Raw genomic sequence first — 232,500 nt, forward strand, 5'->3', positions numbered from 1 at the left:
TCTCTACTGCATGTCAGAGGCAAATATTGTCCTTTTGACTGATTATTTGACAGCTTTAGATACTACTTACTTCGTGGATTTAGATTTTTAATACTACCAAGTACCAACGCAAACATTATGTATTATTATAGGTTAATCTACCCAGCAGCACATACAGTAATTAAAATCAGCCCACCGTTACCATCATGAACACATTAATGCATTTCTAGTTAATCCAGTAATATGATTGTGAAATTGTCCGTTCTGCATAATGAGCACTCTTATGTTTGGTAGGTGAGCAGTGCAACCACAGTCTTCTACTGTTTAATACTGGCCAGTACAACCAAAGTTGGTCAGTGGGAGCTGACCAGTAAAACCCTACTGTTGTACTGGGAGCTGACCAGTACAACCTCCTACTGTTGTACTGGAAGCTGACCAGTACAACCTCCTACTGTTGGTCATGGAGCTGGCAAGTACAACCAACCCCAGTCTTTTACTGTTGGTCACTGGGAGCTGACCAGTACAACCACAGTATTCTACTGTTGTACTGGGAGCTGACCAGTACAACCAACCCCAGTCTTTTACTGTTGGTCACTGGGAGCTGACCAGTACAACCACAGTCTTCTACTGTTAGTCACTGGGAGCTGACCAGTACAGCCACAGTCTTCTACTGTTGTACTGGGAGCTGACCAGTGCAACCACAGTCTTCTACTGTTTAATACTGCCAGTCACAGGAGTTATTGAGGGTTAGGCCTCAATTGCTCAAGGGTCATTTATTGATGGTGGTAGGGGAGAAGAGACTATGAGCTAGCCAGTGCGGGTACACGCTTTATATGCAACGGAAGTGTCACCTTCCTTGTTCACTTCCATTCTATGGGAGCAAAGGGGAGGAGCATGTAAAGTACAAAGCGTCTGAAGCTTGGAGTTCAACATTGGTGAACTCTGACTGGGCACCAACCAATAGGATGCGTCGTGATTGACCCCACTTGGCAGCCATATCGTTTGTACTTTTCTTTCGGTGAGCCAACCACTGCAACGTAAGCCAAACGGACTACACACCAGAAAATCTGTACTCATGCCGGCACTGCCCACAAATTGCCGCGTGTGCCCTGAGTCTATGGATTTGACCCAGAAATCTTACATTCATTCATTCCTCCTCAAGCAGGCATTCCTCTTTATATAGGAACACACACACACACACACACACACACACACACACACACACACACACACACACACACACACACACACACACACACACACACACACACACACACACACACACACACACACACACACACACACACATACGCACACGAGCGCGCACATGCACCCAGGGTTCACGAAAATGACCTGTCAGTTTAAAAAGCTACCGTCTCATCACAGCTCAGTCTGACGGTGGCTTCTAGTTAAGGAGCCAGTCTTTACGGGAGAGAAAACATTATCTGCGGATGCCTCTTTGATGTCTGTGCCCTCAGAACGTCAAGCGGGGGGGTTGAACCTCTCCCCCTCCCCCCCAAAGAGCACTTCCAGATGTCAACACATCCTCCTTTTACTGTGAGAAAGACATGGATGAAGGGGAGGGGAGGGAGGGGGGAGGCATGTCAGCATGCATGCACAACAATGCCCGCAAACATCTTGCGACCACATTGTCTCTGCACTCTCGCAGTGCTCCGCCGCACGGCCCGAAAATAGCCGATCCGCAAGCTCACAACGCGCCAGTGGTGGTAGAAGTGATAAGATTATTTTACTTAAGTAAAAGTGCCCCTGAGATGTAGTTGAGTTGAAGTGTAAAATATTGAAAAGTGGAAATACCCAAAAGTACCTCATAATTGTACTCAAGTACCTGAGTGAATGTACTTTGTTACTTTCCCAACAGCTACAACACGTCACGTCTGCGACGTGCTGTGAGCTTGCAGATCAGCCATTTTTGATGCGAGACACCGCTGTACGACAAAGCATAATCCATGCTTTAATAAGGAGAGAAGGGAAAAAAGAGAGAGAGAAAGAGGGGATATTTATTATTTTGATTTTTTTCAAAACATCTGGTGTGAGTCCAGTAGTTTGGGAACGCTACAATGTTAGGTGTAGCTACAGTATTCTGGTGGGGAGGGGTGGGGATTACCGAACGGACCTGCTGGTCCTCGGCCTCCGGGGGCCGGCAAGAGCTCAGGGGGGCCCCCTATAAGCCAGAGCCTTTGCGGGAATTGTCGTGGTTATTACATTTACATTTCTTGTCAAATGCCTGAGTCATTTATGTCAATAACACAGCCCCGAAAGTCCTACTGGAACGTTGTCACAGGAAACAAACCATCATGACACCATTTAAGTGACTGTTTAAGTGTGTCTCAAGCCTGAGTTATGCTTCGTCATGCGACTGTGTCGCGACGGGTCGAAAAACAGCAGATCTACAAGCACACAACACGTCACATGTGCGACGTGTTGTGTGCTTGTAGATCTGATCTTTTCGGCGCGTGACACCTTCGTGTGACGGAGCATAAATTTACACATTGGTTCAAATGATTTTGCAGTTAATTGTGTTTATACATGCGCTACCGATCCTGTTGATGTAAAGGTACATTTAGTTATTATGTTATGTAGGCTGTAAGTCAGTGTGTGTGTGTTGGGGGGGGCACGTCTTACAAGCCCATGCCCAGGGGCCCATTGTTTCCCAAACACTGGGTCGGGATCCATGTTTGGGTCGCGGACCAATTTTTATTGGTCGCAGGTAAATACCCCCTTTTTTTGTGGGGTTTTAAGAATTATTCCAAAACATTTTCAAAACATTCCCCCAAAATTCACATTTTTTTTCAAGATAATTCCATTAAAAAAGGTCGGCTATTTTCACTCGTTTGGGTCCCAGGGAGACATCACTTTTGGGTCTGGAGCTATATAGTTTGGGAACCACTGGTCTAGGGGTGTGTGCTATCTTTGCTACTTTTGACAATTTCTTTGACATTGTTTTGAAAAGGTATGTGTATATTCATTTGGTGTTTTCATCAGGATGGGGGACAATTGTTTTAGCGCTTAGCACACATAGTGACTGCACCTTTCAGACAGAACATGATAAACATCTATGTACTGTAAGCACTCAAAACAAGTGTGTGCTGTTGGTGACATGTTTTGAAAAGTGACTAAAGTTTGTGCGTCGTCCCCTGGCTCGGCAGGATGTGGCATAAATGACTCATTTTGTTTTAAAGAGTTACAACATTATGGTTTAACCACTTAAAAATAGCAACAATAGCACAATGTCACTACTCATCGTGAGCTTGTAGATCTGATATTTTCCCTGTTTTTTTTTTCTTTGCAATTCTTGTTCTAAATTATATTCTAAAGAATGTCTCCTATAATGAGATGGCCAAGATAGGGATGCCAGGTTGAAAGTAGTTAAAGCTACCTTCTGTTCCATTGATGCTAGTGACTGACCTATATGACGACCATGCAGACAGACCTTGGTCATTTGCTCTCATGTTCTTTCTTACTTCGGCTTGTTCTTCTTGACCACAATGTTAAAATGTAATTTAGATAACATGTTATTTAAACAGATGCTCGGTTCATTGTTTACCTGGTATCCGGTTCAATGTATAGATTATTATTTTGATAGTATATTGTTTAGACTGATGCTAGGTTCCTGGCTTACTTGTGATCCTCGTTTATTGAGACACTACACTGTCTCTCTGCATTTTATATTATGCGTTTACCTTGCTTATTGTAAGTCGCTCAGGATAAGTCTGATAAACAACACAATTGTAAATTGTAATATTGAAGAGACTGTTTATAGGGTTCATCAGGCTACGTCGGCTTATATTACAATTTAGGATGTATTTTACTATCGCAGTAAATGGCATGAATTTTAGTCAACAAATGGCAGGGCAAATGATCAAGTGAAAAGAGTGCAAAGAAAACAATTAAATGGTACAAAGTAGGATACCAGATAAACCAATCAAACCTTACATCTGTCTAAACAACCTGCTATCTAAATCAGTGCTTTCAAAAGTGGGGTCCGGGGACCCCCAGGGGTCCATGAGGTTCCAGGGGCTCCCCAGCTAAATGATTGCAAGTTAGGAACAAAAAGGACCCTTAGGGTATATTATAATAGTAATAGTAAGATAGTATATTATATATTAAAACATAAGATATTTAAAAATGTGTAAATTTGTCTCTTGAAATAGCAGATCTACAAGCTCACAATGTGTCATGTGGTGTGTTGTATACAAAAAAATAAATAGATGCATTATGTCTGTGGACTTAAAATCATGGTTTTATTTGATGACCTTCCTGCCCTGGCATTTGTCTTGTGTGCCCTAAAAATATGACATCACCATGATGTCAAATCATGATGTAATATTTGATCAAATGATGAAATGACAGGCCTGAGTACTCATCTACTGTCAGACCTGCTCTGTACAGAGTCGGTCAGTATAACATGTTGCCCTGTCCTGCCCCCTAGTGGATGAAATGGTTGAACCCCCATAGACATTCTCTGACTGCACATACTGTAACTTCTATACATAATACTGGCAATAGATTGTACATAATGTTGATGTACTGTTTATTCTCTGCACATTATATACCTTTTATAAGCACATATTGCCTGGTGATAGATTGTACTAGTACGTGTGCCTACATTTATAGGCTATTCATTTGTATGTAGGCCTACAGTACATCTAACTATTATACACACCTATACATATTGATCAATGTTAATTTTGTCAACAAACTATTTTATTTCACTGACAAAAACTAAATAAACACTTAATAACTAAACTATGATGACTAAATATATGACTAAATATATTTACAATTTTGTCAATAAATAAAAACTAGACTAAAATGCTAGTGAGGAACCAGTGGAGAAGAGATCCAGTACAACTAAGACAAGTCATTTTATGCTTGGTTGCGTGTGGGTGCAATGCTCCGAAAATAGTGTGGTGTTGTGAGCTTGTAGATCGGGTATTTTCACCTCTAGGCCTGCCAAAATACATTCTAGTCGAATCAGCTGTAGATTTAGTCAACTAAAATCTTATTAAATCATGAAAGTCAACTGAAAGTAGACTAAAAGTGAAACATTTCAGATGACTAAAATATGACAAACTTAATGTTATTCAAAACACAATAACTAGAACTACATAAAAATGTGCAGTGATGTTAACTATTACATGTAGTAATTAGTTGATAATATCTTTGAAGCGACTGTTAATACATTATAAATTAATGACATAACAATAAAATAAATATGTGATCAGGAACAAATTGGAAAGCCAATACAATTTACGAGCACAATAAAACAAAGGAAAAGTGAAAAGACAAAGAGTCAGTTCTCCACTGTGAGCTTCAATCTTCTCTTTATTAAAACAGATTGTTTGAGCACATTACTCCAAACAGAATCATGTTTGACAAAATGACTTGAATTTACAAACAGACACATTCAATTTAGAAAATGACACTGGTTTACAATAGTGAAAATGGCGATCAGCAATACATTTTTGTTCTTCTTTTTTTTTATTGTGTTGTCTATTTCCTTCACATTCAAGGTTTGTGAACCTAAGACCCCAAAACATCAAATACGTGACATAGAATCATTTCTATCTATCATTATATATACTGTATGACCCATAAAATACTGAGGAGCCACGCCACAAATGTGTGTGTGTGCGTGCGCACGCGTGCGCGTGTGTGCGTGCTCGTGCATGCACGTGTGTGTGTACATGTGTGTGGTGTGTGCGAGCGTACGTGCGTGCATAGATGCATGTATGTGTATTACTACTGTTGTGAAGGAAAAATGTCTAGTAGGCCTATAATGAGATTTGAGAGATAGACATTGTGAGGGAAAAAAAAGTTGTTTTATGGTTAAAAATAAAGATTTTGAAATGTCTTACAATTAGGAAAACATTCAGGTTGGGGTTAGTATTAGGATTAGACATTTAGAGGTTAGGTTTAGGAGTTGGGGTTGGCAATGTACACTTAACTGTACACCAATGTCACACACCGAAAATAGCCGATCTACAAGCTCACAACGCGTCACACTGATCTGCATTGGTGGACAGCATATACTCAAGTAAATACTTAAGAATTAAAAAGTACAAATTACTAAGTACATTTTCTTTTGAAAATCAATGCATTAATGTGTTGATATTTTGAGGGGGAAAAAAATCTAACATTTTCAAACGTAGTGAAAAAAGCTGATCTACAAGCTCACAACGCCTCACACGAAATAGGACTCAAGTGGTCCATTCATAATGTATTTTGTACGTTTGGGTCCCAGGAGTCCCTTCCTAGAAATGTACTGGAGTCAAAAGTACAATATTTATATTTAAAATGTAGCTAAAGTCATCAGTTTGCAAAAAATACATAATACTTAATACTCAAGTAAATGTACTTAGTTACTGTGTACCACTGTAGATCGGATATTTTCAGCTTTAGAGTTTGGGTTAAAAATGGAACAAAATAAAAAATATAAATAGCATTAACCCATTTAGACCGGGAACTCATCAGTGTCATTTTTAGATTTCCTTGGCTAATCAAAAATAGCAGATATACAAGCTATGTTGCTATAATCAGTGGTTCTCAAGCCGTTTCTTGTCAAGGACCCCCTGAATTATATGTACAGTTTTTGGCTGCGGACCCCCATCTCAAAATGTTTTGTTCCAGGGACCCCCCCCCCCCAGAAGCACACACTTTCTGTGTGTATGTGCACATGCATAAGTGCATAAGTGCGTGTGTGTGGTCCTGTTTAGCGAAATCACTCTGTATCATTTTAGCAGGTGTGTGTGTGTGTGTGTGTGTGTGTGTGTGTGTGTGTGTGTGTGTGTGTGTGTGTGTGTGTGTGTGTGTGTGTGTGTGTGTGTGTGTGTGTGTGTGTGTGTGCGTGTGCGTGCGTGCGTGCGTTTGTACAGTGTTCATTGTGTATCATGTACCTATACTGTACCTCCTACATCTGACACACACACTGAGGAGTCACACCTAACCCTCCTCCTCTCTCTGACACAGAGACACTGAGGAGTCAGGCCCAAACCCAAACCCAGCATAGAGGGGTTCAGTGAATGTGGTCTGGACGGTGTGCAGGTGTGTCAGTGTCAGTGTGTCAGAGGACATTCTGTAGAAGGACAGAGTGCCAGCAGGCCAGTCCACATACACTCCTACTCTGTTGGAGCCAGAGGGACTGACAGGGAGGACAGTGCCCTTCCTATTGTGCCACACAGTGTAGCTGTTATTATCACCTTTACATAACAGACTCCAGGACTTGTCACTGTGTCCAAACCCACTGTCACCACCCTGTCTGTTGACTCCTCTGTATGTCACTGCTATAGAAACCTTACTACTCCACTCTACCTCCCAGTAACAGCGTCCAATCAGACTCTCTCTACACATCACCTGTGCATATTTTATAAATCTGTCTGGGTGATCAGGATACTTCTGATCCTCTTTCACACGTGTCACCTTCCTGTTGTTCTCAGACAGAGAGAGTTCTCTGCCTGCTGTGTTTGGATCCAGTGTGAGTTCACACACATCTGATGAGAGAACAAGATACAATACAACACCAGTTTACAAACAAATACAACTTAATAATAAATATAATTTGCTGAGAGGAGTTTTTCTGTTCCCAGGCTAGAATTTCAAGAAAACACACACACACACACACACACACACACACACACACACACACACACACACACACACACACACACACACACACACACACACACACACACACACACACACACACACACAGATGCATTACACAGATGCGTTCCCCTCCCGGTCTTAATAGGTTAATAAAATCACCATCTTAAAACGTTGATGTCCTCACAAGTATAGTAATACAAGTTAGACATGTATCTGAAATGATGCAGTGACACTGTACAGAAACACACACACACACACACGCACACGCACACACACAAACACCTGCTGAAATGATACAGAGTGAACACACTGTGAGCACACACGCACTCACACACTTACACAATACACACACACCTGATGAAATCATAAAGGATCACACACAAACTCACAAACACGTATGTACACACATGCACACACTGTGTTGATTCCTGTGTGTGTGTGTGTGTGTGTGTGTGTGTGTGTGTGTGTGTGTGTGTGTGTGTGTGTGTGTGTGTGTGTGTGTGTGTGTGTGTGTGTGTGTGTGTGTGTGTGTTATTTATTCATTTATATATGTATTTATATGTTGTTATTGTATAGTACAGTAGAGAGACAGGAAACAGCCAGAGAGTAGAGGAGTGACATGCAGCAAAGCAGCCACCAGGCTCGGGAATCAAACCGGAGACTCGCTGTCAGACATTAGAGCCAGTGGTGGACACAAGTATTTACTCAAGTAAATACTCAAGTACTCAAAAGAAAAAATTACCAAGTTAAAAAAAAAAAATCATATCGATCACAACGCGTTCACACGTTGTGAGCTTGTAGATCTGCTATTTTCAATCTAATTGAAATAGGGTTTACAGTAAGTGGTTAAAGTCAAAAGTTCAATATTTATATCTGAAATGTAACAGAGTGAAAGTCATCAGCTTGCAAAAAACAAGTTGAGTCCTCACATGTTTTACTTAAGTAAAAGTATAAATACCGCAATGCAAACATACTTTTGTTACAAGTAAAAGTTTTGGAATCAAAATATACTTAAAATACCAAAAGTAAAAGTACAAGGGTCCAAATGTATAAAGTGCGTACAAAAATCCTTCATGCGACACAGTGTGAGCTTGTAGATCGGCTATTTTCAAATAGCCTAAGTGGTTAATGTTTTTTTTCTAATAATAATAAAAATCTGCAAAGTAACTAAACATTTCAGGTAATTGTAGTGGAGTAAAAATACAATATTTGCCTCTGAGATGTAGTGGAGTAGAACAGTGGTTCTCAACCTGTGGGTTGGGACCCCCAGGGGGGGATTGTGGGGATAATTTTCCCAGATGATTTGCTTAATGTGCAACATTGTTTTCTCACTCAACAGTAAACAAACAAACAAACATGCAGTATAACTGTATACAGGGTATCTGCACATTTATAAAGTGACAGTTTAACCCATTCAAACCGGGAACGCATCCGTGTAACCACTTTATCCATATTTTATACTTTGGCTATTCAAAAATAAAGGATATACAAGCTCATAGCGCGGCACCGAGTGCCGCGCTATGAACTTGTAGATCCACTATTTTAGAAAAATATTTTTTAAAGGGATTTTTTTTACTCAAATCTTTGCTTCTGGGGGGTCCCTGGAACAAAATATTTTGAGATGGGGGTCCGCGGCCAAATACATCATTTTGGGGGTCCTTGACATGAAAAAGGTTTTAAGCACCACTGAGTAGCAGTAGCAACATACGTTTTTTTCAGAAAACTGTTCAGATGACATTTGTAGAATCTCCAGATCAAAGATTGGAGTTACAAATGTTTGCTTTAAAAAAAATATATATATATTCAAAGATTTGCAAAATAAATCACAAATAGCAGCTTTTACATAAATAGCAGATACTGTATACAAGCACTCGGTGCCACGCTACAAGCTTCTAGATCTGCTATTTTTGAATAGCCAAAGAAATTTAAATATGACACAGATTCTTTCCCCGGTCTAAAATGACTTTTAATACCTCTAAAATGAAGAGGGAAAAAAAAAAAAAAGACCATTAGGCTACTGCGTGAGAAGTAACCAACAAACTATACTATAAAAAACTCCACATTGCCAATATACAGAAGAAAGAGGCAAATATTGTGAAAATAGCAGATCTACAAGCTCACAACGCCTCGTGTCGCGAAGCGTTGTGAGCCTTTCGATCTGCCATTTTCACAATATGTATCTGTTAGGGGTGTGCCGATAATTTCACGAAACGATACGATACGATATTGGGCTCACAACTTCGATACGATTTTCGATACGATACCTATGTGGTACACACCCTTATCACTTGGATATCGGCACCCCCAAAAAAATAAAAATAAAATAACTATAATGTGGGTGTTTAGGACGTGTACCACATGGGATCTAATGCCTGACAGCAAAACTCTGGTTTGATTCCCAAGCCGGCCGGACCATTTACCAGTTTTACTTAAAGGACGACTTCACCCATTTTCAACCTATCTTCATATAATAGATCCTCACTAATGGTGCTGATACAATTGTGTAATTTGTATCTACTCAGTCTGTGTCCCATAGGAGGGCTGTGGACACTTCAGAAACCCGTGTACCAGTGACATCATCATTAGGAAGGTTTATTTTTTTCTTCAATATTTCAAAAGTTTTATTTTGATTTGTATTAACCTGAGAACAATGGCTTCCATTATAACATGCTAACTTTCCAGGAATAGAAAGCCTGTAGTTTCTATTAGCTTGGATTCCCCATTGATGATGTCACAGGTAGACGGGTGTCTGAACTGTCCACAGCCCTCCTCTGAGACACAGAGTGAGTAGACAGAAATGGTGCCATCTTATAATGAGCATTAGTGAGGACCAGTTATATGAAGATATGTTGAAAATGGGTGAAGTCGTCCTTTAAGTAAAAGTATTAATAAGCTACTGCCAGATAAAACATACTCTGTTCCAAGCAAAAGGTCTACAATAAAGGTTTTACTTGAGTACAAGTACAAAAGTATTGGCATCAAAATATACTTACAGTACCAAGTCAAATTTTGTGTTTTTCTATTGACAACTTTTTCAAAAATAGCCGATCTACCGAGCTGTTAGATTTTTTTTTAATGAAAAGTAGGTTGTAGCTCGTTGTCTATATTAGTTCTACTATGGTAGGAAATATGTTTTGTCTGTGTTTTGTATGGGTGCATCAATGGGAGACTGCATGTCAAGCAATTCAATGTTTCATGTTCTGTGGAAGAAAGTAAAATCCTCGCATCTCCCTCGTTATATTTAAGTGGGAGTAGCTAATGTGCGTCTACAACCCAGACCCCGCCCCTCACCTTATCAAATCAGACTATTACCTTCATGTGTGAACGCATCTGAAAAAGATATTGGCCCTCATTTATCAACGCGGCGCAGACCAAATAATGGGCGTACGACGAGATCACCGGAACTTTCGGCATTTATCAATATATCCTGACGTTGGCTTCATCCTACCGTACGCTGAGATCTCACGTCTGGTCGATAGCAGTTGTTGACTTTGGCTGCGCCCGTTCTAGACCTGCGGAGCAGCATTGTCTGACTGTCTGACAGGCATCTGGACACATAATCCACTCCAAAATGTATATTTACACTAATATATAATCCCTGTGAAAATATAACATTTTATAAAGTAATTGAAACAAACTGCTTTAACAGGCATTCGGTTAAGCTTGCAGATCTGGCTGCATTGGCTATTTGAAAATAGCAGATCTACAAGCTCACAACAGGTACCATCCCGACGCGTTGTGAGCTTGTAGAGCTGCTATTTTCAAAATATACGAGCGCTTCTGCAAGAGCATTTTCGGGAGCGCCGACCGTCTTTTCATGGACAGTGAGGTCTACAAACTTACAGTAGCTTGTCCTATGTTATGGAGTTATGTCATAGAGAGTTATGTAGGCTACACAACCTGGCTGGGTTAAGGATATAAACCCGACGATCGAATCTCTTATTAACGTGGCAGCACGGGATCACTGCCGCCCGTCCGAGTCTCACGGGGAATATCCTACATGACTGCTTGTGCACTGCTCGGTATGGGTTAAATAAATTAATATACAAACCCCATTCATGGCGATGTGATTGGTATCATAATGTCATTCATGTAGGCTACAAGCCGTGACAAAGATTGTACCGCTACGGATTACATGAAAGACACAGTTGGGCGTGTGTGTGTATGTGTGTGTGTGAGAGAGAGAGAGAGAGGCGTGTGCGTGTGTGTGTGTGTGTGACTTGACAGGCAGCGAGGCGAGGCGAGCCGGCAAAACTCCAATGCTTTATTTGGTCGTATTCTGGCGTTTCGAGAATATTTAAGGGTTATTTAAATGACGCTCGGTTTCAGCCGTGACATTTATCAAGGCTCCGACCCAATGTACGCTAGGATTGGCTGTGTAGGATTCGTTGATAAATGTGACTTCGACGTTGGTGTACGGCCGAATATATGGAAAAATATAAGCCGGTTTATACGCTCCGTTGATAAATGAGGGCCATTCTCTTGTTGCATGCTACATGTATGAAAGGCCAACTTCGGACAATGTCCCGACCTGATTCCCGGGACATTTTCCAGTGTTCAAATGATAAAGCAGTCAGGACATGTATAAACATGAGCTAAGTGTGTAAAACGGGAACGTGCACCGCACAGTGCATGAATAGACAAGCACGGGCATGGAGCTCGCCGAAGCGTCATTCACTGCTAGTTTCTGCAAAGCCACGCCCATTCAGACAAAAGGCTCAAACAAAGATCTCACGTCACCAGTGGCGTTTGGTGGATTCTAACGTTGACCGGGCCAGTACCGGGCCAGAACCGGGGGGGTCTCATTAACAATTCAGCCGAATGCAAATGAGCCCCATTTGAAAACAAAGGCAACTTTCTGTGGTCGGCTACAACAGAATAGGGTGAGGGGCTGCTAATGTTGATTCTTAGTTTTTTTCCCCTGGCGGATCTTGCCCCTACACAGGGACAAGCTGGGTTTACAGACCGGGCCATGGCCTCGTTGGCCCCAATGACGATACGCGCCTGCACGTCACTAGTGTGACTGAGCAGGGATGCAGAGCATCTTGGGTAATGAATTCAAAGACGTTGTTTGCCATGTTATTTGTGTCCAAAGTGGCAGCTGATACCCAAAAGTGCATAGTGCGACTTTAAAAACAGCAAAACAATAATAATGTATCCACAAGTTTCCTAGGGCATGGTGGGCATCACTTCCTGTCGATTTATATCAGGTATCAGTGATCAAATTGACAGGAAGTGATGCTCACCATGCCCTAGGAAACTTGTGGATAAACTCCAAAACAACTCTCACAGTGTAATCCAAGTGTTGGAGATTATGAACAACGTTTGTTGTTTCATAGTTTTAATAATGAACTGTTTATCATTATAACTAGAACCAGTGGTGGAAAGTAAGTACATTGACTCTAGTACTGTACTTAAGTGCAATTATTTTGGTACTTTTTACTTTACTTGAGTATTTCCATGTTTCAATGCTTCATCCTTCTACTCCACTATAGCAATGATTGTACGTTTTACTCCTCAACAATTATTTGGACATCAACCACTGCTTAATTAGTCTTAATTAGTCTTAATTAGTCTTAGCTCATTTCACATCTGATAGACCATGCTGGGATATTTGTTGATTTATATCTTAACTATTGTAGAATGTAGTTGTTGATTTATATCCTAATTATTGTAGAATGTATGTGTTGATTTATATCCTAACTATATTGTAGACTATATATGATCTATCCATGCATAATGTGAACTTGGCCAGTGAGCCATAGTCGGCTATTAGACCTCCGTCTAAAACCGGGTTGTAACTGGTTTAAAAGTGAAAGTTTTTTCAACGTCTAGGCTTAGCCAGTTGTGTTTTATGCGTCTATATGTAGACGTCTATGTTATAGACGTTATAGACGGCTATAATATAGACTGTCTATATATAGACGTGCGCACACAGGCTGCCTCAGCACACGTGCACGTGAAGCACGCATGTGTGCGCGCACGCACACACACACACACACACACACACACACACACACACACACACACACACACACACACACACACACACACTTAGTAAAAATACTTAAATGTACTTAAAATGAGTAAAAATACTAATCACAAAGATGCAACCAGTTACACTAATTAATTAAACACTAACAGGAGACAACACATGTGCAACTTAACCCATTAAGGCCTGAGGTGCCGATTATACAAAATGTCTTCTAAATCCTAACAGTTTTCTGAAAAACTTATGTTTCTACATCAGTGGTGCTCAAACTTTTTCATGTCAAGGACCCCCAAAATGATATGTGTTTGGCCAGGGACCCCCATCTCAAAATATTTTGTTCCAGGGACCCCCAAAAGCAAAGATTTGAGTTAAAAATGTTTGCTTTAAAACAATAAATATATTCGAGAATTTGCACATATTTTCACAATTTAAAAAAAATAGCAGATCTACAAGCTTGTAGCCCGGAACTGTGTGCCGCGCTATGAGCTTGTAGATCTGCTATTTTTGAATAGCCAAAGTGTATATATATATTTTTTTTTTGCTCAAATCCAAATCCAAAAATGACACAGATGCGTTCCAGGTCTTACCACAGGTCACACCTGCTGAAATCATAAAGGATCACACACAAACGCACAAACACATATGTACACACATCATGTATGATGCACACACTGTGTTGATTCCTGTGTAAGTGTGTGTGTTATTTATTCATTTATATGTATTTATATGTTTTCATTGTATAGTACAGTAGAGAGACAGGATACAGCCAGACAGTAGTGGAGTGACATGCAGCAAAGCAGCCACCAGGCTTGGGAATCAAACCGGAGACTCGCTGTCAAACATTAGAGCCAGTGGTGGACACAAGTAAGTACTCAAAAGAACAAATGACCAAGTACATTTTTTTTTCATATCGATGTGTGCTGCATTGAATTATTAAAATAGTGAAAATAGCAGATCTACATGCTCACAACGCGTGAACGCGTTGTGAGCTTGTTGATCGGCTATTTTCACTCTATTTGAAATAGGGTTTACAGTAAGTGGTTAATGTCAAAAGAACAATATTTATATTTGAAATGTAACAGAGTGAAAGTCATCAGCTTGCAAAAAACTAGTTGAAATATATATATCATTTATAGTAACTAAACTTTTCAGGTAATTGTAATGGGGGTCCACGGCCAAATACATATCATTTTGGGGGTCCTTGACATGAAAAAGGTTTTAAGCACCACTGAGTTACAGTAGCTACATAATTTTTTTTCAGAAAACTGTTAGGATTTAGAAGACATTTGTAGAATCTCCAGATCAAAGATTGGAGTTACAAATGTTTGCTTTAAAAAATAAATATATATATATGTATATATTCAAAGATTTGCAAAATAAATCACAAATAGCAACTTTTACATAAATAGCAGATACTGTATATAAGCTCGTAGCGCGGCACTCGGTGCCGCGCTACGAGCTTCTAGATCTGCTATTTTTGAATAGCCAAAGAAATCAAAAAATGACACAGATAATTATAAATACCTCTAAAATGAAGAGGGAAAAAAGAAAAAAGACTATTAGGCTACTGCGTGAAAAGTAACCAACAAACTACACTATAAAAAAACTCCACATTGCCAATTTACCGAAGAAAGAGGCAAATATTGAGAAAATAGCAGATCTACAACCTCACAACGCCTAGCATCGTGAGGCGTTGTGAGCTTTTAGATCTGTTATTTTCACAATATTTATCTGTGGAACAGAGATAAACAAAATGTAATGCCTCAACTCCTAGAACTCCAAGACAAGTGCTTGTCAGGGTGGGGGGTCCCCAATATGATTGTTTTGCGGGGTCGCGTCCTTAAAAAGTTGAGAACCACTGGAGTAGAAGTATTGAACATTGGAAATACTCCAGTAAAGTAAAAAATACCTCAGATATGTACTCAAGTACAGTACTCATGTAAATGTCCTTAGTTACTCGTTACCACTACCTATGTGGTACATGCCCTTATCACTTGGATATCGGCACTCCAAAAAAACGTACAAACAAACAAACTAAAATAACTATAATATGGGTGTTTAGGACGTGTACCACATGGGCTCTAATGCCTGACATATATCTAGGTTTGATTCCCAGGCCGGCCGGACCATTTACCAGTTTTACTTAAGTAAAAGTAGCAATGAGCTACTGCAAGATAAATAATACTCTGTTCCAAGCAAAAGGTCTACATTAAAGGTTTTACTTGAGTAAAAGTACAAAAGTATCTGCATCAAAATATACTTACAGTACCAAAGTCAAAATGTTCAAATCTTTCAAAAATAGCCGATCCATAGTATAAATTAAGTTTTTAGTATTTCACCCCCAAAATGACTCCCCCCTATCACTTACATTAATTAAATAGGGGGCCAAGCTTAAAGCGGCACTATATAACTTAAAAAAAACAACTATATAGCATATTATGTCCCACAAAATTATAAAGTTCAATTTGTAAGCATTAACAAACACCCTTCCACAACTTTATAGACTTAGGGGGGTCCCTGTTAGGGGCTTGACTGTATTACTATGTATAGGGGAGACAATGAGGCTCATCCAGGCATTAGAGCTCTAATGTCACACAGGTAGGAAGGTCAAACATGTAAGAGAAAATTCCCTTTATCGATCGTTTCACCTGGGGATCGCCCGTCCCTTACACACTCCGTCAGTCACACACACTGTTGTGTGCTGCAGGACCTACAAGCTCACAGCGTGTCATGTGCAATGTGTTGTGAGCTTGTAGATATGCTAATAATTCTAGCACCGCCCCTACCTGCTTGCGATTAGCTGAATTCAGGAAGGCGACGCCCCTTCCTACCAAAAAGCTAGAAGGCACACCAAGGCAGAACTGCCAGTCAAAGCGGCGTCTGGTCAATCACAGCGCATGCTTGTATCAAATCATATGTAAAAGGGGTGGATGGGAGGACGTCAAGTCAAACTAAATGTGTCTTTGGGAGCCTTTACAAACTATCGAAAACAAAGAGCCAACAGTGGAGTCCATATCATGAAGATGCAATAGTCTACATTGACAATCTTCAATGGTAAGACGACTGACACATTATTATAATGGCAGTGTGTGTTTATAATGGGTAACAATCTACCATATAAAACTGTGCCATTTCATGGTCAATTTCAAGCCCAGTAATCAGGCAGGGTATGCTGAAACATTGTAAAAAGTTTGTGTGTCAGTCTAACAATCACTTTCAAGTTTTCCAGACTTTAAACGGAGGAGCTGTATGTATAAACGCAACATTCCAGCTCATTAGAATCGGACATGCAACATACTTGCTGGACCCTTGACTTAACTTAAGTTGGATTAATGTCCGATTGAGGCCAAAACGGCTCAAAACGGATGCGATTATTGTCCAGTGAATTTACATTAAGCGAGTGGACGTGTCGATGGCGCTTCTATTGTCGACGAGTGGAGCTTCCCCTCCTTCCGAGGTGTTTGGAGAGAGATACAGTAGCTAACTAAAATCAAGTTTCATTCTGCTTTGTATTAGCGTTTAATTCACCAATTGAACTTCCATTAAATGGCTCATAGGCAAAACAAAACATAAAACGTCTCTTTAGTACTGTAAATAGACAATGAGTAACACCTGCGCTCCCCAGCGCAGTACGTACTCATCTGTACATAGAGACCAAGGTTATTTTTCCAGCTCGGAGGACGGCTCATTTTGATGAAAAGATGGTTGTAGCTCGTTGTCTACATTAGGTCTACTATGATAGTAGAAGATGTTTTGTTTGTATTTTGTATGGGTACATCAATGGGAGACCGCATGTCAAGCAATTCAATGTATCTGTCATGTTCTGTGGAAGGAAGTAAAATCCTTGCATGTCCCTCGTTATATTTAAGTGGTAGTAGCTAATGTATGCGTCTACAACCCAGACCCCGCCCCTCACCTTATCAAATCAGACTATTACCTTCATGTGTGAAAGCATCTGAAACGGACATTCTCCTGTTGCATGCTATGTATGAAAGGCCAAAACCGGACAATGTCCCGACCTGATTCTAGGGCTGCAGGAAAAAAAATATTCGAATACGAATCGCAAATTCTCATGTTGGACGATTCAGAATCGATTCACATTTTCAAACAGTATTTTCTGTAATGACATTTTTGAGAAGTGTCACATTCTGGGCTGAATCGGGTTTGAATCGGAAAAAAAACTGTTTTGAATCGAGAATCGTTTTTAAAAAAAAAAAATCTGAATTGTGACCCCAAGAATCGGAATCGAAACGTGAGATAGCAGAAGATTCACAACCCTACCTGATTCCCTGGTCATTTTCAAGTGTTCAAATGAGAAAGCGGGGAAATGTATAAATATGAGCCAAGTGTGTAAAACTTTAACATGCACTGCGTAGTGCACGAGCAGACAGGCACAGGCATGGAGCTCACTGAAGCGTCATTCACTGTTATTTCGCGGAAAGCCACAACCATTCAGACCAAAGACTCAAACATAGATCTCACGTCACTAGCGCAATTCATAGAGTTATAATATATGTAGAGAGCGGATGGCCCTGCCCCAACCTTATTAATCTGCCTGACCTTTCACCTATCTACATCTTAAACCATTTCACATTTTCTTCAGAACATACTTTTTGCTACTACTCCTACAGGTTTTGTCCAGTACTCACAACAATCACAACATATTATCTATATAGGCTGGAGCATGTGATAAGCAAGAATCATATTGATTTCTGATATTACACACCAATAGGCTAAATTTGGCTTCCAAGTTTACGGGAAAGGTCTATTTTACATGAATTCATCATCTGATCAACTTCACATGTGAATCACATATTGAGGGGCCTCTACACAGTGCAACTGAAAAAGCTATTTCACTTAGACCCATAGAGGGCGCCATACATGTGACAAATAATAGTGTTGCAGAAACATGACCCCCCCATTTACTGATCTACACTAAATTAGGTACAATGTGACAATGAGTGTCAAAGAGTGTTTTGATATTCCACTCTGTTTGCCTGTAACTGGCTTTTAATTACAAATGACTATAAAAAAAACTATAAACAAACATAAAACACGAAATATCACAAACACAACATTCAACAACCCCAAATTGGAATCAAATGTTGAGGGGCCTCAATAGTATTAACTGTATGAGCCTAAACATTATGGTTATCATCTTCATTCAGAGTAGGATGTGAATGAGTGAATGTCACATGCTGTTTTGTGTGTGAGCTGTTCATATAAATAGCTGGATGTGTGCTGCTTTGATTACATGAATAAAACATAATACACACTTACACTTCCTCAGACCTGGTTTCAGCCTGCATTCTCCACCATGGTCGGCACTGGGGGTGGAGGAAAGACAAAGTCAGACTTGCACATTATAATAGAAACAATGTATTTCAATGCATTTACACAATTAAACAATACAGTACAGTATAACAGTATGAGTGACAAAATGATTCCCTAATCTAAACCTAGTAGATCACATTGGGACAAAGTGACACCAAGGCCATGGGTGAAAGCTCATATTGTCTGATGTTCAGTGTACTGACATGATGTGATTTGAGTATAGGCCTACTGCATTAAAAGGTTGCTAAATGTGTGCTTTAATGAGTTGTGTGGTTGTATGGTTTTGTTTAGTAGGCAACATATTTGATGTACACTATCCATACTCATCCGTCCCTTAAAACATCTATCCGCAACTTATTTCATTGAACAAAATGACCAATCTGTATAGTAGGCTAGAGTATAATAATAATAATAATAATAATAATAATAATAAGAATAAGAATAAGAATAAGGGTAATAATAATAATAATAATAATAATAATAATAATAATAATAATAATAATAATAATAATACAATATTATATGTTGCACTGCTTTGTAAGAAATGTGCTGTATTTTTAAGTTGGAACTTATTTCAAGTCAGGACATTTAATTATTGTATTAATAATGGATCTACCACAACTGTGGGACATTTCTAGCAAAAAATACTGTGGCTGTGATGTTCTTTTATAGTCATTCATTAACTCACAGCTGTATAAGTTCAGTGGTATAAACATCCTTCCACGGAGAAATATCTCATCATAAGTTATATTGAAAATAATAAGCATGATAGACAAACATATCTTGATAATGTTTTATATTACAGGGTCAGGTCTTTACTGTAATGACAGCCTAAAGGCCAGTTCAGATCAAAGATTCACAAAGAGATGGGGACATTCACACACAGATCAAGTGTCTAATACCTAAGAGTGTCCAGTCTACTGTGTGGATCCTTCATAACAGCAGACAACTGGGCCACGCCTAAGTCTCCTGGATGATTAAAGCTCATGTCCAACACTCTCAAGTGGGAGGGGTTTGACTTCAGAGCTGAGGCCAGAGAAGAAAAGCCTTTCTCTGTGACCAGACAACCTGACAACCTACAGACATGCGCACAAATGCACACACACACACACACACACACACACACACACACACACACACACACACACACACACACACACACACACACACACACACACACACACACACACACACAGAAAAGTTTTGCAAATTGTCTTGCATTAAATTAAGAAAGTTATTTTGTCTGTTAAACATATATTCTACTTCTCAGAATAAACTTCACATTTATACATTTATAAAATACATTACAAGGGCACACACACACACACACACACACGCACACGCACACGCACACACACACAGAGTGAAAATGTTTGCAAATTGTCTTGCATTAAATATAGAACGTTTTTTTGTCTGTTAAAATGTTTTTGTCTTCTTCTCAGAATATAAACTTCACATGCTTGTTTTAAATATTCACCTGTTCAACACAGTTTCAGGAATACTTACCTCAGAGTTTCCAGTGAACAGTCTGGACTTCCCAGTCCAGCAGACAACAGATCTACTCCTGAATCGTGTATGTCATTGTTACTTAGATCCAACTCTCTCAGACTAGAGTTGGAACTGAGAATGGATGACAACTCCTTACAGCATCCCTCTGAAAGGTTACAGCCACTCAGCCTAAAGAAGTATTAGTGATAATATGTTTTTTATATTATTTTCTGTAAAATAAATAGCACATCATATATTAAATGTGTCATGTTATCAGTGCACCTACATAGCTCTCTTTGAGACCTTGAGCACTGGTAACAGCCTCAGAAGAGCCTCCTCTGAATCACAGTATTTCTTCAGGTCAAAAATGTCCAGCTCCTTTTCTGATGACAGCAACATGAAGACCAGAGCTGACCACTGAGCAGGAGAGAGCTTGTCTGTGGAGAGACTTCCTGACGTCAGGTACTGTTGGATGTCCTCCTCTAAAGAATGATCATTCAGCTCATTCAGACAGTGGAACAGATTGATGCTTTTCTCTGGTGAGGGATTGTCTCTGATCTTCTCCTTGATGTATTTGACTGTTTTATGATTGGTCTGGAACGTATTTCCTGTCTGTTTCAATAGTCTTCGCAGGAGTGTCTGGTTGGTGTCCAATGAGAGGCCCAGCAGGAAACGGAGAAACAAGTCCAGGTGTCCATTTGGACTCTGTAAGGCCTTATCTACAGCACTCTTGTAGAGGTCTTTTAACGTGGGTTTAATTAGCTTGGACCACATGGTGGTTGTTTGTTGTTCTGACAGTACGTTCACACCAGTGTTGACAAAGGAGTGAAAGACATAAAGAGCAGCGAGAAACTCCTGAACACTCAGATGAACAAAGCAGAAAACCTTGTCTTCGTACAACCCACACTCCTCTTTAAAGACTTGTGTGAACACTCCAGAACACACTGAGGCATCTCTGATATCAATGCCACACTCTCTCAGGTCATCTTCATAGAAGATCAAGTTACCTTTCTCCAGCTGTTCAAAAGACAATTTTCCCAAAGACATAATGACCTCACTATTCCCGTCAGAATGTGCCTGAGCGCTGCCATGATACTTGACATTCTTCTGTTTGGACTGAACCACCATGAAGTGGAGGTACATCGCAGTCAGGGTCTTTGGCAGCAGTCCTTTCTCCTCTGTTCTCAAAATGTCCTCCAGAACTGCAGCAGTGATCCAACAGAAGACTGGAATGTGACACATGATGTGGAGGCTCCGTGATGCCTTGATGTGTGAGATGAATGCCATGGCCTGGTTCTCATCACTGAATCTCTTCATGAAGTACTCCTCCTTCTGGGGATCAGTGAACCCCCTCACCTCTGTCACCCTGTCAACATACTCAGAAGGGATCTGATGGGCTGCTGCAGGTCGTGAGGTTATCCAGATGTGAGCAGAGGGAAGCAGGTTCCCCATAATTAGGTTTGTCAGGAGCACGTCCACTGAAGTTGGCTTCGTGACATCAGTCCAGATCTCATTGTTCTTGAAGTCTAAAGGAATCCGAAACTCATCTAATCCATCCAAGATGAACGCAATTTGGGACCCCTTTAAGCTGGAGATGTCTGCTTCCTTGTTTCCACCAAAAAAATGATGAAGAAGTCCTACTAAGCTGTAATTCTTCTTTAGGAAATTCAGCTCTCGGAAAGTGAATGGAAACATGAAGTGGATATTCTGGTTGGCTTTGTCCTCTGCCCAGTCTAGAGCGCACTTCTGAGTTAGGACTGTTTTACCAATGCCAGCCACTCCCTTCGTCATCACTGTTCTGACTGGTTCATGTGTTCCAGGTAAAGGTTTAAAGATGTCTTCAGATTGTATTGTAGTTTCTGGTCTAGCTGGTTTATTGGATGCTGCTTCAATCTGTCTGACCTCATGTTCTTTATTGACCTCTCCACTCCCTCCCTCTGTGATGTAGAGCTCTGTGAAGATCTGATTCAGAGGTGTTTTTTGTTTTCCCTCTTTTGCAATCCACTCAGATAAACACTCACACTTCTTCTTCAGATTAGACTTGAGTTGTCGTTGACTGACAGCTGCAAGGGTTTCTAAAACAAAAAGAAAAGAAAGGAAAACACCAATAATTATAATACAAATTCATTAGCTTTAGACCTACTTGTTCCCGCAGGGGAAAGTCTGTTTTCTTTGTCAGACATGGGCGCAGGGGGAAACAGTTAGGGGGTTAAGTGTCTTGCTTAGGGACATAAATTGCCAGGGCTGGGAATCAAACCTGATACCTTCTGTTACCCAGGCAGCCCCTCTACCCACTAAGCTACGGCCGCTCAATGAGATGCTAAAGATGATTTAGATAATTTTTCATGTAAAAGGTGCAGAATATAAGCATTCCTAAAATAATATTATGATTGTGAAATAATCATTTGAGTCATTTAGTTGAACCTTATTTGTGTTGCATCCGTTTTCGCTCGGTGAGGTACGTTATTTCCCTAAACAGACACTTTGGTGGGCAGGCACTGTGTTACAATGGTGCAAACTGCATGAGCGCTGCCTCACAGACATTACTTATTACACTGAATATTGTCTACAGCAACTTTAATGTAAATGAGACCAAACACATCAACCAGATGGCAATTGAAATTTTTTGACTTTTTGACTTGACATGATGTAAGAAGCGAGGTATTGATCTTGTGCACAATCGTATGAAAGACTAACTTTACATGATCAGCTGATGTGTTTTAAGAAAAGCAGTAAATCTCCCAGGTGAAATAATGCAGGAAAGAAAAAAATAACCTGACCTGATGTATGTGTTATTGTCAGAGTTTTGCTGTGCTCGGTCACTGTGGTCCTCAAATGAGAGATTGTGTTAACATGATGACCATCTTTTTGTTGTGCTGGGTCATTATGTTGCAGGAAGACATCATTTTTGTTGATTGCATTTGATTTCAATATAAACTTCAAATTAGATTTTGAAACTGGCCATCCTCCGGTTAACATGAATGTACAGTTTTGTGACATAAGATCTTGAAAAATCTTGAGTGCATGTGCAAATTTTGTTGTAATGGTGGTGCTGGAGGAAAGACTATTGGATCACCAAAATCAATATGGAGCTTAATCTCGGCAGAATGAAGGTCCATAGCAAATTGCATGGCAAAATATCCGGTAGATATGTTGTGTAGGAGTGTGAGTGCAAGTGGACATTTTGTCCTTATGACGCCACTATATGAAAGGCCATATAATTAAAGTTATCAGTTATCAGTAGGAGCCACCCTCTGTGGTTCCTGAAGGTTCACAGACAATCCCATGGCAATCCAGCCAGTCGTTTTTTGGATAGTTATTTAGGAGTAAAGTATTGGACAAACAATAATCGGTAACACTTTCTATGAAGGTCGCCTCTATAATGCTTTATAAGCTCATTTATAATGCATTATAATGCCCTTATAAGGCATTATAATTCTCGTTATAAATGTTTATAATCATGTATAACGACTTCTAACCACATTTATAACGTATTATAACTGCTGGTCATAATGCATTATTATGCTCAGTGGAACAGCACATTAAAACTACCCTAACTTAGTCAGTTGTAAAGGCTCATAGAGAAGTGCTGTAATGTGTCATAACGCATTATAACCAAACATTTATTAAATGGAATAATGTCTTATAAACATCAATAATATGCTATAACATGACTTTGAGACCTTTAAGTAAAGTGGCCACATATTCATACGTTTTTAGACATTGTATCATTCTAGAATACCCTATAGCATGACACAGTGACCTTTATGTAAAGTGGAAACATTCTTTAATGGTTATTAGCACTTGTATCATACTATAATACCCTATAGCACGAAGTAGTGACCTTTAAGTAAAGTGGAAACATTCTTTAATGGTCATTAGCACTTGTATCATACTATTATACCCTATAGCATGACGTAGTGACCTTTAAGTAAAGTGACAACATTCTTTATAAGTCATTAGCATTTGTATCATATTATAATACTCTATAGCTTGATGTAGAGAGAAGGAATGAGTCCATATCAGTGTGTTTTGAGTTTGTTCATTTTACTGGACGTTATGGAACTGCAACAAGACAGTTAAACACATAAAAAATGAATTTAAGGCACGTTTCTTCATCACCATTATCATAACAGGATGCATTGGCTTTCTTTTTGATTGACAGCCATACTGTAACTGGACATAAACAGAATAATACATAACATAAATAACATTTAAACAAAAAAATGTTTTACAAAAATATAACATAAATACATGACACCAAATAGTACTGTTGTTTCCAAAATAGTATTACTATTACAGTGGGGTAGAATTAATTAATCACAACACAGTCACACAGTAGCAGCTTGGGGCCTCTGCAGTCACTACTTCAGTGCAAGTTAGCTTTAGCTGCTAAGCTAAGATGCTAAGCTAAGCTGCTCAGCATGGAGGACAATACTACAAAACAAACATTGTGGAGACAAATGGACAACTTTCCCACCATTAAAATACCCCCTCGTCATATGCTACTTTATGTGTCTAAGTTTAGTTTACCCACTTTATGATATATCACCTACAACAAGAAGGTTAAACACAAACAATGAATTAAGGCACGTTTCTGTCCAGTCTTCATCACATTGCATAACAGGATGTTATGTTATTGTCCTCTTTGACTGACAGAATACTGTAGCACTCAATGGAGTGTAATGCCCCCTTGTGGCGTGGTGGAGCTATTGCTCTGTATGTGTTGTTGCTATACAAGTTCATTGTAGATGTCATGGTATTAGAAAGTTAAATAGTTTCAAAGAAGGAGTTCACGTATAAGTGTATTTATTTTCTGTCATATTGTTGTAATGTTAGTCTATTTACTTAATAGTCACTGTGTTCCATTCCTGCAAAAGACAACCCATACAGAGCAATAGCTCCACCGCTCCACAAGGGGGCATTGCACTCCAGTGAGCGCTACAGGATTATGTCAGTCAAAGAGGACAATAACATAACATCCTGTTATGCAATGTGATGAAGACTGGACAGAAACATGCCTTAATTCATTGTTTAATTATGTGTTTAACTATCTGGTTGCAGGTGGGATATCATAAAGTGGGTAAACTTAGACACATAAAGTAGCATATGACCAGGGAGTATTTTGATGGTGGGAAAGTTGGCCATTTGTCTCCACAATGTTTGTAACTACAATTGTCCTCCATGCTGAGCAGCTTAGCTTAGCATCTTAGCTTAGCATCTTAACTTAGCAGCTAAAGCTAACTTGCACTGAAGTAGTGACTGCAGAGGCCCCAAGCTGCTACTGTGTGACTGTGGTGTGATTAATTAATGAATTCTACCCCACTGTAATAGTAATACTATTTAGGAAACAATAGAACTATTTGGTGTCATGTATTTATGTTATATTTTTGTAAAACATGTATTTGTTTAAATGTGATGTTATTTCTGTTATGTATTATTCTGTTTATGTCCAGTTACAGTATGGCTATCAATCAAAAAGAAAGCCAATGCATCCTGTTATGATAATGTGATGAAGAAACGTGCCTTAAATTCATTGTTTATGTGTTTAACTGTCTTGTTGCAGTTCCATAATGTCCAGTAAAATGAACAAACTCAAAACACACTGATGTGGACTCATTCCTTCTCTCTACATCAAGCTATAGAGTATTATAATATGATACAAATGCTAATGACTTATAAAGAATGTTGTCACTTTACTTAAAGGTCACTACGTCATGCTATAGGGTATTATAGTATGATACAAGTGCTAATAACCATTAAAGAATGTTTCCACTTTACTTAAAGGTCACTGTGTCGTGCTATAGGGTATTATAGTATGATACAATGTCTAATAACGCATGAATATGTGGCCACTTTACTTAAAGGTCTCAAAGTCATGTTATAGCATATTATTGATGTTTATAAGACATTATTCCATTTAATAAACATTTGGTTATATTGCGTTATGACACATTACAGCACTTCTCTATGAGCCTTTACAACTGACTAAGTTAGGGTAGTTATAATGTGCTGTTCCACTGAGCATAATAATGCATTATGACAAGCAGTTATAATACGTGGTATAAATGTGGTTATAAGTCGTTATACATGATTATAAACATATATAACAAGCATTATAATGCCTTATAATGGCATTATAATGCATTATAAATGAGCTTATAAAGCATTATAGAGGCGACCTTCATAGAAAGTGTTACCCAATAATCTTTAACCATGCCTCTGGTGAGGTTAAACATAAAGCATGCATTAGGGTGGCCATGTTTCATTAGAAATGTGTCATCAACAACATCATTATTTTCATGGTAAGGCGAGTCTTGTGTGCACTTCTCCTCTTGCATGTAGCATTTTGCACAGCAATTTTTATATTATACTTTTCAGCAAAAGGTGTGGTATCTAACTGCTCATCAATGTCACACTTGGCTGCAGGCAACCATTCAAATCAAGGAAGAGGATGGCTTTACTACTTTACCAATTCCTTCCTGTTTCGGTACATTTATGGTGGGACAATGGCAAATGCAGACAAGATAGTTATTCTAGTGCTGGCCTCCTCGAGGTGCCAAACATGAATTCTAAAAAACATGGCGAAGCAGCTTTCTGTGTTTATGGGCCAATGGCCTGGAACAAGCTCCCATTACATATAGGACAGGTAACGACCATAGATAGCTTTAAAAGCAAGCTCAAGACCCACTTTTTTACTCTTGCTTTTAGTTGATTCCATTTTATTTTTGTTTTGTTCTTGCTATTGTATTTTATTGTTTTAATTTAGATCTTGCCTTCTTTTAATTTGTTCTTAAGTTGATCATGTTTTTGATTGTGTTTTTAATCTTGTTTAATATTGTGTTATTTTTCTTTCGTTGATGTCGTGCTACACAAATAAAGTTTATTATCATTATTTGTATTATTAGCAGTATTTAATTACAATTCATGGCTACCCCATTATTTAAATACTAATCAGTGAAGCATTCATTGAGTTGTGTGAGCACGAGCAGCCAGGAATCTCACTGTTGAGTATAATGTTTATTTCTATACTAAAGCTAACTAGACGCGTCGCAATTCTGGGAAATTGCAAAGTGTGGTTGCGCCGACGCCGGTAGCGGGTCGCGGCCGCCAGGACTCGAGGGATACGCCGGGAGGAATACCGTCGGAGGTTGCGCGACGTGCCATTCGAATCGGGTGCCGATCGGATCCTGCCTTCGTGATACGTGCCGTTTTCATTTTAGGAAATAGGCCCCTCCCACTAAATAAATAGGCCCCTCCCACAAATGTAACGGGCCAATCATATTGCCACGTCACTCCTGATATCGCCTTTATTTCATTTTGAGAGGATTGATGCCCACAAAAATCCTGTTTTTGCATCAAACGGTTACGTTTTGTGCATTTGTGGCGACCCCTATGAGTCAAAGAGGAAATGCTTTTGGGGGTTCTTTGAGTAGACCACCCTCGACATGTGATTCAAATTTGGGATTGACTGGACGTTTCGTTTGTGATTTCTGCCATTTTTGGTAAAACGGGCCCCTCCCACTAACTTTGGAAGCCATTTACGGACGAACGGTAAAGACTATCAAAATGCTGTTTGGATATGTTTATCGCATGGGGCCAGAGATTTTTGTGAAATTTGGACAAAATATGTAGGAGGAGGAGCTAAAATTGTGTGTTTTGAAGAAAATTCAAAATGGTGGAAAATCTATCCTGATGCAAATGGTTGTTGAGAAAAAAAGACTTGAATGTGAGTTTTTTTATTTTCCCATTAAAGTGGATGGGGAAATTTAATGCACTAATAAATCAATATCAATTAAACTATGCAATCAATCTCTTAGCAAAATACAAGCACACGATTCCCGGTGAAGCCGGTCATTTTGATATAGGCCTATGGCACTAAATTGGGAAAAAAAACTGTGGGAGGAGTAGTGCGGCAAAATAAGTGGAATATTTTTTTCACTAGAACAATAGTCTGGTTGACCTGTTAGGGCAACCACACTAATTATATGTAATTGCCCGGTTGTGCACACAGTCCTGTTCCACAGGCTCACCATGCAGATTTTTCCCGACCCACTTTGCCAAGGTGATTTTGAAGCAGACACGGCTGTAGGGTCTTGGAGTGATCACCAACTAAATCTTAAAAACACTACATTTCTGATACGTTAATTACACTGCCCACATGCATGCATGACAGGGTAATATCATTTGTGCTGTCAGCGAGTTTCTGTGTCTGTGTGTCATATATTTTTTGGGAAATTCCCTCGGCAATAACAAGTTACAAGCTAGTAGTTTTGTAGCCTAATGTGTATGAATTATTTCTAGTTAAGGTAGCTCTTCTTAGAGAAATGTATTTACCACAGAGTTGTTTAAATACATCATATTGCTATATGTTGTCCTCTCCATTATGTTTAAGTTGTGAATAAAGACTTTCTTACTGCTCTCCATTATGTTCAAGCTGTAAATGAAAATGTTCTTACTGCTCTCCAGGGTGTCAGCCAGCGCCTCCTGTTTCTCACTCCTCAGGAGGTGCAGTGTGGTCTTCAGAGCTCCCTCTCTGAAGCTCCTCCTATGCTCCTCCTCACTGTCTATCAACTTCCTCTGAATCTCTAAGCATTCTGGGTAATCTGTCATCAGAACCTTCTGGAACCTCTTCAGCTCTTCCTTCACAAATGTTATGACCTTCTCTTCAACCAGCTGAAACACAACATATGATGATGATAATAATAGCAACAACAACAACAACCATTATTGAATTGATTGTCCACTGATTTTGAGTGCAGATAAAGATGAATGGCCCTATTTTGGGTAAACAAGTGTATAGTGCAGTCAATGGCGTGGTGGACTATACCTACACCTACCATACAAGTGGCATGGTGGGTTGGATTATCTGAATATATTATCAGTGGGTGTGTAGCAGATGGGTTCAATCATGACCAATACAATAATCACTTTTCATTACCTGTAGGAGGAACAGTGTAGCTGTATTTTAAGATTGTCATGCAGCCTTGGAAATGTAATTTCCTCCAAGAAAAAGCTGATGTTCTTGTGTCATCAAATCTACTGCACCTTACACAGACTGCCAAGAGCAGAGTATACAAAACTAGAACGGGGTGCTTCACGGAGTGAATATCTCCGCCAGGCTGGTTTGCCTAGCCAGGGTGCTTTAATGCCCTGATACTAAGGATGGGTTAAATGCAGGAAACACATTTTGGCGACAAATGCCATTTTTGTTATTGCTGTAAAATAGGCCCCTCTCGCAAACTTCGGAAGGCAAATATAGACAATTAGAATTGAATGATAAAAAATATCACATGCCACCAGAGATAATTATTAAAAACATAACATTTACACACAGACACACAACAAATCTCTGCCTCCTGACCTGGCCTAGAAAGTGTAGAACAATTCACGTTAATATATCTGGAACTGTAAACTTGTATTACCTTAATAAACATTGTCATAAATACTTGAAAGGTGTAAACTATGGTCCCATTAATTAAAAAATGTATGCTAAAGTAGGGAATGCTTCTAGGGCTTCTACTGGTTCTACTGAGTGAAGACCCGCCCTCGCTGCCCTTCCAGCCAATAGTATTTGTTTCCGGTTGCTTTTCGGGACCAGACATTCCAAGGTAGTGGATTTGAATTCGCTGAAATAGTGGCTTCAAAATGGGCCTGTAGTAACCAATGGGTGACATCACGGCTTCCTTCGTCCGTATTTATTTACAGCCTATGGTTGTGCCAGATTGTACGATGGGGGAAAAGCTTTATAGGAGCCTGCTGCCAGTGGCCCTGAGACTGCATTCTCTTCACAGTGTTGTTGAGTACCACAAAATACAAGCATTTAACCACTCTCACATTACACATTAGTTACATAACATTAAATACATAATAAATTATGGTTCCCAGCTTGAGGGCTTCATAACTAAGTCAAACTGATAATAATATAATAATATAGCCTATAAAGCGGTTAAAAGAGTGGTTTTGGTGACATCTACGTGGGTTTTGCCTCCAACAACTAAGGTTTACTGAAAATAACAATGTACCTGCTTGCACCAGGTGTGCTGTTGCAGGCTGGCAGCACTCGCCTAAATCATGGTCCTTGTTGATATCAAAACTGCAGGGTGCTGCTGATTTTCAAACAATACACCCCTACTGTACCTCACACACAGACGCACAGATGAGTCCCCAAAATACCGAACACAAGCAGGCATATAAGAATAATTCACCTGTCTGCTGTTATCTCACACCAATCCACCTGCCCTATAATACATCCCTGTAAGTGTCTTTTTCAGATGAAGAAAAGGTGTTGTTGTACATTAACACACCTTAAATATTGATTCCACTTCTGTTTGATGTTCCTTAGCAGATAGGTTTCCACTGGAAACCTGGGATGTGTCCTGGTGGTCTCTGTGGAAAAAACACACACACACACACACACACACACACACACACACACACACACACACACACACACACACACACACACACACACACACACACACACACACACACACACACACACACACACACACACACACACACACACACACAAGCATACGCACACGCACACGCACCCACACCCACGCATACACGCACACACACACGCACGCACACGCACACGCGCACACAAATTACACAAATTAATACGCGTACGCATACACGCACGCACACGCGCACACAAATTACACAAATTAGTATGAAGAGAATAACAAGCCAGTAAAGCATATTCAGTATCCCATGATGTTTTACTTCTGCTCTGTAGTAACAATTGAATCCACGGTTGTGTTTCATGTAAATGACATAATGCCAGATTATACTATAGCCTGTCGTTTTCATTACTGTTATTCTTTATTTATTGCTCTTAATTTGTCTGTAAAATTGTATGCAAATTCTTTGGATTTGAATTTGGATTTGCCTCTTAGCAGCTCCAAGCATTGTGCCATGCAAAAAGAAATAATTACAAGGAGAACAAAAAACTGCAAGTTCATACAAGGCCACATCCAAGACGTAGAAAACTGCAGAGTAGGTATGCAAGAGGGCATAGACACGTTTTAAATTTGTGTTGTACGCTGAAAAATTGTTGTACTGTGTTGTTTAACATGTGCAATCTTACCTTCCTGAGGCTATTTGAGCAGTTTGAAATTGAAATATCCTGGTTTTCTCTCACAAGATCTGGCAACACTGAATGCTGAAGAATGATGAATGTTACGTTCCAACTTTTCCGATTTTTTTGTCTACCTTTGGATCACAAAACACGACATCGAAGCCATGTTCTTTCTTGGACCACGTGAAATCTGCCTCTGTTGAACCAGTACAGTTGGACCAGTAGGCCTACCCATTGCAAGTTTGCTATATCTACCAGGATGTCAGTCCCATCATCACCGTGTCTTTGTTGCACCAGCAAGGTGAAACTATTAGTCTTGGCTGCTGTTGTATTGTGTTCTGTAAAAACTGTAAATGCATGTTACTAATACTAACAAGTAGAGTATAACTTTTACTCTCTCTGAGTTTAATTTAAATTGATGGATGTTTAAATGACTGAAACCAGGTTCATGTTGTCTAAACATTAAACTGTCACATCATGGCCATATTTAAACTTTTGTGGTGAAATGTATGAAAATATTTTTCACTAAATGACAATTTCTAGAGTATTTTTTGTAATACGTTGATTCAAATATATTCACTGTGCCAACACATTCATTGTCCCAAACCAGACCGCAGAGGTGATTGATGACCTTGGGTACCGAGTAATGGCTGTCATCTTTGGTGGAATGTACACAGATTCCCTCGCAATATGCAATAATACACCTTTAGCAAGAAGGTTGCCACAGCTTCGTCGCTTCAAACACCTGAATGTCTGAATGTATGAATACTGACTGTATAACAAGAGTCTAATGGGCTGGTAAACCTGGTTTACTCAACACATTTTTTCGTTAGTTAAGTAATGATTAATATGTAATACATTCTTCCTAAAATATTTTTACATTAAATGTGACAGAAATTGTGTTAATTTTCAATTAAAAATGTGTTCTTACGCAATTTATTATAATAGGACATCACTTTGTGATGGACACCATCTTTTATTTGGCTATAAATAAATAAACTAGAAAAAGTGCTCCTCGGAGCACAGGTCTCCACCAGGTCAGGTACGTTTCAAAGTTTCGCGCAGATCGGTGCAGTTATAGGTAAAAATGCAAATCGGCCTGTTATAGCGCCACCATGAGGCTGATTTGAACATTTTCAAGTGGCATTTCTTCCTCGGCCTAGTTGGAATGTGTGTGAAAACCTGTGTGAAAACCTAACCCTAAACCAGGCCAATCTTAAAAAAACCTGTCCAGTAATTTTTTCTGCTAACACACAGACACACAGACACACACACACACACACACACACACACACACACACACACACACACACACACACACACACACACACACACACACACACACACACACACACACACACACACACACACACACACACACGCCTAAAACATCACCATGTTGGAAGAGGTGATTTTCACAGCATACGGTGGATTCTTATTTGGGACACATTGAACTTTCAGAACATGTCCAGTCCTGACTGGATGAGATGTTATGGGACTAAAATGGCAATATTAAAGGAGCATTTCACCCCTGGAAGAACTTACAGTCACTCAATGTTAATAATATATATATGAATTATCTATTATAATATAGTAGATAACAGTAGGAAAATTTCAAATTTGCACCCTACGGCCAGAAAAATATAGAAGTCTTGACTTTGACTGGATGACTGGGGTTTGGCTGCATTACTACAATGACCACAATGCTTTGGGGCACTGCCCTTCCTTGTGGGGAGGAGGCTGCGTGGGGGCGTGGTCTACATTGTAACTTCCCCTCCCAGTTCTCACTACAACAACATCAACAAACACATACAGCACATTGGCCAGTGTTGCCATGTCTGCTTATTATAAGCGGCTGGTTTCTAAAATGTAGTTGATATTTGGGCTTGTTTCCAAATGTTTTGATTGTTGTTTAAATCAGTGGTTCTCAAACATGTTCATGTACTTTTCCACGGACCCTCATCTGTGCACTGCGCGCCAACATATTTGCCAGGAGACCCTACCAAAAATGTGTTGTTAAAATGTTTTAAAAATATTCCACATTTTGCACTTTTTTCCCCTCAAGATTTTTTGGAAAATAGCAGATCTACAAGCTCACACTGCGTCACATCGTTACGCGTTGTGAGCTTGTAGATCGGCAATTTTCAAATAGCCCATGTCTAGGTTTAAAGTGCTCTTGGCACAGGTATTTTCTTTTGGGCTTGTTTTCATATACCTGGTTGCTTATTTCTCTCACAAGATCTGGCAACACTGAATGCTGAAGAATGATGAATGTTACGTTCCAACTTTTCCGATTTTTTTGTCTACCTTTGGATCACAAAACACGACATCGAAGCCATGTTCTTTCTTGGACCACGTGAAATCTGCCTCTGTTGAACCAGTACAGTTGGACCAGTAGGCCTACCCATTGCAAGTTTGCTATATCTACCAGGATGTCAGTCCCATCATCACCGTGTCTTTGTTGCACCAGCAAGGTGAAACTATTAGTCTTGGCTGCTGTTGTATTGTGTTCTGTATTGATTTGATTGTATCGTATAGTAAACTAAATATATCATGTATAAATTAGCATAGTAACACTAAACGTGTGTGTCTGTGTGTGCGCGCGCGCGTGCATCCATTTTTTTTCTACATTCCATCCCACCATGTAGACAGTCCGGTGCTGGTGACGTGACGTCCATATTCTACTTGGGAGTCGGGACATCCATGGAGATGCAGGCAGCATAGTCAACAATATAATAATAAAACAAAACGTTTCACACTCATGTCATGTGTGTGTGACTCCTTATTTCTGAGAGCATAATGTTTCACTGTCATTTCCAGTTATATTCTTTGGACTAAACTTAGAGAAAACATGAAAACATGGAAAACATGACGTGCATTACTTTAGAATAGATGACATTCTAATGTTCAAATACTCTTGTCATATAGCCTAAGTCATGTAATTATGTACCATTCTGCCAAATGAAAGACCATCTCCTATCATGAAACAGTTCAAAAGAACCCTTATAGAATTGGGGTTCACATTTTGTCATTATGAATGCTTATACAATGTAGAATGTACCGTGATCAATGAGTAGAGCAAGCAGGGTGTAAATGTAATCGTTTTATTTAGAAAAATAATATGGTTGTATCTCATAAGGCGAGTCCCAGGGGTCTTCATCAGCCGAACGTTACTCCATTTCCGCAGGCAGGCGAAACAACATTCTGTCCTGTTGAAAAGAACACATTAGATTACACTTGTAGATTAAATAGATATCATCCGACGTGAAGCCTAATCTATACTAATATTGCATGCAAGCCGCAAATAGCAGACCTACAAGCTCACAAAGTGTCGAGTCTGACGCGTTGTGAGCTTGTAGATCTGCTATTTTCGGGACCCGGCGACGTAGCCCTGAAACATGACTGTCATGGGGGAACTTCAACCTGGTGTTTGCACTTTCTACATGTACAGATAAACGTTCGGATTTCAAATAAAAAGTGCTTATCCCATGACCACGGATGTTACAATTTGAATCGGGTGGGTTTAAGTACCAGTATCTTCCGTATTGTCTAATAAAAAAGCATTTTAATCCGATCAGTGGCCATTTATTATGCGACCCTTATGCGATCGGTTGGGAGGTTTATGAGAAAATGGCCACCGATCGGATTAAAATGCTTTTATTTAAACAATACGGAAGATACGGGTACTTGCACCCAGCCGATTCAAATTCAAACATCCGTGGCCATGGCATAAGCACTTTACATTTGAAATCTGACAAGAGACAAAGCATAAATTTGGCTTGTCACACAAGTGGTTTAGCTTTGCATTTGGCTAGCTATGGAACGACAATGTAAACAACAATGCTCTGCGTGCATGCGTCTATCAGAAGTCAACTACACATTGTATACTAGTACTACCCTAACTTTAATAATCTCTAACATTAAAGCAATCAAGTACAATTACACGTTGGATTATTATGTCAAGTTGGCATAACGTTTACAGCAATCATTACTTACTCTATAAAGTAATTAATCCAAGCTGTGTCCAGCATGATTTCAGCATACAGCCTGTTGAATTCCTCTGCGGTGGAGCTGCTCTTCTGTGTTTTATGGTTCAAATAAATATCTGTTGTGTTAGTATTCCTCCCACGGAGTGTTTACCGACGCCATTGTACAACTGAGCAGGGAGAAAGAAGGCTGATCCCACTCTTTGGGAGACACCCCTTGGGGTGTGTGTGGGGTTGGTCTCACTGAGACACCATGTAGTGCGGACATAAGGTGAGAACCTGCGGAAAACGTCATTTGACGCTATGAGGAGCGTTTTTCTCAAAATCGGCGAAGTGTCCCTTTAAGAGTCAGACAAATAATCAAATTACTATCGACCTCTGGTCAGTATAGTCTAATGACATAATAGAAACTGCTGTTTGTTTTACATTCTCACCTCGGATCAGTAGAGTGGTGTCCATCTTTGAAGTTAACATGTCCATCCTTGGACTTGTCACTCTTCATGGAGACACAGCTGGGTACAGGAGACTCTGCTCTTTGCTCATCAACCCTGGCAGGATGATAAGCAAGATGAAACATTATATTTATTGGGCCAACAAGTCAAAGTAGTTGGTAGATGTGAAATATATGGATCTAGTTATTTTTAAAATAGGACACAACATGTACAGTATGTTGTTGAATTAATTATAATTATTCATATTTGACAACTTAGATTTCAGTTATACTGTCTGCTGGTGAGAATGAAGTGCTTTTTAACATTGTACAGCTAAATATTAAACTTTATGATCATATCATATTCATATGAGCTGTTTAAACATGTTCAGTATCAAAGTCTAACAACATCAGAATGATATCAGGTCAGCACTCGCAACACAATGACAGATACATTGGTCAGGTGTAATAAATGTTGTACATTAACTATTATTATAATCTACAGTAAACTGCAGATAAACACAATGTAAAACAACCTTTAACATCAACCAAATAGTAAAAACGATGAAAATGCATATTTATGTTGTTCAGAATTAGCTCTTGTTCCAAAAGCACATAATATGTGCTCACACATGATATATTATGATATATTATATAATTATATTATATCAATCAACTAGATATTGAAAACATGTCTCCATTAACCTTTATTATTGTTAGTGATGGAGTTACATTTGTTGTCTTCACCAGGCCGACAGGCAGGGAAGTGAAGACTACAGTAGGTTTATGACCTGTCTGTATGTCTGTCTGTGTGTCTGTCTGTCTGTCTGTCTGTGTGCGTGCGTGCGTGCATGCATGTGTGCATGCGTGCGTGTGTGCGTGCGTGCGTGTTCAAAGCTACAGTAATCTCGGACAACGCGGACCAATCGGCATCAAATGTTGAATGCACGTAGTAGGCCACGGAAGACACTATATAGATTGTAGGATACAATTATTTCCCCCTTGATTCCTTGGATCATGACGCAATTCCCCATACGACTACACACATTCTGCCCAACTAGAGTTTCTTCAAAACACAGTTTTTACTAATACTCCCACAGATTTAGTACAACATTCACACAAATCGGTCTTTAGAGTCATGAGATAAACCTGTATTATTCAGATTTGTCATTCAATTCCATTTTAGCCTGATTCATTTGTGTGTGTGTGCGTGTGTCAGAGTGTGTGTGTGTGTGTGTGTGTGTGTGTGTGTGTGCGTGCGTGCGCGTGCGTGTGCGTGTGTGCCAGTGTGTGCCAGTGTTTGTGTGCGTGCGTGCGTGCGTGCGTGGGTGTGCGTGTGTGTGTGTGTGTGTGTGCGTGTCTGTGTGTGTGTGTGTGTGTTTGTGTGTTTGCGCGTGCGTGTGCGTCTGCGTTTGCATGCATGCGTGTTACGTGCGTGCGTGTTCAAAGCTACAGTAATCTCGGACAACGTGGACCAATTGGCATCAAACTTTGAGTGCAGTAGGCCAAGGAAGACACTCCATAGATTGTAGAATCAAATTATTTCCCCCTGGATTCCTTGGATCATGATGCAATTCCCCAAATGACAACACACATTTCTGCCCAACTAGACCTAGACTGCCATTTTAGATTTTCTTCAAAACACAGTTTTCACTGATACTCCTACAGATTTTGTACAAACCCACACAAATCGGTCTTTGGAGTCATGAGATAAACAAGCATTATTCAGATTTGTCATATCCAATTCCATTTAGGCCATGATTCATTTCCAACATTTGCAGGAGGGGCCAATTTCACAAAAAAAAAAAAATCATGTGTGTTCAACATTAGGGGCCTCTACACAACACAGAGCCAAATATGATTTCACTTACACCCATTAGGAGGTGTCACTAATGCTACAAAAGTCATTGGCCGGGTTTCCCAAAGTGATTTCAGGTCGTGTGTAGCTTACGCAGCTGCGTAAGAGCCTCCATGCAGCTGCGCATTAGCAACCCTATTACGCACTACCTTCATTAGTAGCAGCTGGTTGTGCGCTACGTGCTATCTAACTGGCTTCGAGAAACACCACCGTCGTAGGTTCTCAAGAGCACGGCGTTGCATGTCTGCCAATCTGTCTTCGGGAAACCGCACGTAAGACCTCCTGGACGAAGTAATTTAGAAGCTTCATAGCCTACGTAGTGCTGTCCTACGCAGCAGTTTGTTACGAGCGCCTGGGGAGCTCGTAACGAACCAATCATAGTGAAAATAGACAGTGAAATAGATCAATAAAAATAACCAGAGCTGCTGCACTGGTTCATGCTCTATGCATGAACGCAACGTTTACAAATTGTACTCTCACGGATGATCTGATCATCTTATAAAAATATTAAGCATATGCCAAGTTAACTAAACATAGATAGATGATGCTGAGATAAACATGTAAATTAAATATACATACACTGCAGAATGTCCCATTTCACAAGTTTAATACTGTATGTATAAAAATCTTTTGAAAATAGCAGATCTACAAGCTCACAACGCACACGTTGTGAGCTTGTGGATCTATTCTCAAAAGATGTATGCAAGTAAATTAAATAGAATAACATTTAATTTTGGGTTAATAAATATGGCCTACATATTAAATAGGATCGCTCACGTACACGCGTATGCGCGAGTGTGTATGCGCGAGCGTGTACACGTGTCATGCTGACTGCTTATTCATGCGCGCCTGACGTTGCGCTCCATTAGTTTAAACATCCACAGTACACCACTGTCTATCTTCATATTATAGCCTACATTGATATAGAATGAGGAAGTCATTGAGTTTAAAATTAAAACAAGGGTATTGTGCAGTCACAGTCACCACCAACGCTTAAAGCGTGTTCATTTTCAGCATTATTTTATTGATGGGCCGAGTACAATCCCATTTGTTACAGCCAAACTCACTAGAAAAATCGGTTAGTCTGGCATCAATTGATAGGACAGAGCTCTGACCTTACGTGCTTGCTAAGGTACTGCGTAGCCTGTGTGGAGAGAGGCGCTTACGTGCGGTTTTGGGAAAACGCCCTTAAGACCCTTCGTAATGACCAAACGTAAGTCCCTACGCAGGATCCCTTTGGGAAACCCGGTTGTATAATGACACTGTGATTGATTGTATTTGTTTCTGCATAGTGCGGGACACTGTACTGGGTTTATCGTTTGTTCATTGCTGATGGTGTTTTTTGATGGTATTATTATGTTGTTTCTTGTGTCTGTCTGTCCGTTCATCCCTCTATCTATCTATCTATCTATCTATCTATCTATCTAATGGTGTTTTCTGTTTGTTTTACATTCTGACCTCTGGTCAGTAGAGTGGTGTCCATCTTTGAAGTTAATCTGTCCATCCTTGGACTTGTCACTCTTCATGGAGACACAGCTGGGTACAGGAGACTCTGGTTTCTTCTGATGAACCCTGACAGGATGATAAGCAAGATGAAACATTGTATTTATCATTCTTTATTGTGTTTAGTTGTTTTTTTTTTCAATTCACTTTTTATTGTATTTTGGCCTGCCCTTTTATTCCATTTCAAAGGTGTTGCTGTTGTTTACAAGTGTAAATTACAAATTCAAATAGATATGCAATACTGTGAATTCCCCTAATTAATTACACATTATATTATACAACAGAAGTAAAAAAAATATATATACATAATGTTTGGAGCCCTTACAGGTTCTTCCTCGGGTATTCAGTACAAGTTTATCCTTATTTCAGACTCAAGGTCCATATCAAACAAGACAAACTATAAAAACATAAAAGCAGTCATCATACCTACAGACCAGACAGTCCACATACAGTAACATACAGAGGCTGTTGCACTACTGTCTCCACATCATAGAAGAGAAGCAAGCAATAAGAACTCTAACAGGATTAATTTAAATCACAATAACTCTGTTGACTCTAGACAATAGGCATGAATTTGTAAATCAGTAAAAAAATAAAAAAAATAATCCTTGACAGTTAGGCACCCCAAGTTATCAAACAACTGGCGTGCACTGTGCCAAAATGTGTGTGTGTGTGTGTGTGTGTGTGTGTGTGTGTGTGTGTGTGTGTGTGTGTGTGTGTGTGTGTGTGTGTGTGTGTGTGTGTGTGTGTGTGTGTGTGTGTGTGTGTGTGTGTGTGTGTGTGTGCGCGCGTGTGCGTGTGTGTGTGTGTGAGGTACTACAGGTACAATGTTTCTCTTTTAAGACAATTGTTTGGTTACAGTACATCCATGAGTGTTGATATGGTCGTTATTTGACCAACAATCATTCTAGTCACACTGATTTATTGTATTGAACTCCTCAGTCACATACACATTCAGGACAGATATTGTATCTTACTACCATCAGTCTATTGTATTATTCAATTCAATTTAACAACACTGTATGGTGCAATTTTTGTACTATCTATCTATCTATCTATCTATCTATCTATGTTGTTTTCTGTTTGTTTCACATTCTAACCTCTGGTCAGTAGAGTCATCATACCTACAGACAGTCCACATAACATATTTACAGTCTATAGAGGCTGTTGCTCTAATGTCTCCACATCATAGAAGAGAAGCAATTAGAACTCTTTTCAGGATTAATTTAAACCACAATAATTCTGTTGACTCTAGACAATAGGCATGAATCAGGTTCCATCAAGTTTCATAAAAGGGCTTAATAGGTAGGCACCCCAAGTTCTGTATAATGCAGGATACTGTATTGGGTCTATCTATCTATCTATCTATCTATCTATCTATCTATCTATCTAATGGTGTTTTCTGTTTGTTTTACATTCTGACCTCTGGTCAGTAGAGTGGTGTCCATCTTTGAAGTTAATCTGTCCATCCTTGGACTTGTCACTCTTCATGGAGACACAGCTGGGTACAGGAGACTCTGGTTTCTTCTGATGAACCCTGACAGGATGATAAGCAAGATGAAACATTGTATTTATCATTCTTTATTGTGTTTAGTTTATTTTTTTTCAATTAACTTTTTATTGTATTTTGGCCTGCCCTTTTATTCCATTTCAAAGGTGTTGCTGTTGTTTACAAGTGTAAATTACAAATTCAAATAGATATGCAATACTGTGAATTCCCCTAATTAATTACACATTATATTATACAACAGAAGTAAAAAATATATATATACATAATGTTTGGAGCCCTTACAGGTTCTTCCTCGGGTATTCAATACAAGTTTATCCTTATTTCAGACTCAAGGTCCATATCAAACAAGACAAACTATAAAAACATAAAAGCAGTCATCATACCTACAGACCAGACAGTCCACATACAGTAACATACAGAGGCTGTTGCACTAATGTCTCCACATCATAGAAGAGAAGCAAGCAATAAGAACTCTAACAGGATTAATTTAAATCACAATAACTCTGTTGACTCTAGACAATAGGCATGAATTTGTAAATCAGTAAAAAAAAAAAAAAAAAATCCTTGACAGTTAGGCACCCCAAGTTATCAAACAACTGGCGTGCACTGTGCCAAAATGTGTGTGTGTGTGTGTGTGTGTGTGTGTGTGTGTGTGTGTGTGTGTGTGTGTGTGTGTGTGTGTGTGTGTGTGTGTGTGTGTGTGTGTGTGTGTGTGTGTGTGTGTGTGTGTGCGTGCGCGCGCGTGTGCGTGTGTGTGTGTGTGAGGTACTACAGGTACAATGTTTCTCTTTTAAGACAATTGTTTGGTTACAGTACATCCATGAGTGTTGATATGGTCGTTATTTGACCAACAATCATTCTAGCCACACTGATTTATTGTATTGAACTCCTCAGTCACATACACATTCAGGACAGATATTGTATCTTACTACCATCAGTCTATTGTATTATTCAATTCAATTTAACAACACTGTATGGTGCAATTTTTGTACTATCTATCTATCCATCTATCCATCCATCCATCCATCCCTATATCCGTCCGTCTGTCCGTCTATCAATCTACTGTATCCATATCTATATGTTGTTTTCTGTTTGTTTTACACAATGAACTCTGAACAGTAGAGTGGCGTCCATCTTTTAGAAAATTGCTTGGTCCAGTGTGTTCATGATTGTTATTGGACCAACAATCATTCTAGTCATATTGATTTATTCACAAATGTCATGTTTAAAATTGGACACACAGCACCTACTGTATGTAGTTAAATGAATGATCATTAGTCATATTTGATATCTTAGATATCTTAGATAGAATACAAGTTTAAAATGTAAAAATGTATGAGCTGTTTAAACATCAATATCAAATTCTAACAACGTCAGGATGATATCAGGTCAACACAACACAACACAATGACAGAGAGATTAGAGGTCAGGTGTTTTTTTGTGTCTATTAACTGTTGTACATAAACTTTTAATTATAATCCACGATATACTACAGAGAAACCCCAGCACAGAAACAATAGAGAAATGTTTACAACATGTGTTGTCAAGCAAATCAGAGAGAGGGCGCCAGAAGCCAAGTGAACGCATTGTTTCTTATACAGGGAAAATCTGTCAAGAAAGAAAATGTCACCAGTGTTGCATGCTGTCATGAATGTGGCTGTGAAAACTATAACTACATGAAGAAAATCCTTTAACTTGCGACACACATTTTGTTTCACAGCCTACTTCAATGCAAATGAGATTTCCGGAGGGAGGGGGGTTTACCAGGCTAATGATTTGCTGCTCTGTGTGAATAAATGGATGCCCATCATGTGCAACTTTTGTATCACAGTCAGTGGCGGCTGGTGGATTTTTCCCTAGGTGGTTCTACACCAAAAATTAAGCCAATAACATGTACTATCACACTAGTTTATTTTGATAAGCACTGCCCTAGGCTATAGTCATTCATTTGTGAAAGACAGACATAACTCAGGGTTACGGATGTAACCCCGGTTTCTTTAGAATTCGGAGTAACATACTCACTATGGGATATCAGCGCCCCCTGGCGTTGATGCAGAGCTACATACCATAAACTCCCGGGCCATTCATTGGCTGAGAAGGGTATGTCACGTGTCCGGTAGACCGGAAGAGGTATAAAACCTCTTGCGTGACGTGGCTCATCCTCTTTAACACGCTCTCTGCATGCAGATGCACACAAACAGGGGTGTTAGGTGAGTATGTTACTCCGAATTCTAAAGAAACCGGGGTTACATCCGTAACCCTGAGTTTCTTGTCTAATTCTCCGTAACATACTCACTATGGGATACATAAACCCCCCTGGGGCTTATAGCCATACCGAAAACCCTCTCAGGTCCGCACGCCCCCTAGCCATAAGGCCCCGTCCCCATGGACGTGACCTTCGGCCTCACGGGCGCCCCAGCCCTTCGGGCCGGGGTGCGGTATATAATTGAAAGAAAAGGACCCTGACAGACCAAGTCTGCCTATTCATCTAATGAACAGACACAAGTCTGACCCATAAGTGAAAACAAGGAAACAGGGCCTCCTCCCCTGGAAACCTACCAACGGTGGTTCCGAGGGGACTCAAGAGAAGGAAGGTAGAGAAGGGAAAAAAGGCGGGTTACACAAAAGACCTGCCTAACCTCCCCTACCCTAACTAGAGACAGCCGCTATGTGCAGTACAGCGTGCGCCACTGACGCCGCTGCCACATCCAGGCTGCAGAAGGCCGCAAAAGTCGATGGAGACGACCAGTTTGCGGCCGCGCACACCTCCTGGACCAACATTCCCCTGGAGAGGGCCCAGGAAGTAGCCACGCCTCTAGTAGAGTGAGCCTTCAGTCCCTCTGGAAGTGGAGCGCCACTACTGACGTAGGCCAGCCTAATGGCATCCAAACTCCATCTAGAAAGCGACGCCTTAGTCACTGCCTTCCTCCGACCATCTGGGCCGAAGGAGACAAAAAGTTGCGACGACGACCAGCCGACCGCCGTCCTCTGGCCGTAGAGCTTCAAAGCCCTCACTGGGCAGAGACAGTGCAGCCGCCTATCCTCCGCTGAAGCGAAAGGAGGCGGATGAAAAGCTACCAGCTCAACCGGTGTCTGGGTCACCACTCCGTTCTGGGGAACAAACGGCATGTTGGGCTTAAACAAACCCTGCTGTCGTCTCCCAAGAACCCCATGCACTCCGAACTTACTGAGAGCGCATGTATGTCGCTGACCCGTGTAGCTGTAGTTAAAAACAACCACAAGAACCGTTTCGAGACTAACGATCTCCAGATCCACAGACTCAAAAGGCTCGAACGGTGGGAGGCAAAGCGCCCCCAGCACCACCGCCAGGTCCCAGGCCGGGAACAGAGGCCTAGAGACCGGCCTGGCCCGCCTGGCACTGTTCATAAAACTACGCACCAGCGGATGTCGGCCGACCGTCATGTCATCGAAACCCACGTGACAAGCGGAAATGGCCGCCTGGTACACTTTAACCGTCGAGAAAGCCAGACCTTGACTCAATTTGTCCTGTAAGAACATGAGGATGCTGCGTACCGGGGCCCGGAAGGCCTCAACCGGCGGTGACTGACTCAGACACCATGACACGAACAGGTTCCACCTGTCGTCGTACGCAGACCCCGTGGAAAAGGCCCTCGCCCCCTGGATGGCAGCCACCACCTCAGGGGGCAGGCCATAAGAAGTCAAGGTCTCCCCCTCACGGGCCAAGCCCACCGGTCTAGGTCCTGAGGTTGCTTGTGGTAAATCCCGACCCCTGCCTGCCATAGCAAATCTCTGATCGGGGGGAGGGCCCAGGGCTCGTTGTAGAGGAGAGGATTATTCCTAACCTCCATGCGCCCCACGCCAGTGCCACCAGTGGCACTGACAGTCCGTGGAGTCTGACCCTCTCCAAGTTGAGAGGACCAACTCCAGTGACGGGAATGCATAAAGCAGTTCAGTCGGCCAACCTGGCCCAGATCTGGCTTATCTCCGGAGGAGAGGCCAATCTGTGTACCAAAAAATGCCCCTGGACAACAGAGTCGCTCCGCTGTTCAGGAGGCCCGGTACCTGTGAGGCTCTGGTTGACGTAAGGCGCGCATCGCACCACAGCGTCAGACCGCCAGCTAGCCTGTCCAACACTGGAGAGGCCAGGCCTCCCTGCCTTTTGGCATAGCACACGGTCGTGGTGTTGTCGGTTCTGATCAGGACATGACAACCTCGAAAACCGAGCCTTGCAAAGCCTGACCGTCAGAAGAAGACCGTCATCAGCTCCAGGTAGTTGATGTGGGCCGTCTGTAGACTGGGACCCCACACCCCCCTGGCCGAGCGGCTCTCGTGGACGGCACCCCTCCTGTGAGGCTGGCGTCCGTGGTAATGACCTTCCGCAAGACCACAGCCCCCATTCTGACCCCTTGGACAGAAGGGCTGCATCTGACCACGATGCGTGTCCACGCACCGTGGGGATACCCGGACCTTCCGATAACCTCAGGTAGACGGGGCTCCAAGAGCCCACATCCACCTCCGGGAAAAAAGGTCACATGTGGGGCTTGTCCAAACGAAACAGGTGTAAGGCCGAAGTCATGAGACCCGTCGCCTGCACGCATAGCCTGTATGTGACTTGTCGCCTCACGCGAGAAGACCATAGGCCGAAACGCTGTCTATCCCGCCCGGGACAGACGCGCCGTGAGCCTGGTCTAGCCCAGCGAGACCCCCTATGAAGGTGGTCTGCTGAAACGGGACCAAGACGCTCGACGGACGGTGAAAACCCCGCGACGTCAAGTGGGGAAACGGCCACGTCTGTGTGCCGCGCCACCCCCTGACTGGTGGATAGAAAGGAACGTGGAAATAAGCATTGAAAAACAATGCTGGTCCACCCACCTCCTTAACGCACCGTCCGCAGAGAGGGTCACACACCAGTACAACCACAGTGTGTTGTTGTTGATCAGGGGAGCTGACCAGTACAACCACAGTGTGTCACTGCTGTACTGAAAAACCCCTACACACACAGTGTACCACTGAAGTACCGGGATAGTAAACAGTTCCGGACTGCAAACTCTCCAACAAGCTGCCTCAGCAAGCGAGTTAGGAGGGGCTCTGATGTCACCCAGTGCGGACAACGCACACTTTACCAACTGGGCCGGTGATGTCGCCACGTGATCCAGCGGACCCGCACGTGCGGGGCCGTTAGAGACCGTGGAAAGGTAGCGGTGGTAGGTGGCCACCGTGGTGTTGCTTTAACGGGGCTGGCTATGCGCTGCACCAAAAAACAACACTGCAATGTGTTGTTGTTAGTGAGGCCAGTTAGCCGCCAATTGAAGCAACAGTAGCCTGACTGGAGGTTATGCAAACCTAGCAGCTAACAAGCTAGTCAAGGCTAAATCACCATGAGCCAAGAAACGTTGAAATCCGTTTCTAAAGAAACCGGGGTTACATCCGTAACCCTGAGTTTTTTGTGTGTGCGTTGCCATGGGGACCAAAGACGCTACTACTGGTGCTAGCAGCGCTAACCCTGTGTGCGTTGCCATGGGGACCAGTGACGCTGCCACTGCCGCCAGCGGTGCTAACCCTGAGGTGACCGCTCGAGGCAGTAGAGGTACTACCGGTCCGTTAGGACCCGGCGGGGTCACGTGACCGGTCACGGGGACCTCGCCTGACGTCAGCATCCGGTTTGTCCGCCAGCGCAGCCTGTCTGTTTCCATGGAAACCAACGGCGCTGTCACTCTGACAAACGGGGCCGCCGAAATAAGCCTACCTTGGCCGTCGCCCTCTCGTCTGAGCCCAAAGGCTCCGGACGGAGCGTCGACAAAGTCGTCCTCCCCGTAGGGAGTGCTTTGTCGCTCGTTAGTGGCGAACGAGGCCTGTAGTCCGTGAGGCGGTACGGCAAAGGGGGCATCTGTCCCTCCAAAATGGCGGAGACAGAGGTCCGCTCTTTGACCCAAGTATTTAATGAGACCCTTCAGATTCAGAATGGGTCATACCCCCCCCCCCTTCTTTTCCACCAGAAAATATTACGAATAGAAAACCAGTTGGTTCCGATTCATAGATAGTTCTCTGACTATGTTACTCTGAATTCTAAGGAAACCGGGGTTACAACGTAACCTCGAGTTTCCTGACAAATTCTTCGTAACATTCTCACTATGGAGAGAGAGAGAACCCCCTCTCTCAGAGACATGGTTGCCTTATCCTCCGCATGAGAGGAACAACACCGTGTCCGACATAGGAGACTATATGCATAAGAGCACGTGGAAAACACACCAGTACAACCACAATGTGTTGTCGCGGATCAGGGGAGTTGACCAGTACAATCACAGTGTGTCACTGCTGTACTGACAAACCCTGTACACACACAGTGTAACGCTGATGTACTGGGATAGTAAACAGAAGTATCGGAAGTAATTCTTTAATAGCGCCCATGCTCAAAAGGAAGGAGACTTCCTCCCTCAGAGTATTGGCTGCTGGACCCCTTGCACGGGAAAACAATACTTTTTCTGTCACGGGGGGTTTTGTGGAGAAATGCAGCCTGAAACCCTTTAGTATTGTGAGCAATACCTAAGCATTCGGCTTGCAAACCTCCCATTGCTTCACACACCGAGCGAGTGGATTGGACGCTTTTATGACGTCATCGGCCGCTCGGAGAGTGGGAGCGTTGCCATGGGGACCGTTGCCATGGGGACCAGTGACGCTGCCACTGCCGCCGGCGGTGCTAACCCTGAGGTGACCGCTCGAGGCAGTAGAGGTACTAACGGTCTGTCCCAAGGACCCCGCGGGGTCTACGTGACTAGTCACGGGGACCTTGCCTGACGTCAGCATCCGGTTTGTCCGTCACCGCAGCTTGTTCGTTCCCATGGGAACCAACAGCACTGCTACTTGGACACTGGACAGACGCGACGCTGGACAGACGGGGCCGTGTGTGTGGCCCCCGTTTAGTAGCGCTGGTAAGCCCTGGCCAACGGAGGACTCGGAGGAGTCACGTGATTGGCCACGGGAAAAACCCCGGCGTCAGAATTAAGCCCATAAATATATACAGTGAAAACTAGATCACACCACTGGATATATATATCTATGAGTAATCCTACCTTGGCCGTCGCCAGAGTGTAGAAAAGAGAGTAACGTCACGCTTTGATCTCGCCGCAAAGCGGGCCTCTATGGGCTATAGTTCCAACATTGGAACTATCTCATTGACGTAGACAGAGCACTTCCGCCTTCCATTCTCACAATGGGATCGACGCTACTGTCATTACTCTCCTCCTAACTTACTCTGGCCGCCGCCATCTTGTCTGCACGGAGTGTCAACAAAGTCGTCCTCCTCTAGGAGGTGCTTTGTCGCCCTCCAGCGGCGAACGTGAGGCGGCACGGCCAAGGGGTCATGTCTGACCGAAGTACTTCCGGTTCACAGTGGTGCGTGGGCACTTCCTGTGGGACGGAAGGCAAAAACCGGCGTGACCCCATTCCACTGGCGCATCTGCGCCCTCTGGCGGACAGGGGTGATGTGGGTTTTTATATTACCTTCATATGATCCAAAAACATGCACAGATGTTATCCAACAATGTCTAGAACATCGGGACTCGGGTGTTCTAGACAGTGTGGGCTTATGTAATTGAAAACGTTGATACATTTACATTACATGCACAGATATTATCCCATCAATGTCTGGGATACCGGAGTTCGGGCATCACAGACATTATGGGCTTATACACAGAGAGCATTGGCGCAGAGAAGCCCGCGGTAGGGGACTCCACTGCTCCGCTGCTCTCAAGCCACGTGAAAGAACGAGATCGTTTGTAACATGTAACACATTTATTTCTTTGGCAGAAAAAAAATTGTACTTTTATACACACATTCGTTTTCATGAAACATGGCCTTTTGGCAGTCGAGGAGCCGTCCATCTTGTCCATCGAGGCCTGTAAAGCCACGGTCCTCTTCCCCAGCACGGCCGGGGGGGAGGGGGGGGCTGAACCGGTCTGTGCACCGGTGAGAGTCTGCTAATGTGCTAATGTACTTTATGTACTTGGAACATGAGTATGAAACAAGAGCAGGCACAGAAACAGTAAACAGCATGAACGTTTTAACATATTCTTATGACAAAAACAACATGTGTCCCAATGGCGCCCGATGAGCCTGTCCAAGGTCTTCAGAAGCCCCCGAGGTTTGCTCGATACACAGAGTGAGAAGGCTAACAAGCTGGTGTTATCCTAGCGAGGCAAGCTAGGCTAGGACAACGCTGTTAATAACCTGTTGCATGGGTGTTAAGCCAACAAAAACACTGCCTGACTAAGGCGACGTTAACCTAGCGAAGCAGCTAACGTAGCTAGTCTGGGCTAACTCACTCACGAGCTTCTGCCTCGTTCTCCCCTCGCCTATGCTGCCGTCGCCGGAGCCCCTTCGTTGTCTCCTGGCGACGCACCGCTGGCCCGGTACGCTTGCTGTGGCAGCGGAGTAGACGGCTGGGAAGAGGGGGAGGAAGTGCCGCTAGGTAGTTGCACCTGGGTGGTTCCCCCAGACACGGTGCTAGCGGCTGCTGCAGTGCTGCGTAGCACGGCTTGTGTAGCAGCCTGGAGGTGCTGCGAGCGGAGGCTAACGCCACTCGCAGCCGGGACTGCCGGAGGGCCCATTGTGGACTGTGAGCGCACGTGGTGGGCCCCACCACCCACGTTCCCTGGGCCGGTGTCCATGCGGGGTGTTGCTGGATCCGCGACGACCGGGGACGAGACGTCGCTGCTTCCCGCAGCCAGGGCGCTGCCCTGGCTAAGCGGCTATCGAGGTGCAGCGTGAAGAACAGAGCGCAGGCCTCGCAGCGTCCCGGTGCATCTTGGAAATGCCTCGGCCCCGTAGAGACCGAGGCACGAGATGCGGAAACCATGAGGGTCATCCCCGGCGATCATCAAGCGGCAGAGCAGCAATACGCAGGGACGTGGAACCTCCATCTCGAGCTAACCTGTTAGCTTTCAGCCGCAAGGCTAAGAGCGCGGAAAACTCAAAGGAGGAAAACTTGCTTTAGCAGTAAAAGAAAGAAACAGAAGATAGCCGCGGGAGCGGAAATAATAAAACTTTTTTTTTTTTTTAATAGGAGGAAAACCCGTTGGTTAGTACAAGTACCACCGAGTGGGCTAAAGCTGGTTTCTGTCCTGATCAAAGTTACGTTTGTTATTATTAAGGTATGTCTTGTGCTGTTGCATCTGCCATGCAGAGAAGCGAAAGAGGATGAGCCACGTCACGCAAGAGGTTTTATACCTCTTCCGGTCTACCGGACACGTGACATACCCTTCTCAGCCAATGAATGGCCCGGGAGTTTATGGTATGTAGCTCTGCATCAACGCCAGGGGGCGCTGATATCCCATAGTGAGTATGTTACGGAGAATTAGACAAGAAACTAATGGCATGAGCAAAAATTATAATTAAGTACTACACCTTTTTGTACTTTGGCTAATAATAAAATGCTGCTGTAGCCTATTATATTATCCATATTCACTGCAATAATAACAACAGACAAAAAGTTGTTTTGTTTTATAAGTTAGGCTATATTATGTTTACAATCTATGTAAGCATTTTGGTACGAAAACCAGCATTGTTAAACTTATATCATACAAACCAAACCACGTGTAAACGTTTGAGAACTTTTCATGCCTCAATAAGCTCGGTTTATACTTCGACACACGACGGTATCGCACGTCAAAAAACACCGATCTACAAACCCACAACACGTCGTATCTGCGACGTGTTGTGGGCTTGTAGATTGACGATACCGTTGTGCGTCGAAGCATAACTCAGCATAGACATAACAGGCTTAGAATTAAAGTTCATCAGTTAGAATGAACAGCAGCAGTCAGTGCTGTTCTTCTATGTGTATGGATATCTATAGGCTGGGCGCTGCAAACCGGCACTCACGGTGGCCCTGTTCACTTGCATTGAAGAGTGAACTAATATACATATTAAGAAGTAACAAGATTTATTCAATGAAGATCTAGGTGGTGCCGGCCCGCCACTGAGAAGTAAGGTGGCTTCCAAGCGGGCAGGTGCTTAATCGCCTGTTTGAATTGAGAAAAGAAGTGTATGCATTTCTTAATATGAGTCCCCTCTGGCAGAGCATTAAAAAATATATATGTTTTTCACACTTTTAGAGCACACCCACAGTCATAATGGGGACATATCTATCATTACATGCCAAAAATACAATTTAAATAAAAACAATGGTGTCGTTTTTCTTTACATCAAAAGTCCCTAAAATTTGAATTTGAATTACTTCTTGTAAATGCAAACGTACTGTGTGATGACAAAGATAGACTCTTATGAATATAAATGAATCTTGATTCATCAGACGGTGCATTGCTCGTTTTAAACTTAAACAGTGCTGCCTCTGTCTCTCCTGACTAGAGAAAAACAGCTGCGCTCGCAAGCTCAGGGTGTGTCTTTAGATCCCATTGTCCGAGTGGACAGGGCGGTGGGTTGCTTCTGGTTGCATCTGTGATTGGTTGACCAGCGTTTTAATTTTTGCAAATTAGCTGGCCAGCTAGCGAAAAAAAAAAAAAAAAATTCACCACGACTTTAAATTGATGGTAACTTTTGTGCAAAACTAGCCTTCTTGTCAGATACATTTGATCTGTTGAGTCAGATGTGTCAACACAGGGAATTAAACAGCACAGTGTTTTTGGTTTCAGACACAATTGAGGGGTTCAAGAGAAGAAACTCATCCTTTGGAAATCAAAGAGGGGAGAATGAATATTTTCCCACACCTGAGTGAAACTTTGCATAGTGCAGGATACTGTATTGGGTGTGCACTGTCGTGCATTGCTATCTTGTTTTCTGTTTGTTTTACATTCTGACCTCTGGTCGGTAGAGTGGGGTCCATCTTTGAAGTCAATCTGTCCACCTTTGGACTTGTCACTCTTCATGGAGACACAGCTGGGTGCAGGAGACTCTGGTCTCTGCTGATGAACTCTGACAGGATGATAGCCAAGATGAAACATTGTATTTATTAAATATTTTTGTTTTCTGTTTTTGTTTAGTGTTTTTCAATTCCTTTTTATAAAATGCGTTGGTGATCTGATGGCCTTTCCTTTTACTACAATTCAAAAGTGTTGCTGTTGTTTACAACATGTGTAAATTCAATTTAAAAATGAATTTGCAATACTGTAAATTCCCCCAATTAATTACAAATTGAATTCTATTACAAAAGTTTAAAAAATGTTTTAGCCCTCACAGGCTCTTCCTCAGGTATTCAATTCAATAGATTGGGTCTATCTATCTATCTATCTATCTATCTATCTATCTATCTTATGTTGTTTTCTGTTTGTTTTACATTCTGACCTCTGGTCAGTAGAGTGGTGTCCATCTTTGAAGTCAATCTGTCCATCCTTGGACTTGTCACTCTTCATGGAGACACAGCTGGGTACAGGAGACTCTGGTCTCTGCTGATAAACCCTGACAGGATGATAAGCAAAATGAAACATTGTATTTATCATTTTTTATTATGTTTAGGTTTTTTTTCCAATTCACTTTTTATTGTATTTTTGGTGACCCGATGGCCTGCCCTTTTATTCCATTTCAAAGGTGTTGCTGTTGTTTACAAGTGTAAATTACAATTTAAAATAGATAATGAAATACTGTGAATTCCCCTAATTAATTACACATTATATTATACTACAAAAGTTTAAAACATATCTATATAATGTTTGGAGCCCTTACAGGCTCTTCCTCGGGTATTCAATACAAGTGTATCCTTATTTCAGACTCAAGGTCCATATCAAAAAAGACAAACAATAAAAACATAAAAGCAGTCATCATACCTACAGACCAGACAGTCCACATACAGTAACATACAGAGGCTGTTGCACTAATGTCTCCACATCATAGAAGAGAAGCAATAAGAACTCTAACAGGATTAATTTAAATCACAATAACTCTGTTGACTCTAGACAATAGGCATGAATTTGTAAAAAAAAAAATTTAAGATCCTTGACAGGTAGGCACCCCAAGTTATCAAACAACTGGCGTGCACTGTGCCAAAATGTGTGTGTGTGTGTGTGTGTGTGTGTGTGTGTGTGTGTGTGTGTGTGTGTGTGTGTGTGTGAGGTATTAGAGGTACAATGTTTCTCTTTTAAGACAAGTGTTTGGTTACAGTACATCCATGAGTGTTGATATGGTCGTTATTTGACCAAAAATCATTCTAGTCACACTGATTTATTGTATTGAACTCCTCAGTCACATACACATTCAGGACAGATATTGTATCTTACTACCATCAGTCTATTGTATTATTCAATTCAATTTAACAACACTGTATGGTGCAATTTTTGTACTATCTATCTATCTATCCATCTATCCATCTATCCATCCATCCATCATCCATCCATCCATCCATCCATCCATCCCTATATCCGTCCGTCTGTCCGTCTATCAATCTACTGTATCCATATCTATATGTTGTTTTCTGATTGTTTTACACAATGAACTCTGAACAGTAGAGTGGCGTCCATCTTTTAGAAAATTGCTTGGTCCATGAGTGTGTTCATGATTGTTATTGGACCAACAATCATTCTAGTCATATTGATTTATTCACAAATGTCATGTTTAAAATTGGACACACAGCACCTACTGTATGTAGTTAAATGAATGATCATTAGTCATATTTGATATCTTAGATATCTTGATATCTTAGATAGAATACAAGTTTAGAATGTAAACATGTATGAGCTGTTTGAACATCAATATCAAATTCTAACAACGTCAGGATGATATCAGGTCAACACAACACAATGACAGAGAGATTAGAGGTCAGGTGTTTTTTTGTGTCTATTAACTGTTGTACATAAACTTTTAATTATAATCCACGATATACTACAGAGAAACCCCAGCACAGAAACAATAGAGAAATGTTTACAACATGTGTTGTCAAGCAAATCAGAGAGAGGGCGCCAGAAGCCAAGTGAACGCATTGTTTCTTATACAGGGAAAATCTGTCAAGAAAGAAAATGTCACCAGAGTTGCATGCTGTCATGAATGTGGCTGTGAAAACTATAACTACATGAAGAAAATCCTTTATAGGAGAATTCCGGACATTTTAAGTGTTATCTTTGATGTGTCGTTACTCACCTACCGACGTAAAAAGTGGCGTTGTTTTTTTCCATAGATTCCCCTGTCGTCATTTTTTCAACCCCCTCCGTTGTCATAATGGGAGCGCGTGGCTTAGGGAAATTCGTCTATTATAACCGATTCAAAGTTATTTTTTTCTCTACTACTACTCATTGTAGAGTCTCATGATAGTCAAACATGCGCTGAAAGTTCCTGAGAGGCTACCGCTAACCGCTAACGATTTAACACTGGTTGCTTGTTTCTCTACCTGGCAACACCAAGTTGCCAGGTTCTGGAAAGAAACAAGCAACCAGTGTTAAATCGTTAGCGGTTAGCGGTAGCGACAGGGGGAAAAAAAAACAACGCCACTTTTTACGTCGGTAGGTGAGTAACGACACATCAAAGATAACACTTAAAATGTCCGGAATTCTCCTTTAACTTGCGACACACATTTTGTTTCACAGCCTACTTCAATGCAAATGAGATTTCCGGAGGGAGGGGGGTTTACCAGGCTAATGATTTGCTGCTCTGTGTGAATAAATGGATGCCGATCATGTGCAACTTTTGTATCACAGTCAGTGGCGGCTGGTGGATTTTTCCCTAGGTGGTTCTACACCAAAAATTAAGCCAATAACATGTACTATCACACTGATGAACCCTGACAGGATGATAGCCAAGATGAAACATTGTATTTATTAAATGTTTTTGTTTTTTGTTTTTGTTTAGTGTTTTTCAATTCACTTTTTATAAAATGCGTTGGTGATCTGATGGCCTTTCCTTTTACAACACTTCAAAAGTGTTGCTGTTGTTTACAACTTGTGTAAATTCAATTTTAAAATGAATTTGCAATACTGTAAATTCACCCAATTAATTACAAATTGTAATATATTACAAAAGTAAAAAATTATGTTTGGAGCCCTCACAGGCTCTTCCTCAGGCATTCAATTCAATTTGATCTTTATTTCAGACTCAAGGTCCATAAAGAAAAAGACAAACAATAAAAACATAAAAGAAGTCATCATACAGACAGTAGGCGACACATAAGATATGTACAGTCTATAGAGGCTGTTACGCCAATGCCTCCACAACAACTGTCTGCTGAGCCAATATGTGTGAATGTGTGTATGTGTGAGGTAATAGAGGTACTTTTTTTCTCTTTTGTATCGTGCAGGATACTGTATTGGGTGTGCATTGTCGTGCATTGCTATCTTGTTTTCTGTTTGTTTTACATTCTGACCTCTGATCAGTAGAGTGGGGTCCATCTTTGAAGTCAATCTGTCCACCCTTGGAATGGTCACTCTTCATGGAGACACAGCTGGGTACAGGAGACTCTGGTCTCTGCTGATGAACCCTGACAGGATGATAAGCAGTAGGGGAAATTGTATTTATTTATTTATTTCCTTTTGTTTCATTTACAATTTGGTGACACCAAGACATTTTTTGGCATAATGATATATTTATGTCCTCATCATGACCATGGGTATGCTCTAAAAGTGTGAAAATTGTATTTTAATTTCACCATGTCTTAAAAGTTTTTGTTTACAATGTGTGTTCATTTGTTTAAAAGAGACTTGCAATACTGTGGATTCTCCCAATTAATTGCACAATTTGTTTGTAATAGACTGTTACTACTTGGGAACAATGCAAGTTGGGAACGATACAAATAGGGAATGCATGCCCCACCTAACCTTGTTATGCAATACCCGTTATATCTGTTGTCAGAGTACCCGGTGTAACCGTCTGTCTGTCTGTGTCCCTTTTGTGCCCATATGGAAAAGTCCTTGTGCAGTGGTAAACATCAGTGGAGAATGTGTGGAGAAAGTCTGAAGGACTAAGTAATCAGATAGCAGGTGTGGGGAATTTGCCAGGTGTGGGGAATTTGCCAAATCAAGGTTAGGCTGTGGTTGCCATGGCAACCACATGGTGAAAACAATGTTTGGAGCCCTTATAGACTCTTCCTCAGGTTTGTCTGAGGGAATACATGTAGTTGTTTTTCCATAATGAGTTATGGATTGAAGATTAAGATGCTGCACTTACTATGATTGCCAACCGTAGGTTCAAATATACTTTAGTTTATAATTGTAGAATAGTGACTTTGTAGCACAGACTTGTTTTCTTGTCATTTTATTGAATTGCCCACTTACCCAGTTGTTGGTTGACTAGGATCCATGCTGCTTACTGTGATCTTGTACTTTATAGATCACTCTGGATAACAGCGTCTGTTCAATGACAATATTGTAAATTGTTGTAATTGTAATAATACTGTAGATTGTCATGTACATTGATAGTTGCAATACATCTCCAAGTTGTATAATAATCTGACACCAAGCTGAAGGCTTCGTTCTCTGGATTATTATTTTCTTTTTCTCTGGTTCTGTTTAAAAACTGCAGCGGGGTGAAAACATGGCAGAGTGACCTTATAGCACACTGTGATGTAAGCAACACAGCTGCAGCTAATCCAATTAATGTGTGTTAGATTTAGGTATGTCAATAACTGAGTTTCCATTCAAATGTATTAGAAATATTAACCAATCCATCCACTAACATTATACAAATATTGGTTCATGGTAAAAGCAGTAGGTGGCACTATTTTGCCAGTCAGGTGAAATGCATATTTATTAGACTAACTATTATTTGATTATCTTTTGTCCAGAAATAATATTTTACACAGACTGCCTGGTTCCGCTGCCGGAAAATGCACTCGCTCCTTCTGCTCTGTGGATCCTAAAAAATGTGTGTGTGCAAATGACTGGATATAATAGGCAGGCTATAGACCGGATATGAACACTGAATACAAATGGAAAGCAGGTTTTTCACAGCGACGTGTTGTCAAAGTAAACGAGTCGTCTCGTCTTTAAGCGCAGCTAAGAGCAGCTGATGCTGTAGAGTAGGCCAAATAGGCAAGTCATGTCTTTCCCCAAGAAAGGGAAACCAGGTTTTTAGATAAGAAAAGAAAGGGACAGAAAACAGTCTGAGGGAAAACAACTCCTCACTCATTCTGTTCAAATCATGTATACTTTACATTACCATTTTTCAATTTTATTTTTTTTTACAATTTGGGCAAAATAGCAATGTTTACATTGAGGTGCCCACTCTTCCTTAGTGGAACACTCCTCTTGTATCCTTATATTGATGCTTAATTGTAAATAAGAGAAAAAGTTGTCCAGATAGAACAGCAGGGACCACCTTAAAAGATCTGTTTTCTCTGCTACGACACAAGGACTCACGGGACGCACACACAACTTATCGTCTAAGTTGTCAAGCTTTAATTGGTGGTTTAAATTAAAGAACATAACTGGGAATGAGGTTATTAAGTCGATATGTAAACATATCACGGATGTGTCTCACATTACCACCTCTATGTATTAATTGGCTGAATATATGAGACAATATGCCCTTGGGCACAGACATGACAAAAGCCCTATTTTCCCCAGCTCCTGCTCTATGTATTCATAGGCTGATTATGAGACAAAGTTCAACTGGGCACAGACATGAAAAAGGCTCCCCTCCCCAGCAGGGCAGGTCAACTGACTTTATACAGCATAAAATTCACCTGCACTTCAATAGGATTTACAACACATTATGCACCCAATTAATGCCAGATCGTCTATTTTCGGCATTATTTTATGTTGAGAAACACCCAAACAACACAGTTGTGCATTTTTATGCAGCTTGAACCAACAACAAAGTAGCACAGACAACATTTCTTGCTGAAGTCATGTGATTTACTGTAAACTGCTGAGGGGGGGGGGAGTAGTGAGGGGCAGAGGGGGGGGACGTCGAGGGAGAGAAAGAGAGCGAGTGAGGGAGAGTTGATACATAGAAAGTGCTCCTTCGGCTAGTTAGTCTTGGAAGTGCAAGAAGTGCCTAAAAGTACCTCGACAAGACAATGTATTCATTTGTTTTCTCCTTTACTTCATTCTGTTCTTCGCTGAACGTTCATGCTGCAGCTTTTACCTTACAGTACATTAAGCTTCCAGTCTAGAGACATGTATTTGTTCTAGTATATTATGTAGAACAAATGAAAGAGTTATTTATTGTTTTCATGTCAAGGATTTTTTTTTTTCTTTTTCAAGGTTTTTACAAATTCTTCGAACATAGTTAGTAAACTGTTCCTAATTTAGCTGGGGACCCCTGGAACCCCCTCAACGGCCGATTGAGAACCACTGTTCTAGTACATTATAATAAACCACTTCCACTTACCCTACATTAATCCGTATGCATTCGTCATCGCAAAACAAAATGGAGTCTGGACTGTTAATTTCACTGTGCTGCTCAGTCGTATCAACATGGTTCACTGTGCCTCTATTGTTCTTCTGTTTCTATCATACTGGGTGCGTCTATAGTTCTGTGTCTTCCTCTAGCAGTGGAGTTATGTTGCAACACCTCGTAGTTGCACCGCCTCTATGTACTGTAGTCATAGGCTGAATATGAGACAAAGTTCCCCTGGGCACAGACATGAAAAAGTCAAAACACACACACACACACACACACACACACACACACACACACACACACACACACACACACACACACACACACACACACACACACACACACACACACACACACACACACACACACACACACACACACACACACACACACACACACACACACACATTTTTACAGGCTGGGGCGGCACCCTGCAACATTTTGTCAGCTTGTAGATCTTCTATTTACAAATAGCCGATCTATAGATTTAAAGTGGTTAAACTGATTATGATGTGATTAACTAATTCTGCGGGGGACCCCCAAGAACCCCTCAAGGAACTGGTGGTCCCCAGAGCCCACTTTGAGAACCACTGAGCTTAAGCAATCCAGATGCAAGCAGCTCTATCAGTTATAACACACACATTATGTATTTAACTTTTATAGCAATATATAGTTTTTTATGATAAAACAACATTCTTCCACATAATCTAAGTAGAGCCAAACACATTAATGACGGTCATGGAGGCTAATTTTTTCATTGCCAATATGTAATCCTTGTCAATATGATTGATTTATTAAACGGTGAGCTCGTAACATTTGGGCATAATGTCGGCTAATGACTGTGACAGTTTAAAACCTGCACTTTATACGTGTGCACAGACCTGTAATGACAGCTCTCCCTGCTTCACAGCCATTGGAGGGAGCCAAATAGGGGCCAAATAGGTGAGGCAATGTATTCATTAGTTTTCTCCTTTACTTCATTTTATTCTTACTAACTCGCTGAACTTCATTTCTGCAAGACGTTGGCTATTATGCTGAAGCTTTTACGTTTTATCTTCCAGTCTATATCTTGTTCTTGTACAGTGGTTATAATCCATTTTCATGTCAAGGACCCCCAATTGCCCACGGACCCCATCAAATTTTTTGTTCCCAAGACGTTTAAAAATATTTTGAAAATAGCAGCTACTTTTGAATGGCCAAAGTATAAAATAGGGTGGTTAACTTGTTCCTAATTTTGCTGGAACCACCTCAAGGACCCCACTTGCCCGTGAAACTTTGAAAACCACTGTTCTAGTATATGCATTATAATAAACCACTTGAATGCATTGGTCCTCCAGAGTCTGTACTGTTCATGTCACTGTGTTGCTCATTCATATCAATATGGGTGACTGTGCCGTAACGTATGTGTATTTCTATCTGTCTACAGTCCTGTGTTTTTCCCTATACAGTCACAATACTTCAACTGTATTCTGTACTACAGAATTTTCAACACACATACACACAATTAATGCCAACAGCATATTAACCACATTAGACTACAGAAAAGAACGTAGGCCTAAATACTTAATTCATACTCCTTGTATGCCAGTGTTGCACAGTAAAAAATAATATGCATAATGTGCTTGTAGATGGGCTATTTTCTATCAAGGAGCATCTAAACGATGCAGATGGTCATAACCTACCATAACTGCAATGACTGTGACAGGTTAAAGCATTTTCGTTGTTCTGTTGTTTGTCTTGTTGCTTTGTTTCATGTCTGATATTTTGTGTTGTGTTGACGAGTCCTTTTACAACTGTGACAAGAAGCAGCCTCTAAATTCAACATGGTGATGAAAAACAACAATACATTATTAGCATGTTTTGTTTGAAGATATATTAAACAAAAATACCTGTATTTTTGCTATGTGATGTAATGGTCGAAAGCAGGCTGTTAATTAATTGATAGTTTTAAAAACAGAACAAACCACTCTCTTTTTTCACTTATTTTTCCATGCAATAGGCTACCAGATTTATGCCAGTGCATGCGTACAGTATACATGTTTTTTTGTATTATATATTTTTTTATTGTGCAATAGAATATAGCTTTCATGTCCTGTTGATGTTTTATTCCTTTATAGATTTTTCAATGTGTTTAATCTCGTATGCACATTTCATAATGCCCTATTGCCTGCTCTGTGTCAGAAGACAAGATAACCAAAAACAATCTCCATATGAATCTATTATCCTGAACGTTGTCTGTTGGGGGAAAGAGACAATCAATCCCAACTCTATTGCAGGCATGCAAACAGGCCCATGGTGAAAATGGTGACAATGTGCAGCGCGCGCCGCGCAAAATGTTTGGGGGTACCAAACACGTTTTGGGGGGGTGGGACACTACAAGGTTATACTACACTTGAGTCAATCAGTACAAATCTATACTCAGTATTGAGCAAGATATTAACATTAATTCACAGTGAAGTTTACTGTGAATATGTGTGTTAATCAATGTCACTATAAAGCCTGACATCCATGCTGGAATATTTTTATAAGGACAATATAGCAAATACTAGACCAGATAAACGAACACTTTATTATAGAATTCTCTTTTTTCTGGACATAGTCATTTAAAATGTAAAAGGTGATCTTACCCTGTTCTTCCCTGCCATATAATAAGATGGTAAGATTGTAAGGTAAGATGAGCCTGTGCTGTCACACTGTCATGTGACCTTAAATCTAGTAAACATCCATCATTTATACCTGGCTGTGAAATTGGGAAGCACCTGGGGAAAGTATAAAACATTCTCTTACACAAAAAACTGTGTTTTGCCGGTCAAAGTAAGATTTCTACACGTCAGGTAGAATGACTGTTGTATCAAAGCTAATTTACCCAGATCTAAAAATGTATATCATACATGTTGGTGATTTGCCAATGGATAAAACCATGTGAATAATTTAGCAAAGAAATTGTCTGAAGAATTATTCAAGCCAATGTTGTCTAAAATGGTGGCTGTGGGGTAAAATTAACCAAATGCCCCAGGGTAATTGAGCCAAATATCCTAATATTAATCACTATTCATATTTTATATTATTTCTTTGCTACTCAAATTATTCCTTTTATTAGACCTTTAATTTGGATGAATATCTAATTTAAGAGAAGTTTGCAATATTAATTATTATATTAACAATTGCAAATATTAAAATGTTCTGAATAACAAACTTTATTTAAGTAGCTTTATATTGTTTAAATAACCGTTTATAAATAAGACTATTTGCAAGGGAAACGTGTTATTAAATTATTTTCAATAAGTGAATACATTGTTTGTTCAAGTTTAAACATATTTTTTTAATATTTTTTTTGTCATATACTTACTCATAATTTTGATTGATAGAAGACATCCTGAAATAAGGGTAGATGTTTAGATCTAATTGTGCCTTGCTTCCAGGACAACTTAAGTGAAAAGTGGCTCAACTTATCCCATTCTCCCCTACCTGAGGGGGCTGTTAAATAACAACATTAAATCTACACCGTTTCAAAATCAAAGAATACAGTAACGGTTGGGCAAAGCCTCGCTGATAACCTCCATGTGGAGGGAGTGCGCGTGTACACCACGTATGCGCACGCACGCACGCACACACACACACACACACACACACACACACACACACACACATAAAAGTTTGTAGCCGCACACACAGACACAACGTAAAATAACAACACACTCACCACTAAAACGGATGGTCTAAAGAACGGTATTAGTCCACAGTGCATGGTTTTCACATTGTTAAAACGTTTAGCGAAGCGACTCATAAACTTTTTATCCATTCAAAGATCTTCCACAACACCGCATCATAATAGCCTGGTTCCAGACGAATCTGCCTTTGCAAAATTGCATCGCACTTTAGCCCTCGGCAGATTAGGTCTGGCCCCCCTCAATAGAGATTTCATTTCTCTCCCTCCGAAGTCGTGAGGGACCAATCAGGGCCCAGTATCCAAATGTGGGCGGGCTTATCACCTTATTTGGAGCAATGACGTACAAGGAAGCACTGCTCTGATTGGTTCGTACAAGGAAGCACTGCTCTGATTGGTTTAGGTCTAACCAATAGAGTCCGTTTGGATCTTTTTGTAACCGCCCCTTGGAAAAAAATCTATCGTTGATAGGGACCAGACTAATATCCACGCACTGTGTCGTGTGATATTGTCTGGCCACGCGAGGCTAGCATCATAACAATGGCCCCCAGCTAATGCAGCTGTGTTTCGTCAGCTAACGCAGGCTGCATCTACAACTTCCTAAAGCGGGTTTTCAAAATAAGACTACCACTCATTTGTATCATGTATCATGATTAGTCAATGGAAGTTTTATTTTGGCGTTCGTCCACAAAAACATCCTTCCTATGTCCAACCTTTGACAGTCATGTGACCGACGCAGCCTTTACAATCAATACAATCGATTATAGTAGTGATAATATAACCCAGTACATGCCATATCATTTAAGGGTTTAATAACTTGAGAATAATGCTTGCAGTGATCCAGACATCATATAACAACACTATCGTTGATCACTCAGAAAGAACACTGCTAGACATGCATTAACCCAGACTCCACAGTCACAACAATAAAATACAGTATAATAAATTCAATATATATATATATTTAGTTTTTTACAGAGAACTTAAGACAAAGAATACAAACACAGTGCCATGAGACGCTATAATGTGGTGCTCCGCGGAATCCATTATCTCTGCCAGACACACAAACACATGCACCCACACACCCACACCCACCCACCCCCACACACCCACCCCCACACACACACACACACACACACACACACACACACACACACACACACACACACACACACACACACACACACACACACACACACACACACACACACACACACACACACACACACACACACACACACACACACACACGCATGCACGTGCCTGACTTGACCAGCTTCACGCTAAAGACTTCAGGGTCAGTAACCTGACCATCATCATCTCACCACCTATGTTGCACATTCATATCATATAGGTCAATCATATAGGACAAAATAACTACAACCCTAAAGGCTCAGTTATACTTAGTTGCCTGCTGGTGTGGTGCTCAGTAAATAGCAGATCTACAAGGTCAAAATGCGTCACGAATGTGAAGCATTGTATATCTGCTATTTACGGTATGCAACACCAGCAACTAAGTACAAATCAGGCTTAACAGCATTTGATCTATGTAGTCAATGATAATACTAATGATAATAATGATGATAGGAAATTGCTTTCACTCATTTTGATAGCTTTGTGTCAATTTAAATGGAGCCGTAAGGGATCTTTTGGTGTGTGTGTATATATATATATATATATATATATATATATATATATATATATATATATATAAATAAACAGGTAGCTCTCGTGCACATCCAGGGTAGAGGTGCTGGTTTGGCAAGATGATGCATAAGAAAGAAAGGAACCTTCCCACTGCCTCTCTTTTCGGAAGGAACCGCACACTCCAAATGACGATGGACTCAGACTCAGTTAATGCTTAATTTCTTTAGGCTTTATTAGCACGACGCGTTTCGCCGCGTTGGCTTCATCAGGTGCTATATGATAGCACCTGATGAAGCCAACGCGGCGAAACGCGTCCATCGTCATTTGGAGTGTGCGGTTCCTTCCGAAAAGAGAAGCAGTGGGAAGGTTCCTTTCTTTCTTATATATATATATATATATATATATATTATTTTGTCATTTAAATTAAAGTGAGTTGTTTGACTTTTAAATGCATTGAGAGACAAGCTTCTGCATTGGTGTTTGATACTTTGATAAACTGGATATAAATGACAGCTGTTGTATCTCTGACCAACACATTCTCACTCCCAACACGTCATATGTGGAGGCTTGGTCAATGTACGCATTATGCATCACATGACTAGGACTACACTGAACGTGCTTACAGCTTCAAACCTGTGGATTGAACGGTACCTCTACTACTGAGACATGGGGAGCGACATGGACATGTACAGATGAAAAGAAAGCACAGAGAGACGAGGAATATGCAGGGGAAGACAGGATAGACAAGACGAGGGGACAGGGATTTGGAGCCTGTGAGTGTTGGATCTATTTGGAATTTTAATGGACCATTACAGTATGCATTGTTGTGGATACAGGCAACTTACAAGAGAGAGCGAGAGAGAGAGATGTTTAAGATGAGGGTGGAGTAGGTTTCAGCACTTGGGATTTTCCAAGATGGACACAAGCTGCCCCCTTCCTTCATAAACAGCAGCTGGCCTCCTCCTCTCCTCTCCTCTCCTCTCCTCTCCTGGTAAACAGATGATGAAGATGACAAAAGGAGGATTCCGGGATGTTTGGGTGGGAACCCCTATTTGTAACTATACCTTTCAGGACGGGAACCTCTTTTGGGGTTGTTGTTGCTATGTACAGTATATAGCAACATACATATGTTGTAATCTTTGAATAAATATTTGAAGTTTTTCAGAAAACTTAGGTCAGGATTTAGAAGGCGTTTTTAGAATCGGCCTCAGGTCTAAATGAGTTAAAGAACGGATGATGAGCAAACTGCTGTGTACTTTTGTCGTCCGTACACCCCCCCCCCCCCACTAATGAATGCAAGGCTGACTCACTTCCACTGCGGCCGGCCTCTGTTTCCAATTTGCTCACAAGGAAAACAGGGAGGAGAGAAGAGGAGCCGCGGAATGTTCAGCCAAAGAATGGGGAGGGAGAAAATGTTTTCCACAAGGCCCTCTCAAACCTTTTAAAAGCCACGAACCGTCAAACCAGACACCACGCAGGGGGAAAACTTCTCCCCAACAGGTCATTTCATTTTCAGAGTTTTGTTGTGTGTGTGTGTCTTCTCCCAGAGAAAACCTCTGACATGACCTGTTGCATTCCACAGTGTTTCTAAGTCCAGAGACGTGCAAAATATGTACATTTGCATTCCTTTACGTCGCTTGTGAATGCACATAAAATGTTAATGTAAATGATAATGTACAAAGGTAACTACATGGATGGTTGCACTGCTCCGCTCTCAGTTACACATTGATAAATTAACACCTAGATTTCACCCATGCCACCCCACAACTCAGACACACACACACACACACACACACACACACACACACACACACACACACACACACACACACACACGGATCCTCAGTGTTAGCTTTAAGCCTGATCGGACCTGTAAGATCTAAAGCTGTGTCTTCTTACCAGTCTGTGTTGCTGTGATACATCCAACATGCAGAGGAAAGTGTCCGTGATCCGTCACTTATGGATGCAGTTTTGTCCAGTGTACAATCGGTCCAGAGAACAAGTCTCTCCGAATACACACATGCGCACGCAGTCACACTCACTCACACACACACACACACACACGTCCCTCTATGAGAGCCTTGAGAAAAATATACGGCGGCAACAAAAGGCACAGAGCGAGAGGGAGAGAGAGAGAGAGAGAGAGAGAGAGAGAGAGAGAGAGAGAGAGAGAGAGAGAGAGAGAGAGAGAGATTAACCCCACTGAGCTGACTGGTGGACACACACACACACTCACTCACGCATGCACACACAATTTGTCAGGTATTTTTACTTTACTGGAGCGTGTGTGTGTGTGTGTGTGTGTGTGTGTGCGCGCGTGCGTGCGTGCATGCGTGCGTGTGCACACTCACACTTATATCCTACAAGGACAATAGGACACACACACACGCGCGCGCGCACGCACGCACGCACGCGCACACACCCACGCACGCACGCACGCACACACAATGTTGTTGTCCTCACAAGTATAGTAATACAAGTTAGACATGTATCTGAAATGATGCAGTGAATAGAAACATACATGCACATGCACATGCACATGCACATGCACATGCACATGCACATGCACATGCACATGCACATGCACATGCACATGCACATGCACATGCACACACTGTGTGTGTGTGTGTGTGTGTGTGTGTGTGTGTGTGTGTGTGTGCGTGCGTGCGTGCGTGCGTGCGTGCGTGCGTGCGTGTGCGTGCGTGTGTGCGTGCGTGTGTGTGTGTGTGTGTGTGTGTGTTATGGCCTCAGGGGAGCACTTAGCCCCCCAAACTGTTCTTCTCCCCCCAATAACAGTGTGGTCAGAAATGCCTGAAGTACAAATGAAGAAAACATTGTTCACTGAAAAACACCCACATGATGATGAGTGACGTGATGTTGTTTTGCCTTTGTCACGTTTTATTGGATTATACATCCTTGTTTACATTATGACTTTTGGAAAGTCCAACCTCCATGAATGTGACTCCTCAACACGTTTCTTTATTGTTATTATCTGGACCCCATTTTCTGCTTAAAACCAAAGACATGGCCATCGGTCGCACTGTCCCGTTCCAACAAATAAATAAAATATAGGCCTACTCATCATCAGGCAAGAATATCCATTATGTTAAAAAACTCATTGTTTAACATAATTTATTTTATTAAATTAACACGTATCATGTTTCTACAATAGATCACACAGTCATGTTCGATTAACAACCGATTCCTCACAAAACACACTTAAAACTGGAAAATATGCTTCAATTTCTCGTCTCCTTTTTTCATTTTATTTTTTCTACTTTTTAATCACCAAGTCTGGGGGTTTCAAACGTTCCCCAAATACTATACTTTCATTGTAGCCAAGTCTCCTGATTTCAAATGATTCTGTCATGTGTTTTGTTTAGACAAGATGTTGTGGTTTAAAGGAAATTGCCTAAATGTCAAAACTGCACATACAAGACATAGATTCATATTATATTGAAACATTTTGTTATAATAGTCACTCAATACATTCTTTGTATTGTAATAATTTCAAGTGAATTGGATTATACTTAACTTAAACATGTCATTTGCCATGGGAACCCCCTCAAGGACCCCTGGGGGTCCCCGGGCCCCACTTTGAAAACCACTGTCCCACTGTCGAGTCAAATTCCTAGTATGTGCAACGTTAACTCAGTTAAAACAATAGTAAGCTGTTGATTTGTTTCTTTTCTTCCCCTTTTCTAAAATGCCTCCACCTCCTATTCTGTGGCCTACCCTTGCTGTAGTGAGGGTAGGTCACATAATCTGATGGGTAACCAAATGTGGTGTAGTGTCCGTGAACTAAACTACTCATTTTTGAGAAATGCATTTCTACGCTGAGGTTTGTTATAGGTGTTTCTATAAGCTTTGTGTAGCATAGTGGTTCTACAAGCAAGTCGGTGCATTCATTAGGTCGTTTCAGAGGAGTTACATTACAATGATTTTTAAAAGCACAATTTTATGAATACATAAGTTTTCCTTTTTTTTGTCCACCACTGATTAAGAGCTAACTGTTGCTGCATGGTAAAACCCTTAATTTAACCCGGAAGAGTGTGCAAATGTGAACACTTCAGAGTTGAATAAACTCTGAGGATTTGACTGTGTAGCAAGTTGGTCCAGCATGGTTTGCTTCTCATGTGACTGACAGGTGATTAAGAGAGAGAGAGAGAGAGAGAGCATCGCCACGGGAGGCCAAATGAAATCCCTCCAGAGATGAAACGCACACACAGGGACTCCTTCCTGTGGTCTAGAGTAAATATCAGGTGCCAGAGGATTTGAACACAAACAACGCACATACCTTTCCACTAAATAAAAGGCCTGTGAGCGCGTGTACAGGTGTTCTATGGCCTCGCTGCCTTTTCATCCATGCAGCCTCCAGTGGTTGGGGAGGCTGTGGGAAAGTTGTAGGCCTGTAGTTTAGTGACGCATGTATTGTCTCTCTCTCTCTTTCTCATGAGGAGTTTTAATGGAAGAGTCATAGAAACCTTTAGTTGTTGTAGCCAGTGGTAGGAAGTAGCCAATATGTATTTAAGTAGCCTGCTGAGTTGTACTTCCAGAGGCAAATACTGTCCTTTTGACTCATTATTTGACAGCTTTAGATACTAGTTACTTGGCAGATTTAGATTTTTAGTACTACCAAGTACCAACCCAATCATGATGTATTATTATAGGTTAATCTACCCAGGAGCACATACAGTTAAATCCGTCCACCTTTACCATCTGCAACGTTAAAGTAACGAACACATTAATGCTGCATTTCTAGATAATCCAATAATATGATTGTGAAATCGGCCATTCTGCATAATGAGCACTCTTATGTTTGGTACAGTCATTTTTATGACAATATCTTTTAATGCAGGACTTTTCTACAGCAGTGTGAGTAGTTCCTCCACCATTGTCTATCACAAAGCACACATGCTTTGAATCCTTCTGATATTTCAGTGCAGTGCAGAATAGTGCAGGTCCAAACATAACTGCATGGTTCATTAAGTAGGCTATTTTCATCTGAATGTGTTTAAATTAAGGTTTGCTAAAAACATTGTGGTCTGTTATGGTTTCACATTGATACAGTTTAACATATATCTGATATCTGACCAGTACAACCAAAGATGGTCACTGGGAGCTGACCAGTACAACCACAGTCTTCTACTGTTGTACTGGGAACTGACCAGTACGACCACAGTCTTCTACTGTTGTACTGGGAACTGACCAGTACAACCACCCCCAGTCTTCTACTGTTGGTCATTGCGAGCTGACCAGTACAGCCACAGTCTTCTACTGTTAGCCACTGGGAGTTGACTAGTTAGTACAACCACAGTCTTCTACTGTTGTACTGGGAGCTGACCAGTACAACCACAGTCTTCTACTGTTGTACTGGAAGCTGACCAGTACAACCACAGACTTCTACTGTTGTACTGGGAGCTGACCAGTACAACCACAGACTTCTACTGTTGTACTGGGAGCTGACCAGTACAACCACAGTCTTCTACTGTTGGCCACTGGGAGCTGACCAGTACAACCATAGTCTTCTACTGTTGTACTGGGAGCTGACCAGTACAACCACAGACTTCTACGGTTGTACTGGGAGCTGACCAGTATAACCACAGTCGGGTAGTGTTGTACTGTGAACTGACCAGTACAACCACAGTCTTCTACTGTTGGTCACTGGGAGCTTACCAGTACAACCACAGTCTTTTACTGTTTAATACTGGCCAGTACAACCAAAGTTGGTCACTGGAAGCTGGCCAGTACAGCCACAGTATTTTACTGTTGTACTGGGAGCTGACCAGTACAACCACAGTCTTCTACTGTTTAATACTGCCAGTCACATGAGTAATTGAGGGTTAGGCCTCAATTGCTTAAGGGTCACTTATTGACGGTGGTAGGGGAGAAGAGACTAGCTACCCAGTGCGGAGACATGTTTTATATGCAACGGAAGTGTCACCTTCCCTGTTCACTTCCATTCGGGGAGCAAAGGGGAGGAGCATGTAAAGTCCAAAGCGTCTGAAGCTTGGAGTTCAACATTGGTGAACTCTGACCGGGCGCCAACCAATAGGAAGCTCCGTGATTGACCCCACTTGGCAGCCATATCGCTTGTACTTTTCTTTCAGTGAGCCAACCACTGCAACGTTAGCCAAACGGACTACACACCAGAACATCAGCACTCCTGCCGGCACTGCCCACAAATTGCCACGTCCTTGGTTAGGACATGTATGAATTGCATGTGTGACCGGGCCCTGAGTCTTTGGATTTGACCCAGAAATCTTACATTCACTCATTCCTCCTTAAAGTAATACTAGGTAACGTTTTCAACAAAACTAAAGTTAAATTGTATATCTTTTGCGAGTGGCAAAAGTTTCACAACACCCACTCCGTGAATTTCACCCCCGGAAGCCTTTTATTTATATATTTTCTATTGAACGTGTACGGGGGGGACTTTCCCGGGAAAATGACGTTCCTGGCCAACGTCATGACGTCGTGGCCGACGTCCTCAGGAAATACCGCAACGGTTTCCTGTTTGGCCAGGAACTACCGCGCTATTAACAAAAAGGAACCTCACGCTGATTTTAAGATAATGTAGGATTGGAAGATCGAAAAAGAACAGAAAAAGAAAGCACAGCTCATGGTAACTAATGCTCCACTGGCTAAGAGAAACGATCCGTAGATAGTATAAAACAATTAAAAGATCGCTTTTTGAAACGCTTCCGGCTTCCGGTGAAAACGAATGGAATTCTGGGTAATCGAGGACTAGGGAAATTGTATGCAGTGACGGTAGTGACCAGCAGAGGTTGCTAAAAATCGTTATTTGTGATTCTGCATTGTACAACTTTAAGCAGGCATTCCTCTTTATATAATACACACACACACACACACACACACACACACACACACACACACACACACACACACACACACACACACACACACACACACACACACACACACACACACACACACGGCCCAGGGTTCACGAAAATGACCTGTCAGTTTAAAAAGCTACCGTCTCATCACAGCTCAGTCTGACGGTGGCTTCTAGTTAAGGAGCCAGTCTTTACGGGAGAGAAAACATTATCTGCGGATGCCTCTTTGATGTCTGTGCCCTCAGAACGTCAAGCGGGGGGGTTGAACCTCTCCCCCTCCCCCCCAAAGAGCACTTCCAGATGTCAACACATCCTCCTTTTACTGTGAGAAAGACATGGATGAAGGGGAGGGGAGGGAGGGGGGAGGCATGTCAGCATGCATGCACAACAATGCCCGCAAACATCTTGCGACCACATTGTCTCTGCACTCTCGCAGTGCTCCGCCGCACGGCCCGAAAATAGCCGTTCCGCAAGCTCACAACGCGCCAGTGGTGGTAGAAGTGATAAGATTATTTTACTTAAGTAAAAGTGCCCCTGAGATGTAGTTGAGTTGAAGTGTAAAATATTGAAAAGTGGAAATACCCAAAAGTACCTCATAATTGTACTCAAGTACCTGAGTGAATGTACTTTGTTACTTTCCCAACAGCTACAACACGTCACGTCTGCGACGTGCTGTGAGCTTGCAGATCAGCCATTTTTGATGCGAGACACCGCTGTACGACAAAGCATAATCCATGCTTTAATAAGGAGAGAAGGGAAAAAAGAGAGAGAGAAAGAGGGGATATTTATTATTTAGATTTTTTTCAAAACATCTGGTGTGAGTCCAGTAGTTTGGGAACGCTACAATGTTAGGTGTAGCTACAGTATTCTGGTGGGGAGGGGTGGGGATTACCGAACGGACCTGCTGGTCCTCGGCCTCCGGGGGCCGGCAAGAGCTCAGGGGGGGCCCCTATAAGCCAGAGCCTTTGCGGGAATTGTCGTGATTATTACATTTACATTTCTTGTCAAATGCCTGAGTCATTTATGTCAATAACACAGCCCCGAAAGTCCTGCTGGAACGTTGTCACAGGAAACAAACCATCATGACACCATTTAAGTGAGTGTTTAAGTGTGTCTCAAGCCTGAGTTATGCTTCGTCATGCGACTGTGTCGCGACGGGTCGAAAAACAGCAGATCTACAAGCACACAACACGTCACATGTGCGACGTGTTGTGTGCTTGTAGATCTGATCTTTTCGACGCGTGACACCTTCGTGTGACGGAGCATAAATTTACACATTGGTTCAAATGCTTTTGCAGTTAATTGTGTTTATACATGCGCTACCGATCCTGTTGATGTAAAGGTACATTTAGGTATTATGTTATGTAGGCTGTAAGTCAGTGTGTGTATGTTGGGGGGGGCACGTCTTACAAGCCCATGCCCAGGGGCCCATTGTTTCCCAAACACTGGGTCGGGATCCATGTTTGGGTCGCGGACCAATTTTTATTGGTCGCAGGTAAATACCCCCTTTTTTGTGGGGTTTTAAGAATTATTCCAAAACATTTTCAAAACATTCCCCCAAAATTCACATTTTTTTTCAAGATAATTCCATTAAAAAAGGTCGGCTATTTTCACTCGTTTGGGTCCCAGGGAGACATCACTTTTGGGTCTGGAGCTATATAGTTTGGGAACCACTGGTCTAGGGGTGTGTGCTATCTTTGCTACTTTTGACAATTTCTTTGACATTGTTTTGAAAAGGTATGTGTATATTCATCTGGTGTTTTCATCAGGATGGGGGACAATTGTTTTAGCGCTTAGCACACATAGTGACTGCACCTTTCAGACAGAACATGATAAACATCTATGTACTGTAAGCACTCAAAACAAGTGTGTGCTGTTGGTGACATGTTTTGAAAAGTGACTAAATTTGTGCGTCGTCCCCTGGCTCGGCAGGATGTGGCATAAATGACTCATTTTGTTTTAAAGAGTTACAACATTCTGGTTTAACCACTTAAAAATAGCAACAATAGCACAATGTCACTACTCATCGTGAGCTTGTAGATCTGATATTTTCCCTGTTTTTTTTTTCTTTGCAATTCTTGTTCTAAATTATATTGTAAAGAATGTCTCCTATAATGAGATGGCCAAGATAGGGATGCCAGGTTGAAAGTAGTTGAAGCTACCTTCTGTTCATTGATGCTAGTGACTGACCTATATGACGACCATGCAGACAGACCATGGTCATTTGCTCTCACGTTGTTTTGTTACTTCGGCTTGTTTTTCTTGACCACAATGTTAAAATGTAATTTAGATAACATGTTATTTAAACAGATGCTCGGTTCATTGTTTACCTGGTATCCGGTTCAATGTATAGATTATTATTTTGATAGTATATTGTTTAGACTGATGCTAGGTTCCTGGCTTACTTGTGATCCTCGTTTATTGAGACACTACACTGTCTCTCTGCATTTTATATTATACGTTTACCTTGCTTATTGTAAGTCGCTCAGGATAAGTCTGATAAACAACACAATTGTAAATTGTAATATTGAAGAGACTGTTTATAGGGTTCATCAGGCTACGTCGGCTTATATTACAATTTAGGATGTATTTTACTATCGCAGTAAATGGCATGAATTTTAGTCAACAAATGGCAGGGCAAATGATCAAGTGAAAAGAGTGCAAAGAAAACAATTAAATGGTACATAAACCAATCAAACCTTACATCTGTCTAAACAACCTGCTATCTAAATCAGTGCTTTCAAAAGTGGGGTCCGGGGACCCCCAGGGGTCCATGAGGTTCCAGGGGCTCCCCAGCTAAATGATTGCAAGTTAGGAACAAAAAGGACCCTTAGGGTATATTATAATAGTAATAGTAAGATAGTATATTATATATTAAAACATAAGATATTTAAAAATTTGTAAATTTGTCTCTTGAAATAGCAGATCTACAAGCTCACAATGTGTCATGTGGTGTGTTGTATACAAAAAAATAAATAGATGCATTATGTCTGTGGACTTAAAATCATGGTTTTATTTGATGACCTTCCTGCCCTGGCATTTGTCTTGTGTGCCCTAAAAATATGACATCACCATGATGTCAAATCATGATGTAATATTTGATCAAATGATGAAATGTCAGGCCTGAGTACTCATCTACTGTCAGACCTGCTCTGTAGAGAGTCGGTCAGTATAACATGTTGCCCTGTCCTGCCCCCTAGTGGATGAAATGGTTGAACCCCCATAGACATTCTCTGACTGCACATACTGTAACTTCTATACATAATACTGGCAATAGATTGTACATAATGTTGATGTACTGTTTATTCTCTGCACATAATATACCTTTTATAAGCACATATTGCCTGGTGATAGATTGTACTAGTACGTGTGCCTACATTTATAGGCTATTCATTTGTATGTAGGCCTACAGTACATCTAACTATTATACACACCAATAGATGGGTTTCCTGTTTGTAAACATGAGAGGATGATGCGCGCGCAGTGGCGGGATGAGCCTGTAGAGGGCGCTATTACCCGCAGCATCTCTGGCCATTGTACATTCATTAAAATAAATGGTCTTCACCAGGTTTAATGAAAGTAGATTAAATGATGCAGTTTGTAATATCTTCTTTACTCAATAAAAATGATTTGTCGGAAGTTGGATCTGTTTGTATATAATAGCAGCATTATGCCTATTATGCCTATAATAGCAGCATTATGCCTATCTAAATCCCGAAAATAACAATAGAGTGAATGGCGCTTCCGGTTCGTTCTCCCCCGCGCATGCGCAGATCGCGCACTCTGCTCTGTGATGACGTCGCGCGGAAACCCATCTATACATATTGATCAATGTTAATTTTGTCAACAAACTATTTTATTTCACTGACAAAAACTAAATAAACACTTAATAACTAAACTATGATGACTAAATATATGACTAAATATATTTACAATTTTGTCAATAAATAAAAACTAGACTAAAATGTTAGTGAGGAACCAGTGGAGAAGAGATCCAGTACAACTAAGACAAGTAATTTTATGCTTGGTTGCGTGTGGGTGCAATGCTCCGAAAATAGTGTTGTGTTGTGAGCTTGTAGATCGGGTATTTTCACCTCTAGGCCTGCCAAAATACATTCTAGTCGAATCAGCTGTAGATTTAGTCAACTAAAATCTTATTAAATCATGAAAGTCAACTGAAAGTAGACTAAAAGTGAAACATTTCAGATGACTAAAATATGACAAACTTAATGTTATTCAAAACACAATAACTAGAACTACATAAACATGTGCAGTGATGTTAACTATTACATGTAGTAATTAGTTGATAATATCTTTGAAGCGACTGTTAATACATTATAAATTAATGACATAACAATAAAATAAATATGTGATCAGGAACAAATTGGAAAGCCAATACAATTTACGAGCACAATAAAACAAAGGAAAAGTGAAAAGACAAAGAGTCAGTTCTCCACTGTGAGCTTCAATATTCTCTTTATTAAAACAGATTGTTTGAGCACATTACTCCAAACAGAATCATGTTTGACAAAATGACTTGAATTTACAAACAGACACATTCAATTTAGAAAATGACACTGGTTTACAATAGTGAAAATGGCGATCAGCAATACATTTTTGTTCTTCTTTTTTTTTATTGTGTTGTCTATTTCCTTCACATTCAAGGTTTGTGAACCTAAGACCCCAAAACATCAAATACGTGACATAGAATCATTTCTATCTATCATTATATATTCTGTATAACCCATAAAATACTGAGGAGCCACGCCACAAATGTGTGTGTGTGCGTGCGCACGCGTGCGCGTGTGTGCGTGCTCGTGCATGCACGTGTGTGTGTGTACATGTGTGTGGTGTGTGCGAGCGTACGTGCGTGCATAGATGCATGTATGTGTATTACTACTGTTGTGAAGGAAAAATGTCTAGTAGGCCTATAATGAGATTTGAGAGATAGACATTGTGAGGGAAAAAAAAGTTGTTTTATGGTTAAAAATAAAGATTTTGAAATGTCTTACAATTAGGAAAACATTCAGGTTGGGGTTAGTATTAGGATTAGACATTTAGAGGTTAGGTTTAGGAGTTAGGGTTGGCAATGTACACTTAACTGTACACCAATGTCACACACCGAAAATAGCCGATCTACAAGCTCACAACGCGTCACACTGATCTGCATTGGTGGACAGCATATACTCAAGTAAATACTTAAGAATTAAAAAGTACAAATTACTAAGTACATTTTCTTTTGAAAATCAATGCATTAATGTGTTGATATTTTGAGGGGGGAAAAAATCAAACATTTTCAAACGTAGTGAAAAAAATCTGATCTACAAGCTCACAACGCCTCACACGAAATAGGACTCAAGTGGTCCATTCATAATGTATTTTGTACGTTTGGGTCCCAGGAGTCCCTTCCTAGAAATGTACTGGAGTCAAAAGTACAATATTTATATTTAAAATGTAGCTAAAGTCATCAGTTTGCAAAAAATACATAATACTTAATACTCAAGTAAATGTACTTAGTTACTGTGTACCACTGTAGATCGAATATTTTCAGCTTTAGAGTTTGGGTTAAAAATGGAACAAAATAAAAATTATAAATAGCATTAACCCATTTAGACCGGGAACTCATCCGTGTCATTTTTAGATTTCCTTGGCTAATCAAAAATAGCATATATACAAGCTATGTTGCTATAATCAGTGGTTCTCAAACCGTTTCTTGTCAAGGACCCCCTGAATTATATGTACAGTATTTGGCTGCAGACCCCCATCTCAAAATGTTTTGTTCCAGGGACCCCCCCCCCCCCCAGAAGCACACACTTTCTGTGTGTGTGTGCACATGCATAAGTGCATAAGTGCATAAGTGCGTGTGTGTGGTCCTGTTTAGCGAAATCACTCTGTATCATTTCAGCAGGTGTGTGTGTGTGTGTGTGTGTGTGTGTGTGTGTGTGTGTGTGTGTGTGTGTGTGTGTGTGTGTGTGTGTGTGTGTGTGTGTGTGTGTGTGTGTGTGTGTGTGTGTGTGTGTGTGTGTGTGTGTGTGCGTGCGTGCGTGCGTGCGTTTGTACAGTGTTCATTGTGTATCATGTACCTATACTGTACCTCCTACATCTGACACACACACTGAGGAGTCACGCCTAACCCTCCTCCTCTCTCTGCCTCAGAGACACTGAGGAGCCAGGATCAAACCCAAACCCAGCATAGAGGGGTTCAGTGAATGTGGTCTGGACGGTGTGCAGGTGTGTCAGTGTCAGTGTGTCAGAGGACATTCTGTAGAAGGACAGAGTGCCAGCAGGCCAGTCCACATACACTCCTACTCTGTTGGAGCCAGAGGGACGGACAGGGAGGACAGTGGACTTCTTATTGTGACACACAGTGTAGCTGTTAGTATCACCATTACATACCAGACTCCAGGACTTGTCACTGTATGCAAACCCACTGTCATCACCCTGTCTGTTGACTCCTCTGTATGTCACTGCTATAGAAACCCCTCTACTCCACTCTACCTCCCAGTAACAGCGTCCAATCAGACTCTCTCTACACATCACCTGTGCATAGCGTTTAAATCTGTCTGGGTGATGAGGATGCCTCTGATCCTCTTCCACACATGTCACCTTCCTGTTGTTCTCAGACAGAGAGAGGTCTCTGCATGCTGTGTTTGGATCCAGTGTGAGTTCACACACATCTGATGAGAGAACAAGATACAATACAACACCAGTTTACAAACACATACAACTTAATAATAAATATAATTTGCTGAGAGGAGTTTTTCTGTTCCCAGGCTAGAATTTCACTCACACACACACACACACACACACACACACACACACACACACACACACACACACACACACACACACACACACACACACACACACACACACACACACACACACACACACAGATGCATTACACAGATGCGTTCCCCTCCCGGTCTTAATAGGTTAATAAAATCACCATCTTAAAACGTTGATGTCCTCACAAGTATAGTAATACAAGTTAGACATGTATCTGAAATGATGCAGTGACACTGTACAGAAACACACACACACACGCGCACACCACACGTACACGCACACGCACACGCACACGCACACGCACACGCACACGCACACGCACACGCACACACACAAACACCTGCTGAAATGATACAGAGTGAACACACTGTGAGCACACACGCACTCACACACTTACACAATACACACACACCTGCTGAAATCATAAAGGATCACACACAAACTCACAAACACGTATGTACACACATGCACACACTGTGTTGATTCCTGTGTGTGTGTGTGTGTGTGTGTGTGTGTGTGTGTTATTTATTCATTTATATATGTATTTATATGTTTTTATTGTATAGTACAGTAGAGAGACAGGAAACAGCCAGAGAGTAGAGGAGTGACATGCAGCAAAGCAGCCACTCGCTGTCAGACATCAGAGCCAGTGGTGGACACTGTATTACTCAAGTAAATACTCCAGTACGTTCACACGTTGTGAGCTTGTAGATCTGCTATTTTCAATCTATTTGTGAAATAGGCTTTACAGTAAGTGGTTAAAGTCAAAAGTTCAATATTTATATCTGAAATGTAACGGAGTGAAAGTCATCAACTTGCAAAAAACAAGTTGAGTCCTCACATGTTTTACTTAAGTAAAAGTATAAATACCGCAATGCAGAAATACCAAAAGTAAAAGTACAAGGGTCCAAATGTATAAAGTGCGTACAAAAATCCTTCATGCGACACAGTGTGAGCTTGTAGATCGGCTATTTTCAAATAGCCAAAGTGGTTAATGTATGTTTTGTAATAACAATCAAAATCTACAAAGTAACTAAACATTTCAGGTAATTGTAGTGGAGTAAAAATACAATATTTGCCTCTGAGATGTAGTGGAGTAGAACAGTGGTTCTCAACCTGTGGGTTGGGACCCCCAGGGGGGGATTGTGGGGATAATTTCCCCAGATGATTTGCTTAATGTGCAACATTGTTTTCTCACTCAACAGTAAACAAACAAACAAACATGCAGTATAACTGTATACAGGGTATCTGCACATTTATAAAGTGACAGTTTAACCCATTCAAACCGGGAACGCATCCGTGTAACCACTTTATCCATATTTTATACTTTGGCTATTCAAAAATAAAGGATATACAAGCTCATAGCGCCGCACCGAGTGCCGCGCTATGAACTTGTAGATCCACTATTTTAGAAAAATATTTTTTAAAGGGATTTTTTGCTTCTGGGGGGTCCCTGGAACAAAATATTTTGAGATGGGGGTCCGCGGCCAAATACATCATTTTGGGGGTCCTTGACATGAAAAAGGTTTTAAACACCACTGAATAACAGTAGCAACATACGTTTTTTTCAGAAAACTGTTCAGATGACATTTGTAGAATCCCCAGATCAAAGATTGGAGTTACAAATGTTTGCTTTAAAAAAAATATATATATATTCAAAGATTTGCAAAATAAATCACAAATAGCAGCTTTTACATAAATAGCAGATACTGTATACAAGCTCGTAGCCGGCACTCGGTGCCGCGCTACGAGCTTCTAGATCTGCTATTTTTGAATAGCCAAAGAAAATTAAATATGACACAGATTCTTTCCCCGGTCTAAAAGGACTTTTAATACCTCTAAAATGAAAGAGGGAAAAAAATAAAAAAGACCATTAGGCTACTGCGTGAAGAGTAACCAACAAACTATACTATAAAAAACTCCACATTGCCAATTTACCGAAGAAAGATGCAAATATTGTGAAAATAGCAGATTTACAAGCTCACAACGCCTCGCGTCGCGAAGCGTTGTGAGCCTTTCGATCTGCTATTTTCACAATATGTATCTGTTAGGGGTGTGCCGGGTTTTGAATTCAAATAGGGCAATAGTGTGACACCTGACCCGAAAAAAACCAACATGTTGTCACCCTTTTCACCTCGGGACTGTTTGCATGCCTGATTATTAATATTGTGTAAAAAAAATAAAAATAAATCTAAACGATATTTTTTTCCCCCAAAACGATACATATCGTCACGAAAACGTATCGCGATATATCGCGGGACGATATATCGGCACACCCCTAGTATCTGTGGAACAGAGATAAACAAAATGTAATGCCTCAACTCCTACAACTCCAAGACAAGTGCTTGTCAGGGTGGGGGGTCCCCAGTATGATTATTTTGGGGGGTCGAGGCCTTAAATTGTTGAGAACCACTGGAGTAGAAGTAAAAGTAAAAATACCTCAGATATGAGGAGGACTCTGTTACGACTTCAATGTGGTATTAAGGACTGTATCTTTAGGCACTATTGGGTCCTGGGACTGTCGCAGTATGGCTGGCTGGGACTGAGACGAGCGGCTCAGCCGACTATGAGATTCTAGGTATAGCTCCTCTGGGAATAACTCTTCCAGGTACAACTCTATCTGAGTATAGCTCTCCTAGGTATGGCTCTATCTCAAGTCTCCAGATACTCTTCAGGTTATTATCCTACAGCTGGTCTGCGTCCGCTCCCGCGTTCCGCTGTACTTATGGGTGGGACATGGTGTCGTATGATCTTAGGGCGACGTCATACTGGCGTTACGTCCTTAATTGGGACGATTATCCTATCATCATCGTCGTCTTGGCAACAAGTACAGTACTCATGTAAATATTCTTTGTTACTCTTTACCACTACCTATGTGGTACACGCCCTTATCACTTGGATATCGGCACCCCCAAAAAAATATAAATAAAATAACTATAATGTGGGTGTTTAGGACGTGTACCACATGGGATCTAACGCCTGACAGCAAAACTCTGGTTTGATTCCCAAGCCGGCCGGACCATTTACCAGTTTTACTTAAAGGACGACTTCACCCATTTTCAACCTATCTTCATATAATAGATCCTCACTAATGGTGCTGATACAATTGTGTAATTTTTATCTACTCAGTCTGTGTCCCATAGGAGGGCTGTGGACACTTCAGAAACCCGTGTACCAGTGACATCATCGTTAGGAAGGTTTATTTTTTTCTTCATTATTTCAAAAGTTTTATTTTGATTTGTATTAACCTGAGAACAATGGCTTCCATTATAACATGCTAACTTTCCAGGAATAAAAAAGCCTGTAGTTTCTATTAGCTTGGATTCCCCATTGATGATGTCACTGGTAGACGGGTGTCTGAACTGTCCACAGCCCTCCTCTGAGACACAGAGTGAGTAGACCTAAATGGTGCCATCTTATAATGAGCATTAGTGAGGACCAGTTATATGAAGATATGTTGAAAATGGGTGAAGTCGTCCTTTAAGTAAAAGTATTAATAAGCTACTACCAGATAAAACATACTCTGTTCCAAGCAAAAGGTCTACAATAAAGGTTTTACTTGAGTACAAGTACAAAAGTATTGGCATCAAAATATACTTATACCAAGTCAAATTTTGTGTTTTTCTATTGACAAACTTTTTCAAAAATAGCCGATCTACCGAGCTGTTAGATTTTTTTTTGATGAAAAGTAGGTTGTAGCTCGTTGTCTATATTAGTTCTACTATGGTAGGAAATATGTTTTGTTTGTGTTTTGTATGGGTGCATCAATAGGAGACTGCATGTCAAGCAATTCAATGTGTCATGTTCTGTGGAAGAAAGTAAAATCCTCACATCTCCCTCGTTATATTTAAGTGGGAGTAGCTAATGTGTGCGTCTACAACCCAGACCCCGCCCCTCACCTTATCAAATCAGACTATTACCTTCATGTGTGAACGCATCTGAAAAATATATTGGCCCTCATTTATCAACGCGGCGCAGACCAAATAATGGGCATACGGCGAGATCACCGCAACTTTCGGCATTTATCAATATATCCTGACGTTGGATTCATCCTACCGTACGCTGAGATCTCACGTCTGGTCGAGGGCCAGTTGTTGACTTTGGCTGCGCCCGTTCTAGACCTGCGGAGCAGCATTGTCTGACTGTCTGACAGCATCTGGACACATAATCCACTCCAAAATGTATATCTACACTAATATATAATCCCTGTGAAAATATAACATTTTATAAAGTAATTGAAACAAACTGCTTTAACAGTCATTCGGTTAAGCTTGCAGATCTGGCTGCAATGGCTATTTGAAAATAGCAGATCTACAAGCTCACAACAGGTACCATCCCGACGCGTTGTGAGCTTGTAGAGCTGCTATTTTCAAAATATACGAGCGCTTCTGCGAGAGCATTTTCGGGAGCCCCGACCATCTTTTCATGGACAGTGAGGTCTACAAACTTACAGTAGCTTGTCCTATGTTATGGAGTTATGTCATAGAGAGTTATGTAGGCTACACAACCTGGCTGGGTTAAGGATATAAACCCGACGATCGAATCTCTTATTAACGTGGCAGCACGGGATCACTGCCGCCCGTCCGAGTCTCACAGGGAATATCCTACATGACTGCTTGTGCACTGCTCGGTATGGTTTAAATAAATTAATATACAAACCCCATTCATGGCGATGTGATTGGTATCATAATTATGTCATTCATGTAGGCTACAAGCCGTGACAAAGATTGTACCACTACGGATTACATGAAAGACACAGTTGGGCTTGTGTGTGTATGTGTGTGTGAGAGAGAGAGAGGCGTGTGCGTGTGTGTGTGTGTGACTTGACTTGTTTCGAGAATATTTAAGGGCGTGTTATTTAAATGACGCTCGGTTTCAGCCGTGACATTTATCAAGGCTCCGACCCAATGTACGCTAGGATTGGCTGTGTAGGATTCGTTGATAAATGTGACTTCGACGTTGGTGTACGGCCGAATATATGGAAAAATATAAGCCGGTTTATACGCTCCGTTGATAAATGAGGGCCATTCTCTTGTTGCATGCTACATGTATGAAAGGCCAACATCGGACAATGTCCCGGGACATTTTCCAGTGTTCAAATGATAAAGCAGTCAGGACATGTATAAACATGAGCTGAGTGTGTAAAATGGGAACATGCACCGCACAGTGCATGAATAGACAAGCACGGGCATGGAGCTCGCCGAAGCGTCATTCACTGCTAGTTTCTGCAAAGCCACGCCCATTCAGACAAAAGGCTCAAACAAAGATCTCACGTCACCAGTGGCGTTTGGTGGATTCTAACGGTGACCGGGCCAGAACCGGGCCAGAACAGGGGGGGGGGGGGTTCGTGCAACAACGGCTGATAAGTCTATTGAGAATTACGGAGCCATTCCGGGTGGAAAACGGAACGCTCGTCCCAAAACACACTGCCCCATTTTTTTCCGCGGACCGAGGCCGCCGGTTTAGACCTGGGGCGATGGTGTTTCAGGACGACGGTTCTTCTTCTATTCCATTTCTGAATGGAGAGAGGTGGCCTCTCTGCGCAATGGAGAGAAGGACGGCCGAGGTTTCCTTTTTGCTACTCACAACAATAATGAAATGTGAAGCTATTTCGGTACCTGGCAGGAAACCGGTTTGATGGCTAAACTGTTTTTTTAATGGCCACTCATTAACAATTCGGCCGAATGCAAATGAGCCCCATTTGAAAACAAAGGCGACTTTCTGTGGTCGGCTACAACAGAATAGGGTGAGGGGCTGCTAATGTTGATTTTTAGTTTTTTTCCCCTGGCGGATCTTGCCCCTACACAGGGACAAGCTGGGTTTACAGACCGGGCCATGGCCTCGTTGGCCCCAATGACGATACGCGCCTGCACGTCACTAGTGTGACTGAGCAGGGATGCAGAGCATCTTGGGTAATGAATGAAAGACGTTGTTATTTGTGTCCAAAGTGGTAGCTGATACCCAAAAGTGCATAGTGTGACTTTAAAAACAGCAAAACAATAATAATGTATCCACAAGTTTCCTAGGGCATGGTGGGCATCACTTCCTGTCGATTTATATCAGGTTTCAGTGATCAAATTGACAGGAAGTGATGCTCACCATGCCCTAGGAAACTTGTAGATAAACTCCAAAACAACTCTCACAGTGTAATCCAAGTGTTGGAGATTATGAACAAATTTGTTGTTATATAGTTTTAATAATGAACTTATCTGTTTATCATTATAACTAGAACCAGTGGTGGAAAGTAACTAAGTACATTGACTCTAGTACTGTACTTAAGTGGATTTCTTTTGGTACTTTTTACTTTACTTGAGTATGTCCATGTTTTAATGCTTCATCCTTCTACTCCACTATATCAATGATTGTACGTTTTACTCCTCAACAATTATTTGGAAACTTTATTTGCAATTGACTTTGTAGATTTATATTAGTATTTATACAAAACATAGATTAACTATTTAAGCCCTACTATATACTTTGTATAATCAAACATAGCTGATCTACAAGGTCACAATGTGTCATGACAGAATGCGTTGTGAGCTTGTAGATCTGCCAGAGAGATTTGCCAGTTTTGCTAAAAAGTTGTAGATGAAAACAATGAACACCCTTACTAATTATAACCCTAAGCACTAATGTTAGGGTCAAGGTTATGTATAGGGTGAAACGTGACCATCAACCTCTTGTGAAACTGCTTCATTAGTCTTAATTAGTCTTAATTAGTCTTAATTAGTCTTAATTAGTCTTATCTCATTTCACATCTGACAGACCATGCAGGGATATTTGTTGATTTATATCTTAACTATTGTAGAATGTATTTGTTGATTTATATCCTAACTATTGTAGACTATATATGATCTATCCATGCATAATGTGAACCAGTGAGCCATAGTCGGCTATTAGACCTCCGTCTAAAACCGGGTTATAACTGGTCTAAAAGTGAACGTTTTTTCAACGTCTAGGCTTAGCCAGTTGTTTTTTATGCGTCTATATATAGACGTCTATGTTATAGACGTTATAGACGGCTATAATATAGACTGTCTATATATAGACGCGCGCACACAGGCTGCCTCAGCTCACGTGCGCGTGAAGTACGCATGTGTGCGCACACGTACACACACACACACACACACACACACACACACACACACACACACACACACACACACTACTAAAAAGACATATCTACAATTTGAGTAAAAGTACTTAAGTACTTAAAAGTAACTAAAGTGACTAAAAAGGTAACTACAGTGGGTAAAAAGTAATCAAAGTCGGTAAACATACTCAAAAGTAAATACATTTAGTAAAAATACTTAAATGTACTTAAAATGAGTAAAAATACTAATCACAAAGATGCAACCAGTTACACTAATTAATTAAACACTAACAGGAGACAACACATGTGCAACTTAACCCATTAAGGCCTGAGGTGCCGATTATACAAAATGTCTTCTAAATCCTAACAGTTTTCTGAAAAACGTATGTTTCTATATCAGTGGTGCTCAAACTTTTTCATGTCAAGGACCCCCAAAATTATATGTATTTGGCCGCGGACCCCCATCTCAAAATATTTTGTTTCAGGGACCCCCAGAAGTAAAGATTTGAGTTAAAAATGTTTGCTTTAAAACAATAAATATATTCGAGATATGCACACATTTTTAAAAAAAATCAAAAATAGCAGATCTACATGCTTGTAGCCCGGAACTGTGTGCCACACTATGAGCTTGTAGATCTGCTATTTTTGGATAGCCAAAGTGTATTTTTTTTGCTCAAATCCAAAAATGACACAGTTGCGTTCCAGGTCTTACCACAGGTCACACCTGCTGAAATCATAAAGGATCACACACAAACGCACAAACACATATGTACACACATGTATGTATGATGCACACACTGTGTTGATTCCTGTGTATGTGTGTGTGTGTGTTATTTATTCATTTATATATGTATTTATATGTTTTTATTGTATAGTACAGTAGAGAGACAGGAAAGATTCAGAGAGTAGAGGAGTGACATGCAGCAAAGCAGCCACCAGGCTCGGGAATCAAACCGGAGACTCGCTGTCAAACATTAGAGCCAGTGGTGGACACAAGTAAGTACTCAAAAGAACAAATTACCAAGTACATTTTTTTTTTCATATCGATGTGTGCTGTATTGAATTATTAAAATAGATAGCAGATCTACAAGCTCACAACTTGTGAACGCGTTGTGAGCTTGTTGATCGGCTATTTTCACTCTATTTGAAATATGGTTTACAGTAAGTGGTTAAAGTCAAAAGTACAATATTTATATTTTAAATGTAACAGAGTGAAAGTCATCAGCTTGCAAAAAACTAGTTGAAAATCTCTAAGTAACTAAACATTTCAGGTAATTGTAGTGGAGAAAAAATACAATATTTGCCTCTGAGATGTAGTGGAGTAGAACAGTGGTTCTCAACCTGTGGGATTGTGGGGATAATTTGTACCATTGAGGTACAATGTGACAATGACTGTCAAAAAGTGTTTTGATATTCCACTCAGTGGTGGACACATCAGCTTGCAAAACAAAAGTCGAGTCCTCACATGTTTTACTTAAGTAAAAGTATAAACACCACAATGTAGAAATACTTTGTTACAAGTAAAAGTATTGGAATCAAAATATACTTAAAGTACCAAAAGTAAAAGCATAAGGGTTTAAATGTATAAAGTCCATACAAAAGTCCTTGTTGCAACGCGTTGTGAGCTTGTAGATCGGCTTTATTCAAACAGCCAAAGTGGTTAATGTATGTATTGTAATAATAATCAAAATCTACAAAGTAACTAAACATTTCAGATAATTGTAGTGGAGTAAAAATACAATATTTGCCTCCAAGATGTAGTGGAGTAGAACAGTGGTTCTCAACCTGTGGGTTGGGACCCCCAGGGGGGGATTGTGGGGATAATTTTCCCAGATGATTTGCTTAATGTGCAACATTGTTTTCTCACTCAACAGTAAACAAACAAACAAACATGCAGTATAACTGTATACAGGGTATCTGCACATTTATAAAGTGACAGTTTAACCCATTCAAACCAGGAACGCATCCGTGTAACCACTTTATCCATATTTTACACTTTGGCTATTCAAAAATAGCAGATATACAAGCTCATAGCGCGGCACCGAGTGCCGCGCTATGAGCTTGTATATCTGCTATTATACTGCTATTATACGCTAAATAGCTATCTGCTATTTTTGAATAGCCAAAAAAAAACAAAAAATGACCCAGATTCTTTCCCCGGTCTAAATGGGTTAAGGACTTTTAATACCTCTACAATGAAAAGGGAAAAAAATGAAAAAAGGCCATTAAGCTACTGCGTGAAAAGTAACCAACAAACTATACTATAATAAAACTCCACATTGCCAATTTACCGAAGAAAGAGGCAAATGTTGTGAAAATAGCAGATCTACAAGCTCACAACGCCTTGTGTCACGAAGGCATTGTGAGCTTTTAGATCTGCTACTTTCACAATATTATCTGTGGAACAGAGATAAACAAAATGTAATGCCTCAACTCCTACAACTCCAAGACAAGTGCTTGTCAGGGTGGGGGGTCCCCAATATGATTATTTTGGGGGGTCGCGTCCTTAAAATGTTGAGAACCACTGGAGTAGAAGTAAAAGTATTGAAAATTGGAAATACTCCAGTAAAGTAAAAATACCTCAGATATGTACTCAAGTACAGTACTCATGTAAATGTACTTAGTTACTGTCCACCACTACCTATGTACATGTCCTAACCACTCGGATTAGGACCGTAGGACGTTTACCACATGGGCTCTATTGCCTGACAAGAAATCTCTGGTTCAATAAGGTAGTAATAAGCTACTACAGGATAAAAAATACTCTGTTCCAAGCAAAAGGCCTACATTAAAGGTTTTACTTGAGTAAAAATACAAAAGTATTGTCATCAAAATATACTTAAGGCGACGGACGGCCTTTCCTTTTATCACATATTGAGGGGCCTCTACACAGTGTAGTGGAAAAAGCTATTTCACTTAAACCCATAGAGGGCGCCATACATGTGTCAAATAACAGTTTTGCAGAACCCCCGCCTACAATCTACACTAAATGAGATACAATGTGACAATGATTGTCAAAAAGTGTTTTGAGTCCTCACATGTTTTACTTAAGTAAAAGTATAAACACCGCAATGTAGAAATACTTTGTTACAAGTAAAAGTATTGGAATCAAGGGTATCTGCACATTTCTAAGGTGACAGTTTAAGGACTTTTAATACCTCTAAAATGAAGAGGGAAAAAAAGAAAAAAGACCATTAGGCTACTGCGTGAAAAGTAACAAACTATAGCATAAAAAAACTCCACATTGTTACAACTTCACAACGCCTCGCATTGCGAGACGTTGTGAGCTTTTAGATCCGCTATTTTCACAATATTTATCTGTGGAACACAGATAAACAAAATGTAATGACTCAACTACTACAACTCCTAGACAAGTGCTTGTCAGGGTGGGGGGTCCCCAATATGATTATTTTGGGGGGTCGCGCAATTACCCCACGTTTGCAACTACTTTCGCCTGCGCACTTCACCGGGTATGGTCTAGTGCTAATAATTCTAGCATCGCCCCTACCTGCTTGCGGTTAGCTGAATTCAGGAAGGCGACGCCCCTTCCTACCAAAAAGGTAGAAGTCACACCAAGGCAGAACTGCCAGTCAAAGCGATGACTGGCCAATCACAGCGCATGCTTGTTTCAGATCAAATATAAACTGAGTGGATGGGAGGACGTCAACTCAAACTAAATGTGTCTTTGGGAACTTTTACAAACTATCAAAAACAAAGAGTCAACAGTGGAGGCGGGTCCTTTTTCTCTGCTGTCCATCTCTCAGCGCACCTCTCCATTAAGAAATGGAAATGGAACCGTTGTCTTAAAACACCCTCGCCCCGGGTCTAATCCGGCGGCCACGGTCGGCGGAAAAAATGGGGCAGTGTGTTTTAGGACGAGCGTTCTGTTTTCCACCCGGTTGCTGTTTTTCTGCTCGGAGGACTTTTCTTTTTCTTTTTTCTTCGTCCCAGAAGTGGGGGGATATCACCCACTACGGCAAGTCTCAAGCAACAAGTTATGGAAATATATAATCAAATAAAAAAATATATTATAAAGTAGTGAGAGGGGGGAAAAGGCGTGTGAAATGACAAGTGTGGCGTGAGGCGTGTGAAGAGGTTAAATTGCGTGATTCTCACTCTCAAAGGGTGAGACTTGGCAGCTCTGCTCACACACACACACACACGCGCACACGCACACACACACACACACACACACACACACACACACACACACACACACACACACACACACACACACACTCTGACAGCTCTGTGCTGTCTGCTGTGCAGTTAGTAAAACGGGGAGGGGCTATTGGCAGCTTGGTGAGAAAAAAAAATAACAGATCTGCAAGGCAACAACGTGTCGACACGCGAGGCGTATAGCTTGTAGATATGTTGTCCAAAAAATCGTAACGATTTTGACGTTGCAGCGCATGCAGAAGTGATTTGCATAAGTATTGGGTCCTAATTAGTTTCGTATTAATTTTACACCGTGCAAGTAACGGTATGGGAAGCAGCTGGTGTTACAGGCAGAATACTGAGGAATATTTGTGGAAAGTGTGGAGTTAGTTTGGCCATGTGTCTGCTGTGAGACTGGCAACAACGCCGACTCCACACTCCATGGCTCCATGCGTCAATTAGTGTGGCTGGATGGCAGTGTGTGTGTATAATGGGTAACAATGTACCATATAAAACGGTGCCTTTTCATGGTCAATTTCAAGCCCACACAAGTGTAATCAGGGAGGGTAAACCATAGATATATATAAAGGCTAGATGGCTCAAGGGGCCGTCGCAAGCGTAGCTCAACCGCGGCCATCTTGCAACAGTCATTCATAACATTATGTCTATGGTGCATGTACTTTGAAATAACCATAGCGTGCTCAATTTTCATTCGATTTTCAAACGGTTTCGTGTTTTGTAAACACCAAAGATGTAGTTATGATACTGCATACTTATAATTATAATCATGTTTTTTTTTATAACATTAAGTATGCAGTATCATAAATACATCTTTGGTGTTTACAACACACCAAACCGTTTGAAAATCGGATGAAAATTGAGCACGCTATGGTTATTTCAAAGTATATGCACCATAGACATAATGTTATGAATGACCATCCCAAGATGGCCGCCATGTGGCAACGTCGTACTCCATTGGCCAGCAGCGTGGGTGAGTCATCTAGCCTTTATATATATCTATGGGGTAAACAGCCATGCTGAAACATTGCAAAAGGGTTTGTGTGCCAGTGTAACAAAAGTCACTTTCATACACTGTATTACTGAAGTTTTCCAGACAATGGTCTAGTTTTGCAGTGTAAACAGGTATTGTAATGGTGTAGTTTTAACAATTACAGTATAAACTGGTATTATAATGGTCTAGTTTTACAGTGTAAACTGGTATTGTAATGGTGTAGTTTTAACAATTACAGTATAAACTGGTATTGTAATGGTCTAGTTTTACAGTGTAAACAGGTATTGTAATGGTGTGGTTTTAACAATTACAGTATAAACTGGTATTGTAATGGTCTAGTTTTACAGTGTAAACTGGTATTGTAATGGTGTGGTTTTAAAAATTACAGTGTAAACTGGTATTGTAATGGTTAAGAGCTTCCACCAGTGGAACCTGGATTTGACTCATCATAGGTTCTATGATCATGTTCAATGTGATGAAATGTTTTTAAACCACATTGTCTTTGTCTTATATTAGTATTATTTATATTTACTATCATAGTCTTAGAGCTTATTTCACAAATAAAGTCCCATCAGAAACTGAGCTTATTTCACAAATAAAGTCAGAAACTGAGTAGTGTGTTAGTCCATTATATTGCATTAGTATTTTACATTCCATATTATCCTTTATTTCTAATTAGTATATACCTATACCTGCCCACTTTACATTTTTGCATAAAACTCTTACCTACAGTAATTCTGCCTGACTACATCTAACACCATTTCACATTTTCTTCAAGTGAAGTCACGTGACAAACAAGTATCAAACCGATTATTTATATCACATACCAATGATATTCCACTCTGTTTGCCTGTAAGTGGCTTCCAATTACATTATGGCTTTTGTATTAGTTATTTATTGTATCTATGCATAAAACACCATACATCATGTAGTATTAGCTGTATTAGCCTACACATTATGGTTATTAACATCTGCATTCAGAGTAGGATGTGAATAACTGAATGTCACCTGCTGGTGTGTATGAGCTGTGTCTAAATAGTTGGATGTGTGCTGCTTTGATTTCATGAATAAAACAGAATACACACTTACTTTTTGGGCACTTTCTTAAACCTTGTTTCAGCCAACACACTCCACCATGTCCGACACTGCGGGTGGAAGAGAGACAAAGTCAGGTCTACATATTCTTATAGAAACGGGGGGCCCGATTCACTAAGCTGTTTTACACCAATATTTTGAACATAAAGGAATTTATGCAACTTCCCACGAGTGTGATTCATCAATAATATTTTGTCCGTGATTTTTTACGGAGGACTTACACTGGACCAAAGCTTGCGTATGTCATTAGAATGCCTTATTCTTCATGCCAGATAAATTGCTATAGTGCCAAACCTCAAATAAAATATGTATGTGCCCAACATTTGTCAACACATATAAAAAAGAAATATATAGCCTAAACGATCTATTGCTTGTATGCATATTATAGACATGATGCAAATTAGATCCCTCAGCACAGTGGCCACAGTTTTGCCTATTAGACTTTCATCATGCTAACTACAATGTCGCGCTATTAATTTGTTATATTATTGACCATATTACATGAACGCATGTCTTACCATCTGACGAGGAAGGATACAGTATGACTGAAATCTAGCTGTGTCCAGAACAGATCCATTCCCCATTCCGACGTAGGGCAGAGATATATTAATCATCTTTTTACCTCTGTAAAGTGCGCAATGTTCAGTAGAAAAGGCTTATATAATATCCTTTCCATGTTTATTAGCCTATTTTTTGGTGGTGTGGTTAAACTTTGTAAACTTCATATTCTCATTACGTTCAGCTGATCCCTCGTGCAATCGAGGGACTCGCTTCCAGACAGAGCAGATGTACAACGACGCCGACGACATCTGTATTTTTGACGAGAGACGAAGTTGAACTTCTTCAGCACCAGTGTTGCCAAATTTTGCGAGAGAAATAAGCAAACAGGTCTAGGAAAACAAGCCCAAAAGAAGCAACTATAGGCACCAGACTAGGCCATTATGAGCTCCTTAAACCTACTGTATACATTGAAAATAGCCGATCTACAAGCTCCCAACACGTCACATCGCGATGTGTTGTGAGCTTGTAGATCTGCTATTTTCTAGAGCTTGTAGATTTGCTATTTTCTAGAGCTTGTAAATATGCTATTTTCTAGAGCTTGTAGATCTGCTATTTTCTAGAGCTTGTAGAGCTGCTATTTAAAAAAATCGTGAAATAAAATGTGGAATATTTGGAATATTTTTAAAACATTCTAACAACACAAATCTGGTATGGGGGGCAACAGCTGCAGACTAGAGCGGAAGAAAACAAACTTTAACATTTTAAATCTATGTAGTCAGTGTTTTCTGAGGAGAGCAACGTGACGAAATTAGTTCATATAGCATTTCTCTCACTAGTTCTACTGAAACTCCAACTCTGTGAACCCCTCTTTGCAGAAGTTATTGTAATATTTAAAGTCCTGCTTATTATTGTAGGCCTATATAGCAGTGTCATGAAGCATCAGGGCATTAATTCACGCGTTGTGATGCATTGTGAGCTTGGAGATCCATTGTCAGCTGTTTCCACTAGAGCTGGATTTAAGTGGTGATAATATAATGGCATATGCAAGTATCTGACAATATATAAGTCGCAATACCAACTTTGGCAGTATTGCTTTATTTAAAAAAATATTACGTTTTTCATTTCCTGAAAAAACTTAACCGTCCGTCAGGTTGTGTACCGCCTGCCACGTACCCCTGATGTCACCTCTGCTGAGTTGGTCTTGCATCTTTTCAATGTAGGCCTTCCTGATGGCGCTGTTTAGAGCCGCGAGCGTTGCGTTGCGCGTTTCCACATGATCTGAAACCAGCGTCCCGCTCATAGATTTCATTCATACTGTATCATCATCAGATGGTAAGACATGTAAGCTTTCATGTGATGTGATGAGGTCAATATTATAAATGAATATAGCAACATATGGAGTTGGCCGTGTATACCTTGCTTACTGTAACTCGCTCTGGATTGATAGCGTCTGCTACTGTAAATGCCTAAATTGTACATTTTTGTGTTGACAAAATACGGTTGGGCACATACATATTTTATTTCAGGTTTGGCACTATTAATTGATTTTGCATTAAGAAGAATTTATTCTATTCTTTCAACATATATGAAAGGTTTGAGGCATATAAGTCTGCTCCCGACTCCCGAGCGGACGTGAGTTTGAGTGTACGTCCATCAAAATCCAGGGACAAAAAGACGAACGTGGAAAGGTGCAGATATGCAGATATGCGGATAAGTATATCTATAATAATATAACAATAACAATAAACAATAAACAATAAAGTACAAAATATGTGTGGACCCAAGTTTAGTGAATGAGGCCCGACGAGTAGTGTGGTTGTATGGTTTGTTTACTGCCTGCTTTTGTGGAGTACATATTTGATGTACACTATCCATACTCATCTATCCCTTAAAACTGCAATCCATAACTTTTTTTGTGAACAAAAAGTTACATTTAGCACATTTAGCACCATTAGCACATGGTGGAGTATAATAATAATAATAATAATAATTATTATTATTATTATTATTATTATTACCCTTATAATAATAATAATAATAATAATAATAATAAGGGTAATAATAATAATAATAATAATAATAATAATAATAAGGGTAATGATAATAATAATGATACCTCCGATATATAGTGCTTTTCTAAGTACTCAACACACTTTAAATAGGGGGGAGAATGTTAATTAAGTATAACTTTAATCAATATAACTAACACTGTGGTGGTTGGAGGTGGTCTCCTTACTCTTCTATTGAAACATTTAGGTCCTGTGGTTGGGTAGCACACCTACTTGTTGAACAGAAATGGAAATAACTTGCGTTCCAAAAATGTGCTCTCCATATAGCTAAATCTGTCCATAGAAATGAGGAGAACTAAATCTGCATCTAATCTAATGTTTAATCAAATACTTTTAAGCAATATTCTACATGTTACCATGTTATTGTGTGCTGCTTTGCTTGACATGGGCTGTATTTCTAAGTTCTTACTTAAATCATGTGTGGATATGTTTGCATATTATTTTTTGAGCATGGATCTACCACAACTATGATACATCTGTAAATAAAAATACTGTGGCTGCAATGCTCTTTTATGTCATTCATTAAACTCACAGCTGTATAAGTTCAATAATGTCAAGTACATTCTCCCACAGACAAATATCTGTATGTTTTATAATATAGGATCAGGTCTTTACTGTAATGACTGCCTACAGACCAGTTCAGATAAAAGATTCAGGAAGAGATGGGGACATTCAAACACACAAAGTCTGTAATACCTAAGAGTGTCCAGTCTACTGTGTGGGTCCTCCCGAACAGCAGAAAGCAGTGCCACGCCTGAGTCTCCTGGATGATTGTTTCTCATGTCCAACACCCTCAAATGGGAGGGATTGGACTTCAGAGCTAAGGCCAGAGAAGAAAAGCCTTTCTCTGTGACCTGACACCCTGACAACCTACACACACACACACACAAACACACACACACACACACACACACACACACACACACACACACACACACACACACACACACACACACACACACACACACACACACACACACACACACACACACACACACACACATAGTGAAAAGTTTCACACATGTTCCTGCATTAAATAACTAAATTATTATTGTCTGTTAAAAACTAAACGAGCCTACTTCTCAGAATAAACTTTATATACTCTTATTTAAAATTGTCACTTGCTCAACACAATTTCAGGAACACTTACCTGAGAGTTTCCAGTGTGCAGTCTGGACTCCCCAGTCCAGCAGAGAGCAGATCTACTCCTGATTCGTTTATGTCATTGTTACATAGGTCCAACTCTCTCAGGCTAGAGTTGGAGCTGAGAAAGAATGACAACTCCTCACAGCATCTCTCTGAAAGGTTACAGCCACTCAGCCTGAAAAAGTATTAGTGACAATATGTTTTGTATATATAGTCATCAGTGCACCTACATGGCTCTGTTAATATTTTTTCTGAGCATGGATCTACCACAACTGTACATCTCTGAATAGAAATGCTGTGGCTGCAATGTTCTTTTATAGTCATTCATTAAACTCAAAGCTGTATAAGTTCAGTAATGCAGAATACATTCTCCCACAGACAAATGTCTGTGTGTTTTATATTACAGGATCAGGTCTTTACTGTAATGACAGCCTAAAGGCCAGTTCAGATTCACAAAGAAATGGGGATATTCACACACATATCAAGTCTCTAATACCTAAGGGTGTCTAGTCTACTGTGTGGATCCTTCATAACAGCTGAGAGATGTGCCACGCCTAAGTCTCCTGCATGATTGTTGCTCACGTCCAACACTCTCAAGTGGGAAGGGTTGGACTTCAGAGCTGAGGCCAGGGAAGAAAAGCCTTTCTCTGTGACCTGGCACCTTGACAACCTACACACACACGCGCACAGCACACGCACACACGCACACGCACACGCACACGCACACACTCACACACTCACACACACACACACACACACACACACACACACACACACACACACACACACACACACACACACACACACAAAAAACACATGTTCTTGCATTAAATATAGAAAGTTATTTTGTCTGTTAAAAACTAAAAAAGTCTACTTCTCAGAATAAACTTAAATACAATTATTTTAAATCGTCAATTGTTCAACAATTTCAGGAATACTAACCTGAGAGTTTCCAGTGTACAGTCTGGACTCCCCAGTCCAGCAGAGAGAAGCTCTACTCCTGAATCGTGTATGCTGTTTTTACTTAAGTCCAACTCTCTCAGGCTAGAGTTGGAGCTGAGAACGGATGACAACTCCTTACAGCATCTCTCTGAAAGGTTACAGCCACTCAACCTGAAGGAGTATTAGTGACAATATTTTTTTGTATATTATTTTCTGTAAAATAAATATCACATCATATATTAAATGTGTCGTGTTATCAGTGCACCTACATAGCTCTGTTGGAGGCCTTGAGCACTGGTAGCAGCCTCAGAAGAGCCTCCTCTGAAGCACAGTACTTCTTCAGGTCAAACATGTCCAGCTCATTTTCTGATGACAGCAACATGAAGACCAGAGCTGACCACTGAGCAGGAGAGAGCTTGTCTGTGGAGAGACTTCCTGACGTCAGGTACTGTTGGATGTCCTCCTCTAAAGAATGATCATTCAGCTCATTCAGACAGTGGAACAGATTGATGCTTTTCTCTGGGGAGGGATTGTCTCTGATCTTCTCCTTGATGTAGTTGACTGTTTTATGATTAGTTGGGAACCTATTTCCCGTCTGTTTCAACAGTCTTCGCAGGAGTGTCTGGTTGGTGTCCACTGAGAGGCCCAGCAGGAAACGAAGGAACAAGTCCAGGTGTCCATTAGGACTCTGTAAGGCCTTGTCTACAGCACTCTGGTAGAGGTCATCTAACTTGGGTTTGTCTCCAAACATCTTGGACCACTTGGAGGTTTGTTGTTGTTCTGATAGTACGTTGACACCAGTGTTGACGAAGGAGTGAAAGACATAAAGAGCAGCGAGAAATTCCTGAACACTCAGATGAACAAAGCAGAACACCTTGTCTTCGTACAACCTAAACTCCTCTTTAAAGACTTGCGTGAACACTCCTGAGTACACTGAGGCGTCTCTGATATCAATGCCACTCTCTTTCAGGTCTGCTTCATAGAAGATCAGGTTACCTTTCTCCAGCTGTTCAAAAGCCAATTTTCCCAAAGACAGAATGGCCTCACTATTCCCGTCAGAATGTGCCTGAGCACCGCCATGATACTTGACATTCTTCTGTTTGGACTGAACCACCATGAAGTGGATGTACATCGCAGTCAGGGTCTTTGGCAGCAGTCCTTTCTCCTCTGTTCTCAAAATGTCCTCCAGAACTGCAGCAGTGATCCAACAGAACACTGGAATGTGACACATGATGTGGAGGCTCCGTGATGTCTTGATGTGTGAGATGAATGCCATGGCCTGGTTCTCATCACTGAATCTCTTCATGAAGTACTCCTCCTTCTGGAGATCAGTGAACCCCCTCACCTCTGTCACCCTGTCAACATAATCAGAAGGGATCTGATCGGCTGCTGCAGGTCGTGAGGTTATCCAGATGTGAGCAGAGGGAAGCAGGTTCCCTTTGATAAGATTTGTCAGAAGCACGTCCACTGAAGTTGGTTCTGTGACATCAGTCAAGATTTCATTGTTCTTGAAGTCTAGAGGAATCCGAAACTCATCTAATCCATCCAAGATGAACACAACTTTGGACCCCTTTACGCTGGAGATGTCTGCTTCCTTGTTTCCACCAAAAAAATGATGAAGAAGTCCTACCAAGCTGTAATTCTTCTTCACCAAATTCAGCTCTCGGAAAGCTAATGGAAACATGAAGTGGATGTTCTGGTTGGCTTTGTCTTCTGCCCAGTCCAGAGCGCACTTCTGAGTTAGGACTGTTTTACCAATGCCAGCCACTCCCTTCGTCATTACTGTTCTGACAGGTTCATGTGTACCAGGTAAAGGTTTAAAGATGTCTTCAGATTTTATTGTAGTTTCTGGTCTAGCTGGTTTATTGGATGCTGTTTCAATCTGTCTGACCTCATGTTCTTTATTGACCTCTCCACTCCCTCCCTCTGTGATGTAGAGCTCTGTGAAGATCTGATTCAGAGGTGTTTTTTGCTTTACCTCTTTTGCAATCCACTCAGATAAACACTCACACTTCTTCCTGAGATTAGACTTGAGTTGTCGTTGACTGACAGCAGCAAGGGTTTCTAAAAAAGAAAAGAAAAAGGAAAAAAAAACTATAATAATAATACTAAGTCATTAGCTTAGCCCTACTTGTTCCCGCAGGGGAAAGTCTGTTTTATTTTCAGACATGGGCGCAGGAGGAAACAGTTAGTTAAGTGTCTTGCTCAAGGACACCTGAATAAATTGCCAGGGCTGGGGATCAAACCTGATACCTTCTGTTACCCAGGCAGCCCCTCTACCCACTAAGCTACGGCCGCTCAATGAGATGCTAAAGATTATTTAGATAATTATTTCTTATTTGTGTAGCTTCCGTTTTTGTTAGGTAGGTAGGTGTTTTCCCTAAAGAGACAGTTTGTGGGCAGGCACTGTGTTACATGGTGCAAACTGCATGAGTGCTGCCTCACAGACATAACTCAGGGAAATAAGGAAACCTTTGCAACAGATGGGTTGTGATGTGAAGTATAGTGCCGGATTTTGGCGCTGAATATTGTCTACATCAACTTTAATGTAAGAGAGACCAAACACATCAACCAAATGGTAATCTGAGTTCCCAGAAGTTTTCGCCAGCTCTCGCATACGAACGGGAGGGGCGAGGAACTTCTGGGCCAAAACCCCTGTATTTGTGGGCGGGATGTAACTTACGCTCATAATCTGAGCGGACACGCCTCTTACCGGTCTGAGAGCTGTGCAACTCGTCTAAAAAGTCAGACGAGAGGCAAACAGCAGTACACAACAATGGCGGCCGCAATTTCTCAAGGGGAAATTGCTTCCCGTCGCTCCTATTTACATGCAACACCCACTGTATGTGGATCCCGCCCCCTTTTCTTCATTGGCTGTTGATTTGAATCAGAACGCAGTGGCCGCGCCCCTGCTGTCCAGGCTTTGAGCCGAAGCCTCCCAGACTAACCAAATGGTAATTGAAAATGTTTGAATGTTTGACTTGACATGACATAAGAAGCAAGGTACTGATCTTGTTACATTACTGCACAATCGTATGAAAGACTACCTTTACATGATCAGCTGATGTGGTTTAAGAAAAGCAGTGACTCTCCCAGGTGAAATAATGCAGGAAAGAAAAAATAACCTGACCTGATTCATGTGTTATTGTCAGAGTTATGCTGTGGTCGGTCACTGTTGTCCTCAAATGAGAGGTTGTGTTAACATGATGACCATCTTTTTGTTGTTCTGGGTCATTATGTTGCAGGATGACATCATTCTTGTTGATGCATTCGATTTCAATATAAACTTCCAATTAGATTTAGAAATATCGTGTGCACAAAGGATCATTTTAGTGGTAGAGACATGTTGTGTAGGAGTGTGAGTGCAAGTGGACATTTTGTCCTAATGACGCCGCTATATGAAAGGCCATATAACTGATTTTGAGGTGTAAAAGTACATTTTTGAATGTACAGTATTTTCCTTCTGCTGTCTAAAGTTAAGGTGAAAGCTAATTTAAATTTAGATGAATCTTTATGTTATTGGTCACAAATTAACGTCAGCAGTCTATGCTAGTATAGGTGTTTCTAGCTAGAATATGGGATTTCATCATGGCTGCCCGATCGGGGGCAATTGTAACACAGTGACCGGGGTCAATTGTAACAATTAATGTGTTTCAAAGCAAGCTGATTTTTTGTTTGGGATTACATACTTTTATGTTAGTAAATGAAAATATTTCACTGAAAGTAACTACATTTTAAAGTAAAAATACATTTAAATAGAAAATAGACATACATACATTTTTATGTAAAGCACTTTATGAAAGGTGCTATACAAATAAAGTTTATTATTATCATTATTAATTATTATTATTATTATTATTATTATTATTATTATTATTATTATTATTATTATTATTACCCTTATTATTATTATTATTATTATTATTATTATTATTATTATTACCCTTATTATTATTATAAGCAGTATTTAATTACTATTCACCCCATTATTTAAATACTAATCAGTGAAGCATTCATTGAGTTGTGTGAGCACGAGCAGCCAGGAATCTCACTGGTGAGTATAATGTTTATTTATATACTAAGCTAATTATATTTAATTGCCTGGTTGTGCACACAGTCCTGCTCCACAGGCGCACCATGCTGATTTTTCCCGACCCACTTTGCCAAAGTTATTTTGAAGCAGACACGGCTGTAGGCAGGGGCAGGGACACCCTCACTCTCACGGATCCGTGACTTCATAACCCTCACTTTTTGTCTGACTGTTTCTCTTTTTTTCCCCGTTCCATAACACAAGCTGCTGATTTCATCTCAATAGCGTGAAATAGTTTCAACTAAACTACCTAGCTACTTCTATTTCCAGTAGTATTTCAAAATAAAACGTGTGTTGAATTATAACATTACAAGAATAGATTAAAAAAAAAAGCGCAATCGTTTTGAAAGGAAACACATTTCTGTGGGCTCCTTGACCAAGGTGCGTCAAGCCTATACGTTCTCAAAAAGTAAACAACACGGACGGACGTGGGACATTATGGAATATAAAGACTTTGGGGCAAAAGTTCATAAATACCACCATGCTCTCTGAAACCAAGACAATGTGGGCCTTTGGAACAAAAGTGGGTTCTCTTTTGTCATCTTTGCAGAAGGTGAGTAAGTAATTAATCTAATGCTGACAGTGGTGGAAAGTAACTAAGTACATGTACTCAAGTACTTGAGTATAATTTTAAGTTTTTTTTTACTTGATTGGAGTATTTCCAATTTGCAATACTTTGACTTCTATTCCAATACATCTCAGAGGCAAATATTATACTTTTACTACACTACAATTATTTGAAAACTTTAGTCACTACTAGTTGCTTTTTGATTATTATGACAAAACATACATAAACCACTTCAGCCCTATACTTTGGCTATCTGAAAATAGCCGATTTCTAGCTCACAAGCGATGCGACGCGTTGTGAGCTTGTACATCTGCTATTTTCAAAATATTTGAATATGTTTGATTTTAGCCATGGACCTCCATCTGAAAAAAAATTGTGCCAGGGACCCCCAGAAGAGAACATTTGTCTTAAAAATTCAAAAGTATAATTATGTTCAAATACTGCACAAAAATAGCAGATAGCAGATACAAGCTTGCATCACGGTAGCCCTGAAACATGGCTGTTTCAGGGCTAGCATCACGGGTGAACTGGTTTTTATAGAGTATTTGGTATTGTACAGTATGGTCAAATTGGACAATATAGCTCTGTTTTCATCATGGGTATCAGGGGGTATCAGGGGTGCAAAGGTGGGCCTGGGTGGGCCGTGGCCCACCTACAAAGAAAGCTGGCCCACCCAATCGATTTTGCAAAAAAAAATATATATTTTAATTAATTTGAAATGTTTTGATAATAAATCGGTAAAATCAGGCAAAAATAAGAATTAAATAACATAACCCTAACCTAACCCTAACCCTAACACCGGAATAAAGTAGCCAAAAAATATATATATACATATCAAAATCCGCCCAATAACCGCATGCGCAACCGTATCATATTGCCATACTTTGTCCTCTCCATCATGTTAAAGCTGTAAATAAATATTGTCTGACTGCTCTCCATCATGTTAAAGCTGTAAATAAATATTGTCTGACTGCTCTCCGTTATGTTCAAGCTGTAAATAAAAATATTCTTACTGCTCTCCAGGGTGTCAGCCAGCGCCTCCTGTTTCTCACTCCTCAGGAGGTGCAGTGTGGTCTTCAGAGCTCCCTCTCTGAAGCTCCTCCTATGCTCCTCCTCACTGTCTATCAACTTCCTCTGAATCTCTAAGCATTCTGGGTAACCTGTCATCAGAACACTCTGGAACCTCTTCAGCTCTTCCTTAACAAATGTTACGAGCTTCTCTTCAACCAGCTGAAACACAAAATATGATGATGATGATAATAACAACAACATCAACAACCATATTGAATTGATTGTAAGTCCAGTGATTTGAAGAGTACAGATGTTGTCTATTTTCGGTAAACAAGTGTATAGTGCAGTCAATGGCGTGGTGGACTACACCTGCGTTAAAGTGGCATGGTGGGTTGGATTATCTGAATATATTATTAGTGGGTGTGTAGCAGATGGGTTCAATCATGACCAATACAATAATCACATAATCATCCATTAATTAAAACATTTATGATAAAGTAGGGAATGCTTCTAGGGCTTCTACTGGTTCTACTGAGTGAAGACCCGTCCTCGCTGCCCTTCCAGCCTATAGTATTTGTTTCCAGTCGCTTTTCGGGACCGGACATTCCAAGGTAGTGGATTTGAATTAGCCGAAATAGTAAAAATTGTAAAAAAAATATATAAAATGATTTATATAAAGCGGTTTTGTGTGATTTTGGCGACGTCTATGTCGGTTTTGGCTTCGACAACTAAAGTGTACTGAAAATAACAATGTGCTTGCTTGCACCAGGTCTGCTGTTGCAGGCTGACAACACACGCCTAAATCATGGTCCTTGTTGATATCAAAACTGCAGGGTGCTGTCTGATTTTCAAACAACACCCTCCTACTGCACCTCACTGCACCTCACTGCACACAGATGAGTCCCCAAAATACCAAACACTAGCAGGCAGGGAAAAACTATTCACATGTCCGCTGTACACCTCACACCAATCTACTTCCCCCTAAATACTTCCCTGTAAGTGTGTCTATTGTGAACAACCAATATTTTTTTATTTTATTTGCAGATGGAGAAAAGGTGTTGTACTTTAACACACCTTAAATATGGAGTCCACGTTCGTTTGACGTTCCTGAGCAGACTGACCACTGTAAACCTGGGATGTTTGCAGTGGATGTCTGTGGAGGACACGTGCGCACACACACACACACACACACACACACACACACACACACACACACACACACACACACACACACACACACACACACACACACACACACACACACACACACACACACACACACACACACACACGTTTCATAATGAATGTTGCTCTGGTTATTGGATGTCATGTTTTGGGAGAAAATAGTATGAATAATGAATGGTCAGACCAATAATCTAATTATTAATTATTCTAAACACAGTTTTCACTACTCACACCAGTACATGTTTATATAGCAGTGAACCCATTCTACAACACACCAGGACATACAGTCTATGTTTAGCAATTAGCCAATTCTAAAACACACCAGGAACCATAGGCGGCGGGTGAGCCTGACACTTGGGATGGCTATATTGACCAATTTATACACGGCGCCAGGATGAAATTTGAATCGGCTGATCATGAAATGTTAACTAATAATAACTATGCAATAGTATCAAAAGGGGGGACATTTATTAAGACTAGTAAGCAACACAGCTGCACCATACAAATTAATGAGTGAAGTGTTGTGCAGCCTGATTTTTTTTTTACCCTGCTGTAGTTTTTAACCTGAAGTGGAAAACAAACTACAAAATCAGCCTGGGGTTTCATACCCCTTCAACAAGCTGTTGTAATGCAGCTGAGGTCAAATAACTAACTAAGAAGATTTCAGATGAGAGTCATGACAAACAACTGTTTTGTTCTGCTATCCAACCACGTAGCATCCCTATTCTGGGCATGCGATAAATGAACATTCTGCTATAGCAGATCTACAAGCTCACACCATGTTGCGACACACCAGGACATACATGCTTATAGCGGTGAAACCATTCTACAACACACCAGGACATAATGTTAGCAGTGAACTCCTTCTACAACACACTAGAGACATATGTTTTATACAGCAGTTCACCCATTCTATTTTAATCCTGCTTTGCCCAATTGAGACAGCTAGGCAAGGTCAGGCTATTCCCCCTGCAGACCTAGAAAAGCTAGAAAAGCTCATTATTATTAGCTTTTATCTCCTCCAGACTTGACTATTGTCATGCACTTTATTCGGGTATCAGCAAGTGAAATATACAAAGACTAAAACTGATCCAAAACGCTGCTGCCAGGCTTTTGACACACACTAAGAGAATTAAACACATTACACCAGTCCTTGCTGCCCTTTTTGTTTTTAAAGCCCTGAATAGTCAGGCTCCTGCCAATATGTGATTTTTAAACTCCCTATGAGCCTGGCCGCTGCCTGAGATCCTCCAGCAGGACCTACTGATGGTCCCCTCGACTGTGCAACTCCCTGCCTGGGGATGTCAGGCAGGCAAACTCAGTCAGAAGCCCTCTTAAATCTCTTCTTTAACTCGCTTCTTTTGTACAGCTTTTACTTAATCGTTGTAACTATTATTTTATTTTGTAAATCTTAGCCTAGGATTTTACTCCCTTTTATTATGTTTTACGGTAAAGCACATTGTAACTTGTTTTTGAAAGGTGCTATACAAATATTATTATTATTATATGGAATATATTCTCTAAAACCATAGATGGGCCATATGCAGACCCCACCTTAACTTAATGATGCCTATGGGTCAATACTGATATATTATTTCAGCTGTTTCAATTCCAAACATGCAAGTTAAAGTTATTTTTCTTTTTCTTAGGTCCAATGTATTTGTGTCTGTTCATACACTTAATATAAGTATTAATAGATGCATTTGACATTTGAAAAAAGTAATAAATCAAAATAAAATCTTACACTGAATAATATTCACTAATATCCCTACATTCTGACTATTCTGGGCAATTTGAGTGATGGGGCTTACAGTGTACTACTGGTGAGAGTGCAGATACACAATGTGGTCCCTGGAGTGAGAGTGGACATTTAGTGGTCCTCTCCATCATCAAAGTTTGTCCTCCTCTGCTCTACACATGCATTCACACTTTCTTAACCCACGTTATTTTTTTGCCAATTATATATATATATATATATATATATATATATATATATATATATATATATATATATATATATATATATATATATAATTTGTTTTACCCCACCCACATGTCAAGACGTTCCCCACACCTTTCTGTGTTGCCACTGCTGTTGTCCTATTGGCTCACCTGCCAGTGAGGAGCCCCCAGGAGGACAAACCCTGTTCTAGACTGCTAGGCATACGGCTATTTCATAAAAAAGGGGTTTTATTGTAAACAAAACAAAGGCAGTTTATATGTGTATATGAACTAAAAAACTATTAACACAAATATTCAACTTAAAACAAGCTGTTCTAATGCAGCTGAGGTCAAATAACTATAATTCACATAATTCATAAAATGAGATTAGGACAAACAACTGTATGCTGTTCTGCTACCCAACTTAAGCACGTAACATCCTATTGTGGGCATGTGACAATAGGCAAATATTTGGCTTTAGCAGATCTACAAGCAAACATTGTGTTTTGAGTTTGTAGATCTGCTATTTTTGGTGAAAGATGAGAAAATGAGCTGCATCCAACTTGAAAATAGCCTATCTACAAGCTCACAACGTGTCTTCATAGAAAGACGTCATAGAAAACAAGCCCAAAGTCGCTTATAATAAGCAGACATGGCAACACTGTGAGAGTGCGAGGCTGGGAAGCAGTGCACATTGCTCAGATGAAATACAACATTTAGAGGTTAGATTTATGGGGACATGTTACGTTCCACGTAGTTTTGTCTGGGATTCTGTATTCCTTCCCTTGTCTGTCTCTCCTTCCCTCTGTCACTCACTACAGGTCTCATCAGCTGTCAATCATCCTGTTACCTGGCCCCACCCTCGTCCAATCACAACCATCTGCTGTCTATAAAAGGCTGGGTCCCATTTTGGCTCTTTCTCTCTCAACCATTTCCTGTTTGTAACCCTGTCTGTGTAGCCTTGTTTATAGCCCTCCATTTATGTTCCCAGAGCAAACTTTTGTCATTTAGTGTCTGTTCTCCTACCTGTAATCTACTTAGTATATGCTGCTGCCTTGGGACAGGAAAGACAGAGGCCTCTATACATAGACATCGCGTAGGCAGAACCTTTGTTAAGCACATTAGGTAAGGGGTGGTTGCCACTTATGTATTTTTGAACATTGGTAGAGTAGGTAGGCAGGCTTTTGTTTTCACTGTGAAGGTGACATAATTAGTTAGTTAGTCTGTCTTTTGTTTCCCTAGCTGCTTTTGTTATTTTGGCAACACCTGTGTCCCCTGGTAGTGGCTTACTGCTTTGTTTACGCCCTGTGCATAGTGTTTATGTAAGTATTGTAAATATTATTCTGCTTAAGAGTAAAAGCACCTTGCACCTTTTGCTCAAAACCTTGTGTGGTCTCCTTATTTGCACCTCATGCTCAACAGCCTGGTAAAATATCATTGTGTTACAAACTCCACCCTAGACCCAAAAGGGTTTCGTAACAGGACAACACGGTTGTAATTTTTATTTCATTATTAGTATTAGGCCTAAAGGAGAGGTCTCTTGGCCAGGCTGAAAGTGAAATGCAAATGATCCATTAACTATAGAACAATGACGGTTTCCAGGTTTCTCAAACGGTCAGATTGGCCGCTTAGTCACGCAAGTGTTAAGGTGGGGTCTGCATGTAGCCCATCTATGGTTTTAGAGAATATATTCCACATTAAGAAGATTAGGATGAAATAACAAAAAAATATGTATACATAAATATGAAGCAGCTAAAATATGTTGAATGTTCATTATAAATGTGTATTTATTCTAACTGGTTGTAAACGTGTCTAAAGAGGACAGGGAGTGTTTCTCTGCAGTTTACTGTAGATTGTAATAATAATTCATGTTTAATAGACACTAAAACCACCTGACCTCTAATGTCTCTGTCATTGTGTTGTGTTGGCCTGATATCATCCTGATGTTGTTAGACTTTGATACTGAACATGTTTAAACAGCTCATATAATCATAAAGTTTAACATCTAGCTGTGAAATTTAATGAAGCACTTTATTCATACAAAGATGCATACAGTAGTTCATCTGAAAACAAAGTTACCTACATCATCAGACACAACATAGTATGTAACCCCTGTGCTGACTTAAATCATGTGCCCCTAAGACCTGTGGTTCTCAAAGTGAGGTCCGGGAACCCCCAGGGGTCTTTGGGTGGCTTCCAGGGGGTCCTTAGCTACTGTATATCAGTTAATATGGCATCAAACCATATACTGTATCGACCGATCTACAAGTTCTAGAAAAGGTTTAAGAACTCTGCCAAGAGATGCCTCTTATAGGAAAGCCTATTAACCCATTAAGACATGAGGCCGATTCTACAAATGTCTTCTAAATCCTGACAGTTTGTCTGAGACGAAATATTACTATATCAGTGGTGCTCAAATCCTTTTAAGTCAAAAATATGTGTAGGCCTATTTGGCTGCGGACCCCCACCTCAAAATATTTTGTTCGAAGGAACTCCAGAACCAAAGATTTGATGAAAAAATGCTCGCTTTAAAAAATATATATATTCAAAGATGTGCATGAATGTTCATGATTTTTCAAAAATAGCAGATCTACAAGCTTGTAGCGCGGCACAAAGTGACGCACTATGAGCTTGTATATCTGCTATTTTTGAATAGCCAAAGTATAAAATTTTTTTTTGCTCAAATCTAAAATCACACAGATACTTTCCCGGTCTTAATGGGTTAGCTTAATGATGCCTACGGGTCAATACTGATATATTATTTCAGCTGTTTCAATTCCAAACATGCAAGTTAAAGTTCTTTGTGTTTTTTTTAGGTCCAATGTATTTGTGTTTGTTCATACATGTAATATAAGTATTACTAAATTAAATTTGAAAAAAGGAATACATAAACATAAAATCTTACACTGAATAATATGCGCTAATATCCCTACATTGTGACTATTCTGGGGAATTTGAGTGATGGGGTTTACAGTGTACTACTGGTGAGTGCAGATATGCATGGTCCCTGGAGTGAGGGTGGACATTTAGTGGTCCTCTCTGCTCTACGCATACATTCATTTTTTTTGCCAATTATATATATATATATATATATATATATTATTTGTTTTACCCCACCCAATTTTGTCATCATATCAATACGTTCCCCACACATTTCTGTGTTGCCACTGCTGTTGTATCCTACTGGCTCACCTGCCAGTGAGGAGCCCCCACCAGGAGGACGTAGCGCCAGAAAAACCCTGTTCTAGACTGCTTGGCCTACGTCTATGTCATAAAAATAGGGGTTTTATTGTTTTGACTAGTTTTAAAAAACAAACCTGAAATCAAAGGCAGTTTATAGGTCTCCTCCAGACTTGACTATTGTCATGCACTTTGCAAGAGATAACAAAAAGGGAGCAGATCAAAGATCGATTTTTAAAAAGTCACACATTTATACACTTGAACATAAAACACAAGCCCTGAACGGAAGTCTAATCATTTAAACTGTGTTGATCAAAAATGTCATGTCAAAGGTGTCAAACTAATTTAAGCTTTGTAGATGTGCTAATGTTTTTAAATCGTGAAAATATGTGCAAATATTTAAATATATATATTTTTAAAGCGAAAATTTGTAAAATATGTTGTTCCAGGGACCCCCAGATGCAAAGATTTGAGTTACAAATGTTTATATGTTTATATACAAATTATATATTCAAAGATTTGCACACATTTTCACAATAAAAAAAATAAAAAATCAGATCTACAAGCTTTGTAGATCTGTTATTTTTTAATAGCAACAGAAATATAAAATGACACGGATGCGTCCCCGGATTGAATGGGTTAACTCCCTATGAGCCTGGCTGCTGCCTGAGATCCTCCAGCAGGGCCTTAATGATGGTTCCACAGTCTCAGCTTGTCACTAAGGGTTTGAAAAATGTTAATAACCTTCAAACATTTTCAGGATCTTTTGAAAATAACAGATCTACAAGCTCACAACGCGTCGTTATGCGACGCATTGTAACTTGCGAGCTTGCTGATCGGCTGATGTGCAGTATATGGTTAAAGTGGTTGAAATGATGTTGATGCCATATTAACTAACGTATCTAAGGACCCCTGGGGGTCCCCGGACCCCACTTTGAGAACCACTATGAGAACCACTCTCTTCGGGGACATAATGTCAGTCAGCACAGGGGTTACATATACTATGTTGTGTCTGATGATGTAGGTAACTTTGTGTTCACATGTAGTGAATAAAGTGCTTCATTAAATTGCACAGCTAGATAAACTTTATGATTATATTGAGCTGTTTGATGTTGATCAGTATCAAAGTCTAACAACATCAGGATGATATCAGGCCAACACAACACAATGACAGAGACATTAGAGGTCAGGTGGTTTTAGTGTCTATATAAATAATGTATATTGAACATTTAACATGTTTTAGCTGCTTTATATGTAAGTACAGTGTATGATTTTTTTTATCTTAACCTTATCAAAGTGGAATATACTCTACACATATGGCACATTCAAAATAATGTTTTGGCCAATTATTACATTTATTTTTTACGCCTTAGTTGTGTCACTATATCAGTTAACTTCCCCACACATGTCTGTGTTGCCCCTGCTTTTTATTGTATCCTACTGGCTCAAGTGCCTCTCCAGCCAGTGGGTGTCACTAGTGCAGTAAGCAACAAAGATCATCCTCCCTGCCTGGCTTTCATAGCTATGAGCTTGTAGATCTGCTATTTTTGATCTTTAATATATTTTTTTTAAAGCAAACATTTGTAAAAGTATTTCTTCCAGAGACCCCCAGATGCAAAGGTTTGAGTTACAAATGTTTGCTTAAAAAATATATATATTCAAAGATTTGCACACATTTTCACGAAAGCAGATCTACAAGCTCATAACGCAGCACTCGGTGCCGCGCTATGAGCTTGTATATCTGCTATTTTTGAATAGCCAAATAATTGTAAAATGACACAGATGCGTCCCCGGATTGAATGGGTTAACTCCCTATGAGCCTGGCTGCTGTCTGAGATCCTCCAACAGGACCTTATTGATGGTACCACAGTCTCAGCTTGTCACTAACGGTTTGAAAAATGTTGAAAAATATTTTTCAAACTTTTTCATGATCTTTTGAAAATAACAGATCTACAAGCTCACAACGCGTTGCAACTTGCGAGCTTGCTGATCGGCCGATGTGCAGTATATGGTTAAAGTGGTTAAAATTATGTTGATGCCATATTAACTAATGTATCTAAAGGACCCCTGGGGGTCCCCGGACCCCACCTTGAGAACCACTATGAGAACCACTCTCTTCGGGGACATAATGTCAGTCAGCACAGGGGTTACATATTGTGTCTGATGATGTAGGTAACTTTGTGTTCACATGTACTGTGAATAAAGTCCTTCATTAAATTGCACAGCTAGATAAACGTTATGATTATATTGAGCTGTTTGATGTTGATCAGTATCAAAGTCTAACAACATCAGGTGATATCAGGCAGTGGTGGAAAAAGTACTCAAATGTTGTACTTAAGTAAAAGTATCAAAAATGTACTTAAAGTACCAAAAGTAAAAGTACTGAAATGCTTGAAAGATCAGAGCAGATCTACAAGCTCACAACGCGTTGCGATGCGACGCGTTGTGAGCTTGTAGTTCGGCTATTATCAAATAGCCTATGTATAAAATAGGGCTAAAATGGTTAATGTATGTCTTATAATATTATAATTTATAACTGCAAAGTAACTAGTAACTAACATTTTCAAATAATTGTAGTGGAGTAAAGGTACAATAATAGGGGGGCTAAAAAATTGCGGGGGTTAATCCCTGATGAACAGTGTATGATTTTTTGGGGTTAATGTTATCTTAACCAAAGTGGAACATACTCTATCAGTTAACCTCCTCACACATTTCTGTGTTGCCACTGCTGTTGTATCCTACTGGCTCTAGTGCCTCTCCAGCCAGTAGGAGTCACTGGTGCAGTAAGCAACAAAGTTCATCCTCCCTGCCTGGCTTCTCTCCTCTGAACTCGGCCAACTGTGTTCCTATAGACCAGTGTGTCTCAAGGTGGGGTCCGGGGACCCCCAGGGGCCCTCAAGAAGGTTCCAGGGGGTCCCCGGCAAAGGCAAAACCTTAATACGGAATCAGTCAGTTTAACCACTTTATCCCTATATGTATCAGCTATTTTCACAAAATCATGAAAAAATGTATTTATTTAATACATATTTTAAACAGCTAACAGTAAAGTTCTCAACGTAACGGGCCTGAAAATTAAGGCCCGGCCCGAAACAATTACCATCAGTTTAGGCCCTGTGATTGCCTGGAAAAAAATTATAAAAATAAGAAGATCGCCAGTAGGCACTAGTGGCTCAAATTATGTGAGTGAATTATTAAATGGCAACTTCACATGACTTGTAGCCCTCACATGTCAATAGGCTACAAAACATGCAAAGTTGCACACAAAATGAAGTTAAATCCATGTCTTCACATCTTACTCTGCAATCTTTGCCTCTCCCCCTGACTGTCTCACTTCTCACTGGCTGCTGCTGCCTGTAATTTATACTTCGACAGTACAATGGTCACGCACCAAACACAGCAGCAGATCTACAAACCCACAACGCATGGCATCCATGTTGTATTCTGGGCTTGCATATCTGCTATGTTCAGTGCACAGCACCGCCAAGTGACAAAGTACAAATCAGGCTTTTGTCTGCCTCAGCGTCTGTCGTCTGTCTGATTTATGACTCAAATAAGTAACCGATCTTCAAGTTCACAACGCATTAGATTGTGATGCATTGTGAGCTTCAGTGAGCTTATAGATCAAATGGCTATTCAGTGCACAATACCAGCTTGAAATTAAGAATAAATCAGGCAACAAGCCGGCTTAGCGGCAGAAGCAACTTTTCTCTGCTGCCTGCACGTAGAAGCCTCTCCATTAAAACGTCCCCAATCATCGGCAGTAACTCAGCTCAGCACCACATGGACAGCACTGCTGTTCATAATTAATAAATACACACAAAGACAGAACAGAATTATGAATATATATATTGTTATTATTGAATATTTTAGGGTCAGGTTCGGGCAGAAATTTGAGAACGCTAAACTGATGAGGTAGGTAACTTGTTTTCAGATAATGTCTCATTATTAGTAAGATTAAAGTGCTTCATAAAATTGTACAGCTAGCTAAATGTTAAACTTTATGATTATATTGAGCTGCTTAAACATGTTGTTCAGTATCAAAGTCTCACAACATCATTCAGGATCATATCAGGTCAACACAATGACACAGACATTAGAGGTCAGGTGGTTATAGTGTCTCTTAAATGTTAGTTTTTTTCAATGTGGAACATATTTTCTAAAACCATACATGGACAACTGGCGGCCCGGGGGCCAAATGCAGACATGCTTAACATAATGCTGCCCACGAGTCAGTATCCAAATACTGATATATTATTGAATTCAGCTGTTTCAATTCCAAGTTTGCAAGTTTACTAAATGCATTTGGAATTTGAAATAAATAAATACATTTGACATTTTGAGTAATGGGGTTTACAGTGTACTACTTGTGAGAGTGCAGATACACAATATATTCCCTGGACTGAGTGAGGGTGGACATTTAGTGGCCCTCTCCATCATCAAAGTTTGCCCTCCTCTGCTCTACACATACATTCTCACTTTCTTAACCCATTGTTTTATTTTTATTTAAAAATATGTTTTTGGGGGGGGGTTCCTTTTTTTATACCCCACCCAATTTTGGCATAGTGTCAATACATTCTCCACACATTTCTGCGTTGCATTGCTGTTGTATCCTACTGGCTCGCCTGCCAGTGAGGAGCCCCCACCAGGAGGACGTAGCACCAGACAAACCCTGTTCTACACTGCTTATAGCCTACGGCCATTACATTACATTACATTACATTACATTACATTACAGTCATTTAGCAGACGCTTTTATCCAACGCGACTTACAATAAGTGCATTCAACATAGGTAGGGAACGAAACTACTAATCACCAGAAGTCTTAAGTGCATTCTCTTCTAAAACAAGCAACCAAGAGTATACCTAGCGCTAAAGTAAAAGTGCAATATATCAGCTACCTACTTTCATAAACAGATGAGAAAAAATAGGAAAATCAAATGAGCAAGAGCTAAAACAAATAAGTGTATTGAATAAACAAGATCCAATAAAACCATAAAACAAGAGTTCGTACAACTAGTTAACAACAAGTAGGCAAGGCGAAGAGGAAGGGTAGAGTGTTTCCTGAAGAGGTGGGTTTTCAGCCTACGGCGAAATATGGGCAGTGACTCTGCTGTCCTGACATCAGTGTGGAGATCATTCCACCACTGTGGAGCCAGAACAGAAAAAAGTCGTGACCGTGTAAATCGGCCAGAAGACCCTGGAGCGACGAGGCAATCAGTCGCAACGAGGTGGCCGACCGAAGTGGTCGGGCAGGGGTGTAAGCATCGACCATAGCCTGGAGGTAAGAAGGAGCTGTTCCTTTCACTGCCATGCCATTTTGTAGAAATAGGGGTTTTATTGTTTTGATAAGTTTCAAAAACAAAACAAACTGGCAAACACAGGCAATGTATAGATGGATAAACTAAATATCAATAAATATAAATACTCAATATAAAGGGACCTGAATCCCAGTTAAGGTTAAAAACTACTCTAGATTAAAAACGTGGCAGCCTAGTAAGCAACACAGCTGCACCAAACTAATTAATTATAAGTATGTTAGATTTTCATGGGTGTGTCCAGAGAGTCAAGGGCATGCCAATGTGCAAGCATGATAGACAGTATTGACACACCAACATCTAACACACCCATTATTAATTTGATTAGCTGCAGCTGTGTGCTTACATCACTGTGCTATAAGGTCAGTGTTATGCAGCCTGCCATGTTTTTCCCTGCTGTAGTTTTTAACCTGAAGTGGAAAACAAACAACAAAACCAGCCATATTCATGCCCCTTCCACAAGCTGTTGGTCAAATAATTAAGAACAAAATTCATGGAGTCAGGAGGACAAACAACTGAGCTGTTCTGCTATCCAATTTAACCACATAGCATAGCATCCCTATTCTGGGGGGGTCATCCCTATGTTCCCCGGGTTCTATGTTCTGGACATAATGTTAGCAGTGAACTCCTTATACAACACACTATAGACATATGTTTTATACAGCAGTTCACCCATTCTATTTTAATCCTGCTTTGCCCAATTTAGACAGCTAGCCAAGATCAGGCCATTCGCCCTGCAGACCTGGAAAAGCTAGAAAAGCTATCCATGCTTTTATCTCCTCCAGACTTGACTATTGTCATGCACTTCATTCGGGTATCATCAGCAAGTGAAATATGCAAAGACTAAAACTGATCCAAAACGCTGCTGCCAGGCTTTTGACACACACACTAACAGAATTAAACCATCCCTTCACTGGTTACCTGTGAGTTGTAGAACTGATTTTTAATAGTTTACTTTTTGTTTTTAAATCCCTGAATGGTCAGGCTCTTGCCTCTATCTGTGATCGTTTAACTCCATGTGCAAACGCGCATGCACACACACACATAAACATATACATATACACACACACACACACACACACACACACACACACACACACACACACACACACACACACACACACACACACACACACACACACACACACACACACACACACACACACACACACACACACACACACACAACCGGGTGCTGCTCTGGTTATTAGATGACATGTTTTGAGTGAAAAACATGAATAGTCAGACCTCTGATCAGTAGAGTGGTGTCCATCTTTGAAGTTAATCTGTCCATCCTTGGACCAGTCACTCTTCATGGAGACACAGCTGGGTACAGGAGACTGTGGTCTCTGCTGATGAACCCTGACAGGATGATAAGCAAGGTGAAACATTATATTCATGGTCAACTAGTTACAGTAGTTGGTAGACATCGAAATATGGATCCAGTTATATTTCAAATACTGTAGAATACACAACATGTACAGTCATTAGTCATATTTGATTTCAGACGTACTGTCGCACACAGATTTCTACAGAACTAAATGTTCCAAAATTGTTGTTTTTCTTCAAAACACAGTTTTCACTACTCCTACAGATATGGTGTGGAGGGGGGAAATGAGGGGGTCAAGGATAGACCCCTATGGGTCCCTGGTTCTAGAAGTATATAGGGTTTAAGTGGTTAACTGAAGGTTTTTTAAATTGTACAGCTAAAGGTTACAATTTATGATTTTATGAGTTGTTTAAACATGTTGTTCAGTATCAAAGTCTAACAACATCATTCAGGATCATATCAGGTCAACACAACACAAAGACAGACACATAGAGGTCAGGTGGTTTTAGTGTCTATTACATGTTGTACATTAACTACTATAATCTACAGTAAACTGCAGAGAAACACTCCCTGTCCTTTTTAGACATGTTTACAACCTGTTAGAATAAATATTTATAATGAACATTCTCATGTTTTAGCTGCTTCATATTTATGTACAGTGTATGATTATAATTCTTTTGTTGGGGGGGAGGGGGGGTACTGTATACATATGGCACATTCAAACTTCATAAACCCACAGTTTTTGGCCAATTGTTTCTTTTCTTTTACTCCTTAGTTTTGTCATTATATCTTTAACTTCATTTATATTGAACATTTAACATATTTAGCTGCTCCACATTTATGTGTGATTTGAGAAAATACATCTTGAATCAAATCGTGTTAATATCTCTACATTGTGACTATTATGGGCGATTTGAATGATGGGGTTTACAGTGAGTGTACTACTGGTGACAGTGAGTGTACATATACACAATGTGGTCCCTGGAGGGAGGGTGGACATTTAGTGGCCGTCTCCATCATCAAAGTTTGCCCTCTGCTCTACGCATACATTCACACTTTCTTAACCCACTGTTTTTATTTTTGGCCAATATTGATTTTTACTCAAAAAAAACAAATCACCCAAATTTGTCATTATGTCAATACATTCCCCACACATTTCTGTGTTTCCTCTAGTGTAGCCGAACAGCTGGGAACCAGGCAGATGGCGTCAGCAAACCTTTAAAAACAACAAAGGGCTAAACAAAGGCCGTTTGAAGTTTTCCCATCACCATCCCCTTCTGATAAGACAACAGAACCAGGAAAGGGGGGAGAAAGCAGGTCTCGACGATCGTTCAACCAAATGGTCAAGTCATCTCCGCTTGTGCAATCAGAGAGGTCGCACTGCCCCCTGTGTGAACTCCCCCACACACGCACACACCTACACACACACACACACACACACACACACACACACACACACACACACACACACACACACACACACACACACACACACACACACACACACACACACACACACACACAGAGAGAGACAGAGACACCCCCCCTTTCCTCTATCTCTCTCTCTCTTTGTAGCGCATTGGAAACCATGTTTCGCCACATGTTTTCGACACGTGACCTCATGGAGAGACATGTGGACAATAATGGACAATAATGTGAAAATGTATTACTATGCTGTATTTCCAGATGTATGCCTGGTGTGTAGAAGTGACCTGCGCATGGCCCAATGGGCCCATGGCTGACCTCGGTCATGAAGTGCACTGAAGGGTTTTTTCCTCCCCTGTGCCCCAAAGTCAGCAATCTCACATCAGATAAGGAATTAACATAGAAAAGGACTTGTAACACTTCAAAAGGACTTTAGGGTATAAAGATCCCACACAGACCACACTCTTTGCTCAACGCCGCCAAGGGAAGACCATCCCTGGCTCTAGCCACCACTAGCAAACGGAGGGAGGAGGTGAACAACCTCTGTTGACCCGTTTCGCAGCTCTCCGACGAGGAGACGTCCACGGGGCAGCCGCAGCCGCTCCGTAGCAGAGGCCGAGCAGAGGCCGACCAGAGGCCTCCTCATCTCTCTCGTCTCCACCGCCACCGCGCACTGACCACCAGAGCAGTTAGTGCGTCCTGTTTCAGCGGAGACCACCGCCACCATCGATGCTAACTCAGTCTGCCATTACACTGAGCTTCCCGAACTCTGCGACCACTCGCTAGAACAGTGCCAAGTTGGGCTTTAGGGCGCGCCTGTGTATCTTTCTCCCGAATCCAGAGTCTCAGGACTCAGGCCCTATCCGGGTCTAAAGGTGTGTTGAACCATTTGATTTGTGCATTAATCTTAAGGCGACGTTACTGTGTTTACAAGAGAATATCTGTTATAGTTGAGCATAACTCAGAAGGTATTACAATAATGCATTCCCAATGCGATTCCTTCTTTTCCTCTCTGTAACTTTTCTTTCTCCTGTTTTTTTTATCTCCCCACATTTAACCGCATACACAACATAAGTTTCTGTTTCCCAAGCTTTACTTTATAAATACTTGTAACGGTGAAGTCTGAATAAACCCATTTTATTGTAACTTGAAAGCAATGATTTTTGGTCTCTTTTGTTGAACCAGTTAAAGATGATCTCTCTCTGATTGAAGACATTACAGTGACGTAAGTTTCAATAATAATAATATATATATATATATATATATATGTATGTATTATTATATTGTAATAAATTCATAAATTATATTTATATGGTTTATGAGATAATTACGTCCTGTGTACATATGCTGTGATATCATCCGGCGTAGTTATTACACTAGTATTGAATCCTATTTGCTCAGCCGCCAGTTAGGAGCCCCCACCAGGAGGACGTAGCGCCAGACAAACCCTGTATTCTAAACTGCTTGGCCTACGGCTATGTCATAAAAACAGGGGTTTTATTGTTTTGATAAGTTTAAAAAACAAACCTAAAAACAAAAGCAGTTGAATAATTAAAGACAGGTGTATAATATGAAGTAAATAAAAAATAACCAAAATATTCAACTTAAAACAAGCCTTTCTAATGCATCTGAGGTCAAATAACTACCAAAATAAATCATAAAATGAGATTAAGACAAACAACTGTAGCCTACTGTTCTGCTACCCAACTTTAGCACGTAACATCCCCATTCTGGACATGTGATAATAGACAAACATTCGGCTTTATCAGATCTACAAGCAAACATTGTGTGAAGAAAATAAATGAGGGGGTCAAGGATAGACCCTGAGGGTCCCTGATCATAGCAGTATATAGGGTTTAAATGGTTAACTGAAGGTAAGAACTAACAACAGAAAAAAAAGAACAGAACTGAACGGACAAACACGACTCACCAGGACATACAGTATTATGTTTATATAGCAGTACACCCATTAAGGTCATTCCTCAGAAATAAACCTGACAGGGTGATTAGACCCCAACAATTTGATTTATTTTAAAACTATTTCATTGCTTACGGTAATGAAAGTAGTCCGTTAATTTATGCGTCCAGTGATGGTCGTCTCGGAAAACAACAGGAAGTGTTGATTAAATAGGATCAATATTTACTGCATTGTCTATTCGCTTCAAATGTTTAAAAAAATATTACTGAGAGTTTAGCTGTAAATTATAAAATTATATTGTGTGTTTGTTTACATGGCTCACATGTTGGAAACGGATAAAATCAAGCAGCACAGTTTGATGATGTTGAGCCATGTGCTCCGAGTCTTTGATTAGACAGCGGTCTGTTATTGAGGTCAGTGGTAATTTTTTCAACCAAAAAAAATAACAGACCGATGAATTCAGTAATTGACCAATCAAAATCAAGCATTCAACCAAGCTGTGTTAATAAATGGGTATCAGCAAGTGAAATATACAAAGACTGCAACTAATACAAAACGCTGGTGCCAGGCTTTTCACACACACTAAGATAATTGAACACATTGCACCAGCCGTTGTTGCCCTTCACTAATCTGAGTTCCCAGAAGTTTTCGCTAGCTCTCGCATACAAACGGGAGGGACGAGGAACTTCTGGGCCAGAACCCCTGTATTTGTGGGCGGGATGTAACTTACGCTCAGAATCTGAGCGGACACGCGTCTTACCGTTCTGAGAGCTGTGCAACTCGTCTAAACAGTCCGACGAGAGGCAAACAGCAGTACACAACAATGGCGGCCGCAATTTCTCAAGGAGAAATTGCTTCCCGTCGCTCCTATTTACATGCAACACCCACTGCATGTGGATCCCGCCCTCTTTTCTTCATTGGCTGTTGATTTGAATCAGAACGCAGTGGCCGCGCCCCTGCTGTCCAGGCTTTGAGCCGAAGCCTACCAGACTAGCCCTTCACTGGTTACCTGTGAGTTTTAGAACAGATTTTTAAGATTTTACTTTTTGTTTTTAAATCCCTGAATGGTCAGGCTCTTGCCTATATCTGTGATCGTTTAACTCCCTATGAGCCTGGCCGCTGCCTGAGATCCTCCAGCAGGCCCTACTGATGGTTCCAAAGTCTCAGCTTGTCAACTAGTCCGGCTTGTCAGCCCGGTCACTAAGGGTGACCAGGCTTTTGTGGTGTGGTCCCCTCAGCTTCCCTTTGCCTCAGGCAGGTAAACTCAGTCAGAAGTCCTCTTTTACATCTCTTCTTAAACTCGCTTCTAACGTACAGCTTTTTCTTAATAGTTGTAACTATTATTTTATGTTGTTTATCTTAATTTAGGATTTTACTCACTTGTATTATCAGTTTTACAGTAAAGCACTTTGTAACTTGTTTTTGAAAGGTGCTATAAAAATTAAGTATTTGCATTACTAGTAGTAGTAGTATTAGTATTATTATTATTATTATTATTATTATTAGGTCTATTATAAAGCATCTCTCTGACACTTGTTCTAAAACCTTTTCATGTCAAGGACCGCCAATTTAATATGTATTTGACGCAGACCTCTGAAAAGATTATGTGCCAGGGACACCCATACAAGATTTGTGTTAAAATGTTTGAAAAATATTAAAAATCGTTTTCAAACATTTTCAGGATCTTTTGAAAATAACAGATCTATAAGTTCACAACGCGTCGTTATGCGACAGGTTGTAACTTGTGAGCTTGTAGATCGGCCGATGTACAGTACAGTATATGTTTAAAGTGGTTAGAATGATTTTGATCAGGACCCCCTGGGTGTCTAAAGATCTTTTGGAAATAGCAGATCTACAAGCTCACTATTTGTCGCATCACGACACATTGTGAGCTTGTAGATCGGCTATTTTCCAATGGCCAAAATGAATATAGGGCTGAAGTGGTTAATGTATGTTTTGTGATAATAATCAAAATCTGCAAAGTAACTAAGTTTTCAAATAATTGTAGTGAAGTAAAAGTACCATATTTGCCTCTGAGATGTAGTGGAGTAGAAGTAAAAATACTGAAAATTGGAAATACTCTAGTAAAGTAAAAGTACCTCAAAATTAGACTTAAGTACAGTACTTGAGTAAATTGACTTAGTTACTTTACACCACTGTAGACGAGTGGTTATCAAAGTGCGGTCCGGGGACCCCCAGGGGTCCTCAAGGGGGTTCCAGGGGGTGCCCGGAAAAAATATTTCCAGATGAGGGTCTGTGGCCATGCGGCCACAGGCCACATATATATTTGGTGGTCCTTGACATGATAAGGTTTGAGAACTAACATTAAATATATATTTTTCACCAAATAACACATTCCAAAGATGATTCAAATCAGCAGGAGGGGCGAAATCCCAAAACGGCGTTGGCGCCCGCCACGACTCCGCCGTGCCTCCGCCACTGACCCAACCAGGATGAACATCACACACAGTGCAATCATCCTTCACTTGTACGGTTAATTCAATATGAATTCAGTATTCATACACCCTCTGCATGTACAATGCATCCTCCATCACGTGTTCACAACACTTTTGTTTAATTCAAACTATTTCACACAGATAAAAGACGGCACATAACAGAATGAATGACAAGCAGGAGATCAATAAAATGATATAAAACAACACACACGGCCGGTGGTTTCGGCATGTGTGCTGTCCCAGGCATCTAGTTTATTATAGATAGGTTTGACACCCCCTAGTGGGGTGTATTGTTTGCATTTAATGTTGACTTGTGATGTGCAATTAGGAGAACTAATTTCATGTGTGTGCTGTTTAGCTAATTGATGCAAGTAATTTCAGGTGTGCAGTACAGGAGTAGTCAGTTTCTTCTCCAGCAGCCAAGGAGCAAACACACACACACACGCACACAAGCTGCTACTGCCTTTCTTTGTTTTTGGGAGTAGCTCTACACATAGTTTTTGTCCCTAGGGACCTTAGCCCCGCCCCCCTATAAATAAGAACAGGAGTGAACGCCCACAATTCAACGTCACAGGCCCATTTCTTCCTGAGGCAGTGAGACAGGCAGTCGCATGTTTCTAGCAGAGAGGCGCACAGCCTTTTCCTCAGGAGTTTTGGCCAAGGGGGCGGGGGGGAGAGAGCCTGGCAGTGCAGTCAAGCAAAGAAGTCAAGGCACAGACAGCTGTAGAGGAATATCTTGTGGAGTTTCAATGTTACTATGCATCCCAGAAATATGTAGCTTACATGGATAAAAGTTCTCCATAGTGGCGACGGATCCGTAGTGAGGATTATTTATGAGGCTATTTATGAGATCAGTGCAGATATGCAAAATAAATAAATAATGGGGGTGGGGGGGTGTGTAGCGATAGCCGCGGTGTGAATGACATGACCGAAGTCGTCAAAACGCAACATATACTTGCTAGTCAAAATGATCTCCAAACTACAAAGCATCCATCCCCAGTTAAATCATATAAAGATCGTAACCCGACACCCAAGTGCTTGCCTCAGCTATACTTAGGAGTGTGTCGGTGTCGTGCGCAGTAAATAGCAGATCTACAAGCTCACAACGCGTCATGAATAGGAGGCGTTGTGAGCTTGTAGATCTGCTATTTACGGCTTGCAACACCAGTGTGCAATTAAGTATGTTGTGCTCCGTTCCACCTCTCATTAATTTATGACTTAAATTTGCACGGATTTACCACTGTGAAGTTATGGAAGGTGGAAGATTTCCAAAAGATGAAATCCCAGGGATAATGGAAGACATTGGAGTTTTAAATCGAAAGTGGATTACGCCACATAGGATCTAATTATTTGTTGACGTGGAAGGACCAGCAGTATTTGACAATAAACGTACGCTCAGGTTCTTTTGCATTAAAATAAGCAGCGGAACACTTGCTATGTTTGCCAATTGGAGATTCGAGAGGATTATTTGTCAGTCAAAAAAGTATTTTATCGAGTTGTGACTTTTATCTACGAGAGTCTTAGCGACCACCCCTCCAGTTCGCCCTGGATTGTCACCAGTAAAGCCTGTATTCCTCCAAACATGTACAAATGCAAAATATAAGGTGCTTACCCGCTTGCCTCAAATGTTAACTAAGTGTACGGAGTATTTGTGCAATATATTAGTACATATTTTTCAATTAAGAAGTGTTTTAATCCCGTCTGTGACCGATTCTGTCGGAAGTTTCTAATGGGTGGTAGTGACGGGGCGCATCCGGTGAAAGCCGGAATTACACTCAATGTAAATAGGAATAGGAAAATGGCGTTCGGCCACAGACGGGATTAAAACACTTTTTTATTGAAAAATATGGACTAATACATTGCACAAATACTCCAGACACCTAGTTAACATTTGGGCCAAGTGAGTAAGCACCTTATATTTTGCATTTGTACATGTTTGGAGAAATACGGCCTTTACTGGTGACATTCCAGGGCGAACTAGGGGGGTGGTCGATCTACGAGAGTCTTGATCTAAGGCTAACAGGTACCAATGCAAATACTCCGCTGCGGTGTTTCATTTGGGAGGTATCATGACAGGTTTTCAAAGCAGTAGGCGGAGGTTTATCGAGAGAAAATCAATTACATTACTCCCCCGTGTGGTCGCGGTCCAGTCTAGTGATAAAAGAAAGGTTCGGACGTGACTGCCATTGAGAGCACAGTCAAAAATAAATGGATATGGGCTTGGCTGAATGAAAAAGTTGAAAAGGGAAAGCCGTTCAGGTCATGTTGCAAAAAGCTCAGAGAACCGGGAGCATGTTTTTGTTGTGTGTGTGTGTGTGTGTGTGTGTGGGTGCGACTGTGCGCGCGTGCGCGCAACAAAAAGTGCTTTTAGATTCCGCCATAATAATGAACCGGGTCACAAAGCTGCCGTTCGTGCTGTTCAATGTGAGGATGCACGCGTCACGTGTACACAAAACTCTAAAACAGGGGTCTTCAACGTTTTTCAGGCCAAGGACCCCTTAGCTGAGAGAGAGAGATGAAGCAGGGACCCCCAGTATGTGTTGCAGAACTTTTTCATATATAGATTCAAGGACTTGTTTGACAGCATTATCATCATCAGTTTTGTGACAATTCATTTTTGTCTGTTTGTTTTTGTTTATACATATTCTTTCAATTAAAGGTAGGGTACAAATAAGTGTTAGATAGCTCTATATGCTGATATTACTCATTGCTATATTGTTTGTTCAGTAACAGGAGTCTCCATGTATCTCCAGCACTTTAATTAACAGAAAAGGCATTTTCAGGTCAGGATACCAATTTTATCCATTAAGAATAAATAACTCAGACAGGATACAGATTAAACAAGTGAAATTGGAATTGATGACACTAAGAAATAAGCAGACAAAATTGGAACTGGAACACTATAAAAATGAAGCCGATAAATGGTTTCTATAGTTAGGTTGAGATTGTGTCACCTACCTGAAAATGTATTTTCTGTTTATTAAAGAGCTGGAGAGACATGGAGATTCTTGTTACCGAACAAACACTCTATAGCAATGATTCCTATCAGATTATAGAGCTTTAACCTTTTAACAAAAAGCTTTTTGTTTTAACCCCAAAAATATCACTTACCCTACTTTTAATAATGTAGAATTCACGTACAAATGCAAATGTGCAAATGTCTGAAAATATGTATTTTCAGACATTTGCACACGATGCTTAACTTGACCTTAATTGGCTCTGTACTTGGTCTGCTCTCTTTTTCCACTCTACACCAAATATCTATGCCAAAAGTAGCAGATCTACGAGCCCTCCAAATAGAAAATATTTGAAGGGGGGGGGGGGGGGGGTTCAAGGAAATAAAAAGCAATAAATTACATCTGGACCCCCCCCACCACCCAACGAACAGTCCCTATACCAGCATACATTTCCATTACAAATGAGGAGATAAACACATATAATACCCCCCCCCCCCTCAATTACAGTACATTTAGGGCCCAATACAGCATATTTGAATACATTTAGGAGTAAATGACAGATTGCTTTGATATAGAGCTCTCCCACACTCAGTGTTGCCATGTCCTCTAATTATAAGCGAGATTGCCCTTGTTTTTCTGTGAAGGTACTACTGAGTTATTTGTTGATAGCTTGTAGATCTGCTATTTTCTACTACCACCACCACCACTAGTAATAATATTAATAACTAGAAAAAGTGCTCCTCAGAGCACAGGTCTCCGCCAGGTCAGGTAGGTTATTGTGGCCTCCTGGTGGCGCTATAATAGGCCAATGTGAAAAGGCTGGCATTTCTTCTTAGGCCTTTCACGGCAAACGGACACTTTATTCATGATTTGAGGCATTTTGTTCAAAAATGGGTATTGCTAAGTTGTATGGATTTAAACTTGTAACAGAGTATTTTTATATTGCAATATTGGTTCTTAACTTAAGTAACGACTTTGAGTACTTTTTCCACCACTGCCAAAATATATCGCCTATATAGTAAACTATAATAGCTGTTCAAACGGCTTTTCAGGTAATAATGCTGCTTCAAGGTGATGCCTTCCTGTGCTATTGAAGTGGTATATGCTAATGACAGCATATGGAAGTTTCGAAGTAGTTCACACGTCTATTTACCAATAGATATGTCACACTTAATCAGTATTCCCATTCCACGTACATCACCAGCGCAATAGAGATGGGATGTATGGCTCTTTGAAGGGATTCGTTCCTTTCACAGAGCCGTTCAAAAGACTGGCTCATTTATGACTCATTTGTATATTTATATATTTAAAAAACATATATAAATGTATATGAATATATATATACATATTTTTATATTTATATCTCATAACATTATTTATATTTATATTATATGAATATGATCTAATTGATGTTATATCATATATATACAATAATACATCATATAACATTATAATAATATATTATTATATTTAAAAATATATAATAATATAATAGATTACATCATTAATACAATATTTATTATATTATAATATATCATATACATTATAATACATATTATTATAATACAATGATAATCTAACATTTTATTACAATAATTAATTTAATATATCTCTGCTGTCCAGCAGGAACCAGCTACCTCCAAAACACTCATTTTTTAGTTAGCTGGTTTCTGCTGGACAGCGACAATATAATAAATGTATATAATATAACATATGCATAATATACTATGTTATAACTACCAATGCCAAACACATCAATCACCTACATAGCAGAAATCACACACCCTCACAAACCCGCATCCTACAAATATCCAGCCACTGCCAACTCTCTGTCCACCATGACATCTACAGTATGTACTTTCTTGTTGGCTTGAAACCATCTCTTGTAAGTTTTTGTGTGTGTAGATTTACTCAGTCATGAAATCTACTTTGTTTGAGAATTGTTTTGTGATATATGTGGGATGCTTAATGACTTTAATGATTGATTGCTTGCCTTGTGTGGGGTAGAGTGTTACATTATGGGAAAACTACTAAATGCTTAGTATGTGCTTGTTATGTTATTGAGCTGATTGTGTATTTTTTGTGTTTCTGTTCTACAGTTTAACTCCTTGTTTAGTAAAGTTGACCACCGGCATCTTGATAAAAGCAAACTGAGATGAATCCTGACTTTCATTGAACGGAGTTTGGCTGACTGTTGATTTGTGTCAGGGACGACACACAGAACAGTACAATATATATTTTTTTCTTCTTCACTAAGTTAGTTAAGTATGATCTTGCTAGTCATGTGACAATGACTTAAAAAGCGTGAACTCCCACACCCAATCAACCCCAATGATTTCACATGTTGAGAGGCCTACATAGAGAGCCTGCTTCCAAAAGCGCTTTGTCTTAAAAATATTGAGGCCAACATGAATGCATTTGTGGACACACACACACACACACGCACGCACGCACGCACGCACGCACGCACGCACGCACGCACGCACGCACGCACCCTCCACAGCCTCTGATTAGTAGAGTCTAATAAAATAACATTGTCAATGTTTTTTTTCTGTTAGTTTTACATTCTGACCTCTTATCAGTAGAGTGGTGTCCATCTTTGAAGTCAATAGGTTTACCCATGGACGTGTCACTCTTCATGGAGACACAGCTGGGTACAGGTGACTCTCGTCTTTTCTGATGAACCCTGACAGGATGATAACCAAAATTATATATATATATATATATAATATATATATATATATATATATATATATATATATATATATATATATAGTGTTCAAAATTAGGTTCTACATTGAGGGGCATCTACACAACACAGAGCCAAATATTATATCTCTTACACCCATTAGGAGGTGTCACTAATGCTACAAAAGTCAATGTCTATTGCGAAAAAATATTTGTCTTCTTCACTAAATTAGTTATGTATGATCTTGTTAGTCATGTGACAATGGCCCCGATTCATAAAGGGATTTACGACCATATTTTGTACCTACCGGCATTTAGGACAAATCCTACACCTGCAGTCGGATTCATAAAAGTTTTTTGGCCTGTGTTTTGTGCGTCAGGTGCGCACGTTCTCAGGTCAGCCCTGAGGCTGTCTTACCAGGGCTGAAATGTGCGTATGTCTTTAGAATGCTTTATTCTTCATGCCAAAATAAATTACAATCAATGTACAACAGTGGCAAACCTCAAATAAAATATATATGTGCCCAACATTTGTCAACACATATATATAAAAAATAAAAAATAAATGTCAAACGATGTATTGCTTGTAGCCTATGCATAATATAGACATGATGTAGATTCCACCGCTTTTTATTTATTTTCTAGGCTATCAGTTCCATTTAGAGCTGAATTATAGGTCCCTCAGTGAGCGGGCCGTCTCAGCCAAAGTGTCACGTAATAATGAAAATAGGCCATCATGCCTTAATGAAACTGCGGAGGGACTGACGCACCAGTGTCCGTGGTATATCAGAATAGATGTAATTTCCAGTATTCTGGTGCATTTTGGGAGTTTGATACTTTTATCAGACTTTACTAACATGGGATCCATTAAAAAGCTAAAAGTAGGGCTACAGAAATGTATTTTATTTTTTTCATGAGGCCCCCTAACTCTTGAGGCCCCAGGCGGTCGCCTAACCTTGCCTACAGTTAAGTCCGCCACTGTACTGTATATTGATCACATGAACGCCACACACAACAGCCTAATAAATGTTACCATCTGATGAGGAAACTATAGTGATGAAAGCTGTGTCCAGAAGATCCATTCCCCATTCAGACGTAGGACAGTGATATATTAATCAAAAATTAACTAATTTAATCAATAAGTAGTCAATATGCTCTGGTCCATAATCGGATAGCAGCGTTCCACTTGTATGCCCTGGATTTATTTCAACATCATCTTTTTACCTGGTAAACGTGAGCAATGTTATATCCTTTCCAGGTTATTAGTCTATTATTTGCTGGCGGGGTTAAACCTTGTAAACATTACACATTACGTTCAGCTGATCCATCGTGCGAAAGTGGGACTCGCTTCCAGACAGATCAGAATGATGTTCAAGTTCTCTGTCAGTGTCAAGGCAATGCGGCCGAGAGCTGTAACCGGTGTTGCCAGATTTTGTGAGAGAAATAAGCAACCAGGTCTATGAAAATAAGCCCAGAAGAAGCAACTGGCACTTAAGCCATTATAAGCACTTTAATTAAACCGTTGTGAGCTTGTAGATCTGCTATATTTAGCAAAATCTTGTAATAAAATGTGGAATGTTTGGAAGATTTTTTTAAACATTCTAACAACATAAATCTGCCTCCAGCTGGCACAAAACATTTTCAGATGGGGCTTATAGGGATAAATTAGCCTACATATTAACTTGGGGGTCCATGACATAAAAATATTTTAGAACCACCGGTTAAAACAATTGAACAATTGTGAAGCAAGCCCAAATAACCAACTACACTTTAGAAACAAGCCCAAAAAAACGCACACCACTGCTACCAATATTTACAAGCAACTTTACAGAAAAATAAGCGCAAATTCGCTTATAATAAGCGGACATGGCAACACTGTGCCGTAAAGTGACGTTAAAGTTGGATGCTGTTGGATGCAGACTTCGAGATTAATCAGCTCCTACACCTGGTCATACGCACGTCTCTGTGATATACGAACCCCTTTGGGAATTGCACGTCCGTTTGTGACTACCAAAATACGACCTCCTTTACGAACTTTATTTACCCCATATTTACGACCCTCGTTATGAATCGGGGATTGACCTTTAAAAAGGTTTTGATAAACCCTTCCATCTGCCTCTTATTGACTTTAGAAATTAGTGGGTGGGGCTTATTTCTTACAAAATAAGCTATATGTGATGAACTCCCACACCCAATAAACCCCAATGAGTTCACATGTTGAGAGGCCTATATAGAGCATGCTTCCAAAAGCGCTCTGTCTTCTGCCCAATGTTTTTTCCTGTTAGTTTTACATTCTGACCTCTTATCAGTAGAGTGGTGTCCATCTTTGAAGTCAATAGGTTTACCCATGGACGTGTCACTCTTCATGGAGACACAACTGGGTGCAGGAGACTCTCGTCGTTTCTGATGAACCCTGACAGGATGATAACCAAGATGAAACATTATATTTATTGGGCCAACAAGTCACAGTAATTGGTAGATATGAACTATGGATTTGATTATATTTAAAATAGGACACAACATGTACAGTATATTGTTAAAAATGAATTATAATTATTTATACTTGACAACTTAGATTTCAGATATACTGAGAATAAAGTGCTTTTTAACATTGTACAGCTAATTATTAAACAATTATATGAGCTGTTTAAACATGTTGTTCAGTATCAAAGTCTAACAACATCAGAATGATATCAGGTCAACACTCACCACACAATGACAGACACATTGATCAGGTGGTTTTAGTGTGTAATAAATGTTGTACATTAACTATTAAAATCTACAGTAAACTGCAGATAAGCAGATGCCCAACTAACTTCAAAACACAGTTTTCACAGATACTCCTACAGATGTACAAAATTCACACAAATCGGTCTTTGGAGTCAAGAGATAAACATGCATTATTCAGATTTGTCATTCAATTCCATTTCATTTCCAACATTTGCAGGAGGGGCCCATTTCACAAAAAACGACAGAAATCATGAATGCAGTGTTCAAAATTAGGTCCCACATTGAGGGGCCTCTACACAACACAGAGCCAACTATGATTTCTCTTACACCCATTAGCAGGTGTCACTAATGATACAAAAGTCAATGTCTGTTGCGAAAATACATTTTTTCTTCTTCACTAAATTATTTAAGTATGATCTTGTTAGTTATGTGACAATGACACTTTAAAAGGTTTTGATAAACCCTTCCATCTGCCTGTTATTGACTTCAGAAATGAAGTGGGTGGGGCTTATTTCTTACAATGTGATGAACTCCCACACCCAATCAACCCCAATGATTTCACATGTTGAGAGGCCTACATAGAGCACGCTTCCAAAAACGCTTTGTCTTCTGCCCATTGAGGCCAACAAAAATGCATTTGTGGTGGCACACACACACACACACACACACACACACACACACACACACACACACACACACACACACACACACACACACACACACACACACACACACACACACACACACACACAGTTGTATCATAATGGATGCTGCTCTGGTTCTTGGATGTGATGTTTTGGGAGTAAAATGGCAATATTATAAGTCGTCAGACAAATAGTCTTATTACTTTTTACCTCTGATAAGTAGAGTCTAATAAAATAACATTGTCATGTTTTTTCGTGTTAGTTTTACATTCTGACCTCTTATCAGTAGAGTGGTGTCCATCTTTGAAGTCAATAGGTTTACCCATGGATGTGTCACTCTTCATGGAGACACAGCTGGGTGCAGGAGACTCTCGTCGCTTCCGATGAACCCTGACAGGATGATAACCAAAATAACCAGATATGAGTGATCCCACACTGGCCCTCATTTATCAAAGTGGTGTAGACCGAAACAATAGACCCCTTAACAGACGACGTCATACTGATATGAACCAGTATGCGCGAGCAGGCCAGCACCAAATGAAACCCATTCTGTCATGTCTCACTAGGACGCGCCTCACTAGTCAACACACAAGAGGAGGTTGAATGTACTAAATCCAGCGCAACCCAAAACAATATGTTGGGAATTGATTGCATGAAACAATCACCTGTGCGTCCAGTCTCAATGTTGGTAAACAAATAATTGGTCTATACAATGATTCCAAGATTGTACCGTTACGGAATACATGGTAATATAAATCCCAAAATGTTGGCCATGATTCATTTCCAACATTTGCAGGAAGGGCCCATTTCACAAAAAGTGAGAGAAATCATGAATGCAGTGTTTACAATTAGGTCCCACATTGAGGGGCCTCTACACAACATGGAGCCAAACATGATTTAACTTACACCCATTAGGAGGTGTCACTAATACTACAAAAGTCATTGTCTGTTGCAAAAATATAATTGTTCTTCTTCACTAAATTAGTTAAGTATGATCTTGTTAGTCATCATGTGACAATTACCCTTAAAACGTTTTGATAAACCCTTCCATCTACCTGCTATTGACTTCAGAAATGAGTGAGTGGGCTTATTTCTTACAAAATAAGCTATATGTGATATAGCAACTGCACACCCAATCAACCACAATGATTTCACATGTTACATAGAGCACACTTCCAAAAGCCAACAAAAATGCATTTCAGGTGGCACACACACACACACACACACACACACACACACACACACACACACACACACACACACACACACACACACACACACACACACACACACACACACACACACACACACACACACACACACGCACACACACACACAGTTGTATCATAATGGATGCTGCTCTGGTTCTTGGATGTGATGTTATGGGAGTAAAATGGCAATATTATAAGTCGTCAGACAAATCTGAAAAGTATAATTACTTTTTACCTCTGATAAGTAGAGTCTAATAAAATAGCATTGTCAATGTTTTTTCCTGTTAGTTTTACATTCTGACCTCTTATCAGTAGAGTGGTGTCCATCTTTGAAGTCAATAGGTTTACCCATGGATGTGTCACTCTTCATGGAGACACAGCTGGGTGCAGGAGACTGTCGTCGTCTTTGATGAACCCTGACAGGATGATAACCAAAATGAAAATGAATTAAAAACAAAAAAATCCAAACTTTTTTTTGGGGGGGGGGGGTGGGGCCCAGGGGCTCGTGCGGGGGTTAATCCGTCCGTGATGAACAGTGTCTGATTTTTTGCGGTTAATGTTATCTTAACCTTATCAAAGTGGAATATACTCTACACATATGGCACATTCAGACTTTTTTTGGCCAATTATTAGATTTTCTTTTTACTCTTTGGTTTTGTCACTATATCAGTTAACTTCCCCACACATTTCTGTGTTTCCACTGCTGTTGTATCCTACTGGCTCAAGTGCCTGTCCAGCCAGTGGGAGTCACTGTACTGTTGGTGTTTTTGTTTAGGTATTTCTTTATGTTTCTTTTACTATGCTGTATTTTTATTAGGTTATGCTATTGTGATTGTAAAGCACTTTGGGTCAACTTCTGTTGTTTTTAAATGTGACTTGACTTGACTTGACTTGACTAGTGCAGTAAGCAACAAAGATCATCCTCCCTGCCTGGCTTCTCTCCTCTGAACTCGGCCAACTGTGTTCCTATAGACCAGTGTTTCTCAAGGTGGGGTCCGGGGACCCCCAGGGGTCCTCAAGAAGGTTCCAGGGGGTCCCCGGCAAAATAAAAACGTTAATACGCCATCAGTCAGTTTAACCACTTTATCCCTATATGTATCAGCTATTTTCACAAAATCTTGAAAAAAAATATGTATTTAATACATATTTTAAACAGCTAACAGTAAAGTTCTCAACGTAACAGGCCTGAAAATTAAGGCCCGGCCCAAAACAATTACCATCAGTTTAGGCCCTGTGATTGCCCCGAAACCCCCCCCCCCCCCCCCCAATTTTTTGTTATAAATAAAAAAATAAGAAAATCGCCAGTAGGCACTATAGTGGCTCAAATTATGTGAGTGAATTAGTGAATGTGAGAGAACAGACTTATATTTGCCGAAATGGCAACTTCACATGACTTGTAGCCTTCACATGTCAATAGGCTACAAAACATGCAAAGTTGCACACAAAATGAAGTTAAATCCACATCTTCACACCTTACTCTGCAATCTCTGCCTCTCCCCCTGACTGTCTCGCTTCTCGCTGGCTGCTGCTGCCTGTAATTTATACTTCGACAGTACAATGGTTGTGCACCAAACACAGCAGCAGATCTACAAACTCACAATGCATGGCATCCATGTTGTATTCTGGGCTTGCATATCTGCTATGTTCAGTGCACAGCACCGCCAAGTGACAAAGTACAAATCAAGCTTTTGTCTGCCTCAGCGTCTGTCGTCTGTCTGATTTATGACTCAAATAAGTAACCGATCTTCAACTTCACAACGCATTAGATAGCGATGCATTGTGAGCTTCAGTGAGCTTATAGATCAAATGGCTATTGGTGCACAATACCAGCTTGAAATTAAGAATAAATCAGGCAACAAGCCGGCAGAAGCAACTTTTCTCTGCTGCGTGCACGTAGAAGCCTCTCCATTAAAACCCCAATCATCGGCAGTAACTCAGCTCAGCACCACATGGACAGCACTGCTGTTCATAATTAATAAATACACACAAAGACAGAACAGAATTATGAATATATATATATTGTTATTATTATTATTATTGAATATTTTAGGGTCAGGTTCGGGCAGAAATTTGAGAACGCTAAACTGATGAGGTAGGTAACTTGTTTTCAGATAATGTCTCATAGTAAGATTAAAGTGCTTCATAAAATTGTACAGCTAGCTAAATGTTAAACTTTATGATTATATTGAGCTGCTTAAACATGTTGTTCAGTATCAAAGTCTAACAACATCATTCAGGATCATATCAGGTCAACACAATGACACAGACATTAGAGGTCAGGTGGTTATAGTGTCTCTTAAATGTTAGTTTTTTTCAATGTGGAACATATTTTCTAAAACCATACATGGGCAACTGGCGGCCCGGGGGCCACATGCAGACATGCTTAACATAATGCTGCCCACGAGTCAATATCCAAATACTGATATATTATTGAATTCAGCTGTTTCAATTCCAAGTTTGCAAGTTTACTAAATGCATTTGGAATTTGAAATAAATAAATACATTTGACATTTTGAGTAATGGGGTTTACAGTGTACTACTTGTGAGAGTGCAGCTACAAAATATGTTCCCTGGAGTGAGGGTAGGACATTTAGTGGTCCTCTCCATCGTCAAAGTTTGCCCTCCTCTGCTCTACACATACATTCTCACTTTCATAACCCATTGTTTTATTTTTATTTAAAAAAATGTTTTTTGGGGGGGGTTCTTTTGTATATACCCCACCCAATTTTGGCATAGTGTCAATACATTCTCCACACATTTCTGCGTTGCATTGCTGTTGTATCCTACTGGCTCGCCTGCCAATGAGGAGCCCCCACCAGGAGGACGTAGCACCAGACAAACCCTGTTCTACTGCTTAGCCTACGGCCATTACATTACATTACATTACAGTCATTTAGCAGACGCTTTTATCCAAAGCGACTTACAATAAGTGCATTCAACATAGGTAGGGAACGAAAACTACTAATCACCAGAAGCATTAAGTGCATTCTCTTCTAAAACAAGCAACCAAGAGTATACCTAGCGCTAAAGTAAAAGTGCATTATATCTATCTATATAGCTACCTACTTTCATAAACAGATGAGACAAAAAAGAAAAATCAAATGAGCAAGAGCTAAAACAAATAAGTGTATTGAATAAACAAGATCCAATAAAACCATAAAACAAGAGTTTGTACAACTAGTTAACAACAAGTAGGCAAGGCGAAGAGGAAGGGTAGAGTGTTTCCTGAAGAGGTGGGTTTTCAGCCTGCGAAAGATGGGCAGTTCATTCCACCACTGTGGAGCCAGAACAGAAAAAAGTCGTGACCGTGTAGATCGGTCAGAAGGACCCCTTTTGCTTACATCACTGTGCTATAAGGTCAGTGTTATGCAGCCTGCCATGTTTTTACCCTGCTGTAGTTTTTAACCTGAAGTGGAAAACAAACAACAAAATCAGCCTCATTCATGCCCCTTCAACAAGCTGTTGGTCAAATAATTAAGAACAGAATTCATAATATGAGATTAGGAGTCAGGAGGACAAACAACTGAGCTGTTCTGCTATCCAACTTAACCACATAGGCATAGCATTCCTATTCTGGGCATGTGATAAATGAACATATATGCTATAGCAGATCTACAAGCTCACACCATGTTGTGACACACCAGGACATGCATGCTTATAGCGGGGAAAACATTCTATAACACACCAGGACATAATGTTAGCAGTGAACTCCTTCTACAACACAATAGAGACATATGTTTTATACAGCAGTTCACCCATTCTATTTTAATCCTGCTTTGCTCAATCGAGACAGCTAGCCAAGGCCAGGCCATTCCCCCTGCAGACCTAGAAAAGCTAGAAAAGCGCATGCTTTTATCTCCTCCAGACTTGACTATTGTCATGCACTTTATTCGGGTATCAGCAAGTGAAATATACAAAGACTAAAACTGATCCAAAACGCTGCTGCCAGGCTTTTGACACACACTAACAGAATTAAACCATCCCTTCACTGGTTAGATGACATGTTTTGAGTGGAAAAAAAACATGAATAGTCAGACCTGTGATCAGTAGAGTGGTGTCCATCTTTGAAGTCAATCTGTCCATCCTTGGAGTGGTCACTCTTCATGGAGACACAGCTGGGTACAGGAGACTCTGGTCTCTGCTGATGAACCCTGACAGGATGATAACGAAGATGAAACATTATATTTATGGTCAACTAGTTACAGTTGTTGGTAGACATCGAAATATGGATCCAGTTATATTCCAAATACTGTAGAATACACAACATGTACAGTAGGTTGTTAAATACATTATCATTAGTCATATTTGATTTCAGACGTACTGTCGCACACAGATTTCTACCGAACTAAATGTTACACTATTTTAGATTTTCTTCTAAACACAGTTTTCACTACTCCTACAGATTTGGTGTGGAGGGGGAAAATGAGGGGGTCAAGGACAGACCCCTATGGGTACCTGGTCCTAGAAGTATACAGGTTTTAAGTGGTTAACTGAAGGTTTTTACAATCGTACAGCTAAAGGTTACACTATATGATTTTGTGAGTCTTTAAAACAGTGGAGGTATTGTTCAGTATCAAAGTCTAACAACATCATTCAGGATCATATCAGCTCAACACAACACAAAGACAGACACTTAGAGGTCAGGTGGTTTTAGTGTCTATTACATGTTGTACATTAACTACTATAATCTACAGTAAACTGCAGAGGAACACTCCCTGTCCTTTTTAGACATGTTTACAACCTGTTAGAATAAATATGCATTTATAACGAAGATTTAACATGTTTTAACTGCTTCATATTTATGTACAGTGTATGATTATTATTATTATTATATAAAACAAAGGGGGGGGGGTAATTGTATCTTGACCCTATCAATGTGGAATGTAATGTACTGTATACAAATGGCACATTCACACTTTCTAAACCCACTGCTGTTGGCCAATTGTTTCTTTTATTTTACTCCTTAGTTTTGTCACTATATCAATTAACTTAATTTATATTGAACATTTATCATGTTTAGCTGCTCCACATTTATGTGTGATTTGAAAAAAATTATCTTGAATCAAATGTGTTAATATCTCTACATTGTGACTATTATGGGCGATTTGAATGATGGGGTTTACAGTGAGTGTACTACTGGTGACAGTGTACATATACACAATGTGGTCCCTGGAGGGAGGGTGGACATTTAGTGGTCCTCTCCATCATCAAAGTTTGCCCTCTGCTCTACGCATACATTCACACTTTCTTAACCCACTGTTCTATTTTTGGCCAATATCTATTTTTACTCTTAAAAAAACTAATCACCCAATTGTCATTATGTCAATACATTCCCCACACATTTCTGTGTTGCCACGGCTGCCAGTGAGGAGCCCCCACCAGGAGGACGATTAAAAAACAAAACAAACTGGAAAACAAAGGCAGTTTATAGGTGTATAATAAAAAACTAAATAACAGTCAATCAAAATGTTCATCTTAAAACAAGCTGTTCAAATGCAGCGGAGGTCAAATAACTAAGAACATAATTCATACAATTAAAGATTATTAGTCAGGACGAAGAAACAACTGCAGTGTTCTGCTACCCAACTTAACCACATACTGTACAGTAGCATCCCTATTCTGAACATGTGATAATAGGTGAACATTCGGCCATAGCAGATATGCTGTTTTTGGTGTAGAGGGACAACATGAGGGGGTCAAGGATATAGACCCCTGGGGGTCCTCAGTCATACCAGTATATAGGGTTTAAACTGTTAACGGAGGTCACAATAAGGACAGAAAAATAACTGAAGTGAACTAAACTGACATACACAACACACCAGTACATGTTTATATAGCAGTGAAGTGAACCCATTCTACAACACACCAGGACATACAGTGTATGTTTAGCTGTGAACCCATTCTAAAACACACCAGGAACACACTGTATACATTCTTCACATTCTACATAATACCAAGGACATATTACCAAGGAACTATTATGATTATATAGCAGTACATCCATTCTATTTTAATCCTGCTTTGCCCAAAGGAGACAGCTAGCCAACGTCAGACCATTCCTTATCACCCATGTTTTTATCTCCTCCAGACTTGACTATTGTCATGCACTTTATTCGGGTATCAGCAAGTGAAATATACAAAGACTAAAACTGATCCAAAACGCTGCTGCCAGGCTTTTGACACACACTAACAGAATTAAACCATCCCTTCACTGGTTACCTGTGAGTTGTAGAACAGATTTTTAAGATTTTACTTTTTGTTTTTAAATCCCTGAATGGTCAGGCTCTTGCCTCTATCTGTGATCGTTTAACTCCATGTTACCCAGGGACGCAGCACGCGCACGCACGCACGCACGCACACAAACACACACACACACACACACACACACACACACACACACACACACACACACACACACACACACACACACACACACACACACACACACACACACACACACACACACACACACACACACACACACACACACGGGTGCTGCTCTAGTTATTAGATGACATGTTTTGAGTGAAAAAAAAAACATGAATAGTCAGACCTGTGATCAGTAGAGTGGTGTCCATCTTTGAAGTCAATCTGTCCATCCTTGGAGTGGTCACTCTTCATGGAGACACAGCTGGGTACAGGAGACTCTGGTCTCTGCTGATGAACCCTGACAGGATATAACGAAGATGAAACATTATATTTATGGTCAACTAGTTACAGTTGTTGGTAGACATCGAAATATGGATCCAGTTATATTTCAAATACTGTAGAATACACAACATGTACAGTAGGTTGTTAAATACATTATCATTAGTCATATTTGATTTCAGACGTACTGTCGCACACAGATTTCTACCGAACTAAATGTTACACCATTTTAGATTTTCTTCTAAACACAGTTTTCACTACTCCTACAGATTTGGTGTGGAGGGGGAAAATGAGGGGGTCAAGGACAGACCCCTATGGGTACCTGGTCCTAGAAGTATACAGGGTTTAAGTGGTTAACTGAAGGTTTTTACAATCGTACAGCTAAAGGTTACACTTTATGATTTTGTGAGTCTTTTAAACAGTGGAGGTATTGTTCAGTATCAAAGTCTAACAACATCATTCAGGACCATATCAGCTCAACACAACACAAAGACAGACACATAGAGGTCAGGTGGTTTTAGTGTCTATTACATGTTGTACATTAACTACTATAATCTACAGTAAACTGCAGAGGAACACTCCCTGTCCTTTTTAGACATGTTTACAACCTGTTAGAATAAATATGCATTTATAATGAAGATTTAACATGTTTTAACTGCTTCATATTTATGTACAGTGTATGATTATTATTATTATTATTAAAAAAAAGGGGGGGGTAATTGTATCTTAACCCTATCAATGTGGAATGTAATGTACTGTATACAAATGGCACATTCACACTTTCTAAACCCACTGCTGTTGGCCAATTGTTTCTTTTATTTTACTCCTTAGTTTTGTCACTATATCAATTAACTTAATTTATATTGAACATTTATCATGTTTAGCTGCTCCACATTTATGTGTGATTTGAAATAATACATCTTGAATCAAATGTGTTAATATCTCTACATTGTGACTATTATGGGCGATTTGAATGATGGGGTTTACAGTGAGTGTACTACTGGTGACAGTGTACATATACACAATGTGGTCCCTGGAGGGAGGGTGGACATTTAGTGGTCCTCTCCATCATCAAAGTTTGCCGTCTGCTCTACGCATACATTCACACTTTCTTAACCCACTGTTTTATTTTTGGCCAATATCTATTTTTACTCTTAAAAAAACAAATCACCCAATTGTCATTATGTCAATACATTCCCCACACATTTCTGTGTTGCCACGGCTGCCAGTGAGGAGCCCCCACCAGGAGGACGATTAAAAAACAAAACAAACTGGAAAACAAAGGCAGTTTATAGGTGTATAATAAAAAACTAAATAACAGTCAATCAAAATGTTCATTATTAAAACAAGCTGTTCAAATGCAGCGGAGGTCAAATAACTAAGAACATAATTCATACAATTAAAGATTATTAGTCAGGACGAAGAAACAACTGCAGTGTTCTGCTACCCAACTTAACCACATACTTTACAGTAGCATGCCTACTCTGAACATGTGATAATAGGTGAACATTCGGCTATAGCAGATCTGCTGTTTTTGGTGTAGAGGGACAACATGAGGGGGTCAAGGATATAGACCCCTGGGGGTCCTCAGTCATACCAGTATATAGGGTTTAAGTGGTTAACGGAGGTCACAAACTAAGGACAGAAAAATAACTGAAGTGAACTAAACTGACATACACAACACACCAGTACATGTTTATATAGCAGTGAAGTGAACCCATTCTACAACACACCAGGACATACAGTGTATGTTTAGCTGTGAACCCATTCTAAAACACACCAGGAACACACTGTATACATTCTTCACTTTCTACCAAGGACCAAGGACATATTACCAAGGAAATATTATGATTATATAGCAGTACACCCATTCTATTTTTATCCTGCTTTGCTCAAAGGAGACAGCTAGCCAAGGTCAGACCATTCCTTATCACCCATGTTATTATCTCCTCCAGACTTGACTATTGTCCTGCACTTTATTCTGGTATCAACAAGTGACATACAGTGCAACTGATACAAACGCTGCTGCCAGACTTTTGACACACACTAAGATAGTTGAACACATTACACCAGTCCTTGCTGCCCTTCACTGGTTACCTGTGAGTTTTAGAATAGATTAAAAAAATTGTACTGCTTGTTTTTAAAGCCCTGAATGGTCAGGTTCTTGGCATATTTGTGATCTTTTAAATCCCTATGAGTCTAGTGGCCGCTGTCTGAGATCCTCCAGCAGGCCCTACTGATGGTTCCAAAGTCTCAGCTTGTCACTAAGGGTGACCAGGTGTTTGCTGTGCAGTCCCCTCTGCTGTGGAACTCCCTGTCTGGGGATCTCAGGCAGAAGTCCTCTTTTACATCTCTCCTTAAAACTCATTTCTATCGTACAGCTTTTTCTTAATTGATGACTTGTTGTAACTTTTATTGTTTATCTTAAGCTGGGATTTTACTCACATTTATTATCTGTTTTACTGTAAAGCACTTTTTAACTTGTTTCTGGAAGGTGCTATAAATACAATTTTCTTATTCTTATTATTCTCATTATTAGTATTATTGTTGGTTCTCAAACCTTTTCATCTCAAGGACCCACAATTTAATATGTATTTGGCCATGAACCCCCATCTGAAAAGATGATGTGCCAGCCCATACAATATGTGTGTTGTTATGCAAAAATGTTAATAAAAAAAATGTTTATTTTTATAAATCGGTTTAAAACATTTTCATGATCTTTTGAAAACAGTAGATCGGTTGATGTACAGTATATATATGGTTAAAGTGGTTACAACGATTTTGATTCATATTCATTAATTTCGCTAAGCATCCCCTGGAACTCCCTCAAGGACCCCTGGGGACCCCCACTTTGAGAACTCCTGTCTTAGGGGAACATAATGTCAGTCAGCACATTAGTTACATATGCTGTGTCTGATGATGTAAGTAACGTTGTTTTCAGATGTACTACTGTAATGTCTCAGTAAGAATAAAGTGATTCATTAAATTACACAGCTAGACTTTATGATTATATGAGCTGTTTAAACATTCAGTTCAGTATCAAAGTCTAACAACATCAGGATGATATCAGGCCAACACAACACAATGACAGAGACATTAGAGGTCAGGTGGTTTTAGTGTCTATTAAATGTTGTACATACTAGTGTTACATACTAGTGTTATAATCTACAATAAAGTGCAGAGAAACACTCCCCCTGTCCTCTTTAGACATGTTTACAAACTATTACAATACACCAGTGGCTCTCAAGGTGGGGTCCGGGGACCCCCAGGGGTCCTCAAGGGGGTCCCCGGCAAAAATAGTTAAAACAGAAAAAAAATAACTGAACTGAACGGACAAACACGACTCATCAGGACATGCAATATTATGTTTATATAGCAGTACACCCATTCTATTTCAATCCTGCTTTGACCAATAGAGACAGCTAGCCAAGGTCATTCCTTACCCCTGCAGACCTAGAAAATATCATCCATGCTTTTATCTCCTCCATACTTGACTATTTTCATGCACTTTGCAAGAGATAATCAAAGGGGAGCAGGTCAATGATCAGAAATAAACTCCGGCAGGGTGATTAGACAACGACGATTTGATTGATTTTTAAAGTGATTTCATTGCTTAGAGTAATGAAAGTAGTCAGTTAATTTATGCCAGGTGCTTCCAGTGAAATATACAAAGCAACTGATACAAAAAGCTGGTGCCAGGCTTTTCACACACACAAAGAGAATTGAACACATTGCACCAGCCGTTGCTGCCCTTCACTGGTTACCTGTGAGTTTTAGAATAGATTTTTAAGATTTTATTGCTTGTTTTTAAAGCCCTGAATAGTCAGGCTCCTGCCTCTATCTGTGATATTTTAACCCATTCAATCCGGGAACGCATCTGTGTCATTTTAGATTTCTTTGGCTATTCAAAAATAGCAGATATACAAGCTCATAGCTATGAGCTTGTAGATCTGCTATTTTTGAAAAATCGTGAAAATAATGTGCAAATCTTTAAATATATATGTTTTAAAGCAAACATTTGTAAAAGTATTTCTTCCAGAGACCCCCAGATGCAAAGATTTGAGTTACAAATGTTCGCTTAAAAAATACATACATTCAAAGATTTGCACACACTTTCACGATAAGAAATAAAAATAGCAGATCTACAAGCTTGTATATCTGCTATTTTCTAATAGCCAAATAATTGTAAAATGACACAGATGCGTCCCTGGATTGAATGGGTTAACTCCCTATGAGCCTGGCTGCTGTCTGAGATCCTCCAACAGGACCTTAATGATGGTTCAAAAGTCTCAGCTTGTCACTAACGGTTTGAAAAATGTAAAAAAATGTTTTTTTCAGGATATTTTGAAAATAACAGATCTACAAGCTCACAACGCGTTGCGACTTGCGAGCTTGTTGATCAGCCGATGTGCAGTATATGGTTAAAGTGGTTAAAATTATGTTGATGCCATATTAACTTATGTATCTAAGGACCCCGGACCCCACTTTGAGAACCACTATGAGAACCACTCTCTTCGGGGACATAATGTCAGTCACACAGGGGTTATAATTGTGTCTGATGATGAAGGTAACTTTGTGCTCACATGTACTGTGAATAAAGTGTGTCATTAAATTGCACAGCTAGATAAACTTTATGATTATATTGAGCTGTTTGATGTTGATCAGTATCAAAGTCTAACAACATCAGGATGTACTCAAATGTTGTACTTAAGTAAAAGTATCAATACTGCAATGTAGAAGTAGCCTACTCTGCGGGGGTTAATCCCTGATGAACAGTGTATGATTTTTTGGGGTTCATGTTATCTTAACCTTATCAAAGTGGAACATACTCTATCAGTTAACTTCCCCACACATTTCTGTGTTGCCACTGCTGTTGTATCCTACTGGCTCAAGAGCCTCTCCAGCCAGTAGGAGTCACTAGTGCAGTAAGCAACAAAGATCATCCTCCCTGCCTGGCTTCTCGCCTCTGAACTCGGCCAACTGTGTTCCTATAGACCAGTGTCTCAAGGTGGGGTCCGGGGAACCCCAGGGGTCCTCAAGAAGGTTCCAGGGGGTCCCCGGCAAAAACAAAACCTTAATACGGAATCAGTCAGTTTAACCACTTTATCCCTATCAGCTATTTTCACAAAATCTTGAAAAAATGTATTTATCTAATACATATTTTAAACAGCTAACAGTAAAGTTCTCAACGTAACGGGCCTGAAAATTAAGGCCCGGCCCGAAATAATTACCATAAGTTTAGGCCCTGTGATTGCCTGAAAAAAAAAATAAGAAGATCGCCAGTAGGCACTAGTGGCTCAAATTATGTGAGTGAATTATTAAATGGCAACTTCACATGACTTGTAGCCCTCACATGCAAAGTCGCACACAAAATGAAGTTAAATCCACGTCTTCACATCTTACTCTGCCTCTTCCCCTGACTGTCTCACTTCTCGCTGGCTGCTGCTGCCTGTAATTTATACTTCGACAGTACAATGGTCGTGCACCAAACACAGCAGCAGATCTACAAACACACAATGCATGGCATCCATGTTGTATTCTGGGCTTGCATATCTGCTATGTTCAGTGCACAGCACCGCCAAGTGACAAAGTACAAATCAGGCTTTTGTCTGCCTCAGCGTCTGTCGTCTGTCTGATTTATGACTCAAATAAGTAACCGATCTTCAAGTTCACAACGCATTAGATCGTTATGCATTGTGAGCTTCATTGAGCTTATAGATCAAATGGCTATTCAGTGCACAATACCAGCTTGAAATTAAGAATAAATCAGGCAACAAGCCGGCTTAGCGGCAGAAGCAACTTTTCTCTGCTGCGTGCACATAGAAGCCTCTCCATTAAAAACCCAATCATCGGCAGTAACTCAGCTCAGCACCACATGGACAGCACTGCTGTTCATAATTAATAAATACACACAAAGACAGAACAGAATTATGAATAATATTCATAATAATATTCGAACCTGACCCTAAAATATTCAATAATAATAATAACAATATATATATTATATATATATTGTTATATATATATTGTTATTATTATTATTATTGCATATTTTAGGGTCAGGTTCGGGCAGAAATTTGAGAACGCTAAACTGATGAGGTAGGTAACTTGTTTTCAGATAATGTCTCATAGTAAGATTAAAGTGCTTCATAAAATTGTACAGCTAACTAAATGTTAAACTTTATGATTATATTGAGCTGCTTAAACATGTTCAGTATCAAAGTCTAACAACATCATTCAGGATAATATCAGGTCAACACAATGACACAGACATTAGAGGTCAGGTGGTAAATGTTTTTTTTTTTTAAATGTGGAATATATTTTCTAAAACCATACATGGGCAACTGTCGGCCCGGGGGCCACATGCAGAGGACTGCCCATAAGTCTGACATCCCATTACTCCGACTACGTGGCTTCCGTGTGCGGTTAGGGTTAGGGTTAGGGTTAGGTATAGGGTTAGTAAACCGTCGGAACAATGCGCCGTCGGAACAATGACACAGCACCCACATGCAGACATGCTTAACATAATGCTGCCCACGAGTCAATATCCAAAATACTGATATATTATTGAATTCAGCTGTTTCAATTCCAAGTTTGCAAGTTTACTAAATGCATTTGGAATTTGAAATAAATAAATACATTTGACATTTTGAGTAATGGGGTTTACAGTGTACTACTTGTGAGAGTGCAGATACAAAATATGTTCCCTGGAGTGAGGGTAGGACATTTAGTGGTCCTCTCCATCGTCAAAGTTTGCCCTCCTCTGCTCTACACATACATTCTCACTTTCTTAACCCATTGTTTTATTTTTATTTTAAAAAACGTTTTTGGGGGGGGGGTTATTTTTTTTATACCCCACCCAATTTTGGCATAATGTCAATACATTCTCCACACATTTCTGGGTTGCATTGCTGTTGTATCCTACTGGCTCGCCTGCCAATGAGGAGCCCCCACCAGGAGGACGTAGCACCAGACAAACCCTGTTCTACACTGCTTAGCCTACGGCCATTACATTACATTAAATTACATTACAGTCATTTAGCAGACGCTTTTATCCAAAGCGACTTACAATAAGTGCATTCAACATAGGTAGGGAACGAAACTACTAATCGCCAGAAGCATTAAGTGCATTCTCTTCTAAAACAAGCAACCAAGAGTATACCTAGCGCTGAAGTAAAAGTGCATTATATCAGCTACATACTTTCATAAACAGATGAGACAAAATAGGAAAATCAAATGAGCAAGAGCTAAAACAAATAAGTGTATTGAATAAACAAGATCCAATAAAACCATAAAACAAGAGTTTGTACAACTAGTTAACAACAAGTAGGCAAGGCGAAGAGGAAGGGTAGAGTGTTTCCTGAAGAGGTGGGTTTTCAGCCTGCGAAAGATGGGCAGTTCATTCCACCACTGTGGAGCCAGAACAGAAAAAAGTCGTGACCGTGTAGATCGGTCAGAAGGACCCTTGAGCGACGAGGCAATCAGTCGCACCGAGGTGGCCGACCGAAGTGGTCGGGCAGGGGTGTAAGCATCGACCATAGCCTGGAGGTAAGAAGGAGCTGTTCCTTTCACTGCCATGCCATGTTGTAAAAATAGGGGTTTTATTGTTTTGATAAGTTTCAAAAACAAAACAAACTGGCAAACACAGGCAATTTATAGATGGATAAACTAAATATCAATAAATATTAATACTCAATATAAAGGGACCTGAATCCCAGTTAAGGTTAAAAACTACTGTAGATTAAAAACGTGGCAGACTAGTAAGCAACACAGCTGCACCAAACTAACTAATAATACGTATGTTAGATTTTCATGGGTGTGTCCAGAGAGTCAAGGGCATGCCAATGTGCAAGCATGATAGACATTATTTACACACCAAAATCTAACACACCCATTATTAATTTGATTAGCTGCAGCTGTTTGCTTACATCACTGTGCTATAAGGTCAGTGTTATGCAGCCTGCCATGTTTTTACCCTGCTGTAGTTTTTAACCTGAAGTGGAAAACAAACAACAAAATCAGCCTCATTCATGCTCCTTCAACAAGCTGTTGGTCAAATAATTAAGAACAGAATTCATAATATGAGATTAGGAGTCAGGAGGACAAACAACTGAGCTGTTCTGCTATCCAACTTAACCACATAGGCATAGCATTCCTATTCTGGGCATGTGATAAATGAACATATATGCTATAGCAGATCTACAAGCTCACAAGCCCATGTTGTGACACACCAGGACATGCATGCTTATAGCGGGGAAAACATTCTACAACACACCAGGACATAATGTTAGCAGTGAACTCCTTCTACAACACACTAGAGACATAATGTTTTATACAGCAGTTCACCCATTCTATTTTAATCCTGCTTTGCTCAATTGAGACAGCTAGCCAAGGCCAGGCCATTCCCCCTGCAGACCTAGAAAAGCTAGAAAAGCTCATCCATGCTTTTATCTCCTCCAGACTTGACTATTGTCATGCACTTTATTCGGGTATCAGCAAGTGAAATATACAAAGACTAAAACTGATCCAAAACGCTGCTGCCAGGCTTTTGACACACACTAACAGAATTAAACCATCCCTTCACTGGTTACCTGTGAGTTGTAGAACAGATTTTTAAGATTTTACTTTTTGTTTTTAAATCCCTGAATGGTCAGGCTCTTGCCTCTATCTGTGATCGTTTAACTCCATGTGACGCAGGGACGCAGCACGCACGCACGCACGCACGCACGCCACACGCACGCACGCACGCACGCACGCACGCACGCACGCACGCACGCACGCACGCACGCACACACACACACACACACACACACACACACACACACACACACACACACACACACACACACACACACACACACACACACAAACACACACACACACACACACACACACACACACACACACACACACACACACACACACACACACACACGGGTGCTGCTCTGGTTATTAGATGACATGTTTTGAGTGAAAAAAAAACATGAATAGTCAGACCTGTGATCAGTAGAGTGGTGTCCATCTTTGAAGTCAATCTGTCCATCCTTGGAGTGGTCACTCTTCATGGAGACACAGCTGGGTACAGGAGACTCTGGTCTCTGCTGATGAACCCTGACAGGATGATAACGAAGATGAAACATTATATTTATGGTCAACTAGTTACAGTTGTTGGTAGACATCGAAATATGGATCCAGTTATATTTCAAATACTGTAGAATACACAACATGTACAGTAGGTTGTTAAATACATTATCATTAGCCATATTTGATTTCAGACGTAGCCTACTGTCGCACACAGATTTCTACCGAACTAAATGTTACACCATTTTAGATTTTCTTCTAAACACAGTTTGCACTACTGCTACAGATTTGGTGTGGAGGGGGAAAATGAGGGGGTCAAGGACAGACCCCTATGGGTCCCTGGTCCTAGAAGTATACAGGGTTTAAGTGGTTAACTGAAGGTTTTTACAATCGTACAGCTAAAGGTTACACTTTATGATTTTGTGAGTCTTTGGAAGTGGAGGTATTGTTCAGTATCAAATTCTAACAACATCATTCAGGATCATATCAGGTCAACACAACACAAAGACAGACACATAGAGGTCAGGTGGTTCTAGTGTCTATTAAATGTTGTACATTAACTACTATAATCTACAGTAAACTGCAGTGAAAAACACTCCCTGTCCTTTTAGACATGTTTGCAACCTGTTAGAATAAATATGCATTTATAATGAACATTTAACATATTTTAGCTGCTTCATATTTATGTACAGTGTATGATTTTTTTGTTATTTAATATATTATTATTTTAAAAAATGGGGGGGGGGGGGGGTAATTGTATTTAACCTTATCAATGTGGAATGTAATGTACTGTATACATATGGCACATTCAAACTTTCTAAACCCACTGTTTTTGGCCAATTGTTTCTTTTCTTTTACTCCTTAGTTTTGTCACTATATCAACTAACTTAATTTATATTGAACATTTAACATGTTTTAGCTGCTCCACATTTATGTGTGATTTGAAAAAAATAATCTTGAATCAAATGTGTTAATATCTCTACATTGTGACTATTATGGGCGACTTGAATGATGGTGTTTACAGTGAGTGTACTACTGGTGACAGTGCACATATACACAATGTGGTCCCCGGAGGGAGGGTGGACATTTAGTGGTCTTCTCCATCATCAAAGTTTGCCCTCTGCTCTACCCATACATTCACACTTTCTTAACCCACTGTTTTTATTTTTGGCCAATATTTATTTTTACTCTTAAAAAAATAAATCACCCATTTTTGTCATTATGTCAATACATTCCTCACACATTTCTATGTTGCCACTGCTGTTGTATCCTATTGGCTCACCTGCCATTGAGGAGCCCCCACCAGGAGGACAATTAAAAAACAAAACAAACTAGAAAACAAAGGCAGTTTTTTAGGTGTATAATAAAAACTAAATAACAGTCAATACAAATGTTCATCTTAAAACAAGCCGTTCAAATGCAGCGGAGGTCAAATAACTAAGAACATAATTCATACAATTAAAGATTATTAGTCAGGACAAAGAAACAACTGCAGTGTTCTGCTACCCAACTTAACCACATACAGTAGCATCCCTATTCTGAACATGTTATAATAGGTGAACATTCGGCTATAGCAGATCTGCTGTTTTCACCGAAGAGATTTGGTGTGGAGGGACAACATGAGGGGGTCAAGGACAGACCCCTGGGGGTCCTCAGTCATACCAGTATATAGGGTTTAAATGGTTAACGGAGGTCACAAACTAAGGACAGAAAAATAACTGAAGTGAACTAAACTGACATACACAACACACCAGTACATGTTTATATAGCAGTGAAGTGAACCCATTCTACAACACACCAGGACATACAGTGTATGTTTAGCTGTGAACCCATTCTAAAACACACCAGGAACACACTGTATACATTCTTCACTTTCTACCAAGGACCAAGGACATATTACCAAGGAAATATTATGATTATATAGCAGTACACCCATTCTATTTTTATCCTGCTTTGCTCAAAGGAGACAGCTAGCCAAGGTCAGACCATTCCTTATCACCCATGTTATTATCTCCTCCAGACTTGACTATTGTCCTGCACTTTATTCTGGTATCAACAAGTGACATACACAGTGCAACTGATACAAACGCTGCTGCCAGACTTTTGACACACACTAAGATAGTTGAACACATTACACCAGTCCTTGCTGCCCTTCACTGGTTACCTGTGAGTTTTAGAATAGATTAAAAAAATTGTACTGCTTGTTTTTAAAGCCCTGAATGGTCAGGTTCTTGGCATATTTGTGATCTTTTAAATCCCTATGAGTCTAGTGGCCGCTGTCTGAGATCCTCCAGCAGGCCCTACTGATGGTTCCAAAGTCTCAGCTTGTCACTAAGGGTGACCAGGTGTTTGCTGTGTGGTCCCCTCTGCTGTGGAACTCCCTGTCTGGGGATCTCAGGCAGAAGTCCTCTTTTACATCTCTCCTTAAAACTCATTTCTATCGTACAGCTTTTTCTTAATTGATGACTTGTTGTAACTTTTATTGTTTATCTTAACCTGGGATTTTACTCACTTTTATTATCTGTTTTACTGTAAAGCACATTTTAACTTGTTTCTGGAAGGTGCTATAAATACAATTTTCTTATTCTTATTATTCTTATTATTAGTATTATTGTTGGTTCTCAAACCTCTTCATCTCAAGGACCCACAATTTAATATGTATTTGGCCGTGAACCCCATCTGAAAAGATGATGTGCCAGCCCATACAATATTTGTGTTGTTATGCAAAAATGTTAATAAAAAACATGTTTATTTTTATAAATCGGTTTAAAACATTTTCATGATCTTTTGAAAACAGTAGATCGGTTGATGTACAGTATATATATGGTTAAAGTGGTTACAACGATTTTGATTCATATTCATTAATTTCGCTAAGCATCCCCTGGAACTCCCTCAAGGACCCCTGGGGACCCCCACTTTGAGAACTCCTGTCTTAGGGGAACATAATGTCAGTCAGCACATTAGTTACATATGCTGTGTCTGATGATGTAAGTAACGTTGTTTTCAGATGTACTACTGTAATGTCTCAGTAAGAATAAACTGATTAATTAAATTACACAGCAAGACTTTATGATTATATGAGCTGTTTAAACATTCAGTTCAGTATCAAAGTCTAACAACATCAGGATGATATCAGGCCAACACAACACAATGACAGAGACATTAGAGGTCAGGTGGTTTTAGTGTCTATTAAATGTTGTACATACTAGTGTTACATACTAGTGTTATAATCTACAATAAAGTGCAGAGAAACACTCCCCCTGTCCTCTTTAGACATGTTTACAAACTATTACAATACACCAGTGGCTCTCAAGGTGGGGTCCGGGGACCCCCAGGGGTCCTCAAGGGGGTCCCCGGCAAAAATAGTTAAAACAGAAAAAAAAGAACTGAACTGAACGGACAAACACGACTCATCAGGACATGCAATATTATGTTTATATAGCAGTACACCCATTCTATTTCAATCCTGCTTTGACCAATAGAGATAGCTAGCCAAGGTCATTCCTTACCCCTGCAGACCTAGAAAATATCATCCATGCTTTTATCTCCTCCATACTTGACTATTTTCATGCACTTTGCAAGAGATAATCAAAGGGGAGCAGGTCAATGATCAGAAATAAACTCCGGCAGGGTGATTAGACAACGACGATTTGATTGATTTTTAAAGTGATTTCATTGCTTAGAGTAATGATAGTAGTCAGTTAATTTATGCCAGGTGCTTCCAGTGAAATATACAAAGCAACTGATACAAAAAGCTGGTGCCAGGCTTTTCACACACACTAAGAGAATTGAACACATTGGACCCGACGTTGCCGCCCTTCACTGGTTACCTGTGAGTTTTAGAATAGATTTTTAAGATTTTATTGCTTGTTTTTAAAGCCCCATAGTCAGGCTCCTGCCTCTATCTGTGATATTTTAACCCATTCAATCCGGGAACGCATCTGTGTCATTTTAGATTTCTTTGGCTATTCAAAAATAGCAGATATACAAGCTCATAGCTATGAGCTTGTAGATCTGCTACATACATTCAAAGATTTGCACACACTTTCACGATAAGAAATAAAAATAGCAGATCTACAAGCTTGTATATCTGATATTTTCTAATAGCCAAATAATTGTAAAATGACACAGATGCGTCCCTGGATTGAATGGGTTAACTCCCTATGAGCCTGGCTGCTGTCTGAGATCCTCCAACAGGACCTTAATGATGGTTCAAAAGTCTCAGCTTGTCACTAACGGTTTGAAAAATGTAAAAAAATGTTTTTTTCAGGATCTTTTGAAAATAACAGATCTACAAGCTCACAACGCGTTGCAACTTGCAAGCTTGTTGATCGGCCGATGTGCAGTATATGGTTAAAGTGGTTAAAATTATGTTGATGCCATATTAACTTATGTATCTAAGGACCCCGGACCCCACTTTGAGAACCACAATGAGAACCACTCTCTTCGGGGACATAATGTCAGTCACACAGGGGTTACATATTGTGTCTGATGATGAAGGTAACTTTGTGTTCACATGTACTGTGAATAAAGTGTGTCATTAAATTGCACAGCTAGATAAACTTTATGATTATATTGAGCTGTTTGATGTTGATCAGTATCAAAGTCTAACAACATCAGGATGATATCAGGAAGTGGTGGAAAAAGTACTCAAATGTTGTACTTAAGTAAAAGTATCAATACTGCAATGTAGAAGTAGCCTACTCTGCGGGGGTTAATCCCTGATGAACAGTGTATGATTTTTTGGGGTTAATGTTATCTTAACCTTATCAAAGTGGAACATACTCTATCAGTTAACTTCCCCACACATTTCTGTGTTGCCACTGCTGTTGTATCCTACTGGCTCAAGAGCCTCTCCAGCCAGTAGGAGTCACTAGTGCAGTAAGCAACAAAGATCATCCTCCCTGCCTGGCTTCTCGCCTCTGAACTCGGCCAACTGTGTTCCTATAGACCAGTGTCTCAAGGTGGGGTCCGGGGAACCCCAGGGGTCCTCAAGAAGGTTCCAGGGGGTCCCCGGCAAAAACAAAACCTTAATACGGAATCAGTCAGTTTAACCACTTTATCCCTATCAGCTATTTTCACAAAATCTTGAAAAAATGTATTTATCTAATACATATTTTAAACAGCTAACAGTAAAGTTCTCAACGTAACGGGCCTGGAAAATTAAGGCCCGGCCCGAAATAATTACCATAAGTTTAGGCCCTGTGATTGCCTGAAAAAAAAAATAAGAAGATCGCCAGTAGGCACTAGTGGCTCAAATTATGTGAGTGAATTATTAAATGGCAACTTCACATGACTTGTAGCCCTCACATGCAAAGTCGCACACAAAATGAAGTTAAATCCACGTCTTCACATCTTACTCTGCCTCTTCCCCTGACTGTCTCACTTCTCGCTGGCTGCTGCTGCCTGTAATTTATACTTCGACAGTACAATGGTCGTGCACCAAACACAGCAGCAGATCTACAAACACACAATGCATGGCATCCATGTTGTATTCTGGGCTTGCATATCTGCTATGTTCAGTGCACAGCACCGCCAAGTGACAAAGTACAAATCAGGTTTTTGTCTGCCTCAGCGTCTGTCGTCTGTCTGATTTATGACTCAAATAAGTAACCGATCTTCAAGTTCACAACGCATTAGATCGTTATGCATTGTGAGCTTCATTGAGCTTATAGATCAAATGGCTATTCAGTGCACAATACCAGCTTGAAATTAAGAATAAATCAGGCAACAAGCCGGCTTAGCGGCAGAAGCAACTTTTCTCTGCTGCGTGCACATAGAAGCCTCTCCATTAAAAACCCAATCATCGGCAGTAACTCAGCTCAGCACCACATGGACAGCACTGCTGTTCATAATTAATAAATACACACAAAGACAGAACAGAATTATGAATAATATTCATAATAATATTCGAACCTGACCCTAAAATATTCAATAATAATAATAACAATATATATATATTATATATATATTGTTATATATATATATTGTTATTATTATTATTATTGCATATTTTAGGGTCAGGTTCGGGCAGAAATTTGAGAACGCTAAACTGATGAGGTAGGTAACTTGTTTTCAGATAATGTCTCATAGTAAGTAATTAAAGTGCTTCATAAAATTGTACAGCTAACTAAATGTTAAACTTTATGATTATATTGAGCTGCTTAAACATGTTCAGTATCAAAGTCTAACAACATCATTCAGGATCATATCAGGTCAACACAATGACACAGACATTAGAGGTCAGGTGGTAAATGTTTTTTTTTTTTAAATGTGGAATATATTTTCTAAAACCATACATGGGCAACTGTCGGCCCGGGGGCCACATGCAGAGGACTGCCCATAAGTCTGACATCCCATTACTCCGACTACGTGGCTTCCGTGTGCGGTTAGGGAATGAGCGGTTAGGGTTAGGGTTAGGGTTAGGTATAGGGTTAGTAAACCGTCGGAACAATGCGCCGTCGGAACAATGACACAGCACCCACATGCAGACATGCTTAACATAATGCTGCCCACGAGTCAATATCCAAATACTGATATATTATTGAATTCAGCTGTTTCAATTCCAAGTTTGCAAGTTTACTAAATGCATTTGGAATTTGAAATAAATAAATACATTTGACATTTTGAGTAATGGGGTTTACAGTGTACTACTTGTGCAGATACAAAATATGTTCCCTGGAGTGAGGGTAGGACATTTAGTGGTCCTCTCCATCGTCAAAGTTTGCCCTCCTCTGCTCTACACATACATTCTCACTTTCTTAACCCATTGTTTTATTTTTATTTTAAAAAACGTTTTTTGGGGGGGGGTTATTTTTTTTATACCACACCCAATTTTGGCATAATGTCAATACATTCTCCACACATTTCTGGGTTGCATTGCTGTTGTATCCTACTGGCTCGCCTGCCAATGAGGAGCCCCCACCAGGAGGACGTAGCACCAGACAAACCCTGTTCTACACTGCTTAGCCTACGGCCATTACATTACATTACATTACATTACATTACATTACATTACAGTCATTTAGCAGACGCTTTTATCCAAAGCGACTTACAATAAGTGCATTCAACATAGGTAGGGAACGAAACTACTAATCACCAGAAGCATTAAGTGCATTCTCTTCTAAAACAAGCAACCAAGAGTATACCTAGCGCTAAAGTAAAAGTGCATTATATCAGCTACATACTTTCATAAACAGATGAGACAAAATAGGAAAATCAAATGAGCAAGAGCTAAAACAAATAAGTGTATTGAATAAACAAGATCCAATAAAACCATAAAACAAGAGTTTGTACAACTAGTTAACAACAAGTAGGCAAGGCGAAGAGGAAGGGTAGAGTGTTTCCTGAAGAGGTGGGTTTTCAGCCTGCGAAAGATGGGCAGTTCATTCCACCACTGTGGAGCCAGAACAGAAAAAAGTCGTGACCGTGTAGATCGGTCAGAAGGACCCTTGAGCGACGAGGCAATCAGTCGCACCGAGGTGGCCGACCGAAGTGGTCGGGCAGGGGTGTAAGCATCGACCATAGCCTGGAGGTAAGAAGGAGCTGTTCCTTTCACTGCCATGCCATGTTGTAAAAATAGGGGTTTTATTGTTTTGATAAGTTTCAAAAACAAAACAAACTGGCAAACACAGGCAATTTATAGATGGATAAACTAAATATCAATAAATATTAATACTCAATATAAAGGGACCTGAATCCCAGTTAAGGTTAAAAACTACTGTAGATTAAAAACGTGGCAGACTAGTAAGCAACACAGCTGCACCAAACTAACTAATAATAAGTATGTTAGATTTTCATGGGTGTGTCCAGAGAGTCAAGGGCATGCCAATGTGCAAGCATGATAGACATTATTTACACACCAAAATCTAACACACCCATTATTAATTTGATTAGCTGCAGCTGTTTGCTTACATCACTGTGCTATAAGGTCAGTGTTATGCAGCCTGCCATGTTTTTACCCTGCTGTAGTTTTTAACCTGAAGTGGAAAACAAACAACAAAATCAGCCTCATTCATGCCCCTTCAACAAGCTGTTGGTCAAATAATTAAGAACAGAATTCATAATATGAGATTAGGAGTCAGGAGGACAAACAACTGAGCTGTTCTGCTATCCAACTTAACCACATAGGCATAGCATTCCTATTCTGGGCATGTGATAAATGAACATATATGCTATAGCAGATCTACAAGCTCACAAGCCCATGTTGTGACACACCAGGACATGCATGCTTATAGCGGGGAAAACATTCTACAACACACCAGGACATAATGTTAGCAGTGAACTCCTTCTACAACACACTAGAGACATAATGTTTTATACAGCAGTTCACCCATTCTATTTTAATCCTGCTTTGCTCAATTGAGACAGCTAGCCAAGGCCAGGCCATTCCCCCTGCAGACCTAGAAAAGCTAGAAAAGCTCATCCATGCTTTTATCTCCTCCAGACTTGACTATTGTCATGCACTTTATTCGGGTATCAGCAAGTGAAATATACAAAGACTAAAACTGATCCAAAACGCTGCTGCCAGGCTTTTGACACACACTAACAGAATTAAACCATCCCTTCACTGGTTACCTGTGAGTTGTAGAACAGATTTTTAAGATTTTACTTTTTGTTTTTATATCCCTGAATGGTCAGGCTCTTGCCTCTATCTGTGATCGTTTAACTCCATGTGACGCAGGGACGCAGCACGCACGCACGCCACACACACACGCGCACACACACAAACGCACGCACGCACGCACGCACGCACGCACGCACGCACGCACGCACGCACGCACGCACGCACGCACGCACGCACGCACGCACGCACGCACGCACGCACGCACACACACACACACACACACACACACACACACACACACACACACACACACACACACACACACACACACACACACACACACGGGTGCTGCTCTGGTTATTAGATGACATGTTTTGAGTGAAAAAAAAAACATGAATAGTCAGACCTGTGATCAGTAGAGTGGTGTCCATCTTTGAAGTCAATCTGTCCATCCTTGGAGTGGTCACTCTTCATGGAGACACAGCTGGGTACAGGAGACTCTGGTCTCTGCTGATGAACCCTGACAGGATGATAACGAAGATGAAACATTATATTTATGGTCAACTAGTTACAGTTGTTGGTAGACATCGAAATATGGATCCAGTTATATTTCAAATACTGTAGAATACACAACATGTACAGTAGGTTGTTAAATACATTATCATTAGCCATATTTGATTTCAGACGTACTGTCGCACACAGATTTCTACCGAACTAAATGTTACACCATTTTAGATTTTCTTCTAAACACAGTTTTCACTACTGCTACAGATTTGGTGTGGAGGGGGAAAATGAGGGGGTCAAGGACAGACCCCTATGGGTCCCTGGTCCTAGAAGTATACAGGGTTTAAGTGGTTAACTGAAGGTTTTTACAATTGTACGGCTAAAGGTTACACTTTATGATTTTGTGAGTCTTTTAAACAGTGGAGGTATTGTTCAGTATCAAAGTCTAACAACATCATTCAGGATCATATCAGGTCAACACAACACAAAGACAGACACATAGAGGTCAGGTGGTTCTAGTGTCTATTAAATGTTGTACATTAACTACTATAATCTACAGTAAACTGCAGTGAAAAACACTCCCTGTCCTTTTAGACATTTTTGCAACCTGTTAGAATAAATATGCATTTATAATGAACATTTAACATATTTTAGCTGCTTCATATTTATGTACAGTGTATGATTTTTTTGTTATTTAACATATTATTATTTTAAAAAATGGGGGGGGGGGGTAATTGTATCTAACCTTATCAATGTGGAATGTAATGTACTGTATACATATGGCACATTCAAACTTTCTAAACCCACTGTTTTTGGCCAATTGTTTCTTTTCTTTTACTCCTTAGTTTTGTCACTATATCAACTAACTTAATTTATATTGAACATTTAACATGTTTTAGCTGCTCCACATTTATGTGTGATTTGAAAAAAATAATCTTGAATCAAATGTGTTAATATCTCTACATTGTGACTATTATGGGTTTACAGTGAGTGTACTACTGGTGACAGTGCACATATACACAATGTGGTCCCCGGAGGGAGGGTGGACATTTAGTGGTCCTCTCCATCATCAAAGTTTGCCCTCTGCTCTACCCATACATTCACACTTTCTTAACCCACTGTTTTTATTTTTGGCCAATATTTATTTTTACTCTTAAAAAAATCAATCACCCATTTTTGTCATTATGTCAATACATTCCTCACACATTTCTATGTTGCCACTGCTGTTGTATCCTATTGGCTCACCTGCCAGTGAGGAGCCCCCACCAGGAGGACAATTAAAAAACAAAACAAACTAGAAAACAAAGGCAGTTTATAGGTGTATAATAAAAACTAAATAACAGTCAATACAAATGTTCATCTTAAAACAAGCCGTTCAAATGCAGCGGAGGTCAAATAACTAAGAACATAATTCATACAATTAAAGATTATTAGTCAGGACAAAGAAACAACTGCAGTGTTCTGCTACCCAACTTAACCACATACAGTAGCATCCCTATTCTGAACATGTTATAATAGGTGAACATTCGGCTATAGCAGATCTGCTGTTTTCACCGAAGAGATTTGGTGTGGAGGGACAACATGAGGGGGTCAAGGACAGACCCCTGGGGGTCCTCAGTCATACCAGTATATAGGGTTTAAATGGTTAACGGAGGTCACAAACTAAGGACAGAAAAATAACTGAAGTGAACTAAACTGACATACACAACACACCAGTACATGTTTATATAGCAGTGAAGTGAACCCATTCTACAACACACCAGGACATACAGTGTATGTTTAGCTGTGAACCCATTCTAAAACACACCAGGAACACACTGTATACATTCTTCACTTTCTACCAAGGACCAAGGACATATTACCAAGGAAATATTATGATTATATAGCAGTACACCCATTCTATTTTTATCCTGCTTTGCTCAAAGGAGACAGCTAGCCAAGGTCAGACCATTCCTTATCACCCATGTTATTATCTCCTCCAGACTTGACTATTGTCCTGCACTTTATTCTGGTATCAACAAGTGACATACACAGTGCAACTGATACAAACGCTGCTGCCAGACTTTTGACACACACTAAGATAGTTGAACACATTACACCAGTCCTTGCTGCCCTTCACTGGTTACCTGTGAGTTTTAGAATAGATTAAAAAAATTGTACTGCTTGTTTTTAAAGCCCTGAATGGTCAGGTTCTTGGCATATTTGTGATCTTTTAAATCCCTATGAGTCTAGTGGCCGCTGTCTGAGATCCTCCAGCAGGCCCTACTGATGGTTCCAAAGTCTCAGCTTGTCACTAAGGGTGACCAGGTGTTTGCTGTGCGGTCCCCTCTGCTGTGGAACTCCCTGTCTGGGGATCTCAGGCAGAAGCTTTTTCTTAATTGATGACTTGTTGTAACTTTTATTGTTTATCTTAACCTGGGATTTTACTCACTTTTATTATCTGTTTTACTGTAAAGCACTTTTTAACTTGTTTTTGGAAGGTGCTATAAATACAATTTTCTTATTCTTATTATTCTCATTATTAGTATTATTGTTGGTTCTCAAACCTTTTCATCTCAAGGACCCACAATTTAATATGTATTTGGCCATGAACCCCCATCTGAAAAGATGATGTGCCAGCCCATACAATATGTGTGTTGTTATGCAAAAATGTTAATAAAAAACATGTTTATTTTTATAAATCGGTTTAAAACATTTTCATGATCTTTTGAAAACAGTAGATCGGTTGATGTACAGTATATATATGGTTAAAGTGGTTACAACGATTTTGATTCATATTCATTAATTTCGCTAAGCATCCCCTGGAACTCCCTCAAGGACCCCTGGGGACCCCCACTTTGAGAACTCCTGTCTTAGGGGAACATAATGTCAGTCAGCACATTAGTTACATTATGCTGTGTCTGATGATGTAAGTAACGTTGTTTTCAGATGTACTACTGTAATGTCTCAGTAAGAATAAAGTGATTCATTAAATTACACAGCTAGACTTTATGATTATATGAGCTGTTTAAACATTCAGTTCAGTATCAAAGTCTAACAACATCAGGATGATATCAGGCCAACACAACACAATGACAGAGACATTAGAGGTCAGGTGGTTTTAGTGTCTATTAAATGTTGTACATACTAGTGTTATAATCTACAATAAAGTGCAGAGAAACACTCCCCCTGTCCTCTTTAGACATGTTTACAAACTATTACAATACACATTTTTATTGAACAGTTAACATGTTTTAGCTGCTTCATATGTATGTACAGTGTATGATTTTTGTGGGGTTAAGTTTATGTTAACCAAATCAATGTGGAATATACTCTACACATATGATATGGCACATTCAAACTTAACACTGTTTTTGGCCAATTATTAGATTTTATTTTTTACTCCTTAGTTGTGTCACTATATATCAGTTAACTTCCCCACACATTTCTGTGTTGCCACTGCTGTTGTATCCTACTGGCTCAAGTGCCTCTCCAGCCAGTGGGAGTCACTAGTGCAGTAAGCACCAAAGATCACCCTCCCTGCCTGGCTTCTCTCCTCTGAACTCGGCCAACTGTGTTCCGATAGACAAGTGGTGCTCAAGGTGGGGTCCTATGCCGCACTAACTAAAATTGTTAGTGCGGCATCAGTCAGTTTGACCACTTTATCCCTATATGCATCAGCTATTTTCACAAAATCATGAAAATGTTTTAATATTTTTGAAACATTTTAACAACACAAATCTTGTATCAAGTCCCTGGCACAACATATTTTCAGATGGGGGTCTGTGGCCAAATGCGTATTAATTTGTGGGTCCTTGACATGAAAAAGTTTAAGATCTAACATTTAATGTTAGTCCTTGTTTCAAGAGGTCATGCAATGCGATGCGAGAGAGCAGACTAGACAACACCAACTGCTGAATAGCTGCCCTCCGTACCCTCCTGTCTAGCATCAGGGTCTTGAGATCTGCAGAGTTGTTATCTCCGCTGTCCACTAACAACACTGCAGAGCTCGAGACCCTGATGCTAGACAAGAGGTCAAATCATTTAACTATATTGAAAACATGTCTCCATTGACATGTATTATTTTTACTGGTGGGGCTACATGTGCTGTTTAACCCATTAAGACCGGGAACACATCTGTGTAAGCACTTAAACCATTATTTAACACTTTGGCTATTCAAAAGTGACAGATTTACAAGCTCATAGCGCGGCACCGAGTGCCGCGCTATGAGCTTGTAGATCTGCTATTTTTGAAAAATCTTAAAAATGTGTTCAAAACTTTGAATATATATATTTTCAAAGCGAACATTTGTAACTCAAATCTTTTCTTCTGGGGGGACTAAACATTTTGAGATCCGCGGCCAAATACATATAGTTTTGGGGGTCCAAATACAAAATACAAAATGAATAATAATAATAACACAAATTGAATTAATTAAATCATTCTTTTTTCTTTTTTTTTAGTATGTGTCTCCAACCCCTGATTCAGAAACAGAGACAACAGGCTCATTTAAGATGCTGCACTGATAACAGGTACATCAGCGAACAGTAGCTTCAAATATACTTTAGTTTTATAACTGTAGACTAATTACTTTATAGCAAACACTTATTTTATTATCACTTTATTTCATGGTCCACTTACCCAGTTGTTGGTTGACTAGGATCCATGCTGCTTACTGGGATCTTGTACTTTATAGATCACTCTGGATGACAGCGTCTGTTGAATGACAACATTGTTAATAGTAGTAAATGTAATAATAGACTGTAGTAGATTGTCATGTAAATAGTTACGTTGCAATACCTCTCCATGCTGAATATAATCTGACACCAAGGTGAAGGTTTGGTTCTCTATACTTTAACAAAGACTCAGTCAACCTTCTGATGTGTGTAAGAACTGAACTGAGAGAGAGAAAGAAAGAGAGAGAGAGAGAGAGAGAGAGAGAGAGAGAGAGAGAGAGAGAGAGAGAGAGAGAGAGAGAGAGAGAGAGAGAGCGCGTAGGAGTGTAATCTAAGTAGTTCTAGGTGTAAACCTTTATGATTGTTTGATTTATTGTGTGCATGATAACTCTGACAAACAGTTTGTTGTGAGTAAAGGTTCACGTTCACTTAGTTTATTGTCTCCTCAGAGACATTCAAACACACTGACATTCATGTGAACTCACTGTCATAACTGAGTTCAGACCCAGACAAAAGGACAATTTTACATCAAAATCTAAGTAGTGAACAGATCAGTAAAACGTGCTATTGCTGCTGTATCTTACCTTTGTTTTCCTAAAGCAGTGGTTCTCAAAGTGGGGTCCAGGGACCCTCAGGGGTCCCCTATAGCAGCAAATAAGCATAACCACTTTAACCCTATGTTCTACTTTGGCTATTTGAAAATAGCAGATCTAGTTCACAACGTGTCGCAATGTGATGTGTGAGCTTGTAGATCTGACATTTTCGAAATGTTCAGATACGTCTTGAAAATCTTTTTGTCAAATTTGGAAAATGTGTAACACAAATCTTCTCTTATGGGGGTCCCTGGTACAAAATGTTTTCAAATGGGGGTCCGACCAAATACATTCGTATTTGGTGGTCCTTGACATGAATACGTTTGAGACCCACCGAGAGAGAGAGAGAGAGAGAGAGAGAGAGAGAGAGAGAGAGAGAGAGAGAGAGAGAGAGAGAGAGAGAGAGAGAGAGAGAGAGAGAGATCATGTTATGAGTTTCATAATCAGAATCCATAAGCTGGTAGTCCACCATCATGACACTTAATACTCTTTAAAGAGGATCTAGTTTCTGATTGCCAGGACAATTCCCTGTAAGTTCTTGTACTCTGGACTTTTTCAGAAAGACATCTCCCACCTAGGCTTGTCACAATTATTAGATCATCACCTAATCACAATTATTTGGCATAATCATCATAACCGTTTCCATATTGAAACATCATTATATTTTTTTTAAATCCAAAAATAGCAGACATAGCTGATCTAAGCTCACAAGGTGTCGCGATTCAACACTACATCTACAACATTATCAAATATATCAGTTGTGGAATAAAGTTTGAATTATAAAGTGTTGTGAACATGATGGAAGACACATTATGCTAGCCTGATAAACCACCCCGGTCACGGAATTCACATTTCTAATATAATTCTACTGAGAATTAAAAATAGGGATTAAAAACTATCTCAATAAAGCTAACACACCACCAAACACAGACACCCCCTCCCTCCCTTCATGTTCTCTTCTACTGGCTTTAGTTTAAAAAGCCTAACCACAGCGTTCTGTACAATTAAGTGATTTTGTTGTGAAGAAATAGCTCTAAACACAATGTCACTCATAGTAATGACTAAGCATTTAAAATGCTTATTAAAAAACAGTGGTGGACAAAGTATACACAGTTCAAGCAAATACTCAAAGTATTCAAAAGTACAAATTATGAAGGACATTCTCTTTTTTGATATAAATGCATTGCAGTATTGAAAATTATTTAAGAAAAGTGAAAATAGCAGATCTACAATCTCACAACGTGTCACACTCTGACACCTTGTGAGCTTGTAGATTGGCTATTTTCACTATATTTGAAATAGGGCTCAAGTTTTTCATGTATATTTAGTAAGTTTGGGTCCCAAGAGTCAAAAGTACAATATTAAAATGTAGCGGGTGGAAGTCATGTGCTTGGAAAAAAAATAAAGTACATAAAGTACAGCACTGTAGAAAATGTTACTTTCCACCACTGTTAAAAAAAAAACACACAACCTCTTAAACTGGACTGACTAAAACATAAACAGGAAGGGGATAATTTCTGACATGTTGCCACCATCTCCATGTTTTAACCACAATTCTGATAAAAGTATAACATTAGGTCCAGTAGTAGAAGCAATAAAATAATTTAATATAATTTAAAAAAAAGTTTTTTTTGAGAGTCATTGAATATTTAACCCTTTAAGACCGGGAACGCATGTAATTTTTAGATTTATGTGGCTATTCAAAAATAGCAGATCTACAAGCTCATAGCGTGGCACTCTGTGCCACGCTACGAGCTTGTAGATCTGCTATTTTAGAAAAATCATGGACAATTTGTGCAAATCTTTGAATATATATATTTTTTTAAGTGATTTTTTTTAAACTCAAATCTTTGCTTCTGGTGGGGGTCCCTGGAACAACATATTTTGAGATGGGGGTCCGCGGCCAAATTCATATCATTTTGGGAGGTCTTTGACGTGAGACAGTTTGAGAACCACTGATATAGAAAAATCAAGACATTTGTTGAGACATTTGACAGTTACAAATGTTAGCTTTAAAAAATAGATATTCAAAGATTTGCACACATTTTCACGATTTCCCCCAAAAATAGCAGATCTACAAGCTCGTAGCGCGGCACTCGGTGCCGCGCTACGAGCTTGTATATCTGCTATTTTTGCATAGCCCAAAGTATAAGATAATGGTTATAGCTCAAATCTAAAAATGACACACAGATGCGTTCCTGGTCTTAAAGGGTTAAAATAACCAGTTTCAGAGGTAGTCCATTCAGGTAGAGGCCAAACGTCTAAAGGGTTCTTATTTTCTAGTTGACAAAATAATTACGTTGACACCTATAGCTTAGGACTGTGTTAACATTCTTGTGCAATAAAATGAAGGCTGCATGGTATGTGGTTAATAATTACAGGAATATAAAAACACGCTGTTGCTAATCTGAATTAGATTACAGTCTCTGCCTTTCAGTGTCACTGTACATGAATCAGTAGGAATAGAAAGAAATCTATGCTCAGAGAATAGAATAAACAGTCAGTAGGGAGACATATGGTGGTAAAATGATGTTTGTATTAAAATGTGACTTACTGAGTGTATTGGTTCAATGTTCATAATATGTGATCAATCATTGTGTTGATCAGTCAGTAGTCTCACGTAGCCAGACAACTATTCCACAATCTCTGAATGCTTTATAGAGTCTGGAACTACACATCCCCAAAGCCAAGAACGGATATCGTCATTTTCGTTCACGAAAATTATATTTTAAAATATTTCCATTTCTACGAAGCAGCAAGCTATATAGGCTTCTATCATTTTGATTTATATTAGGAGAAATGTGCACGACTGTAAAGATGAAATAGAAGCGGGGAGGTGGTGTCATCTGCTGTATCCCGGATGATTTTCAGAGCTTCCGTTGCTCCAGACTGTATGAAGAAGCATTTGAAAAGTGTGGGAGGAAACAGTCTGGATGGCGAGACTAATCACATTTTAATGATAATTTAACACTTAATATTTAAAATAAATGATGTAAAAAAATATATCATGGTATTTTTTTCTTTAAAACCTTGAAAAGTGAGTTTTCATTATGATACTGATAGACTAACTTAAAAGTTTACTACATTAGTTCCATTGATCCAAGCCGGAACACAATGGATTAAATGATCATAACATGCTCTGAAGATGCACACGGCCTACGTCTGACCACTTAACACGGCAGCCCATTCAATACGGGAACGCATCTCTGTCATTTTAGATTTCTTTGGCTATTCAAAAATAGCAGATATACAAGCTCAAAACACTTAGCACTCGGTGCCGCGCTACGAGCTTATATATCTGCTATTTTTGAAAAAATCATTAAAGTTTGTGAAAATCTTTTGAATATAATTTTTTTAAGCGAATATTTTTAACTCAAATCTTTGCTTCTGGGGGTTCTACAAGTAGCTTCAGTGGTTCTCAAACTTTTTCAAGTCAAGGACTATTATGTAGGCTATTTGGCCACGGACCCCCATCTCAAAAATATTTTGTAATAGGACCCCCAAAAGCAAAGATTTGAGTCACAAATGTTCCCTTTAAATATATATGTATTCAAATATTTGCACACATTTTCACGATTCCAAAGAAATCTCAAATGACACAGATGCGTCCCCGGCTTGAATGTGTTAAGTGGTCAGATGGGTGGACACGCAGCTCTGGCTTCCATAACTAAAGGCAAGGTAACCTGACTGATGGCTTGCAGCTGGGGAGCTGCTTAATGTGTGCAGTCTTTGCAGAGTTCGTTAACATTTCATCTGCAAAATGACACTATCCAAAAACCTACAGAGGAAAGTTGACAGTGAAAACAGAATATTTAAAGCGGAGTGGACAGCATCATCTTACCTGTGCGTCAATGAAAAGCTGTTGTGTTGTCGTGCAATAAAGTATTGGCTGCCCGCTTGCAAGGAATATAATGTTATACAGAACCACAAGACGAAGCATGGCTCCTTCAAAGCGCTCTTGGAATGTGCAAGCTTAGATTGCACTGACAGCAGTTTGCGCACAGCAACAGGAGTCGATCTGCTGCTTAAAGGACGACTTCACCCATTTTCAATCTATCTTCATATAATTGGTCCTCACTAATAAACTCATGATAAAATGGTACCTTTTTTTTTTAAATTAACGCGAGAACGATGGCTTCTATTATTGCATTGCAACTTTCCAGGAATAGAAAGCCAGCAGTTTCTATTAGCTTGGATTCCCCATCGATGATGTCACTGGTAGACGGGATTCTGAACTGTCCACAGCCCTCCAGTGAGACACAGACAGAGTACATTTTTTTTTATCATGAGCATTAGTGAGGACCAATTATATGAAGATAGGTTGAAAATGGCTGAAGTCGTCTTTTAAGCAGCAATCAGCTGATTAGAATACTTCACTCTCAATGTGGATAAAAGTAACCTATAAGCATTCTTCAGGTGGGGATAAATATATTCTCTATTTGGACATTATAGCTATAACCAGGGATACACTGGTCGCTTCACGCGACACCACGCAGTATTCTTTTTCACGCACAGTACAGCTGTCCATGCACATGCACGCTAGAACGCGTCACCCTCGATTCATGAGCCAAGTACCCAAATGGCTACTTTGCATAACAGGTTTACAAGTGAACGTGCAAATGCATCCTCACTCCTCGCATACTGTTACGGCCCCAGTCTAGGGGAACTGAGGTGCAACATGATGACGTGGGAACCTCTCTTGAAACCTCCCAAGGAACCACCAGCAAGTAAGGCTTCAGCCATACAATGGTTTTTTTTATTGTATTTCTTCAGGGTGGGTGAATTGTTATGAAATATAATATAACTAAACAATACAACCCTAACTAAAACTACCTAACGTAACAAACCAAAATACAATCATTAGCCTAACTCCTACTCCTCCAAACACAAGCAAAAAGGGAACCCAAAAAAATGACCCCCCCACCCTTACCAAAACCCGGCTGTTTCAATCACATCATACGTTCAGGGATGTAATACAGAGAACATAAAATGTGTGGTGTTGGTTGCTGGCAGTCCTGGGAGTGAAGAGGGAGGACACCTGTAGCTGAGAAGAGCTGGCCTTTTATCCTCCTCCCACACCAGCCTGGGACCAAAATCACATCCTGGTCGCCGCCTAGTTTCTCAATCACTCACTCATTCACTCACTCACTCCTCTACCACTCCCTCAGCTCACACACCTGCCACACATCACTCTCAGCAGATCACCTCACACCAGGGAAAAGAAGGTTATACAGACCTACATTCCTATGTCCATATATGGTCCAAAGACCCCAGGGTCGTAACAATACACAATAAGCAACACAGCATTTTGGCTTCAGTAGCCGCTGCTGCCAGTATCCTATCTGCACGCAGCAATACCTCAGCCACCGTCTGTAGGAGCCATGAATTGGTTTATTGGTATTATGATTATGTTTGGTTATTGTTAGTTATATATTTGGTCAATGCCCTGTCACTGGTGTGTGTGAGTGTATGGTTGAGTGACGGGCATAGGGGAGGATACCTGGTTACCTCAAAAGCACCACCTGACCACCTGCTGAGAACAGACAGAGAGAGAGAGAGGGGGTGTTTGGGAGCCTACTTTTTGTTGACCGCTTAATACGTTATTTTGCTTTATTGTTTTGATTACTGTGATCGCCTTGTTATGAGTTTAAGCACCTTTAATTAAGTTTCCTTTTGTTGCTTTAATAAACCCTTTAAAACGCATCGTTTGGATCCAGTGAATCTCCTTTGTTTGTAGCGCGTCACATAATAGACCTGGCCCATCTCATCGCCTCTCGCGACTTATTTTAGTTTATTTCTGTGCAGTCGCATACATTGTCAACAAAAAACACGGTAATGTTGATAGCATCAAACAGCAGAAGACGCACAGGATCAAGATCGGATCAAGTGGACATGAATTAAAGACGGTCGGAGACACAGACGGAGGACAACAAACATTTCGTGAGTCACGGTCAAAGTCAACCTCAAAGTCAGGTACGATTGCGGGCTGTATACTAAAGGAAGGAATGCAGTTCGCATGTTCTTTAGTCCATTGGGGACGATGGAATGCCTGATCACAGGTTGAGTTGACAAAGCTAACTGAATGATAATAAGGAGCCTCCGTGCTGCGCTGTCAATAAAGGATTCTCCGCTGGCCCTTTAAATCCGCTGCTCCGTCTATTTAAAAATGCTGTTGCGCTGCTGATGTATGAATTGAATACATACCGTATATGTTTTCTGGATAAGTTTCCTTTCAATCTGTGGAATGTGGATGTGTTAAATGGCACAATTAATTGAGAAGAAAAATTAAAAGTAAAAATGAGTGATTTAAATACTGAGGAGGTTACCAGTTCTCAATCTGAAATGGAAGTGGGAAAAGAGAAATCACACTCACGGCAAAGGCCATGCTGAATAAAATTGAAAAGCTTGAACGGGAACGTTCAGTGTCTGTCAATAAGATGAAAGCACTCATACCGCAAATAAAGTCCTTAATGGAAAAAAGGGGAAATGTTTTGCGAGTGGAATCTCTACTGGTGACTTTGAATGAGCATAATGCAAATGCCATAATGTCTCATAATGGGTTATTGTCTATATTACCCGAAGAGGAAGAGGAAAAGGAAAGACAAAACGAATGGTTTTCCAGCATTTCAAAATACAGCAATTTATTTAAAGGTGAAGTGGAAAATTGGTTGAATGAATCAAATGAAACAGGACATGTGTCTGGTGCGCAAACTCAATTTGTTCCTGTTGAAATGAGTTCACAGTTGGAAGTGGAAAATGTTGGACTGAATGAACAGGTGGCCACTCCCACAACAGTGGATAAAACTCACTCGATAACACAAGCTGTATCAATAATCATGACACATGACCTTCAAGATTATGTGCATCCAAATGACAGTGTGTCAAACTTGGGAAGGAATTCCAGGACGCAAAATTCTGATACAGGAAGGAAATCGACTGCTTCTAAAATTTCCTCTGCATGTCTGAAGGCCCAAGCTGACTTGGCAGCACTACAGGTCAAACAAAACCTATTAAAGGACAAACATGCACTTGAAGCTGAGGAGGAAATGCTGCGCAAAAGAAAGGAGCAACTGAAATTGGATGAGGACATTGCAACACAAATGGCAAGATTAAATGTGTTACAATCTCAAAGTGTCATAAGTGGGAGATCCTCTAAAACAAAACATGCAGATGGAATGAATTCTTATGTGGAAAAAATGCAAGGAAAAGCACAAACCCTCAGTGCTAATGCTAATCCATTTACACCAAGAATGTCACAAAATCAAGTGGACACAGGAACAAAGCCTAAAGACAAAAATACCTCTCAGTTCATTCATTCATTTCATTCACAATCACAGCCTCTGTCAGTTATGCACGCTGGACCTAAGCCACGCCCACTTCCAAGCAATCATGAAAACACATCAATGCAACATGTCTCAAATGTAACTACAACTCATCATGGAAATGCAAATGTTAATTCTGACTATGTTAATTCTGGAAATGAAAATGCAAATAATGGTCAAAATGACATGCTTGGTATTATGAGGAAACAAAATGAAATAACCACACTGTTAATACAGCAGCAATGCATCTCATCTTTGCCAAAGAGGGAGGTACCAATCTATGATGGGGATCCATTAAAGTATCATGCTTTTATGAGGGCTTTTGAGAATGGAGTGGAAAATAATACTCAAAATTACAGTGACCGTCTATATTACCTGGAGCAGCAGACAAAGGGTCTTCCCAGGGAACTTGTTAGGAGCTGCCAGCACCTGGACCCTGCAAGAGGGTATGCTAAAGCTAAGGCTCTATTGAGAGAGGAGTTTGGAAACGAGCAGAAAATAGCATCTGCATACATGGACAAGGCTCTTTCATGGCCACCCATTAAAACTGAAGATGTGAAAGCTCTTCAAGAGTACAGCCTCTTTCTTAGAGGCTGCTGTAATGCCATGGAAGAGGTGCAATATTTACATGAGCTGGACATGCCTGCGAATATGCTGACCATTATTAGGAAGTTGCCATACAAATACAGAGACAAGTGGAGAAATATAGCCTGTGAACTACAGGAAAGGCGCAGACGAAGAGCTACATTCATGGACATCACTGATTTCATTGGGAAACAAGTGAAAATATTATCTGACCCAGTATTTGGAAACATACAGGCTGTTCCATCACTAACCACAACTAAAAGTGTGAGCAAGTACACTCCACAACCTTGTTCCGGAATGAAAGGAACTAGCTACGCCACTACTGTGACCCCTTAACCTGAATCAGCTTGGAGTGGAAGAGAAGGAACATGTTCAAGGAACAATGGAAACATGTCTTTACTGTGGAGAAGGACACATGTTGGATATGTGCCCCCAGCTGGGGAAAATACCTCATAAAGAGAAGATAGGCTTCTTGAGAGAGAACCGTGTCTGTTTTGGCTGTTTGTGTATTGGACACATAAGCAAAGTTTGCAGAAAACGGATTACCTGTGAAAAATGTGGTCTCAAACATCCAACTGTACTTCACATCACTTCAAAAGAATGGGACAAAGAGTCTGACCAAGCTGAGAGGAAGTCAGGGATATCAGTGGATGGCACAGTAGTATCGAGTGGCCTTACTGGGGCTGGTGACAATAACTGTAAACTGCCTATTGTTCCAGTACAGGTTAAGTCCAATAAGGGGAGCAAGATTGTTACCACCTATGCTTTCTTGGACCCAGGAAGCTCTGCAGTATTCTGTACTGAAGCTCTAATGCACAAACTGGACCTTACAGGGAGGAAGGCACATATTCTCTTGAGGACAATGGGCCAAGAGAAAGTAGTTTCTAGTCACATTGTACCAGGACTGGAAGTCGCTGGCTTGAATGAGCAGCGCTTCTGTAAACTGCCCAAGGCTTACACACAGGTGTGCATGCCTGTCCATAAAGGGAACATTCCCAGACAGAACGATCTTCAGAGATGGCCTCATTTCACTCATATTCATCTGCCTGAGATTGATGCTGACATTGAGCTGTTGATAGGGACAAATGTTCCTGAGGCTTTAGAACCACTGCAAGTCATTAGCAGTCTAAATAATGGTCCTTATGCCATCAGGACGATGCTGGGCTGGACTGTGAATGGACCGCTAAATGGAGGCAGCGATGATGCAATAGAATGTCAGCAGCCAGAGTTATTAGTGAATAGGGTGTCTGTTGTGAACTTGGATGAACAGCAGTTTAAGACAGATTTCCCCGAATGCAGTGCTGATGAACAAACTGGCATGTCAAGAGAAGATATGGAACTGGTCATAAAATCACCTGAGAGTGAGTGGCCTGTCAATTCTGATGATGCTCATCAACTACCATCAAATGACCCGGAGGTCAAGAAATCTGTTGCAGTCAATGCTGTACAGGCCGGAGAGGAGGTTGCTGCAGTGATTCACATGATCCATTACTTGGACTCTTGGACCCGTCTGATAAAGTCTGTATCTTGGATCTCGAGGTTTAAGACCTGGATCTTGTCTCTTTGTGAGAGGAGGAGGCAAGTGAAAATCAACCAGTCTGACTTGGATGTGGACAAAAAGAGCTGTTCAATGGAAAAGGACATGGAAACCTTGAAGAGGAAAACCGTTTCAAGTTGCCTGTCGGTGGAGGAGCTTGAGAAGGCAGAACTGGAAATCAGGAAGTTAAGACAACATAAGAGGATTCCAGAGGACTTCTCCAGGCCACACAAAGGCAAAAATGTGAAGGAGGATAGTCACATCCACCTACTTTGCCCACTGATGGAAATGGAAAATAACAAAGAACAGCTGTCTGGATCGCCCAATAACCAAGAGCTGCTTGATCCAGGAGGTCGAAGAGGACTAATGCTTGGACAAAGACATGACCTGTATGATTCAGGTTGAAGATGGATTACAATTATTGCTTGGATTTTGACCTTTTTGACAATTTTGACTTTTGACCCTTTGACTTTGCGACGAGAGTGTTTACTCTGAAAATGACTATTTGCGTGGGAACATCTGGCCTTACGAACAATGACTCGTTTCGCGATTTGCTGAAAGAAGATTTTGCCTTATGTGAAAAAGAAAAAAGTTTGGGACTCTGATTACTGTTATTTATTTCATGTTCTCCTATTATGCATTTTTGATGTAATTATTAAGTCATAACCTAATAATTAGGGGCTGGCGTGTAGGAGCCATGAATTGGTTTATTGGTATTATGATTATGTTTGGTTATTGTTAGTTATATATTTGGTCAATGCCCTGTCACTGGTGTGTGTGAGTGTATGATTGAGTGACGGGCATAGGGGAGGATACCTGGTTACCTCAAAAGCACCACCTGACCACCTGCTGAGAACAGACAGAGAGAGAGAGAGGGGGTGTTTGGGAGCCTACTTTTTGTTGACCGCTTTATACGTTATTTTGCTTTATTGTTTTGATTACTGTGATCGCCTTGTTATGAGTTTAAGCACCTTTAATTAAGTTTCCTTTTGTTGCTTTAATAAACCCTTTAAAACGCATCGTTTGGATCCAGTGAATCTCCTTTGTTTGTAGCGCGTCACATAATAGACCTGGCCCATCTCATCGCCTCTCGCGACTTATTTTAGTTTATTTCTGTGCAGTCGCATACACCGTCCAAGAAGAGAACGTCAAAAGCAAACCGTCAAAGCAAACGTTTAGTTTCAGCTCCTATAATTCAAGGCATTCCTTGAGAAGATTTACAATGACTAAAACTAAGCTAACAAGCTCACAATAATGATTGGTACTGTAAGTATATTTTGTTAACAATACCTAATTAAGAATTTCTACATTGTGGTATTGCTACTTTAACTTAACTTTTTTTTTTACCCACAAAACCTCAGTAACCACTGACTGCAGATGAGATCAGAGGCCCTGAGGGCGTTTCAATTGAAACAGGTGAAACATCGCTAATGACACCTATGGGTGAGACAAGGATGACTGAGTGACTCCATGACGTTCAGAGAGTTTATGAGAAACAAAAACACAACTAGCTGACACTGATGGCAGCCTGCTGTAGTACTGTAGACCACCAGTAGAGTGTACTGTAGTACTGTGTAGACCAGTAGGCCTCAATCATGTTTGATGTCAATGACAACTTGCATTGTTGAGTGTCTGTTGTGAAGCATCAATCATCTTCTAACCATGCACCTCATGTATATCATGGCTGTCGGGCAGAAACCTCTTATCTCCATATTTAAAGTCTTTATATGTTATTGTGAATTAATGCTATACTTCATAGAGCAACAGTGTCTCACAAAAGTAGCTAAATGGTTATTTTCTAAGAAGAAAAGAATGGGAGAGACTTTTTTTTAAATTGTTATCTATTTTTTCATGCCCCATTCCAAGTGTGTTTGCATTAACACCAGCGTTACTATTCCAAAGAAAGTAAATGTGGAGAGACTTCTTTTTGTAGTTTTTAACAGCCTCCTCGGTACTCTCAGCAGTGCTGTAATGATCTGTTGGTTGGTACTGTACATGTTGTTGAAGCTGGTAGTTTTAAAAGTAGTTCTCAAGTCATAAAAGTGTTCACCCCCGTTAGCTCCTTGCAAAACAAAACACTGCAGCCTAATGTATTACACATATGTTTCTAATGCATTATATCAGGGGTCTTCAGAGTTCTTCAGCCCAAAGGACCCCTTAGCTGAGACAGAGATGAAGCAGAGACCCCCACCACATATTATATAACATTGTGTTGCAGATTAGGCTTTTGCATAGATTTCATAGATAGCTTCATAGACTGGTTTGACAGCACTATCATCCGTGTATGTTGGATTCATGTTAATGTGTATTTTCAGACATTTAGAACCCTCAATACTTAGTAAACTTAACCTTTCACTCTGTACTTGGTCTGCTCTTTCTTCCCTCTACACCAAATTTATTTGCCAAAAAGTAGCCGATCTACAAGCTCACAACGTCTCGCAGCGCTAAGCGTTCTGAGCTTGTAGATCGGCTACTTTTTGGCTAAAGTTCTCCTCAGAATAGGGAAAGGGTACTAGGGTTCAAGTGGTTAATGTCAAAATAATGATTTATCACACAAATATTTGGTGGCCCCCCAACTCTGAGGACCCACTAAGGGTCCTGGACCTCCTGTTGAAGACCCCTGCATTATAGACACAGGCTTCATAGAAAGTGTTACAGAGATATCTTGTGTGCAAGTGGAACGTTTGGCCCAAGGGTGGCGCAAGAGGAAAGGTCATTGGGTCATCAAAATATGTAGGTTCATCCTTCAGGGAGCATGAAGAATCATAACAAATGACATGATAATCCTACCAGTAGTTTTACACACATCTGGTTTAGTGTTAGTAGACAGACAGACATACAGGCAGACAGACAGACAGACAGACAGACATTCTCAGAGCTTCACTACTAGCAGGGATTATAATAATCATAAATACACATGTATGTAGCACTTTGCAAAAACTGTTTAATTAATCAGACAGTAACTTACACAATACCACTATAATAAATATGTGATCAGGAACACGTTGGAAAGCCAAGAGGAAACACAATAGAAAACACAATAACTATTAGAAAAAGTGAATATAAAAAGACTCAGTTCTCCACTGTGAGTTTCAATCAGCTTTTTATTAGACCAGTTTTTTCCTGTATTGTTTGAACACATTACTCCACACAGAAGTGTCTTTTACTAAACAGTTCACACTGTCCCTAAACTGAGTCATGTTTGACTAAATGACACATTTCATTTTGAAACCTCTTATCTCCATACTTTAACCTTTTGTGTTTTTTCATCATATAGTGTTACACAAAAGTAGCAGATCTACAAGCTCTAAACGCAGCGCGAAGCGACACGTTTTGAGCTTGTAGATCTGTTACCTTTGCTATTTTCGAATTTGAATGCTGAAAAGTAACATTTGGACATTATGAGGTTTCCCCGAAAGAGACGATTTACAAAATATCCTAAAACACTGGTTTACAAAGTGAGGCTGGAATCACCAGGGGGCGACAGGGGATTTCATTTTTCCAGAATCTTAAAAAAAGCAAAAATAACGACCTGCAATCTATGTTTGCCTTTCTTTTTTTCTTTGTTATATATTGCTGTTCCTTAGCATGGAAATGTTTGTGAACCCCTAACATAAGACCCCAAAACATCAAATACATGACATGAAGTTATTTACATCTATCATTACATAATGACCCAATTAACACTGAGGAGTCACACACGAGTGTGTGTGTGTGTGTGTGTGTGTGTGTGTGTGTGTGTGTGTGTGTGTGTGTGTGTGTGTGTGTGTGTGTGTGTGTGTGTGTGTGTGTGTGTGTGTGTGTGTGTGTGTGTGTGTCTCTCTCTCTCTCTCTGATGATTAGCTAAATAATATTTACATAGATCACTCAGGGTTAAAGGGCATTACCTCCCCGTAAGGCAATTGGTTCAGTCCGTTCATTGACAAAACTGCATTATACCTTAAGTTTGTACCATTTTAAAACATAACATTACCACTAGCTTACTCTATATTTCAGGACGGAATTGAGGCTTTCTTTCCAAATAGTAGGACATTATAACTCATTGCTGTGTGCCAGTTCAGTTCAAGGTCCAGATGAGTTCTGTGCTGGGTTCTGCTGGGTCACCCAGAGAGACATTGGAGCTGGTGGCGTCCCAGCTGGGCTGTAGGACCACCTCGGTGGAGGTGGCCCACTATCTGGACCAACACGACGAGCTGAGACACCTGAGGGAAGAATTCCTGCTGCCTAAAGTCACAGACCTGCCTCCGTGTGAGTTAACATTACACATTAATCATACTATAGGCTACAGTAGGTCAGTGGTTCTCAAACCTTTTAATTTCAAGGTCCTCCTTAACTCTGAAAGTGTACAAATGGAACCAATGGACCCGTGAGGGTCCATTTGGTTCCATTTGGTACACTCTCAGACCTGTAAGGGTCCACTGCAGTATGAGCGAATAGAGGAAGGGAACCAACTTCGTTTGACCCGGAGAAGCCGGTCAGCTGTCCTGGCGTCGGGTCAAACAAAGAGGTTTATTGGTCAAAAACCCAGATGTGTGTCTCAACAAATAGGCTCTAATTGAAAAGTTTGGTTGTGACCATTGGTTTCCAGAAATATAGTTCAATTCATAATAAATGATAAACTATACAGAAATCAGGGTTTTGCATGGGAGTAGGTTTGTTTACACAATTGTCATTATGCACAATACCATATAGCAGGCTATAGGCATTGTTATTAGCTTATGCAAAAATATAAACTAGAGGCATGTAGGAAGATAGCTAAACTTCACCATTATCTACACATACAAGTAATTACATCTAGAGAATGTACAATAATGTCTGTTCAGATCAGAGTTTGACTGCTATCTCTATACCTACAGTACGTAGACAGTAAAGGAATTCTCAATACACCAGTTGTGAATGTGAAAATATATTTAGGGACCTATACGTAAATACATGTTCACAAAGAACCTGTTGGATAAATGCTGTATAAGTTGCCATTCCTTAAAACATAGTTTACAAGCCCCTGTACTGTCTCTTGTCTGTACAGCAGATCTCTCACTTGTCGACGGCACTAAAGAATGCATCTATTTTGTGGGAAACGCGCTGGGACTTCAGCCCAAAAAGGCCAAGAGATACCTGGACGAAGAGCTGGAGAAATGGGGTAAAACGTATGTATATAATTATTATATTCTAATATTTATATCATATTAGGGTGCTGATAGGGCTAGGGTGCTGATAGGGATAGGATAATACACAAATATTCTATCTACAAGCTCACAACACGTCACATGCTGTGAGCTTGTAGACAAATAATATTATAGTCACATTGGATGTTATATATCACAATATTGACAATCATATTGTTGTCATATTATTTCCAGGGGTGTTCATGGTCATATTGTTTTCATAATATTATTTCCAGGGGTGTTCATGGTCATATTGTTTTCATAATATTATTTCCAGGGGTGTTCATGGTCATATTGTTGTCATATTTTTTCCAGGGGTGTTCATGGTCATATTGTTGTCATAATATAATTTCCAGGGGTGTTCATGGTCATGTTCAGGGCTCTCGGCCGTGGGCCTGGGCTGAGAACAACATAGAAGAACTCATGGCCAACGTTGTTGATAAGATCAAGTTTTTGTTTTCTTCTTTCTTTCTTTTCCTAAAAACACAGCGATCAGTCGACTCATCTTGGCATGTTTTCATGCATTGATACAGACAGTAGGAAAGCTGAGAGGTTCTGGTGGGATGTGAGTCTATGTCCATGTTGGTTGTAATGGGAAGTGTCTGAACTGCTCTCTACCTGAACCTGACATACCTATTCTTGGCACACATTTAAAAAAATGTCAAAGATTTTCTGAAATGTGACGCGTTAAGAGCATGTAGATCGGCCATGTTCACTATTCATCATACAACACATCTTGGGGCGGCATGTGGCTCAGGAGGTAGAGTGGCCCCTTGGGAGTCAGAAAGGTTCCCGGTTCGATCCCCGGCTCCTCCTGTGTTAGAGTGGAAGTGTGCTCTACTGGGGTAGATTTGGGCCTTTATAGCTCGTTGTTGAGGGAAAGCGACCACCCAGCTTTTTATAGCCTTTGCTGGGTTTCAGGTCCCGTGATTTTTCAAGTTACAAGCATGTGAACTCTGACCTTTAGGATTCCTCCTCCACCTGAGTGGAGGAGGAAACCGAATTGTTTTGTCTTTGTCACTATTACTAGTAATACTGTTTTCCTGTACTGTACATCTTAACATAACACCAGTTATGTTAGGATGAACACACTTATCGCACCTGGGAGCTGAACAGTACAACCACAGTTCTATACTGTTGGTCACTGAGCAGCTCCACTGGAGTAGTTGGCGGTTCATTGCTTTGCTCAAGGGCACTTGCGGTGTTGAGAGAGGGGTGAGGGGTGGTTATTCACTTCCCCAACCAGATTTTATTTGCCGGTCCAGGGGGTTTAATGGCAGCTTTTGATGTTACTTTAAGTAAGTTAAACAGATCAGGAAGATGCAGGACTGCAATGTCAGGAATCAAACGTCATATTTTATTGTAGATCTCATCACAGCAGAGAGACTAATGTCTCCCTCCAGAGCTTCCCCCTCCTTCTGTGTTAACATTACTAGTGCCTTGCCCATTTGTGGCTTGCCTGCTGTTCTGTAATGCATTGGTTCTTAAAGTGGGGTCCGGGGACCCCCAGGGGTCCTTGGGGGGGTTCCCGGCAAAATGTGTTAATATAGCATCACAATAACTTTTACCTTTTTTACTTTAGCTATTAAAAAATAGCAGATCTACAAGCTCATAGCGCGGCACCGAGTGCCGCGCTATGAGCTTGTAGATCTGCTATTTTTGAAAAATTGTGAACATTTTTGCAAATCTTTGAATATATATGACATGACAAGAAATAACTGAGCCTGCTTGCCTGCCTGCCTGCCTGCTAATCTGCACCTCTTACTGGTCAAATTTGATCAAATCAAACCCTCTTTGGGAGTAGATTCAGTAAATGTCATGTCCTTGTAGTCAATAGGAGGTGAAAAAGTATACATACTTATAGTATACATACTTATTAAGTGCAATATTTCTAATTTGATATTTTATGACAGAACAGCTAAAAAACACAAAAGAAACGGCCAACATATTACAGTCCAGGGCTATAGGAATAATTTTGTGTCAATCAGTCTAGAAGCACCTAAATTGATGTAACCCAGGGCATGCTCTAATGATTTAGCAAGGGTACCTGAGCCATTAACGCTCTGGGTCATCATTGTGGCCAAATCCAATATGGCCACCACCTGAAAAGGGTTTTGGCTAAAGCTTTTGAACCAGATGAGTTATAAATGAGCAAACTTGGTGTCTAAATCATGTTTTTTTGACAATTAGAAACATGTTGGAATGCTTATCTTTATGACTGGGTGTGGCTGGACCTCCATTTTGCATATTTCAAAGAAAGAAATGGAGGATGGCGCAAGCTTTACTGGCATCTGCAATATGGGTCCAGTACGGTTCCCAGGTTCTGACATGCTGAATCAGTGCAGCTTAGGTGGGAGGAAGGTTCTCAAGGGACCTGGTACCATTTGACCAACATCAGCCTTCCCTGACAATGGGAAAAGGAGTGCAGGTATCTCAAAGAAACTCTGGTCACCCTTACTTTGGAGCCTGAAAAGATCGACTTTCCATGTCCAAAGATTGGAGTATATGGTCATCATCATATACTGTACGGCAAGAGCCGTGATGGCCACAGCAGAGTAGATGAATCCTGACAGTGGCTTTTCTCAGTCCCTCAAGAACATTCCTCCCACCCAAGCTGCACTGATTCAGCATGTAAAAACTGCTGCACACCAGCTCCTATTGGAATCAGACAACCTCCGTCCAACAAAATATCCCAGATTTCAAATTGGGCTGGTACTGGGACTCCATGACTAGTGTGAACCTTACTGGACCTATCTTGCCAGTAAAGCTGTTGCTGTTGTAACACCAAGACCATAATGTGATATAAACATATTGTAAACAATTCTATACACCTTTGACTATAGTACTGTATGATATCATACTAGTCAATGGTGTATAGAATAGTAATACTATATAGTATTACATTTTATGCTGAGCATTGTTGAACATACTGTATTAGCTGTAGCTGTAGGCCTATCATCATAGGAATTAGTTCTACTGTTAAATCATTCTTGTTTCAATACAATTACATCGTAAGATATATTGGTTGTTTCATAACATAGTGGCCATATTTGTGATAATCAAATTAGTGTCCTCTAGATGGATTAAATCATAAAGATAAGCATTCAAACATGTTTCTAATTGTCAAAAAGTTTGCATTCATAGCTCAAAATGTGGTTTAAACTTTATAGCCACACATTTTGTCAGGTCATATTGGATTTGGCCACTATGATGACCCTGAAGGTCGCTGGCTCGGGCACCATTGCTAAATCATTAGAGCATGCCCTGGGTTACATCTGGGACAAATGTGGTGCTCTCAGATTGAATTTGTGCAAAAATATCCCTATGGCCCTGGACTGTAATACATTTCTAGCGGTTTCTTTTAGATGTTCTGTCAAATTTCAAATTAGAAATTTTACACTTGTTTCCCTAAACATAAGTATTCTGAACATTTTGAGCACCTCAGTAAATCTGTAGCTCCAATGGTTTAGCATCCATGTTGGAAGTAGTGCACCGGTTATGGTCATTTTAAAAAGGGCGAGGTCATTATCGGGTATTTCGTCCCGGATAGAGAATTAGTCACAGTTCCTAAGTTGTTCCCTGGGGTCATATTGGCCAAGAACAGTTGAGATATTCTCTCCTAAATGAGGTGCATACATAGGTGACCCACCACGATAAAGGATAAGTCATCTAGGCTTTTTTCATTTTCATTTTTTCATGTCATATGAAAGCAGGGAATCAATACAAATTGACATATTGCTTGTGCAGTTTGACCCACCAGTTTTCGAGATATGGCTTATAGAATGATGCCTTGTAGAGATTCAGTTAAATTCATTGAACTGAGATAGCAGGCCTCAAAGTGCCTCTTCTCTGATCTGTGAGATTTTAACACCTATCCCAGCATGCATTGCTCAAAGGTGGGGGTCTGAGGTGGGCATCAATCTGCTGTCCCAGGGTGCTTTGTTCTCAAATCAGGGGGGGGGGGGGCTTTGAAACTTGATAGCTTGGAGTTCAGTTGGCCTATCTGAAATCAATACTGGAAATCTATTTTTATCTCCATCACAATTAACTGGAGTACTTAGTCACTAAGTACAAGTGCATTCCTGCATAACCAGTCAAGAATACAGTTGACACTAAAGTTATTATTATTATTTAGCCTTTATAAAAGTGAAGCTCACAACTTGTCTTTTAATTTCACTGTTTGAAACAGGGCTTGAGTTTTAATGCATAACCATAACCATGATTAATGTCTTTTCTAAATAAAGTATTCAATAAAACATCATAATCAAAAATAGCAGATCTACAAGCTCACAAGGCAGTGATGCGTTGTGAGCTTGTAGATCTGCTATTTTCTCTAAAAATTCTCTGTTACAAGCAAAAGTCCTGAATTCAAAATTGACTTGAGTAAAAGTACAAAAGTATTGGTATCAAAATATACTTAAAGTACCAAAAGTAAAAGTACTAAAATGTTTGAAAATATTTACACCACGACCACTGAACATCAAGTATGATCATGATCCACCAGACTAAAATCTTGACTGTGCAAATAAATAAATAATCTTTGTGCCAAAAATCTATAGTGCTCAAAAATCATCAAAAAACATTTGCAAACATACAGTAAGTAACAGAGGTACAATGTTACATTAATCTGCACCTGATCACCTGCAAATAGGCCTATTTGAAAGATCTATTTGTATCTCCATCACAATTAACTTGAGTACTTGGTCACTAAGTACTAGTGCATTCCTGCATAACCAGTCAAGAATACAGTTGACACTAAAGTTATTATTATTAGCCTTTATAAAAGTGAATCTCACAACTTGTCTTTTAATTTCAATGTTTGAAAGTGAAGCTTGAAGCAAATGGGTCCATTTGGTTTCATTAATGTCTTTTCTAAATACAGTATTCAATCAAAATACAAAATAGCAGATCTACAAGCTCACAAGGCGGCGACGCGTTGTGAGCTTGTAGATCTGCTATTTCATGAAACATGTTTTGTTTCTAACTAGTGTTGCCATGTATACTAATTATAAGCGACCTCGTTCTCTGTAAAGTTGCTTGCAAATGTTGGTTGTTGCTTTTTATTTGTTATTATTTTGTTGTGAGCTTGTAGATCGGCTATTTCCAAATCGGCTATTTTCAAAAAGCCGATGCATATAGGTTTAAAGTGCTCATATAGCCTAATAGTCACTTAAATCTTTGGGCTTGTTTTCATTGACCTGGTTGCTTATTTCTCTCTCAAAAATCTGGCAACCGTGTCATTGTTTAGACCACCGAAGAAGAAAATGCGGAAGTGATCCTCTTTCCAAGCCCCGTGAAAAATACACAGTATTATGTTGCGATAATATAAAGTCATTACAGCACCATAACATGGTTAATACATTTTATTTTGGGATGTACAATACATGAAAATTACGGGACTAATAACGCGACTTGCGTCGATAACTATTGGAGAGCGGACATTACCGCGTTTCGCTAAAAACTGTGTGTTTAGTAACATCATACAAGCTAATTATTAGCCAAATTCGGCTAGCGCTCGGAGGAATCCAATGTTTTCGATTCCACTTCACATTAACTCATTTATTTCATATTTACATGCCGAGTTAAGCTCTGACATTTAAGTGATATGTAGCCTGATATTACCAGATTGCTATAGTGGTAGCCTGCTGCAACCCTCCTGATTTCGTGTATAAAGGGGCGTGTGTATAGAGCCGGCGAGAGACGGCGCCTGATCCCATTGGTTCACCGATCTGTCCGTCAACCCCCGCCCCGTTAACACAACATTACGAGCGACGCCCACTGCACTCTGGTTGGTTGGGAAATGAAACACTTCCTCATACCCAGTACAGGCTATAGTTGGGCCAGGCTTTTATTTTTTAGCAAAACTAAGCAATAAAAGCCTGGAGATCGAGGCTACTATAGTGGGTTTAGAATATTTTAGACGATTTTTTTTTTTGTCTTTTCATTTGCTCATTTCAGCTCTGCTGGAAAATAGGCCGTCCGGAGAAGACTGCCTTCGGGTCATGGGCAGTCACATATCTTAGCCAGGTCCTAGACTAAGGGCAGTCTGGTATTTTTAGACACACTGAGAAAAAGCCTCTGAGAAAAGCAGGCTGTTGTTCCGGAGGAAACTTTAGTTGCCAGGAAATAAGGGAAGCTGGTTGATTTTTAACCCAGGCGTCTTCAACAAGGGGTCCGCAGGGTCCCCAGGCACTACAGGGAGGCTGCCAAATCTTTGTGTGATAGGATAATGTTTTTTTAATTAACGACTTGAACCGTAGCACCCCTGTTCTGAGTGGAACATTAGGCAAAAATAGCAGATCTAATCTGCAACACAATTGTATACACTTTGTAGTCCCTGCTTCATCTCTCTCTCAGCTCTCTCGGCCTGAAAAACATTGAAGACTCCTGCTTTAGCAGTGCAGTAGGCTACACCAGTGTATCCAAAACAATGGGTCGGGACCCATTTTTTGATCCCGACCCATTTTTGGGTCATGAACCCATTTTTATAGGTCACAAGTATTTTATTGTTATAAGTTTCCTTTTAAAATTATTATTTCAAAAGATTTTCAAAAATTAAAAAGATCCTTTTCTTCATAAATCTGAAACAAATAAATAATGATAATAATAATAATAATAATAATAATAATAATAACATTTTCCAAAAGAATTTCAGAAATAAAATATATATTAAAAAAACTCCATACATAAAAAAAAGCTTTTAAGAAAGTGTGAAATTGGAAATATTCAAGTATCATAAAAGTTCCTCAAAATGGTACTGTTCTACTCTTAGCGTTACCTGGATCTCCCAGCGTGCATAGGGCTTGTCATCCATCATGAAGTCCTCTGTGTGGGCGGCCATGTTGCTCAGGGATGGAACGGCAAAGTCCAGAACCTTGGAGCTGAGGAACGTGGCTCTGGTCCTCTGCTTCTCACCTGGAGACCACTCACCGTTCATGTACTGCGGACCACCCACACACACGCAGACACACACGCAGACACACACACACACACACACGCACACGCACACGCACACGCACACACACGCACACGCACACACACAAATATATCTTTAAGGTTTTATAGACGTCTGACAGACAAAGATAAAAACATGACAGTCCAGTGTCAGATGTTATGCTCATTGTTAATGTGGTCTGGAGGAATGGCCAGTCAGTTAGAAAAGATCTTCCTGTTGTTTGTTGTTTAAGTGTTTTTTGGTGTTTTTTGCACCCATTTTTCTCCCCAATTTAGTCGTGATGCCAATTAATTCCTCCCCACACACATTTCTACTGACTCACCTGCCCCCCAGGAGGAACCCCCACCGGGAGGACGTAGAGCAGGGGTGTCAAAGTGGCGGCCCGCGGGCATTTTGCGGCCCGCGGAAAGGTCCATGGCGGCCCGCGAAGTGATTTGAAAAAACACCTTTTCATACTAGCTCTAATGGAAAAAAAACGAGAGAGAAAAAAAAGACAAAAAAAACGGCGGAGCCGGCAGGCAGTTATCCCCCCCAACCCCTCTTGTCTCTGACTGCGAAGGTCTAATAGTGGCCAAACTTGTTTTGTGAGAACAATGGCCAAGTCATGTCTAAACAATCAAGACAAGAGGAGATCAAGAAATAAATCTAATCACCCACGCTGGCACAAACATGTCAGTCTAAACGTGTATTGATCCCTGCTAACCAGCGCTGCCCAGGGAAACAAGGACGAGGAATTTTATTGGCTCACTATTGGATACATCGTAACATCGCTTCTTTAAGGGGACCGTAAGGGTCCATTGGTTCCATTTGTACGGGTGGTTGCGTCGTTGTGTTTACATGTGCGGTGGAATAACGGCTGTTACGAGTGAAACGCTCAAAAGTTTCACTCGTCCTCTGTCTCCGTTGACAATTTTAATAATCCAAATGATAATAATCTGTTTAGGAAACTCTTAAAAACGCGAATTAATGACTAGTGTCGCCTAGTGTGACATATTCAATGTGCGCTGTCTTCTCAGTCTATCGTTGCCGAAAATGGCAGATCTACAAGCTCACAACGTGGTGCGAACAGACGCGGTGTGAGCTTGGAGATCGGCCATGTTTGGTGCGTGACACTGTTGTACGATGAAGTATAAATTGCGCTTTTAAAGTGACAGTACACACATTAACCAGTTAAGAGTTTCTTCAATATTATTTTCCAAAAGTAAAAAGGTCACTTAAAATGTAGTGCAAGGGATATATTTTGGCTAAAACAAAGACAAAAGAATAGAAAAAATAAATATGCATTTTTTGTTTATAAAGAGCTGAAGAGACATGGAGATTTTATAGTAATTATTACATTATGAAAGTTACTACTGCTCAGAACCTGGTCCCTGATGTTGACAGGTCAGTTAAAGCAAAGAGATGTCAGGTACATAATTTCTTTGTAAAAAAAAAAAAAAAATGATGTTGTTTTGACCTGAGCTTTTACTATTAGGGTTATTTTTTTTCTATTCTAAAACCGAAAAAAAAAGCATTGAGTGTCATTATTTTGATTCATTGACATTTTCTGAATTTTCGTTATTGTTCAGTAAAAACGACTGAACTGAGTTCATTGTCTGAGTTGCATTGCTGATAGTAGGCCTCACAAAAAAAAAAATGTTGTGTACTGTAGCTATTTACTGAAAATATTTATCATTTTTTTATAATCCATCCATCGATTCTTCAAACGCTTATCCGGAGCCGGGTCGCGGGGGCAACAGATCCCGAGGCGTTCCCAGGCCAGTGTGGAGATGTAATCCCCCCATCTGGTCCTTGGTCTGCCCCGGGGTCTCCTTCCAGTGGGACGTGCAATTAATTAATTCATAATTAATTTATATATAATCTTCATAATTTTTTTTAAAGTGATATGCTGTAGTTATAGCAGTGACTGAGACAACAGACTGAAAAACAATGATGTATAACTGAATGTGCATGAGCGTGCATGCGTGTCTCCGTGTCTGCGTGCCCAGTCTGCCCACCTCAAGTCACTTTTTGACCAATGCGGCCCAGACCCCAAAATGAGTTCGACGTAGAGCCTTCGTCCTACTCCTCCCGCCCAACACTCCCTGCTGACAGGTGCCTGCAGTGACAAATATCACACTCCCTGCCCGGCTTCCCTCCCCCCGAACACGGGCCCAATTGTGTTCATATAGACGCTTGACAAAGCCTTTTCAGGGACAGGTAGGTTTGGATAGAACTTCCTTTCCTTGACCAATATTAAGATGTGTTTAACCCATTAAGACCGGGAACGCATCTGTGTCATTTGAAATAGACGATCTACAAGCTCACAGCGCTGTGAGCTTGTAGATCTGCTATTTTTGGATAAAGTTCTCCTCAGAAAAGGGATGCTAGGGTTCAAGTGGTTAATGTAAAAAAAAAATCTTATCACAAAAAGATTTGGCAGCCCACCTGTAGTAACTCTGAGGACCCCCTATGGGTCCCGGACCCCCTGTTGAAGACCCCTGCTTAAGAGCCTGCTCTCACTAGTGAAAATAAAAAGAGTAACATTTTGTTAACCCAGACCTGGAACGCATCTGTGTCACTTTAGATTTATTTGGCTATTCAAAAATAGCAGATATACAAGCTCATAGCGCGGCACCGAGTGCCGCGCTATGAGCTTGTAGATCTGCTATTTTTTTTTTTTTTTAAATAGTTACATTGCGATGCGTTGTGAGCTTGTAAGTACAGAGTCAACTCAGGTTCAGTTTACAAAGAGGGTTTAAGTGGTTGAGCCCTATATACTTCATTGTACGACAAACAGTGGAAATAGCCGATCTACAAACTCACAGGACCGCATCGCATCGTGTGAGCTTCTAGATATGGATTTTTTTGCTATTTTAGAAATTTTTAAGGATTTTGAAAAAATGCCCAACATAGGGACACCGGTAGTGATGTGCGGGTCGGGTTTTTTCATGACCCGCCCCGCCCCAACCCGCGACGGAACGCGACCCGCCTCAACCCGCCCCGCGAACCCATATATAAATCTATGGCTCAACCCGCCCCGCGACCCGCGGTGGGAATATATATATATATTATATAGCGCTCTTTTAAGTACCCAAAGTCCCTTTATATGTCTACAGTAGCACAACATTGTCATGGGCTGAATAAACAAGCATGTTGGTCAAAATAGTTTTTTTTTTTTTTTTTTTCGTGGAGAGCGGCTGACCCGCTCACCCTCAGCCCACATAATTTTCTCTGAAATCCTGACTCGACCTACCCGCGCCGCGGGTTGACCCGCGGGTCCCGCGGGTTACGGGTCGACCCGCTCATCACTAGACACCGGGGTTATTGTGTTTAACATACTTTTATAAGTTTTATTTTTATTGTGATTATAAAACATTATAAAACATAAAACATATACATACATAAACATATATAAAACATATAATCCCCCTAAACGCCATATTCTTAACGCGGTGGGACACTCCACTGGGATTTAACTGACAACCGTAGTTGACATTAGGTGAGTCATCACTACAGAACTCCACCCTGCCCGGCCCCCCAGGCAGTTTAAAACAAACACCCCCCTCATTAGCAGACCCCATCTGACCCGGGTTGACAACGTAGCTGTCAGTCAAGAACAGAAGAGCTGCGCTGGGTGAAAAACTCTTACGACTCCGTACTTAAATCATCGCAGTAAGTACAGCAATAGTTAAGCCCCCCCCCTCCGCTCAAAAGCCATTCTCTGTGGATACGGCCCCTAATACATCAATTTGGGGGTCTGAGAACCACTGATCTAGGCCAGTGGTTCTCAACTTGTGGGTCAGGACGCCGAGGGGGGTCGCCACATGATTTTGAAGGGGTCCCCAGATTTCACTAAGAGTAAAAAAAATAAAAGTTTAATCTGAAACACAATTTCATACAATATAGAAGGGGTCCCTGCTTCATCTCTCTCGGTTAGGGGGTCCGTGGCCTGAAAAACGCTGAAGACCCCTGCTCTAAACTCTCTGAGAACCACTGATCTAGGCCAGTGGTTCTAAACTTATGGATCAGGACGCCCAGGGGGGTCGCCACATGATTTTGAGGGGGTCCCCAGATGACAGTGAAGTGACAATTTAAGGACTTTTAACTCATTGGCCGCCATTATCGCATTAACGCGATCTAATAAATAGCGCGCTTGGCCGCCAGGATCGCGTTAATGCGATCTATGGTCTTTATTGATCTTTATGCTCTGATCACGCTATTCTGTTATGAATCAGGCTAAGTTTCGGGTTCCACTTACTTCAACCACCACTGCATCCGGTTCCATGACTTGGGTTCCGTTTTCGGTTTTACATTTTTCCCCCCAGTCATTTTCGACCATAATAGGGAAACAAATGGTTTTTCACACGCTATGAAAAACGATCGGAGACCTCCCCTCCTATAATCTATGGTCTGGGTGACGAACAGTCATCCCCGTTGTGTATCACAAAGTAATTTTCGCCGATAACAGAATCTGAGACATTTCACTTCCGGTTCATGTGTTTCACTGTGTGAGTGGGTCTGGGAGGGGGCGAGTGTGATCGAGAGGCGATCAAGCTTGGTATGTGCTGCACTCTAGTGGTGGAACGATCAAAACGATTCAAGTGTCAAGCCAGACTTTCTAGATGTGAATTAAATAACAAAATAACGAAACAAAAAAACACTGCTATGAACGAGGTTTTAACTCTGGCAGTCAATGAGTTAAGACCTAAAATAAAACAAATGAAATGGAATGAAAAAGGATCATTACTGCATCAACAGTAATCAACAAACTATACTATAAAAACTGGTCAAACATTGGCCAAATTGTCAAATAATATAAGAAAGAGGCAAACACTGTGAAAAAAAAGCTGATCTACAAGCTCACAACGTCTCGCAACGCTGGACGTACCTGCCGTCCAGAGTGATGATGTGCGGGTCGGTCAGAGAGTAACAGATGGAAGTGGGAACGTCCTGCACCGTGACCTGAGAGAGGGAGATAAAAAGAGCAAGAGGTCAACACCGCGCTCCCTCTCCTCCCTGTGACCCTGTGAGGACTTTGATGTGAGCACATAACACAGACAGAGAGAGAGAGAGACAGGCGGCTGAGAGACACCCTGTCTGGGTGGGGCCTTACATCGTATCGTGCTTATGGAAGGTAATTGATGGTTTGGATGCAAGACTGATTGACGCTTGTTTAGGTATAACTGTTTGTCAACGTTGGGCCCGGCGACCGGGTCTGTAACCGGGTCTGTAACTCTGAGAGAGTACAAATGGTTCCATTTGTACTTTCTCAGAGTTAAATGAACACTGAGGACCTCTTATCTGGGACTGGGGTCCCAGAGATTTAAAAAAAAAGGGGGAAAATATCAAATGGGGGTCTGTGGTTTGACGTATATCAAACATCAGATCCTTGATTTTATTCATTTTGAGAATCACTAGTTTAGATGGATTGAGATGTAATCTACGGATTCTGCCGAATGAAAACGTTGATATAACTGATGATGTAAAATTTGAAAAACAGATTACAAAGCATTTATACAGCCTTTAAAAACATGAAATCCCCCAGCTGAGGCCCCCCTGCATCCCTGGCACTCAGTGGTGAAAAGTAACTAAGTGCATTTACTCAATGTACTTTTACTTTACTTGAGTATATGTATGTTTTATACTTGTTTTATACTAATCCTACTCAGCTGCATTTCAGAGGCAAATATTGTAGTCTTTACTCTGCTACAATTATTAGAGGACGGCCGGAGTGACGGCGACCCGGGGTGGAGAGGGTTGGCAGCCCAAACCACCTCTTCCGTGAGGAAGAGCCAAAAGCTACAGGCTGCGGTGAAACCTGCACGGAGGGTTCCCAACCTAGCCTGATTATCAGACTGAAGCTGCGTGGAGCTTCAGTCTGACATTGGCTCCAGTGTAGGCCATTAGGGGGAGGGGATTAGAATTTCCCATACCAGTTAGAATTGGTTTAGAATTTTCCTAAACCAATCACAAGGGATCCCCACCTCCGACCTCCGACTCTCATTGGACGGTACTTTTTGTACCGAATAAATCACATTACAACACCAGACCAAGAGGGGCAGCCCACTCATAAAGTGGGCGGGGTCTATGGTCTGGAACCAGGCTATTATTCCCGACCCACAGTTTGAGAACCACTGGCCTAGAATACAGCCGCGATAAGGTTATTATTTAACTCAGCACTCTACTGAGTACTCTACTGAGTACTTCTCACTTTGAGGGGAGAGGGGACGTAGTTCCTCCAGAGGCGCGGGGCCCCGGGGCCGGGCACAGCGTTGAGCAGGCTGGGCCGGTTCCCGTCGCGGGTGAAGTCGGTGACGGCGGTGAGCAGCACGGTGTCGCTGGCGCAGCGGCCGCCCTGACAGGGCACGGGTTCCAGCGCCGCCTGGCAGGAAGACAGCGCCACGTTGGGGGCCTCGTGACCCAGGCCGTCTAGAAGAGGCCAAACACATCATTAGCACATCGTCTACCCTGTGTGATCCCATGGTCTCTAGTGTTTTATTCTTTATTTAAGCCATTAGGACCTGAGGCCGATTCTACAAAATGTCTTCTAAATCCTAACAGTTTTCTAAAAAACCTTATGTTGCTATATCAGTGGTGCTCAAACTTTTTCATGTCAAGGATCCCCAAAATGATATGTATTTGGTCGCGGACCCCAGTAGCAAAGATTTTAGTAAAAAAACTGCTTTAAAAAGTATTATATTGGGGCGCCCGCTGGCCTAGCGGTCCAAGTGCATGCCACATATAGGCTCTAATGCCTGACAGCGTGTCGTGGGTTCAACTCCCCAACCCGACGACCTTTGCTGCGTATCTCTCTCCCTGTTTCCTGTCTATCTCCTGTACTATCAATAAAGGCAGAAAAAGACCCAAAACTATCTTTAAAAAAAGAAAAAAGAAAAGGAAAGGAAATGATATTAAAAAGATTTGCACAAAATGTTCCAATATCTTTCAAAAATAGCAGATCTACAAGCTCATAGCGCGGCACGAAGTGATGTGCTATGAGCTTGTACATCTGCTATTTTTTTAATAGCTAAAGTACAAAATAATGGTTTAAGTGGTTAAAAAGATTGTGATGCAAAATTATGTATAAATGACACAGACGCTTTCCCGGTATTAATGGGTTAATTTTGTATTCTTATTTGTTTTGGTTCGGCTCTGGATGCTTGGCTCTTAGCTGTAGCCAAACTCCTGTCCTGTGGTTTATTATTACTGCTGTTTCTGTTGTGACACCGGAATCTCCGCACAGGGGATTAAACAATGCTTGTTGAGTGACATCGGGGCTTGATAAGAACGCTTTGATCGTTAATTTGAATCAGCTGTGTGGAGGGAGAACTGCAGTAAACATGTAGGATAAATTGTAATCCTGCTTACATTAACCCATTAAGACCGGGACCGCATCTGTGCTATTTTAAACTTATTTGGCTATTCAAAAATAGCAGATATACAAGCTCATAGCACGGCACCGAGTGCCGCGCAATGAGCCTGCAGATCTGCTATTTTTTTTTTATCTTGAAAATGTGTGCAAATCTTTGAATATATATTTTTTAAAGCGAACATTTGTAACTCAAATCTTTGCTTCTGAAGGTCCCTGGAACAAAATATATATATAAACTTTTTTTCAAAAAACGGCCTTAGGTCTTAATGGATTAATAACCTTCCACAGAACTGCAGCTGCATACAGGAGCGTCCTCCTGCAACATAAACAGCGCGCTGTCTGACTCCACAGCTGTCATTGTTTATAATCATGTATTTCAACTTAGTTGTAGATTTTTATTTTTATACCGCAATCATGCCATTTGTAATACTATAATCATGCGTGCCAACTTTGTTGGCTAACTTGTTGTTGGCAAATCATATTCTATTAATGTTTTTATTGCGTTATACATAGAGTATATCTTGCCTCCTCCTGGCACTTTTCCTTTTTATATTTTGTGTACTGTTTTTTTGTATTGTTTTTACAATTTGTGCTAAATAAATTAATCAAATGAAATGATAGAACCCATTGTGTTGTTGTGATACGCGGACACTTTTTAACGTCACCTTCACAATCCACCAATCGTGGAAGGTTACCCTTTTGATTTCTGTCAGTTTTGTTCCCACATTATTGTCATTATTGACTGACGCGGATCACTCAAATGAATTGAGTGAGTACAACCGCAAGTAATGCCCATAATTTGCACATGGCCTCACAGGTTACTGGAAACAAGTGGATATTATAGAACACTGGTTCTCAACATTGGGTCCGGGGACCACCAGGGGTCCAAATTGACCCGCAAGGGTCTGTAACTCTGAGAGTGTTCAAATGGAATCAAATGGACCCTGTTCCATTTGAACACTCTCAAAGTTAAATTAACACTAAGGATTGTTACAGTCTAGATTTGGGTCCCGAAGAAGATTATATATATTTGTTTTAATCAAATCAGGGTCTGTGGTCTAATGCCTATCAAACTGGGGGGTCCTTGAATTTAAAAAGGTTAAGAATCAATTAACTAAACTATACTGGAACAATCTGTAAAATCCACTTATTCAACTCTAAGAGTGTAACAAGGCTGAGAATCAATGTTGTGAGAAACCCATGTTGATCTGACCTGGGTCGTTGACGCTGAGAGACAGGGGAACGCCACACTGGTGTTCAAGCTGTGGTCCGTGGCATGGGATGGGGACGGTGCTGTAGATGGTCACCTCGTGTTCCTTGCTGTTCTCTGCTATGTGGAGAACATCAGGAGAGAACTACACGCAGGAGAACAGAAGAATCAGTACAATTTTAAGGTGCGTGTACTTTAGTTGAGTATTATTTAATTTTTTAATATACTTTATACTTCTACTTCACTACATCTACAGGCAAATGTTGTACTTTTTACTCCACTACAATAATTTAAAAACTTGAGTTACAAGTTATATTATTTATGGATTTAGATTATGAATACAAAACATGCATTAACCACGTAAGCCCTATCTTATACTTTGGAAACATTTGAGGACTTTTAATTTGGTGCCGTATTGTTGACAACCCATTAATCAGTATGATAGTTTTGTCCGCTCATTTCTTTGTTTAATCGCTTCCAAGTTCACTTGTTTATCCCGTATACTGTACGAGTTCTCTCTATCCTGACTGGATGAAATTGGTCCCCAATCTGAACATTCATTTTCAGTTTAGCTAGAGAGCTAGAGAGATGGGGAGACCCCTGCTACTGAGCAAACACTCTTTAGTAATGATTACTATCAGAATATATAGCTATGTTAAGCTTAATTTAACAAGACAAATAAATGGAACAGTTATTGTATATATAAATTAATGAATTATAAATCATAATAACGTGCTACTATGATACAGTACTGAGATTTGAATCTTGTTTTTATTACCTTGAGGCCAGCATAGAAGCTCTCACTCTCTCGTGGAACAGATTGTACTTGACTGTAGTTGGCTCTGAACGTTGACACACTGCAGGAAAACTGTAAACACAAATGATTTCAGTGGTTTGATGTGTATTTTTGACAATAATTACATAAACAAACAGACAAGGCCTCACTCAAAAATCAAGTTTGAAATAAGTCCCAGATAGCAGCCTGAACCACATCACAGCTACTCAATAGAACAGCTGAGTCATGATCAGTAACATAATCATCATGCTGAAATGTTTTAATTTCAAGGACCACTTGAAATTAAGGGTCCACTTGGTTCCATGTGTACACTCTCAGAGTTACAAAACCACAAGGGTCCACTTGGTTCCATTTGTACACTCTCAGAGTTACAGAACCACAAGGGTCCACTTGGTGCCATTTGTACACTCTCAGAGTTACAGAACCACAAGGGTGCACATGGTTCCATTTGTACACTGTCAGAGTTACAGACCCATAGGGGTACATTTGTTTCTTATCAATCATTTAGCCGGGGATGCCCTGGAACCACGGAAAGGACCACTGGGGGTCCCCGGACCCCACTTTGAAAACCACCAATATAAAGTATATCACAATTTAAAGCAACAAATAATAAGGTTCATTTGTATAGCACTTTTTAAGAACAATGTCACAAAGTGCTTGACAGAAGAATCCACAACACAAAACAAGCATGAAAAAAACGTAAAACAAGAAATACATTCAAACTAAGAGAGCTGCGTGTTAAAAGCAGCTTTATAAAGGTGAGTTTTTTGAAGGGATTTAAAACTTTACTGGAGTATTTCCGATGACATATGGGTGAATTGATCCAAACTTTTCAGCATGTCGTGCTCCTACACACTTGCTGCTGTCAGGCAGAAAACCTTGTATCTCCATATTTCTACTTTAAATGTTTATCGCAAATTAAGGTATAAGAGTAGCATGAAACAGTTGAGCTTTCTGTAGAAGCTTGTAGATCTGCAGTTTTTGCTATTTTTGTATAGTGAAAGTGAAAGTGTGTCTTTAGCTTTTATACAAATTGAAACAATGCAAAGTTTTAATAAGAGCTTGTGACTAAATAATAACTACATTGGATCCATCGGAACACAGGTTATTTTTCCCCCATCTCCTTTTTTGACATATAAGGTTTCCACCCGACAGCGATGACAATATGGCCGATGACGTATTGGTGAATTGGATCCAAACATTAAGAGCGCGTGGCGCTCCAGACATAACACATGGACAACTCCCCCCCTGCACTGTGCTGAGAGCACGAGCAACGCACAGAAAGCTGTCACCTTTGACCCCGGCACAGCTGTGACATAAGCATGTGTGAAACATGGGCCCCCAGAGCAGTGGTGGAAAGTAACTAAGTACATGTACTTGAGTACTGTACTTAAGTACGACTTTGAGCTACTTTTGACTTTACTTGAGCATGCCCTTTTTTCAAAACATTATACTTCTATACTCCACTACATGTCAGAGGCAAACGTTTACTTTTCACTACAATACAATTATTTGAAAACTTCCAAGTTACTTTGCAGATTTAGATTACATAGATATTATTACATAACATGCATTAACCAATTAAGCCCTGTTGTATTACTTTGTCTATTCGAAAAAAGCCGATCTAAACAACGTGTCGCTTAAGTGGTTAATGTAGCCTATGTCTTGTAATTATTAAAGATTTTGAATAACTGTAGTAGTCGAGTACAGTATTTGCCTCTGAGATGTAGTGGAGCAGAAACATAAAGTACCAAAAAATGGAAACACTCGACTCAAAGTAAAAGTCTTTAAAATTGTACCTAAGTACAGTACTTGAGTACATGTACTTAGTTACTTTCTACCACTGATTGCCTAATGCTGAGGATGCTTCTCTCTTCTCCTGCATGTATAGAAGCATAATGCATTGAAAAATACTCATACTCAAGTCAAGTAAAAAGCACCACAAATTTGTACTGAATCACTTGAACCCCAGTGTCCATCATTTCGTGGGGAGAACAGTAGCCACAAAATTGCAGATCTACAAGCTCACAATGCGTCGCAATGCGACACATTGTGAGCTTGTAGATCGGCTATTTTTGACGGGAAAAAAGTGGACAAAGTACATGTAGTAACTCAAGTCCAGTTATCTAAGACTACTGGGGTTTAAGTTGAAGGAGGGGGGGCAGAGCTTAACGTGTCCCAGACAACATACGTGTCCAAATATGGCGATGAGTGAGCGCTCGGCCTCTCACAGCTGGACGGAGGAGAGGAGACATGGCAGTGGTGCGGTGGTGCGGTGCGGAGGGCGATGACATCACCAGAGTTGTCACATACGCTCCGCGTTTGGAGGGATAATAAGCTCTCCTGGTTGCCCGGGCAACGTCCAAAAAAAGAGTTCCATGATAAAGCAGGAGCTGTCTTTATGTGTTAACCACTTCACCCCTGGAGTCAGGATTTTGAGCATGTCACTATACGTGTAAACATTTTGTAAGACCAACTATAGAATATCACCAGAGGACGTGGGTCACAAAAGGGCTTAAAGTTGTACTATAAGTCATTGGTTCTCAAATTGGGGTCCGGGGACCCCCAGGGGTCCTTGGGGGAGTTCCAAGGGGTTCCTAGCAAAATGTGTTAATATAGCATCACAATAATTTGAACCACTTTAACATACCACTTTTATACTTTGACTATTCAAAAATTGCAGATCTACAAGCTCATTGCGCGGCACCGAGTGCGGCGCCAAGAGCTTGAAAAATCGTGAAAATCTGTGCAAACCTTTGAATATATATATTTAAGTGAACATTTGTAACACAAATTTTTGCTTCTGGGGGTCCCTGGAACAAAATATCTGAGATGGGGGTCTGCGGCCAAACACATATCATTTTGGGGGTCCTTGACATGAAAAGGTTTGAGAACCACTGCTATAAGTGATATTTTTGGTTATAAGTGTAAATACTGTACTGTTGTGATAGTAATCAATGTTATAGAGTGTTTGTTCAGTAACAGGGGTCTCCTGCTCTCTCCGGCTCTTTAGTGAACAGAAAATCGATTTTCACGTCAGGATACTCAATTCATCCAATCAGGAGAGAGAACTCATACAGGATACTGGACAAACAAGTGGAATTGGGAGACACATTTTGTGCAGACAAAATTGGTAATGGAACAGTATAAGATTGAAGGTGATTAGTGGGTTCTCTCTTCTGATTGGGTGACATTGGTATCCCGACCCGATCTGTTTATTAAAGACCTGTTACTGACTGACCAAAACACTCTATAGTAGGGTTAGGGTTTACTATTAGAATATAGAGTTTTAACTTTTTAAACAAAAAATATCACTTACACTGATTACCAAACTTTTTTGGACGGTCCTTTTAGACCTAAGTATTATAAATGTAATTGTGCTGTTTACATTTTTTGCCCAATAAAATATTCAATCAATCAAAAAACACTATCTTTAAGAGGTTAAGCTGTGTGCGCAGCCAAGCGTCAAGGTGCTCTTGAGTAAAGGCAGCTAAAGTTCCACCACGGCCAGGAGGGATAAGTGAATAATCACACACACACACACACACACACACACACACACACACACACACACACACACACACACACACACACACACACACATTCTTGTACCTGCTGCATAGTGAGGTCCGAGTAAAAAGACCCACAAAGCGAGGACCATCAATTCTACTTCACATGTGAACATAAAAATTGTAATTTTGGACACTAGGGGTCACCCTTATCTCATACACTGCCTTAGATTATCTGAAACAGCAGGTCTTATGAAAAAGTTTTTAACCAACAGAGTGAGGACCAGGCAGTCACTTTGTGGTTTTATTGACCGGCAATATTTCACTTATTAATATTAATTGTAGATGAGTTATTAATTGTAGATGAGTTAATCTGGGTTCATTAAGGATAAATTTGGCATAAATTTATGTTTTTTCCAAAAGTTGATGCTTCCATTTATGCCTAAAGTCAGACAAACACTGCATAATTAATTTTTCAGTCTTAGCAACATCATATTTGATTACAACTATATATACACCAATACAATTGTGCACACACTTGTATGTATGTGAAATAAATTCTCTATGAGAATATTGAACACTTTAAACTGAAAAGAACTGAAAGAAACAAAGCATTTGAACAGGGTAATTGCGCTGATGTTGTTTCTACTCCGACAGGTACTGTACGTCATTACAGCTCTCAGTAGAGTGACTGAATTTCCCAGAGGAAAAGCAGATGGGTATTTAGAATGTATGATGCAAACAACCTATAAAAACAAATAATATAACAAGTACCAACAACTTGAAAAATAAAAAAAAAATTGTTGGTTTCTGCCCAACATGCTGGTTCTGTATGAGCCTGCGTGCAGCCTCAGAGCTTCATGTAGGGCCCTCTTGTTTGTTCCCAAGACTAGCTTAGTTACCATGGGTGATCAGGCTTTTACAGCCTGTGGACCTAAGCTGTGGAATGCCCTGCCTGAGGATTTGAGGCTAGCAAAGTCAGTGTCAACTTTTAAATCTCATCTGAAAACTTTTATACCTAGGCCTTTTAAACAAAGCACAGCTCTGTTTTACACAGTCTGGTTTGTTAAATGCAACACTGTCCAGTGTACACATTAGCATTATATGCAAGCATGAAAAGTGACACTTTAGCAAACGTGCAAATGTTGCCCAGATGTGCTGGCACAGAAGTATAAACCAGCCTTTAACGGTGAGCACAGCATAGAGCTCTTGTTTTTATCTGTAGGTTCTTGCAGGTTACCTGTGGCTAGTTGACATGCAGAGGAGTTCTTTGTTTGTATTGATGTTGTATTTGCTTATTGACTAAGGAAATAATTCCTGTCTGTCTCCTGGGGAAAATCTCTGAAATCTACACTTACGCATCAGCTGTTAAGTCTCAACATGCGGTTCATGAGTCAGGAAAGCAGACACTCGCCACTCACAACGTTATTTATTTATCCAATGAGGATAGAGAACTCTGACAGGATACAGATTAAACAATTGCAATTGGGACTGATGACAAAGACATGAGCAGATTAGCAGGGTCCCCTTTAAAATGCAAGCTTTTTCTTTAGTTTAACTATTTCGTTGTAGACAAAATATTTGACGTCTTTCCATGTTCGAGTGCGAAGGACTGGAGACTCTTTACCAATAAACCCCAGGCAGTCTGTTTTTGCCGGTACCTTCCTTAGTGCAATGAACTTGGCCATTCTTCGGTTGACTGCAGTCTTCTCCTGGTCAGTCCAGAATCTCTTTATGTGTATTTTTGGAGGACCTATAAACCATAATACAAAGAAGTTGATTAGAGGATAGGTTTAACATTTTTACCTTTTCAACATTTTTGACAACTTTGATTGCAATAATCAAAATGCGTATGAAGCAGTCTTGTTTTGGTGATGAGAAACTTCCTACACTCTTACATCTTTTCACAAGGCTTAAACTACTGCTACTATCAATATTACTCATTCTACCGCTGCTGCCAAGTCTGTTTCTTTTCAAGTGCAGTGCAATCACACAGTAACACCTTAGTAATGACCCTGCAACATCATTGCAAGCACCTAGTCCCATCAATCACCTAGTCCTAGTGACTTGTGCTTTGTAAGCAAGCGACACTTATGTTGTCTTCAGAAAAAGTACCTATTTGCCTACCTATCATCAGCCTACATTGAAACTATACACACTATAGTATACATGGGGCGGCAGTGGCTCAGGGGTAGAGTGGCCGGATGGTAACCGGAAGGTTCCCAGTACGATCCCGGGCTCCCCCAGAGTTAGTGCCGAAGTGCCCTTGAGCAAGACACTGAACCCCTAATTGCTCCCGATGAGCAGGTTGGTGCCTTGCATGGTTTCCTCCGCCATCGGTGTATGAATGTGTGTGTAAAGCGCTTTGGATAAAAGCGCTATATATAAATGCACCATTTATAGGATGCCAGGTCAACAATGACCTGGTATCTGTCCTTTGCATAATCCTGCAAGGTCATCAAGGCTAGGAGGGCAAGTGCTACGGGCTGAGGTGGAGTCTGAAGAGGTGAGTCTATGGGTGGTATACAGGTGGTATACAGGTGGTCTCTAGGTGGTCTCTAGGTGGTCTCTAGGTGGTATACAGGTGGTCTCTAGGTGGTATACAGGTGGTCTATAGGTGGTCTATGGGTGGTATACAGGTGGTATACGGGTGGTATACAGGTGGTCTCTAGGTGGTATACAGGTGGTCTATAGGTGGTATACAGGTGGTATACAGGTGGTCTATAGGTGGTATACAGGTGGTATACAGGTGGTCTATAGGTGGTCTATGGGTGGTATACGGGTGGTATACAGGTGGTCTCTAGGTGGTCTCTAGGTGGTCTCTAGGTGGTCTCTAGGTGGTCTCTAGGTGGTATACAGGTGGTCTATAGGTGGTCTATGGGTGGTCTATAGGTGGTCTATGGGTGGTATACGGGTGGTATACAGGTGGTATACGGGTGGCATACAGGTGGACTATAGGTGGTATACAGGTGGTCTATAGGTGGTATACAGGTGGTATACAGGTGGACTATAGGTGGTATACAGGTGGTCTATAGGTGGTCTATGGGTGGTATACAGGTGGACTATAGGTGGACTATAGGTGGTATACAGGTGGACTATAGGTGGTCTCTAGGTGGTCTCTAGGTGGTATACAGGTGGTCTATGGGTGGTATACAGGTGGACTATAGGTGGTCTCTAGGTGGTCTCTAGGTGGTATACAGGTGGTCTCTAGGTGGTCTATAGGTGGTCTATGGGTGGTATACAGGTGGTCTCTAGGTGGTCTCTAGGTGGTATACAGGTGGTCTATGGGTGGTATACAGGTGGTATACAGGTGGTCTCTAGGTGGTCTCTAGGTGGTATACAGGTGGTCTATAGGTGGTCTATAGGTGGTATACAGGTGGTATACAGGTGGTCTCTAGGTGGTATACGGTGGTATACAGGTGGTCTATAGGTGGTCTCTAGGTGGTATACGGGTGGTATACGGGTGGTCTACAGGTGGTCTCTAGGTGGTCTCTAGGTGGTCTCTAGGTGGTATACAGGTGGTCTATAGGTGGTCTATGGGTGGTATACAGGTGGTATACAGGTGGTCTATGGGTGGTATACGGGTGGTATACAGGTGGTATACGGGTGGTATACAGGTGGACTATAGGTGGTATACGGGTGGTATACGGGTGGTATACAGGTGGTATACAGGTGGTCTATAGGTGGTATACGGGTGGTATACAGGTGGTCTATAGGTGGTCTATGGGTGGTATACAGGTGGTCTATGGGTGGTCTATGGGTTGTATACGGGTGGTATACAGGTGGTATACGGGTGGTATACAGGTGGACTATAGGTGGTATACAGGTGGTCTATGGGTGGTATACAGGTGGACTATAGGTGGTATACAGGTGGACTATAGGTGGTCTCTAGGTGGTATACAGGTGGTATACAGGTGGTCTCTAGGTGGTCTCTAGGTGGTATACAGGTGGTCTATAGGTGGTCTATGGGTGGTCTATGGGTGGTATACAGGTGGTATACAGGTGGTCTATAGGTGGTCTCTAGGTGGTCTACAGGTGGTCTATAGGTGGTCTATGGGTGGTATACAGGTGGTCTATAGGTGGTCTCTAGGTGGTATACAGGTGGTCTATAGGTGGTCTATGGGTGGTATACAGGTGGTCTATAGGTGGTCTATGGGTGGTATACGGGTGGTATACAGGTGGTATACGGGTGGTATACGGGTGGACTATAGGTGGTATACAGGTGGTCTATAGGTGGTCTATGGGTGGTATACAGGTGGTCTATGGGTGGTATACAGGTGGTATACAGGTGGTCTATGGGTGGTATACAGGTGGTCTATAGGTGGTCTATGGGTGGTATACGGGTGGTATACAGGTGGTCTATAGGTGGTCTATGGGTGGTATACAGGTGGTCTATAGGTGGTATACAGGTGGTCTATGGGTGGTATACGGGTGGTATACAGGTGGTCTCTAGGTGGTCTCTAGGTGGTCTCTAGGTGGTCTCTAGGTGGTATACAGGTGGTCTCTAGGTGGTCTCTAGGTGGTATACAGGTGGTATACAGGTGGTATACAGGTGGTATACAGGTGGTCTCTAGGTGGTCTCTAGGTGGTCTCTAGGTGGTATACGGGTGGTATACAGGTGGTCTCCAGGTGGTATACAGGTGGTATACGGGTGGTCTACAGGTGGTCTCTAGGTGGTCTCTAGGTGGTCTCTAGGTGGTCTCTAGGTGGTATACAGGTGGTCTATAGGTGGTATACAGGTGGTATACAGGTGGTCTATAGGTGGTCTATGGGTGGTATACGGGTGGTATACAGGTGGTCTATAGGTGGTCTACAGGTGGTATACAGGTGGTCTATAGGTGGTATACAGGTGGTCTATAGGTGGTATACAGGTGGTCTATAGGTGGTATACAGGTGGTCTATAGGTGGTATACAGGTGGTCTATAGGTGGTATACAGGTGGTCTATAGGTGGTCTATGGGTGGTCTACAGGTGGTCTCTAGGTGGTCTATAGGTGGTCTATAGGTGGTATACAGGTGGTCTATAGGTGGTATACAGGTGGTCTATAGGTGGTATACAGGTGGTCTATAGGTGGTCTATGGGTGGTCTACAGGTGGTCTCTAGGTGGTCTCTAGGTGGTATACAGGTGGTCTATAGGTGGTCTATAGGTGGTATACAGGTGGTATACAGGTGGTATACAGGTGGTCTATAGGTGGTCTATAGGTGGTCTATGGGTGGTATACGGGTGGTATACAGGTGGTCTATAGGTGGTCTATAGGTGGTCTATGGGTGGTATACGGGTGGTATACAGGTGGTCTATAGGTGGTATACGGGTGGTCTATAGGTGGTCTATAGGTGGTCTCTAGGTGGTCTCTAGGTGGTATACAGGTGGTATACAGGTGGTCTATAGGTGGTCTATGGGTGGTATACGGGTGGTATACGGGTGGTATACGGGTGGTATACGGGTGGTATACAGGTGGTATACAGGTGGTATACGGGTGGTCTCTAGGTGGTATACAGGTGGTCTCTAGGTGGTCTCTAGGTGGTCTCTAGGTGGTATACGGGTGGTATACAGGTGGTCTACAGGTGGTCTACAGGTGGTCTCTAGGTGGTCTCTAGGTGGTATACAGGTGGTATACAGGTGGTCTCTAGGTGGTCTACAGGTGGTCTCTAGGTGGTCTCTAGGTGGTCTCTAGGTGGTATACGGGTGGTCTACAGGTGGTATACGGGTGGTATACAGGTGGTCTATAGGTGGTCTACAGGTGGTCTACCACCTATAGACCACCTGTAGACCACCTATAGACCACCTATAGACCACCTATAGACCACCTGTAGACCACCTGTATACCACCTATAGACCACCTATAGACCACCTATAGACCACCCATAGACCACCTATAGACCACCCGTATACCACCTATAGACCACCTATAGACCACCTGTACGTGACATGTGAAAATTTTGGCTGGTTGAAGACCAAGCGTGCTGCTGCATTCTGGAGGATCATTTGGAGAGGCTTAAGTGCAAATGCCGGGAGGCCGGTAAGGAGAGAGTTACAATAATCAAGTTTTTACATGACTGATGCCTGGACATGGAGCTGGGCTGACTCCTGGGTGAGGAAGGGTCTAATCCTTCGAATGTTATAGAAACCTACAAGATCGAGTGAATGCTGTGATGTGGTGATGTGATGTGACTTACCCCCATAATCACTCCCATCATCTTCATGTCTCCTTTTAGTCTGTGTCCTCCCTTGCCTCTGAACAGGTGGAGTTGTGGTGGACTTGCGTGGCTGTTCTCCATCTGATAAGAGAGCATACATTGGTATAGGGAAATCTGCACTAAGCCCCTGTTTACAAAAACCTTTTCCTGCTCATCTAACATATTAGAATAGCATCAGAGATTTGGGCCACTTTTCAACACTAAGACACCTTTTTTCTCCTTAGCAATTTTTGCAGAGGAAAGATGAAAAACTACAGTTTTACACCTGAGATGCTGTCAATCAAAATAGGTGTTCCAATGTGGATTTTTGAATAACATTTCTTATTATTAACATCATGATATATATTACTTGCAATCATTAGTTTCCAGTCTGTCTGCATCTGATGTCTTTCTCACTTTGGCTGCCCTCAAACCCTTGGTTGAGGTGGTGTCATGTCCTCTACCTATAAAAATGTTCACAGTAGGAGAAATTTACACTAGGTTAAAAATTATTAGACAGACAGGGAATTAAATTAAAAGTAATTACAATAAAAACATACCAAGGACCACAGAGTCAAGAGTCTTCAGTGTCTTCCCTCTCAGTGTATCTGCTCCATTCTCCATTGCAAATAGAAGCTTGCCAGACTTAGCTTTGTTTTTTTGGTCCTCAGCTTCCAGGATCTCATCTTCACTGCATGATGAGTGACAGTGTCCTTTCTCTGGTACACTGTGGCTGGATGACTTAGACTTCTCTGGGAGCACCTCATCTTCACTGGATGATGGTGTTGATGAAGCGTGGTAGTCTTCGTTAAATCCACTGTGGCTGGATGACTTCAACTTCTCTGGGAGCACCTCATCTTCACTCGATGATGGTGTTGCTGAAGGGTAGAGGTTCCACAGTAGATCCACAGTAGATCCACTGTGGCTGGATAACTCTGACGCCTCTGAGAGCACCTCATCTTCACTGGATGATGAAGGATGGGATACCTCTGACGCCTCTGGGAGCGTCTTGTGTTCGATGGATGATGGTCTTGGTGCGGAGTGTTGGTCTTCGTGAGATCCACTATGTCGGAGCACATCATGTTCACCTGTTGAGGGGTGTTGGTCTTTTTTGGATAACCCCATCTCTTCACACAAGTCCGCCTCCGATGACTTAACAGGGCAGAAAAAAAGTGAAAAAGACAAGTTGTTATTCACTCAAATACATTTTGTAAATTATGCACATAGATAACCGGTGAATTTGTGTGAAAACTTTGTAGAATCAGTGAAAAATAAAGGTTGGCAAGATGAGAACTTTTTAAAAGAAGAGATACAGAGACAATAGAGATAATAGCAGATGATGGAGAGACGAGAGACTTCAGCAAGTGATTGAAAGAGACAGAGATACTATCTAAATCAGTGGTTCTCAAACTTTTTCATGTCAAAGACCCCCAAATTGACACTTATTAGCCCGCAGACCCCCATTTGCAAAGATGCCAGGGACCCACATAAGAGAAGATTTGTATGGCTCTAGCAGTGATTCTCAACCATTTTAATTTCAAGGACCCCCAGTTTGACATGCATTAGGCTACAGACCCCCATTTAATGGCATTTCCATCTCTGGGACCCCTATTTATATCATAAAATTAATGTTAATTTAACTCAGAGAGTACAAATGGAACCAAATGGACCCATCTGGTCCATTTGTACACTCTTGAGTTACAGAGCCATAAAGGCCCATTTGGTTTCTAACTATATCATTTAGCTGGGGACCCCCTGGAACTCCCTCAAGGACCCCTGGATCCATTGACCCCTGGATTGAGAACCAATGATCTAAATATAGTATCTAATTAATACACGTTTCTTTACAGAACCACGTATCCTAGAGGGACACAGGGGGGTGGAGCCATTTAAAATTTGAAATAATGCCTCATACATATAGCTACAGCCAACCATTATCAATGTGTGTGTATAATGCTTTAAAATGTCTTCTGCAGCAATCAGCAACATGCATTTTGAATGTGAGCAGCACTACTAGCATGTCATTTGATAATTAGAGATTAATTTGCAGAAATAGCTACTTTATTCTCAAGTGGCACTTTCAGATGCATGGTAGTAGTTACAGTAACCAGGTGATGGCTGGCTTTGTCTCGGTTGTTTTATAGTAATTGTTTTAGATTTTTGTTACACAGATCTGAATGTACTGAGTGCAGGTGCACTGTTTATAATGACTGTGTGTCATTGATGTTTATACCAGATAGGCTTTGCTTGACATACTGTTGTATGAAAGCCTTGTAATTATATTTATTGTCTATGGACAATCTCACAATTTGCGAGATCAGCTCCGCACACACACACACAGAGACTGACCCTCTTATAGACACCTATCCTCCTGTAGAGCCAGAGCCACACTGTGAAAAGAGAGGAGAAGAGAGAGCAGAAGAGGAAAGGATAGGAGAGGGCGCACAGCCGCACACACACAAACAGTCCTCCTCCAGCATCTCACCTGTTGTGGAGGCTCAGGAAAAACACTGTCAGTGGCCGCCACGAACGTCGGTTCCGTGACTGTCGCCGAATCCGCCTCCCCGGACGATGGCGCAGTCGTTGCCGCTGGAACGGCCGGCGTGGCCTTGCTGCCGGCAGAAGCAGCAACAGCAGAGGCTTTGGTCTTGTCTGCTGTCTGCTTCTCAACTGGAACCCAATCACCGTACGCACTCGGCGTATCGCCCTCCTGTTGGATCGACAAAGATCTTTACTTTACTTTTACTTTATTTGTTTATTTAGACAGGACAGAGCATATTAATGAACGTCACATGAACGTAAATACACCGGATTTAGCAAAGATGCTAATTTTCATCCGCAGTCCTCACACAAAACATAAAAACAGAAAATCAATAACATCAGAAAACAGACAAACGGTGAAATACAATTACATAACATCACATAGCCTAAAAAAAACCTAAAATATGATCACAAATGGTTGCAGCTTTGGTTTTCAAGCAACCATCTTTTCACATTGAATTTAAAAGATGGAAATGTAGCACAATCCCTTATATGTAGAGGAAGGCCATTCCATACTACACAACCCTGTACTGAGAGGACATTTTGACCGAAGGTTGTTTGCCGGTGCGGCACTTCACAATCTCCTCGAGTGGTTGCTCTGGCACTGATTCCTCTTTCAGGCTTCCTTTTAATGAATTCCCTTAGGGGGGGCGGGCACAGACCATGTAAGGTCTTGTATATGACCCCAACCTGTTTGAACTTTTTGAAATTGTCGAAGCTAAAAAAATTGAGCCTCCTGAGTATGTTACAATGATGATAAGAGTGAGGCTTCCTGTCAAACACCTTGAGCACACTTTTGTAGAGCTGTTCGATGGGTTTTAGGATCGTCACGCCTGTGCAAGACCAGTTTGTAAAACAGTACTCAATGTGTGATAGGATCATACAGTGAAGATACGATCTGGCAGCTCCAACTGTCAGGAAGGGTCTAATTTGTTTAAAATTTTGAAGGTTGAATTTAATCGTATTTGTGACTTTCTTCACATGTTTTTTAAAAGTTAGGGTTGAGTCTAATATGACTCCGAGGTACTTGAACTCTGGGACAAGTTCAAGTTCCTCCCCACCCAGAAACACATTTGAGGACAACACAACTGGTCTTTTGGAGAAGGCCATGCAGACTGTCTTTTTGGCATTCAGGAGCAGACATGAGTCTATAAGCCAGTCTTGAATGCTTGTCAGAGCTGAGGTTAAGATTATTGACACCTCTGCATAGCTTTTACCATGGGCAAGTACAACGGCATCACATTATCTTATGAGTTTTACCTTTGTTTTACCCAATAATAATAAATGCAGTAGGGCTTTGATTGATTTTAACCACCTGGCGTTACTATTGGCACGTCATTATAGGTCAATATTTAAAAAAATACATTTTCCAAATGTTTCCCAATATAAATTTACAGTAAAAAATAGCTCACAATGCTAAAGCGCTTTGGATAAAAGCGCTATATAAATGCACCATTTACCATTTTGAAAAAAAATATGTACGTATCATGGCTGAGAAAAGAGTTTGTAAAGGCACATACCTGTGTTGGCCTCAGAGCCATCTCTTCCTGGACCTAACAAGAAAGAGAATATTGAAAATTATTTCATGTTATCTTCTGAAACAGTTCCAACAAAATAAATCAGTCACAGGACACAAGAAGTACTAAATTATATTGTACAACTGAACAGTGATATTTTACTACACCTTTTCATATATGAATTGACATTTAATATATTAATAATATAATGCATTTCAAAAAGGGCCATTCATACATATGTCATGGTTAAAATGAAATGTTAAAAACTGAATTGGACACCTTGTCACAAGTACATGAGGTTACAGTCCACACACGGTAGTCTGGTTTGCATTTAGTGAATTTGGTCTGTATGAATAACCCATCGCCAGACATTACAGTCTTCCTTCAAACAATTGCTATTTGTGCTTTGTTGTTCTACATCTGTACAATCTACTACTGCTATTCAGTACAAGAGCTGCCATAACATCTACCTATACAAAGCTGTACAGCAGGGCAAATAAATTGTTCAGGGGGCCACATTGTCAGAAACCCAAGGGGCCAGGTGACGGACCACACCCCCCCCCCTACTCCAGAGCTATTAATCTCATGTACACTTGACATTTGCTACATTGCAAAAGTAGCATACTTTTCATGAGTAAAAGGTAACAGTGCTTAAACATGCTTTCTTGAAAAAAAGAAACATGTAAAAAGAAAAGCTGTGACTTTGATTCCATTTTAGAATAGATGTAGACCTATTTGACAGTGCCGAAACATAATTGCCTTCTTTGATGCATTAAAGGAGTGGTTCTCAAACTTTTTCATGTCAAGGACCCCCAAATTGACCCTTATTAGCCCGCGGACCCCCATTTGAAAAGATATGCCAGGGACTTTTTACGGCTCTAGCAGGGATTGATTCTCAACCATTTTAATTTCAAGGACCCCCAGTTTGACATGCATTAGGCTACGGACCCCCATTTAATGGCATTTCTATCTCTGGGACCCCAATTTATATTGTAAGATCAATGTTAATGTAACTGAGAGTGTACAAATGGAACCAAATGGACCCAACAATATTTTGTCATTCCAGCTGTTTTGAGGCATAGAGATATTAGGCCTACCTGAGAAACATTCCACATGAAGTGGGTAAAAACATGGTATTAGAATATATTTCCTATTAAGAAGTCATTTTGTTTGTAGGCATTTTACAGTATTAATATATCAGGAAAAAATATACTTTATAATACTATTTATCAAGGCCTAGGAGCCTGCTGGTTCACAATACAGCATATCTTGACATATCTTTTTGGTTGTTTTGGATGTTGGCCTTCTGTACCTGGACACAATCTGTGCAAATATGATGTAAATCAAACCAGTAGGTAGACAATGGAGCAGGACTAACTTGAAACTACCCTTTTCAGGGAATGTAGGGACTTTTCTGTATTTTTATTTTTATTAGCAAATGTGGTGAATCACTTCATGGATACATTTCATGATTTTTGAGGTCAAAGTAAAACTTCTGACCATCCATTTCATGTAGAGGACATGTCAAAGTTATGGAAAAACAGGTCAAGTTTTGTTCTACCTCTGATAGAAAAGTAGGACTAGAATTACATGAGAATATTCCTCAGAAAAAGGTCCACATTTTGCTATTTTATAATAAGGCCTTATATAAAATTGCTGCTGATTCACAATAGTAAACCAAAACATGGGACCAAATGCAAACCAAATGTGGTACAAACAGTGTCAAATATGAAGACAGATAAGTCATGATGAGTTCTTGGAAGCAAAATAATACTGCACAGTTAGCATTAGTTGACATGTGAAAGGAAAGATATCCTAATAAAATCTTACCTGTAGGCCTACTGAAATCTGTTTTTCACACTTGTTATGGTGATCTCTCAACTGCTTCATTCTTCTCTGCAATCTTGCAAGCACCTCCATTGCTACCGCAGCTGGTCTTGATTGGAGTGGGGGAAGGGCAAGTTACTGCTCCAGTCTAGTGTTGGCTAAAATAAAAGGAGCTCTGCACTGTCTGCAGGTAGAGGGGGAGTGCCCCTCCCCTTCATGGCCCATCAATTAAGGCTAAGGCTCCTGTGGGTCTCAGCCTGTTACATGATTTTTGGGGGATTCCAGATGACAGTGAAGTGACAATTTAAAGACTTTTTAGACCTTTTTAAGAAAAAGACCATTACTGCAAGAAATTATACTATGAAAACTGGTCAAACATTGGCCAAATCGTCAAATAATATACAAGAAAGAGGCAGCAATTGTGAAAATAGCAGATCTACAAGCTTACAACACCTCGCAAAGCGAGGCGTTGTAAGCTTGTAGATCTGCTATTTTCACAAGATTTATCTGTGGAACTGAAAATGTAATGCCTCAACTCCTACATTCCAAGTGCTTATCAGGGAGGGGGGTCCCGAGTTCAAATCTGATTATTTGGGGGGGTCATGGCCTGAAAAGGTTGAGAACCACTGCTCTACAGGGTAGAGTGTAAAACTAATTTTCCTATATTACTCTCATATTTTATCCAAATTTCACGCAAATCGGTACACATGATCTCTATAGTCATGTGATCAAGATCTTGGATCTGTTTGATTTTTTCATATTCCATCCTTTGGTTTATAATAACTTAAGCTTTACTTTATACTTTCAACAATGTTCAAAAGTAGAAGATCGACAAGCTCACAAGTGAGAGTGCACGCATACTGTACATGTCTGTATGTCTGTATGTCTGGCCTGGACGGCATTGACCAAGGTTTGCAGGACGTTTTGAGCTAAATTAACTCATCAAAGGCACCGCTCACTTCACACTGGGTGATTTTCTTTTAGTTAAAAGAAAATGTATGTTCATCACAATATCGATATTGAGGTATTTGGTCAAATAATGTGTTATGTATACTGTTTAGGATCTATGTACACTGTTTGTTCACAAATGCCAAGTATTGTTATTTAGACATGTACCTTGCACTAAATAGTTCAGCAAAGGGTTAGCCAGTTTAGGGTTAGGGCTAGGGTTAGGAAGGTCCGTCAGTGAGGAAACTTATATGCATGCACTCAGGGCAACAGGGCAACAAACTGATCAAAAATCTTTTGTCTGTTTTGCTCTACGACACCCCATAAGGCTGAACCCTAACCCTAGCTGCTAGGGTTAGGGTTGAGCCTCTGGGCAGGTCATAGAGCAAAACCGAGACCACATTCTTGATCTGCACGTCGCCTTGAGTACAGGGTATATACGTTTCCTCACACATGGTGGGGGGGGGTTAAACCCAGCAAAACCCCCGAAGTGCATAGAACATATATCTATCTATCATATCAGGTGTTGCCTTTTGTCTGACCTCTACCCTGAAATATATCTATCTATCTATCTATCTATCCATCTATCTATCTATCTATAACCTGCCTAACCCTAAAGGGTGGGGTTAGGGCTGTAGCTGACTTCTTTGTGCCGAATCCGTCAGCACAAGGTCCGAGCCGGTGGTATACGGTTCTCACGTGATCTTCGAAAAGCAAATGAAAATCTAATGCAGGCATACATTTTCGGCCTTCTGTACCAAGTGAGTGGTCTTTGGTCGTGTGGTCTCTCCTGGAAGGTTTAGAGCAGGGGTCTTCAACTGGGGGTCCGTGACCCATAGGGGGTCCTCATATTACCAAATATTTGTGTGATTGGAACTTTTTTTACATTAACAACTGCAACCATAGCATTCCTATTCTAAGGGGAACATTAGCCGAAAATAGTGGATCTACAAGCACACCACACCTCGCAGTGTAGATCGGCTATTTTTGGCAGAGGTTTGGTGTAGAGGGAAAAAAGAGCAGACCAAGTACAGAGCGAACGGTCACGTTTAGTATTGACTGAAAATACACATTAACATGAATCCTCCACAGATGATAATGCTGTCAAACAAGTCTTTGAAGCCATCTATGAAATCTGTGAGAAGGTTTAATCTGTAACACAATTTCATGTAGGGGGGGCCCTGCTTCATCTCTCTCTCAGCTAAGGGGTCTCAGCGGTTTGGTTATTCTACTGTTAGACTGATAGTCTACACTAGATTCTTGGTTACAACTTCATATCAGGCTCCAGGGGAAGAAAACAAAATGTAGGCTACTTTATAAAATAAATTCATGAATGTCTCTATGTCTACAGCATTTATTATTATGTTATTAAATTATTGTAAAATAACTACAAATGCAAGTTGGAACAAAAATGATTGCTTTCACAAGGTATTATCATACTCTCCACAACCCTCTCCTCAGCACAGGGGGGGAGGGTTAGGTCAGCACAGGTGCAGTGCATTATTGTTAATTAGCAGCAGTAGCACATTTCTTCAAGTCAGTGGCAGAAAGTCAGACAGACAGACTTTTGGTAAAATAATACTATCCACTGTTGGACTAATCATGCTTGTTTTCAAGTGAATCTTAAGGTAAGACAGACAGCACTTGTCTTTCTTATATTTTTGCTTCCTTGTTGTTGTTCCTTGGTCTGTAACTGGTCTGTTCGTGTGATACTGTTGTGTTTTGTTGTTGCATAGTAGGCTAATGAATAGATTCAGTCAAATCGATTGCTTATCAAGACAGGCAGGCTATTTCTTTGTTCTGAGAAGCCTTACCATTAAATGGGGTTTTGAGAGTGTGTCATGGTTGGATCACTGTAGGCCTACAGTATATGCACAGCTGATGCACAGGCTTCTCTGGACAACATAGACATCTGTTGGCCACCAGGCCCACCACAGATCATATTCCTACTGTATTGACCCTAAATATTCCAGTTCTATCTGGATGACAATAAAACATACACAGGGAGGCTCGATTGGTCTAAGTTAAGTGAGAAGGATATTAATCACTATAGGCTACCTCAATTACTGACAAATCATTAGACTCAGTTGTAATTCCAAGAGAAGCAATGCTGTGCAGTGACACCAACTGTAAAAATGAGCAACATGGTAGAGATTTATGTTACTATGATTTTATTATTGATGTTTTAAATGCCTCAAGTAAGGGTCTTTACAAGAGTAAGAAAAAGGAGTATAGTATAAAACCTGGATGGAATGAACATGTGACTGAGCAGATTATGGGCAGAATCAAGAAGGCCAAGACAGAGGTCTCTGTTTGAACATAAACAGGCCACTAATGCCAAATATAAATATGCGGTCCGCTTCATTAGGAAAAATGAGGACTCAATGAGGGCTGACTCACTTGCCAAAAAGCTGCGCAACAACAGTTGTTTTGATTTCTGACAAGAGGTCAAAGTCATAAACAGCTTAAACTCCCCTACTGTCTTCTATTGAAGACAGTAGGGGAGTGTGTGGGTCAGGCAGTGTGTGGGTCAGGCATCATTGCAGAACTGTGGCAACAACACTATCATGAGTTGTTCAACTGTGTTAAGAGTGATGCATATGTGGTTGAAATGGTTGACTCCACTGAAAACGTTAGATCAGAGGAAGTCTACAACACTATAATGAATCTGGAAAATAACAAAGCGTGTGGCCCGGATCACATCTCAGCTGAACACTTAAAATATGCCAGTTTTAAGCTTGCTCCTCTTCTTGCTCTGTCTTACTGGTTTCCTTAATCATGGTGTCTTACCAGTTTCCATGTTATCTGTGCTACTTGTGCCAGTCATCAAGGATAAAGCTGGGGAAATTAATGCCATTGATAACTACAGACCTATTGCTTTAGCTAGCATTCTTCCCAAAGTGCTGGAGAAAATTCTGTTGGAGAGGCTGGAAAGGTATATTACCAAAGCTGACAACCAGTTTGGTTTTTAAACTAAACATGGCACAGATATGTGTATATTTGCTTTAACATACATTTTAGCAAAATATAGAAGCCAAAATTCCACATTTGATAAACTGAATGATTTCAAATTAGTTGACAAAATGTGCCAAAGAGGGGTACCCAAGTACATTATAAGGATCTTAGCCTTTTGGTATGCACATGAGACTATGCAGGTGAAGTGGGGGCAATACTGTGTCTGAACATTTTTATGTTGGTATGCTTTACGGTTGCTGGTGAGGATACCAAGATGGCACAGTGCCAGCCAGCTGTTTGTTAACTTGGGGGTACCTACCTGTCAAGCCCTTTTAAGAAAGTGTATCTACAAATTCATGTGTCGTCTAGAAGGGTCTGACAATCATGTTATTTAGATTTGAATTAACCCTGAACCCTGTGAAGTTCTACTCAGTTCTCTTCCATGATTTGGAGACATTGGCGCAACAGCCTCTAAAGACTGTGAGCATATGTGTGGCTAGCTGTAGTTGGACTGATTTTATGTTTTTCTGTTGTTTTTTGTTTAGCTATTTGTAGCTTATTTATTGTTGTGTACTTTGTCCTTTTGCATTGTGACATGGACCTGGAGTCTGAAATAAAGATTGATTAATTCCTGCAACATGGGTGAGCAGGTTGCAGAGATTGTACAATTAAATTCCACTCCATAGAATGGGGACATTTGCAAGTAATTCCTTTCCACTGAATGGAGTGATTCATAGTAGATCGGGTGCACGTGCTCTGCTCTCCAGGGCCTGTCTCTGTGTCTGTCTGTCTGTCTGTCTGTCTGTCTGTCTGTCTGTCTGTCTATCTCTTCTCCTCTCTCCTGTTCTGGTTATTAAAAGAGGATGCAAATGGCAATTATTGCCTTTGTAGTAACTGTTTGTGTCACTTCAGTACTTTTACATTGTTTAATGATTACCCTACCATTAGTTTCTATAGTTGTGCCTGAAGTAAGATAGTGCATCACCATAAGCATCTAACAAATGACTAGAGTTGCTACCAACAATGCATCATTACCTTACATAACGTTTTTGTGGCGTCATCTCAAGTGAAATAGAGCAACAACCTACCCAAAACACAAGCAACCATGAATTGGTTACTGCTACTGCATCATTACTTCAGGAAAGACATGATTGAGACAGGGAAATTCTTAAATGTATTAGCAATCATCAAATTCAGAGCACATTCAAATACAAACTGTGCATAGCCTCTATTGAAAGGCATGCATGCCAGGACCTGCCAGACAGGATATAGGTATTGCAGATATAATTCAATTCTTCCTAGTCAAAAAGAACATTACCGATCACAATGACTTTCTTCCACAATTGTCATTTCAGATTCTGTATCTACAATATAATTCTTCCTATAGGACAAATGATAATGAATCATAATTCAGTTGCACATATTGCAGATATCTACAACTGAATTATATCTGTAATGAGAATCCCCATAAACATGAATGGAAAAAGTGACGTCATTTGTCCTAAGAAGAATGATGTTGTAGATACCTGAAATGGACTGGAAGAATGTCATTATACTTTTAACTAGGAAGAAATAAATTACAGCTGTGTCATTTTTACCATTCAGAATGACTTATAGTTATCTTGAATGTAAATTCTGACTGTAATTCTGACTTATCAAAATTTGATCTGTAAAGCTAATTCTGCATAGTCAAACTTGGTTATTCCTCTGCCTCCCTCCATCCCTCTTTCCTGTTCTAGCTATCAAATATTGAAATGGCTTGCCATAGCAGACAGGAGGGAGGGAATTGGGATTCTTAATCCCAATCCACATTTTAATTTATTATAGCTGCTTTATGTTCAGGTCAGGAAATTAGGCTATCTGAGTCAGTGTCTTGTTTTAAGTCTTTTAAAGACGTATTTGTTATTGAAAAGCTCATTTTATTTCTTGTTTTATTGATATTTTATATACAAACAGGCAACCAATATTTTATATTAGTTCCTCATGTAGTTTATCATGGCATTATGTTTCACTGTGAAGCACTTTGTACAACTTTGATAGTTGTGGTCGTGTGGACTTTTTCATTGTGTTCTTGTCTTTTTGCTGTTTGTGCCTTTGTTGTCTTTGCGTGCCTCCCCCTGTTGCGATGATGAGCCCTTGACCTAAGAATTTTGCTCTTATATACCTGTATGTGAGAAGCAGCAATAAAGAAACCTTGAACCTTGTAACTTTGTTCCATAAATAGAGTTATTATAATATTATTAGAGTGAGTTGAGTGAGTAGTATTATTAGAGAGAGATTAGATTCAAGTTCAAGAATTGTAAATGTCTAGTACAAAACTGTTCATTCCATTTCTGGTTATGCCTCCTGGCACAACATAGCTCCACATATGCAATTTTGGGATCTTTTGGGTGCAGTCCGGGGAGACGCTGTAGGGGGGGTCAGTGAGCAAATGTGTGTGTCAAAACAAGTGACTTAGCTCATTATGGACCAAAAGTGAGGACCTTTCAGAAAATCAGAGTATAGCATCTATATAGTCTTAGGAGGCGATTTCAATGAAAATAAAGTGAGGACCAGCAAAATGTCCTCACTTCCCCAAAATGTCCTCACTCTGTTGGTTAAAAACTCTAGACGGTCCTCACTATGTAGCAAGTACAAACACACACACACACACACACACACACACACACACACACACACACACACACACACACACAGAGAGAGAGTGTAGATCGGCCATTTTCAGAAAAGATATTTGGTGTAGAGGGGAGAAAAAAAGGAGTGGACCTAGTACTGTATAAAGCCTTGGGGGACCCTGATCAACAAGGTATATATAGGGTTTAAGTGATTAAGCCCCATGTTATACTTTAAAACATGTTCAACAGTAGTGAAAATGATCTAAAAGCATCACAATGCGGTGTGAGCTAGTACTGTAGATCAGCTATTCTGCCACAGCATTAGACCCCGTATTATTACTGTATAATTATTAAAGTTGTTATATCATAATGATATAAGTGTAAAAAATGGGGGAAAATTTACTACAATCTACAAGCTCACCACCCATCACAATATGACGCATTGTGAGCTTGAAGATCAGCTATTTTCATCATTTTTGTTAACATTTAGAAAACTGGTAAAGGAAAATCAATATAATTGTTACAGTACAATAATCACAATCACAATATCGAGTAATGGAGGTATTTAGTCAGAATAAGGTACTTGATTTTGTGCAGCCCTATACCATGCCATGCCATAGCACAATTTAAATGACTAAGAATCCATTTAAATAGAAAGCATGTGGAGGGGAGAGAGTGAGGCTTGTCTAGGCTGGATCTGATTTCACATCTCTCTCTCTCTCTCTCTCGGCTGAACCGTGCCTTAGACAGGTCACCATGATCCATCGTTTAACCCCGTCCTCACCTGCACACGAGCGGGGTCAACCTCGTTCAGCATGCCTTTCCCTCACAGTGAGCCTGGCTCTCATTACTTCATATACTGTCCATTGGATCACATGTGGTTTGATTGAGTAGAACTTTTTTTTTGCAGCACAGACATGCAGCAGAAAATGCAATGGACCCTTTTTCAGCCTTCTGATTGGTCCCTGAATGACTGACCAACCAGCAGGCTCCTTCCGCGTTGTCCCGCCTATATATATATACCCAGTTTTTGGAAAGAAAACATTATTATTCAATCACTATACTGCACCCGAGATGTTGCTTTTCACTGAGGCCAAGTTTAAAATAAGAATTGAATACATACATACACACAATATCAATATGAGGCAAATGAAAAACAACATTTTTAAATGGAAAGTGGATGGAGAGAGAGGATTTTTATCCAACCAAGCAACAGCAACCAATGGGTGCGCAGAGGGGCGGGACTGGACAAAGGGTATTATCTTTCAGGAAAGCTTGTAAGATCGGCTATTTTCACAATATGTTCGATGTCTCTGTTTTCTTTTGCAAATCGAACCCTGAGCATTAGTAATAATACTAGCACGAGTGATACAGATACAGCACTGAGGGGGGTTCTAGGGGGTCCCCAGCAAAATGTCAGGCAGACTAAAATCTTTTCTTATGGGGGGGTCGGTCGGTCGATGTGTCGGGCGGTCGATGTGTATCAATTCGGGGGTCCTTTGACGTGTAAAAAAAAACGTTTGAGAACCACTGCACTATAACAGCCTTATCAATAATCGTTACCGTCTCTCCCAGTCTGAAGTGGACTCCGTCCATCTCCACCATGGAGAAGGTCTTCGTCGTGGACTCCTGCCTGACCTCAGCCTTCATGCTGTGTCCGATGTGTCTGGCCCACACCACCCGGTAGCCCACCACGGTGGCCTGGTGGTCCGGGCCGGACGAAGAGGGGGAGCTGACCCCGACGAAGGAGCACCTCAGGTGGACGCTGCTGCCGAGGAGCTCCGGGGTGATGACGGGTCTGCTGGGGAGAGCCGGGAGGCTCGCTGGATATAGGAACACAATGATGGTGATGAAGAAGCAGAAAGAAAGAAATAATCACTTTATTGACAATGTAAGTGATTTTTTTCCTCTTTCTTTTTTACAAAAAGTTTATTTTTAAAAATGTTAAAGCTCTTTATTCTGATAGTAATCTTTACATTTGAGTGTTTGTTCTGTAACAGGGGTCTCCCCGTCTCTCCAGCTCTTAAAGGGATAGTTCACCCCCGAAATGACTTTTTTTCCTATCAATTATACACCCCATGGAATTCACGGAGATTTTGTATTCCTAAACCAATAATTTGATGACCGGTGGCGGCTCCGGTAAGAGACTCAAAGTGTCAACTTTGAGTCTCCTACCAGAGACATTAGCATCTTTCCGCCGGTCATCAAATTATTAGGAATGTGACAAAAACAAAAACAAATCATACTTTTTTGGGTGAACTATCCCTTTGAGTAAACACAATACATTTAAAAATGTGTTGGGAGGAAACTGCATGCAGGTCCAAAAGCATACAAATCCAACCCCAGAGGATACCAATCGTTGTTGTCGGGAAGAAACCTTGTACCTTGTAAACCCTTTTGCACTACTTCATCATACAAGAGTGTGGCACTAAAGTAGTGAAAATAGCAGGTCTACAAGCTCACAGCACACAGCTTGTAGATCGGCTGTTTTCACTATTAGAAGACGTTTTTAAAATAAGAAGAAAGGAACGGTTTTGGACATACAAGGTTCCACCTGACAGCAACAAAATCTAATCAAATGGACCTGATACTGTATTTTGGCTAAGCAGTTCTCATTCCCATGTGAACACAAAGCACGTGCCCTCTTATCAGCCCTGTTTACTCTCTCTGCCAGGACACTCCATTCACACACACTAAGGTGTACTTATAATGAACCATTTCAGAATACATGCAGGCATATAAGAACAAAACTGAAATAATAGTAATAATAGTGAATGAATAATACATGGAATATAAGTTGTATTGGTGTTACACAGACACCCAAATCGTTTGGTGTCCATTTTATGTTGGGGTCTCCAATTTGAGCCATTGTTTTTTGTATTATTGTGTGGAGACCGTAACAGACCCTGATTAATGAAGTGTAAAGGGTTTTAAGTGGTTTATTCTTTCACCTTTGCATCGCCCATTGATCTCCACTTCACCCGGAGGACAGAGTTTTGGTCCAAATTCTGGTGAAACTGCAAAGAAATGTGAGGATTCATATATCAGTTCCATCAACCTGGAAACAAGAGCTTGAAACTCTGCTCTTCTGAACAAAGAATAAATACATGCATACATACATGCATTACATGATATCAGTAGAGTCTGTCACACTCTTGCAGATACCATGTGCATATTGTACAGAACACACCCTCATGCTCAATTTTTCAGGACAATTGTAGTCTGTGTGTGTGCATGTGCGTGCGTGCGTGCATGCGTGCGTGTGTATGTGTGTCTCACTGTGTCTGCTGTGACTCAAAGTGTACTCTATCATTGTCAAATCTCAACACAGTGCCATATGTTAGATCTGTAATCCCTGGCATGCGGAGTAATTTGATGCTCAAAGCCCAGGGCAAAAAAGGTCAACTATTGATAACAAGAAAATAGCCTCTCCTGCACAGAGTGAATGAGGACACAGTGAATACAGCAGTAAGTAGCAGTGTTAAAGTGGACAGTGAATACAGCAGTGAGTAGCACAGTGAATATGGACACAATGAATACAGCAGTGAGTAGCAGTGTTAAAGTGGATAGTGAATACAGCAGGACCTCCTGTTCAGAGTGGATACCTTCTTCAGGGGCGACTCAGATTCCATCAGAGCATTCACCCATGATGCACTGCTGTTAGTTAGCCAAGTTTTTTCTTGCATTTTATTCTTTATTGCTTGCTGCTTGAGGAGGGTACACAGCAAAAGGAGGGATACACAGTAGTCTCATGTAGCCAGACAACTATTCCACAATCTCTGAATGCTATATAGAGTCTGGAACTACAACTCCCGAAATCCGAGAGAGGAAGCTGGCACTTCCGTTCACGAAAATATATTTTATAATATCTTTACATTTTATTATTATTTCCATTTCTGCTAAGCAGCAAGCTAAATATACTTAGATGATTTGTATTTATATTAGGATAAATTTGCGCGACTGTAAAGACGAAACGGAAGTGGAGAGGAGGCTTCATATCCGGTTTGTATTCTAATCATGATCAGAGCTTCCGAGTCCCAGACTGTATGACCGAAAATATTTGAAAATTGTGGGAGGTAACAGTCTGGCCACGCGAGACTAGATACACAGCCAAATCCTTGGCATTTATTCATTACGAGTACATCAGATAACAGGATGTTGCATACATGGCCCGGAGTAGGCTGGCGCCCATCTAGTATATAATATAAAATACTTTCTGTTAGAAAATCGATATCATCGGACGATACTAGCATAAAAATTGAAAATCCGAAAATATCGGTATCGTTTAAAAAAAAAAGTTTTAATGAGTTACAGGAGTTCTTACTGTATGGTGTGGGTGATATGAAATGTGAGCTTACCATAATCACAGTAATCCTTAATCATATTCCATCATATTCAAGGGCTTTCGGAGAGAAATGAGAAATGAGACTCCAGTCACTTTCAAATTAGAGCACTGCAGAGGGCAGGTGTGTGTCTGTGACCAGCTGACGCTCGTTGTTACCGACAATTAGTTTACTTTTGGTGAAAAAGCCCGCATATATCGGTATCGGTTGATATCTATAAATGAATAATAAATTAGGAGTTGGACAATGTCAGAATATCGGATATCGGCAATAAAGTCAATATCGGACATCCCTACTTTCTGTACTCCCACTTAGACATTTTCAGTAGCAGTTGCCCAGCAGCCTACCTTTAGCGCAGTAGCCCATGCAGCCCTGGGTGGGTTGCAGGTAGTAGATGAGGAACTCCCCACAGTTGCGCACGGTGATGGGGATGCGGAACAGACAGCAGTCCTTGGCGCTGCCGTGGAAGAACTGCCACGTGGCGCACGCCGAGAGCTGCCGCATCTCGCCGGGACGTGGCAGGGAGCCGTCTCTTAGCGACAGCCACACGGGCGCCTGGGTTCCGCAGCGGTTCATCTGCACACCAGAGAAACAATGGTTCATAAAATGGTTCTATGAAAGGCTAGATGCAGTGGTGGAAAAAGTACTCAAATGTTTTTACTTATGTAAAAGTATCAATGCTGCAATGTAGAAGTACTCTGTTACAAGTAAAAGTCCGGAATAAAAAAATTACTATTGTTATGTTTTGTAATAATAATCAACATTTTGTTTTCAAATAATTGTAGTGGAGTAAAAGTACAATATTTGCCTATTTTTTGGGGGGGGTCAAAGTTCTTTGAGGAACCAGAAATGGTTCCTTAAAAAAATGTTTTACATTTTAAAATCTTTCTTTGAGAAACTTTTAGCATTTAAGCACTTGAGCATTCGTAGAAAATAGCCAGTCTACTAGCTCACAACACGGTGCAACGCGACACGTTGTGAGCTTGTACATCGTCTACAGTATTTGCGATAAAACAAGGAGTGGATCAGGTATAGACCCCTGGGTGGGGGTTCTTTATAGAACCATTAAAATGAATGGTTCTTTAAAGCGGTGTTTCTCAAAGTGGGGTCCGGGAGAGGGTTCATGGGGGTCCCCAGAAAAATGTTTTAAAATAACCGTTTAAAATGTTCAATATTTTCTAAAAAATTGAAAGAAATGAAAAAAGAAAGAAGAAACATTTTAACGACATAAATTAAAAAAAAACATTTTCAGAAAGGAGTTCCTGACAGGAAAATGTTTGGGAACCACTGCTATTCAAAGAACCTTGGTCTGAAGTGAGTTTCTTTCTTGAGCTCTTAGCGAGGGAGCCACGGCGGCGCCTGGGTTCCGCACCGGTTCACGTGAGGAGAGATGAGAAGACGCAGGCGGTTATTAGCCGCAGCGAGGGGTGCAATTATCACCCTGCACCTGGCCTGGGGATGAGCGCTACAGCGGTGTGCCTCTGACATGATGGCAATCAGCTGCTCTTCGGGCCGCACGCAGAAAGATGTTTGATGTTTTTAACTGTTTCAAGGTTGTACCGTGCTGCACCATTTGGTGACACGCCGTACCCTCAGAAACCAGCGGTGGAAAGTGCGTTTAAATACAGTTTTGAGGTACTTGATTTTTTCCTTTTTCTATGCTTTATAACCCTGGCCTCACCTTTTTTCTGCCTTCATTGAGAGTCCACAGTTAACACCATTAAAACCGGGAATGCATCCGTGTCATTTTAGATTTTAGCGTTGGCAGTTCAAAAATAGCAGATCTACAAGCTCGCAGCGCTTGTAAATCTGCGATTTTTGAACATTTTTGAAAAATCTTGGAAGTGTTTGAAAATGTTTCAATAATCTTCTCTTCTGGGGGTCCATGGCACAAAACCTTTTCAAACGGTGGTCCGCGGCCAAATATGTATACATTTGGAGGTCCTTGGCACGAAAAAGTTTAAGAACTACTGATTTAGAAGGCATTTGTAGAATCGGCCTCAGGTCTTAATGGGTTAAGATTGGCAGGAAACCAGGAAGAGAGAGTTGGGACCCTGGGTCTCACCTTTTTCAATACTACTCCACTAACACTCAGAGGCAAATATTGTATTTTTTACCTGACTATAATTGTTTGAAAACTGTAGATACTATTTACTTTGCTGTTTACATTATTATTACAAAACATGCATTAATCACTTAAGCCCTATAGTATATTTCGGCTTATAGAAAATTGCAGATCTACAAGCTCAAAAAGTGCCATAATGACCCGTTTTGGAATTTTGACAAATTTGGAGAAATCTGTGAACAATCTGCAACATGAGTACTGTAAGTAAAACTTTCAATGTAGGTATTTTACTTAACAGAGTACTTCTACATTGTGGTATTGCTATTTAACTTAAGTAAAACAACTTACTTATTCCACCACTGCCGAAAACACAATTAATTCATGCTTGCTAGAAAAAGAAAAAAGTGTTCAAATGAAGATTCAGTTTAGAGATTACATATTGTTTCAATGTTATGCTCCATTGATAGGAAAGCTAGTTGGCAAACCTATACTGTAGCACTAATACAGGTGGTAAAAGTTAATGAGTGTGCTCTTTAAACTTTAAGTACCATTAGCTCAAGATGTGACCGGACACAGGTACTAATCAGGTAATAATCATATAATTTACGCTCGTGTAAACACAGCTTTGGAATGTTTCAAACAAAAGCCACTTGTGTGCGAAGATGCTCATCTTCCCATTAGACTTAAGTTTACAGTTTAATGGAGTCGGTGTCTGTTGCCATCACTGTATTTAGACTGTTACAATGTTGCAGTCATGCCTGAATGGGTATGGAAAACAGAAGGTCCCTGTTTCGTCTCCCTGTCCCGGCTATGAGTCGAAGTGTCCCATGAGCAAGACACTTACGGTAAATCCTAACACTTTTCTGTTTTGCTAGTAGAAGCCATTCATCCCATGCTCTTTTGTCTATCAGTGGGCACTTGAATAATTGAAAAGATTAAAAAATCCATAATTTGTATTGTCTTATTCCGAATTCGAACCAAGGTCTCGCCTTTCTGTCAGGCAGTTCTATGGTAAAGACGCGCTGGAGACACACTCCTTTTCTCAGCGATAAGCATTGTGATTCAGCGCTCTCCTCCTAGTGTTATTTGGCAGAGCGCTAATGACCGCCTCAAGCGCAAAATAGTTCTTTGAATCCTTACCACAACCATGAGAAGTCCATGTTTACCATTGTTTCAGCTAGGGCTATTTGGCACAGCGACGGTTAATATGTTTGAAAGTTGCTGGCATCAGTAAACAATCTGTCACTCAAACAAATGCTTTCTGTTGACATGGCCCCCCAAGCCAGTTTTTTTATTTGTCTATATAAATATCTTTATTAGTATCACGCAAAGTTGACATGTCAGAGCAGTTAAGACATGTTTTATTTTTCTCCCCATCCCTCCCCCATATTGTTATTGCTGTCATATTTTCCTTTCCAAAAAGACAAAGAAAAAAGAAAAAAAGAACAAAGAAGAAAGAAAACAAAGAAAAAGTCAAGACAAACAAACATGCATACATGATATCAAACTAGGTATAAACAATAGAATGTGAGATAGAAAATAAATGATAAATAAAAAATAAGAATAAACAATAGACAAAAACAAAAATAAATACATAAGTGAGTTATCCAAATGCAAAACATGTGTCACAAGCTTATGTAGGTAATACATAGAGTTGAAATGCTGTCATACATCACCGTCCATCAATCACATATCCCAGTGGTTCTCAACCAGTGGTCCAGGTACCACCAGTGGTCCTTGAGGGGGTTCCAGGTGGTCCCCAGCTAAATGATGGAAGAGGTGGTAACCAAATGGACCCTTACTGGGTAGATCTTTAACTCTTGAGAGTGTAAATGGACCCGTAAGAGTCCATTTGGTTTCATTTCACGCTCTCAAGAGTTAAAGTATTGTTAAACATCTGCATTACTTCATTTGCGAGAAGTCTACACAATTAGAGAACGCAGCAGAAAAGATCATAATTTGATCAACGTTTGCCTGTCATCTCTCCTATGCTATGGCACCAACATCAATACAGCATGAATTGAGGACGAAATCTCATCAACGACTACGAAATATTCAAAGTCTTGGGTCTGAGAATCTAAATCTCATCAAATGGTGGTCCGTGGCTCAAATGCCGAATAAAGAATGGACCGTGATATGAAAAGGGTTGAGGGTTGGGATATGTCAGGACATATCCCATTATAGATACACACAGGTTTCCTAAGCCAGTTTTTGTTGCAGTGTGAGTGGACTTGCCTGGCGGGTTGTAGGGCTGCATGTTCATGCTTAGTCTGCTTATTCCGATTTACACTTGAAAGTCGCTCTGGATAAAAGCCTAAATGCTAAGTTGTGTCTTACCTCCACACAGCTGGTGGGCATCTCAGCCGGCTTGTTGTTGATGTTGAAGCGATACCACCCGGGGGAGAGGGAGTGGTCACAGATAAGGTCCTGGATGGCCGTGTTCTGGATCTCCGTGGAATCAAAGTCCACACTCCGGTACGGGTTCCTCAAGGTGCGGTGGCCTCCTGGGGAACACTCTGGGGGGGCTGGAGGGCACAGAGGTCGAGGTGAGAGGGGGTATACACAGTACAATCTCAGTGGTTCTCAACCTTTTTTTGAGCTCTGGACCACTAACATATTTCAAACAATCCTGAAGGACAAGCCTACCCCACCTACTTACAATAATATTTAGCACTAGTCCATACCCGGGGATGTTGCACGGATGCACACTCAAACGATGTGCAGAAGACGTGACTTAGATGGGACCACAATGGGCACTACAGATCCCATAGCACGTGTCTGTGCTAATAAACAGCTTGAATTTGGGAAAAGTACAAAACAGCTTCAATTCATTCTAAGAACCACTGGGGAGAGAAATGCACGAGAATAGCCATGTTAAAGGAGAATACCGGACAAATTAAGTGTTGTCTTTGATGTCTCGTTACTTGTTTCCAGAACCTGGCAACACGAGTTGCCAGGTTCTGGAAAGAAACAAGCATCCAGTGTTAAATCGTTCGCCATTAACGGTGGCCTCGCAGGAAATTTCAACGCATGTTTGACTATCATGAGACTCCACAATGACTAGCAGTAGAGAGAAAAACAACTTTGCCTCGGTTATAATAGACGAATCTCCCTAACCCACGCGCTCCCATTCTGACAACGGAGGGGGTTTAAAAAATGACGACACGGGAATCTATGGAAAAAAAGAACGCCACTTTTCACGTCGGTCGGTGAGTAACGAGACATCAAAGACAACACTTAATTTGTCCGGTATTCTCCTTTAACTGTGTAGAAGTCCCTGTCCTTATGGCACTGTAGCACGCTGAGGGCTACTGGAGGTTGTTGCTGACACAATATATGAGAGACTGTTTTGCAATGGAAGCTTCTGTGCTTTATAAATAATTATTTAAGAATAAACTCCCATTTCACCTAAGACAGGCAGCCTCTGTGGATAGCTTTAAAGCACAGCTCAAGACTTTTGATTGATTGAATATTTTATTAGGCAAAAAATGTAAAACAGCACAGTTACATTTAAAATACTTTGTCTAACAGGTCCGTTCATGAAAGACCTTGCGGTCTTGTTTCCAATGAGGGCCTTGGTATTCAATTCATAGACATATATAGTGGCACCACAGTTCGAATATCAAGACCTATTTCTTCACTCTTGCTTTTAGTTGATTTTTAAATCTCTGTGTTGTTATTCATGTCCTCACTGTTTTGCCTGATTCACTTTTTGCTTCTATTTTAATGTTGTTTTATGTAAAGTAAAGTAAGTTTACCAGTAAAGTAGAAGTTCCTCAAATTTGTACTTTGTTACTTTCCACCACTGCACTGAGATAACTGTGCACCACTGAGGAAGAACTGTCTGTGTGTGAGAGGCCTGAGCCCAGGGGTACAGCATCCTTCTATAAAGAGGACAGCACAATTAGACAATTGACAACACCTGCCAATTGCCGAATCACCCCCTGTCTCCACCCATAGCAGTCTTAGTTGAGTGAGAGTTCACAGAAATGCTAATAAACATTTGGGGAAAGTGTAAAATTGGCTTCCTCCCTCTCTTCGTATGCCAATGGTCCATGTACTGTACATATTCAAGTTCAGGTCCATAGACCATATTCACACGGCGGCCATGTTGCTATTAAGTTAATTGAGCTGTGGCACTTTCAATGTAAAATTCCATAATGGCCACCGTGTGAATATGGTCAATTGGTCAACCAACTGAGAAAAACAGATGAGGACAGACGGAATGACAGTTTGAGGTTTCCTCATTCAACCTCATAGGATAGTAGTATTGGGAAGGCATAACACAGTGATTTCTTCTTTTTTTGTTACATTAATGATCTTAAAGCCACTGAAAATAGCTGATCTGCAAGCTTATAACGCGTCATAGTGTGCACCTTTTATTCTGAAAAAACACTCATACCATAGCAAATGATGGTGATTTTGGACAAAATGTTCAATGGGAACGGCGTGCGTGTGAGCTCATGTGTTTGGGCATGCGTGTGGGCGTGAAAATACATAGTGAGGGTAGAGGGACAAGGCAGTGAAAGCCCGTCATACTTAATATCACCCAAACTAAAACTAATCTATTGCCACACTGGTACAGTAAGTCTTACCTTTCCACAATGAACACATACTGTATAGTACAGTAAAATAACCAGTAAAAAGCGCTGAATCGAGGCTTTAATGATACACAGTCTAGAGCAGTGTTCTCAAAGTGGTGTCCGGGGATCCCCAGGAGTCCTTGAGGGGGTCCCCAGCTAAATGAGGAACAGTTTAAACACTTATTGTGTGGCTATTTGAAAATAGGCCATCTTCAAGCTCACAAAATCATCGCATAGCGACGTGTTGTGAGCTCGTTTTCAAAATATTTTGACAAATGTTCTCTTATGGGGGTCCCTGGCACAAACCTTTTTTTTTCAGATGGCGGTTCTGTTGGTCAAATACATACATTTGGGGGTCTTTGACAAGAAAATGTTTGACAAGCACAGATTTTATAGTTCACTGGGAACTAGAGGAAAGTCAGTGAAAGCTGCTGGGAGTCTCATTGGGCTTAAGAAGGGGTGAGGTGAGGCTATTTTCAAAACACAGACTGAATTAGGGCTTTAGGGATTTAGGATGCATTGTGTCAACAGAGACAGCAGGGGGGGAGGGGAACCAGTGTCAAACCTGTGACTCCTTCAACATGGGCTTAGAGGAGCCGAGGGGAGATTATTTTCCACTGACAAGTCCTGCACTTTCTTCAGTTCACACCTACAGTAGACTATGTACCTCCGTCTGGCCAAAAATAACACATTGGAGCTCTAATCCAGTAAATTGTTGCTGTCGGGTAGAAAACTTGTATGTCCAAAACCGTTACTTTTCAGGAAATGGTCAAAAAAAGAGCTTGCATTCCAATGGATCCAATGTAGATATTATTTAGTCACAAGCTCTACTTGTTGGTTCAATATGTATAAAACCCACAGACTTAATTAACCACTTTATTACTTTAACATTAAAAAATAAATAATAATAACAGCAAAAATAGCACTTTTATGCAACACACTTGTATGCCGAAGTAAGCATACATTTATGAAAAAAACATGAAGAAATACAAGATTTCTGCCCCTAATCCAGTAAATAAAAGCCTGTGAGAAGTGAATAGCGGTCAGGGAGGGTTAGAGGTAAGTGCAGATGAGGTGAGGTCACACCGTTTTAAAAACACAGGCAATTGCGGCTTTGCGACTTAAGACTCAATGGGAACTGCATGTGTCAACACAGATGGGGAGAGGGCAAAGGTGATGAAAAATTGCTTCACCCCAGTGCTCTTAAAACAGCAACAGGCGTAATCCGAAGGTGAGAATAGCTGCCACTGACAAGAGCTACCTTCCAACCAAGAAAGACAATTAACTAGTCAGGAAGAGTGAATTTCAATAATGGGGAACGTCATAGAAGAATATTTTGAAACATGTTTTTTTTTTCCGGGGACAATTTTCTAAATGTTTCCCAAAAAATACACAATTTCCCACATTTTAAAAGATGGCAAAAATTGCTGATTTGCAAGCTCTCAACCATGCGATGCTCGGGAACGTCAGTGAGGTTGGAAGGGCAGGAAGGATCACTTCACCAAGCAGAGGTTATCTAAATCACTAAGAATAACATGCATTCCTTTTGCTTCTCTCCAAACCTGCCCCGGGACGGGACCCTGCAGCCAACCGTGCATGCATGACCACACTTCTGAACACGGTTTGCAGATGGAGCCTGAAGAAGCTTATTTTTGGGGGTGGGGGGGGGTATTATTTGAGCAGAATGTGTAATTTGCAACGTTACACATATAGCCTTAGATGTCACACTTTTTTTGCCACAACGTAATTGGAATGCTGCTTCATTTTGGCTACACCAGTGGTCCTCAACCTTTTCAATTTCAATGTTTTTTTATTCAAATGTTTAAATCTAAAAGAAACAATCATCATCAGTGTCTGATTTGATTTTGGTAAAAGATATACAAGTAAAATCACAATATAACTTAAACCCAGGATAACACGTTATGAATAATTAAACACTTGTTTCCAATGTGGTCCTGCAGCATAACTAAAACTAAATAGTCCAATAAATGACATAGCGCCAATAAATGACATACAGTAGCACCAATAAATGACATAGCACCAATACATTTTAGCACAACTAAATGGACAAAGGGGTTTCACTTCCTCCACTGTGTTCACACTATCTGTTACTACGTAGCCCAGTACAATAGCTAGAAGCCCCTCTTAATTCATGCTACATCAATCCTGAAGCCATACTGCAAGCCAGGGGTCTTCAACGTTTTTCTAACAACGCATCGCAACACGTCTTTGGTGAGCGTTTCCCCAAGGAATAGGTAAGCTACAGTAGGTTTCAAGATTTGGAACCACCTAGGGGTCCCGGACCCCCCGTTGAAGACCCCTACTGTGAGCAACAGTAGCATGCTACGTTCCTACTATGCAAGCTTCTGAACTGCCGTTCGGGGGACAAATGATGTTGTTTTAATTGAATTGCCTTAGGTCAACACAGCCCCTTTTCTCAACAAACCTGAACAAAAGGCAAAAAGCCTGTCCTTTCACTTGTAAACGAACAAACTCGCTCCCCATTCAGTGTTTGACTTTCATTGCAGAGGGTGAGGCACTGGAGTGGAAACGTCAGGAGAAAAAAACAAACAGTAGCTGCTGTGTAACCTGCCCGAATACAGTCAGAACGCCCCCACAGACAGTGACAGGACAGGACCCCTTGAAGGACACCGTGCTTGTTTACATCTGCCCTTTTCCTGCTCGCACACCTTGTCTGGGAGCTAGCTAACAAGACGTGAGGTCACGGGGTCGTCCAAACAACCAGGTTATTTTTTAAATGACAACAGGCGAGACTTCAGCTGTCCCAAATCCCAGACTTTAATGAGTTTACAGAGTCTGGGGGGGGGTCAGTCAGAGGGGGTCCCAAAGTGGGTTTAAGCCAGTGTTTCCCAAACTGGGGTCTGGGGGAGGGATGGCAAAAGATCACAGGGGGGTGTGTGAGGACTTGTCTGTTTGGAGGTGGTTTGATTGATTGGATACTTTATTGGACATAAATGTAAACAGCACACGGTACAGTCAGACATTTGGGTCCTGGTGTGTTATCCTTTGGTACAACATGTATCAAATCATAACTTGTATTTGGGTCATTATATTGTCAAAATCAGTGAAATATAGTCTGCATCTTTCAAGATCTTTCAAAATGTTTCAAAAACAGCTAAAATAGATGATCTACAAGCTCGCTATGAGCAACTGTTTGCTATTTGTAGTGCGAGAAGTATATAGGGCTTAAGTGGTTTACCATACATGTTTGAAAAATACAAGAGGCCGTGCGCGTGCGTGCATGCATGCAGGAGTGGGGGGTCTCAGCTTGTGTCAGATGTAAGTAGGGAGTGCTCCAAGGAAGAAGGAAAAAAAGTTTGGAACCACTGATTTAGGCGGATGGGGGGGGGGGGGGGTGATGGTGTTGAAGGTAAGCTAATGAATTGGACCCCAGGGATAAGGAAAGATCTCCCTGGAAGACTTCAGTGGCCCAGACGTGCTTGGCTCTGCGCTACCTCCTGTTTCAGGGGTAAAGAAGATTAAAGCGAGAGAGCAGCATGTTAACATAACTGTGGCGGTAGGGTCCGTTCCCCCCCCCCCCGAGGCCCGGACTGACTGTCACTCACTGGGAGAACAACAGAGACAGGCCTGCGACCAGCTGGTATTAATTAACCCATTAAGGCCTGAGGTTTCGATTCTACAAATGTCTTCTAAATCAGTTCTAAAACCGTTTTCTGGAAAAATTTATGTTGTTATATCAGTGGTTGTCAAGGACCTCCAAAATTATATGTATTTGGCCGCCGACCCCCATCTGAATTTTTTTTATTTTTTTTTATTCTGTCATGTCTATTTTGAATGTATGTTTTGTTCTTTGCTTTGAAGAAATATATATATATATTCAAAGATTTGCAAAAATGTTCACGATTTTTCAAAAATAGCAGATCTACAAGTACATGAGCTTGTATATCTGCTAACTTTGAATAGCCAAAGTATAAAATAATGGTTTAAGTGGTTACACACAGATACGTTCTCCGTTTTAATGCTATTAAGAGTTTTGTTTTCAAACTTGTATTAGCCCCAGCGTCCCAAATCCCAATTCTACGGCAAGTATTTCTACGCCACATTTCTCTTTTGGTCTGAAAACACTTTGAAGCCCATCTAGACCAGCGATCCTCAACATGTGGGCCCACTGGGGGACCACGAGGGCGTTGAAACTGGGCCCCCAAATAATTGGCAAAACCCTTGATTTTTATGATCATCGAACACTTTCAAGATTTTCAAGTGGGCCCTGCTCCAGAAAAGGTTGATAACCAATGCTCAAGACCCTAAACCTACAACTTCATCACACACAAAAAAGGGGAAAGAAATCTATATTTCTTGGCATGTTGGTACCAGATGGATGAGCTTTGACACACACAGGACGGTGGAACAAGTATGAAAATGCTTTCGATAATCACAGGAAAAGTACTGCAAAGTCACTGTGGCATGCACTGTTTCATAGAAGTAAATCCTAAACATTTGGGACTCAAAAGCCAAGCCATTGCTTGCAGAATGTGCTTTCCTCCTTTGCTGATCAGTGCCAATACTATGCTGCACATAAAACCAGTGGTGGAAGAAGCAATCCGATTGTATACTTACATAAAAGTAGCAATACCACAAGAAACATACCATATACGGCCCTGGCCTCCCTAGGTTGGCAGAGGGAAGGTAGTGCCCAGGATTACATAGACAATTGGCACTGGGTGTAAAAAATGGGGTTACAAAATTGTGGGATAAAAATGTAAGTAAAAAAAAAGAAAGAAAAAAAAAAGTACCAAAGTAAAAGTACTGAAATGTTTTCGAAAATAGCTGATCTACAACCTCACAATGTACCTTATGGGCTTGCAGTTTGGCTCTTTTTGATTGGCCAAAGCATAAAAACGGGCTTTATTGGTTATAATCGAAGAAAAATGTACATTTACCTCTGAAATTTGTGGAGTAGAAGTATAAAGTATTGAAAAATGGAGACACTCAAATAAAGAACCTCTAGTAGAGTACTTGATTAAATATACTTTGTTACTTTCCACCGCTGCATAAAACCATGCTTTGCGACATTCCTTTTAAGATGTGTTTCCACTGTAACCCCCCCTAAACACATGGCACTGATGTGTACACACACATTACTCTCATAAAAGGACCACAATGGAAATAAGCTCTCAAAGTGTTTTTGTGTTTTATCCTTTTGACAGATATCTAGAAATATATCGTCATGTACTGTAAATGCAGTTTTGTCAATAAAACATCAATCAATCAGTCAGTCAGTAGATGGGCTATTTTCTCCGCACGCTCGCCTTTTGTCACCATTCTTTTTGCGTTTTATGACATGCCCAGAATAGGGACGCTAGGGTTCAAAGTGGTTAATGATTAATTACCATATGTGACTGTTCCCAAATTAGATTCATATAAAAGGTTAGAGTACTTGAGTACTGATGGTGCAAGAGGTGTCTTTAAGCACTTGAGACATGGTGGGAATGCTAAAATATGTATTTGGGACAATACATTAATATATAATATCTACAGGTTGGCAGACCTGCTAATCTAACTCTCTGTCTGTCTGTCTGTCTGTCTGTCTGTCTGTCTGTCTGTCTGTCTGTCTCTCTCCCCACACACTCCCTATGCACACAATAATGTACTGAATGGAGTTACACTACTTTAACTCGCATCGTTGTAAAGCCATCCTTTTCAGTGACATTCCTTTTATATTGTCACTCCTCCACCATAGTGGGGCGACGCCCCCTGTAACCACAGGTAACCAAATGTCCAAACATTCTGTGACAGGCTCTCATACAATTAACTGCACTGGTTCTCAAAGTGGGGTCCGGTGACCCCCAGGGGTCCTTGAGGGTATTCCAGAGGAACGTGTGAGAGAAGGCCCTATTTTATTTTGTCGCGTTGTCAGCTCCTAGATCGGCTATTTTCAAACTCTTTCTTGTCCTGGCACAAGATGATATGTCCTTATTTGCGGTATTTGCATAATATACAGTGAAATGTGACATTTGCATTCAACCCATCCTAAGAATCAGGAGGCAGCGCCTCTGGGAGCACTTAGGAGTTGAACTGTCTTGCTCAGGGACGCTTCCATATAGATCGGGGTGCAAACCGGGGACCTACTGTTTCCCAGGCGGCCTCTCTACCCACTCAGCTACAGCCACCCCGATATCTTTTCAAATGGGGGTCAGAGACTAAATAAATACTTATCAACTCGGGGGGGGGGGGGGGGGGTCCTTGTCTTAAAGAATGTTTGAGAACCACTGATTTACCAATACCGGCGGTGCAGAAAGGTTTGCTGCTGTGATGGGAGATAGTGATGGGTTCTGCCCACCCAGGACACTTGTTTTTATGACCCTCTGTGTCGCCTACTTTACGACTGCATTCTTTGATCCTCTCTGTGACATTGTTTCACAAACACAGGGATCGGGGACACGTTTTTATGGGTCGTCGTGAGTAAATAGCCCCCTTGTTTCTTTCTTTTTCTTTTTACAATAACATTAAAAAGGTTTTCTAAGATTTTCCATAAACATAAAAAGTCCAACAAAATTACAACAATTCAGAATTATTTTACAATTTTCTAACAGAGAGAATGGCTGATCTACAAGCTCACAGTGTATCGATGTGACATGCTGTGAGCTTGTAGATCGGCTGCATTTTCTCAATTTGTAAATGGTTCATTCATAATGTTTTGGTGGGTCCTGGGGACACACCATATTTCTCTTTTGGGTCTCAAGATGAAAAGGTTTGTGAACCCCTGGTCTGTGACAACACTGGCATCTCAGGCGGGTGGCCGTGATTGGACAGGGATGCCATCAATCAATCAATCAGTGCCAGGATTTCCTAGTTTCTTTTCGAAACATCTTTAACTTTGACTGAGTTAACAGCCCAATAACTACCCCATGTTTATGGAGCTGTCTGTCACGGGCAGATGGCTGCAATTCTTTGCATTCTACTGACATTATACTACACTTACTCTAGGTTTTTTACTGATGCCACTTTTTGAAACCCGCTATCTCCAGTGATCTATGCACCTGCTGCTGAGTTTGTTTTTCTAAAGGCTTCCATCCTGTTTGATGTCAGCCGTCTATTGGTTAACGCTCACAAGCCATTTTAAGCCAAGATGCTTCCTCTAAACCTTTTTTTAATTTCAAGGAACAGTGGTTCCCAAACCATTTCAGGAACCATTTTGGGGTCACACAGACCCATTTTTATGGGTCGCGAGTTAATGTCTCTTTTTTTCTTTGTTTCCTACATTTAGTTTGTTTTATTATTATATTAAAAAAAAAAAGATTATCACAATTTTAGATCTGCTATTTCCACTAGTTTGGGTCCCAGGGAGACATAAAATGTCTCTTTCCTGTGTTGAGCTAAAATGTTTGGGAACCAGTACCTTAGGCCACGGATTTGATAGAACTTGTATCTCCAAGACTCCAATATACTGTACAATCCTCAGTGTTCATTGGCTCGGTAGCAGGTCTGAACCGGAAACACACACATGCGTTTCCTGTTCAAATCTGCTGCTGAGCCAATCAAACGAAGCTGTGGGAAAATGGCACAGGAAACGAGTAGGCCTATGCCACCTTCTCAAAACTGGAACTACAGTCAGTTATGCCTATTGTGTTCACATACTGTAAACTCTGTCTATATGCAGTGGTTTCTAACCCCTAGACTCCCAGTGGTGGGCAGGCACTTTTCATTTACCCCTGCACCCCCAGAGCACCCACATCTTTGAGAACTGTTAACCTGCCACAGCTGTTCGCTGCTATTCATTAAGCTCCATCCCTCTGGATTGAGGGGGGGGGGGCTAAGGTGTAAATCAGATGTAGATCCAAGGCTAGATTTCCCCCTGACCCAAACATTAAAAAACATGCATCCGATTTTTAACTCAGTTTTGGCACAGCTCCAGTCAAGTTGAGCCAGATGTATTTATAAAATACCTTTAGACCAGTCAGTGACGCGAACAGCCTTTTTGCATGTAGTTGGGGGAAGCCTCGCCCCGGAGGCGCGCCGACTCAGCAGACCTTGAGGCCGAGGAGTCTCGCCCGAGCGCCTCCAGGCGCGAGTGCCCGCGACGACCGGCCGATGGTCTGCTAGTCGACTAAGCGCCGTCCGAGTTATGTACCGATAGGCACAGAATCATAAATGATGTTGTGGGGACTGCGTTTGCCCCAACTGCCACTCAGTGCACTAACATAGCTCGCGTCGCCAGGCTCTCTCCCCACCCGCCACCCCGCCCTCTTGCCTTCAACTACATGCAAAAAGGCTGTTCGCGTCAGTGACGTGCGTCTCAAACATTTTGATGTCAGGGACCCCCAAATTGATGCGTATTAAACCGCAGACCCCACATTTGAAAGTATTTGGTGCCAGGCCCCCAATATGAGAATATCTTTTTTGAGAGGGAGATGAAGCAGGGACCCCCACTATATATTTTATAAATTGTGTTGCAGATTAAACGGTCATAGATTTCATAGATAGCTTCATAGACTTGTTTGACACCACTGTCATCAGTGTTGATGGATTCATGTTCATGTGTATTTTCAGACAGTAAACCACTTAAACCGTCAATACTTCATAAACTTCACCTTTCACTCTGTACTTGGTTTACAATTTTTTCCCCTCTACACCAAACCTCTTTGCCAAAAATAGCTGCAAGGCGTTGTAATCTTGTAGATCGGCTATTTTTGGCTAAAGTTCTCCACAGAATAGGGATGCTAGGGTTCAAGTGGACCGGACCCCCTGTTTAAGACCCCTGGTCTATACTGTAGATGGGTAGAGAAAT

The 232,500-nt window shown here is 40.5% G+C and overlaps 2 protein-coding genes across 2 annotated transcripts; both read right to left on the bottom strand.

Annotated features, from left to right (window-relative positions):
• Positions 1-6,902: 6,902 nt before the first annotated feature.
• Positions 6,903-56,006, bottom strand: LOC308080599 (protein NLRC3-like; the record flags this gene model as incomplete). The annotated part of the gene is made up of 13 exons (XM_080422493.1): positions 6,903-7,490; positions 18,878-18,924; positions 19,834-20,007; positions 20,438-20,608; positions 20,706-22,494; positions 28,879-29,095; positions 29,468-29,477; positions 35,926-36,039; positions 39,292-39,351; positions 40,383-40,406; positions 40,760-40,819; positions 51,590-51,703; positions 55,981-56,006. 13 exons carry the CDS (start codon positions 56,004-56,006, stop codon positions 6,943-6,945), a joined length of 3,354 nt encoding a protein of 1,117 aa, XP_080278619.1. The 3' UTR covers positions 6,903-6,942.
• A 20,288-nt stretch (positions 56,007-76,294) lies between these two features.
• On the bottom strand, positions 76,295-136,341 carry LOC308080600 (NACHT, LRR and PYD domains-containing protein 3-like). Its single transcript, XM_080422494.1, has 17 exons — positions 136,233-136,341; positions 133,717-133,830; positions 129,982-130,095; positions 128,745-128,858; positions 127,394-127,507; positions 124,984-125,092; positions 115,627-115,748; positions 113,569-113,682; positions 101,582-101,585; positions 100,702-100,918; positions 95,300-97,094; positions 95,031-95,201; positions 94,585-94,758; positions 94,093-94,263; positions 93,639-93,812; positions 90,367-90,422; positions 76,295-76,902 (listed from the first exon to the last, which is right to left on the bottom strand). The coding sequence occupies exons 1-17, from the start codon at positions 136,298-136,300 to the stop codon at positions 76,355-76,357; spliced, it is 4,179 nt and encodes a 1,392-aa protein (XP_080278620.1). The 5' UTR covers positions 136,301-136,341; the 3' UTR covers positions 76,295-76,354.
• Between the last annotated feature and the right edge of the window lie 96,159 nt (positions 136,342-232,500).

This window comes from Gymnoscopelus braueri, assembly GCF_963280865.1.
Source record: "Gymnoscopelus braueri genome assembly, chromosome: 24".
Classification (NCBI taxonomy): domain Eukaryota; kingdom Metazoa; phylum Chordata; class Actinopteri; order Myctophiformes; family Myctophidae; genus Gymnoscopelus; species Gymnoscopelus braueri.

Bases quoted from the DNA above. Each gene is read 5' to 3' on its own strand.
- LOC308080600 (XM_080422494.1), bottom strand. From the start codon at position 136,300: ATGAAGAGTGACCACTCCAAGGATGGACAGATTGACTTCAAAGATGGA. The intron at 130,096-133,716 runs GTCTGACTATTC...TCATCCTGTCAG, and splicing joins CACCACTCTACTGATCACAG to GGTTCATCAAAGACGACGAC. The intron at 128,859-129,981 runs GTCAGAATGTAA...TCATCCTGTCAG, and splicing joins CACCACTCTACTGATAAGAG to GGTTCATCGGAAGCGACGAG.